The 203,279-nt window shown below is 31.0% G+C and overlaps 13 protein-coding genes across 17 annotated transcripts; 7 read left to right on the forward strand and 6 right to left on the reverse strand.

Annotated features, from left to right (window-relative positions):
• Positions 1-79,738: 79,738 nt before the first annotated feature.
• TfAP-2 (transcription factor AP-2) lies at positions 79,739-133,412 on the forward strand. 2 transcript variants are annotated; one of them, XM_085194587.1, is made up of 11 exons: positions 79,739-79,947; positions 93,408-93,524; positions 120,238-120,381; positions 120,726-120,884; positions 122,141-122,251; positions 122,848-122,902; positions 124,051-124,240; positions 129,819-129,937; positions 130,395-130,537; positions 130,911-131,078; positions 131,485-133,412. In XM_085194587.1, the coding sequence occupies exons 2-11, from the start codon at positions 93,465-93,467 to the stop codon at positions 131,590-131,592; spliced, it is 1,257 nt and encodes a 418-aa protein (XP_085050713.1). In that variant the 5' UTR covers positions 79,739-79,947; positions 93,408-93,464; the 3' UTR covers positions 131,593-133,412. The 2 variants fall into 2 exon arrangements, with proteins under 2 accessions (XP_085050713.1, XP_085050714.1); XM_085194588.1 differs by lacking the exon at positions 93,408-93,524.
• A 417-nt stretch (positions 133,413-133,829) lies between these two features.
• On the forward strand, positions 133,830-137,384 carry LOC146533413 (uncharacterized). Of its 2 annotated transcripts, XM_085193959.1 has the most exons (3): positions 133,830-134,482; positions 134,819-136,074; positions 136,267-137,384. In XM_085193959.1, exons 1-3 carry the CDS (start codon positions 133,966-133,968, stop codon positions 136,372-136,374), a joined length of 1,881 nt encoding a protein of 626 aa, XP_085050085.1. In that variant the 5' UTR covers positions 133,830-133,965; the 3' UTR covers positions 136,375-137,384. The 2 variants fall into 2 exon arrangements, with proteins under 2 accessions (XP_085050085.1, XP_085050084.1); XM_085193958.1 differs by having other exon boundaries at positions 133,831-136,074.
• On the reverse strand, positions 137,375-141,032 carry RpL7 (ribosomal protein L7). Of its 2 annotated transcripts, none has more exons than XM_085193960.1 (7): positions 140,933-141,032; positions 140,215-140,380; positions 139,775-139,894; positions 139,079-139,168; positions 138,583-138,726; positions 137,994-138,143; positions 137,375-137,544 (listed from the first exon to the last, which is right to left on the reverse strand). In XM_085193960.1, exons 2-7 carry the CDS (start codon positions 140,374-140,376, stop codon positions 137,404-137,406), a joined length of 807 nt encoding a protein of 268 aa, XP_085050086.1. In that variant the 5' UTR covers positions 140,377-140,380; positions 140,933-141,032; the 3' UTR covers positions 137,375-137,403. The 2 variants fall into 2 exon arrangements, with proteins under 2 accessions (XP_085050086.1, XP_085050087.1); XM_085193961.1 differs by lacking the exon at positions 140,933-141,032 and adding an exon at positions 140,800-140,921.
• Positions 141,033-141,267: 235 nt separating this feature from the next.
• On the forward strand, positions 141,268-148,345 carry Zmynd10 (zinc finger MYND-type containing 10). Its single transcript, XM_085194592.1, has 10 exons — positions 141,268-141,432; positions 141,588-141,696; positions 141,795-141,908; positions 142,338-142,477; positions 143,574-143,696; positions 143,915-144,069; positions 144,414-144,565; positions 146,839-147,000; positions 147,261-147,499; positions 148,217-148,345. Exons 1-10 carry the CDS (start codon positions 141,329-141,331, stop codon positions 148,284-148,286), a joined length of 1,368 nt encoding a protein of 455 aa, XP_085050718.1. The 5' UTR covers positions 141,268-141,328; the 3' UTR covers positions 148,287-148,345.
• On the reverse strand, positions 148,342-152,718 carry RpS12 (ribosomal protein S12). Its single transcript, XM_085194591.1, has 6 exons — positions 152,670-152,718; positions 152,497-152,534; positions 152,076-152,210; positions 151,446-151,548; positions 149,169-149,270; positions 148,342-148,447 (listed from the first exon to the last, which is right to left on the reverse strand). The coding sequence occupies exons 2-6, from the start codon at positions 152,511-152,513 to the stop codon at positions 148,385-148,387; spliced, it is 420 nt and encodes a 139-aa protein (XP_085050717.1). The 5' UTR covers positions 152,514-152,534; positions 152,670-152,718; the 3' UTR covers positions 148,342-148,384.
• A 122-nt stretch (positions 152,719-152,840) lies between these two features.
• LOC146533417 (uncharacterized) lies at positions 152,841-162,656 on the forward strand. Its single transcript, XM_085195331.1, has 15 exons — positions 152,841-153,337; positions 153,450-153,625; positions 153,704-153,842; positions 153,921-154,050; positions 154,192-154,317; positions 154,386-154,438; positions 154,527-154,717; positions 155,281-155,359; positions 155,448-155,562; positions 155,909-156,044; positions 156,509-156,688; positions 159,214-159,353; positions 159,507-159,574; positions 159,741-159,830; positions 160,206-162,656. The coding sequence occupies exons 1-15, from the start codon at positions 152,961-152,963 to the stop codon at positions 160,297-160,299; spliced, it is 2,094 nt and encodes a 697-aa protein (XP_085051457.1). The 5' UTR covers positions 152,841-152,960; the 3' UTR covers positions 160,300-162,656.
• On the forward strand, positions 156,858-157,858 carry LOC146533418 (NADH dehydrogenase [ubiquinone] 1 alpha subcomplex assembly factor 4). The gene has a single exon (XM_085194590.1). It carries the CDS (start codon positions 157,001-157,003, stop codon positions 157,646-157,648), a length of 648 nt encoding a protein of 215 aa, XP_085050716.1. The 5' UTR covers positions 156,858-157,000; the 3' UTR covers positions 157,649-157,858.
• Positions 160,793-164,888, reverse strand: Mettl3 (methyltransferase like 3). Its single transcript, XM_085194589.1, has 6 exons — positions 164,464-164,888; positions 164,190-164,379; positions 163,391-163,515; positions 162,696-162,787; positions 162,354-162,480; positions 160,793-161,817 (listed from the first exon to the last, which is right to left on the reverse strand). Exons 1-6 carry the CDS (start codon positions 164,657-164,659, stop codon positions 160,838-160,840), a joined length of 1,710 nt encoding a protein of 569 aa, XP_085050715.1. The 5' UTR covers positions 164,660-164,888; the 3' UTR covers positions 160,793-160,837.
• Positions 164,889-165,657: 769 nt separating this feature from the next.
• Positions 165,658-167,923, forward strand: Dpit47 (DNA polymerase interacting tpr containing protein of 47kD). Its single transcript, XM_085194124.1, has 3 exons — positions 165,658-166,039; positions 166,401-166,591; positions 167,041-167,923. The coding sequence occupies exons 1-3, from the start codon at positions 165,887-165,889 to the stop codon at positions 167,849-167,851; spliced, it is 1,155 nt and encodes a 384-aa protein (XP_085050250.1). The 5' UTR covers positions 165,658-165,886; the 3' UTR covers positions 167,852-167,923.
• Positions 167,924-168,719: 796 nt separating this feature from the next.
• On the reverse strand, positions 168,720-173,470 carry LOC146533421 (uncharacterized). The gene is made up of 10 exons (XM_085194125.1): positions 173,106-173,470; positions 172,748-172,918; positions 172,289-172,366; positions 171,667-171,799; positions 171,152-171,383; positions 170,672-170,861; positions 170,318-170,417; positions 169,870-169,980; positions 169,262-169,386; positions 168,720-168,883 (listed from the first exon to the last, which is right to left on the reverse strand). Exons 1-10 carry the CDS (start codon positions 173,166-173,168, stop codon positions 168,737-168,739), a joined length of 1,350 nt encoding a protein of 449 aa, XP_085050251.1. The 5' UTR covers positions 173,169-173,470; the 3' UTR covers positions 168,720-168,736.
• A 92-nt stretch (positions 173,471-173,562) lies between these two features.
• On the reverse strand, positions 173,563-178,113 carry VGAT (vesicular GABA transporter). Its single transcript, XM_085194123.1, has 4 exons — positions 177,457-178,113; positions 177,095-177,254; positions 176,848-176,977; positions 173,563-176,754 (listed from the first exon to the last, which is right to left on the reverse strand). Exons 1-4 carry the CDS (start codon positions 177,593-177,595, stop codon positions 175,570-175,572), a joined length of 1,614 nt encoding a protein of 537 aa, XP_085050249.1. The 5' UTR covers positions 177,596-178,113; the 3' UTR covers positions 173,563-175,569.
• A 2,207-nt stretch (positions 178,114-180,320) lies between these two features.
• LOC146533423 (uncharacterized) lies at positions 180,321-184,185 on the forward strand. Its single transcript, XM_085194593.1, has 9 exons — positions 180,321-180,506; positions 180,676-180,753; positions 181,321-181,462; positions 181,684-181,915; positions 182,263-182,452; positions 182,547-182,646; positions 183,127-183,252; positions 183,646-183,773; positions 184,003-184,185. Exons 1-9 carry the CDS (start codon positions 180,399-180,401, stop codon positions 184,168-184,170), a joined length of 1,272 nt encoding a protein of 423 aa, XP_085050719.1. The 5' UTR covers positions 180,321-180,398; the 3' UTR covers positions 184,171-184,185.
• A 238-nt stretch (positions 184,186-184,423) lies between these two features.
• Positions 184,424-192,509, reverse strand: LOC146533424 (BSD domain-containing protein 1-like). Of its 2 annotated transcripts, none has more exons than XM_085194596.1 (9): positions 192,355-192,509; positions 191,065-191,164; positions 190,509-190,625; positions 189,847-189,904; positions 189,569-189,666; positions 188,975-189,186; positions 188,362-188,490; positions 187,721-187,800; positions 184,424-187,318 (listed from the first exon to the last, which is right to left on the reverse strand). In XM_085194596.1, the coding sequence occupies exons 1-9, from the start codon at positions 192,363-192,365 to the stop codon at positions 186,999-187,001; spliced, it is 1,125 nt and encodes a 374-aa protein (XP_085050722.1). In that variant the 5' UTR covers positions 192,366-192,509; the 3' UTR covers positions 184,424-186,998. The 2 variants fall into 2 exon arrangements, with proteins under 2 accessions (XP_085050722.1, XP_085050721.1); XM_085194595.1 differs by having other exon boundaries at positions 184,424-187,321.
• Positions 192,510-203,279: the final 10,770 nt, after the last annotated feature.

Below are 203,279 nucleotides of genomic sequence, written 5' to 3' on the forward strand. Positions count from 1 at the left end.
ACCAATCGTTCCTGAGATTAGAGCGTTAAACCAAATAAATTATCTACTTTATTATGTTAGCTTTACATATATAAATCTACCTTACAACAGTAGAAAATAAATGTTAAATATAGATAATATATATTATCTATAATGCAAATGCTAATGTAAAGCAAAAGAAAAAAATATCTACTGTGTAACATGCAGCACAATTTAGAGTGTATTAGTGGATTTCTGAAATCCCTACGGTCAGTTTCCCATAGGAACCTTTGTTGAGACTGAAGTGACCTGACTTGTCACGCGATCTGCTCCGGTATTTATGAGGGTGTCCATATTTGAGGAATACAAAATAAATTCGTTAAATATTATTTATTTAGAGCCATATTGGTCCAGTGGTACAGCGTCTAAATATAGCGACGGTTGTGGTTTTGATTCCACGTAAGAGAATGAATTACTTTCATTTAATATGTATTGAAAATTGGGCTTCGGGAACAGAATATCTCAGGTTCCTTCAATCCTACAAAAAAATACTTTAAATAATACTTTGCCTTGTTACCAAATCGGGGAAATAAAAATATTAAATAATTAATTTCCCTGAGAGGGAACCGAACCCACGACCGTTGCGATTACAGTCACACGCTTGTGCCAATGCTATGACGACGGCCTCAAACATTACTTATATTAATGACTCATTCCTTTATGTCTTCATTCAGGCGAAGTCTAAGGCATGGGTTCAAATTCGTCTGATTTTTTAAATAATTATAATATTATTGTATTTAGAATTAGTCTAGTAAGTTACTTTTTTAATTCCGACTTTTAATAAGTGAGGTAACAGAAGTAACGTAGGAGACTAGTTTGTCATATTGTATTAGTAACGGACTGTCTTAATACAGTGATAAGACTTAAGACACACCCGTACACATTTTCCACCCAATTTTCAAGACATTGCGCGTTGAGTAGCGGTACTCAATACGATAAGGCCGCGCATCTGCCACATCATTAAATTTTTAATTTTAAAATAATTAGTAAAAATAAAAATAAATAAATTTCATGAAAATTTCCACAATTTTACAGGTCACCTACTCTACTTTATTAGTGTCTGGGCAACCAGTGTCATAATGTCATATATTTCGAAGGCATGCTAATGACGGACTCTATTGACACCCAAATTGTTACACATTAGTGTCCCGCTATTAAATAGCCATATCAACTCACGCTATAGAAGAGAAAATAATTCGCCTCAAAACATATTTTGGTTATTTATTCGTAGAGACTAATATATAATATACTTATGTAAATGTGTGCTCTGGTAGCAAAATAAAGTGGTGTTAAGTTCCGCTCCTTAATACGCTTCGAAACGGCTAAAAACGCCTCCAGAATTAAAAAAATACCCCGAATGAGGATCGAACACATAACTATTGCATTTACAGTCAGACCCTGCTCCTTGCTCCTTACAGCTAGGCGCAGCGGTGGCTTCTTTTATTTCATGTTTATATTTAAATGTAATTTATTACCGCACTTTAGTGCGGTTCACACATATTCTATTTTTCATTTCATTATCAAAATGATGCGAAAGTAGTAAATTCGATCTTGTTATGGTTCATTAAAATATGACTATTCCGAGCACAAAGTTATGAAAGTTTAAATTGAACGTAAAGGTCCATAAATGAATATTAATTTAGTCTACCTAACAAAACTAGAATTAATTAATATATATTTCTATAGATAGTATATTTCTTTAGGACATCGTGGCGCATAGGTATAGCATAAACGCGATGGTTATGCGTTCGATTTTCTTTTAGAGGATTAGCCCCCGATGCAAAAAGAGGGATATCATAAGTTTGACCTGCTTGTCTGTCTGTGTGTCTATCTGTGGATCCGTAGCTCTTGAATGGATAAACCGATTTAAGTGCTGTTTTTTTAATCGAAAGCCTTGTTCATTGTGGTGGTTTCTGTCTATATTTTATGAAAATCGACCAAGTTTAAGAGCTACAAGCACTTTGCTAAGATTATAATACTTAAGATTTATTTTCATTTCACGTAATAATTCAGAACTGGGAAATAGAGTGTTTTAATACTGAGCTCCCTCTGCACTGTTTTCAGACAGTTCTTTTACTGGTTTTCTTTAGTTTTTTTTGAAATAATAGAAAATATAGATCCTTTTTCAATTGAAGATACATAGAAAGTTAAGTTTAAAAAATGATACATTATTATTAATTAAATACATTTTTAATATTTTAAATACCGAATGTTGATTTTTTTTTATTTGAAGTTAGGTACATAGTCTGTATAAGCATATATGTAAGCATGAAGAAAGAATAGCCCACGTCTCTACCAGTCTAAGCACTAAATCGTAAAGCTACTCTATAGGATCGTGCGCCTGGGGCTGGCCCGGACCGCGGCTTCGCTTACTTTACAGGGGAACCGGTTCTAGGTTACCTAACATTAACTAGACTAAAATTAATAGGCACTAAGCAATTAATAATTGCGTAGATTTATAGAAAACAAATATAAATATTTTTAGCATATTGGTGTAAAAGTGGGAAGATTTAGGTGAAAAAGACAATAATAGCAGTGGAATAGTGTCAAACGGGAACAGTTGCTTGTAGGCGGAAGCCCTGATTGGAAGATATCTAGTGTGTAGTGTTGTTATTGAGTGATACATGTCACTTATTGTAATTACGTGGAACCTCTGTCCGAGTACGTTAAATACATATAGACGGTATGTGTTTTTATAATATATATTCTTTTGTGGCGCATTGGTAGCGCGTCTGACTATAAGAACGACGGTTGTGGGTTTGGTTCTAACTCGTCTTCTCGTTCGTAACAAGACAGAACGCAGCGTTAAGTTCCGCCACTCAACATGCATTGCCTCGAAATAAAGAGAAAAGTGGAGAACGGAATGTCTTAATACTAGATTCTTTCTACCTACTGCCTATTCTTCTAATATTGACTTATAACTCTTCTAAAATATTTAAAACATTATTTCCTACTACGTTTACTTTAATATATTATAGGGGAGGTATAGCTTAACAAGCTAGTGCTTAGATAGATTGCAAAAAGCGCCGTAAATCTTGATGTAGGAAGGTATGGGTACAATTTATACATGGAAATTTATTAAGTATTATTTAAATTATATCATAATTGATAATGGAGTCCGTCCTGATGCTAAGGGGCTGCGTGGATTCTATTCAAATATTATAAAGCTATTTATATTATTTCTATCTTAAATTAGGAGAAAAGTGTGGAAACACGACTTAACATCTCCCTCTCCGTGCTTACTCTGCTATGAGGTAAAGGCATGAAACTACGTTCTTTTATAATGTTTTGTATAAAAACAAATATTTTGCGGAGAAAACTAAGTCCAGTCCGATCGGCGGCGGCAAGCACAGTATGGAGGCCCGCAGGGGATGCCCTACGACATCTCCTCAAGCAGCCAGGTAGTACTTGCAAGTTTTCCAGAGATAGAATAACTTCTTCTCTACCAACCCGGTGTCGCTGTAAAAGCCAGTAGGGCTAACAGCATTAACTTCAACGTCGAAAAAAAAGAAGTAAACTAAGTGTGTTCTTAATATTTAAAAAAGAAAATCGAATATTGGATGAAAGAATCCAAAATGTAGAATAAATATATTTTCATCCATAACGATTTTATGGAGCCATACACTAGATCCTCTGTTTTTACATACCAATGTATGTAAAAGACAGAGGAATAAATATATTTATTATGATATAACATTTATCACAAACATATAATAATTACAAGTTATAAATACAACTACCTACTTTAGTTTAAATCTTGCGATCTGACGTTTGTAAAGGTCGTCTAAATTTGAATAGAGAGAGATGGACATATAAATAACGAATGCGGTGAAAAAGGACAAAAGATATGTGAATTACGGCGTAATGCCGCACGTTGTATTAAAATTCGAAAATAAAGAATGTTGCCACCTGCCCCGAGGTGGACGTTGTATATCGTTTTAGTGTTGAAAATAAATATGTCGATAAAAATATTATATCTAATTAAACATCTAATCAAATCAGCTTGAAGGTGTATCCCGGATAGCCAGTGGGAACCTAATGTTACTCGGAGGATGAAATATTTACGTAGAGATCCGCCACTCAACACGCAATTTCTCAAGAATTTGGCGGAAAGTGGAGAAATGATCTGAGTGTGAAATTTAACGTTGAATTGATCTTCTTGTGTGATTTATTTACAGACTTAATTTTATTTTGCTGTGTCCTGCTTTTCTGAGGCGTACACTAGGCCTGGACCAATTTCTCAAGATTAAATAGGAAAACAAAAGATTTATAGAAATGATCACAGCACTATCTACAGAGCGATGGTAGTGGTCGCGCCCGCGGCTGCGTGCGCGCCACCCTCTCATTTTCTAATTATACGGGCAACCGGGGCCCGTGCGCGACCGGACACTTAGAATTTAGAAGAATTATTAATATATGCTTGAAACGCTGATAACTTATCGAAATATATGTGATTTATAAATATAGGAGAGGCTGTCGTGGCGGAACGGTTCTGGGATCGATCTCTACTCGGGGGAATGAATTATTATTTATTAGTGTTTTCATTTCTTCGCTCTGGCACAAAGCCTCCTCCTCGAAAAATTTGGCGCAAAGTGGGGAACGCTGTATCCTGTGCTGTGTGTTTAAGATCTTGAGACTTGACACTTGAGATAATGTACTTTAATATTATGACAACTTCTACATACACGGAATACATTGATTTATTATATTATTTCTTATTCAAATATAAAAATATATTTTCATGAAATATTGCAATTTCTGTATTAAGTTGTAGTACATATTTGTGTAGCGGACATGCGTGTCTAAAGATCGTTTTGTAAAGCGGCATAAACTCTGTCGCTATGTTTGCTCAGTTTATTATTTGATTAATTCCTATATTATGGATGAAGCAATAAAGCATTTCTATAAATAACTATCTAAAAATAATTTATCGTAAATTCTTGTTGAAGAGTACAGCGTCTTACTATAAAAGCAACGGTTGTGTATTTTCATATACTATTGCTTTGGTGACAGACTAAGCGCGGCGTTGAGTTCCGTGGTAAACGAGGTGCTTTAATATAGAATACAATATTTACCTTAACTTCTACATCATCTATACTATCTATATATACTTAATATTATAAAGTAGAAATGTTCGTTTGACTAACCGGGAAAATATTTTTGGTCTGATAGTCCATATAACGTGTTACCTTGACCATTTAGAATGTATCATAAGTCAGACATAACTTTTAAATATTTATAATAAACTTGTAAATAATAAGCGTAGGCATTTTCAAGGTCTTGCGTTAAGTATGAAAATGTAACACCGAACGATATTTATGCAAATTCTTTTATAAAAAAAAATACAGTCGAATTGATAACCTCCTTCTTTTTTAAGTCGGTTAAAAATGAAAGAAATTTCGCATATTAGGTATATAAATGTAAGAATTGCGGCCATATAATTTAGCAAATTAAACGTCTGGTCATCAAAAGATTTCCTCCGTACAATATATAAAGTAAATTATAATCTAAATTGTAGTTGTGAAGTAAGACGGTTTTATAGCGGGTGCCATACCGCCATACCGCCATACCGCGCGCCGCGATATGATCGGGCATTATTCAAATTGAGGGCCCGCGGCGCGTGGCTCTACATCAAGTGCACGGTAATAGCGTGGCGGTGGTAATGACAATTGTTGTTTTTTTTTAAATATGGTGGATGTGGAGGGTGGAGAGAATATTTTATTTTTGAAATGATTTTTTTTTTAAATTTTTTAAGCATTCGTTTTTTTTTAAATTTTCGGTTATTCTAATTGGTAACAGTTTCGTAAGCTTTTTGTTATGCTATAGCGTTTTATTATAGTGTAGGTATATTAATTTATTTAATTTTAAATTGTGCCTTAATAGACATACTATCGACATATTTCTCATTAAGTGAAAGCATTTTTAGTCTTTTTTGTAATACCACTGCGCTACGCCTCAATTAATACGTTTTAATTATATTTAAAAAATAAGCGTATGCTCTCTATATTTTAGAAAGTTATTTATAAAAAAAAACCATAGATCTTCTAATTTTTATATAACTAACATAAAAATTAGAAGATTTAATGTTTTTATTAATATAGCTTAGCAAACCTAGCAAAGAGCAAATGTCAACACTTTCAACGTCCGGTGTACCTAAGCTATAGACATTCTCTTGACCTTTTCTATTCAATGAAATCTCAATTATATGATGATTCATTGAGCCTAACAACTATAATTATAAATTTTATCGCGTATAAACGATTTGGTCCGTTGACAGCTGGCCCCTGGAGCGCTATACTAAAAAGTCGAAAAATCGGTCACAGGTAATCAAGGAACTGCCTACAGCTTGCGGTAATTAGGAATAAAGTGAAGATTAATTCTTTGCTATATATTTTTTAAGTGTGAACGCTTCTTACTAATAATACGGTCGTAAAACTAACGCAAATTAAACGGGGTTGTCTTTTTTTTGTTTAATTTAAATAGATTGTTGTTAAATTATTTTGACAAGTTGATTTAAGAGCAGCTACATTCATGTCAAAAAATTCATATATTTACCCAAAATGAGTCAAGTCGAAGGAAAGATAATTAATAAAAGCAAAGAGAATAAAGGAATACATATAAAATTTAAAAAACATATTATAATAGTTAAAACTTAATAAATATATAAAATCCCACAATGTTTAGATTATTTACGCAATGCTCAGAGCGACATCCTAATACGCTGTCAGGAGCAAAAAGCAATTTCACCATAACGGTCTAACGTCAAACCTGGGCAATGGCACAGACAATTTTGCGCGCGAAAGATCATATCTATGGCCACGTGACCGCCGGCGGGGTCACGTGACGTTATTTGTTCAGCCATACCACTTTTATTAACTCCGTGGGCACTTTATAGTGTAGTGGAAATCAATAAATAAACTTAGGATTAAATACTTCAGAATGTAAGTAATAATAGTTATTTAAATGTGAAACATGGTATTTGTCACATATTGAGACAGGTATATTACATTATTACTTCTTACATTTATCGTGTAAAGACATGGCATGTTGCGTGAAAGAAGTCAAGACTGCACTTTTTTTAATAAAACCAGCGATAGCCTTTAACAGGATCGTCACGTTTCAATCAACATGTAGATTTTTGCCCTGCTGCCTACCCTGCATATAGCAAGGTAGGCAGAGGGAACCTAGGAACCTAGTGTTCAGGCACTCCATTCTCATCAAGATTCCCAATTTCGATTTTCCACTTTCCGCTGAATTCTGGAGACATTGCGTGTTGAGTGGCGGAACCAAACCGAGGATATAAAAATATTATATGTTTTATTTCCTAGAGTGGGAATCGAATCCACTACCTGTCACGTTTACACTTAAGAAATGTAAGGTAGAAACACAGAATAGATACGAGTATATAAATATTCTGCCAGTGCCAATATTCTAACTTACACTCAGCTAAATATAAAGATACTATTAATTATAAAAAAAATTTTAACCACATTTTTTACATTAAGTACATTTGATCCAATACTTATTTATATAAACACTTCATATTTCACATTTAAGTATTCACAGCAATAAGCTCGAGCATCGGTCACCTACGCCAGTCGCCAGTCGACTGTGCGAAAAAAAAATAATCAGTATTGTCAATACGCGTTGAGTGACACTTGACGTCCCTACAGTCATAATCTCAGGGGATTGTATGAGACGGCGGCACTATTTAAATGGATATGTTAGGATTTAAATACATTTCTATGTATTTCTTTTATATTTATATTTTTTTATTAATTTATTCTTTTTAACTTAGCTAATGGTCAAATAATAATTAACTTTTGGTGGTGTCTGAAACATTTTTTTTTTCATGTTGTTATTTATTACTTTAGCATTAATTTGGAGAATCGGTTTAAAATTTATCATAAAAACATTTTTTTACAGCTTCCCGCTTTATCCCGTATTCTCTTCTTTCGCGGAAAGAACCCTGTGCCAAGATATGCCGATCTCTATATTTCGACCGAATTATAGAGATAGGTATTAGATATATATTAGATGATTATTATGTTTGTATGTATTACGGAAATAATAGTTTCCATACACAGAATAAGTTTACAGTTTAGAATAAGTTTGAAACAATTAAAGTAATGTACCGCATCCATATTTTATATCACCAATACACCACTCTTAAAATGAACAACACGAAGAATAGTGTTGTGTTGATTTTTGTACTCAGCGTTATCCCGGACTTTATTCCGCACGCTTTCCCAGCCGTAATGAAATATCAGTTCTCCCGGGATTGGGGCTAATAGTAAGCTCGTTATGGCCCTTGGTAGGAATTTGCACGTTATTAGTAATTTTGTGGTCTATGCTATATTAGTAACTAGCTTTTACCTACGGGGTCTCTCGCGTAGTGAAATGAAAATAACTTTGAATTGTGTATGACACTTGATATATTCTATATGGCGGAGGGTGGTTGAGGGTTTAATCACCACTCGAGGAAATCAAATATTTATTTAAATTTATCTCTCCATTTCTTCGTTCTGGCGCCGAGGCAAGGCGTGGCGTTGAGTTCAATTCGACTGAGTGTGGGGAACGGAATAGTTTAATACTAGGTCCCCTCTGCCTATCCTGCTGTGTGCGGGATACAGACTGAAGATAGATTTAAGATAGTTTTTATTAAAAACAACATAAATTTTAAAGTACCTAAAAGAAAATTGCGAATTAAGCCTAAATAAATCAGTTATTGATAAGTTCCATATCATGTTTCAATCATTTATTGATAGTATAATATTTTTTTATTTAAAGAAAAAATTATACAGATTCCTATTAAAACTTTATTACCTACATCTTATCAAAAAGTTCTTTCCTACATATAAATAGAAAAGATTTGTTTTTTTTAGCTTCATGCTCTTGTGTCATAGTAGGATATGCAGAGACAATGTTAGGTTATAACTTTCTATTCTTTGCTTTCCATGCCAATTCGAGATTTGTATATAAAATATTACAATAAAATTACATGATTAATATAAAATTTGGTTTAAATTAATAACTTCCTCTCAATATTTTTAATGATGGTTAGAAAAGTAAATAATAATGAGCCCAAATAATTCTTAAAACATAAGGTAAAATATTTGCCTATCTAAAATATTTATAAAAGTACTCCATACTCGCCAAGAGTCTACAAAACTACGATAACAGATTATAGTCGAAAGTACACTTGACATTAAAGGAAGGGTGATGATAAAAGGAACGTTATAAAAGGAAAATAAGAAAACAATAGTATTAAATATACAGCACAATGTTTGTATTATCAAAGTTTTATGGATTAATTTAAGAAAAAATAAATTGCATTGTTTGTTTTACTTTTCATTTTCTTGTTTATTTTAATTATAATTTTATATTTTATTTTATTTTCACACTGTATCCCGCAAATGACAGGGTAGGCAAAGGAAACATGGGAACTTGATTTTAACACACTTTGTTTCCATTGAGACTCCTCCGTTCCCTGAATTTTACACCAAATTCTGGAGACATTGCGTGTTGACTTTCTCAAGAGATAAATCTCTTTACCGGAGAGAAGAATTAAAAACATTAAATATTTAATTTTCTGGAGTGGGAATCGAACCCACAACCTGTCGCGTGTACAGCCGCACGTTTGTGCATCTGCACCACGACTGCCTCTAAATAAATGTTACTGTTATAAATTAACAGTTATAAATTTAGTAAAAGAAAATAAGACAACGTTATTCTTATCGGCACCACTCCCTAAAACAAATAAATTCGTCTCACATATAAAGAACCGCATCATTAAAACGACACGTAACTAGCATCATTACGAAATCTGCATAACAGCATTTGCAGTGCGGGATTGTCGCATCATCGTGTCCCCCGGGATACAGTCCCGCACAATAAAACTCAACTTTAACAACATTTCTATACATCCCTATCTATCATTTTGATGTAAATGATTTACAGTTTTACCATATTGTTATAAAGTTTATTTTCGTCTGTTAATTATCAAGGGATAACCTCTTTTATGGCACCATAAAGGACATGTCACCCCCCAGTTATTATATGCAAATAATACGCATAATTTAGGGTTTTGGCCTATTCCGTGTTTTATCTACTTATCTGTGAAATGGCTCAATTAGGAAAGCGTGTAGTTGGTCTGCGGTCGCAGAGGGTGCGATGCAAATTGCGATATCAACTCGTATGAAATATGCTAAATGATTTATCGTGACGATACATTTGAATGAGCATTAAAGATATTTTGATGGTATACCAGTATTAAATAGGTATTTTGTATCTACATTGAACGTTTTATGGGGTAATAACATTTGCAGAATGCAATATTTAGCTACTTATTTAAAGACTTATACCGCTGGACTAAGAATATTATTAATTTATTTTAAATTTGTTTTTATGTATACTGAAGTTGAAACTGAAGTTGTATGTAATAACACTGTGGCTTAAAATGCCATCGCATAGTTGGATAAAAATAAAATTATCATTTAAACATATATGTATGTATTTACTCACAGACATTTTTGTCCAAATAGGTACTCTATATAAAACTAAAATTATACAACATTTTGTTATCCTATAAATTGAATTACTCATATCTACATAAATAACAATCATCTAATTTCAAAATTATCAACTTGGCGAAATATTTTTGCTAAATTGCAACGTTTTCCACGAACAGACTATAATCGCACACGACGATAAGATCATAACAGGCTTGTTTTCGGCATTTACCCGTAAAACACCGGAGCATCGGTCACATACATTTATAACCATTAGCGTATCGCACAAAAACCATTACAACCACTAATTTTACCATATCTATAAAACTAAATAAATCAAGAAAAAAGCAAACACACGACTATTAATATCTCTATCCTTATACTTAAGTTCGGAAACGCGACGATAATTACAGTACACGGACGTCGAGTTTAACGTTTGAAAATTAAAAGAGTTGAGCGATCTCGGAACGCTACGTATCATTATGTTTGCATTATTTTATTCTTGTTGGGGCGACCCGAGGTTAGGTCGACCCACCTCGGGTCACGACACATCCCAATTAGGGATGATTAGGCATTCTAATTTATTGAGTGCGCACAAACGCGCTGGCACCGCGGCGCCTTTCAGCTCCAAAGTGTCATGGCGCCGACGTTTTTATTTGTCTTATCTGCTAATTTGCTAATGGCTTCTTAATTTTTTTATTAGTTCCTAATAATCTTGAGCTTTATCGATTAATCTTGTATCTTTGTATGTTTATATTTTATCTGTCGTTTTGTTTTTTTTTATATAACATTAACATTTAATTATCTGTTGACAGGGTTTACATTTATTATGTTTTTTATTTTATAATCTACAAAAACACATTAAAATTCACACGATGTCAGGGAATAAAAAGGGTATGTTCGCGGGATAGCTGTCCCGGACATTAATTATGGCGTGACCCGGCTTTCCCGGGATTTGAAATTTAAGCGCCGCGCCGCACCGCCCTATGATTAGTCCCCATATACAATGCGCATTTAAAACTTTTAACTCACATTAAACATCGTAAAAACTTCGTGTTGCTCAAGTGTTATAATTATCTAATGTTTGGAATAATAAAATATTTCATTTGTATGAAGAATAGGTATTTAAATAAAAATAAAAAATATTATTGTTTTAATAGGCACTTATTTATCAATAATATGTAATAAAATGTCTATTGAAATGCCTTTGAATAATAATCGAGTTAACTAATACTTTTATCCTGAATTCGATATTCAGTGGTTCTCTTCTAAAAACTATAGTCTGTTATGTTAAGCACAAACTCCGAGTAGCAGTAACTTTATGCAACATTGTTTTTTAAGTTCCCTTATTCATAATTAATCTTTAGTTTGCCCTTAGATATTCTATTCTAGACGTTCTGAATAAAAGAAACAGACAGGATTTACATCTTTAGGACTTAGCTTATATGTAAAAAAGATGGCAAAAATAAGTTATAACGTATAATAAATAATATTATAACATAATTTTTACATATAGGCTTTGACTTGCTGTTGTATTCTTTAAGATAAAACTAATGTTATCAACAGTTATCTTATCTTGACATCACCTTAATTATAGTTCAAAGTTACTTAAACAAGGGTGAACCCGTGGCGTTATCGACATTTCTCTACGTCATTAAGAAATAATAGTATCTATCAGGATAATTGCTACGTGTCTACTAGCTATTATTATATGTACATTATTATGGAAGAAGTGTCAGACGCGACGAGTGCAGGTGAAAGTGCGTGAAGCTGAAAAAATATCTAATATACGAAACGGAGTGTCTCAACACTAGGTTCCCTCTGCCTTCTCTGCGGGATACAGCATGAAGCTAATGTTTCTTTATAATATAAAATATAGACAAAATTGGTTACTAGCTTCAAAAAGATAACTTGTATACTTAACCCAGCTACGCTTGACCAGTTCTGCGCCCACGCGAACTTGTGAAGCCATCGTGTCGATAGATGTGTCGATTAGATTATATAAGCCATTTATTATTTTATTATTATACACAGCCTTGGCGTCTGCTTTCACTTGAAATTGCTATGTACTCGATAAATAAAGCAAATAACTATCTTTTAGTGTCTCGCTTTGGGTTACATTTATGTACTGTTATTGAAAATTTTATTATCTCCTATTGAAGACAAATTTTCTAATGTAAACTATATGCCTTTAAGATTTTTCTGCAAAAACTAGTTTCCGCTTTGAACAATATTAATAATAACAAAATACATTATTGTTATGTTATAGTCGTATATGTTATTATAGTAGGATAGTAGAATAGAATCTAATTGTAAAAGTAAAGGTTGTGTGTTCTATCCACAGTTTTCTTCGGAAAGTGGAGAACGGAGTGTTTTGAGAATGCTTTTCTTTACTAAAAACGGAGTGCTTTTCTTTCCTATTATACTACTATATTAATTCTTATGTCAGATGCGTCAATACATGAAATAAAACGATATTCGCATAATTTTATGCACAATTTAAAATAACTTTACGTAACATGATCAAAATTACCTTTTAACGTGTACAAAAGTACTCTAGTTATTAACGAAAAAATGATATCAAAATAATAATAGAACAAAAATTGCATAATTATATTATAATGACGTTATAGGCTTGCGATTTCTAAAGGCCTTCTATAATTTAGACAACAATTATAGGCGGGTCAATGATTATGACCTATTACCTAAGCTCGATGGTAAGGTTAAATGCAAATTGGCGGCAATTTATTAGATACAAAACACCTGTGATTATAGACTGAAGTCAAAGTAAAAAAAAAGGAAATTTAGTTTTATCTGTGCCATTATTTTTAATATTATAACCTCAAATGGCATGTGTCGTGTTCACATACATTATTATTGCATTTAAACATCTAAGCTTAAAAATAGTTTATTGGTTTGTTTATAAAATAGAAATGTTTTTATACTATTAAATAATTGTTAAATTATTTTTGTAATATAAAGGCATCATTAGCATTTGCTTATGAACTAACTAACGACTTGTCACTCCGGGGAATCGAATATTTAATATTTTCATTTCTTCGCTCTGGTAGCAACTCAAAGCGCGTTAAGTGTCGCCATTCATCAATCACGCAGTGCCTTGAGAATTCGGCGGAATATACAGAACGAAAGTGTCTTAACGGGAACAGAGTGTTCCCAGTTTTCCTCTGCTTACCCTTTGGCGGGGTAGGTACAGTACGAAGATGAAAAAAATTAAGCCGTCAAGTTTGAAAATCGAGAATAAGAAGATATGACATTATGAAAAGTTTTTGAGTCTCAATATCACTATTTAATAATCTGTGTCAATATTTAATATAACATACAAATATATAGGTACTATGTACAATTTTTTAGTTACCTTTTTCTATTTTTCTAGAAACAACCCTAAAATGTAGATAATAATTTTGTTATAGTATAGCTCGGTGGGTAAGCGATTGGCAAAATTTGTCATTTGGCAGGGCGAGCTCAGTTTAAATACAGAAAACCATTGTCTGTCACCGCACCCCTCCTGTGAAGGATTTTAATTTGTCATCGTGGGGTAGGCTTAAGGTTTATTCTAATACAGAATATCTTTATTTTTTTTAATGTTTATGTTTCTTTTAATGTTTTTGGTTTACATTGATATCTCTCTTATTGATATAATCTACTATTTGCATTATATTATATTAATAATTTGAGGCCCGCATACAGCAGTATAGGCAGAGGGAAACTAGTGTTAAGACACTGTTCCTCACTTTCCACCGAATTTTTCAAGGCATTGCGTGTTGATTGGCGAAAGTCGAAAGTGTATATATGTATATGTAGATATATACACTATTATATATGCTATAGAACTATACAGGTTATAGAACTATAGATAGAATAGTATAGTTCTATAACAGAAAGATCTGCGGCACAAATAAGGGTATCAGAAGTGCACCCCCAACGATTAGCGTTATGGAAATTACCCCTAAACTTTATCTAAATAACTGCCCGATTAGCGCCCTCCTCCAACTTCGGTTTTTACGAGTGTTGTTTAATTTATCGATATTACCACTGGAGGCGCAAAAGTGTACCGCACTTTATGACAATTTAAATCTTAAATTCAATATTTTCATTGTACCGTTGTAACGTATATGATGTATTTGAGATGTAGCTCGTGGAACGGGAGGGTTTTGAATATAAATTTTAGTGGGGGGGAATATTTATATACTCATGAAATTTTATGTATATATACATACATAAAATTTCATGTTTTAGTTAAAAATACAAAATTCAAATAATCTAAGATTTCCCTACCAAGTTAGTAACTTATCAAAATGGGTAGAAAGTGGCGAATAGAATGAAGATACTTCTGATCTTTATATTTATTTATTATGATTTATTCATATTTTTTTAATGAAATGGACTGTAAAATACACGTGAAATAAGAATAAAAAATAATCTAATATCATAAATATTATACAATATTATCGATATTGCTTTCCACAGTCGCATCACTACACGGTGGATTATTTAACTATAACATTGTTAATAGTCCATTTGACGGACTCTTTGAAGATTAAAAGAAATATACTCAGTTATATCGTACTTGTGATTATTTGTAGATTACAAAGTATGTTGTATGACGCAATACAATTTTAACATTGATTTTATAAATATAGGGGCTAATCTCTAAAGTGATTGCACATATAGCTATGAATTTACTAATTTACTCTAAGAAGCTGAACCAAAAAAAAAACTAAAAAATAATACATATTATCATACCTTTCTAATTTCAGTTAAGTTATAAAAAAAAAACTATTTTACTGGTATAATGATGTCTTAAACTATTTCTAGAAATTTCATCTTAAGATTCATTCTTGTTAAAATTTGCAAAATCCTACTAAATAATAAATCTATTTGTATTTAATATTTTAATTTAATATGAGCACTATATGGCAAGCAGGCAACAAAATAATACAACGTTCTTCCTCTCGCTTCCTTGAAAAAGATAATATGAAAAAGGAGAGTAATAGGACTTATTTTTTATATCCACAATGTATTCCGCATACAACAGGGATAGAATACAGTGTTAATTCACTCAGTTCTCCACTTTTCGCTCAATTTTTGTTTCACTTCGCTCAACGCCAAGTTGTGTTTTGTTACCGGAGCAAAGAAATGAAAACATTTTATCCCCCAAATGGGAATCGAAGCCACAATTTTCGCTATTAAAGACAAACACTGTACCACTACGCCAGGATGGTATAGTATTTATAATGTTTAATCAAAAAAAGATGTTATCAGCTACAAAACATATAATATGTATATCAAAACAAATTGTTTAATCCATTAAGTAGTATTAAGCATCATTATACAATATACATCACAGGTTGATTATATGAATGCTTCGAATTTTCGAACGCACAAAATTGGCCTCGCCGTATGCGAAGAATGTAATGAAAAGAAAAAAGTATATATATTTGGAGCGAAAAAGTCGTGATAGTTGTTCAAAAGGAACACTTGGCAATTACTGGCACGCGAGCGGACAGTCGCGCGCCGGCTACGGACGTCTGCACATTGGATGTGTTATGGTTTTTAATATTTTTTTAATATATATTCTATATTTATTATATGTATGGTGGTCGTGGGTTAAATTTTGGAGGAATTGTTAGTTTTAATCGAGAGAAATTTTGTATATTGGACATCTATTTTTTTTTAATCCTATATCTTATAAAACAAAGTCGCTTTTCGTGTCTGTCTGAACTTTCTAACTCTTCTTCTTCTAAACCACCCAACGGATTTTTATGCGGTTTTCACCATTAAGTCGAGTATTTCTCAGGGAAGGTTTATATATAGTTTATTATTTGTACATTCTTATGTAAATTAACATAAATACGATAAATGTGTCTAAAGTCCTACCCGTTGAGACACTTTCGCGCATGCGCTGCTTTAATGGTAAGTACTACATGAAAATAATGTACTGGAGTATTGTTCCTCTTAATAAGATCTACAAAAAAGTCCGCGAAAGCATATTTTTATCTTTTAAGGATAACGTGTAGTGATCATATTTCTGTCTAAAAATAGTAATTTCAATATATTTTTTATTGTGAGGGATATTTTTCCATAATGGTATTAATCCTTATCCTTTAAAATACTTTATTAATTTTCTACGTTAAATGAAGATAAAATTTGCTGTTTACACTATTTCGAAATTGCGAATAGTTTTAGAGAAAAACGCATTTAATTATTGACACATCACGCCGTTGACTCATCAGCTGTGCCGACTCAAGTTTTACTTATCCCTTACTCTCAGCATATAAATAAGTATATTAGTTACGTTGGCCATTTAATGTAGATCAAAACTGTCTTTTACTGTTTTTCATTTTAATAAGTACTTTAGAAGTTGTTACAATATCAAAACATCCTTGCTGCGAAACGCGCCCCGCGACGTTTTGCTTATACAAGTGCGTCATGAGCAGTCATCGGTGGTTCAGTGGTAGAATGCTCGCCTGCCACGCGGGCCCGGGTTCGATTCCCGGCCAATGCATTCTATTTAATTTTCCTCACGGGCAGCCACGTAGTGCTTGCTTTTCATCAGGGACAGAATACCCTCTTCAGCATTGACCACAAGCTCGAAAAAAAGAACCCGCCCGCTGTAGAGGCATAGCAACGAAGATTTAGATGCGTTTGCACGTATTGGATAATTGGAGTTGAATGTATTATTTCAGCGCGATATATTTGGTTTCATTTTTTTTGTAGTAGTTATTAGTAGGTAGGCTTTTGTTTATAATTTCTTCCGTTTAAAAATAGTCATTTAAATATATTTTAATAAGTACTTGAAAAGATTGAAGTACAGATTTAAAATTACGGTACCTACTAAAAAATCCTTGCCGAGTAAAACAATTGGAAAATACTTATTGAAACTACAAAAATGCGGGTTACATTAGGGTTTAATTAATTTTCACATTATCTTAAGTGCTTTGCAAACATACATTATATGAATAATCCAGTAGTAAAAGCGGGCGAAGCCGCAAGGGGGTCGCTAGTAATAATATAAAACTCTTTCTTTACTTTACTGACAGACAAAGCAGGCTCAAAAACCGTAGTGGAGAAATTTGTCTGTTATTATCTGGTTATACAGTTTTCGTGGGTTTTTGAAATAATTTTTCAAATTCTCCACGAAAAGTCTAAAGAAATTTTTGAAGTCCACGTAAATAATAATAAAGTTACAGGCGACGGTTACTTTAAGGGAAATTCACTTTCTTGCATTTTAGAGATTTATTTTGATAAAAAATATTATAATTACAAATTTAATATTATAAGAGTATTCGAAATTTTGTATGAAATATATTTATTTAATGAAAGTTATTCTTTACTTTGATCATGGACTTTGAGCTTACTCTATCAAATAAGTGACGTTTAGCTTCAGATAATAGACAAAAACTATATTTTAAAGACACATTGAGAACGGAAAGTAATTTTAATTTAACGAAAATATGACTTAAATAAATTTTATGATACATTTACTTACTTTCATTTTACGAAAATTATATAAGACTAGCGGACGCGCGCAGCTTCGCTTTCGCAGTTCAATGAAATATTTTTAAGAGTATCAATTTCAAATTTTATGAAAATCGGTGGCGATTTAAAGATTTTTTCATACAAACTTTCAATCCCTTATTTGCGCCCCTAGGGGATGAATTAAAATAAACCAAGAAACATGTGTTCAATTAAATATTTTTAAGAGTCTAAATTTAAAATTTAAAAAAATCGGTGGCGGTTTAAAGACTTTTCCATACTAACTCTCAATCCCTTATTTGCACCCCTAGTCGATGAATTAAAATGAACCACGAAATATGTATTCAATGAAATATTTTAAGAGTCTAAGTTTCAAATTTTATAATAATCGGTGGTGATTAAGGATTTTTCCATACTAACTTTCAACCCCTGATTTACAACCGTAGGGGATGAATTAATATAAACCACGAAACATGTGTTCAGTGATATATTTTTAAGAGTCTAAGTTTCAAATTTTATAATAATCGGTGGCGATTTAAAGATTTTTCCATACAAACTTTCAACCCCTTATTTGTGCACCTAGGGGATGAATTAAAATAAACCAAGAAACATGTGTTCAATTAAATATTTTTAAGAGTCTAAATTTCAAATTTTATAAAAATCGGTGGCGATTTTGAAGATTTTTCCATACGAACTTTATACCCCTTCTTTGCACCCCTAGGGGATGAATTAAAACAAACCACGAAACATGTATTCAATGAAATATTTTTAAGAGTCTAAATTTCAAATTTTATAAAAATCGGTGGCGATTTAAAGATTTTTCCATACGAACTTTCAACCCCTTCTTTGCACCCCTAGGGGATGAATTAAAACAAACCACGAAACATGTATTCAATGAAATATTTTTAAGAGTCTAAATTTCAAATTTTATAAAAAGCGATGGCGATTTAAAGATTTTTCCATACGAACTTTCAACCCCTTATTGGCACCCTTAGGGGGTAAATTCCAAAAAACCGTGAAACACGTGTTCAATTAAATCATTTTAAGAGTCTGAATTTTCAATTTTATAAAAATCGGTGCATATTTAATTTTTTTTCCATACAATCTTTCAACCCCTATTTCGCCCCTTTAGGGTTAAAATTTGTCAAAATCCCTTCTTAGTGGATGTCCAGATTACAAAAGTAAATATCTGTCCAAATTCCACGTTTCTACGCACAGCGGTTACGGCTGTGCGTGCGTCTTACCTCAGTCAGTGAGGACAAGTCCTTTTATATATATAGATAATATATAAAAATTTATTTATATTTGCCGTTTTATATTTGTTAAATAAAAATGAGTTTACATCTTTATGGCCGCATCTTACTTGTCATACGTCGTGATAGCCGGAAGCTTACTCTGGAATCCTCTACCACGTTTACATCGTATTTCCTTGAATCTTGTTTTTAAAAACATGGCTTATTATATTTACATGGACATTATTAATTATATTTTATTTGTTCTTAGACAAGGAAATAAAATATTTGTTTGTTTTGTTTTCCATTTTTTCAATGAAATTATTTACTTACTTAGGGATTACTTTTATGTAGAAAAATGTAAATTAATCTTAACATAAAACTGGTATTTAAAAAAGATTTTTTAGAAATTCAATTTATTTACCATATGGCAAATGCCTCTACCATAACTTTTTTTTTTAATGATAATCTGTCATCCGATGACAGTTCATAAAAAAAAAATCTTTTTTTTTAAATTAGAACTAAGGCACAGATTCTAACTAATCCATAGTAGTTACCCGTGTGGTCGCATCCTTAGCGTCGTCGTGATCGCCGCGAGCCGCTGACAAATAACCCGCCCCGCCTACCGCCTGCCGCGATGTACCTAGCCCACATTGCCGCGGACGATACTATCCTTACGTATGGAAAATCTTAAAAATTGGTAGCGTTCAGGATACCACGAATAATAATATCTTTATGTATGGAAATAAGTAAGTTGTATCACGCTGTATCCCGCACGTAGCGGGAACCTGAGAACCTAGTGGTAAGATATGTCCTTCCCATTAAGATAGTTCTGTTTCCCTTTTTTTGTCGAGTTCTGGCATTGCATGTTGAGTGGCGAAATTTAACGCTAGAATTCATGTAGAGAAAATGTAAAAAATTGGTAACTCTATTTTATATAACGTAAAGAGAGAGAGAGTTGTTGTCTAGGCCGTCACAAAAAAATCATGTTTAATCTGGTAATAATTACCCGTATTTAAATAGGCCAAGTACAAGAACATGTTGCTTTCCAGGTTTGCCAGAATCAACACTTTTATGTATTTTATATTCGTAAATGTAAACTTGTACGCTTATACAGGGTGAGTCATATTGAACTTTCCGATTTCAATAAGGTGTGTATTAAAAACAAAGCGACATGCAGTAAAAATTATTTTATTGTTTGAAAGCACATAACATGCAGTTTTAATTTAGTTGGTTTTAAAAATGATATCCTGTAAATGTCTACCTCCATTGACCACACACTGCTGAAGCCTTTCCCGGAAGTTGTCCATTACTCGTCGAGTCATATTCAGCGGAATAGCATTGATTTCTTCCGTGATTGCAGCCTTCAGTTCATCGATGGTTCGGGGACGATGCGTGTACACCTTTTCCTTCAGGTAACCCCAGAGAAAGAAATCGCAGGGGGTTAAATCAGGTGATCTCGGCGGCCACCCAACGTCACCTCGCAAAGAAATGAGATGACCGGGAAACATTTGTCGCAGGATTTCCATTGAACGCCTGGATGTATGGGCTGTAGCACCATCTTGTTGGAACCAGATGTTATCGTTGTCATGATTCTGCGTTAATTCCTCCAATTTCGGTTTCAGAAAAGTTTCAAGCATGTCGCAATACCGAGCAGAGGTAACTGTGACGACTTGACCATCTTCTTCAAAAAAATAGGGACCCCACACACCAAACTCTGCAATAGCGCACCACACTGTCACTCGAGGGCTGTGAAGTGGTCGTTCGTGTAGGTTTCGTGGGTTATTTCTGATTGTTGGTCCAGTGGGAATGGGATCACGTCGACCAATAGCAAAATGTAAACGGAACGCACGCTGTGTTGTGATCACGGAGCCGCCATTTTTAATAAACTCTTCAACTACGAACGCACGATGTTGTCCCGACCAAGCCATTGCTCACACTAAAACTGCATGTCATGGCGCGTCTAATGACACCATCCCCACCCTTCTACTCCTTCCCTTCTTCGTGCAACGTCCTTCCAAAACCGGAAAGTTCAATATGACTCACCCTGTACAAATGATTTTCAGATGCAAACTGCTGGACATCCCTCCCAAGAATGTCCACAACGACCGATACTGTCCTTTACCACCTTAGACAAATACAAATTTGTCACAACTTCCTTCATATTATTATTATAACAAATAGATTCAATCAACGGCCTTACTAAAAGTAGGTTGGTGTAAGCGGCTCGCTGTCGTGATCGCCGCCAGGTGAACGGATAACTCACGCCTACCATTTTATACCCTTTTAATATCTATCAGCTTACTTAAAATCGTATCTTGAAGTGCAACTTTCTTTAATGGGCCAAAGGGAATTTACTGCTATAAATTTTATTGGTCATTTCATTTAAATATGTAATCAAATTCAAGTAGAGGCCGTCATGATGCATGAGCACAAGTGCCGCTAAGAATATTTTTTCATCCCCTCGCTGGTAACGAGGCGAAGCACAGTGAAAGCCGTAACATAAATAAATTCTGGAGGTATTGCCTAATGGAGCTGTTGAGTGGCGGAACTCAACACCGTGCTTTCCCTGGACACCAAAGTGAAGAAATTAAATATTAAATATTTGATTTCCTCCAGTGGGAGTCAAACCCACAATCAATCTCCATTACAGTCACACGCTTATGCCCCTACACCTTGGATGGTCTCAATATTTACACATGTACTATATATAAGTACAGTACCTACAGCTTACAATATAATATTTAAATATAAATATATACAACAAATACAAGCACACTCTCCTTCTTCATTGTTAGGTTATCGTAGGGGGGCAGATTGTCTCCCAATATGCGTACTCGTCCGGACCAAACACCTTGAGGCGTTTCTCTCCCTTCGGTAAAAAACGATTGATCCGCGAATATGTTCCAATTAAAAAATCCATTCATTTTTAAAGTAAGTAAAACGAGCCCGTCGCTGCTCAGCGGGTGCTTGGAACAAAGAATATTTTTTATTTAAAATATCACGGATTTTCACTACAAGTACGTAGGTAGGTACTTTTAGTATTTGTACGAATAAAGGAAAACTTTGATTTATATTTAATTTTTTATGTATTGAATATCAATTACAAAAAAAAATATTAAAACAGTTGAACTTTTTTCTTATTTAATACTAGGTCTTAATACAAGGTTCCCTCTTCCTAACCTGCTGTGTGCGAGATACAGCGTGAAGCTGATTTTTTGTTGTAATTTTAACAGAGTTCCGTCACGTAATTTAGACAAAGTCGGAGGCAAGAGCACGTTACAAATTCCCCTAAATATGAAACTGTATCCCTGCATCTGCGAATCTGCAACAAAAAACAAATTCAAGGATTCAAATTGGGCATCCCCTTCGATAGGCCCCAGTGCCAGCACAGTGCCAGAGGCTGTTTACGTTACTGCATGAGGATTACTACGATCTTTCATTACCTAATGCATAATGGGGTGCTCTACAAATATTGCGGAGTTCGTTTTACGAGGTACAGTGAGTATATAAGTAATTAATATACTATATAGATTATTAGCCCCCTTATATATATGGGGGTGGAAATTAATCTAGCTGTCCTAATTATACATGATTGTTGTTGTAAAGGATTCCATGGTAAAAAAATATGTATATTTTTGGAAAATTAAAATTTACCTTAAACATATATTTTCGTGTAAACAAAAATATTTTCATTCAGTTGATACTTTTAATAATATTGCTTTTCTGTTATAATGGATTTTTCAAAATTTCATCATAATATAAATAAAGTAAAAAATTATGAATTAACTAGTGATAATATAATTTCCTAATAAATCTATTTTTCTTTAAATCTTATTTAAGTTATGTTTAAGAAGTTTTTTTCTTATAGAACAGGATGTTGGATATCAAAATTAATTATGAATTATTATTTTTAGTTGGATATAAAAAATCGTCGGAATTAACTCGGGAAATCATGTCGTAGAAAGAAGAGGGGAGTCAGGTGAACCATGCTCATCCTACAATAAACTGGTACCAGCATTTTTTTAGTATCTAATAAAAAATTAAGGCTGAGAAAAATCTTTACACGAAAATATATGTTTAAGGTAAAGTCAAGAAAATCTTGAAGTTTTTCTTATTTTAATATGTAATAATATTTTACTCTGGAGAATTTCTTTACGTTGCCCTTACTTTAGTTACGCGCTAGAGTAGACGGTAAAATAATTCATGTCAAGATTTTCATTTCGTACCTACATTAAACATTAACTTGAGGCCAGGCGCATCTAAAAAGTAATAATATACCCACAAGGAAAATGTTTAATACAATAGGAATAATAATTTAAATTTTATGTTATAAGTAAGGCACCAGTTACCAAAGAATATCTAATTTTCTTTAATTTTGACGATAGGTTCTCCTGCTTATTTTTACTCTGCTGTGCAAAAAAATTATAAAATAATATTTTTTCTAAAACAAAATTAAAATTCACAAGCCATAGTTTTCTTCACAAAAAATCTTATTTTACAATGAAAATGGAATAAAAACCTTTCCAAAGAAACAGTGTGTAAGTCAACACTTATAAAGCAGTAAATACACAGCAGGCGGTGCGTCCGACCGCGGCGCTCGTGGCTCATGCCTCATGCTACTGCCTCTTGTTTTATTCAAAATCTTATTAACTTTAATTATAAAATGGATAAAAAAATATATTATGAATTTTATTAATATTTTACAGGAGCTTACTAAATTTTAATATTGCACTTTTGTGTTATGTATTAATGAGAGCCTCAGAGCAGGGCAGTAGCATAGCGTTGTCTATTTGGTACCCGGAGGAGAAATGGAGAGTTTTAACCTAAAGTTCCGTCTGATTATTCTGTTATATGTGTGATAGAGGGTGAAGCAAAAAAACTGAGAAATAGAAAGAATTGTGTTGGAAGTAGAATTTTAATCCAAAACTTTTAAGCAGAGCTAAAAATATTCCAACTGCGCAGCGTCAATTTCATTAGGTATACCTTCTATTTACTGCTAAACTTCAATTTATACATTATAGATAAAAAGTTTCATTAAATTAGGCAATTTTAAAAATATATCTAAATAATTATATTGTTACAAGTTTACTGGCAACACTTAAAGCGGTGTGAACAGCGGGTGGTGTTGACTGCGCACGCGACTGCCGCGCATTGATAATATAATGTGACATTGATATGTTACCTGTTAATTATTTTTAAGTAATAAAATAAATATAGGAAAATATTTAAGTATGTAATTTTTTGATTATAAATTTATCTAAATGTTTGACAAAAACCCAAACTGTTTTTGAAAATTAACCAATCAAAACTGCAGTGGGCTCAACGTCTCGCTTTGCCTCGACAGCAGAGTGAAGAAAAAAATATAAAATATAAATTTAAATAAACATTTCATTTCTTCGAATGGAGATCGAGCCCACAACCAGTCACGTTTACAAACACTCTTGTGCCAAAGATATTACAAGTTATATCTTTGGAGTATTGTGATATCAATATCAAATACTAATCGAAAGCTTTTAAATTATGACAATAAACTTGTTGCACATATTGAATTAGATTTACTTCAAATTTAATTGGTAAATTGGAAAATGTAAGAAGAAAAGTTTGTAGTTTAGTTCTACCAATCAAGGTAGAAAACAAAGAGTCCTAACACTATGTTCCCTTAGCTTTAATGTTATATGCAACATTACGCATGTTGCATATAACATTTAGAGGCTACTTTATTTTTTTCCATATGAAAATGGATTGCATCTCATCATTTTGCCAATTTTTCTCATTTCATTTGGATTTTGAGATATCTCTAAGCTATAATATCCTAGTATACGTAAATTGTTAATTTAGTAACATAAGTGTTTATAGATAACTGAAAAGGAACCTACTTTAATTTTAATATATTTTAAAATAAATGTTTGTAAAGCTTTCGCCACGAAGTTATCAATGGCGCGGTAAGCACCGACATATTGTGGAGGGTGATTGATTGTGAGTCCATTGTCGTGGTGCTTCAAAACAAAGGTTACCCCTCGCGTCAATTAAGTGCTTTTGAATAAGTTATTAGGGGTGAAGTTATGCGGTATGATGCCAACTTAATATTTGGAAAAAAAAAATTGTCTTTGATTGAAATATATTTTTAGAGGATTTTTTTTATTTTTCACTGTATTTAAAATGTTTTCTTTTCTTTATGCGTCTCCTGCATGTAGCGAAGTAGACAGAGTTACCACATAAAATCTTATTCAATACCATAACCTTGTAATTATTAATTCAAGAGTACTTTCCTATTTCCTCGCTTTGGCAATAATACAAAACGCAGCGTTAAGTTTCGCCATTCAACACGCTAGGTAAGTCGTAACCTGGGCTGAAAGTAGGGAACGGAGTTTTTCCTTTCCCTACCTGTTTTAACAAACGTTTAAAAAATTAAAAGCATTATATTTCTCGAGACTTGCTTTGAGTGAGCGTTGCATAATGTAGTCCTCGTGGTGACATACCATAATGCCGATCAACTGAGGGATCATTACGGTAAAAATGGTTAATGATTCAGTTGCTACAAAATTGTATAATACTTTTTTGTCACGGAAAAACCATGGAATCACAAAATTGTAAGCTATTTTTTTTTTTTAATATTTGTTGTTACTTACTATACATTTTAATTATGTAACACTAGGGAACTTAAGGAAAATCAACCTAGTGTTAAGATACTCCGTTCTCCACTTTCTGCCGAATTCTGGAGGCATTGCGTGTTGAGAAACCAGAGCGAAGAAATGGAAATATAAACGTAAATAAATATTTCACTTCCTCGAGTGGGAATCGTCGAATCCACAACCGTCGCGTTACAGTTACAACCTCGTGCCGGGCCTCATTTTAAGCATGATTAACAATTCGTTATAGTTTTTTACTCATTACGCACGATCTACGATGTCTGTGAACTTAGCAGAGCATTGTCCAGCAGATCAAAAAAAAAATGGAGTTCTCTTCGCATGCACCTGAGTTCTATAGTTCCTGATAGGTTTTATAAATAGTTCTGTCGTTTTTACCCCTGAAAAAGTTATGTAAAAAAATGATCTGCTAACTTCCCTTAGCAGATCATTTTTTTGCAAATAAAAATCGGGGCGAAATCTGCACTCATAGGGATGAATAAAATAGTTCCTGATAATTTTTAACAATAGTTCTGTTAATTTCACGAAGAAAAAAATTTTTAAACAGAAAAAAAGAACGTTCGTTTCGAAAATAGTTCGAAAGGTAAAGTAATTTTTAAAATTAATAAAATGATACTCAGACGCGAGAACTCTTTATTTTACAATAAAATATAAGTAGTTCTACGATATTTAGCCTGAAAGAAAACCAGAACTCTGAAAAAACTGCCAGCAGAGCATAGTTTAATGTATGAAATATTGAAAAATGTCTATTTTAAGTCTTCATATGTAAAAGTACTAAATATTTTTTTTTGAAAGTGTTCAGACACGGGAACTCTTGAATTTCTAACAGAATATGAGTTATTCTATTATACAAAGCCAATTACAAAACTAGAACTCCTGTAAAAATGCCAGCAGAGCATAGTTGAAGATTGAATTTGTTGAAAAATATCAAATTAATTTGTTGAGATGCAAAAATATTTTTTAAAAATATTAATATCTTGCTCAGAAGCGAGAACTCTTCATTTTTCAACAGAATACAGGTAGTTCTACGATATTTAGCCTGAATGAAAACCAGAACTCTGAAAAAACTGCCAGCAGAGCATAGTTTAATGTATGAAATATTGAAAAATGTCTATTTTAAGTCTTCATATGTAAAAGTACTAAATATTTTTTTTTGAAAGTGTTCCGACACGGGAACTCTTGGATTTCTAACAGAATATGAGTTGTTCTATTATAAAAAGCCAATTACAAAACTAGAACTCCTGTAAAAATGCCAGCAGAGCATAGTAGAAAATTCGATTTGTTGAAAAATATCAAATTAATTTGTTGAGATGCAAAAATATTTTTTAAAAATATTAATATCTTGCTCAGAAGCGAGAACTTTTCATTTTTCAACAGAATATAAGTAATTCTACGATATTTAGCCGGAATGAAAACCAGAACTCTGAAAAAACTGCCAGCAGAGCATAGTTGATTGTATGAAATGTAGAAAAATGACAATTTTAACTCTACATATGTTAAAGTACTAAATTTTTTTTTTGAAAGTGTTCCGATACGGGAACTCTTGGATTTCTAATAGAATATGAGTTGTTCTATAATAAAAAACCAATTACAAAACTAGAACTCCTGTAAAAATGCCAGCAGAGCATAGTTGAAGATTGAATTTGTTGAAAAATATCAAATTAATTTGTTGAGATGCAAAAATATTTTTTAAAAATATGATTATATCTTGCTCAGAAGCGAGAACTCTTCATTTTTCAACAGAATACAGGTAGTTCTACGATATTTAGCCTGAATGAAAACCAGAACTCTGAAAAAACTGCCAGCAGAGCATAGTTGATTGTATGAAATATTGACAAATGTCCATTTCAACTCTTCATATGTAAAAGTACTAAATAATTTATTTCTGAATGTGCTCAAACACGAGAACTCTTGTATTTCTAACAGAATATGAGTTGTTCTATAATATAAAGCCAATTACAAAACTAGAACTCCTGTAAAAATGCCAGCAGAGCATAGTAGAAAATTCGATTTGTTGAAAAATATCAAATTAATTTGTTGAGATGCAAAAATATTTTTTAAAAATATTAATATCTTGCTCAGAAGCGAGAACTTTTCATTTTTCAACAGAATATAAGTAATTCTACGATATTTAGCCGGAATGAAAACCAGAACTCTGAAAAAACTGCCAGCAGAGCATAGTTGATTGTATGAAATGTAGAAAAATGACAATTTTAACTCTACATATGTTAAAGTACTAAATTTTTTTTTTGAAAGTGTTCCGATACGGGAACTCTTGGATTTCTAATAGAATATGAGTTATTCTATTATACAAAGCCAATTACAAAACTAGAACTCCTGTAAAAATGCCAGCAGAGCATAGTTGAAGATTGAATTTGTTGAAAAATATCAAATTAATTTGTTGAGATGCAAAAATATTTTTTAAAAATATTAATATCTTGCTAAGAAGCGAGAACTCTTCATTTTTCAACAGAATTCAGGTAGTTCTACGATATTTAGCCTGAATGAAAACCAGAACTCTGAAAAAACTGCCAGCAGAGCATAGTTGATTGTATGAAATATTGAAAAATGTCCATTTCAACTCTTCATATGTAAAAGTACTAAATAATTTATTTCTGAATGTGCTCAAACACGAGAACTCTTGTATTTCTAACAGAATATGAGTTGTTCTATAATATAAAGCCAATTACAAAACTAGAACTCTTGTAAAAATGCCAGCAGAGCATAGTTGAAGATTGAATTTGTTGAAAAACTATCAAATTAATTTGTTGAGATGCAAAAATATTTTTTAAAAATATTAATATCTTGCTCAGAAGCGAGAACTCTTCATTTTTCAACAGAATACAGGTAGTTCTACGATATTTAGCCTGAATGAAAACCAGAACTCTGAAAAAACTGCCAGCAGAGCATAGTTTAATGTATGAAATATTGAAAAATGTCTATTTTAAGTCTTCATATGTAAAAGTACTAAATATTTTTTTTTGAAAGTGTTCCGACACGGGAACTCTTGGATTTCTAACAGAATATGAGTTGTTCTATTATAAAAAGCCAATTACAAAACTAGAACTCCTGTAAAAATGCCAGCAGAGCATAGTTGAAGATTGAATTTGTTGAAAAATATCAAATTAATTTGTTGAGATGCAAAAATATTTTTTAAAAATATTAATATCTTGCTCAGAAGCGAGAACTTTTCATTTTTCAACAGAATATAAGTAATTCTACGATATTTAGCCGGAATGAAAACCAGAACTCTGAAAAAACTGCCAGCAGAGCATAGTTGATTGTATGAAATGTAGAAAAATGACAATTTTAACTCTACATATGTTAAAGTACTAAATTTTTTTTTTGAAAGTGTTCCGATACGGGAACTCTTGGATTTCTAATAGAATATGAGTTATTCTATTATACAAAGCCAATTACAAAACTAGAACTCCTGTAAAAATGCCAGCAGAGCATAGTTGAAGATTGAATTTGTTGAAAAATATCAAATTAATTTGTTGAGATGCAAAAATATTTTTTAAAAATATTAATATCTTGCTAAGAAGCGAGAATTCTTCATTTTTCAACAGAATTCAGGTAGTTCTACGATATTTAGCCTGAATGAAAACCAGAACTCTGAAAAAACTGCCAGCAGAGCATAGTTGATTGTATGAAATATTGAAAAATGTCCATTTCAACTCTTCATATGTAAAAGTACTAAATAATTTATTTCTGAATGTGCTCAAACACGAGAACTCTTGTATTTCTAACAGAATATGAGTTGTTCTATAATATAAAGCCAATTACAAAACTAGAACTCTTGTAAAAATGCCAGCAGAGCATAGTTGAAGATTGAATTTGTTGAAAAACTATCAAATTAATTTGTTGAGATGCAAAAATATTTTTTAAAAATATTAATATCTTGCTCAGAAGCGAGAACTCTTCATTTTTCAACAGAATACAGGTAGTTCTACGATATTTAGCCTGAATGAAAACCAGAACTCTGAAAAAACTGCCAGCAGAGCATAGTTTAATGTATGAAATATTGAAAAATGTCTATTTTAAGTCTTCATATGTAAAAGTACTAAATATTTTTTTTTGAAAGTGTTCCGACACGGGAACTCTTGGATTTCTAACAGAATATGAGTTGTTCTATTATAAAAAGCCAATTACAAAACTAGAACTCCTGTAAAAATGCCAGCAGAGCATAGTTGAAGATTGAATTTGTTGAAAAATATCAAATTAATTTGTTGAGATGCAAAAATATTTTTTAAAAATATTAATATCTTGCTCAGAAGCGAGAACTTTTCATTTTTCAACAGAATATAAGTAATTCTACGATATTTAGCCGGAATGAAAACCAGAACTCTGAAAAAACTGCCAGCAGAGCATAGTTGATTGTATGAAATGTAGAAAAATGACAATTTTAACTCTACATATGTTAAAGTACTAAATTTTTTTTTTGAAAGTGTTCCGATACGGGAACTCTTGGATTTCTAATAGAATATGAGTTATTCTATTATACAAAGCCAATTACAAAACTAGAACTCCTGTAAAAATGCCAGCAGAGCATAGTTGAAGATTGAATTTGTTGAAAAATATCAAATTAATTTGTTGAGATGCAAAAATATTTTTTAAAAATATTAATATCTTGCTAAGAAGCGAGAACTCTTCATTTTTCAACAGAATTCAGGTAGTTCTACGATATTTAGCCTGAATGAAAACCAGAACTCTGAAAAAACTGCCAGCAGAGCATAGTTGATTGTATGAAATATTGAAAAATGTCCATTTCAACTCTTCATATGTAAAAGTACTAAATAATTTATTTCTGAATGTGCTCAAACACGAGAACTCTTGTATTTCTAACAGAATATGAGTTGTTCTATAATATAAAGCCAATTACAAAACTAGAACTCTTGTAAAAATGCCAGCAGAGCATAGTTGAAGATTGAATTTGTTGAAAAACTATCAAATTAATTTGTTGAGATGCAAAAATATTTTTTAAAAATATTAATATCTTGCTCAGAAGCGAGAACTCTTCATTTTTCAACAGAATACAGGTAGTTCTACGATATTTAGCCTGAATGAAAACCAGAACTCTGAAAAAACTGCCAGCAGAGCATAGTTGATTGTATGAAATGTAGAAAAATGACAATTTTAACTCTACATATGTTAAAGTACTAAATTTTTTTTTTGAAAGTGTTCCGATACGGGAACTCTTGGATTTCTAATAGAATATGAGTTATTCTATTATACAAAGCCAATTACAAAACTAGAACTCCTGTAAAAATGCCAGCAGAGCATAGTTGAAGATTGAATTTGTTGAAAAATATCAAATTAATTTGTTGAGATGCAAAAATATTTTTTAAAAATATTAATATCTTGCTCAGAAGCAAGAACTCTTCATTTTTCAACAGAATATAAGTAATTCTACGATATTTAGCCGGAATGAAAACCAGAACTCTGAAAAAACTGCCAGCAGAGCATAGTTGATTGTATGAAATATTCAAAAATGTCCATTTCAACCTTTCATATGTAAAAGTACTGAATAATTTTCCATTTTAATGTGCTCAGACTCGGAACTCTTTAATTTCTAACAGAATATGAGTAGTCCTATTATAAAAAGCCAATTATAAAACTAGAACTCCTGTAAAAATGCCAGCAGAGCATAGTTGAAAATTCGATTTCTTGAAAAATATCAAATTAACATGTTGCGACGAAAAATATTTTTTAAAAATATTAATATCTAGCTCAGAAGCAAGAACTCTTCATTTTTCAACAGAATATAAGTAATTCTACGATATTTAGCCGGAATGAAAACCAGAACTCTGAAAAAACTGCCAGCAGAGCATAGTTGATTGTATGAAATATTCAAAAATGTCCATTTCAACCTTTCATATGTAAAAGTACTGAATAATTTTCCATTTTAATGTGCTCAGACTCGGAACTCTTTAATTTCTAACAGAATATGAGTAGTCCTATTATAAAAAGCCAATTATAAAACTAGAACTCCTGTAAAAATGCCAGCAGAGCATAGTTGAAAATTCGATTTCTTGAAAAATATCAAATTAACATGTTGCGACGAAAAATATTTTTTAAAAATATTAATATCTAGCTCAGAAGCAAGAACTCTTCATTTTTCAACAGAATATAAGTAATTCTACGATATTTAGCCGGAATGAAAACCAGAACTCTGAAAAAACTGCCAGCAGAGCATAGTTGATTGTATGAAATATTCAAAAATGTCCATTTCAACTCTTCATATGTAATAGTACTGAATAATTTTCCATTTTAATGTGCTCAGACTCGGAACTCTTTAATTTCTAACAGAATATGAGTAGTCCTATTATAAAAAGCCAATTATAAAACTAGAACTCCTGTAAAAATGCCAGCAGAGCATAGTTGAAAATTCGATTTCTTGAAAAATATCAAATTAACATGTTGCGACGAAAAATATTTTTTAAAAATATTAATATCTAGCTCAGAAGCGAGAACTTTTCATTTGTCAATAGAATATAAGTAGTTCTATGATATTTAGCCTGAAAGAAAACTAGAACTCTGAAAAAACTGCCAGCAGAGCATAGTTGATTGTATGAAATATTGAAAAATGTCCATTTCAACTCTTCATATGTAAAAGTACTAAATAATTTATTTCTGAATGTGCTCAAACACGAGAACTCTTGTATTTCTAACAGAATATGAGTTGTTCTATAATATAAAGCCAATTACAAAACTAGAACTCCTGTAAAAATGCCAGCAGAGCATAGTAGAAAATTCGATTTGTTGAAAAATATCAAATTAATTTGTTGAGATGCAAAAATATTTTTTAAAAATATTAATAACTTGCTCAGAAGCAAGAACTCTTCATTTTTCAACAGAATATAAGTAATTCTACGATATTTAGCCGGAATGAAAACCAGAACTCTGAAAAAACTGCCAGCAGAGCATAGTTGATTGTATGAAATGTAGAAAAATGACAATTTTAACTCTACATATGTTAAAGTACTAAATTTTTTTTTTGAAAGTGTTCCGATACGGGAACTCTTGGATTTCTAATAGAATATGAGTTATTCTATTATACAAAGCCAATTACAAAACTAGAACTCCTGTAAAAATGCCAGCAGAGCATAGTTGAAGATTGAATTTGTTGAAAAATATCAAATTAATTTGTTGAGATGCAAAAATATTTTTTAAAAATATTAATATCTTGCTCAGAAGCAAGAACTCTTCATTTTTCAACAGAATATAAGTAATTCTACGATATTTAGCCGGAATGAAAACCATAACTCTGAAAAAACTGCCAGCAGAGCATAGTTGGTTGTATGAAATATTCAAAAATGTCCATTTCAACTCTTCATATGTAAAAGTACTGAATAATTTTCCATTTTAATGTGCTCAGACTCGGAACTCTTTAATTTCTAACAGAATATGAGTAGTCCTATTATAAAAAGCCAATTATAAAACTAGAACTCCTGTAAAAATGCCAGCAGAGCATAGTTGAAAATTCGATTTCTTGAAAAATATCAAATTAACATGTTGCGACGAAAAATATTTTTTAAAAATATTAATATCTAGCTCAGAAGCAAGAACTTTTCATTTGTCAATAGAATATAAGTAGTTCTATGATATTTAGCCTGAAAGAAAACTAGAACTCTGAAAAAACTGCCAGCAGAGCATAGTTGATTGTATGAAATATTGAAAAATGTCCATTTCAACTCTTCATATGTAAAAGTACTAAATAATTTATTTCTGAATGTGCTCAAACACGAGAACTCTTGTATTTCTAACAGAATATGAGTTGTTCTATTATAAAAAGCCAATTACAAAACTAGAACTCCTGTAAAAATGCCAGCAGAGCATAGTTGAAGATTGAATTTGTTGAAAAATATCAAATTAATTGGTTGAGATGCAAAAATATTTTTTAAAAATATTAATATCTAGCTCAGAAGCGAGAACTCTTCATTTTTCAATAGAATAAAAGTAGTTCTATGATATTTAGTCTGAAAAAAAACTAGAACTCTAAAAAAACTGCCAGCAGAGCACAGTTGATTGTATGAAATATTGAAAAATGCCCATTTCAACTCTTCATATGTAAAAGTACTGAATAATTTTCTATTTTAATGTGCTCAGACTCGGGAACTCTTTGATTTTTACTAGAATATGAGTAGTTCTATTATAAAAAGAAAATCATAAAACTAGAACTCCTGTAAAAATGCCAGCAGAGCATAGTTGAAAATTGGATTTCTTGAAAAATATCAAATTAACATGTTGCGACGAAAAATATTTTTTAAAAATATTAATATCTAGCTCAGAAGCGAGAACTCTTCATTTTTCAATAGAATATAAGTCTTTCTACGATATTTAGCCTGAAAGAAAACCAGAACTCTGAAAAAACTGCCAGCAGAGCATAGTTGAACATGTGAAATGTAGAAAGATGACTAATTCAACTCTTCATATGTACAAGTAGTAAATATTTTTTTCAGAGTTCTGTATTTGTTGCAGGCTAAATATCATAGAACTATTTGTATTCTATTGAAAAATGAAGACTTCTCGCTTCTGAGCACGATTTTAATATTTTAAAAAAATATTTCTGCGTTTCAGATAAGAAATTTGATATTTTTCGACAAATTGAATATTCAGGTATGCTCTGCTGGCATTTTTACAGGAGTTCTTGTTTAAATATTGGCTTTTTATAATAGAACTACTCATATTCTAGTAGAAATCAAAGAGTTCCCGAGTCTGAGCACATTAAAATAGAAAATTATTCAGTACTTTTACATATGAAGAGTTGAAATGGACATTTTTCAATATTTCATACAATCAACTATGCTCTGCTGGCAGTTTTTTCAGAGTTCTGGTTTTCATTCAGGCTAAATATCGTAGAACTACCTGTATTCTGTTGAAAAATGAAGAGTTCTCGCTTCTGAGCAAGATATTAATATTTTTAAAAAATATTTTTGCATCTCAACAAATTAATTTGATATTTTTCAACAAATTCAATCTTCAACTATGCTCTGCTGGCATTTTTACAGGATTTCTAGTTTTGTAATTGGCTTTGTATAATAGAATAACTCATATTCTATTAGAAATCCAAGAGTTCCCGTATCGGAACACTTTCAAAAAAAAAATTTAGTACTTTAACATATGTAGAGTTAAAATTGTCATTTTTCTACATTTCATACAATCAACTATGCTCTGCTGGCAGTTTTTTCAGAGTTCTGGTTTTCATTCCGGCTAAATATCGTAGAATTACTTATATTCTGTTGAAAAATGAAAAGTTCTCGCTTCTGAGCAAGATATTAATATTTTTAAAAAATATTTTTGCATCTCAACAAATTAATTTGATATTTTTCAACAAATCGAATTTTCTACTATGCTCTGCTGGCATTTTTACAGGAGTTCTAGTTTTGTAATTGGCTTTTTATAATAGAACAACTCATATTCTGTTAGAAATCCAAGAGTTCCCGTGTCGGAACACTTTCAAAAAAAAATATTTAGTACTTTTACATATGAAGACTTAAAATAGACATTTTTCAATATTTCATACATTAAACTATGCTCTGCTGGCAGTTTTTTCAGAGTTCTGGTTTTCATTCAGGCTACATATCGTAGAAATACCTGTATTCTGTTGAAAAATGAAGAGTTCTCGCTTCTGAGCAAGATATTAATATTTTTAAAAAATATTTTTGCATCTCAACAAATTAATTTGATATTTTTCAACAAATTCAATCTTCAACTATGCTCTGCTGGCATTTTTACAGGAGTTCTAGTTTTGTAATTGGTTTTTTATTATAGAACAACTCATATTCTGTTAGAAATCCAAGAGTTCCCGTGTCGGAACACTTTCAAAAAAAAATATTTAGTACTTTTACATATGAAGACTTAAAATAGACATTTTTCAATATTTCATACATTAAACTATGCTCTGCTGGCAGTTTTTTCAGAGTTCTGGTTTTCATTCAGGCTAAATATCGTATAACTACCTGTATTCTGTTGAAAAATGAAGAGTTCTCGCTTCTGAGCAAGATATTAATATTTTTAAAAAATATTTTTGCATCTCAACAAATTAATTTGATATTTTTCAACAAATTCAATCTTCAACTATGCTCTGCTGGCATTTTTACAGGATTTCTAGTTTTGTAATTGGCTTTGTATAATAGAATAACTCATATTCTATTAGAAATCCAAGAGTTCCCGTATCGGAACACTTTCAAAAAAAAAATTTAGTACTTTAACATATGTAGAGTTAAAATTGTCATTTTTCTACATTTCATACAATCAACTATGCTCTGCTGGCAGTTTTTTCAGAGTTCTGGTTTTCATTCCGGCTAAATATCGTAGAATTACTTATATTCTGTTGAAAAATGAAAAGTTCTCGCTTCTGAGCAAGATATTAATATTTTTAAAAAATATTTTTGCATCTCAACAAATTAATTTGATATTTTTCAACAAATCGAATTTTCTACTATGCTCTGCTGGCATTTTTACAGGAGTTCTAGTTTTGTAATTGGCTTTGTATAATAGAATAACTCATATTCTATTAGAAATCCAAGAGTTCCCGTATCGGAACACTTTCAAAAAAAAAATTTAGTACTTTAACATATGTAGAGTTAAAATTGTCATTTTTCTACATTTCATACAATCAACTATGCTCTGCTGGCAGTTTTTTCAGAGTTCTGGTTTTCATTCCGGCTAAATATCGTAGAATTACTTATATTCTGTTGAAAAATGAAAAGTTCTCGCTTCTGAGCAAGATATTAATATTTTTAAAAAATATTTTTGCATCTCAACAAATTAATTTGATATTTTTCAGAAATCCAAGAGTTCCCGTGTCGGAACACTTTCAAAAAAAAATATTTAGTACTTTTACATATGAAGACTTAAAATAGACATTTTTCAATATTTCATACATTAAACTATGCTCTGCTGGCAGTTTTTTCAGAGTTCTGGTTTTCATTCAGGCTAAATATCGTATAACTACCTGTATTCTGTTGAAAAATGAAGAGTTCTCGCTTCTGAGCAAGATATTAATATTTTTAAAAAATATTTTTGCATCTCAACAAATTAATTTGATATTTTTCAACAAATTCAATCTTCAACTATGCTCTGCTGGCATTTTTACAGGATTTCTAGTTTTGTAATTGGCTTTGTATAATAGAATAACTCATATTCTATTAGAAATCCAAGAGTTCCCGTATCGGAACACTTTCAAAAAAAAAATTTAGTACTTTAACATATGTAGAGTTAAAATTGTCATTTTTCTACATTTCATACAATCAACTATGCTCTGCTGGCAGTTTTTTCAGAGTTCTGGTTTTCATTCCGGCTAAATATCGTAGAATTACTTATATTCTGTTGAAAAATGAAAAGTTCTCGCTTCTGAGCAAGATATTAATATTTTTAAAAAATATTTTTGCATCTCAACAAATTAATTTGATATTTTTCAACAAATCGAATTTTCTACTATGCTCTGCTGGCATTTTTACAGGAGTTCTAGTTTTGTAATTGGCTTTTTATAATAGAACAACTCATATTCTGTTAGAAATCCAAGAGTTCCCGTGTCGGAACACTTTCAAAAAAAAATATTTAGTACTTTTACATATGAAGACTTAAAATAGACATTTTTCAATATTTCATACATTAAACTATGCTCTGCTGGCAGTTTTTTCAGAGTTCTGGTTTTCATTCAGGCTAAATATCGTATTCTGTTAAAAATGAAGAGTTCTCGCTTCTGAGCAAGATATAATCATATTTTTAAAAAATATTTTTGCATCTCAACAAATTAATTTGATATTTTTCAACAAATTCAATCTTCAACTATGCTCTGCTGGCATTTTTACAGGAGTTCTAGTTTTGTAATTGGCTTTGTATAATAGAATAACTCATATTCTGTTAGAAATTCAAGAGTTCCCGTGTCTGAACACTTTCAAAAAAAAATATTTAGTACTTTTACATATGAAGACTTAAAATAGACATTTTTCAATATTTCATACATTAAACTATGCTCTGCTGGCAGTTTTTTCAGAGTTCTGGTTTTCATTCAGGCTAAATATCGTATTCTGTTAAAAATGAAGAGTTCTCGCTTCTGAGCAAGATATAATCATATTTTTAAAAAATATTTTTGCATCTCAACAAATTAATTTGATATTTTTCAACAAATTCAATCTTCAACTATGCTCTGCTGGCATTTTTACAGGAGTTCTAGTTTTGTAATTGGCTTTGTATAATAGAATAACTCATATTCTATTAGAAATCCAAGAGTTCCCGTATCGGAACACTTTCAAAAAAAAAATTTAGTACTTTAACATATGTAGAGTTAAAATTGTCATTTTTCTACATTTCATACAATCAACTATGCTCTGCTGGCAGTTTTTTCAGAGTTCTGGTTTTCATTCCGGCTAAATATCGTAGAATTACTTATATTCTGTTGAAAAATGAAAAGTTCTCGCTTCTGAGCAAGATATTAATATTTTTAAAAAATATTTTTGCATCTCAACAAATTAATTTGATATTTTTCAACAAATTCAATCTTCAACTATGCTCTGCTGGCATTTTTACAGGAGTTCTAGTTTTGTAATTGGCTTTTTATAATAGAACAACTCATATTCTGTTAGAAATCCAAGAGTTCCCGTGTCGGAACACTTTCAAAAAAAAATATTTAGTACTTTTACATATGAAGACTTAAAATAGACATTTTTCAATATTTCATACATTAAACTATGCTCTGCTGGCAGTTTTTTCAGAGTTCTGGTTTTCTTTTAGGCTAAATATCTTAGAACTACCTATATTCTATAGTAAAATAAAGAGTTCTCGCTTTTGAAAATGATATTAATATTTTTAAAAAATATTTTTCGTCGCAACAAGTTAATTTGATATTTTTCAACAAATCGAATTTTCAACTATGCTCTGCTGGCATTTTTACAGGAGTTCTAGTTTTGTAATTGGCTTTGTATAATAGAATAACTCATATTCTATTAGAAATTTAAGAGTTCCCGTATCGGAACACTTTCAAAAAAAAAATTTAGTACTTTAACATATGTAGAGTTAAAATTGTCATTTTTCTACATTTCATACAATCAACTATGCTCTGCTGGCAGTTTTTTTAGAGTTCTGGTTTTCATTCCGGCTAAATATCGTAGAATTACGTATATTCTGTTGAAAAATGAAGAGTTCTTGCTTCTGAGCAAGATATTAATATTTTTAAAAAATATTTTTGCATCTCAACAAATTAATTTGATATTTTTCAACAAATCGAATTTTCTACTATGCTCTGCTGGCATTTTTACAGGAGTTCTAGTTTTATAATTGGCTTTTTATAATAGGACTACTCATATTCTGTTAGAAATTAAAGAGTTCCGAGTCTGAGCACATTAAAATGGAAAATTATTCAGTACTTTTACATATGAAGAGTTGAAATGGACATTTTTCAATATTTCATACATTAAACTATGCTCTGCTGGCAGTTTTTTCAGAGTTCTGGTTTTCATTCAGGCTAAATATCGTATAACTACCTGTATTCTGTTGAAAAATGAAGAGTTCTCGCTTCTGAGCAAGATATTCATATTTTTAAAAAATATTTTTGCATCTCAACAAATTAATTTGATATTTTTCAACAAATTCAATCTTCAACTATGCTCTGCTGGCATTTTTACAGGAGTTCTAGTTTTGTAATTGGCTTTGTATAATAGGATAACTCATATTCTGTTAGAAATTCAAGAGTTCCCGTGTCTGAACACTTTCAAAAAAAAATATTTAGTACTTTTACATATGAAGACTTAAAATAGACATTTTTCAATATTTCATACATTAAACTATGCTCTGCTGGCAGTTTTTTCAGAGTTCTGGTTTTCTTTCAGGCTAAATATCGTAGAACTACTTATATTTTATTGTAAAATAAAGAGTTCTTGCGTCTGAGTATCATTTTATTAATTTTAAAAATTACTTTACCTTTCGAACTATTTTCGAAACGAACGTTCTTTTTTTCTGTTTAAAAATTTTTTTCTTCGTGAAATTAACAGAACTATTGTTAAAAATTATCAGGAACTATTTTATTCATCCCTATGAGTGCAGATCTCGCCCCGATTTTTATTTGCAAAAAAATGATCTGCTAAGGGAATTTAGCAGATCATTTTTTTACATAACTTTTTCAGGGGTAAAAACGACAGAACTATTTATAAAACCTATCAGGAACTATAGAACTCAGGTGCATGCGAAGAGAACTCCATTTTTTTTTTGATCTGCTGGACAATGCTCTGCTAAGTTCACAGACATCGATCTACGCGGGACAGATGGCCGTGTTGACTGAAAATTACTCAAATGGTGTGTAAAATGAGGCGGAGTTAATGTTAAAGATTTAGACATTGTATCCCTCATTTAGCAGGGTAGCCAGAGGGAACCTTCTTCTTTCCCCACGCACCACCCAATTTACGAAAGGTTGTGTGTGGAGTTGCGGAACTCAACGCCGCGTTTATCAGGACGACGAAATGAAAGTAATTAATCTGCAAAAGTTTGATAGGAAACTTCGACTTTCAAACAGTTAGTTGTGCCATGCACATGTAATGTTTGCTTACTCTATAAACTTAATAATTTTTAATAGTTTTTTTCTTGTTTTCTTGTTTGTAAATATATTTTATTATGAAGTAGTCACACACGGCGCCCCCGCCCCCCGCCGCGACCTCGCCTTGATAAATATAAGCCGGGCACGACAACCACTGTTAACAGAATATTGTAATTTAATTATAATACATTTTTAATTTTACATGAGTCGGTCGTGGCGCAGTGGCACAAGGGTGTGACTGTAACGCGACGCGGTTATGGGTTCGATCCCCACTCGAGGAAGTGAAATATTTATTTACGTTTCTTCCATTCATTTCTTCGCTCTGGTGTCGAGGCAAAGTGCGGCGTTTGGTTCCGCCACTCAACACGCAATGCCTTCAGAATTCGGCGGAAAGTGGGGAATGGAGTGCATTAACACTAGGTTCCCTCTGCCTACCCTGGTGGGTGCGAGATACAGCGTGAAGCTGATTTGATTTTTTTTTGTTTTATAAATTCTATTGCATTAATAAAGCATGTTTATACTTGTTTTTTTTCAACTATTTTTTTTCATTAAGGTAATAAAATACTTTTCATTAACCTAAATATAAATACTGATCTTTTAAAGTTTACCGTAGACGACATGACAAAGCGCAACCCCATGTTACCGTTGAAATCAAAGGTCCTGCGGCTGACGTCACTTTGAGGTATTATAGCCCCATGCCACATCTGATGTAATGCCTGCAATTATTAATATAAGAAATTTTACATTTAATTAATTATTATTTTACAGCAGGGTCGGGAGATGGAGCTTAGTGTTAACTACAACTGACATTAGATTCTCTTTGAACACTACTACATATGGCACGTTTAATTCTGCATGTAGAATAAAGCGTAAAAAAGCGAACGGAGAAAAAATATAACGGAAAAAAATATTTTCTCAATTACGCGCTAACTTAGAAGCTTCATTGTTCCTGTGCTTCTTGAAGCACAGAAACATTCCAGCCATCAAGCACTGTTCCAAGGAACTGTAGGTATTTATAGAGGTATTTGTTATGAATTTAAGCTTTATACTTCTGCACAATCTGGAGATAAATGGTCTTGACAGACGGTCAGAGTGACAACAATATAATAATAGGGTTCCGTTTTTTCCTTTAGAGATACGGAACCCTAAAAATTATACAACATGTTTATTTAATTATTTACGAAGTGAAATATTTAATATTTCCATTTTCTTCGTTTTGGTCTTAAGGCAAATTAAAATTAAAAATTACTATAATAAATAGTTAAAATATACCTACTATAAATTGTATATACAAATGTTTTAATCGCTTTAATATTAATGTTTTACATTTTGAAATTATAAAATTTATTTATATAAAGTGCAATGCTGTTTCGTGCGCGAACATATGAGCAATAAATAATATATTTTTCCTACTTATTGTAATTTAATTATCATAGTATGCGAGTACCGACGTTTATAACATATTTAAACACGCTGTATTACCTTGTTCTCGTCTTTAACTGCTTCGAGCATACCTTGTTCCGGAATGTAAGGATCTGTGTATACTGTACAATATATTCTTATAAAATATACTTATAGGTATAATTTGATTATTACGGGAAATAATCACTTGCATATAATGTCTGAATCTAAATACCACGGTTGTGGGTTCAATTCCCGATCGGGGATATGAAATATTTTTATTTCGCTTTGGTAATATACAAGTTAGTTTAACAAATAATATTTAAAATGTTTATATTCCTATTAATTATTATTATTTTTTTCCCTAGCCTGCCATCCCATTGTTGGGCAAAGGCCTCCCTCCACTTCTTCCATTCTGGTCTGGTCTTTGCGCTATTGAGCACCAGTCAGGTTTATAATGGTCCAGCTCGTCTCGCCATTTCCGTTTTGGTCTGCCGATTCTCCTTTTAGAGCTTGGAATCCACCTGGTTGAAGATTTCGCCCAAAGCTCTTCAGGCAAGCGGCAGAATACAAAATGCCTGGAGGAGCTATTGGTCCATGGGTGACCTTATGAAAGGAGATCTTCCTCTGCGACATAAAAGACAACTGATGGACATGTGCATCCTCCCAGTACTCACCTATGGTGCCCAGACTTGGTCTTTGACGAACTCACAGAAGTCCGCCCTCAATGTTTGCCAACGTACGATGGAGCGCAGTATCTTAGGTGTCAAATTAATGGATAAAATCCGAAACACCCAACGTTCTCGCACAAAAATCGCTGACGTGGGCATGAAAGCCGCTATGCTGAAATGGGACTGGGCCTATTAATTATTTTTTTATGTGAACTAAGCTTTACCACAAATTGATTTGTGCGCAGAGATCGCAAGGAGGTTATAATTTTCGCGCCACGCACGTCCCATGCTGGGACGTCTGCGAAGAAATATTGATTGTTTTCAACCATCTTTCGATCCTGTTAACTCTTCTAATATTGACCTGTGATGCTAGTACATGTTAACTGTATAATATATGTGGAATTCAAGAAGATTTCATTATAGAGCAGCGACATACATCTAGGTATTTGTCTCTATTACAAGTGTTGCATTGGGCCATCATGGAGTATAGTATCTGACTGTAGACGTGACGGTGGTGTGGGTTCGATTCCAACTTCGATATGAATTGTTTCATTTCCTACCTCTGGTAATGAAAACAAGCGCGTCGTTGAGTCGAAAGTCGAAAACTAAAGGAACATCTTAATAGCAGGTTCCCTCAGTCCATGTCACTAGGTTCCATCTGGCTGCCTGTGGAAAACAGAAGAAAACTTATAACAATCTATGCTATTTAAAACTAATAAAAAGTTGCTCTTACAAAGGTTTCTTTCTACTAATCTAAATAAGTAATAAAAAGTTATTAAGTAAATTTATAATTTTTAAAATAATTTAAAAAACACATCTTTTTATTTAATTTTTTTATACAAAAAAAAAACAAATAAACAAAATCGATAATTAAACAACACCATTTTAAACTTCACCCTTTATTTAGTTCAAATTATATAACTATTTTATATGTTATAGGTACATTGTGTTCATTTAGATTCTAAACAGATATTAAACTCGAGCAATACCAGAGACTCATGCAATAGATAACTATATAAGACAATTTTCATTACAGTATACAAAGCGGCTCTTAATATCAAAGGCAGATGTAGCCACACATTGAATTATGTATTCATTTTGGCTAAATACCTTATTTAATACAATAATATATCACTACGAAAGACTACTAATAAAATCATGATAATAATTTCATTCTCTCGAGTTGGATATTATTATTTTTTTCTCATTGGTGTCGCGGCTAAGCGCAGCGTTGAATTACGCCACTCAACACAATGCCTCCAGAAACTGAAAAGAAAATAGTTCACAGATTTAAATAAACATAGGTACTATAGACTAGACTAACTAGAATCTTAAAGGTTTACAGTTTTAGTGTATACGAAACGTTTCGACGTGCAAAGAAACTCGTACAAACAAGGTATTCACGGAGAACAATGACCAGTGAAAGCGAGGCTAATGACGGCTGAATATTTTAGCAGAGTTGTATGGTACTCGCGCATATGTGATACTTCTTTTGAAGAGAGGACAGCGCTATATTTGAAACTAATGGTTATTACTTAATTGACGCGTGGTTCTGGTGGTACTAGTCTGTGATGGTAGCATGTTCAAATACTATAGAATAATGTAATAGAATTTTAATAACGTTTTATTAGATTTAAATACGTTTTAATTTTGAAAAGCATTAAAAAAAATGAAATAATTTGTAGGAGTTTTAAGAATTATACACAAAAATGATGTGCATGGTATAAATTAAATTATTTAAAGTCAATTTCTTCAGAAAATCGTAAGTATAAAAAAAACAAGTTGTTAATATTAGCACATTGATCTTCCCATTATACCTAAATAGGTCCTTGTCTAATTTCGAACACCGTACTACCTGACAATATATTATACGACAAAAAAACAGCCTTTTAAGTAGTATATTCAATAAAAAATGCTTTAGAACTTGATTGAGCAATACAAACAAGATACTCCCACAATACGTTGTTATCCTCCACATGTTCAATGCAAATATGTCAATAAAATCGAGCGTGAAGTTGCAATTTTGAAGGGTTACTGCAAGTGTTTGGTAAAATTGTGCAATCTTTTGATAAACTTCTTTGTTAGATGAAAAGGTTATTTTTTTAAGAATAAATCTGCTTTTACTTTTGTTGAATGTTTACATTTTATATTTTGTTATTTTTTTGTGTGGAAGAATAGAAACAAGAGTGATTTGTCTGTCTGAAATTATGATTTCTACTGAGTTTTTGAATTATATAGTAGCCTGGATGTTTATTGAAAACGTCGCATTACCTATGGCAAATGTCAAAAAATAAATTTATCAGTGTACTTGCGAAGAAGAAAAATAATCGTAGTGTTAAGTCACCGTTGTTAACTGACATTACCAGGAAAGTTGTAGAGAAGTAAATATCTATCTATTTTTGCAATAAAATTAAAGACAATATTTTTTTCTAAATGTATTTTTTAGTTCTATTTTGGGAAACAAGATTAAATCGAGGGAGTGCCGTGAAATTAAAATCCTTGTGAGAATCTACAGTTTGTAAAATCACCTGTTTTATTGAAAAATTGCATTTGTTGAATGCTTGATAGCGTAGCGAATTCTCTTACAAATGAGATTTCACTTGCACTTAAAGTTATAGGAAAAAAATTTTATGTAGGTATTACCGTTTTGTACATTTTGGTGTAAGAAGTTGAGTTAATGTCGTCTTTGTGTCTGAAATATCTTCAGTGAGTATTTCTGTCGAATTCTTTACGCTGCGAAAGAGGAAGGTAGGCAGAGGAGACATAGTGTTAAGGCACTCTGTTCCCGACTCAGAATTTGTTTTTCATAAATTAAAATCTAGGAAAAAAAATCTGACGGAATGAAATTTATGACAAGATTTTTTTTCATTTCTCGTCATAAATTCCATGCAAACAGAGTTGCGGGCGACGGCTAGTTATATAATTATAGAAACGTCTTGTAAGACATCCCCACTCGGAGCCATTTAATCTTAGAAACGTCAACTTCTTAATGTGAAACAAAAATTCAATCACAAAAATGATTAAGTAAACGTTAAAGGAATCTACAAAAACTTTTCCTAAAAACAAAGAAATCCAGGGATAACATATATTATACATTCAATAGGTACACCTACAAAGGAAAAATCACAATTCTTGTTATTTCAAATTACATTTTTCTCAATGTTTTAGGGGGAGTTTGTTTGGGAATTCTTAATAGAAACGTAACAGTACCTAAAATATTGTAAAAAACACAGCAAAATGATCTTTATAGTTATTAAAATAAGAATTATACGTAAAAATGGAGGGTATGTTATTTAAAGTCAGTTTCCGCACTGACAGTTTTATTAATTCGCGTTTTTCGTTTGTTCCTCGGAGATTTCTTCGTTTGTTTCCTTTTGATACGAAGTTTGTGTTTAATTAATATTCTTTTGCTTATTGTTTGGTTTTATAAGTAAATATAGGAAATTAAAGTAAGTAAGTATATAAAAGGCACCATCTTGAACGAATTTGACATAGTTGGTAGGTTAGGCAGGTTTGGCCTACCTATGAACAACCTATAATTTGCTTAATAATTAACTCTATAATATAAGGGTATAGTTAAATTTATAGCTGCACGCTTTATTCCTCGTAGGTTAGGCAAAAAAAACCTAGAGCCAACACTCTCCGTACTCTGCTTTGAGACATTATGAGTAAAGTGCTGGAACTTGCCGTCACACTTTGTCACGCCGGAACGAGAGATATGTAAATAATTTAATCTTCGAACTTAAAACTACAGATATTCCAGTCTAAATTATTATTTTTTAAGCGCCCAAGTAAGATTTAGAACAAGATATTGCTTAATTATTTATTAACATATTACAATTATTTATATACATTACTACAATAAAAATACTACCCATTTTACAAACCATCGATTTTAAGCAATAGACTAATATTAAGAATACCTTTAGAATTTTATTATCTATAATTAATTGTTCATAACATTATTGTTAATTAAAAATATACTTTCATAACAAGTGTACCACTTTGAAGATATAATATCGACCCAGTTAGGAACGAGTGGGTTTAGAGGAAACGAGAGCCAACCGTCGGTATCTCTATCTGTCGGTATGTAGAGATGATCACTCGAAACATTTTAGTGTATTACTTTTCCACTTTTTATGCACGCTTTATCCCGCATATAGCAGGATAGGCAAAGGGAACCTAGTTTTAAGACCACCTATGACTTCCGGTCTTTTTCGAGCAACAGCGTCTTAGTTATTGACTATACCCAACGCCGCGCATTCTTTTTACTAGAGCAAGAAAATGATGGTAATTAATTTGCATATGTATTGTTTATGTTCACAATTTATCTGTTACTTTTCTTTAACAGTTAAATAAATATATATATTATAGAGTTCTTTCAAAATTTTAAGCTAACTTTCGAGGATCGCCCTAAAGAATCTTTGAAAAATCTTGAAGGCTTTGTCATCTAACTTAACTAATTTCTTGATAATAAATATTTATCAAACATAATATGTAGAGAATAGTAAGTGAAATCAAATAACGACAAAGAGAAGAGTGACTATATGTATACAAATGATACAGTGAAAATAGTAGGTTCGATTTCCACCAGTAAATTTCCTCCCAGTCTAATATTTCCCTTTGTCTGATGAAACTGGAATAGGTGGCACTTGCTTAAGCGAAATGTCTCTAGATTGTCTATACCAATCTTCTCTAAAAGTAGAATCTATATTAAGATATATAAAAAAGAAACCGTGACTGTAACGCGACGGTTGTGGATTCGATCTCCACTCGAGGAGGTGAAACATTTATTTACATTTAAATTTTCATTTCTTCGCTCTGGTGTCGAGTCTGGCGGCGTTGAGTTCTGCCACTCAGCACGCAATGCCTCCAGATAGAAAATTGGGAACGGAATGTCTTAACACTAGGTTCCCTTTGCCTACCCTGCTGTGTGCGGGATACAACGTGAAGCTGATATTTTTTTTTGGATATTCTTATAAAAAAGTGAATAGTACCAAATATAAACACGTACACGTAACACAAATAGGTATCGTTCACAAAATTTCGACAAAGCTGACAGCAATTCCGTTTTAGCACTTTAATCCCGATTCTAGTGCTGAATAAAAGGCATATTTTCGCTCGTCGACTTGCAAAATTGTCATCGCAAATAGCTTTCGCCTCGGGCCCTGGAGCCGTTCGCTTCTAGAACTGTGTAACAACCAATTTAGATCGAAAATAGCTTCTATTTTCTAAGTATTAGAGTATATTTTGTATTGTACGGTGGGCATTCAGAATTGTAACAATGAAAACGCCAGCATTGCACACGTAAATAGGATTCGTCAAAACGCTTCCTCGTGTTAGATTTAATGTTCAAAAGAATAAGGTCCACAATCATTTAAAAGGGAAATCTGAACTTGAAAATCGTCGCTGACGCTCGATATCAAATAAACACAATACTATTCATAAAACGCCCCAAGCGACTCCACATTGTGTAAGCGAAAATCAACTCTAATACAAACAAATTACAGTTTAATTTGTGTCGATAATAGATTATTGCTAGGATTTTCGCCGGGGGAAGTGAAAGGGATGGATTTATAAGGAGATTAGAAGGCAAGAGCGAGATGGTGATATAGCTTGGAGCGCTGTGATTGGTCAGGAAGGCCGCAGGCTGTGAACAGTAGCCCGCCCTATGTCTACTGTAAACGATGATGGGCTAAACGGAAAAAGACGTACGTTATCCTGAAAACTAGGTTCGCTTTGGTTTTTATCGAATAAATATAAAATTTCCAATGAAATAATATAAATTAATTAACTATTTATCGAAAATTCAAAATAACAGCTATACTGCACTTATTTTCACATATATAGAGTAAGAAAATACAGAAAAGAAGCTAACAATATAGTTGAAAAGTCAAAGTGTTCACTTTTACTGGAATATAACGAGGTGTTTTCATACAAAATAATTAAATAGGTGAATCTTCAGAATAGTCACGTGCTCTCCTCTGTCGACCCCGAAGGCGCTCGTAGCTCGGGGCGTGGCACACATACACACATACACTTACATACACACACACAAACACACACAAACACTTCCCCTTTGAAAGCCGGAACAGAGGAAAACTTTTGAGCACAAGTCTATCTAGTCGTTACGCATTCAAATACAGTTTCATTTATGTCTTTCCATTTAGGTATCTTATTTTTTCTATCTTTTTTTTGTATATATACCTAAAGGTTTTTATTATTTTTCTTTATTATTTATATAGGTCTCTACTGTAGAGATTGTCTGTAGTGTACACCACTAGCGTAAAAGTCCAGAAAGTCTCACATTTATTTCTCTTACAGTCTCTTTATGTAAATATTACTCTCTTTATATAATTATCAAGCTACACAAACGGTTACTTCTGCGTAGCAAAGTAGATAGAGAAGACTTACTGCCAAGAGAAAGAAAGTATGAGGCCTTCGTGGAGAGTGTGGGTTCAACTTCCACTCGGGGTTATTAATTATTATTTAACAGGTATTATGTACATTCTTTTGCTCTGGTAATAGGTTTGGCTTGAATAACCTACTATGTGCGGGATAAATGTGAAGCTGCAGAAGAAATACATACAAAGAACGTAGATATTTAATATTTCCTTCAATTTCACACATTTTTCATTTTCACATGTTAGTATGAAAGATTAAAAAATACAAATATTATAATTTAAAATAATTTCACCCAATTAGCTTTATAAGTAAATCAAAAAAGATTATTGAAAAATGCTTCTTCAAAGAAAAAAATATGGACAAAGTTGAAATGCCAACACGCGCCCTAATTAAACAAAAATAAAACAATACAAAATCACAATGTTTCAAGTAATAAGCAAAATAAATAAGAAGTATAATGAGAAAAGCCGAAAGGTAATCTGTAATCTTGTTAGGTAAATGTTTGGGGGGAGGGGGTTCCCATAATTATTTAAGGTGACCCCCTAAAGAGGGGTAGGCCCGCGGTGAAAGCGTCCTTGTAATTATTTTTCCTGAACTTTACTTGTTTTTTTACCTACAAGTTTATTTCGGGAAAAAATCCTGGTGCATGGATTTTCCTTGTTCAAAATTGAAATATAAAAGTTTTTTTTTGTATTTTTTATATATTTTCCTTTACAAGACAGAGGAATTAAGTTTATTTTATATAATAACTGGAGTATTTTATAAAATTCGGGAGAAAGTGAAGAGCGGATCATCTTAACTATAGGTTCCATCTGCCTACCCTGCTGCATGTGGGAATACATACAGCGGGAAGCTGAAAAAAGAAGTGAAGGTATATGAGACTGTCACGGCCCAGTAGGACAGCGTCTCATAGTAAGCGTTATGGGAGTGGGCTCGATGTCATGTCGGGGGAATAAATTAGTTTTAGTTCTACTTTCTGGCAATGCAAAACATGCCTATACACAATGTACTAAATTCGAACGGAAAGCGGAGAGCGGAGTTCGGTGACATTAGGTTCTTTCTGCCTACCCCGCTTTGTGATGCGGGATAAAGCGTGAAGATGTAATAATATAATATTTTAATGAAAAGCCTTGTACGTACTATTAAAGTACGAAATGATAGTGTTTGAAATTTAAGTAAGATTAGGTACATATTCAAAATAAAATATTTATATAACTTCATTAAATTATTCTACTATATCTACTAATAGGTAATGTAAATATTTTGTCTATATACCTACAGTACAAATTATGTTTAATACATTAGTGTTAAGACACTCCGTTCCCCATTTTTTTCAAGTGGAAATCGAATAAACAACCTGTCGCGTAAAACACATAATGATAGAATAAAAGAAAATAATTTATCTTAAAAAAAATACAACGGCAGATTTCAACTATTTAACGCTAATACCAAAATCTTAACGTTATTTAAACAACTTCTTAAGACTTTTAAACGTCTAAAATGGTTTATTCAAGCAATTTCCCGTCAAACACGATTTTCCTCGACGGAAGTTCACAAACTAAATAGTAGTGGTACCTGGTCGGAAGTAGGCTGTATTGGCGGAAATGGAGCGGCCGGCCGGAAGTCCCAATTTACACCAATTTGTTAGTTCTTATCGAGGAAATGGAGTTCACTTTATTTTATTTTGAAGGTTTCTTTAGGGTGGTAAACTTTTGTGAGAGATTTCTTAAACTTACTTACTTTATATAAATATAGATACTAATTTTATTAAGATTTCTTTGTATTATGTGGAAATAATTGTATAAATTTTTAATTTTAACTATATTTTAAAACCTAAGGTGACCTAAGCTTGGTTGTAGGCTTCAATTTCCAAAGGAAAGATAACACATTTAGCTTACCGTAAAAGAATACAGTTCTCCGTATTTAAATTTATATAATTACTAATAAATAGTGTAAATATTTAATACTACTTTGAATAATAACTGTTTTTTTATAGATTAATTATTATTAATTACAGTATATTTGTAAAATACAGAAACCAATATGTACCTAAAACAGTACACCCATATTAGATTTATTTTTAAATCAGATCTTTTTTTTTCCTATACTCAAAATTTCAAAATGTCTTAAATAACATTTTAGTAGGTAATCTTGTTAAAAATCAATTTTCTTCCAAATAAAGTTTTGATATTTTCAAAGAGGTTAAAATTGATAGGTTAAGTGTGAGATGTTATCAGCGCACCCCTCGTAACCAAGCGAGCGTGGCTGAGCACGAAATAGTAGTGTTTAATATATAATGGCATTATGTTCGTGCTGCTTAGCAAACTATTAAATTATGTTAGATAAACGTAAAATACTATGAATTTTTAATGGAAATGCAGTTAAAATTCTAGTTTAGTCCATATGTTATACCTATGTAAAAAACTAAAGCTTTATCTTTTTCCATATACCTCTATACGGAAGGAGAAACCTAGTGTTACTACACTCCGTTATACTAACTTGAAGATATTGTGTGTTGTTATGGAGGCAGCTTGCGGCGAGAAAACTAAAGCAGCTTATTTTCCGATTGGGAATGGAAGTTGGAACCCATATCAGGTCAGACGCTGTGCTTCTACGCCACCAGGAACTCTAATGTTATTTATATAAGATACAATTGTTATAGTTTTAAAAACACATACCTGGTTATGTCGTATTAGGGTATTAGGTGGAGTGTCTTAGCACTAGGTTCTCTCTGCTCTGCTACAAAGAAAAATGCGACGAAAGAAAATATATCGATTAGGCAAAAAGTAAATAAAACGTAGATTATTTTAAAATAAAGTACATGGGTAACCGAGGTAACATTTTGTGAAGTATATTCTTGCAGTTTTGTTTTAATACATTTTGTATATTTCATTAATTTTATATTTGCTGAGAGTTGCTACGAAGAAATAAGGAAAGACGCTACGAGATATCCTTGGTTCAGGGGTATACGGCTTTTATATACAGTATTTCGTTAAGTGTATTGAATTTAATGTAGGTAATATAATTCATATATTTTTCTTATTTTATCATTTCTTTCTAAATTATTCGATTTCCACTCGAGAAAATTAAATGTTTAATATGTTTAGTTCTTCGCTCTGGTGTCGAGGCAAAACACGGCGTTGAGTTCAGGCATTCAACACGCAATACCTCTAAAAATCGGCGGAAAGTGACGAGGGTAGTGTCTCAACACTAGGTTCCCTATGCCTATCTTGTTATGTGCGAGGTACAGCGTGACGCTGAAAAAAAACTGCTCAAAAAAAAACTGTATTCTGGATGCAATGAGTGCTGAGTGGTGTAAATCAACGCCGAAACATAAATGTAAATAAATATGTCATTGCCACGAGTGGGCATCGAACCCACAAAATTTAAAAGTCACTCTCTGTGCCTCTGCGCCACGAGTGGCTTCTATCTTTATTTGATGGTCTATTAACTCTAAAACTGTCAACATTAAGAATATTTGTGATAAACAAACAAACTGTAGGACACTTCGTTACGGATAGAATTTTCATTTGTCTGTGTAACAGGCGTACAATCATCTTAGCGCACTATACATTTTAAAATGACCCTTCAATTACACTAAAATAGACTTAAAATTACATAAACATAGAGTTGAATTTATCTTGTACTACGTATCTTATAATTTTGGTCGTGTGAATGCATCATCAAGTGAACCTAGCTGCAAATACACAGCAATTATTATACCTTATGCTTTTAGGAATAAGGTTTATTTAAGCTTGTCAAATTTTCAATGCAGTACGGAGCAACTTCACGGCTATTTGGTCGCGTTACCAGACTGATTGTTGGGTAATGAGCGCGGAAAGCTGTTTCAAACGTCGTGGTGAATATTGTAGTGTTATATTTTTATTTATGTTCATTTCTATGCATTTGTCGTTGATAGGCGGAGAGAATTTAGTGGTAAATTATTATGTTCTCTCAATTTATGTAGAGACGTCCGGTGCTCTATTGTATATAAGCGATAACTTAACTATTGTAAAAGTTATAATGACTTAAATTGTTACCTAGGTTTTTTTTTTATTTTCAGTGTATTTCGCATGCAGAGTAAGTAGAGTGACTCTAGTATCTCTCCGTTAACAAATTTCCAAGAAATTGTGGGCTGTGGAAGAAAAAGTGGGGGAGCTGAATGCCACGTCTTGTCTTGTTACCAGAGCGAGGTAATGGAAATAATTTACTTTTTCGAATTTCCTTAAATTCATTAAAATAAAATAATTCAGAATAACTAATTTAAAAATGATATACCTAATTGAAATTTTCAATTGTTTGGCTAAATATCTATGAATGCTATAGTATATTAACATTAAAGCAAGAAAATGCAGAAATAGATGATATTTATCTGTTCTACAAACGCGTCCTAAGTATTATTTTTATTTAAAACACTATTGATCTAACAAAGGCAGGGGGGTTACCTATTCATGTACAATCTGCCTTCAACCATAGATCTATAAATCCAATGCAGGAAAACAATAAAGACCATTCTTTTCAGCTTCACATTGTATATCACTTGCAGCAGGGTAGGCAGTGGGAGGCTTTTGTTAAGATACTTCCTTCCCCTCTTTCCACCGATTTTTGATGGCATTGCCCATTGAGTAGCGGAACTTAACGCCGCGTTTTTTGGATCGACACCGGAGCGAGGAAATAAAAATATTAAATACTTATTTTATTTCAGGAAATCGAACTCACAACCAGTAGGTTTTACAGCCTCATGTTTTTGCTCTTGCGCCACGACTAGCTTATTTTTACGTTGTTTTTGTTTTAATATTATATTTTTATTTAAAATAAATCATATAATTTTAACAAACAATGACAGTCATATTCATTAACAAATATTCTATAAACGATTCAAAATATTAATAAGTCTATGGTAATCGAAGGGTAAGTAACCCTTTCCCTTTCGCCGCCATTATGGCAAGGCACAAATGCCTGTAGTCTCGTTGTGCTGACAAATTAATCCCTCCATTCATATTGTACTGTATGTACCTTCTGGATATTTTTGGAAAATCAGCTGCCTGTATCTAGATATTATTAAAAAAATATATAGTTTAAATAATTTAAAACCCCCAAATACATTTCACATATAAATACATAAATCTAAATATTCGAAATCATTTATTCGCTTCGGTCATATAAGCTTTACGCTCTAACATATTTGTAGAACAAGTTTGAAATATTTCAATAATTTAGGACTTTTGCCATAAAAAAAAATGTTATATTAATAAACAATTGAGTAATGTCACTAAAAATATAATAAAATATAAAATGTCACTCTAAATTGTTAATTATATTTGAACTTTACTTTAGGCACGGCAAATGCATATAAAGCCTAGAGTCGACACATTATATTTACATTAGACCATTTACCTTAATAATTTTAATATTAAAGAAACAATTTACTATTTAGTAATAGCAATAATTAGCAAATTTTATACAACAATTTTATTCAGTGTTATCGCAACGAAATCTTTATGAGAATCGAATTTACGATATCCGGCGTAGCAGATGATGGTGGAGGTGGAGGTGGAGGGGAGGCATATAGGCATCTTGGTTGCCATACAGTACACGGGCCCGGGGCGACCCGCCCAGGTAATGACCGCTGTGCACTGCACGTCAGTTGGTACACTACAGGATGCTTAATATTAATATTGTAATTCTTGTACTGTCTCAGACGCATTTTAAGGCAAATTTCTTTTAGTTTTTTCTTACTGCTGTAATTGTAGAATGTTTCCCGCACACTGTAGGGTAGGCAAAGGGAACCTCGTGTTAAGGCACTCCGTTCCCTGCTTTCTGCCGAATTCTGGAGGCATTTCGTGTTGAGTACCAAAACTCACCGCCGCGCTTTGCGTCGACACCAGAGCGAAGAAATGTAAATATAAACGTAAATAAATATCCCATCAAAAACATAAATGTAAAAAGAAAGCCAAGTTTCGTAATAAAACGTATGCTTTCAGCGATAAAAGAAGTGAGATGTAAATGTATGCCAAGTTCAATGGTCAGTCCTGAAATTTATTTTTAACAATATAAAATATTTTATAACAACTGAAAATGCCCATTCTTCTTACAACTTGGAGACTTTATTTATGTGTAATATCTGACTTGGCTAGTTTTCATGTGAATTTACAATAGAATCTTAATAGAATAGAATAGAATTTGAATACATTCATTAATATCGATGTAAATTAATTTAAAACTAGCCAAGTCAGATATTACACATAAATGAAGTCTCCAAGTTGTAAGAAGAATGGGCATTTTCAGTTGTTATAAAATATTTTATATTGTTAAAAATAAATTTCAGGACTGACCATTGAACTTGGCATACATTTACATCTCACTTCTTTTATCGCTGAAAGCATACGTTTTATTACGAAACTTGGCTTTCTTTTTACATTTATGTTTTTGATGGGATATCATTACTTTTTGTACAGAAATTATAAGTAGGAAGGTTCATAATGTTATCAAAATCAAAATATTCTTTATTCAATTTGGCCATTACAAGTACTTTTCCTATAGGAAGCTACTATAGCACGAAACTCAAGAGTTGCTCTTTTTAAAACATAGTTTAGAGTAAGCGCTTCATAGGACATTTCTCTTCGCCGAATAAACCAAGTAGGACACCATTGTGATAATACACTTCTATCTTAATATTGTACAAATCTACTGCAGCCTTTATTTCGGAAGTAGCTCCGTACGTAGTTAAGCAAAGCATGTCTTCTTTAGAAGAGTAAGGATTCCCGTTTCGAGCGCTAGTGTAGATACTTAAATCATTCCAGTTACGACATACGTACTCTACTATAGTCTCGCGCAATTTATTAGTTTGTTGTATATCAAAACGCTCAAACAAAGAATATGCAAAAGCATGGAAGAGACAGCTCCCATCGGGAGGCATTGGAACAATTCGGTGTAAGGTTCTTGTTTCACCCACAAGCAATTCTATTGAACGACTCATTGTTCAACATGTCTTGGAAAAAATATAAACAATAAGTTTATTAAGTGCTGACGGTACCAATCTGAATTGATATGATCCCAAGGTTAACTTCGTTCTCTGCCGTTTTCACAAGTGTTCCTAAAACCAGTAAAATCATGAAACCCAGGCCAAAAAAACCATTAAAATATGAGCGCCTTCGTACAATAAAATGTATCTAATATAATTAGGTATTTACTTTTTTATTTTAGTCAATAATATTATGTTTTATTACTCTTAAGATGATATTTAATTATATATGAATTTAGATTATATTTATCTATGAATCTCGACTATAGTTTTTATTTTGTTGATTAAATGACAGTTGTCAGATTATAAAGTAATTAATGTATGCTGCGTTTAGAAATCTGATAAATTTATTATTATTTTTTTCTAATTTTATTATTTTGTTGGAATAACTCAACACGCAATGCCTCCAGAGTTCGATGGAAAGAGGGGAACTGAGTGTCTTAACACTAGGTTCCCTCTGTCTACCCCGCTATGTGTGGGATACACCGTAAAGCGGATTTATTTATTGGAACGAAGTTCCTTACGGCAGGCTTGGAAGGGATAGGGATTTCGCTGCGTGAACGAACTGAAAAAAATGTGATAGTAAAACCGTAAGAAAAATGCGTGGAATAAAACCGTTAAATGAGACGTGCGCCTTGCCCTTTCTCTTTCTCCCTCTTTCTTTTTTTAGTTGATAATTTGAATTACGATGTTTTTTTATTTTAAGTAATTTATTATTTCCTAAAATACTGAATTTTCTAAATACTTTCTTGTACTTAAATAAAAACAAATCAGCAAAATTTAAGAGAAAAATCAAGAAAACCTACATAAAATTGAGCACGACTTTTTTTGCAATTTGTGTCGATTCTACATTAGCCGAAGGACTCGTCGTTCGTCGAACTTCGTTCCTAACTGGTGTCCCACGACACCACATTTTGGTTTTTTTTATTATTTTGTTTAAGTAATTTTTAATTTTCTCTTTTTTTCTCTTATTTTTTTATTAACAATTACTTAAATTTTTACTGTTAATAATTACTTTATAATTACTTCTGTTAAGATAGCTGGTAGGCTGACAATGTTTCAAAATAAAAATCAAATCAGCTTCACTCTGTATCCCGCACACAGAAGAGTAGACAGAGAGAACCTAGTGTTAAAACACTCAGTAACTAGTAACCAGTAACCAGTCAGGTTTTACAGTCACACTTTATGCCCCTGTGCCACGACTGACCTTACAGATAGTATATTATTATTATCTATATATATAAAAGGACTTGTCCTCACTGACTGAGGCAAGACGCACGCACAGCCGTAACCGCTGATGGTAGAAACGTGAAATTTGGACAGATGCTTACTTTCGTAATCTGGACATCCACTAAGAAGGGATTTTGAAAAATTTTTACCCTAAAGGGGTGAAATAGGGGTTCAAAGTTTGTATGGAAAAAAAATTAAATCAGCACCGATTTTTATAAAACTTGAAATTTAGATTTTTAAAAGTATTTAATTGAACACGTGTTTCATCGTTTTCTAGAATTCTCCCCCTAAGGGTGCAAATAAGGGGTTGAAAGTTTGTATAGATTTTTTTTTAAATCGGCACCAATTTTTATAAAATTTGAAATACAGACTCTTAAAAGTATTTAATTGAACACATGTTTCATGGTTTTCTAGAATTCTTCCCCTAAGGGTACAAATAAGGGGCTGAAATTTTGTATGGAAAAATCTTTAAAATGCCACCAATTATTATAAAATTTTTAATTTAGGCTCTTAAAAATATTTAATTGAACATGTGTTTCATGGTTTTCTAGAATTCACCCCCTAAGGGTGCAAATAAGGGGTTGAAAGTTTGTATGGAAAAATCTTTAAATCGCCACCGATTTTTATAAATTTTGAAATTTAGACTCTTAAAAATATTTCATTGAACACATGTTTCGTGGTTTATTAGAATTCATTCCTAATTACGCAAGCGAAGCTGCGCGCGTCCGCTAGTATATATATATTTCTATCAATATAATTACTTTTTAAAAGCTTTTATTTATATTTATTTTTTAGTGTATTTTTTTCTGTTTTAGGATTCTGTACCTCGAAAGCAATAAAACAGAACCCTTATAGGACTTAGTATTAAATATTGTAATAATAATTTGTTATAATAATTTGTTATTTGTTATCATTGTGCCGATAGTGGTTTCGGTTAACGGTTTAATAGCGAAAAGCCTCGACCAACACCTTAAGAGACTATCGCTTAGCTGTTGGATCAAGAACCGGATACAGAAGGCAGTATTAATTGAGACGGCACGTATTGTGCGGAGGTTCCTCTCTCTGGAGCCCTAGCCACCGATGGCTTGGACCCTTGTCCCGCCCTCGGAAGAGTGGTTTTTTTATATTTTTAAATGTATCTTTTTTATAATAATTTATATTTAAAAATGTAAAAGTGATTCACTAATTTAATAAAAGTTCTTCAGGTATTTAATATCAAATACGTTAATCGACTATGCAAATGCTCTTAGTATAATAAGTACTAAAATGTTTAAATTATCTATATATATAAAAGGACTTGTCCTCACTGACTGAGATAAGACGCACGCACAGCCGTAACCGCTGATGGTAGAAACGTTAAATTTGGACAAAAGTTTACTTTCGTAATCTGGACATCCACTAAGAAGGGATTTCGAAAACTTTTAACCTTAAAGAGATGAAATAGCAGTTCAAAGTTTTTATGGAAAAAATTTAAATCGGCACCGATTTTTATAAAATTTGAAATTTAGATTTTTAAAGATATTTAATTGAACACGTGTTTCATCGTTTTCTAGAATTCTCCCCTCTTATTATTCCCCCCCTAGAGAGAACCTTTAGAGGTGCAAATATTCATAAATATTCATAAAATTTGAAATTCAGACTCTTAAACGTATATAATTAAACATATGTTGTATGGTTTTCTAGAATTCACCCCCTAAGGGTGCAAATAAGGGGTTGAAAGTTTATATAGAAAAATTTTTAAAACGCCACCGATTATTATAAAATTTGAAATTTAGACTTAAAAATATTTCATTGAACACATGTTTTATGGGTTATTAGAATTCACTCTTAAATAGGCAAGCGAAGCTGCGCGCGTCCGCTAGTAATAAATAATAATGAAGGATGTTAATCCATTTATTATATTTTTATATTTTTACGTGAAGCCCTTGAAGTCCACATGATGACAGGCTTTTTCAGGACATAAATTAGAGTCATTTTCAGCTACAAATGGAGACATATCTTATCTTAAAATATATTTGAAAGCATCGTGTTGTTTGAGATGGCTTACGTAAGTAATAGTGAAGTTAGTCTACAAAACAAATAAAATATTTACTAACGTGTGACATAAATAAAAGCAAATATATATAAATAATGCATTGCTCTTATTTTGTTGGCAGGCGCTATGCCTAAAAATCAGTTATAATTAACTTTGATTGCTATGCTTTCATTACAGGTGCTATAAGTAAATGTTCCTAATTGAATCTATTTATTGAAAAATTATAAGAAAATATTAAAAAAAATACTAGTTTCGGATTTTTCCCTTGACATACACCCAATTACTTAACCGGATGCTAAATTTCAACATTCTAGATCATCTGGAACTTGGTTAACATTAAGGTCTATAGGTCAGTCACCCCCCTAAAAATTTACGATTTTTGGACGTCATTATCTAAATAACTGTTTGAGCTGTGTTTATGAAATAATTTATGCACGTATACAGGTAGCGGGTCTAAATATTTGAGCCAAATATGACAGCTTTAGGTGGAATAGTTTTTGAGTTACGAATAGGTAAAAAGTGGCTTCAAATGGTTCGTGTAAAATAACACACGGTGCTGCTCGCCAGTTCTGAAACCCAGAAACTTGGCACGCGCTCCGCGCGTTTTAAATTTCAATTTCTCGAGTGGGGATCGAATCTACAACCGTTGTTCACATAAAACGACAAATTTTGAAATCGGTAACAAATAAGCCTCAAAAATACTATTATTTGAGTTCAGTAGTGGTGCACGGGCACAAGCGTGTGACTGAAGAGAGGTTGTGGAATCTGTTCCCAATCGAGAAAATGTAATATTTATCATTTCTCATCATTTCTTCGTTTTTGTCTAGTCTTGCTGAGTTCTGCCCATCAACACACAATACCTCCAGAATTTGACGGAAAGCGGGGAGCGGAGTGAATTAACACTAGGCTTCTTCTGTCTCCTCTGCTACATGCGCGAAGCTGAAGAAAACCAAAAGTACTGATAATGGATAAAGTAAAGAAGTTCGTCTTACATATAGTATAACACTATTTTCCACCATACACCCAACACCATAAAGTAATCAGGCACAACATAGAACAACACAAAGTATAATCACAACATTCACAACACCAGCTCGACCATACTGTATCTTAACATCACATTACGTATGCGCGGCATAACAAATGTATCCGCTTAATTATTATTTTGAAAGTATCCGCGCCCGCGGCTCCCGGCCAGCTCCAATAAGAGGAGCCCGATGCCCGATGCACAATATCATGTACCCTCGGGCCGAAGAAGACAAGTGGAGATGGTAGGAAATGGTCTTTAATGTTTTGCGTATGGTGAGTTAATGAGTGGTCAGCTTTGATAAAAATATTTGACAATTATAATCTAAAATGTTGCGTTGTCGTGGCGTAGGGACACGAGCGTAGTAAATATAGGTTGTGGATTCGATCCTCACACGATATACAAAAAAATCTAATTAAATCAAATCAGCTTCACGCTATATCCCTCACACATGAGGGAAGGCAGAGGCAACCTAGTGTTAACACAGTCCATTCATATTAAGACACTTCCGTTGCTCACTTTCCGCCGAATTCGAAGGCTGCGTGAAGAATCTGCGTGTTAAGTGGCGGATGTCAACGCCGTACTTTGCCTCGTGACCAAAGAGAGAAAATGAAAATATAAAAAAAATAATTTCCTCTATTTCAATTGTACCCACAACCTGTAGCAGTTACAGGCGCAAGACACTGTCCTTGCGATACTGTCTTTCTAATTTTCGTAAATAGGCCTGGTGATTGGCGGAACTTAACGCCTATAAAAAATAAGAGTTGAAATAAGTTTTACTTAACAAACTAATGTTAGTTTAAATAAACCACCACCACTAATACACTGTATTACAACAAATAAGTTACAAGTACAAATTATCATCTCAAACTCAATTTCATGTAATTTTGCGCTTTCGTAACTATCATTTCGCGTTATTGATAAATAACTGGTTACAGTATAATGATATTATTTTATGGTTATTTATCATATTTATTGGTAAAGTATTAAATATGTATATTATAAATTATAATAGTTTAATTTTATGTTGGGTTTCCATAATAACGTATAAAAATAGCTATAGTAATAAAAATAGGCCAGTCGTGGCGCAGTGGCACTAAGTGTGACTGTAAACCGATTGGTTGTGGGTTTGATCCCCACTCGAGGAAATAAAGTATTTATTTAAATCTATATTTCTATGTCGCTCTGGTGTCGAGGCAAAAAGCGCGGCGTTGAGTTCTGCCACTCAACACGCAATGCCCCCAGAATTCCGCAGAAAGTGGGGAACGGAGTGTCTTAACACTAGGTTCCCCCTACCTACCCTGCTGTGTGCTGCTGCTGTCTGTACCATACGTGCCATACGTTCTCAGAAGAACGAAAATATAGGGCTTAGTGATCAGAGCGCTTGGATGGTGTCTAAGAGGCGCGGGTTTCAAAACCCTTAATTATAAAGGTAAAACTCTCAGCTTATTGGTGTAACTTCCTTAAATGTGAAAAGATTGAGTCAAGTGATGCTGTTCACTCCAACCTTTTTCAACAGCAATCATGGTACCAGAAACCGAATGTTAGCTAACTGCATTACGAATTTGGCCCAAAGCCAACAGCATCTAAGACGTCGCAAACTATATGTTTAAATCCCACTCGAGATATATTTTATATTTAAAACATACAATGTTTTTATTTCCATGATATTATAAATAAACTGTCTCCTTCATATATGTCTATATACATATAAGGAAAACAGCTTGTTACAAAAAATATGATAGTAGATAAAGAATAAATATTAAAAATTCCTCTGTTTTTATTAATTAATAAATTGATAGGAAAACTTATGAATAATTTCATTTACTTAATAATCTTCGTCAATTTAGTGACTTTGAAATTCTACGCAGCGAGCTTCTAGCAACGAGTAAACGCCTACTTTTCAAATTTAAAATTAACCCTTTATGGAAATTGCATTCAACAACAACTTAAATCAAAAAAAACCCAAGACCATTTCACCTTCCACACTACACTAGTATCGAAAGCAAAAAATATTCGTAACGTTCCTAAAAACACTGCTAATATTACTTTTTAAATAATAGCTCTAATTATCCTTCTGTCTTGCGGCAGTCATGACCCCATGCCCACGACCAGCCCCCGGGCGGCCGTAGAATACTGCGGTGGCCGAATACTTGAGAGATTGCTGGCAACATCATTTCAACTTACTTCAATTAATATCTGTGTGGAACGTATAATAAAGTAGTCTATATAATTGTTTTTGGAAAAAATAGAAATAGTAAATAATAAAGGATTTTAGTTTAGTTTTTATTAATATGTACAGTGTAAAGCTGAAAAAAAAGAGTTTGCAATTACAGAAAGAGAGATTTCTCCAAATACTTCTGTATTTATGAACTTATGAACCAACCAGCCGCGACTTGTTCCAGCGCCCTCGTGGCAGCAGCACTGCGTCAGACTGCCACCACGACGGTTATAGGTTCAATTAAAAAGAATATGATTTTGAAATTAAGATTAAGATAAATGCTAACGACATTGTAAACTCTTTCTTCTTTTCTCTCGCTATAAATTTAACAAATCGCTTAATAATAGAGACAAAAATTGCTTCAATGCATTCGCTAAATTATTTTCGCGGATCACGAATTTGGATCGTGATGTGCAAAATTTTTGGCATTCGTGGGTTAGCCTTAGGGTGCTGTTCCTAATTAGTTACGTGTGAACCCTGTTGGGCTGCTGACTGCCGTCATGAAGTCGTTAGTAGGTACTTGGTGTTATATCATGTCTTACTTATTGCTGCTTGTCTGTTATACGTTTTTTTTTTCTTATAATTTAGAAATAATTTTTGTTAATTATATCCCATAAAAATATAAATGAGAATTTCAGAACCAAGTAAAATGTTAGGCAATGAGTCGTCCTCAATTTTACCAACAAAAGAATAGGAGGTCTATAAAAAAGCCTAGATCTAGTCTTCAACGATAAAATCATAATATCTTAATTTCAAGAGATAAAAACAAACATAAATGTTTAATTTTATAAATAAGCATTAGTTAAAAAAGAAATTCTTTATTTTGTATATATTAGGGTATGAAAATAAAATAATATTTAATAACTATTTCTTGGCACAAATTTGTTCCGCGGCCGGCGCGGCGTGTCATTGGGAACTTCCATTGTTTTCAGTATTTTTATTACTTCAACACAAAGGCATAACAAATAAGGCCAAACTAAAAATTGTTTATGAACAAATTAATAATTCATTTTTCTTTTATTTAAAATATTTTGAAATTTCTCTCTTTTGTTTATAAAAGTAAATATTTTCACTATAATAAAATACTTCTCTACATAGAAGGTATATTCAAAGTAATAATGTGTGGAGGTCTTTAAAATCCTATGAACGTGACTATTAAAATTTTCGTCTGTCTACTAAACAGATTCGATAACTCATTATGGTCTTTGTTTTTAATAACTCATTAAAAGTCGGTGGCATAGTACTTACAATGTACAAAATATTTAACATATTCTTGCAGGAAAGCTTAAAAAAAATCCTTTTGAAACAATTAATAACTTGTAAAATACACTAAAAATATTTTTAAAAGAGATTCGTTGTTCTAGATGTAAGGTTATAGAATAAGATAACTTTTGGTGTTCGATATTAAAATCTAATCTATATTTATATCTAGCCATGGCACTCAAACGTAATTTCCTATAGAAGGGGTAACTATTCAAAACACGGTGCCATCAAAGAGCTTGGGGAAGTCCCCAATATGCGGATGCGCAATGATGCGAAATTAGTGTTGTGAAAATATTTTGAGTCTATATATATATTAATTTATTTTTAATGTTATTTTTGAATAATAATGAAATAAACAATTTTTATTCGAATAAGACAGATGTTGTTATAAAACCAATTAAAACAGTAGGTAAGTAATTAAAACAAAATGCAATTTATTATAACGGGTAACAAAGCACAGATATTTGAATAAAGCAATTTATTTAAAGGCATAAGAATGAAGGTTACTACAGATTAGCGCGTAAATCACCGAGAGTTTTTATCGATAACTAACGTCGTCATAAATTACTGCAGCCCTATTAAAGCAGAATGCATTCTGATAGAAATTTGTTTTTAATCGGTTGAAATTGGGTGCGAAATGAGTTCTGACCCTCGGTTTTACTCAAAGATAGATGTTTAAATTAAATTAAAAATTAAACTTTAAAGACGATATCATTTGTTTAAGCGTATTGGTAATAGAGATTAATTATTAAAAAAATAAATAAATAAAAAATATAAAATAACTTAAATCTGCCTTATATATTCACATCTTATATAGTACTTAGTTTACCTAAGTTTTATATAAACATGTATGTATGTATTATGTATGTGTACGAATATAATTAAATTTAAGTACCAACTTGTCATCATCATCATTATAGCTTTATACATACATATATACATATAGCCAGAGAGCGCCAAACGAAACGGTCTCATCATCAGTGTATACCTCTTTCGCCTCGTTCACAGTCATCAACTTTTTCACACGTGCCATCCGTAGAATCTTCATACTTTTTACGTGACCTTACTCCAATATCATCGATACTAAGTTTTCTAAGCTCAATCGAGGTCTCCATCTCTTTCCGCTCAGATTTCTTTTATAAATATTTTTTGACTGCCCTAAAATAAATAAAACAAATACAAAATACATTCCCAAATTTACCACAGATAATTAAATACCGTATCGAGGGCAGTTGTCATTGTTTCCCTCCAAAATCTGACAGTTCAATTGCCTTCTCCGTTACAAGTGACATTTGGTCAAATTGCCTATCATTCTAAATAAACAAAACTATTTGCGAATAGAAAAAGCTTATTTCCTTTTAAATAAGACTTAAAATGTAAATAATTGTTGTATAATGCTTAACAAGCTCGTTTATGTTTATGTGGCATTGAATAGAGTTGAAAATTGTGTAAGTAGAATTTCTGTCAAGTCTTTTTACGTTCCATTTCCTGGTTAATACGGCGTGTAAATGAGTTCTTTATCGTAGTGTTTTTTAAATGTTTGTTTAACGCTGCGTAGGGTGAATAAATTAAGTAAATGTCGATTTGCTACAGTTTATGGTAAAAATGTTAAAATACTTATTTATTTTGGTCATTGAGACCATAATTTTCATTACTAAAATTTCTATCATTATAAAGCAAATCTGGCGTGAAAGAGAGAATAGAAATCGAGAAAGATTTTAGGCTTAAGCAAATTAGTTTTTGACATAGTCAATATTTTTAATAAGAATTTAGATATTTAATTTTGTGTGATGATTAGCAGATATCAACGATCAACCTTATCTTACTGTAATAAGGAAAAGAAAATAAGTGTAAACAAGTAATAAAACGTATTTAATCAAAGAAGTATCACAATTGACATGAGCCTACTCAAGGGTACACTGAATACTTACTCAAAGGGCATCTGTCCTTCGCATGAAAAAATTTAAAAAAAACACTACAGTTCTTTGACAATTAAGATAAAGTTAAGAAACTGTCATTACAATTCAGCACTACATTTTTGGTAAGGACTCTAAATTGGTATATAATACGCTAATGAATAGAGTCAAACAGGCCATTACGAGAGCAAACCTGCTATTACAGTAATAACTTTAAACATTCAATGTAACATGTGTATAATTATACTAAATGGTACTGAAAATGAAAAGATGTCAGTACAAGAAAATGATCTAATAAACAAACGTGATATTTACGAAAGGATGTGTGTTATTATTATTTTTAAATTATACAAATTTATTTTTTACCTTTTTTTTTATTAACTATTAACATTTTCAAATTTACAAGTAGGTAAATAAAATTGTGAAATATATTTTTTTAATTAAGCCTCATATGTTAAGACATACATCTCTTTAAATAAAATCTCTAGTATAAACCTGTTATTATCTACGAGTATATACTATTTGTACACAAAGTAGTAAATGCCTATTAAATTGTAGATACACTACGGATGGCTATCGCGGACTGGACTCATAACGTAGAGTATATACCGATACAATGTAGTCTATAATCATTCTATATACTACATTAATAACCGGGAACTGCGTAGGTACATCACACACCTGCCATTCAAATCACGCCTACAGTAATTTTCACAATTTATTTCTGCAGCTTACCTAATTTTGATATAGGATTTTAAACTTTAGCGCATTATAATAAAAGTATAAACAAAAGTAGAACTTAAATTACTAGTTCATACTCTTCGTTACTTCGAAGGAATAGCATAGAGTAGAAATATTTTTAGTCGCTTTTTTTATGCAAATGATCTAACATATTAGGCCTAATTTACATTAATGTGGTCATATAGTATAAGTATATCCAATTAATCGGTTGTTAGTTATTTATATTATTAATAAAAAAATATTTTAATTGCGTATTTAAATTAATTTATAATTATGGTTTAAAAAAAAGTCCTGACATAAACCTTAGCACATTATAAACAAGTAAAAATGCTATAATTACTTTTGAAGAATTAAGATATACTTTATGTATATAAATTTAATACGATCAATTCCATAATTAAAATAAAAACATTAATATAACTGAAAAAAAAATAGATTTGAACTTGGCACGTCTGCACAAAAGGATCTTTGCAGCAACCGTAGCGCAGTTACCGAAGTGGCAGACTGTACGCCCGCAGCCATCACGAGTGCCTTTCTACGCACCGCTTTTGTTTTAAAACCACCGCCTTATTGAATCGCTCGAATGCCCGACTGAATGATAGCAGGTGGGGACAATAAATAAGGTAATGTGGGAGGTGGATTGGTCCTATGTAGAGAGTAGAGACACTATGTATGTTGTAGTGTTATAGAGTACCTAGACACCGATTTACGGACTTTAGATTATGTCTTATAGTTCTTGTTTAGCTTTTGAGAACATCTAGTTACTTATGTTATAAAACTTTTAGTAAATAATGTAAATTATTTATTTTTTAGTACGATAATAAGGGAGGTTAAATTATTCTTATGTAGATAAATTACTATAGTTTTACTTAGTGCATACATCGTATGTTGCAATGTGAAAGAGTACCCGGACACAGATTTACAGACGTTAGATGATATCTTATAGTGTTTATGGTAACCATTAATTTGTTGATTATTACAGGTTTTGAAAATAAGTTTGATACATTTTTAGTAATTGCAATGCATTTTTAAATATTTTTAGGTACTAACGGTGTAGTTGAAGTAGGAAAAAAATCAGAATTCACTAGAATTAAAATTAAGAAAAGGAATAAAATGATCTAACACCCCATTAAAAACGATGACATAAAAAATCGTAATATTCATTGTAATATTAATCAATAATAAATAATATAACCTATACCACTGTTTATAATTTAAATAGGTTATAGATTTTAATAGGTCTGTTTATAATTATAATATCGTTATTATACAAAACATTCAAACCTTTTAAAAATCACGCAATTTTTAAATGAAAAAAGAAAGAAATTATAGTAAAAATTCCATCTCTGTTAGCATTACAGTTCACTGATAGCAGATAAAACAAAGGTATACTTTACAAGCCAGTAATAGTCCAACGGGCGAGTGGCAGAACGTAAGCACGGGCCTCGGGCCGTCACGATAAATGACCCGGCCCTGCCCGTAGACAATTTCACTCTTGAAACCTTTTTTTCATGTTAGGACCTGGACCTTTGAAAAGATCTTTTTTTCATTTTTTTAAGTACGACCTCCTTTAAGAACGCTATGATATATTTTGTCTTTTTTCTCGTTTCCTTCTTGGATATTTAAAAACATCTGGCAGTGTAATATTCAACGATGGTTGTTATTTTTGGTTTATTTGCTTGTTTTTTCTATTTGTAAGGTATAGCGCGCACTAGTGATTTTTGTCACCGTGACTGTTGCGCGACTGTCACCGTGTACATTAAACTAAATGAAGGAGCGCGCATTTGGATACGTGACAATTGGGTGACTTTTTGTCCGCGGAGTCCGGCAACACGCCGGTGACGCAACTGTCACCGCGTCCACAGATTTGTATGCCCGTGCGCGCATTAGTAACTAAATGTCACCTCCCCCTTGCGGTTTCCATACTAGTCGTCTTCCGCATAAACATGAAACAGCAGCGTGTTGCATTGCAGCACAGAATTTTTATGTCAATAATTGCGTCAAGTTCATCACCAAGGCAAAACGTGTGTTTTCATGAAGATGAAATAGACAATGACAATACTGATTGACGAAATTGAGTTGAGGCCATTGCTCTATGACAAATGAAAAGTTAAAAGCCAATATTTTCTACATTTGCTTTTTTTTCTATTTCTTAATATAAGTGCACAGACAACCATCTCTTCGAGATCCATTTTATCAAATGTAAAAAATTTCGTCACTGTCATCGCAAGTGCGCGCAGTGGCGAAAAGTATGGTGACATGTCAGTGACAAAAAATTTATTGTCACCGTGACAAAAGTCACCAGTGCGCGCTAAGGGTAAATCAATTTGAAATAAGAATAAATAAATGTGTACTTTTCGTAAATTATAAATTAATAAGTTCTTTGAAATTATTGTTTGCTGTGTGAATACTAAATACTAATGTTGTTGTTAAATTATGGTACATTATGATTTAAATCTCTATTTATTATAGTTAGCCATTAACTTAGAAGAACTTATTGTCATACTATAATTTCTATGAAATATATTTGACACAAGATATCTTTATAAAAGTAAGATTTACTAAATAAACAATTAACACAAAATGAATTCATCTATAACACATATAATACTTACGTAAACCCACCACGATATTTTACATTATAACGAACAAACAATAACAACGTATATTTATCGCAACAGCAAAAAAGTATCACAAAGCGAACCCTAGAGTCACAGACCCCTAAATTACCGACCGACTATAATTACGGAACCCTATCGGGTTTTTTATCATCCACAAATCTAATATAACTAATGACGGGATTCGTCTCGCCGCGTAAAAGATCTATTACTTTATGGTTTAATCTGTATGTCATAGTGCATTTTGTATCAAGTATCAATATATTTTTTTTGCTGCTTTTGATTCGTATGTGAGGTTTTTTACCAATTCTATCTGGTTTCTGATAAAATATTTTTTTTAATTTTGTGCTGTATTCTGCAAATAGTAGGGTAGGCAGAGGGAACCTAGAGTTGGCGAAAATCAACTACGCACTTTGCCTTGTTACCCGAGCGAGAAAATTAAAATAGTTAATTAGTCATATCCAATAATTAATATTTTGAAATAGAGTCTAAAACCAATAAAAATTTAACAGAAATATATTTATCATGCTTACCTTTTAGGCGACAATTTATTAATTTAAAAACATTTAGCTTATATTTTTGTCAAATAACCCTTCCGTTCTCAATCAATTAAAACAGTACGGCTGCATCCCAGCACGCTCTCTACGGGAGATTGTTAGAAATGTCATTTGTGTTCGCGCCGTGCCGCCATATTGTCTTTATTTGTTCTTATATTTTGTGGTTAAATATAATATAATATTACATAACTATAAAAGAAATATTATTAGGTTATAAACATAATTTTAGTAACCTTTTTTCATGCTTATCGTATACTTTTTAGAGATACGAGTGATTCCGCTAGATTCTTGACGTATTGTTTGCTGAGTGGCGAAACACACCGCCGCGTCGTCGTTACCAGAACGATGAAATGAAAATATTAAATATTTAATTCCCCCATGTGAGAATTGAACTCACAACCGACACACGCTTGTGCCCCTGCGCCACAGCCACTTAAAAGTAGAGAAGAGATAACAGTAAAAATTATACTGTAATTTCATCCACTTATTTTATAGTAACGTTAGCTTTAGCTGTTATAATTAGTTAGCCAAGTAACAAAGCTGGTTGTCAAAATTAATCAAGTATAGAGAAGGCACGTGCCCTCGAGTATGTTTTTTAGAGTCGCCCTCAACTAATGGTGGCCACGTGACTGCACGAGTACGTATTGTAGCCTGTGCAGAGTGCTGCAGTATAGGGTATACTGTGTGATATAATGAAAGAAAATACGGTAATTTCATTAGTAATTGTTAATTGGATGAGTGGATCAAATATGTATAATGTATTTTTTTTAGTTTTATAAAATTTTCGACGACGGATCGGACGGAACGACGGATTAACGGTTGTGTATGGGTAGAGGACCTTAGTACCTATTTGTTACATCGCCATGTAATTTAGCCGATTTTCAGTAGTTCGGCAGATATTTGAAAATTTGTATTTTTTTGGAAAAAAAATTGATTCTTGAAGAAAATTGGCAATTACAGCCTTTCAGCATTAGTGAAATTCTAAAATCTGTTCTTCCTTTCATTCCATCCTTCATCGTACGAGTTACAGTAATTCTAGAATTTACATTAAAAAATTCAATGTTCAATCGTATTTGATTCTAATGAAACATACAAAGCAAAATATGAAAAGAGCGACGCTAAACAAGAAACGAAATATCCCATAAAATCTATGATTTCATAATCTAGAAACATTATAAAAAAATAACATTTACAAAATACACAATCGTTTCATAAAAATCCATTTATGTTGAAACCTCACCCTTACATCTGTCAAGTAGACGTGAGGGCGCGAATTGGCGGAAATAAATATGTATATTACATATTTGATTCTTAATTTAAATATTTTACAGATTGTAAAATATTTTGGCGTCTTTACATATCTTTTAGTTCAAAAATATTTTGCTTTTAAATATTTATTTTATTGTGTCAATCTAAAATTTTTACACATTTTAGACTAGGGAGGGATAGAAAAACCAAAAGTTGCATTTAATCTCATCATGTATAACATAAATATTCCTTGCAAGTGAAATTTCTACATCCCAATCTTTCCGAAAAATATTGGACAAACTAAAGTAAATATAATAAATCTAAAGTAAAAAATAAATGTAATTAAAAAACCTTATATATTTTTATATTTTAAATATTCAAATTTTTACTTAGTGTACTTTTCGTATAAAATTTCATTGCGTTCGTGTATACATATGTTTAACATTTCTCAGACATTCGACATCCTTATCAACAATCGATGCACCTGTTACAGATTATGCTGAGCCGATTTGCATACAATTCATGCATAATTCAAATTTATCGTACGGTATGGATGTTAAAAATTATAATGTTCCCTTAATAGATAAAAATCTTACTCGACTGCTTCCATTTTTTACTTTCTGTTTTCATTATTTTGTATATATAAAAAAAAAAACATACTTGCAAGCATACATAAGGATAAGGTGTTTCTGTAAACGCGACTGTTGTCAGTTCGATTATTTTCTTCTTAATGGTAACAAGGCAAAGCGTTGACTTCCACTACTTAATAAGCAATGCCTTAAAATGCCACGAAAAATGGGGAACAGAGTGTCTTAACACTAGCTTTTCCCTGCGTTGCATGCTTGCGTGAGTGTGATGTAAGAAAAGATTTCTATTTCGCGTTACAGATCTAAAATAGGTGAGAGGTACTTCTAACAGGCTAACTATTTTTATTACAGCATCCGACTGGGACGTCCCAGTAGGTATATGATATCTTTATCATACATGAGCGATGGGACAGAAAAAACATTAAGGCACAAGTGTGAATAGTAGAGCATATCTGGCTGTCATCTTGTCATAGTGTCATTCGGCTGCTATTATACAATTTTATCAAAAATAATCATCTTAGACTTTGTTTTTTTACATCTATTTAGATTCACCCTTGACCTTGAGCTAGATACATAACTAGATAATGATAAAACGCTTAAATACATTATAGAAAACAATTACTTAACAAGAAACAAATTTACCCAATAAATCCCAAAGTAAATTAAAAGATTCCAAATACCTCTTCTTCTCCATGGAACGCTCGCGTGCGTCCGTCGCGGCGATCAATCAGTCAAATTATATTGTCTCAGAGATCGGCCTGGATCGTCTAAAACGAGAGTGATGTGCACTCTGCTCAAATTGGTGTAAACGATCCTCGAATAACAATGAAATTGGAGTTTATGGATATAGAGAAATAATAATGGATTTTCTAATAGCTTTTAATCATTTTATAGCATGCGATGGCGTTTGTTGTTATATTAGTAGGTACTTTCAGAAGGTACCGTCATTTCCGTTGTTTCATATTAACTTGAAAGTAAATCATATGTTATTTATTAAAAACAACATGGAAGTTTATTAGTCCATGTTTTAAGGGGAGCTGTTGCCATTTTTTATTCTTACAATCAACCTTAAACCAATTGGTTATGTTGCCGATTTTCTCTTAATATGTATATTAATTACAATGTGAAATTAAAACTTTTCATTTCAGATCTTAAGTATCGTAGGATGGTTTTTAATGTATAACTTATTTCGCTTCTTAGATGGAGAAAATTCTTCTTAGAAGGTGCGAGTTCAAATCCTGATATACACCATTGTTACGTTTAAATTTGAATAGTTTAATAACTCTTTTCAGTTGAACGAATTATTGAGTTGTTATGGATAAAATATTGATGACTTTTTTACAGATTTTTACAGACTGCTGGAATTGTTTAGTCCTATGGCAGGTACTCACTTTAAAGCAAAGCTACTTACATATCCATGTTATACATAAGTATACAAATTATGTTGTAAAAAGTCTCTTATAAACAGATTTGTTAATGCACGCGCAACACCTAACTCAATCACAATTTACTTTCCACATAAACGTTTTAAATTATAGCTATTTATTATGAAGAAACCACACGAAAGGAAATTATTATAATTCGGTTAAAGGATCATATGGTTAATCCGATAATCGTCGAAATTGGCCCTTTCGTTTTCCTTTTTCAATTTTTGATGGTACCAGTCACGACAGTTGATTTTTACAAAATGTTTAAAGAATGTTATATTGAAAATTATATTTTTATACTCTTTTACTACTATAATATAGTATTATAATATTTTAAAAGATTTCATATGGTTATTTTTACATGACTACCTCGGTCTTTTTTAATTTTTTAGCTTTGCTCTAGTAGAGACTAGAGAATTGAGAAGGCAATATTTCTTTTTTGGATCTGGATTCCAAATGCTATAGGCATTTGAGACTTATAAAATCCCTATAACAAAAGATTTATAAAAATGTATCTATAAAAAAAATGAAAGAAAATAGGTACTTTTGATGTAAAAGTTTGAATTGAATGGAAATTGAACCCGTGTGTAGTTGTGTCTATCACAGGTTTACCTTTAGCCCTACATTGACTTTAACGTACTAAATTTATACATCGACATACATATTTATTAAATATTAAAAATATTATTAAATCAGTCAATCCTAACAAAAATCTATTCAATATATCACAAAACGTTTTATAATTGCAAGGCGCGGACCACTAATTGCCGCCTACGCCTGAGCGATCGTTTTATATTTTATGGATGTTAAATAACACTTTTGGTATTATTTTTTTTGCTAACAGTGTCCTAGTTTTGTTATAATATCAAAATATATATAATTTTTAAGAATTATAATTACTGGGTAAGTTAAATCTTCTCTATATCAGTTATAGTAATTATGAGTGTTGTGCTACAAATTCGCTTATTTTTTTTCCTTACTTATCTGTTTGGATTTCTTTTTTCTTATCAGGGTTCTCACGGACATTTTTCTACACGTTCAAAATCTTTGGTCCAACTGAGTGAAATTGTACCCAACTCCTACATACTTTTATTACACATATACTTTTATTGGAGTTTACCCAGTTTTAAGCACAATACGGCAAAAAGTAGAAATAAAATATTTAAAAACGCATAGCAATATATTTGACGCCATTCACTCTAGCACCACGTATGAAAGTGACAATAGCAACATAGAATATAAAAATACAAATAATACTACAGCATATAACAAATAACAAATTAAAAAAAAAAAAACAACACATTCTTAATTCAAAATCACGGTTTTTTCATAGCATTATGACATTACAGAATTATAAAAAATGTACTTATAAAAAATGTTAATGCCATAGATAAGCAATAAGGGACCGAAATTACCTCCACTCTAATTTGGAAAATATTCGAAGCATTTGTCCGTCTATCACAATTATCGAGGCATCTACGACACGCGAGTATAATATTACTGTGTAATTTTCTTTATTTTGTTATAGGTGTAGCCGTTAGGAATGCTCTACACGAAAGTAGGTACCTACCTGTGGTACCTACTGATTGGGTTGCCCTAAAATATTTGGAGAATTTGAATTATTCTATCAAATGATATATTATGATTTTAAGCTATTTTTAATAATTTAAAGTGGGAAATAGAAGTATCCTAAAGAAAACGGAGTGTCTTAACACTAGGTTCCCAGGTGCCTTTGCCTACCATGGCATATGCAGGATACAGACGGAATCTAAGAAAATATATTTAAAAAAAATAATAAAATAGGCCCAATTTGCTATATTTATATTTAGCTAAATACAAAAAATATTTACAAGTAACCAAAAAAATTAACAACGTGACGCAAAAACTAAATTACCACCCAGTACAAATCTAATCCAATCTATAAAGATAATCTAATTTTAATGACAATTTATAAAATCCGTTAGTTCCACTCAAAATAACGGTCCCATAACAAATTGGTCGGCTAAGACAAAAGTGAAATAAAAAAGCGAAATTTATCAAATGGCTGTCACTTTTAAAATTTTTTTTTAATAGATTTTTTATGGGGTTGCGGGTCACCGTGGTGAATCATTGGAAGATGAACTGCTAATGTATTGGGCTGATTGTGGTAAAGCCGTTGCATGTTAATCATAATCTGTGAAAAAAAGTTTAATAAATGAAAAATAAATTAAATATTCAGTAAGTATTCGTTGTTAATAAATTGTTTTAGTAGTAGGCATTTGTCGTCACGTGACCATTATTTACTTTATAAAAAAATATTTAATAAGAATCAGCTGTATCGTGCACTCAGCAGGCAGAGGGAACTTAGTGCTAATACTGCGTTCGTTCATTTTCCACCGAATTTTTAAGATATTGCGTGGGGGAACTTACCGCGCGCTTTGCCTCGATACCCACGATAAGAAATGGCCCACGACAAGTCGCGTTTACAAGCACACATTTATGCTCTTGCACCAAATGTCCAATCACTGTCTTCAAATATTTTAAAAAAATATCATCTGAACTCAACGCTGTTCTTTGTCTTTTTACTAAGACGCCATACTGCTGCGCCGCGACGGCCTCTAAAGCCAAATATTATATCTCAAAGCTGTAGTTTTTCTTAGATAAAACAAATATCTACCTACATATATTTTTCATATCTATACTTTAATGCAGATATTCGAAGCCACAGAAAAACCAATACCGCAGCCTGCGGCATAGCAATACGAGTCTGATTTTATTATTTAAGTTCTACAATAATATTATATAAATATTAAATTAAATATATATATTATAAGTTAAATAGTTAAAATTTTTTATGAAGTATTAAATTCATGTATACAAGAGTTTGTTCCAAAATATAAGCCAAAAAATTATAAATATCCTATTTGGTTTAGCCACAATCTTAAGGGGTTACTAAGAGAGCGGAAAAAACTAGATCTTCGATTTAAGAAGTATAAAAACCCTATGGATGAGATCTCCTTAGACATAATAAATGAGCGCTGTGAATTACTAGCGAGTGAAAACTACAAATCTTATATTAATAAGGTTGAAAATAATATTGCTCTAAACCCCAAATATTTTTGGTCTTATACAAAAAGCAAGCGTCAAAACAACAGTTCATTCCCTAATGAAATGACTGACGGAGTAAATAATGCAATTGGCGGAAAGGATATTTCAAATTTATTTGCGAAATACTTTTCCAGTATTTACACATCTCCGCAAAATATCAGTGGCAAATATTTCAAAAAGGCACCAACGAAAGCATTTAATACAATTTCTGGCATAAAGATCTACAGGGAAGAAATAATTAAAGCACTTAATAATCTGGACTATCGTAAAGGATCAGGGTCAGATGATATTCCACCACAATTTATTAAAAAATGTGCGGAAAGCTTATCTGAGCCATTATTTTTAATATTTAAAAAATCTCTGCAAGATGGAATATTCCCAACACAATGGAAAATAGCTAAAATAGTTCCTATCTACAAGAGTAATGATAAAAATAATGTTCTAAATTACCGGCCAATCTCGTTACTCACAATTTTCGCCAAAGTATTTGAAAGCCTTATCCTTCCTCAAATGATCGCACATTTTAAGCCTCTGATAAGTGATGCTCAACATGGGTTTATTAAGTCCAGGTCTACGTGCACCAATTTGGTGGAGTTTACAGAGATTATTCAAAAATCTGTGGACGCCGGTCATCAAACTGAAGTCATCTATAGTGATTTTAGTAAGGCATTTGACTTGGTACCTCACGAAATCTTGAATCAAAAGCTGCATGGGTATGGGTATACGGGAAAACTACTGCAGTGGCTTCAATCATACACAGAAAATAGAAAATTCTATGTCGTGATCTCAGGTTATCAGTCATCGTTACATGAAATTCGATCTGGTGTCCCACAAGGCTCCCACTTAGGACCGTTTTTATTCAATATATTTATCAACGATTTGCCGGCAATGTTTTCCCACTGTACCCCGTTCATGTACGCTGATGATTTAAAATTCCTAAAAGTCGTGGATGCTATCGAAGACGTGGCTCTACTGCAGAGTGATTTGGATGGACTGGTGAATTGGTGTAAAGAAAATGGCATGTTGCTAAATGTTAATAAATGTTTTCATATGACTTTCACCAGGAAACTTAATACTATTAAATGTGATTGTTATGTTAACGGAGTACCTATAATAAAAGTAGACACAATTAAAGATCTTGGGGTAGTTTTTGACTCCAAACTTACATTTGATCACCATATTTACGAAATTACGAAGAAAGCTACACGCTTACTTGGATTTATTATGAGAAACTGCAAAATGTTTACACAAGCGAAAACTAAAATAATGCTTTATAATAGTCACGTCCGCAGCATCCTTGAATATAATAGCACTGTTTGGAGACCTCATTATTCAACTAGTTCGTTGCGCATCGAGCGAATTCAGAAAAGATTTCTATGGCATTTGGCGAAATTCCGAGGAATCTCAGAAAGCAAACCTTCTTATAAGGATAGATTGCAGTACTTTAAAATTCAATCGTTACTCGAAAGAAGGGACATACTAGATCTATTTTTTCTTCACAAATTAATGAACTATCAGTATGATTGTCCTAACCTGTTACAGTTGTTTAAGTTTAAGGTTCCCTATAAATACCCTAGAAATCCCGTAACACTTTTCCAGCCCCCAATTCGCAGAACCGCGTTGGGCTCTAACTCGCCAGTCTCACGTTTGTGTCGCATAGAAAACGAATATTCAGCAACAATTGATATTTTTTGGGAATCACTCCATAAAATTAGGAGTAAACTGGCTTATAAAGTTAAATAATAGTTAAATATATCGAATCTTGTTGTAACTTTTTGTAACTTAGAATTTACTTTTATGCAGTTTTAGTTGTAAGGACAAAAATTTTTTATTTTTTTTTTAGACTGTGATTGTTATTAGGTAATCTTTTTCTCACACATAAATATTTGCATGTGGAGTTTATCGTAACAAACATATGTATAGTTCTTATTTTTTTTTTTTTAAGTATATATATACCAAACTTACAAAGCTGTACTGTACCTATGTGATAAACCAAATAAATAAATAAATAAATAAATAAATAAATAAATTTTCTTCAGCTTCATGCTTCATAGATTTATATAATGATTTTGGCAAAGAGTCTTAATTTCTTTCGTCTTAAAATTTAGCAATTTTTATGTTTAGTATCTATACATTTATTAATAATTAGCTGATTTACTTATATGTTTAGTATACAAAAATTAATTAAGTATATTTTTCTAAGCTTTCCTGAACACTGTTTACTGGTAACTGATTGGACTTTTTATTTAATGATAAATAATTCTTAAAAATGCTGTAAAAATGTATAAATTAAGAAAAGAAAAGAAATTTACCAAATAAAATTACTACATACCTACATATAAAGCAATGACATTTTGTAAAATTAAAAAAATAAGCTCACTTAATTTTTAAGCCATTCTCTCAAAACAAGAACAGACTGGAAACAGTGGAATACTTTCCAATTAATAATCTATAATTAGTAAATTTTAAAACCGCGACAACCAAATGTGCGACACCTCGGGCTGTTTAACAAAAAAATATGCAACATTGAATTAATTATGTAAAATTATACGGAAAAGTTAAATTTTCAGTGTTACCAACACATGGCACAATAGTTTGAGGCTTTGACAGCTGTTGTTTTTTTTGTTCTTGATTTCCTCAAACAAAGACTATTAAAATTACATATACTTATATATTAAAAAGTCTTTAAATGAAACTCTTTATTCGGATTAATCGAGTATATTATTGTACCAGCATTATTGGAAATAATTTTTTTTCTTGATTTTTTTTTTTGGTTAAAGAGTTTCATTTAAAATGTATAGTAATCGGGAAAATCGAAGATCTTATTATATTAAGCATCTATTGAAGCCGTCGTAGCATGAAACAGCCCCGTTTCCCATTTACCGCCGAATTCTGGAAGCATTGTATGTTGAGTTGCAAAACTCAACCCTGCGCTTCGCCTCGACAACAAAGCGTAGAAATGAAAATAAAAATTTAAGTAAATATTACATTTCCTCGAGACGGAATCGAACCACTGTCACACACTGTATTGTCGCAATGATTAGTAACGAGAAAATAGAGTGTAATTTTGTAGATAAAGTTATTAAAGTATTACTTCAATATTTCAAAACTGCATTCTCTACAAATACTAGAAATAAACTAGACAACATAATATCATAACAGTCCTAGGAACCGGGACACAAAAAGGGCGACACACTGTCTCTACGTAAGCTCTACGTGCCCAAATCGAAAGCTGTACGCCCCGAGCGATACGGTTTTTGCGAGGAAACGGAATATTACGAACATATTTTTATAAAACCAAAACTCTTTTACTATTTGTATTTCACATACCACCTTTATTTAACCACTTATCTCATATAGGAAAAAAATGGACATAAAAAAAGTTGCACAGCACCCCATTGTAACGCGATCGATTTTGTTTCCTCATTCTTTTATAGAGAATAAGGTTTAGATCAGAGCCTTTTAACTTAAACAGGTGATGCACAACACTAAAATACGTTCATTCATTCAATATACAAATACCAACATTCAAACAAAAAAACCCGCCAACTAGATCTGACACAAGTAAAAATCACTAGTTCTGAAAGCGCGTCACGCTGCTCACTTATCCCTACAATGGCCATGGCGAATTACAATTAATCGCTTCGATGAGAAATGCCACCGCTGTAAAAAAAACGTCAAAATATTGTCGCGTCCCCCTCCGGCAGGGGAGAGTGGCCAATGGGGAGGCGGGCCGGCGCTCGCGGGCCAATGACGCACGCCCGGGGCGGAGCCTCCAGCGACGCGGCGCTTCGCCCCCAGCTAAAACCTTTTCGCCTGCAGTCGTTTACCGATAAGCCCGCGGGATGGTCGATTATTATTACATTTTATACGCGTGATTCTGTGATCTGCGCTGCCCCGGGCGTTGCCGAATCGATAGCGATGCGTGTGCAGACTTGCCCAAACTTACCTGTGCTAGACTGTGCTCTGTGATATGTTGCCTTAGTACTTACTTACTATAGCTAGCTAACACGGCATGAACCTTTACATGCAGTGCCATCGTGAGGTATGAGTGTCTGTTTTATATCATTTATGCCCTAAATGCGAAATATCGCTGGTATTGTTCAATTATCGGAGATCTTTGCCGTTTTTTGTGCTTATGAGCCCTGCTGAAATTTAGAGGAAACACAAATGATGAAATTGTAGTGATAACGCCTGCGATTTATTATGTTTAATTTTGATTATTGATTTTTTCACTAAATAATATATTGCTATGAGACAATTGTTAAGAATTTACTTAAGTACAATATTTATTTTTTATTTTTACTTTTCAAATAAACTACAAAAGCTATTTAAATAAAAAAAACATTTTTTACAAAATATTTTTTCCTGATATAGCAGGCAGAGGAAAGTTAAGATATTCCGTGCACTACTTTTAAATATCATATGTTTTATAAAATAAAAAAGACTTAGAAACGCGATATTGAGTTCAGCCAGTCTGTAAAACGGCTGAAAAAGGATATAATGCCTTAACGCTAGCTCTCCTTACTCTGCTACATATTTTTATTAAAAAAACCGGCTTCATGCATTTACCCATTAGAGGGTATAGAGTTTTAAGACACTCCGTTCTTTATGCATCGCCCAACTTTCAATTTGGTGTCGCAGTTCAACCGCCGTGTGTGTTTTACTATTTAATTTGTGTGTGTTTTTTACGTGTGTGTTTTATTGTTCATTCAATTGTTAATTACTATTTCCACTTTTAAAATAAATTACAGCAGTGATACTTAGTAATTTTATTAAATTATTTTGAAATAAATTATTATCAAATTCTAGCCAAATTTTGATCTTTTACCGCTAAGATATCATTAAAAATATATTACTATTTGAAGTAAAGTGATTTTTCACATTTTTTCACAAAATTCAAATTAAATCATTAAGTTTAATAAAAATATTAATACAACACATGTAAGTGATTTAGGAGAGCACTAAGGGACGATTTCCTAAACATCCTCCAGGAACTGCCGAATAAGATAAGAAGTTTCGGGCGGTCACTAGTATTACAAAAAAATATAATAATAACACATTTTCCTCTTCATTCCTTCACATTTAATATAAAAATAAACATAAGAAAGTAAAGAAATATCACCGCTCTCAAAAGATACCAAGGACTATAATTATGGTCCCTTGTGGACGTTATACTTTAAACTTTATAATTACCGACCAACAAATTATACTTGAAATAAACTTAGCGAGAACTTATATTTTATATATTAAAATTTACGCCGTCGCTTCGTTGTGCATTTGGTATGTCTTGTCTCATGATGGTCATAGGTTCAAATTGGAATCGGGGTTATATTTTTATACTATTAATATTGAATATTTTGATGGCAAAGATTAAGATTAGTTGAATTCTAAGAGTAGGCACGCAATGTATGAAGTTTTAAATTACAGGTGAGTATTGAATGACTGATATACCTATTACAAAAATCGTGAATTTAATTAAAAATCCTTATAATCATATCCATAATAAATGAGCTTTAGCTTTTCTTTTTTCGATTTTGTCTCAATGTCTCTAATTCAGGCGGAAATTGGAAATTTTACGGTAAAAATGTGTTAACATTTTCTGACATGTTCCTTTACCCTGCTGCGGGATTAAGCGTGATGCCGGAATAAAATGTTTCTATCGCAGATTCACAATGCCACTATGAGAGAATAAAGGAGAATGTGATGCATAACCGGGTCATTGTTTTACTAAATTATAATTTTACTCATTCTTTACCATGGAAGCTCAAAGTTCCACTGGAAAAAATTTACTACTTCTAGAAAAAATCCTGGCTGTAGTTCCTTTGCAATTTGAACACACGCACCCACTCTTGGACAGCGTCTAAGGAGGACAACATCGTATCCTGCTGCGTGATTTTTTATCTTTTTTTTTCTTAGTGTGGATTAAACACTTAAAAACGATAGTAAAATAGGTAGATACGTTTATTCGTTTACTGTTCTGTAAACACGATTTCTATTTGTTTATTCCGGTTTTGATAGAATTATCACTCCTGTAAACATTTTGTATCTTAGCAAAACTATACTAACTGACCCTATATACCTATTAATTTATTATAAAAAATAAAAAAGGCTTTTCTTATACTTAAGACTACACATTTCGTTTTAAAATATATATGGTACCTATATATGTAAAACTTCAACTGATTCCTTTTTCTATTAAAGCTATGCTTGTCCGTACTTCATTTACATTGTAAAGATGCCGACATAATAAATTACAAATTATAATCAATTCAATAGTTAATTGAATGTAAAAATCTTGTTTTTCATCTCCATGCGTTCTCATAATTACAATAGATTATGCTAAATGTATCTAATTAAAATTATTAAATTACTTTTAAAATACTAACTTACAAAGGGAGTGCTCACTCAGGCTTAGTATTTATCGTTAGATTATTGCAACTGCCTATTTCTAAATTAGACTCAATTGCTGCTTGGTTACTCGCGATGGTTGTGGGTTCGATTAAGAGGCTAAGAAAAAAATATATTATAAGATATATTTTTTTTTAGCTTTAACGTTTTACTGTGTGTGCCTATAATGAAAATGTCACGTGAACTGTCAATCAACGCCACCTTGTATACTTATCTAAAGAATATTTTTTGGTATAATAAATGTACATATTTCTTCAATTAAGAATTCCCGTATTATCATTAAAATTCTATTTTTTTTACTAATTTCTTCTTGTTATCTTTAAGGCCTTAAAATTTAAAAAATACTAACATAACACAAGAAAAATTAACTCTACTCATAAAAAGCTCCACCCAGTGTAAGCTACTGTATAATCGATAAGGATCCGGCGTTAAATGAACTAATGAAATACGTGAGGTACCCAAGTTACGGGGCGCGTGCTATCACGACCGCTGTACAAATACCACTAAACCAATTTCTTTTTATATTTACCATGTAGAGATGTCTATTAGTGCTTAATTTGCGTTAAACTGATAAAACTTTTATGTATTTATAACGATTTAATGATAATTAAGTACTTAATAAGGTCTTTGATTGTTGAATAGTACTAACGAGGCCGTCATAGCCCATTGGTCATGTGTCTGTGAATGCAATGGTTGTGAATTCTATAATTCCTCAAGGAATGGCTATGGCTATAGCACGGCGTGAAATTTCGCCACTTGATGTCTCGGAAAGTGGAGAATGGGGTGTATTTACATTAAGTTATCTTTAACCGGAATATAAGAAAAACGTGCAACTGCATTTTTCTGCTTTTTTCACTAACCTAACCTATCTCTAACAAAAGCAACGTTGCTCTACTACAAACCAGTTGAATCTTGTCTCAACTTTCTTATCATTTCATTTATAACGCAATATAGCAACAAATCTAACAAACATTCTATGTTATAAATGTACTTTACTCCCCAAAACTAAACTCGAACCCCATCATTCACTAATATAAGTATAGTATACCCAATATATTATTATCCATATATAAATGTGAGTAAAATAAATAATTTACATACTAAATTGTTTTTCACCATGTATTATTCTGATGATGGCTACAAGTTTAATACCCTTGAGTAAATATTTATAATGACTGAACTGATTTGTATTCCAACTTCCGAGGCTATTGCGTTAACAAATACCAATTTAAATGTATTGAATATTTGCTAATATGAGAAGTGGGTGCTTGAGTTTATATTTCTTTAATTTCTTTTGCGTTTAACGCTGTATCCCGCATTTAACAGGGTAGACAGATCTAGTGTTAAGACACTCTGTTTTCTATTTTCAGCCGTATTTTTCGAAGCATTGTGTTGAGTAGTGGAACTCAAAGCAGCGCTTTTTTACTTGTTACGAGAATGAAGAATTTACAATATTATTAATTAATAATTTATTCACCCGAGAGGGATTCGAACCCACAACCATCGCGTTAGAGTCACATGCCTCGTGGCTTTTTCTTTTAAATAAATAAAAAATCTTATCAGTTTTACGCTGTATTCCGCACACAGCATGGTAGGCAGAGAGAACCTATTGTTAAGACACTCTGTTCCCTACTTTGTGCCAAATTCTGGAGGCATTGTGTGTTGAGTGGCTGAACTAAACGCCGCGCTTTGCCTTTAAATATTTCTAGCAAATTATACATACAAACAAAATGAAAACCTATAGTTATTCATTAATATATGAGTAGAAGATCAATGAACTAAGTCTTACAACTACAAGTAAGAAGAAGACACAGTTATATAACAGAAAGAGATAGAACTAGTCTATTATCATAATTGATGGTTGTAAATCTAGAGGTGTCATGGTTTCCGGTTAAGGAAGAAAAAAATGAATTTTAAAACGTCAATTTTGATATACGAGCTTAAAGAATGGAGAAACAATATTTGAATCTGAAATTATTTAAAACATTGTAACATTTGTTTCATTAAAAGTCAATTAGTTGGCCGCTAAGGTTTCTATTGTTTAAATATAATGTTTAAATATAATATGTAACTTAGGTATACTTCTTCTTCTTGGTTCTATAATTGTTGACAGGCTAGTTTATGCTAAATTTTTCTTGGCCACAGATTTATTTTAGCTTTTTTGGGTGTGCCTAAATGTATATGTTGCTCTTGCTATATTCTCCCTGAATATAATGTTTGTAGACTAAAATCTTACCCGGGATATTGATATTCATAATATTATTTGGCGAACGGAATGTTTAAACATAAGTTCCCAAGTTCCCTCTGCCTACCCTGCTATATGCGGGGTACTGCGTAAATCTAAAACATATATTTACATATTATAAATGGACATTTGCCCAGTCCATAATATGTAGGTGTCCAGTATTTAGTATTTACTAAATACATATTATAAACTACCAGAACTTAATAAAACAGAATAGTGTACTTACACAAAGTCTTTAGCTCTACATTGTTAGGACTTGTCTATTTATTTTCCACGCTTAATTATTGTCACACTTTTCACACCTATCCGAAAAAAAAAATTATACAATCCATAATTTTATATTACGCAAGCAGTTTTATTCTTGAAAAAATGATTATCAGGATAAACTAAATCTATTATGATTTTAAAATAATTTTCAAATGGGGAGCTAGTTTAAAAACATGGAATCAATCCATCACTCACAAAAAAATAGGAACATAGTTCCTGCCTGATATCCAAACGTTTTTCAAATATCGCCCAGAGCGGCGAAATAGTGGACTCATATTTGCGTCAGCTATCTTTTTATTTTTAAAGTTAAATCTGTGAAAGTGACATTTATTTATTTAGGCTTTCAGTCATAAATATTTTTAAATAGAGAGATACATTTCTTCGGTAGTTTAGTTTTTAGTGCCAATTGAGCTGAGATCACGCAAAAGTAAATTTGATTTATTATAAAAGTTTGACTTATTATGTTTATGTTATATTATAATTTCCACCTTTACTTCTCACTTTGATTTCTCCCTTCTAATTTCTTACTCTAAGAGAACTTTTTGATAATTTTTGCTAGTCAAATAGATTGGGCAAATCGATATATTTACATGTGCATGTATATAAAAGATAATTAATAATTTAAATGCAAAGACTGCAATAGGTACATAAAGGAAGAATAGAAGAGAAGTATGCACTACAAAAAGAACAAAAATGTCATTGTCATTTTAGATCTCAATAAGAGTGCGTGTGGATACGTATTAAATACGACGTGTTCGAAATTCGAAACATTTAAATTGCACGTTGCTGCTACCGTGCACGCGGTATCCGATTCTTTGTCCAAATTCCAATCGCGGGTTATTATTATCCGCACCGATTTGCTCAATCAGTGTTGCCAAAACAAAAAAAATATTCTAATTCGTGAGAGTTTGTATTTTGTTTAGCGTGAGAAAAAGTTTTAGTATTTTGTGGAAATCGTAAAGTATAGGATAAATGAGGGGATTAAAGGTAATTTGTCTAATCTTTAGTTTGAACTTTCCTCGAATATCCTAGTTTAAAAAAATTATACATGTTATATTCAAGGTAAAGGAACTTGGTGTTGTTCATTATAAATATGCACCTAGACTTAATATTTTACTACTACTACTAGCTTCACGTATCTCTAGCGGGGAGAGAACAGAGCGATAAACGCTACGGTCTTTGCATACCTACCTCTTTCGCCTCGTCCATCGTCTTCACTTTTCCTTTATAAATTTTATTGGCCACTCTTTGCCCAAGCCAACTGAACATATTCTTCTTCATTCTCACCGTAAGATTCTCGCTAGTACCTGATATTCTGTGTATCTCTTCATTGCGGGTTCGATCAGATAAGCATATCCTACTAAGAGATCGCATCCATCTTTCTTTCATTCTTCTTCTGTAATACTCATATTTCGCTGCCGTTTAACAGCGTCCGTACTAGCATTGCATTGTGTACCTACGGCTAAACAGGCAGCTGTGCTGACGTTTCGCCATCTCATCAATGCAGCTTAGGCATCCGCTATAACCCTATTACCTGCAGCAATACGCTTTTCTACATATAGAATATAATATGATTAGCTATGAGTATGTAGTCATAATTCAAGATTATACCTACAAAATAAAATATATTAGCCCATGTGTATATACTGTAATAATTAAATATTGATGAATGTATATTTTTGTAGAAGCAGAAATATCATCAAAATGAGAGCGCAGAAAATAATTAAATTGAGATAATTTAAGACTCAACGGTTGCTCAGCGACCCGCTGCGAGGTCGCACTTTGAAAAAAGAATACGTCAACTGGATCGTCAGTACTGACCGGGAATGAGAAATGTTGCCAGCCCTAAAAAAACAACCATTCATTCACTCGCAGACACTTGCATTTAGAAATTAGTTTATTTTAATTACTCGGTGAGCGCATTGTTATATTAATTATCATTCAGTCAGGACAATATATTTTATTATTTTATGTGATTTATACATCTAGTTAGTAAGTTATTTGAATTTTAATTTAGTCAAGTTTTAATGGGATACGGCTGAATGGAGTTCTAATTAGGAAAACAAGCGGACGGGCATGAGTAATGTCAGATATAAATTCCAGTTATGGGTTAGAAAAGCGATATAACTTCTATCGCCGCACAATGGCTTTGTGCTCGTAACAAATTGCTTTTAGAAAGAGATGAATGTGAAAAATGGCTAAATGTTCCTATAATACAAACACCATAATAAAGTATAGACAAAATTGGAGTAGCTATACGTGAAGAATTGCTCGTCATAAATATTGACCAATTAAAGTCAATTGGATTTTTTTTAAATAAAAAAATGTAATTCTGGAGGCATTGCGTGTTGAGTGGCGGAACTTAACGTCGCGTTTTGCCTCGACTACCGAGCGAAGAAATGAAATGATCGAACCCACAATCTGTCGCAATTAAAGTCAGACGCTTGTGCCCTTGCGCCACGACTAGCCTCAGTTTTCATTTTAGTATAAGCAAATAAATGCAACCTTTTATAAACTTTCTTATTGTTATAAATAAAAAAAACATATGTAGACTGCTTTATACGGCATATTGATTTAGTAATGTATTTCTTTAATATATATTTTTTTAAATGTAATATATTTTTTTAAACGTAATATATTTTTTTCGTAGTATTCATAAAAGCTTATAAAGAAAAGAATCCATATCTCAGTCATACGATTCATTAACGATCAACGATTGTAAATCAGATTGAAAAACAACAACATGCTCATTTGCCCTTGCCGCTCCTTTACACGATAAAGATATATAGTTAATCTTAAATAGATATATGTATTTTTATATCTTAAAATCAAATTATTTCTTAAAAGCTACTTATGAGGTACTACCCATATTTATTTATAATTATCATTTATCAAGTTACAAAACAAAGGATTTCAATAGCATAGGAAAAAGATGTTCAGATTATTAAAAACCAATTATAACATTATGCTATAAAGTTTTCTAATGATGCATGCATTGCATTTAAAATTAAAATAAAAGGTGATGTTCGATAATTACTTCTACTTATATTATAATATTTTCAAAAGTATTTCTTTGTTATTTATTGTTTTATCTGTATTCCTCTATGTAAATTAAGGTAGCAAAGATCAAAAGGATGGCCAAAAAAACAATTAGTTTCACAAAGTTCACTCTGTTACAAAAATCGGACGACGAGATAGGCAATTAAGTGTGTTGTTTGTGTAATTATAAAATCGATTTGTGGGTGTGGCACTTAAATGTTGTCACATTAATTCTTATAAAATTTCTTATTTAGTTTTATGTCATGTCTCATATTTCTAAAATAAATCATTTAAAATTTATAAGCTCACTTTACCTGTTTGTAAAATATCAGCAATATGACACCATAAATTATATATGACATTACTTTGAATTCAAGTTGACGATAAATCTTGTAATATATTAATATTATATTAAATTATACCATTAACAGATATATTAAAACACTACTACTATACTCACTCAATAATATTTGCTATAATAGATATTCATGAAAACCCTCTTCGCAATCATTCGCAAGAAATTAATTTGTCAAGATTACATTAAATAATACCGTGTGGTCGCTCCCATAGTCTGGCAACACCGCTTCTGTTCCAAATTCAAAATTTGAAATTAATGGCTGATTTGACAGGAGCGTTATTGTGGGGCTAATTTTATTTTTTTAATCTTATCAACGCGATGACAGCGACTTAATGGGATCGCACCGGTTGTTTTTAAATCCTTTTCATTTCGTTTGTAATATTTTTTTTAATTTCCTTTGAGGCGCAATGGCCGACAGGTATTATTTCCACAACAATGTAAAACAATATACAAATTGTATATATATGTCGGTAATTTGTAAAAGAATGTGTAATTATTTTTCTGTCTTAGTAGCATCTCCGTCTATTAACTGCAAATTATGACTTGATAATAGTATAAGCAATTTATTGAGTATTTCCATGTTTTTTTTATTTATAATTTGTAGAACAGTTTATATTTTAAAATATAATAAATAATAATACTTCCAATAATTTATTGCTCTTCTCACATGTTAACTTTAAAAAATACATGAAACAATCTAAGATGTAATATAAAAAATAACGTATGAAGATGAAAACCAGTAATTTTCGGATGTAAAGTTAATTACAACCGTGTTACCCGCCACCGCGGCCGCTCGTGCCCACTACTGTGCAATCATTGATCATTACCCTAACTGGGACGCTGTACGGGGCTGTACCTAATCTGAAATCTTTTTATTAATAGTTAAGAAAAAAAATGAATGTATATTTTCGTACAAATTTAGTGTCTTAAAATCATGACTGGTTTTGAAACTTCTATAAATACAATGCAGTTAGAGAATTTAAAGGAAGCGGATACAAATATAGTATTTTAATAATAGGTAGGTTGCATGCATGCATTTTTAATATGAGAAGAAATATATATATATAAACAAATAAGTATGTCAATACTAAAATAACATCATTTTGACAGCACAGATACTAGCTTCTAATATAGTGGTTCATGGCTCTTCCTACATTTCGAGACAATAATATGTAAAACGTAAAATAATATGCTAAACCCAGAAAATATATGAACCCACGTTTTCTGAGCAAGTACAATCAGATATGCTTAAAGTAATAATATGGCACATGGGCACAAGTGTGCGACTATAAACGTGACGGTTGTGGATGAGATTCCCACTCGGAGCAATGAAATATTTTCATTTACTTGCAATGCCTCGAGAAGTCGGCTAAAATTAGGAAATTGGAAGTGTCATAATGTGAACAGAGTGTCTTAACACTAGTTCTCAGGTTGCCTTTGCTTACATTGCTATGTGCGGGATACAGCGTGAAATTAAAAAAAAACAACAATAAAAATTAATAAAATGTAGAGCAAAAAGTTCCAAAAGACACGTAGGTACCTACTACAACAGCTAGCGCGGAATTTCAAGCTTGATCAATCAAAACCCATAATTTGAGAATGTAAAAAATAATTATAACAAGTGCAGCCAAATATATACGCACTACTATACAATCATTGGCCATTATCAATATCATTGCAGACTATCTAACATATTAATATTAGATATCATTATCACACATGTTTGTTTGTTAAAACCAGACATTATTGTGTTAGTGTTTTGTTATTTGTAAATAAATTAATTAATTTTTGAAACAGAAATGTTAAAATGCTTTATTTCATGAATGTTTTTAGTTCTTCATTTTTGTAAAAGATTTCTGAATATGATAGAAAAAATCCCCTTAAAATAGTTATTTGTTAAATATTTTCTTTATTTTACAAAAAGCAGGGTAGTTTGAGATTTTTTTTTGGAAACAGAATCGCACCTGCAAATCGAACCTTCACTACAATGCCGTCAATGTTATCTCAAACAGTTTTTGTATATAGAAGAGAAGCATCTCTTTATATGTACATGAAGTATGTAAATTTTTATTATTTCATATTAAAATCTTAAGACAATATATAAGTTTTATAATTATAAGTGACCGTGTTACGTGCTGGCTCGTGCCGTCATTAGCTGCCTTGCAATCAAAAGTGACCATTATGTATGAAAACTATTACAAATTATCTTAATATTATATAACTTTAATCGAACTAATTTTTCCTTTCTTTTGGCCTTTTACTTTGGCTTATAGTACCTTCAAAATATAGTATAATGATGATGTATTTATTATTTTTTCTTCAAACAAAAAACTAAATCTTGTTAGATTCTTATTTTCTCTTTTAACTTTGCGCTGTATTCCAAATGTAACAATGTAAGAATTCTATTGTTTAAAACGCTTCATTGCCAACTTTTCGCCTAAGTTTTCAAGATATTAAATATTGAGTTGCGCAACTGGCTGGCTTTAGGCTGCGCTTTGTCTTAATACCAGACCAGGAGGAAAAAATTAAAATATTTTTTTCCCTGCGTCCCAATCACACCTACAGTCACTGCGCCACTACAGTACATAATATATGTGGTATACGTATATTGTTTCTAAGCTTAGAATAACAAAAAACTTATCATAAACTCCTATAATGTATCCGTCAACATTCAATCTCGGGCACTCTCGGGCACTCTTGGGCACTCTGGGGCACGAGGCATTCATCACGCGACCACGCCTACCCCGACGTTGCATTACTCGCTGATTAAAATCTGTACGTTTCTTAACAGCTTTTACCTACCTTTGTAATGGGACAGCGGTCAATCTGAATAGTATTGTTTTAAAAGTTTTATTAAGCCTGTGTATGTTATAGAAATATACTTACCTATATTGTTAACAAATTTCTTAAAAAATATATATTTCTTTTATGACAAGATGTATGCTCTGTAATATATATAATTTCATCTTACTTAGTATTAGCTTGTAAAATATTTACAGTATTTATCTTTTTAGATCAGTTAACTGGATGGAGTTGGAAATTGAACAAATTTTAATCGATTTTTACTAATATTATATTAGCACATGCACATGCCTATTGTATACTAGTTAGTACATACCTATTACTTAAGTAACAGAGTTATAAGAGGGGAATTCAAGACGTAGAAGAGAGAATTAATCACCAAAAATACTTTAAGAGTTGATACACCAAATATTTCTATAATATCGAGTCCAGAGTAGGTGCCTTCATATTTATGTTTTACCCAGTCTGATCCCGCCGTAACGAAAAAGAAGAAAAAAACACTGGCAATTTAATACAAGATCCAAAAACGAGGCGGGAGTGGAATGTTGAAATAAACGGAGCTACCAATTTTTAATACGCATTCGGACTTTGTAGAAAAATTTAACTTTATTTCCTTAATAATACATTTTATTTTCGTTTAAAAATGTCTAACGTTCAAGATGTTTTAATAGTAATTTGTAACGCTCATTGACTTCCGTTTTTACATAAATTTTAAACAAGAAGCTCAGACGAAGCATGAGCGGAGAATGTTGATAATTAGTCTTGGAATTTATTAATAGGTTTTTTTTAAATTGAAATACTTCATAGACAATTATTGAAAAAAAACGTAGAACTTTAACCAAGAGCTTATAAGCAATATGTTAAGTTTTATGTGTAGACAATATAAGCCAAACCAAAATATTGACTAGGTTCCCCCGGCCTACCCTGCGATGTGCAAGGTTCACGTGAAGGTAATAGAAAAGAGACATGATAAATATAACATTACTTACCTAACTTCTATTTGTCTAGCTTTGAGATTAAAATATTTTGTCTATTAGAAATATGTAATTTACGATCGTTTGTAAATTAAGAATATAAAAATTATAAAAAACGTTTTTTTAGGTAAAGATAAATATTAAACAACCTTCATACGTTCATTATAAAACAAAAAGAAAACATATTAAGTCTAAAATAATTTTATAAAAATTTCAGCCAAAAACTCTGAAAAAACGAAAGCGTAAAACAATGAAACATAAAACACTTGCTCGAACTCGACACAAAGTAAACAAAGTGAAACAAACTTTAATACATTGTGATACGGCTTAAATTTGAAATTTGTATTTTTTTCGTCGTAAAAAGCTGGCCAGCGCTCGCCCGAGGCGTGGCACGGGCCGAATGCCTAGAAATCTTGCCATAATCTGTGCTCAACTTTAAAATAACTGTCAATAAATTTTTACACGCCGTTGTTTTTACTTTGTTCGTGATTATTAATAATTACGAACATTGAAAGATGGAAAGAATTGTTTTTCGTGTTACACAGAATATTTATTTTAAAGTGTTTTGTATATTTATTACTAAACGTTAACTAAAGTTACAATCGAAAAGTGTTATTAGTAATAATGATACATAATATAATTATTAATTAAGGTAACAAAGTTTTAATAAATAAAAAATCATATCATTGAAGCAATTAAATAGCATGGTTTTAGAATAATTGCTAATTTTGTTGTTTTTGTGCAACAAAGGATATTGTATTGTATTGTATTGTATTGTATTGGTAAACAATGAAAAAGGACTTAGGTGTACTATAAAAATAATGTTATCTTTGTTTAATTGTTTAAACAGGTACCATAATGACAAAATATAGAAAAAATCCAAAACTCGTAATAGTCATATATTTATAAATACTATTCTTCCATTAAAATGTATTAGTCATAAACCTATTTTAATCTATTTACAATCATTTACTAAAGATTCGTCCGTACTCTGTAGGTACTAAACAAAAAATCCATCTCTCAGTTCAGTTTGAGATGATAATAAGCTGTAATTATCTCGTCTATACGTCTATAAATCATCGGGAACCCCATTCTTACCTTCCTTAGATCACACTTGAGTCATTTAAATATTTAGACTAATAATATGTCTTGGTATATATTTTTTTAAGGTTTTAAGAGCAAATTCCTTAATATTTTTATTAATGTTTTAAATACCGTTAGTTTAACATTTTTTTAACGGTGATTCAACGTTTTGCTGTATTAATGACATGCTATTATTATGTTTTGGTATATGTAATTAAATATCTTTAGCGTACAAAAAATTTTTTAACCTACAAATTTAAAAGTAATGTATATACGAAAATAATTATTATATATTTATAATAAAGTTTAAAATTTATCTTTTACAGGTAAGCTGCAAGAAGAAATCTATTTGATGACCCAATTAAGGATATTTAGTGAAGACAATGACTTTTCGTTGTGTGCCCGCATTTCAAACTGTGTCTAACGACAGTAACGCCACCTGGGTGAGTTATTAAGACGCATTTACTTATGGTACGGCTACTCGCCGCTAGATGACAGTACTATTGCCATAGTACTGGTTAAGACGGGTTTTCTATTAATACCTTAATACTAATTGAAATATCATGTAAAAGTATAAAAAATGTTATTTAATATTTTAAACTGATTAATGTTTTTTAAAGCTTATTTGAAATAGTTAATCTTCACTCCACAGATACCATATAGCGACATCTGTTATTTAAACTTAAAATTACGAGACCATTATATCAAGTATTGTTATATATAACCGATAGATGGCAGCACAATATCTCTTTGCTGAAACGCTACTTTGCGTATTTGAAATATTATATTGCATGTATAAGTAATCCTTCGATATGATATTTTTTAGTTAGCTTATGAAATATTTAAAGGTAACATTCATAGTACCTGGTATCAAATTATTATTTTATTTTCTTCACGCACGATGTTAACATATTTTTTTTAAGAAAAAAAATATGATTTCTCTGCGTAACATGCCATTAAATTAACGGCTTATATATAACTATAAACAAAAATATTTATAAAATGTATGGCAATTATTAACGTCCGCCTCACAAGAGTCGTTTTATATTGTAGTATGAAATACTTTAAGTACACTAAATTTAATTTATTCTCAAACAGGGCAAAAGTTTCCAATGCCTGTTCAAACAATGTCAAGTAATACAAAAATACTAGGTACAATCGTAGGCGTAGAGTGTTTTGGGAATCTATTGTTGTCATAATATACCGTTGACCTGTAGTAGTAGCTGTTGACACGTCTATAGGTGACGACCGCCGCCCACGACGTCGACATAGAATTTTCACACGCATATATTATTTTAGCAATAATTTTTAATGGAAGTTTTTAATGGGTGTTTATTTTTCTTTGTTTTCGATTTTCACGCATTATCATGGTAATCAGAAAGAAAGTTTTGTCTATATTGATGCTAGCACAACAACCGATACATTTTGTACGTATCAGTCTGAAAACGCAACGCAATCTAAGAGACACTGTGTCACTTGTGGCCTTATTAAATACTTAATAATCCATATAAAGTACTAGCGGCCCGCTCGCGGTTTCACCCGCGTGAACTATGTTATTATTTAATTTCTGTCTCCATTACTACGTCCTAGTGACGTCTATGCAAAATTAGAGACTTCTAGCATTTGTAGTAACGAAGTTTCATACAAACTTTCGACCCCAAAAACAACCCCTTAGAAATCGAATATTGCGAATTCCCGTCTTAGCGAGCACCTACGTCCTATAAGTAACTCATATGCAAAATTTGAGATTCCTAGCACATGTAGTTTCTGAGATTTCGTGATGAGTGAGTGACCTTTCGATTTTATATATATAGATAAAAAGAAATATTCAAGTTATTAAATTAATATTTTTTATAAAATGTAAAATGACTATGTAATTTTTCTATATAAAAAGCATCTATATGTTAGTACGTAGTACACGGTGGTGTAAATACAATAAACTGAACTTACTTATTTACAAAAAAAATAACTGAAAAAAGCTTATTAAAAAGCAATTTTAACATATGGACCATAATCCTATAATACATTTAACATAAAAACTATTTCAACTTAAAATAAGCCCAAATTAAATTAAAAAAAAACTAAAGCACAATATTGACATATCGCGTGCAATTATTTAGATAAATAAACCAATTACGGTGGCTATTGTAAACGTATACGTACATTTGACCAGTTGGATTCGTTGAACTCTTTTGTAAGGTCGGGCGGTATCTGCATTCGATGTTTAATACATTTATTGTATCCGGTTTAAGTTTTTTTAAATTGTATTAAAAGAAAAATTTCCTTATATTGTAGTTAAAGAATAATTACAATATACATATGTTTGTATAGTATAACGGATGCAAGGTTCAATTTTTAAATTTGAGCTTTACACATACTATGTGCCTAAAGAAGATGAAAATGATAATATAATAATTTTAATCTTAAAATTAGGTTAGATACCACTTCTAATACTTTATTTTAGGGATAAATCAAATCTATTTTACAGTGAAGTGTAAATAGTGTATAAATTTGTCATCTGTTATGTACGATGTTGAGTTCAATCACTCAACATACTGTGCTTTAAAAATTCGGCCGAAAGTGGGGAACGTAGTGTCTTAACACTAGGTTCCCTCTTGTAGGATACAGCATGTTTTTTCAATTACATATTCAATTACCTATATGTATAAAATACGCATGTATTCGTACAACGCATACTTACAAAATATTATACGCATTATTCGTAGAGGAGTAGCCAGATAGAACGAAGCGCCAAACGCATCGGTCACATACATACTGCCCGGGGGTTCCTCATGCTTTACCTTTCCTCCAGTATTCTTGATACTATGTCCTCGAAGATCAAGCTAGAGAGGGAAGGGGAAACCCTTGATAAATCTTTGTTGCCAATTATTCATTCTCTAGACATGCCCAAATTGAAATAAATAATAATTATAACATTATTCATATTATGTAAAATTTCATGATATGCTGCCGCGAAATTGTACAAATTTAAACTAAATGTTCGTTAAACGATCAATGCATTTCAAAAACACACTTTCTTTCTTAAAAGCCCCTTTGACATCCTTTATCGACATTGATAGCTATAAATTCAAAATGTTGATACTTTCGTAACATTACATTATACTCATATGCTAAATAACCCCTAACCTTTGTACGGCCTCCTTACACTGTACTTAATTTTACGTAAGTTTTATTCTTACCAAGTTTATAGAGGATTATAAATATAAAGAGTTTTATTAAAAGCAATAAAAATAATCCACTTGGTTGCCTAAAATAAAGGAATGCGGTAACAAGAGCAAAATACTAAACTAAAACATTATCTTACGAAATATTACAATTTAGTAAAGAAGGCTTAAAGAGTGAAATAAAAACAAAAATTTTACTACCTTAATTTATATTTTTTTTACTTATTATTAACTAAGCATCATTTTTTATTAAATACCAAAAAAATCCCTTAAATTTACATTTAAAAAAATATTTCTATATAATAATAATGAAAATAGATCAAAGTTTGCATATAATGTAATATAAACCCACACATATACAAAACCTCACTCACTCATACGTACTCAGATGTAATCACAATCAAACTGGATATGAAAGGAATAATGTTATAGATTTGCGACGTGGTACGATGAGGAAGCTTTTCAAGTAGTATACGCTCAATTTTAAGATGAATCCTAATACCGAGCTTTCGTGAACTTAAATATTTGGTATAAATTAGACAAAATAAGAACTCTGACACTAATTTACTACATTAAATGCCTATGTGAACTAAAAATGCTATTAAAATATATCTGCTTATGGTTTTTGGAATTTATTTTAAATTATATTTTAATAGAATTGATCTGACTTTTTGTATATTCATTAAAGTTCTATCACATTGCTTTGCACAACATTGCTTTGCAATTTGTCAAATATATACACATTAAATCATAACAAAACTAATATATTTAACAATATATCAACGTACGAAGAATAAAAGATTGAAACTAAGATAAAAAAGATATAATACAGACCTTAATTACAACATGTTCAGTCTACATCTTTCGTTTATACTGCTATCCCCATCTTTATCACGTCTGGCGCGCGCAGCCCACTCCATGTGATAGCCTCGAGCGACGCGCCGCTCACGTGCCGACACGCGGGAAATTTAAATTTCGAATATACGTATATATCGTACATATTTCTTTTAAAACCAGCCAGTTTTGTGAATGAAGTGTGACATTTTTTTAATTGATTGTTATGTGTCAAATATTTTTTTAAGTGTTACGCTTAAAGAGTGATTATGAAATATATTATTTCATAAATTTTAATATTGAGACATAAATGTAATATGTAATGTATGATTTTTTTTTAAATTGCTAATGATATATTGACCGCGTTATCAACAGCTAATAATATAGTTATTAGATAGAACGAAGATGAATGCTTAGTGAACAATAATGTTATTATATAGAAGAAGATGAACTCACGTATTAGACAGAGATAAAGAGAACAATTCGAAAGAAAATAGAATTCTCATACGAATCGTAATGGTACCAATAATCGTGTAAAAGTTCACGATTGCCTAACAATAAGCCGACCAGCGAAACAAGAGCTTAAGCAAACCTTTTAAAAGAAGCATTGTGTTCAAAATTGAAGGTCAAATTATATTTGAAGAAAATAGCGGTCATCGGTACAGATAATGATCTGTCGATGATTTACGCCGTGTTAAACCGACAATGGCCCGCGATAACCCTCGGCGGAACACAATGTGACCAATTAAATTCGTCGTACCAATCAAGATGACCAAAATTATGACCAACCTGCTCGACATGACTGACCAAAATTTAACAGTTGAAGATATTTTCAATGAAAATTTAATAAAAAGAAAAAAGGTTGATTATATTCAAGACGTGCTGTCTATTGAACCGAGCAAATCAAATAATAGCGCCAAATTAATTGATAAAGCTATTGATTTGAATTTCAAGAGAAAAATAAAAAGTATAGAAGCAAACGAAAATTATGTTACAGATAAAATGATTCAACCTAATATTAACATAAGTATAGATAAGGATTCAAATAAAACTATAAGGTTAGAACTCCGACATCCAGATAATCAATGTATAATCACAGATTATAAACTGAATTATGAAAACGAGGAGGATAGAAACGTTTTACTGGAAGGGGAAATTTTAAATGGATATACACTGAAGGAAAAACCTAATGGGGAACTGAATGTGCCGCACGACGACGATTATATCAATGGTACCACTGAAAATAAAGTAAGTACATATATTTTTGTCATATATTCATCTCATATTTTGTTATAAAAATCACTTTCAGTATAACAATTGAGGTCCTTAATTACACGAGCATCAAAGTTAATTTTGCAAATGTCACTTTGAGTTTGCATGACAGAAATTGCTCAGCGATATTTCAAAAGTGCATTTATAGCATCACTATTATTTATATTTATGTTAGTCTTTTAAAAATTTCATGTGTAATTCATTATTATAAGTGAAAAATGTCATTTTATACTCTTTAGGAGTTACATAATATTTTCTCTGTTTTCTCCCCTGAATTATTTTCATTTATTGGTCTAAGATGAAGCGCTCCTAAAGTAAAAAATCATATTGTAATATTTTTTTTCATTTACAATTAAAAATAAAGACCCTATGAGCTATTCCTGGCTAGAAAACATGTCTACTAAACTCCGAGCCTACACTAAACTGACACCTAAATTATATAAAATAAAACCAAATTGTAGTTCATATATAGTTTTAATTTAAATATAGTTGCTAATTATTTGAATATAATATTTATTAACAATTGTTCATTAACAATCCAAATGCGTGGAACATTTTTATTCATTACTTCCGCGGCATTTCACTGTAAACACGCGAGAGGTCAGATTGCATAGATCCTATCGTGTAACGGATCTCCTATCATTAGTTATATCTGGACATGATTCGTTATGAAACCTTAAGTAAACTTTAATATCTTAGATTATTTTTTTTTATCGTTGGTAAAGGTAAAATGGTAAAGGTAAATTGTCTGGTAAAAGTGTAAGATAAATCTGATTTCAATAAAATTAATTATATTTTTATTTATACAAAAAATAAGCTTTTTTAAAATTACACAATCAAGTCTCAATATTTTAAGAAACAAATATCGAAAAGTAAGAAATATCGAATTAGAGTTTATTTCCGTTATTAGCAAAATAACCTTAGTATATTTAATTTACTAGAAAAACAAAAACTGGTTATGAAACAGTCGCCCCAAAAACATTACAAGTAAAACCTACGCGTAATGCAAATATGTGATTTTTTAACCGCCCGCGTCACCTCAACGATAATGCTCGTTGGTTTTCTTATTTAGAAAGTAGTCTAAAACGGGGTTCACCGGATATTCTTATTTCATTAAAATATAATATATTTTGTTGAGTTTTAGGAGATATTTTGCGCAATTATTCAAGAATTTCATTTATTACTGCTTACCTAATTCGGTGACGATCAATAACTCAAAGAAACGCAATAGACGTTAAAAAATTAACCTTTCAAAAGATAATCCCTGACAAGCCTTCAGTTCAATTCCTAAGAACGAAAATTTTCGATTACAGAAGTGTTGTGAAATATATGTATGTATATGCAAAATTTGATATCACTACTATTTTGAAATAATTTTATTGTTTTACATAAAAACAAAATGAACATCTAATCTATCTAATAAAGCTCTCCTGTTTCAAAGCTTATCTAAGATATTTTTTGCGATACAAACGAAAGCGGGCTACGGCCACATTTAACACGTCGCAAGACAAAACGTGACGTGATTAGATAGGCACGCTCATATCGGTAGGCACGTCACAGTGACATGTTACCAAATACCTATTCATCAGAGACTTGTAATCCATATTTAATTCTTGTTGTTGGTGATTGTGATTTTGTTATCTACGAGTATATCAATGAAATAAGTAATATTTTATGTAATATCAGAAATAAATAGGGTATTTCAGGTTAACCTATAATTATGAAATTTGATACCTAGCACCTACAGGTAGAACTAGTTTAGGAAAAATCTGAAAACTCTACATTTGTGGTTAAATCCTAAAAAATAATAGCCTTAAAAGGGAGACAAAACTTGATATTAAAGCCGCTAGTTCCAGTGAAGTATCAGATGAAATGGCTCTACGCTAAGCTAAGGCTGAATTTCAGAAAAAACTCGAGACTTCCAATTATTTTTATTTGAGCTCGACTCGCGCTTGTCCGGACTTTTTGGTAATAACTGTATATCACCATACTGTTAATATTACATCATGAGGCCGTTGTGGCCCAAGGGCACAATTGTGTGACTGTAACGCGACGGTTGTGGGTTCGATCCCCACTCGAGGGAATGAATTATTATTTATAAATATTTTCATTCCTTCGTTCTGGCACCAAGGCAAAAACTCGGCATAGAATGCCGCCACTCAATACGCAAAGCCTAACAAAATCGGCGGGTAGTGGTATACAGAGTGTCTTGACACTGGATTCCCTCTGCCTACCCTGCGGTGTGCGGGATACAGCGTGAAGGTGATTTTTATTAACATTACGTTGATGCAGTCTTCTTAACCCCATTGAAAGCTTATAGACAATATTAAATAATAATTAATATAACATAATTGTTATATTTATCATTAAAAATTAAATACACTAGTAGTTAGTTGCATATCTCAAGTATATATTCAATTATTCAGGTTAATTTCGTCGTAAATCTCGTTCGTTAACAACAACTAATTTGCGTGCTCGTTTGTAAGAATGAAGCAGTTTATTTAACGGGTTTGTTTGGTCAAATTTATCGTCGTTTTCGAAAAATTCTTATCATCGCCTCAATGTCTACAATAATGTTTTAAAAATAGTTGATAACTTGTTTCTATTATCTGTATTTATGTTATTTTAATAAAAAGATAAATCATTTATTTGCCTTAATATTCGTTTTTTTTTTAATTTTTAATCTGTGTCTGCTGACACGTGTCTCTCATTAAGACTTTTTTGCTATTAAATACGTTAAGTAGATCTACATTCTATAGAAATACAGATTTCATTATATCTTAAGTATCATCTAGACCAGTCACTTCAATCAATTTGATATTGATACACACTAAATAAACCACTTAACCCATTGCAACATTTTGTTATGGAATATAATATAATAAACTGAATTCAACTTCAAAATTGCTTATTCTATTCTTTAAATAGAACTGTTACCATTGTGTATAATTAACGGATAGAAAAATATTAAGGATAGAAAAATATTGTATTTTTTAGCAAAATCTGAAGTCGCGGCCATTTTCAATTTCATTCTAAGAGTGCAATATGATCTGATCAATTACATAAGCTTCATAAAATAATTTTATAGGGTTGTTAAGGCCCATTCACAAATATATTTCGCAAGTTTAATTAAACAAAATCAATGTAGATTGTACTTCTTGCCGTCTTTCGTCTTTTCGTCAATTTTCGTCAAAAAAAATCAGATAAAAAAATATATTCATGCATTTGTAACAAAAACAATAAAAAATATCAGCTTCACGCTGTATCCCGCACACAGCAGGGTAGGCAGAGGGGACCTAGTGTTAAGACACTCCGTTCTTCACTTTATGCCTAACACTAGAGGTAAATTGAATTAGCTTTTTAAATTTATTTTTAAAAATTAATGTCAAAAGTAATCTATTTCGTTTAAATATGTACATAATTATACATAGCCAGATGTATTTATTGAATCAGACGAGTCAGGTGTTCGTCCACGAGCTGATGACGATAAAAACTTTTATCATGATTTTTAAAAACGCACCTTTCATCGTATATTTACATTATAATCTAAATCTCTGATGCTTAACGCATAAATTAATAAGCATCGTAAATGTTTTTAAGTAACTAAATAAATGACGTTCAATATGTTTTATGCAGATAACGATTTCTTTCATTTAATATATGCTTTTCTTGATTTTTTTGGCACAATTTCTTAGGATTGGTTTTTTCTTTGTATGTTTTTTTCAATTCATTTTACCAGCAATCTGTCGCATTTACAGTCTCACGCTTGTGCCCCTGCGCCACGACTGGCATGTATATTATATGAAGTAAGATTCATTAATATGTTTTGAATAAAATACTGGGAATAAAAAATGGGAATGGGCTGGACACATCTGTCGAAGGACCGATGGCCGTTGGAGCAGACGAATCCTTGAGTGGATACCGCGGATCGGCAAGCGTAGCGTAGCGCGCCCTCCAGCTCGATGGACCGACGACCTGAAGAAGGTTGCTGGCTTCGACTGGATGCGGAAGGGAGCTTTCGGGAGCTTTGGCGCACCCTGGGAGAGGCCTATGTCCAGCAGTGGATCCGAAAAGGCTGATTTGATTGATTGATTGATTGAAAATACTGGCACCTGACTACGCCTCCGAGTTTAACTTATTGAAACATACAACCACATTTAAATTTCAATAAAAAATATAATCTCTCCAAAAATGTATTAATTAATACAGATTAATAAAGAGGTATTACGACAAAACATTTCTTAAACATTTCTTGTATTTCAAGATTCAAGTAAACTACCTATACATCACTAACACAAAAATATTTTAATTAAATTAGTAACTATAATATGGCCGTTGTAATTGTATTTATTAAGAATCGATAACTTACAAGTGTCAGTTGTTAATTAATGACAAAACTATGAATAACTTAAAACCCATTACGTGCCCATAAAACTTTGAACACATAAGGAGATAAGCCATTTAATTTCATGTTCATGTTTTTTTATGACGTTTTAATCTGAGAGTCATATTAAAATAGCCTACTATGGCCCAAAGGTTATTGTATAATAATTCTTTACTTATATTATAAAGATGCCTAATTACATTTAATAAATTTAGAAAAATTCATTATATTACGATTATAACTTATACATTTCATAATATGCGTGGACTAGAAAACGGAAAATTCTATTCTTTTCGCTAATGGTAGATAAAAATGTCTTATTAAATCATGATCTATAAGTTTTAAGTAATATCAATCTATAATAACAATGTTTTAGATTACTAAAACATTATCATATTTTTTTAGAATAAGTTTAAATAGTTTTTTTTTATATTGTTTATTTGAAAGTATAAGTAAATATAGACATGTGTATTATATATTTTTTTACGTGCTGAACACGTATTACGTAACTTTTCACCTTTTTACGTAGTAATAGAAGTTCCATTTTTAATCGACTTCTGTAAGAAAAGGAGGTTATCAATTCGACTGTATTTTTTTTTCAATATTTACCGCCCATAAAGGCGGAAAATTTATTCAATAAAGTGACTTAAATTTATAATAAATAGTAGATTTATAACTTCTGAGCCTTTTGCGGATATATTTTAATTACATACTGTATGTATTATTATGACTCGAATGAATTTTACATAAATTTTCTTTTAACATAACGTTTATGTAACCAAAAAATTGACTTTCGGTTAGGGTTCAACGACCATGGTCAAGTAAATGTGTCAAGCGTAAGTTGACGGGACAGTTTTTGCTCTCGTAAAACCAGTATGCGTGAGCTGCGCATACGCATATATGTGCGTTGTAATCTATACACGTATCTAAATAATAAAAGATGTTTCTTTTGAATCTATTTAAAATGCAAATAGATTAAATAATGGAATATCATAATTGATTGACTAAGATAAAGATGTTCAAACCCAAGAGTATTTTAAAATATTAATGAACGCTTATACATTTAAGGCTGTCATAGTAAGACTAGTCTATTCTTCATTAAATACAATTTTGCATGTTTTAACCGACCAGGCCGTAGTTGAGCAGTGAGATAGCCTCTGACTGTTATGTCGACCGTCATGGTCGTAGGTTCGATTCCTATTCGTGGCAACGTTAATTTGCCCACCCTAGTAAAATAATAATCGACGTTGACTTTCGCCACTCGACGCAGTGTTTCAATAATAATAGATCTGCCTATATACGGGATAAAAAGTTCAGCTGAAAATATTAAAAAAATCCTCGATATTTAGTCTGATTGCACAGAGCCACATAAGCGTAGGTGGAAAATGAAAAACAGGGTGATGTCTTATTTAATTTATAGAATAAATAAATTATAAAAAATAATATTTTGTTTATTAATACATATTATAATAAGCACAAAAATCTCTCGGTTTTCTTACAGTTTATTATTATTTGCTTTATTATAATAGCTTCTGCAGGTCCCAGCGCCTTCAAAATGTACCTATACTAAAATGGCGACTATAAAATATTTAACTAGACCGACTAGTTATAGTTTTCGTTTAAGTTTATAGTTCATAAAGGTACTAACTCTTATTTAAGTTTCGTTTTATATTGAGAATAATTTTTAAAAATGTTACAATATTTATTTAAAAGCAATTTATAGAGGCCGAAACGAAAGTCTCATTACTGATTAACGTGCCAATATTATGCAATGAATTTAAAATTCTCAGTATTTTTTAGAAAAATAAACACTTTTTTAATTTAAACGAGGTTAATAAAAAATCAGGTTTTCAGTAAAAATGAAAGAAACAAATTAAAATGCAACATCCGAGCATGCAGCTATATAATATAAGTAAATATATTAAAAATATGTGAAAATAAAATTCATAAACACTGAGAAGCCAATAGCAAAGAGACAAACAATCGCCTTTAAATTAAATTCCTTACTTATTACACTATATTTTCTACTGTAAAAGATATGGGTGCGTGGATATATAGTATATCTTTATATAATATACATATAAACTTATATAAACTAATTCTCACCTCTTGTTCATTTTACCTAGTTTACGTTCAGCTTTTACATTGAAAGCTTTTACAGAAGTATTATGTAATTCAGACGTAGCTGGGTGAGCTTCAGAGTGCAAGAGAATTAGCTATTTGTATTTTTTTATATTCTTATTTTCCCGATAAATCTAGAAAAAGTATGACATTGAGTGCTGCCGTCGGAAACAGAGTGACTCATCACAAACTCTCTACAAAATCAATTCACTTATTTATTTAACATTTATCCAGAGAAAAATATACTAATCACGCATAGATATTTTACAATTATCAGGATCGAAAAAAAAACTCGTTTGTCGAATATTTTCCATCGACAAGTGAGTTCTTTTGTAACGGCAAGCGCTCAGATGAGATACTGAGGAGCTATTTATCAAATACGTGCCTGCTATGTGTAAAAAACACAATAGGTGTGTATACGAAATGAACTGCCCATATATTATTGCTGGTCGTTTGATAGTCTATTAGAAGATTATATTTTTACTTTGTGTTCTCGATGTTAACTCACATTTGTATTTCAAATAAATATTGCACCTTTTTATATATAAAACATTAAGAAATATAAATTAAATATGTAGAAATACGATTTTTCTAAGCCAAATTAGCGTCAACTCAAATAAACAGTACAAGAGAAATTATAAATAAAGCATATATTAAATACATTGCGAATGTCATTTATTTTCAATTTATTTAAAGAAAACTTTAATCGATTTCAACGAGATATCGATTCTACAAACAATAGTAGCGTATAACTGTTTTGAAACGTATTACAAAGTATAGGCGTGCACGCGTGGGTGGCGACCAGGCACCAGCTCAGCCTGACCTTTGACTAATGGCACCGAACATGACAAATCCAGACAGATCTAGAATTCCTATTGTTATGAAATCGACAGGCGAATTCGGTTATCGGTTTTGATAAGATTTGTTGAAAATATATTATTGTGTTTTAATCTTGTATAATAAATCTGTTTCATGGTTCCCTTAAAGATTATGTTCTAAAGCTGATATTTTCGTATAATTTTCTATGTATAAGCATTCAAAGTATTTATTAAAATTTCTCTACGTTTGATGATTTAAAATTATATTTTATTAAATATACTTAAGAGTTAACTGAGAATCCTAAAGTAATAAAAGTTTAAAAGTTTTTTTTTAAGTCGATTCATTTAACAGTTACTTTTAACTATATTGTGTAACCAAGTACAATGTAGGTACTTGGATATGGATTGTGATGAATGTAAAGAGAAAAAAAATTCAATACATTGCGTGTTGAGCGGCGCAACTTAACACCGCAATTTGTCTTGTTCCCAAGCAAGGAAAACGTAAATAATTCTTCCCCAGAGCGATCATTGATCGTCGCGGTTATAGTCAGACGCTGTTCCATTGCGTCACAATGGCCTCCATCAGATCTGTGATTGCGTATCACAGTATGTAATAAATTAATCATTATCTCGAATTAATCTATACTTTTTTAAATATATTGAATCTCTATCTTTTTCGTAGCTTGTTAAGAAATTTAAAATATTAAATATTTCATTCCTCAAGTAGCAATTGAACTCACAACCTGTTGCGATGACAGACGCACGCTTCTATCCCTGCGCCATGACGACCTCAACGGCGAGTTTTCCTAGTAAGTATAATATAAGCTTCAACGTAAGCTCGGAGCAGACGGCTTGGAGACATACTTTCATATGTCGACCTTTTTGACAACTACCTACTGCAGGTATTCGTATCCTTTTTCCGTTGCTTCATCGGCCATTCACTTATGAATCAGTGAGTTAGACTCACTGTCGACTGTCACCGGCTATGCCTACTTAAATGTAATCAATAGTTATTTACCGGTATTTTTGTTGTTATGTTACTTGTAAAAATATGACATTTTTATTGTTGTTATTAAATAAGTATTAAATTATACCCACTTTGTAAAACTTGAATATGGTAAAAATCATTAATGGCGACATGCGACGTTGACTTCCGTAATTCAATTCTCAATATTCATCGTTGAAGCTGCGGAAAGAGAATTTCTAGAGAGGTTTCAATCCATTCCTGAAATATTATATTTTAAGCTTCTCAAAAATTGTTCCATTTTTCTTCGTTATGATTCAATGTTCTCTATAGCACAGTATTATATTTTAAGAACACTTTTTAACACTTTTTACTGCGTATGCATAAGCCTAAACTACACCCCAGTGTAGGCCGAGTAAAGATAGTGTTAAACCACTCCTATCCACTTTCTGTTCAATGTCTCAAGACATTGCGTGTTGAGTAACAGAAATAAACATCGCGCTTTATCGTTTTACCCGAGCCAAGAAAAAAAAATTCATTCCTCCGAGTGGGAATCGAACCCAACAACTATCGTGCTTACAGGCAGACACCGTGCCGCTATGCCATGAGGGCCTCTTAATATTTTAACTATGCATATACTTTAAAACGTAAGTCCATTGTCTGTTCAAATCGTGTCGCACAATTTTATCTCTTAATTGGCTATATGTTGTAACAATTATGATTAGATTCAAATTGTAATTGAAGATTTAAATCAATCTACATATTCTTATTATGGCTTTCTTAATTATTTTTAAACTTTTTGCCTAAAGCTTAGTTCGTTAACTAAATAGCCATTTGGTGTAAAAGAACTTCAAATTAAAAGAAGGTTGGTTAAACTTTTAATTGTAATTTTATATTGACGATGTAAACGTTAATTAATAACTGTTTCAATATTAATATTATTTATATAAATAATAAAAAATGTTCATATGTATACTATATTATATAGTTAACGCAATGTCTCAAGAATTCAGTGGAAAGTCGGGAAATCCTAATACGAACAGAGTGTCTGAACTCTTGGTTTCCTCAGTCTATCCTTCTATACGAGAAATACAGCAAAAAAAAATAAAAAGAAGCTTGAGAGAAATTATATCTTCTGACAACATTCATAACTCATAATAACAGTAATTACTGTGTTTAAATTTGTGCAAATATTTAAAAGAAAATAAATAAAGTAGGTAAAATTCTACCGAAACTTTCACAAATATTCAATAACCATTGCGTTTTTATAATGAAAGAATTCAAATTAACGTCAAAACAATCATATATCTTAATTAATGGAACGTGTTTCGTGAATTTCGTAACGCATTGCGTACGTACGTACCTATCGTTATCCTTTATAAAAAATTCAAGCGATTATTAATTCTATTACTTATTAATAAGGTTTTAATTTCTACAAGCGAATATAATTTTTGAGGGACTCGTATGTATGTATGTATCAACTATTGTAAAGAAAGTAGCTCTAAAATCATGCATGTCAACGTTACTCAATAACGAAACTAGAAAAATGTAGGCCAATATAATGTTTAGCGTAAAATAATTCATAATTATATGTTTTTAGTTTATACGCTTACTTTTTTTTTATATACTCTTTTTACTATTCATAAAAATTAAGTACAAGATTTGAATGGAATTTGCCAGGTTTCCTTAACATGTTATAATTATTATAAATTGGTATAGCGAAATTACAATTTTTTGTTTCAAAAAATGACTCACTTGTCGGTAGCGGTCTAAATTTTAGAAAGTTGATTTAATGAACGTATTAAGAAAAAAAACTTCATATTTGTTACAACATCACATACCTTTATGCTAACGTTTTATCCTTTTGCCCCGTTCACTGTCATCTCTCTTTTCATACGTGCCCTCCAGGGAGGTCCAGTCTTCATGCTTTTTGACGTCACCTTCCTTCAATATCTTCGATACTGTGTTTCCGAAGATCAACTGAAGTCTTCCCTTACCTCTCTTTCCGGAACTTTTGTAACTAAGCTAAATAACATATGAATTTATAAAATATAGTAATTCAGTTCATATTTGTATATTATTAGTTTGTGGTCAGCCTAAAACAGGAACAAATGGAAGTAATCAGCGAATACAGCTTAAAGTAATGATACTCTTATTCGTAGTGATGTAAGAATAAAATTCACTTACGCGGTGTTGCTGTAGACCTCTTCGTAATAGCGTATCTGACCACAATGGCTTTAGGGTACTTGTTCAGAAAGGCGCGCTACGAAGCGATGTATAGCTTTGAGTATGATTATAAATAATTCCACAAGCAAATTATTTTTTTTTACATCTTTTACATCATTATAACTTTTTAATTAGTGCTCTATATTTCCTTAATCTTAATTGTATTTATAATTTTTATAATAAGTAGTAAAAAATATCTAAGCCAGACAATTGTAGTGCTATTAATAAATCATATTTTTTTATACACCAGAAATTCTTTATAAATACAGTATTTAAATATTTTCAAAAGGAATAAAATATAAATCAATATTAAATTTCCATTCACACAAAATAACTTCAATCACTCTACATTAATCACTACTCTCTACTTATATCATGGTAGCGCACTACACAATAAGCCTTACAGAATCAATCACATACTTCCACGAAGATAACGGACCTCACCGGCGTCTTTTGTACTTTCTTTTTTATTTTATAATTAAGCAGTTTATTGCAAACAGTCTTATCGCGTAGTATCAAACATGTGATGTCCGGATATACTATTAGGGAATATAATTACTATTTTCTCCTTTTTATTTTGTTAATGCATCAGCATGGAGAATGAGGAAAACTGAGTAATTTAACCCCCAAAGAGGAAGTGTTATTTTAATAAGTTTTTATTTTGTTAATGTACTAGTATGGAGAATGAGGAAACCTGAGTAATTTAACCCCCAAAGAAGAAGTGTGTAAAGTATGTGTTGAATCTGTATGTGTGCCTGTGCCATCGTAGCTCCGAAACGGATGAGCTTTGGTGTGGTTTTTTTTTGTTTGAAAGGTAACTTAATTGAGATTGTTTTTAGCCATCATTTGGGAAAATATGTACAGCCAGTTTACTTTACAGAGCTTTTATGTCGGGAGTTTTTATTATCAATTATTCTCCATTTTCCTCGTTGGGAAAAAAATTTGATACAATATAATATTATTCAATTTTAATTAAAGTTATTAAATATTTATAATAAGATTTTTTACCGAATCATATTAGTTATGAAACTTAAAATAATGCAGGAACAGATACAGTAGCGCAATGTAATATAGAACTTGAACTTTGAACTCACTTGTTTCTAGCTGTCAGTGTGATCCGTGTACGCAGGAATCCTGTCTGTCAGCAAATCATTGAACTAAAAAATTATAAATAATTTCAGTTATATTTTTTGCGCTATAAAAATATCTTTTATGATATATTAGAATGAAGTAAAGAGTGTGGTCACATTTCAAACGAACAATTTTTTTACAATAACGTAAATGGATTTTAAACTTATTTTTTTTAATAAGCTTGTGAGCTTATTCGTAAATATATGGTCGCTATTATAATATTAACTAATAAGTAATATTTCACTATAGGTATATATAGTAACATTTAGGTTTATTTTTCAGTGCCACATATCTACTTGGATCTTAAAATCTTTGACCTATATAAGATTGATATGACTCAGATAATACGTAATTAAGAAACTTTAAATTAAAAATAGACTTCATTATTAATTTTAAAAAGTATATTGACCAAAACATAGAAGTTCTAAATTATTTATTTAACTTTACTAGAATAAACAAAGCAAAAACCACATAATTTTGTGTGAACCAATTCTCAAATTACTATAATAATACGAATTTTCTATGCATTCCAATGTCTCAAGAAAATTTTCAGCTTAATAGTAATCCAGCCAATATCAACTATACGAAGGCAAGGCTTAAAATTACACTACTTATTTATTTTCATTGACTTTATTTTACGAAATATTTATTAATGTGTTGAAAATACATACATTTTATTTATTATCTTTTATCAGCTTCACGCTGTATCCCGCACACAGCAGGGTAATTTTTTTTTTTTTAATTTTTGCTTTTTGTGAACCCTAAAAACAAATCTGCGCAGCCATCTGTAGCTAGCTTCAGAGCGGCCACGACTCGTCAAACCATACTATACTCAATTTTTTTAGGAACAGACACTGAAAACGTTTCCATTATCCACTCTACAAACGTTAAACAATTATTTCTATATCATCATAATAATATGTTATTTACGATTTAAATGTAATATATTAAATAAGCGATAGAACTTACAATATTCCAATTCCGTAGTCAAATAAGTTATATTATCTGTTAACGCGCACGTGCGCACACGATTATCCCAGTGACCCGGGGACCCGCTACTTATTGTCCGGCGACTGCTCATAGTAGATATGAAGATATTGCCTTTCTCTTTATACATATATAATAATGTTTAGTTTAAATATGTATATTCATGTAAGTATGTATTACATATAATATATCTCTATTTATATATGTATAAATCAAATAATTTACAATTTTCACCAAAGCACGATATTGACCAAAGACCGGTGGCGGTTCCGCCACTCAACACGCAATGCCTCGAAAAATTCGGCGGAAAGTGGAGAACGGAGTGTCCTAGCACTAGGTTCAATCTGCCTACCCCGCTATATGCGGGATACAGCGTGAAGCTAAAAAAAATATTTAAATAAATATCCAAACCGGATGTAGCAAGTAATAATCGCGAAACAAGAGAACAGACGTCAGTGTTAGGTAGTTTAGAATAGTAGATCAAATTAGGTTATTTTTATAACAGAAAATTGTTCGCCAGTAATAAACTTATAAAGCATTAAATGAAATCTATTCGTATTTTATTACACTCAACTGATTGGAGAATTCCGAACATGCACATGTTGTAAACACATTATTATCTTTTACTGTTTGCGTTCAACTGTGTAATTGATTGTTCCCTTTACCTATTTTCTTTTTTTTTTTTAATTTAAAAATTGCATTGATAGACAAAAATCGAAAAAAATATAACAAAAAAAAACAGAACTGTTTTAGAATTGTTATATACTTTTTTTTTTAAATAAAAAACTATAGTAGCATATAAAGTCCATATATTTTGTTCAATAAATTCAAATGTGATTAGGCAAATAGAATTCTTATTTCTAGACGAAGTGGCAATATGCAGGCACCCCGCCATCTTGCCGCGGGCTATACAGCCAATTGGCGCGAGTTCTTTCAAAAACTGGTACAATTTTTTCTCTATTCATTTATTTGTTGTATTGTATTCATTCGGCCAGTTATTTAAAAAGTATTAATTTGAAAAGTAAAATAAATTGCATAGTTCAGCGATTAAGTTATTTAGTTTTTTTATATAATATGGGATTTAAAAATAAGATTTGAAATAATAACCTTATGTAAATTATTGAAGATAAAACAGTATTTTACGCATAATTCAACAGTACATCTATACATGGATAATATACATATTTGATATGTTAGGTACATATCAAATATATAAAGGATCGAAAACATTTCTACTGCGCCTCTTACCTGTCCTCCTTTTCCAATTGCTTATAGTTTTTTTTCCTATATTTATCTATTATTAAAAAAATAAACAATATAGTGTGAAGCTAAAAACTACCATATACCTACAAGTTTATAGAATTATATTGATTTAGAGCCTTGACTCTATATCTGTGCCTATAGGTATGTTATATAACATCTAATATGTCCCGATAGCCGGAGGCGCCATGCACCTACAGGAGGGTGACTAAATAACGGATATTGAACAAAAGTGAATGAATTAGGAAAACCGTTTCGTACGCACTGTTTCCAGCCCTACTATTTTCTATGTAGAGAGTGTAGATCGTCATCAGAATATTATGATGATAAAAAATATAAAAAGTCGATATATTTTTATTTTTTGCTTGTGAACATTTAGCTCTTAACATCTACGCGTTGCTCTTCTGACAGAAAAAATCCACGCAGCTTTATAAAATTTTTTATAATATATTTGGAGATATTTATGGAACGTGAAACGCATAGCAGGGTAGGCAGAGGGAACTTCGGAAGCCGGTGTTGAGACACTTGATTACCATTAATACACTTCCGTTCCCTACCTCTCTTCTTGGGAATCGAATCCACAATCTGTCACAGTCACTCGCTTGACCTATCAAAGAAGATGTGCAGGATATTTTTTCTTCTTAATCATAGCATTTCATTAATTACTATTAAGTTTATTGTTTTTACTATTGGCTTAATTGAAATCATCAACGTTGTTTACAGATTTTTTTTTCAATTTCCCATTAATTCTTCAGATTTACAACTGACACGTGTAAAGAAAGGGAAAACTAGTAGTATTCTAATTAATGGTATTCCAATCACCACTTTTACATTATTAAATTTTCTGCTCAGTCAAGTGCACTTGCACATTTTGCAATATACGGGCACAGCATCCTACATATCTTTAGTTTCATACAAATAAAGGCTACTATACTATCAAATATGTAATATCTAATTTGATCATTGTACGTAAAGTTAGTTGTACCCTCGAATGATCGCCAATCGCAATGCGTTCGCAGTACCTACTAATTAATAATCGCCTTGGGGTGGGGTTTGAGCTTAACAGCGGTTCTCGATGATAAATATCACTCACAGTTTTTCTTTTTAATTGTTACTTATTGAAATAATGGTGTTAATATATGGTAGAACAATATGCTTAGAATATTTTGCTTTCACACACAAAAAATAAAAATCGTACAAAAATCGATTGCTAGTATAGATTTAAGTATTTTGATTAAATCATCATCAACAGCACCAAGTACAATATTTTCTAAAAACCGTAAAATACCATAAAGGGCAAAATATACAATTAGAAATAAAAAAAAAACTAGAAATAAAAAAAAAACAAAAACATATAGTACCTAGTCTTAAAGGGTCAACTGTCGAGTATCGATAGTACCCCGGGAGCACCGCCCTCGGCAGTCTCTGGCGGGCACGCGACGCGCGCGATCGTAAATATTACGCAAGGTCGACTGAAAAATCGCGTAGAATGTTGTAAACACCGTGAAATGTAGTGAAAATAAGTTATAAATATAAAAAAAAAGTATAAATATTTAGTGAAATTATTGTAATTTTTATGGAGAAACGTAAAACATTCTTAATATAAATTTGAATATTATAAAAAAATAATTTTAAAAATATTTTTCAGTGTTACATGCTTACCAGTTTTTTTTAAATATGCAAATTTCATTTATATTTAACTGAAAATTGATAATGTTTTTGCAACACATTTCGAAATATATTCATATGATATAAGGATTGAATGTACAAAAATTTTCAATTTACTTAAAGCAAGAGTTTATATAGGTATTCTACATATAACATATTGAACTATATATGAAATTATAATTATGATTAACAGCCACACTAACGGTACAAAATAATGCCAAAAAGTCAATTAACAGAATACTCTTAAAGTCTGTTCATAAAAAAATATTCCGTTACAAAAAGCATTGTAACACAGAGCCTAAACGATTTTTGTTTTAATCATTTTTTCATCTGCGCGAGCATCGATTATGATCACCGTGTAAAATCGATTTTATCACGTTATTTGCATAATAAAATTTTAATAAACATTAGAAATGCTCCTCGATGTTTAATTGGTTTTATTTATGAAGATGCTGATGTTGATTTTTGATGTTAGGAAGTAATGAACTCTAATTTTTAAGGAAACTAAAAAGATGATGATGCCGATCGTCTAAATGCATTATTGGGTAATTCTGACTGTACCACTGGTTTGATTCATACTTGTCATATGAGAATTGTATAAGAATATTTTCATTTTCTAGTTACACTTTGAGTTCCACCATTATTTTTAAACATACCGGTAATGGAGACATAATGACGACTTGACGAAACGCTACCTTCTGTCCGCTTGTAAAATGTAGAGACACTTAAAAAAATCGACACAAATTTTAATCAAATATTGATTGCACAAAATCATCCAACATTTTTACCGATCCAATCTATTTTCAACAATTTTATAGCATAATCAAAAATTTGTTCACTAAATCTGATACACACGTGTGTCAAAATCGTTATAATACCATTGATTATTTAATATCAGAGCAAATTGTTGTTAGTTAACATCGGGGCCGGTACTCCGGTAGTCGACGAGCTTCGTTCGAAAGGTGGCAATTTGAGAAGTAATCACTTACCGATCGTTGCTGGAAACGTCCGCCTTTTAAGGGGCCAGTAATTATCGAATATTCGAATAAAAAATTTACATAGGTATATATCTACATTTTTTTTTAACTTTCACGTGCTCAAACTTCAATAAAAGTGTATGAATTGGACTTAAAGTGGATTAAATAAGTGCTTGAAGTGTGATAAAATTGTGTTTTTTTTTTTGTGTGGAAGACACCAAAACACTGGCGGTGGCGTACGTGGATTTATCCAGCGTGATTGAGGTGCAGGTAATAAATACAATTAAAAAATAAATGTCATTATATTTCACATCACATTAACAAGATTTTTTTTTATACATTACATATATAACTAAGCAGTTTAGTTCTTACTTATCTTAAAACGTTATTTATTTATTGGCTTAAAGTACATTTTATAAACAAACTAGATTTTTACAGTCTAAATGTCTATATTCTAATTGCCTAAAAAGTCTGGTATTGTTTTTCTGAAGATAGTGATTTTAAATCCAATTTTCTATTGATGGAAATAAACAATATTTATAAAATAAACCTATTCATTATACATTAAAAGATATCAAAAAGGTATCAAACATAAACGATGTGCCTTCTTCCTAAAAGTAACAGTTATAAATATGTTAATAAAATTTTTAAATATTATAAAACATGCAATCTATACATAGGCTTTATCGTAATTAAATCGTTAATAAATTATATTTATTTTACAAGCATATTTTATGTTCGTAGTAAATAAATAATTAATTAAAGAATCATAAGCGATGGCCATTGACTGATTAATGTCAATAAGCTCTCACGGATGAATCATAAAATAAAATGAGTAAACATTTACTTTTGGCAGAATATCATGTTATTTCTAGCTAGGTTCAAATACCTATACTGAAATAAAAAGTAGCACGTTTTTCCCGCGTACTTGTACGTGACTTTCCACTCAAATTTTAAGACGCTGTGGAACTCAACGCCGCGCTTTGTCTTATAAATAAGGAAGGAAGATTTACATGAATTTTCACTACTCAAAGGCTTAGAATTATCATTGGAAAAGGGAGAATGCTATTTCTTTAATATTTTTAAAATCTAAAATGAAAAAAATATTTTAACGTATAATTAAGTTAAATTATTATTTGGCTTTATCATAAAAGGAAACCAGAACTATAAAAATATAAGTTTTCAAACATTTATAAGTAACTAAATGAAAAAACTAATATATTGACGAATTAAATATGATTATGTTTATAATTTGACCGCCCCAGCTTTTCCTGTGTTAAGCCAATTCTAAAAGTTAGTAAGGTAATAAATATAAATAATATTACAGTATTATACATTCATTTTTCACAATAAATAATAAGCTGTAGAAATTAACCGCAACCATCATTATTTTGTCATCGAACACCAATTGACGTGTTAACGAATAGTGCTGGCCCATTTCGTATATTAATGAGACTTACATACTTCAATATATATAATATGCATTGTAATAGAGCTATTACGCATTCCGATATTGATTGATTAATTTAGATGTATAACAGTGAATCAAATGATGTATCGATATCGATGGAACGTATCGATATCGACAAGTGACAGCACTATAATAATGAAATGAGATTCCTTTTATAAAATTTGTTTAATTATCTGTGGAGAATGGAGACCAAAATGGAAACCAAAAGCTAACTAGTAGTTAGTACAAGTAATTTGTATTTGATATAAAAATATATAACTAATAGTACAATAGCATGTAAAATATTTATTTTAATTGCAATTTACATATATAACTTGTCAAATATTTTATATTTATTGTCAGTTATGTCACTGACAACATTAAGATAAGACATGCACTCTCTCACATGTCGAGTTGTCGGCTCTAAAAATCTGACCTAACATTTAATGAGCCAACAAAACAACTTACATTTATATATTTTACAATATCTATTAAAACCTATTATTTATTAAGTCAAATATTTATTAATCAAGTTTAAATTTGGAACTAATTTCGAAATATAATCTATATTTATCATTACTTTAATGAGAAAACTTCACACACATTATAAATTATGCTAATATTTATTAGCAACTGGTCACTGGTCACAGTTTCTCCTGTCATTTTTCAGATTGCACAATGTTATTAATAATAATTACAGTCTTCATTAAAAAAAACGAACATTATTCTTTCATTATATTCTATACATAATAAACTTTTAATATATAAAACCACTGTTTGCGCGAAATTAAAGGAAGCTTTCCTATGAAATACCGTAACAAACGAACATACTAACAAATTTACTTTAAATCTTTACCCAAAATATTGCTAACATGTTTATATTTGCAATGTCACTAAAATGTACCATTAATTATATTCTAATGTATGTCAATGTGAATATGTCAAACAGTCATTAGACACCACGAAAGTATAAATCTTATCAAAATCAGAACAGTTACGACAGAGCATTTTAAGTCGTATAAGCCATAAAAATTACTGGTTTTCAATCTACGTTCACTTAATTATTATAATTAGTTTAATAATATTTTTTGGCATATTTAATATTTTCTTGTGTCCAAACAACTGTGCAAGTGGAAACAAATACACGTGGTCACATATCGGTTTTACTAATAAAGCTAAATTAGATAATATTTCTATCTCTTCATTTTAAATAATCGACTTTAAAGTCAACAATATATAATAAAAATCTGTATAATCTGTTACTTACATATAATAAATTCCTCTATAGTGATATACATGGCTGTATGGAAGGATAAAAGGTAGAATGCACATACAAATGTAAGTACATTGTACTACAAAAATATTAAATTTCATTCGTTCTAAAAAAATTGTCTCTTATAAATAAGTCACAATAAGGCATTTATAACAAAAAGTAACTGAAAAATGAAAGGTTTGACTGTTTTAAAAAAATAAACTTGAAGTGTCTATCTGTGATTTCAAAATAAGAAAAGAGTGAAGCCGCGCCTGGGTTACCAGTTTACAATAAATATATTACTATCACTACCTTCCCGAGTGCAGAAATTACCAATGCGCAGATTGTTATTTATGTATTAATTTTATGTTAAATCCACCATTTGTTATTTAAAGTGTAGCACAAATATAATAAATTAAACATAAATATAGTTTTAGTAATTCTCAGGCCATTCTGTGAACGAGTTGTGTGTAGAGCTACCCGTTTTAGTTTTCACCACACATCCGGTGTACATCAAAATTAGCTAAGTATAATCATTATTGACGAGTGCAGACATTAGACAAAAAAATATAAGTTTTCGTCAAATTCTTCAGGCATTGTGTGTTGAGTGGTGGCACTCAACACTTTGCCTCATTACCAGAACGAAGAAATGAAAACATTAATTATTTAATTACCCCGAGTGAGAATTGAACCCTGATTGCCCCGTTGCGCTTACATTCCCATGCTGCGCTACGACAGACTATTACCAATTATTTTATTCTATTTCTTTATTAAAATTCGGTTAACATTAACATTTTATCGGGCTATTATATAAAAAATGCTTGTAGGTAAAGTTCATACAGACAGTATACGGCAGGATTTAGAACTGTCAATCATGTCTCATATGTAAAGAATAAACTTAATTAATTAATTAATTAATTTATATTAATTATACTTTTATAATAATTATATATAAAATTCGTAAAAAATATACAAGGAAGTTAATAAAAATTTAGGCGTATAGACTTAAGTTATTTTCTTTAAATTTTTATTATTATTTTTTTAATTAGCATAATGTCTTACGTCTACTTGACTCTAATATATAATGTCCAAAACTCGATATTTGGCAATCGATCCAATTTCGACCACAACCTATTACACTTAATGTTAGTTCAAATATAAATTTAGGCGTTGATGATTGAACACATAAATCTTATATCAAATTGCTGCTTAATGAATTCATAAAAAAAGTAAACTGAATAACGGTCCTCCATTGAACATGTAGAGATTATTTTAAAAATGAAAGTAAATCAAAATTGCATATTAAGATTAAGACGATTTAGTTGCAATTTCAGTGTTACCACTATTAAAATTTAAAGAAAGATGTTGTGGTATCGAATCCCATCTAGTGTCGAGGCAAAGCGCGGCGTTGAGTTCCGCCACAATAAAAAAAACAGAATATATTCATTACAAAGCTAACAGCATTGTTGCTTATAAAGCTAATAAAATTAAGTATAATTTGAATATCGCGTGCGATCATAATCACATTTATGTTTGAATCCATCATAATTTTACCTGTTATATTTCTAAGATATAAATCAAAGTATTTTATTTTCAATTGGACATAAAATACATTCAACTCGTTTCTTAAGTTTTATCTACTTATATTTTATAACCAAAAATTATTACTTATACCATTATTTAAGATTATCTTAAATTGTTTGTACATTTTCTTACTTTTAACAAGATTTATTTGAAAGTCTATATTAGACAGATAATTCACAGCAACAGAAAAGCAAATCGCAGCGTTAAGTTTCGCTATTCCTCAAGGTCTTTTTAAAAGAACAGTAGAAGGACACATATGAGTAATTAGATTCTGTCAGACCTGTACCTGTATAATTGTATATAACAATATCACTACTAAACTAAACTACATCATATACATTAGAACTCTTGTTTTTTTCTCATATATAGTAATTAACTTATCCAAAAGGTATTTATTATCTCTCCGAATAGTAATTCGATACTCAATTTGTGCGCACAATAGAAGTACCCCAATATGAACAAAGATTCAACTAATTATCATATCACACTATTATAAGCTAATTGCATTTATCAAACCTCATTGCTTGTTAATGTCGAATTCTAATTAGTAATTAACTCATATTTCAGCTGACATTTTGACTGGTTTGATAATATTAAAAGGCAGATAAAATAACTGACTTTCATTTTAGCAAACTAAGAAAAAATGATATTTTAGGATAGGAGATAAAATGAAAGTGTATTTTATTATTTTTGGCAGTGTGCAAATTGTGTTCTTACTACTGATATACTGAAGTGTATTTTTTATTTATTTAAAACTATTTATTATACAGACAAGTATTTGTCTAAAAGATACCCATGAAAAAGCATTAAAGTAATGTTTAAGGCTTGTAGGGCCGATTCTTACTCGGAGTAGTGAATATCTATATAATAGTTTAATTTATGCTCATTTCATCGTCTAGTAGGTAGGCAGGGTTGATTACCGTCGAAATACACAGTCTCAAAAATAGGGCAGAAAGTGGAAAATGCATGCCTTGCCATGCTATGCGTAAAAAAACCATAAATATGTTCTTTTTTATTTTAATAATGTTTGTTTTTGCCATCAGGAGCGCCTCGGCGGGGGCGGGCTGGGGCTCAGCGGCGGCGGGTTCCGCAGCGCGCAACCCTCGCTCGCCGACTTCCAGCCGCCGTACTTCCCGCCGCCCTTCGCGCCCTCCACCCACCCAGCCAGTCCACACCATCAACAACAGGTATTGTACAATAGTGTTGAAAAATAAACTACTAGACTAGACTATTTTACCTGGCTATTATATCTCTTTCGTGTAATATTATCAAATTGTGACGCGGTGGGTTCGATTCCCACTCAGAGGAACGAATTATTTACTATTTTCCTTTTGTCGCTCTGATAATAAGATAATGTGGTGTTGATTTCCTCCACTCACCAAAATTCTACGGAAACTGGAGAAAGGAGCGTCTTGACACTATGTTTCTTCTACCCACCTTTTTATATGCGTAACTACAGAAATTTACCAGATAATCTCAAGAAACCACCGAATATTAAGAATGAGATGTCTCACACGTAACATTCTTCCAGAGCCATGGCATGGAATACAGCGGGGGCGGCGGCGGAGGCCCCGAGTACTCGCAGCACTACGCCCCCCAGCAGCTGCTGCCTCGTCACCACGGACACCACGAGCCCCACGGGCACTTGCGCCACCATCGCGACCACCATGACGCCATACATTCACACCACGTAAGTTTCATTGTCATACCATTTATTTATATGAAGTCATCATTTTCTAACAAATCAAACTTAACTGTCACAAATAAGTGCACTAAGATCATAAAAAAATCTTCCTGTAAGCTTTTTCTGTGTATTTTTTTAATATATTACGGTAAATTAACTTCACATTCGCTAATGGCCAATATTGATTTTGCCAATATTTCATACTATCTCGACCAAAGTAATTTCCAAATAATAATTTAATTTGGATATATTTAAATAACGTAATAATTTCGAGGGTAGCGCCGGTATGCGAGGATTCTTGAGGAGGCATGCGGTAGGGCGAATAGTTTCTTAAGACCGTTACATCGATCGTGTTGAAGATAACAAAATAATAGAAATTATTCTTAGCCAGTTAACTATTGCGTCATACAGTCATGATTTAAAAAAAAATAATAATTAACTTTTAAATATGTGGAAAGTATATGTTAATTAAATTACACTAGTATTTATTAATTATAACAAATATTTGTTAATATACACTTCCCATTAGGCCCTTGATTATACTTATAAGAAATGAGAATTCATTCATAAAATAAATATAGCGCTTTTATTTTTATAATATCATAAAATTTTATACATTTAACGTCTCCGTCATATCATTTACAATGAAGCAATCAATGAAACGAAAAATGTGCAGGAAGTTCCAAAGCTATTATGTCGAAACCCAACTTAGCAGATTAGCCCTAATGCTCCGCTTTCGTACACAATTGACAATACTACGAATGCTAGAAATATTTTCTATTGATATTATTATATTTCGATGCTTGAAAAGATCGTATGATATCTGAAAGCTGATATTCTACAATTACTTAAGTTAATACTATATATAATATAATTGAAATGTATTGGCCAAATTAACACCGGATATTATTATATAATTTTACTTTTAGTCATTTAAATAATTTTAAATTAAGTAATTTTTAGTCCAATAGAAATTAGTAATTAGTTATTACCATATTCTCCCTTTTCCGGAGAAACAAAGCTACTTTTAGGTTTTTCCCTATCCTACCTACCTTATTTGCATTTATTTGCAACATTTTGAATCGAATTCTGTAGAGCCAAAATTAGTTCAATTGTGATACTATATATATTTCTGTCGAAAATAACCAACTTAATAAAAATTAAAATATTTACCATATTAATATGTATGTACATAATTTGCAAACTTTCCTTTAACTCTACTGTAGGCATAGCTCTCTATAGAGAATATAATTTGTTTTTAGTTATCACACGGAGGGTTCAGCTATGGCGGAGACAGGCGGGCGGAGTACGGAGCGAGGGAGCAGCACGAGCTCGCGTTACACCATGCATTGCATTCCACGGATGAAACACAGGTAATCTAGGCTGCCTTTTTTATATTTTTCATTGAAAATAGTTTTATTTTTTAGTTTCAATTCAAGACTGTGCGTGTTGAGTGAAGGAACTTAACGCTGCCTTTTGTATTGCCAAACCGGAGAAAGAATCATAAATTATTTTTCCGAATGATAATCAAATCCACAACGGTCTCGTTTAAATGTTGTCCCACTTCACCTCTATAGCCTTTTTCCCGACTGCTAAGGAAGAGTTATTTGTTAAAGCATTGTATGGTTTTAGTTAACTAATATGTATAATATATATAATATGTATAGTATATGTATAATATATATTTAAAAAATATGTATATGATATTTACCTAACAAATACTAATTAAATTTAAACAGGATGCCCCTTGTACTTATTATAAAAAAAATCTCAACTAGTAAAAGTTTTTGTATCGATATTGGACAACAAATATGTCCGTTCGCCAAATGGAATTTAATAAGGTTCATAAATTAAAACGATCCCTCCTTCGAACCCGACGAGAAATTTCACTCGAGTTTTTCTTAAAGTAAGTTAAATAAAGATGTGAAAAGAATTTGTAGCCATATTAAAAATGCATTTTTTTTTCTAGAACGCTGCTATGGACGATACGACTGGGTTCATGACAGATCTGCCTTTATTAAAAAGTAAGTTTTTAAATATTATATTATAATATTATTTAATCTGTTTTTATTATTATTGGATTTAACATAAAAATAATTTATAGGGTACTAATTAATAGCACCAGTATAAAATATTCATATAAGTATAACTTAAAATATATAATAACCATAAATTTTAAATACGAGTAGATACATATTATAATATAAATATAAAATATATTATAACTTCAATCAAGTACAACTAAAATAATGCCTTAATAATACTCATTATAATTAGTGAAGGTTTAATTTGAACGTCCATATACAAAAGCAAAGACAATCGTGAAACAAGTACATCTTATTAACTCACCATTACATCGATGACCCGCTAGATAAGCGATAATTAGTCATACAGTTATGTATCTGTATCGATTTTTCAGATTAAAAAAAAACTCGATCCCATTTAACCGAATAATCGATTCAAAAAAATTGAAACATCGATCAATCATCTGTTTTAAATAGCGTAGGTCGGATACGGAAATGAAATGCGACTTTATTTAGATAAAAGCTTTTTATTGATTAACAAACAGATAACATATCTTTTTATTCTTCTTCTTTTTTCGTTTTCTATTTTTGAAATAGTTATTGTTATATAATTTAAACATTATAAAAATTAAAGCTAACTTTAAAAATATAATATAATATGATTTTTTAACAGAATCGTAACTGGCTAATAATGATTTCTTTTGAAAGTATATACATTTTTTTCTTTCAAGCACGGTGTTAACTAGCCAGCATGGTGCAGAACTAATGACATAGTAATGTTTATTGTATTAGGGCTGCCATAGAAATATAATGGTAAAAGATTTCACGCTGAGCGCATGTTTGGGGCGTGGTGCTAATTGTTACGAACCATTGTTGGCATTCGACACGAGGAATTTTAAACACCCGTATTTTTATGCGTCTTTTAATGTACGTACCGACTACTTTCACATGTATTTTTTATAGTATTAACACTTATTACTAAATGTAATTGAAAAGTTTATTAATGTTTAAGTATATATATAACGTAATGTCAAGACACTCTGTTCCCAACTGTCCGCTCAATTTTCTAGAAACATGGTGAATGGCGGAACTCAACGCCTCGCTTTCCATGGCATGTAATTTTATTTATTAATGCTTATTTTTTTTAGCAATGAAAGGGCGGGATGGTCTAGGCGGCACGGGCACGTGTGCACCTAACGACGTGTTCTGTTCAGTACCGGGGAGGCTGTCCCTGTTGTCGTCCACTAGCAAGTACAAAGTGACCGTAGCTGAGGTGCAGAGGAGACTGTCACCGCCGGAATGCTTAAATGCATCTTTGTTAGGAGGTGTTTTAAGGAGGTTAGTTTTTATTTTATTATATTTTCTATTTTATTATATTGCTTATCTACTGTTTAACGAGATTTTGATTTGAAATCCTTTATCGAACTAGGTTGAAACAATGTTTTGATTACTAAGGGATTCCATAATAATATAAATAACCGCGTATAATAAGACGCTGATATATTATATTATAAACAATAAACTGTTTATTATTATCTTAAACTTTTGATATCGATGATTAAGTAATATAATAAGAAAAACATTTTTCCTTATGTTTTCAATACAAGAGCTGTAATTACACAAGTCCTTTTACAAAGCAAAGGCTACTGCCATTTAATATGCATAGGGTTGTCAATTAATGAACAAAAAATTGATTTATAATAATATTACTTTTATAACTGTTATTAATTAATGCTTAATGCTTTTTTTTCTCTTAAAAATAAGCATTAAGTTTATAATTTGAGTGGCTTCTTGTATATTTTATCTTTTTAAATTGAAACCTGTAAATCGCTATTGGAAAAACGTTCTATTAGACTGTGCGGGTTACCAAAAAATATGGAAAATCGTTTATTTCCGTAATTTCTTCATTCGTATTTTCTTTTAACTCTTCTCCGTCCTTTGAATATAACAATACCCCATAAATGTGTATTAAAATGTAGCCTAATTTTTTTTTATTTTTAAATCTTATAATAAATTAAATATTTTTTTCATATTATTCATATTACAACACTCAACTAACAAAGACATACTCTTGTATAAGAGGATACAGAAACAAAATTACATGTCGATAATTACTCCTCCTCATCGCACTTTTTAGATAGCAATTTATTTTTGTATCGGATCTCGAATAAAAAACTAATTATGTCACAAAGCATCCTATAATGACTAATATATAGAGTAATTTAAATTTTACGTATTCTTATATCGAAGCATTATATATCAGTTGCATTGTATGCCCTAACATAATGCAAATAAAGTTTATTTCTCTATATAAAAGTAAAATTAAGTATTATATCTCAACATTTTTACAATTGAACATACTATACATATATTTAAATAAAAAATATATACGTACGTTTAATTAATGCTTAATTGATGCTTTTAAGAGATGTCCTTATACATGGGGGTAGCGTAAAAATAGCAATAGCATAAAAATAAAAAAAAACATATAGAATACATAAAGATAGAAAGATAATGAATATAGATAAAGAATATTTATATATACGCCCATGACCGTTTCGTATGATGTCTATACATATAGATACATTCTTATTCTAGATTATTCTTTTACTAGATAGAAAAACATTACAGCTTTCATTTTTGTTTTACTATTAAAAATCAAAATTTAAAAGAATATATATAACACCCCTAAATGCTAAATTGCAACAATTTGCATTAGGCACCTGTTTTGATGTATTTTTCTTGATAATATCGCTGCCTTATACAACGATTGCAACAATATTTCATGAGTTTTGTGGGCGGACTATGACATATTATTATTCTCTGGTAGCGACTTACAATATTACTTGTGGACATAGTATTAAAACATAACTTATCACCTCTTTTAGGTAATTTGTTTTAGAAAATCAAAAAATATATATAAAGATATTTACCAACCAGAACAAAGATAAAAAAGGTGTTTACCTTTGTTCTGTCTAAGGTTAAATATGTATAACCAATATGGAGACTTCAATATTAATTATTTCTTTCGACTACGGCGCTTCTAACAAAACATCGATAAAAACAAAATATTTAATTATTGTTTGAATATAAACATATTAATTTAGCTTAAGACATCAGATTCGATAGTGATATCGCAATCCCACTTTCTTACTGACTAATGAACCACAGGTTATTGATGGATCGATCTTCTATTACTGCAGGGAATATCAAACTTATACTACGTAAGGCCCGTTAACGAAATGTTTAAAAAATACAATATGTGTGAACATTTATATTTTTTGTTTTTACAGTTTCTTTTGTTTACGTTACAGTATTTTCATAAATCTATAATCATAACCTATTTTTTTTAAATAAAATAATTGTAATTATAGATTAAAAATAACATTATCTTAAATTTATATTAGCTTTCGTGTGTGAATTTGTATTGATGATCAAGAGAATAATTATTTTGATAGTTGTCCTACGATATTTATAAAAGAATACTTAACAAATTGCAAAAAGCTTAAATAAAAAAATATACATATACTTTTAAAATAAATGTACAATGTAATAATAGATTAATGACTCATCTTTGAAATCCAGTTAGCCGAACCCCACTTTGAGGTTCCCCGCTACAACATAAGATACATTAATTTTCAATCAATAAGTATTTGATTCGGGTAATTGAACACAGATCGATCGTATTCGTATATTGTAATCATATTTTTGAATGATAAAGAGGCCCAGAGTAAGTCTTTACTGAGTTCAGTTTGCGCAATAGTCATAGAAAATAATATAAAGCAACTCCAATCTATTTTTAATTGGATTCTTTCCATTTTTCTCTTATTAATATAAAATATATAAAATAAAAAGAATTATAAATTATATTTAACGTTTAATATTTTACTTTATTAATTTTATTTTTAGGTACTTAATGACTAGAAACTTTAAAATTTTAGAATGTTTTCAAGTTGATATAATTTCAATGTAATAAATATTTAATCAGTTTCTCAAACACAAATAAAATTACAAAAAAAAAGCGTAATAAATGGGTTGTATGGACAATATCACTTCACACAAACCAACTATAAAAATATGGAAAAAAATTAAAGCAAACGGTACCACCGTAATTAACGTGCCGAATCCAAAGACATGTAGATAAATATATAGATATTGATTGATAATCTTTCTAATCGGATAGCTGAGTATTTGATACCTACTAGATATTTCTTGCCCATTAATTTCCAATCTGTCGATTCATCCGATTTAGTTTCCAAATTCAAATCATTGTTTGGCTCGTTAGCAGCCATTGCGCATGATTCTCGTTTCTTTTGTCGATGGCCAACGTGTGAAAATACAGAGAACAAAAGTAACCATAGACAAAATAAAGTTTTGTGGGATTATTTGCGAGTGGATAAAGTAAATGAGCTAAGAATTGGCCGCGATGATTGTCATTTGATTTGTTAGCATTTTTAAGCCTCGTTTGATCTTCAATACAAATAGTGTTTGAATGATCATTGAAGATTTATGAGTTTTAGATGTGATGGAAAACTTTGAATGTAATTTCTGTATGATTTGTAAATAATATATACATTTTTTTAAACATAATTCAGCTACTATTAGTCCGTTTAAATGCGAAAAGAATACTTTTTTGATTGTATGTATTTATAAGCTAATTTGTAAAGTAAACACTGTAACAAAAGAGCAGTATATTTATTAGATTCATATGTAGGTATTGCGTTGAGTGTTGACACTCAACTCCAGAATTCGGCGAGTTTTTTACCTTAATAGAAACAGAGACACGTTTAAAACTAGGTTCCATTTACCTGCCTATGTGCGGGACGTAACGTGAAACTAAAAAAATAATCGACATTTTATTCATCTTACTATGCTATGGTACCAGTTACTTTATTGATTGAATAGGGTATAGTAAAATATTTGTAGAAGTTAATATAGACTAAATATTCACATTATAGCAAATATATATTGTAATATCGGTACCGAAGGAATTTGCCCGCATTCCGTCAGAAGGGGAACCTCGAACCAGACGGTGGTTTGCAAAATTGAGCCTATTATGAATAAATCACGTCTAGCTGTAATAGGGACGATTTATATATTTTAATGACCGTATCTTGGATGGTATGAGATTTTAAAATTGTAATTCATTAATAGGTTAAATTTATATTTACTACGTAGTTTGATGTAGAGTTATTCTGTTACTCATTTATATTGCTAGTGAATGACCTTAGTTTATTTTGAACCCCTATTTTATATAATTATACGAGTATATTAAAAAGTACAAAAAAAAATTAATAAATATACGTAAATATTGTTTTGTATTGTATAACAGCTCGACTAGCTAGCTAGCTGCATAGTAGGTATATGTACTTGTAAATTGTTCTAAAGGAAAACAGAAATATTTTTTATGCCTTTAATATAATTTATAAATATAGAAAATATTATACTTTAATATAATTATAAATAAACCGATTGTGGCACGTACATAAAATTAAAAGTTAGCCATTAAATCTATAACATTGCCTTGTGGCGATAGAAACTAACATGTTAATAAGAAATGTAACTATTTCATCTACAAATTCCATCACTACTACGCCGTTAAGAAAATTATAATACTTACAACGGAACTTTACAAGTAACTCAATATATCATAGATAGGCATCAGTTAATAAAAACAATTTCATTAACGAGCCTTCGAATTGTATTTGAAGCTAAATACTGGTAGCTACATACAAAAAGCCAGTTTACCATAATTATTTAAAACCTTATTCGGGGTATAATAGAGGTCATGATAGGAAATAAGATTTATGATACTTTCTATGCGTCAATCATTAGGCACAACTCACAACTTTGACGGTAATCGATACGTTATCTGTGGCTCAATCTAGCGGGCGGTAGCAGCACTATGCGGTCTGTCAATATTTGACATTTAGAGTTTTTTTTTACTCTTAAAACCCTATTAATTTTAATGTTAAAATGTGGAAGTGTGATTGTAAACGTAATGTAGATTCGATTTCAACTAGGGGGAAATGATATTTCAATTATTTTCAATTTGCCGCTTTGGTAGAAAAAGGGCATTGAAGAGTGTCGCCAATCAGCACGCGCAATTAAAAACTTTGCAAACATTCCAAAAACTCAATTTTCTTGCAGATACAAAGAAAGAAATTTTAACATGGAATATATTTTATAATTTGCTTGAGGTGTATGAGTCTTTACAACTGTGAATTAATACAAAATTAATAAAAATCAACACCCTTTTCTATGAAACAAATTATTATTGTATACCTTTGTTTGATCATTAAGCGCTTACTACTTGTCAAAGTATAGCGGTTGTCTATTTATTTTCCAATATCTAATTGACACATCTATATATTTTTGTATTGGTAACAATAGTTTATTATTGTTAGACTGACTGGTCAATAGAGTTGAATAATGGCAAATTAATTTAATTGTTTGGTGAACGGCAACTGCAATGTTTGTTTGGAAATATTGAGAGAAATATTTACCATAATTCAAAAGTAGGTAGTATAATAACGAGATATGAACAGGATATTACAATGAGGTGCTTACGTGTTAATGTCTACATTAATAAATTGAAGTTGAAACCGCTAGGTTGGTACCTAGTACCTAGGCAATTATATAAAAAAAAATATTTATCTTTTCAACCAGACAAAATAAATAATGATATTACATTAGAAATATATCGCTAAGTACATATATTTTTCCTATTACGATTCTGCTTACTGATTACAATTATTTCTTGATAATCACCAAGTTTACTTACTTTATATCACTACCTAATGAAAATGTAGTGTTGCCTATATCGATCTTGCAAGATAATTAAAATTAAAACCTAGTCCTTAGATACTTTATATACGATATCTGTTAGCCAACACTAATAATATTTTCTTTTCAGAGCAAAAAGCAAAAATGGTGGTCGGTTACTACGAGAAAAATTAGAAAAAATTGGTCTAAACCTTCCAGCAGGGAGACGGAAAGCCGCTAACGTTACGCTACTCACCTCATTAGTAGAAGGTTTGTCATTTCTATAAATTTAAGATTCCTATGTTCATACTTCACTCTGGCGCCAAAGCCAAGCCTGTCGTTGAGTTCCGCTACTCAACATGCAATGTACGGTATATCCCGCAGAGTAGACAAAGGAAGCTTAGTATTAAGACACTCCGTTTCGCACTTTCCGCGGAATTCTGGAGGTATTGCTTGGCGGAACTCACCGCCGCGCTTTGCATGGACACTAGAGCGAAGAAATGAAATATAAATATTTCATTGCTCGAGTGAGAATCGAACCCACAACCTGTTGTATTAACAGTAAGCACGCATATGCCCCTGCGCCACGACTGGCCTCTAATTATATTTAAACTAAGAAAGCTCTGGAAAACAAACTGCAATGTCTATTTCTGATCTGTCAATACATAACGAGGAGAGCGCAGTCTTTTGACACAATCAATACTAAAAAAAAACCATATATCCTTAGCGGAAGCAGTGCACCTCGCCCGCGACTTCGGCTACGTGTGCGAGACGGAGTTCCCGGCGCGCGCGCTCGCCGAGTACCTCGCGCGGCAGTACGCGGAGCACGACGCGCGCCGCCGCAGGGACCTGCTGCAGGCCACTAAACAGGTTGGTCACGTGTTTTTTTTTATTTGTTGTAATGTATTGTTCCACATTTGCATAAAAAATATTATTAGAAACGTTTACAAAATTTTCTACGGTGGGATTTGAATCGGTGACATTTGGATGGTTACTAAAAGTCACGAGTTTCTATTTATATACACGTTTATTCTAAGAAACATTTTTAAATAAATTTATATGTATATTTTGTTTTTAGAAATAAGTAAATGTAGATAACAAAAATCTACTGATATTACAATATTGTTATTTAAAGTATACTTCCATATAATATTTCTGCATGCTTTTTAAAAATCTATTTTCATAAAATAAGATTTCCAAATAAATTATACTTTAGTTACAAATCAAGTAATTCAATCAACAGGTGGTAAAAGAAGTAATGGATCTTTTAAACCAAGACCGCTCGCCGCTGTGCAACACGCGGCCGCCACACCTACTGGAGCCCGCCATACAGCGTCATCTCACACACTTCTCTCTTATCTCGCACGGGTTTGGTGGCCCCGCGATCGTAGCTGCTTTGACTGCTATACAGGTATTGTTTTTTGTTTTTTTTTTCTATTTTTTTTTTGTTCAATACATAAATCCTAATATTAGGAGTTGAGACACAGATTAGCTCAAAGTTCTTTCGTTTTCTTTTCATTTAATATATTAACTGCGGTTTTTTATTGTGATGTTTTACTTGAAGCTAATTAAATTGCAAATGAAAATGTAACTTAAATTTTTTTTTTTTTAAATTATATTAGCATTTGCAAATCCTCCTTACCAGTAATTATGTTTAGTTTAAATATGTAACGGTTATTGGTAAACCTAATAAATAAATAAGTAACGACTACAAAAGCTACCAGTTGTAAATCTCAAATCAAAAACTTTCTGTAAATTTCAAATGCCACAGATTTTTTTATTTTATGAACGTCCGCTTATTAACTCTTTTTTTACAGAATTTCCTCAATGAATCTCTGAAGCATTTAGACAAATTATATCCTCAAAGCGGTATGGTGTCGTCCACAATGGACAAAACAAAAATGGATCCTGACATCAAAAAGTAACACATACACTACCTCCGCGCATTAAAGCGCATTTATGAGAGTATAATAATTAAAAAGTGTACATTTTTTGTAATGGCAACATTCGATGTAAAGTTTTTTTTTGTATAATTTCAATAATATTTGACACAGACGTAATAAGAATGCTCCCTTGAAATTTAACGAAAGAAAGAAAAGTTTTATTTTTTTAAGACGTTATCTCTAATATTTATAAGGTATATATTATAATCAATGATTTGGCATTATAAATAGAATATTGTATATCATAAGTTAAGTTTGGATTTATTTAAATATCTCGACATTTCTGTGTTAGCTTAAATATTTTATTTTTGATATTGACATCTTTTGACTCTTGGTTCATAAGCAAACTTGATTTAAACATCACAAAGTATATATAGTATCAAATATTTCATCTTATTATACAATTTGTAAGCGTGGTCAGGCTAAAATAAAATCTAATATTTGATTATAATACAAAACAACACGACTTATCTTGTAAAACAAACTAAAACATAGTAATAGACATGTCACTGGTAAAATAAAAATATTAGCAATTTTATTTATTGATTGCCACTCAACTGCCAAACAATTATAATTGAAAAAAGCTTTTATTTTGCAATAAACATAACCGCATTCAAATAAAGTGCAATTATGAAATACTCAAGATTGTGAGATTTGTACATATAGATTAAATAAATAGATAAATTAAGCATGTTATACTTGCCGCGTGATTGTAGATCATTTTATATAATAGAAATCAGATTTTTTTTCCACAAATAGTATTTTTAAAGCAAAAGTCAGTGATCCACCGCAATAAGACACATATCAAGTTGTATATAGTTAATGTAGAATTTGAAGCCTTCTCACGCTCAGTCTTAATTTTAAAATAAAAACCTCTTTAGTTCATAATTTTATTATTAGTAAATAGTGTTGCTAGTGATTCATTGTGAAAGTGTGCCAATTAGTTCTTAATAAAACCGTCGATTTAACGGTTAAGTATTTAATAACTTTAATTATTGTGGGACTTATAATGTTAAATAAATGACTTCAATTTTTACGTCTTTGAAAATTTGCATATCGATTTTTTATTTATATTTTTTAGACAAAATTTAGCCTTGTAGAGTCAATTTTATTGTATTTTCTGTTACATTTTCCCATAAAAATACCAAAACGTTTAACTATGGACCAGATCATTCAGTTGTATTTGTCAAATAAAACTTAAAAACCAAATTAAGTTCTATCTATTTGTATTGAAAATTTTAATAAATATTTCAAGTGCCACACAAACGATTGGTAATTGCTCCTCTATACTATAAATGATTAAGGCTAAATTATTTGTTTATATATTATGTATTATAAAATATATTATCTTTTTGTATCACTAAAAGCAGGGTAAAATTATAATAATACATGAAAATCAAATGCAGTTTGTATTTTAACACATTAAAGGTATTAAATTTTATAGCTTTTTAAAGATGACAAAATAAACAGTATGAATTCGAAAGCAGTGATTTTTTGAGGAATATAACCATTTCGTAGCATGTGAATGTTAAATGTTAATATTTTCTGAATAACGATTTTTTTAAACAGATGGTTAGTTACAGTTCTTTAACTAAAAAATGAAGTACCTTTCTGTTTTTTAGTGAAAATAAAATAATTAAATTATCAACAATTCACATTTATTTTATCATATGTATTCATCAATAATATCGAGAAGAAAAGAAAACGTCGTACAATTTTTTAAATGACACAGTTAAAGTTTAAATTATATTTTTTTGTAAATATGTAAGTTACTAAAGATCATTAAAATATAATATTTGAAATTGTTTTTTATTTTACTGATTTATTTCCAGATTACATAAAGTTGGTAAGAAACGAAGCCAGAGGTCACAAGCTCTCTAAAAAGCTTTATTAGTAAAACTTAATATTGCTCCGGCAAAGATTAAAAAAACCACACATTACTTAAAAATTTACAAACTATAAATCTAGTGAACAATTTAAACATTTCGAGTCACTCTGGGGAAAATGAATTATTATTTATTAATATTTAGTGGAGACGGAGTGTCTTAACACTACCATGCAGTGTACGTGATACAGCATGGAGCTGATTTATGAATATTATTTCCCGACTGCTAAGGAAGGGTTATTTTAAAAAATGGTCAGAAAAATTGTATATTTTTAAACGACAATTATAATCTGTGGATACTTCGAAATCAACTTTTATTTGTGACATTGACATTTACCTTAAAAAAAACGAACTATCATTTTAATTTTAAACTACCGTAAAGCCGCCAAAAATGAGTATTTCGCCAAATAGAAATATAACAAAAATAACAGAGTAATGTGCTTTTAAATATATCTATTTTTTTTAATATAATGGATCAGATAGTGATATTTCAATTTCCTCATAAGTTAATTGAAAACTTAAATATAGCATACAATGTTTTGAGTCGGAAGATAGCATGTTGGAATAAATATCAAATATTTCTATATGAAGATCTAGATTATAAGAATCTAGATCACGTTTGCGAAATTAATTTTACTGAATCTACTATTGCTCAATTAATCTTATCTGCTAACTATTTAATATGCTTAGATTACAAAGGTGCTGTGTTTGTTACACGATTAAAATTTAAACATTCGGCGCACAAACGCGTTAAAGGTAGCTTTGAACAAAGGGAAAAAAACATATTAGTTTTAGATTATCATGAGGATGTAGTATATAGCTTAAAACAAGATTGTGATAATTTATATTTTTGTATCAATAAAATGAATTCTGAATTTGAACCATATAAAAAATTTATTATAATATTAAACAATCAATTAGTGATACCTAAGGGGACTCAGAGAGACAAATACATATTCCGTACTCGTGTTTTGTCTGAAACAGAGAGTGAGTATGTGAAAGGTATTTTTAAATCAGATGAAGATACTTGTAACAGACTAGTCCTTGTAATAATTAGTTTTGATGGACTGTCGATTTATGGTCTGCTAGTTGATGTGAAGTCTCCTAAATTAAGCATAAATATAATTGAATTATTTAAAAGTCCTTCACAAATCAGCACCATAAACTTTATCACTGATAACTACTTTAACTTACTTGTCAGTTTAACTACAGGAACTATTATCAAACTGGCTTTAAATAGTTCCCTGCAAACTCCCCATATTGTTCATTTAAACACAGCTATCCATAAGTTACTAGCCATAGATGATGCACTGGTTTTTACAGACGGTGTAAGTTTGTGGAAAGCTGAAAATGCATTTTCTACTGAGATAAAATTTAAACAGTTCAATATAATGTATCCAAAAGACTTCATCAGATGTGGAGATGAACTTATTTGCACAACATATTCTAAATTATTATACATTTTACCTCTTGACCATGATTCAAGCTACAAAGAATCTAAGAGTGCAACTGAATATTGCTCAGCAGAAAATTTGTTAAACAATTATGATTATTTGAACAGAATAATGGAGGAAATTGAAACAAACAACCAAACTGTGCAAAGCTTAAAGAAAGAAGAAAATTATTTGGCCACCCTGGCTTTGTCTAATAGACATGATGTCATGGATGATATAATTCAGTATAACATTATAATATATGAAAGCTATGAAAGTGTTTTAAAGGAAGAAGCTTCTATAACCCTTACAAATGATATAAAAGAGTATTTTGACAGCAATAGCTACTGTTGTCTCATAAATATTACCACTATAACATTGCAACCAAAATTTAATGATATGTTAACAAATCTTTTGGGAAATGTACAAATCCATATGATATTTACATCAAACAAAAAAATTCTAAATACAGTCAGTATAAAAGTTATGGAGCAATTAGATAGATTAAAACTGGTTGTACCTTTGAATTTAAAAAATATAAAGAGTGCCGTCCATGTAAATATAAAACTAATCTCAAATATTCCGGGTGCATTAAATGAAAAGAAAACTCTATGGGCCACCTTACAAGATAAAGTAATTGTTTTAGGTGTGGAACAATTTATAAAAACATATTTAACAAGAAATATTCAGTCCCTTAAAGAAACAAAAGAACCTATTGAAGATTTAATATATCAAACTGCTAGAAATCATCATGGCACCTTGTTTGATATCACTCTCTCAGACAAAGATCCAATCGAATGGCCATTTTATGTTGCATTACCAAATAACTACAAGGAATTGTTCTTAAATAAATCATCATATAATAAACACTTCAATCTTTCAAGAATTGAATATCTGCACAATGTTATATTATCAGAAGATTTTTTATGTTCAAATAAGAACATATTTTTGAACATATTAAATGAAATAGTTGATATAAATATTATAAGTGATGGGTTTTCTGAACCGTTACTAATGGTGTCGAGCACAAATTCCCAAATAGCATTTGGTGTGAGAAACTTTTTTTCTAATATAATATACAATTTTGATAATTATCAAAATAAGCATTCTATGATTGTGTCCCCTACATTTATTGAAATACTTGAGGTAAATATATATGTATGTTATATATTTTTTTACTTCACACTGCATGCCACATATAGCAGGGTAAGCAGAGGAAACCTAATATTAAGACACTGTCCCCATGCAGTGTCCAATTTTCCAAATATTGCAATGGTTTAAAATCCTCCAGATGGGAATCAAGAACTTTACATTCACAGCTATTTTTTTTACTTTCAGAACACACTGGTTGACATGAGTAGTTATATAGATAAAAATTCTGTTGAAGAATTCCTCAGCCTTTATGGATATTTTGAAAGAAATGTCATCGGCTCCTTAGTCGTTTAAGGCATCTTCTCAAATGAATTGTATAAAAGCAAATTCACCAATACTCTATTTATTTCAAAGTAAACAATTTCCAATTATTTTTTTAAAGATTTTGCTTTATTAAGTGGTTATTCTATTTTATAATACAGTACTGTAAGTGCTATATTTTGGTTATATTCCAATAATATTTGCTTGAAAGTTACAGTAATTATTATGATACCATACTTTATTTAGCCTTTTAGAGATGATTTATTTGCTTATGTATAATTCAAGTACTGAAATGTGATTCTATTGGTACCTTTTTTATTTAATTTATTAGAATAAGATTGTACTTTAATAAACAAGGACCAACCAGGGAAATATATGTAGCCATATATAGATCTCATTAGATAGCCCCAACATATATAAGGATTTTATAACTTCTGTCTAAATATGTGCTTGGATAAACTAAAAATGTTAATTATACTTTTTTACACTTTTAAGATATTTTTCTGTACCAGTATATCAAATATTAATTGGTACTTTATTTGTATACAGGCAAAACTGAATCAAAATTTAACTTAGATAGGTCATAAACATCTTTTGACGTTTTTAATTAGGATAATTATTTTATAGTCAAGTACTTTAATCTTATAGTTAAAAGCACAAATAATTCAATAAAACATTCAAAATATTCCTACTTGATTTATTTCTACAATTATTTTGTAAATTTATAATTGTTCTTTAAAATATATTTGAACTGAAAAGCTGGTCTTTGTTTATTTTGTTTTGTACAAAGATAATGTTAGAATAACATTTTTTATTGATATAATTATGCCATAAAAATGGTAATCTTTATTTATTTTATTTCTATAACTGTGAGACTGATGAACTTTAATGTAATTAAAGAAAAATCATTTGTTACAAAAGTAATCTAATATCTCTTAAAAGGTGCACAAATAAAAAAAATGTTATACATACAAACAAACTTACCAACAAAATAAGTAATAAATGTAAGTGTAACAAATAAAAAATAAAAGTCTTTTATTAAATTATAATCTATTTATTTATTTAGACCATTCTCCTGAGGAGTTCGTTGATCTTGTCCTCACGGTTACCGAAGTCACCACCGTCCACATAATGGATGGTCTTCTTACGCCAGCCTCCGGTTGGGTTGTTTAGCTTGAATGGCCATAAGAAATTGCTTGCATACTAGAAAAAAGGTATTTATTTAGAAACGGATTTAATGAATAATTTCAACAAAAACAATCTATTTAAGATCCTAGTGTAACATGTTCTATTGAAAAAATAATTACAAGTTTACGAAATAATGATGAAAACTAAAAAAAATTGGAACTGTCATTTCTAATCCCTTTTTTACTTCCTTATTTATGCATTTTAAATATTATATAAAATTACTAGGCACTTAAAAAACAATGAGTGCCATATTGCCAAATTTTGATGCACTGAGATAGTGTCAGCTTGCAAACGCAACAGTTGTGGGTCACAGACACCTCCCTCCCGTCCCAAGGATTATATTCATTTCTTTATTTTGAAAACAACCCTTCTATCTCAAATTTGGACGTAAGTGTTTTAAAAGCATAAATCTACAAAACAAATATATAATTAATCATAATAGTTGACCATGTGTTATTAATTACCTTGAACTTGTCTCCCACAGTGAAAATCTCGTGGATAAGGTCTTCCACGCAGATGATATCGCTTTTGCCGAGCTTCTCCTCGATGATCTTGTTGGACGTGATGCCGACGCGTTGTCCCTTCACTTTGGCGAAACCACGTTTGTAGATGAGCTAGAATATTGATAATAATTACAAAACTTTAATTATTATTTTTCAAGATAGTAATTTTTTGCTTAATGAAGTATAATTATTAATTATCCTCATATTTATAAAAACTAAATTTGCTGTACAAGAAAGTAAATTTAAAATTAAAATGTGATATATGTGAAAATATCTTCATAAACATATGTGTCAAACACATGTGATGTTATGTTATGTCTATGATTGGTATCAAATTGTTAAATGATATTATCATTTAATCATAATCTAATAATCATATTATAATGATATTATAATTTAATAATAATTTATAAAAAAGACTATACCTGTAAAATACTTTGCATTTTCACCATATTTCTGGGCATACAATCATATTAAAATGATAAATATTGTTAATAAGCACAAAAACCTAAAAAATATATTTGAATATTACAAAATGAATGCCTCTCACCTCTCGCACACTCTTCAAATTGGGGTATCCCCATGTGATGTAGGGTTCTGCGATACGGAGCATATTCACTGTGGCCTTGTTTAACTTGATGAATACACCATTGTTGATTTGACGCAATCTGAACAGTTTTAGTACTTTGCGGACCTATGAAATAGAAGAGTTAATTCTATTATACATGTATATACATTACAAGGGCTTGGCAAACTAGAAGAGAATAGTAATGAATAAGTTCTACATATGAACATAAAAAAAGTAAAACATTTTGCAACACTAAAATATGAATGGACATAGTTAGCAGAGAGAACCTAATGTTTTAACACTGTTTATCATATTGAAAGGAGAAGCATAACACCATTGTACATATTCCCCTTACTGGAGATATAGTTTATTAGCATCCTATTTATTGTAGCATTAAAATTACAATGTTTGAAAACCAATCAATATATTTATTTTAAATACTTATTTATAAATAAGAATTAAGAATGTTTTTTCATACCTTTGGTGAGACCTGGTTGATACCACGGATACGGATGACAAAGGCAAGCTTGGCTTCACCAGGAACATAGTAGTTGCCTCGGTTGCGTGCCTAAAAGTTTTACAATTATAATCACTTATTCAAAAATCAATATTAATTTCAGTGACTCTTGTATATTTTAGGCTAAACTGAGATGACCAATCAAAAAGATTTTAATATGTTTTGTTATTTTAATTGAAAGTGTATACTTTTATATCATAACCTTATATTACACAGAAAAATTACTAATATTTTGTAAAAACACAAATATACAAAATATTTGATTTTTCATCTTTACTTTATTCCACTTATAGAACAGTAAGTATGAAGGTAGAAAAAATCTATTATCAAGATCCTCCAGTCGCTGCTTCTGCTTTTTCTTCTATACAAATGTTAGACATTGCATGTTCAGTGGCGGAACTCAATGTTGCACATTGCCTATTAACATTAAAATAATTCCCTCTTGTGACTGGGACTCAAACCCGCAACTATTTTATTTAATCAGATCCTGTTCCATTGTACTATGATGGATATTATTTTAATGATACAGTTATAATAAAGTATGAATGGGAAAGAAGATTAATTGAAGTTGTATAGAAGTCCAAAATATTTTAGCTGACCATTTAGTAGTTAAAATATTGTTGCTATACATAATAAATCTAAGTCTATTAAACCTACTTGTCTAGCCAGTCTGATCTCATCACGCTCCTTGATGCGGTATTCCTTAACATATTGTTCAGCCCTCTTGAAGATTTCTTTCCTCTTCTTGATGGCAGCTGAACGCCTTTTGATTGTTACCTAATTAAAGTTGTTTATTATAGTAACATAAAAAAATATTCAAGATATAATTAGAATAGAAATTCATTCAGATTAAATATTAACAGCATCTTTAATCAGATGAACTATGCCTTTAAAATGGGATTCATCATATAATAAAATCTAAAATACATGTCTTTATATGTCATGTCAATAAACCAAGGAAATCACGATATAATATAAATTTAAAATAATATATTAGGTATAAAGTTATAGCTATATTAAGAAAAAATTAAGTATAAAAATGCTGGCATATCTACTTTATGTTATAATAAGTATATAAACATTTTGATAGTTGTTACCTGTATGCGACGAGCTCTTAGAGCATCTCTGCGTTTACGGTGCTTTAGAACTGACTCGGGGACCGCTGGCAGCTTCTTGCTGTCCTCCTTGCCTTTCGCTACCTTCTTTTCAACCGGGGCCTTTTTGTCGGCCGCAGCCTTCTTGACCGTTGAAGCCACCATTGTGCTAAAACACGGATACAAAAAATCTAAATATTTGCAACGTGTTGCATTATTTTTTTTGTATCAAATTCATTTGTTTAGGTTATGATGCGCATATGAAACATATTACTAATGATTGATTGTTTACCACAAAACATAAGATAGAAAGAACTAGTTTCAATTGTCTTAACTTAAGAAAATGATTAATAAGTAATTAAAATATTAATTGCCTAAGAATGATTTATCTATACATGCGTGCATTAATGGTACATGTAGGTTAGAAATATTGTCAATATAGGATACAATCAAAAATCTTAATGAAATGCAGAATAATAGTTATATTTTTATAAGTATTAGCTCTAGAATAAGGGACGATGATAAAAGAAATTATAAACATAAAAAATAATGAAAATGCGGTTGATAACTTGTGCATCGGATAATAACCACTTTTTAGAGTTGAACACTTTTGAAGAAATCGGATAAATTTTTCAATATTTTAACACTGCAATTATATTTCTTAATTAATTATCATCAATTTAACACTAAACAATCAATAAATATTCTAAAAATTAACAACCTGCGAGGCAAAACTCCACGCGGCACGTGTGTCAAATTATAGAAAGAAAGACAGAAACCATAGACTTCCGGTAGTCGCCATATTTTTGATATTTTTTTATAGCAACACAACTATTTCACATATGTATTTTATTACTTTAATTATAATATTGTAATATATCATATCACATTTAAAAACTAAAATACTTACAATATTAGAGTGACTTATTTAAGTTGATTTTGATAAATATTTTATATTTTCTTAATTTTGTTCTATATTTGTATGATCAGTATCTATGGTCAATAACACATTCAAAGTTTCCATAACGACAATATTATATCAATAATAATTGAAATAAGAAAATATCCAACTTCTATTTTTATTTCAAAGCACATAAAATTATTAAAATTAAGCAAAATGGTAGAAAAAGAAATTTCTCTTAACGCCCTTGACGTTGGCGAATTAGATTTATTTGTTCAAAGTATAGAACCGTGGAGGATAGAAAGCATTGGCAATCAAGCGTTAGTTTTTTTACGGACTGCATATTATTTTATTCAATCATTACTATATTTTAAATTAATTTTTTTTCAATATTTAATAGTTAATATATGAATTTTATGAGCTATAATAGTCCAATTTTTACAATAATTATTACAACATAACAACATATTAACAGATGGACTGATTGGCATATTCGGCTGCAAAAACTGAATCAGCAAGCTGTTTTGGAAGCTTCGTCAATGCAAGAAGAAATTACTAAAGAAACCTTAATTTCATATGGGAAAGTAAATAACTAAAAAAATCAATTATTTTATAAACGTCTATATTTAAAAATGGTTAATCCATTTTAAAATAAAAAAATATCTTTTTTTATTATTTTCAGCTTCCCATATTAGTGAATGAGGCAATTTGTATTCAAATATGGCGACTAAAAATCTACCCTCAAATCATGAAATTAGACCCGGCACCTTCAAATACTTTTGGTATTTACATGGTGGTAAGTTTGGAGGCAGATAATAAAAATACTCTATCAGCAGATGTAAATTTAAGAATTATGATTGTATCTTAAACATAGCAAAATCTCTATAAATCGATAATACGACAGGCACGTGCGACTGTAAACATTGTGGGTTCCACTCAAGGGACTGAAATATTGAATATTTTTATTTCCTTGCTCTGGTGACGAGGCAAAGCGTGACGTTTATTTTCGCCACTCCTCGCCACAATAGTTCGAGAATAAGAAAAGTGAGCAACGGAATTGTTTCAATGTGAATGGAGTGTCTTAACACTAGGTCCCTCTGCCTACTGCATGCTATACTTGAAAGAAATAAAAATTGCTTAGTAAGTAAGTACCTATATAAAAAGATTTATTGGATTCTAAGGACAGAGTGTATATATTTTTTATAATTTATCGTATTATAAACAGTTATATCACGAAGCAGCAGCCGTAGGTTTGCTTGAGACAGTTTTATTCCACGAGGACGGAGCCCAGTGCGTTAGCGAGGTGGCCATTGATCTACTTCATTACGCTGTCGACCAACTTACCGCTCTTGTGGTGCTTATTAAGTAAGTAATATAATATAATTATTATTATGTCTTTTTTATTTTTTTTAGCTTCACACTGTATCCCGCATATACCAGCGTAGGCAGAGAGAACCTAGTGTTAAGACACTCCGTTCCCTACTTTACGCCGCCGCGCTTTACCTTATTACGTCATTTTCATTTTCATTTTTCTAATGAGCAGTATGCTGTTGGCCATATCGGCCTCTACAGCGTCACCGGGCTTGGGGAGGCCGAGCTAGACGAGCTCTGACCTTGGCATGGCTACCGTGGAAGGTACCAACAAAAGAGAACACAGTGGCGCAAGGGCGTCTCCTTTGAGACTTGGACCGCGACTTGCGAACACCGTTCGTAGTGGGGGACTTTGCTTCGATCGGTTCGACCAAAGCCTGCTGGGGAGGGCTCTTGATGCCCTATTGGATTAGTGAGTGCGGGCTCCTCTGGGACGTCGTCTCCACCGGCGGGGACGGTGTGCGTAGCGTGTGTGTTTGCGATTGTGTGTAGCCCTATCTACAAATTTAGGGTCGTTCACTTTAATGATGGGGTCAGCATCATCGGTAAAAATATCTCGGGGTCTTGGGCGATCCCACGGGCGACGTTTGGCGTAATTACACGAGTTTACCACCAGCGGATTCGGATGGGATTCGGCTTTAGTGAAATAGCTACTAGAGAGCTTACGACAGTGCTCTCTTACTGAATCTAATTTGACGTCTCTATGGAGATCGGTATTAAACCTTATTACGAGAGCGAGGAAGTTAAAATAGTAACAAATAATATTTCATTCCTCCTAGTGGGAATCGAGCTAATAAGCGTCGCCTCACAGTCGTACGCTTTTGTGATAGCGCCACGAAGAATTTATATTACTTTTGTAAGTAGCAGGATTTGAACGTAGTCCTCTAACCTCTTGGATTTGTCAATAGTCTATGGGCACTTATTAATTTAGCTTAGATATACCTGTAGTCGTCTCGTCTCGTCGTAATGTATGTAAAACTACTTGCAAACTGGAAGTAAATAGTCTACGAAGATTTTTCATATTATACCTATTTATTCAATTAATTTCATAATAATACTATCAAATTAACAATACTACATTATATTTCAGCAATGGATATTTAAAACCGTTGTCGGTGAAGAATTTAGAATCTGAAACCACCGTTGAAGAATTGGAGCGCCAAAAGAGAGATCTGCAGTTCGATATTAGTATGAGATGCATTTCTATCGTACGGTGAGCTAATGACTACATACTTACAACTAGGTACTTATTTCTACTAGAATTATGTTCTAACGGTCTAGGTTCTTAGAACAAGAAAATAATTTAGAAAATAATATTTGACGGAAAAGAGGGAAGTCTCAAGTCGAGCCCACAGATTCAATAATATTTTTTTAATATTAATATTTTTTGTTTATTATTATTTATTACATGTTGATTCGTCTTATATTCAGTTATCTAGCTGAGCATATGGAGGTGGCGGGTATAGGTGCTTCAATTTCCACAAATCTATACAAAACGTACGACGTGCCGTCCGTCCTCTGTCATCTCATTCAGCTACAGCCGTGGCGGAAGGTCAACAATAATGGCGATTTGCAAATATTTAATTGTAAGTTATTTTTTTTATTGGATCCCGCTTGTACTTTGTTGTTTGTCTACCCTGCGATAGGCAGAAGGAACCTAGTGTTAAGACACTCCGCCTCCTACTTTCTGCCATCTTCTGGAGGCATTGCGTGTTGAATGGTGGATCGAGTTGCGATCGAATCCACAACCTGTCACGCTTGTGCTCCTGCGCCAAGACTGCCCTCCTGTAAATTAGGTGGTGTGTATCTTATATACCTATCTATAGTCTATAGTCAATCGAAGATGGAAGGTGTGTGCCGAGTGAGGAAAGCTAAAGCTGCACGTTTTATACTATATAAAATTAATATAATGTTTTATATAACTTTTAAGTTGGCCGTTGGAGCAGACCTAATGCAGAAGACTTGTCACAACTACACCGTAGCGAGGCTCAGCTTTGGCTTTGTCTTCGCCAGTTACTACTGGAACCTCGTCTACAACATTACTATACCATAGATGAATGCCGACGTTCGGCTTTTTGTACTGTAAGTTAATAATATATAAAATTATTATGTACCTACCTACTAAGTAAGGTAAATGTACGGGAGTTCGGCAGTTTAAGGCTCTCATGACTTTAAACTATTATAAATACATTATTAAAGGTTATATGAATTTGCAAATTTTAGTGTGATCAAAGTGGGTCTTTTGGCAGTAATTTAATGTGTGAATTATGCGGTTTAACTTAACCTTAATTTTTATATTAATTTATTTGTGGACCTCTAATTTGAACCCTACTTCGTGATAAAATTTAGCTTTGTTTCTAACTTCGTGAGTTTGTGTCCCCTATTTCGGGTCACAAGTTTTTACCTCGCGAGTGAGGTTTTATAATAAAAAAAATTAACACCTTTATTGGTTTTGATTGTAAATAATTTGTAAATAAAAAAAAATAGGTAGATCAGCTTAACGACATTAAAACTTTTATAAAAAAAATCAAATCAAATTAAATCATCTTCACGCTGTATCCCGCACACAGCAGGATAGGCCTAGGTAGGTAGGTAGGTAGATAGGTAGGAACCTAGTGTTTTTAAAACACTCCGTTCCCCACTTTCTGCGGAATTCCGGAGTCACAGCATGTTAAGCGGCACAACTCAACGCTGCGCTTTGCCTGAAATATAAATTTAAATAAATATTTTCTATTTTCTATACTATTCCTATTTTCATCTCCTGGAGTGGGGATCGAACCCACAACCAGTCGGTTTTACAGTCACACTTTGTACTCCTGCGCCACGAGTAGCCCCAACTTTTATAATTTACAAATTATATAAGCTCAGTTTTAAAAAAACTACATTTTTGAACTTTTATATATTTTTTTTATAAAAAATATATAAAAAAACTCAAAATTCTAGTTAAATTTTTTGAAGCTAGGTATGCCAGTTTATAGAACTATATATTTTCGCAACCAGTTTGTACGGCGTTTTGTGTTTAGTAGGTATATATTATATTCTTGAAAAATTCTTGAAAAAATAAAAAGATCTTTATTTAGACTTATAACAAGACTAAGATAAACACTATTAACAAAGACAAAGAAGTCAATGTGCTGATTTTACGTAGATTTATTTGTCACGAAGTTAGAGAAAATAATGAAATGTATGGGATCTTATTTCGTGTTACTGATTTTAATAACTTCCGCAGTTCTGTTTATTCAGTATTTTTTACATTATGTAAAGTAATCATTAACTACCACGTATATTCGATAAAATACGCAAAAATAAATTATAAAGGTTGATTAAAAAATAAAATTGCATTGGCAGTACCTATACGAATTTAGCTTAAAATTACCAATTCAGGTTACCTTTAAAATAGTAATATAGAAATTTAAGTGGACAAAACATATACCGAATTTCGATCACGAGAAACTTTAATAAATACAGTAACTGATTTTAAGCTTTAAATTTAAATTATCTTATTTATAACATAAATATAAATTTATTAAAAAGTATCTAAGATTTCCCTAATTCGGTAGTAACACGAAATAGCGGACACTTGATAAATAAAATGTCTGCTATTTCGTGAATCGATTTATTGCAATTTTAAAAGAATTTTATGCTTCCATCTATTTTTTTTTTCAATAAAATGTTTTTTTATAGAATACAAAAAAGCATATATTCAATGTTTTATTCGAATAATTTACCTTTGTCTTTCTACAACCTTAAGAAATTCTTACGCTAGTCTTACGGTCGCAAGCATCGCAGACACGTTACAATGCAGTTTGTAGCCAACTCTGCGTTTAAAATGTCGCTATACGCTCAATTTTATCATTAAAATATTGTTACTTAGTTTTTAGACAGTTGAAAGTATAGATTATATACCAATATATAGTTTCCGTAAATAATACTTAAATTGCTTATTATTTTTGCCAGAAGCAAAACTCACGAAACCACGTACTATCACGAAGTTACCGTCACTTACCTTATGTTTGATTTTTTTATATATTTCCTTTGTATCTAACTAAGGTAGAGGAAGAGTAGAGTTGAATTCCTGACTAGAGGCTGCGGCTCTCAATATTTTCTATTATGATGACGTAATCTGTTAATAATATTAATTGATAAAATATAATTGAATTGGGCTACCATGGAACAATATTTGACTGTGAACGCAACGGAATGGGTTAAATTTCAACCAATTTCAAAAATTCGGAATAATGAAATCTCCGCCAGCCTCCAGTTTGGCAAGGATGTAGGTTTCCTTTATCTACTCTGCTATTTGCGAGATACAGCGTCAATCTAAAAAATATAATTATGTAATAATCCTAAATTAGCTCCAAGCAAAACTGACGGACGACACGTTGGACCAAGTGCCGCCGTTGGGGGATTTAAAAATGTTTCTGTGCCGCCTCGCCGTCGGGGACTACTCTAGCTTGCACAACAAAACCAATGGTGTGAAGAATCCGGGATGTACGCTTATCGAAATTGTGCCGCACGTTAGTGTTTATTTATAACGTTTTTTTTGTATTTTAAGAGGTATTTTAATGTTGTGTCGATTTTGTGGCATTAGGTGTGGCGCAACTGTAGTTTGGCTCACAAGAACGGTGGATTTCCATTATAATTTCCTTCTTACCTACTAATAGGACTGAAGTCCATGGGCCATTTTACCCACAAACTATTGAAACAGGTTCTTAAGTATTTAGGAATTTTAAAATAGAAATGATTTTTAATTTTACGAAATAATCACCTGTTTTAGATAAAAGATAAATACCTGAAGGAAATTAACAAACGCACAAAGTCAATTGCGAAGTCACAATTGCAACATTTCAAAATGGACGGATCGGAAGATTCCAGAAATATGGCGAAGAAACTTCTAGAATCTTATACTAGTGATGCTGCTTTGGCTTTAGATAGCGGTGGAGCGAAATGCGCTAAGTGCGGAGACAGAGCTAGTAAAAAATGTTCTAGATGCAAGACCGAGTGGTATTGTGGCAGGTATAGTATATATCGATGGTTCCTATGTAAGGTGTCGAGAGCGAAAAGCGGAAAATCGCAGTGTTTTTATTGCTCTTTTATAGACTACTCATAAGTGAAGTTTTATTTATATTTTTTGAATTTTTAAAAAATAGTTATGCGTTTTTTAAATGGGTATATAATCGAAAATTACCCTTAGTAGTGCAAGTGCAATAAAAGATACTTGCAATTTTCCACTTATAATAGACAGATAATACACAGTCATGTACTAGAGATGTTGATGAGAGACTAATGCTATATTATAATAATAATAATCGCCGCCATTTTAACTAATTTATGTTATGTTACTGTTAGTGAAAATCAAATGTTTATTTAATTAATGAAATAAATATTATTATTAAAATATATATTAAATTACTTTTTGTAAATGGTTGATATGTTATAATTTTATTGTACCAAGTTCTCGTTATCTTAAAAATGTTAGAAATGCAATACTAGTTAAACAAGATGGCGGTAATCCACGTTGGCAAATGTCTATTGTCAAATATACTAATTATTTTTATATTAATTCAAAGATATTAGTGCTTGTTCTCAATTTGTAAATTAATGTGTCTAAAAAATATAAATTCTGTTGTCGTTATTTTATTAATAGTATATATTTCTTCCTTTAATTTGTTTCTACATACATGGTAACGAATTCATTAACTTACTAAAACTAAATGTATTTCACATTTCTAGGGAATGTCAAGTTCAACAATGGCCAAAGCACAAGGAAATTTGTGACCAATTTGCAAAACTATGCATTTAGCTTTACGGTTTGAACAACTACACATTAAAGGTTGTAATTTAATAAAAAACTTGACAATTTTTTTGGCTTTTATTATTTTAAGACATTACACCTAAGGATTAGCTCGATGACTTCAAGTAGTCTTTAAGCACATCCAGCGCTGGTGTCTCCTCACCAAAGTCCTAAAGAACAAAATTAGTAGTATATCATTTACTTATGGGGTAATATGGTACATAGTAGCATAGCCTCTGGTTGTAAGCACAATGGCTCTAGATTTGTTTGCCACAGAGGGGAACAAATCATCATTCTCAGTCATCTTCTTTTCATTTCTTCACTTTGGTAATAAGATATAGTACAATGTTGACTCACTATATTGTATACCATACTGTATCTTAACACTAATTTTCTCTGCATACCCTGCTATATGAGAAATCCAGAGTAACGTCAGAAAATCTTACATTTATAAAAAAATGTATGAGTGATAGGAAAGTTGCCTGTGCAATGGCACGACACCATAGGGTCACTCAAATCAATATAGCGCCGAAATATTTATCACTATCATACCAAAATGGAATGATAGTGTTCGTGCTAAGCGCAAAAGACATTAAATAAATAGGTTTGTAACAATTTTAAATTTGTATTTTCTACATTATATGCTATATAAAAAAATCGAGAAAATGTATAAAAATTGAATGACGAGTATATACACAAACCACACCTCTGCGACGCGCTCCATAGGTGCCAACCATTAAGCCTTTACACAGTTATCAAACTATATCTTAATGATAATACCTTCAAATTTTCATACATTTTTTAATTTTTTTAAATATCTTAATTTATTGTCATCTAAATAATGTTATTGACGTAAAAGATACTTCTAAAAAAAGTTGAGCAAACACTCACTTTGATTACTACACAAGAGCAACCAACAATCTTCCTGGCCTTGCCATCTTTGTCGATTTTACATAAACCAGCCCATTCACCAAGTTTCTTGTTGTTATCCACCTGCAGGATAAAAATACATTTAGGAGAAGCTCTAATTTATATCAAAATAATATCTCAAAAATAAAAGTAAATGTCTTTTCGTTTTTTTTTACTCTTATATTTACCATGAAAATAGAAGGTAATAGAATACATAAGAACAGACAGTAAACAGATAACCTTTTAACAAGTCAAGACAGTTAGTAGACAGACTATTTCTGATTGGCATGATGTGACAGCTGGTGTTCCTCAAGGCGGTATTCTATCTCCCCTTCTTTTTTCAATATTTATTAACTCCATTACTTCCATTATAACTTCTCGATACCATCTTTACGCCGATGATTTGCAGCTTTATGTGCACACTAGCGTAGAAAATATTGTTGGAGCTATAAACTCTTTAAATGCTAACCTCCGACATATTTCAGTTTGGTCTTCCAAATACGGCATTAATGTTAACCCTGACAAATGTCAGGCCATAATTATCGGCAGTTCGAGACAATTGGCTAAATTTGAAAAACATAAGTTGCCTAACCTAACGTATAATGGCACGATCATAAATTTTACTAACACCGTGAAAGACCTAGGTGTAATTATTGATGACAAGCTAACTTGGAGCAATTACGTTGCCGATATATCGCGTAAGATCTACGCCTCTTTGCACTCAATGATGCGCCTAAAGAATTTTTTACCTGTGCAAACGAAAATACAGTTGGTCAATACCTTGCTGCTTCCTATTATTGATTACGGTGATGCTTGCTGTTTGGATATGAATAAAGATCTCTTAAACAAGCTCGAACGGATACTGAACACCTGCATACGCTTCATTTATAACCTGCGCAAGTATGACCGTGTATCATCTTCTAGGAGGCAGCTTGGCTGGCTTTCGATAGCCGATCGCAGAAAATGTAGGGTCCTTTCTATAATTTATTCCATCCTTTCTGATCCCAATTTCCCTACCTATCTGTCTTCCGACTTTTCCTACCTTTCCTCTTTGCATGATAAATCCTTACGTTCCCAATCAAACCTTTTACTGTCAACACCTCATCATTCTTCTGGGTACATGTCTAACTCTTTTGCAGTCGCAGGAGTTCGACTCTGGAATGAATTGCCCGAGCCTATTCGGAGAGCTCCCTCTCGTAAAATATTCAAACGCCGGGTAAAAGAATCCTTTTTTAATAAACATGTAATTATATAAATTTTTTTTTATTTATTTATAAATTACTATTATTCATTTAAATGTATATAATGGTTTGTTGTATATTTATGTAGCTATTTTTTTTTTATATAGTGTATATATATATATATATATATATATATATATATATTTATGTTTGTGTATATATATATATATATATATATATATATATATATATATATATATATATATATATATATTTATGTTTGTGTATATATATATATATAATATTTTATTGGTTTGTATATATTATATTGTATTTATTATATATATCTGTATGTATTTTCAAAATTGATATTTTATTTTTAATTTTTTCTTTTTTTTTTTTTTTGCACGCCTACACTTTTTGTTCTCCCACATGACAGGTTGGCTGGTAGAAAATGCTTGTTAGCGTTAAGCCCGCCTTTTGTACATTTTTTTTTATCTTTTTTGTGCAATAAAGAATATAAATAAATAAAATATATTCTTTACTTTGCTCTGAATTTAGGCACTATGTGCAATCCACCCCAAAGTGGGAAATGACAAAACCCGTGGGAATTTAACCTAAGATGTCTAGATAGACTCTTTATAGATAGATCCAGTTCTATTACACCACAATGGTCTTAGTTAATAAATATTACCTAAAATTAATTGTTTATCCGATATTATTATAAAAAAAATGTCTGAATGCTAGGAAAGTTGACTCATCATGATGAGAGTCACCATAGGGGCACACATTTAATATCTGCTCCTTAGGCCTCTTCTGCTATAGAGACAGGGAGGCTCGTGCGGAGCAATATAAAGAAAAAAAAAATACTTCTCAATTACTTGTAACTACTACTAACAAACTTAAAAAAACCATGGAAATTTCAATAAAAAAATGTTACAAATTTATTTCAGCTAAACTTTCAATGATGTTTTTGTTTATAACTACTTCATATTTTTAATTTTATTAGATTTTTTTGTACTTTTTGATTAAAAATAAAGAATTAATATTTATTTTAAAACATTTCAGACAATATTACCTTCACAAGTGGGATCTGGTGCTCATTGCATAGGGCTTGTACAAGTTTCTTGTATGCAGCTTCATCACAGTTTTCTGCTAACACACAGAGTACAGCTTGTCTCCTAGTTTGTAAAAAAAATATATATTATCATTTAAACAATGTTATTAATTTTACAAGGACGGAATGAATTTTTGTTGGTCCTCAATTTTTAACACAGTAAATTATTTTTGTAGCATACTTGGGAGACCACACATCTTAGAATAAAATATGTGGTACTATGTGTATGCATTTATATTGGCTAAAGAGTTGATCCACCCATTTTAAACATAACTAGATATTTCCATTTTGCATGTGTCTAGAACAGACATATACAAAATGAATATTTTATGAAGATCTTTAGCCATAAAATTTTTATCTAATTATCTGCCATCTTAGTATTTGTTAAGATTATTAAAATATAGGCTTATAAACTATACTAAGTAATCACCATAAGAACACAAAAGAAGTATTTGAACTAAGATTAAATTTGTTAAAAATAGCATAAGAATTAATACAATTACTACTACGGGTTTTACTTAATGGCTTTCTTCTTTCATAATTTTGAATATTTAACTAGAGGATTATTGCCAAATGAAAATAATAACTTACTTGTCGAGAGCTTTGGCGGCTTCGTGAAGACCATGGACGAGTCCACCGTGGATTAAGGCAGTTTTCAATACTTCTTGAAGTGCAGTATTGACGTCCATAGCACCACCGCTCAAGACGGGGTTGTTGGGAATTTCACTGTTATACATAAGAGCATTGTTAAATAAGTTAAACTATTAAGAGTTAAAATATAGAGAATTTAAGGATTAGGAACTAACTGATTTAATAATATTCTTTTTGTACCGCCTCGAGAAAATAACACGAGTTTATACTATACTTTTTAGGTTATGTTGACATGTTTATTAAAAGCATTTTCTGTGCAAAAGGTAGTTATTTGATAACTTTATATATTCATTAAAACAATTAGTAATATAAAATAAATAATATTTTAAGTCTATATACAAGTAAACAAAACAACACTTACACATCGACATCGGCCATGGTTTATAACGTTTTGCAAACCTGAAATATGGCATAAAATAGATTGAATGACTCCTTAACATAATGGCACAATACAAAGAAATGTTAAAATTATAAAGATCACTTAAAATTAAACAGATTTTTCAAATACTATCCAAAACTAATTTGACACTTTACCTTGCGCACCGCAAAAAGACTAGAGTTGCCATAATTATGATATAAGTTGACTTTTTAATTAATGTTACCAGTTATAAATGAAATATAGACGTTAAATAGTTATTTATAATATATCTGTGGCACTTAGAGTATTTTAAAAATATTTTCCTAGTGTCATTTAACATTTGATATTTGTGTGTTTTTACTTTTATTTATACATGTTTTATCAAAGTAATAAATCATTGAATTTTTTCTCTTATACATTCTTATAATTTAAGTTCATGCGAAATGTAGTCCATTCAATTAACATAAATGGCACGGTCTTCTGACATTTTTTTTATCGCTGAATACATTAAAAACGTGTTATATTTTGCAACAGTGCGGCAAGGCAAAATACTTAAAGATACAAATAACACTCATTATTTTTCAATAGATAATGACTTAATTTACGAAAATTATTATTCTGATTTTGGACCGCTAAACTTGAGTTGTGTTTACAAATATTGTAAAATTCTCAATGAAAAATTACAACATTATTTAAATAAGCAGTGTATCGTACACTATACATCCAATGATCCAAAAAAGAAAACCAATGCTGCCTTTCTTTTAGGATGCTATGGAGTATTATATTTAAGTTTGACTCCAAAAGATGCTTTAAAACCGTTAATGACTCATGGACAAAGTTACAGGTGACGGGTTCCTATATATTCCTCTTTATAAGCAAAATTTTAGTATTTTTATTGAGCTTAATTAGAACTGTCATTGAATCTAAAGTTAATTCAAATATTATGTCATTTGTAGACCATTTCAAGATGCCACACACGGTGATTCAATATACACTATTTCTTTGATCGACTGCCTACAAGGCTTAGCGAAAGCACGTGATTTGAAATTCTTCAATTTTCAAGATTTTAATTATGATGAATATGATAGATTAAATAAGATTCAAGGTGGTGATCTAAATTGGATCATACCCGGTATTTTACAAATTAATTCGTATTCACTTTAAAGCTTGAGGTAGTAAATAGCCCGTTAAAATGTTAATTTTCATATAGGTAAATTTCTTGCATTTATTGGACCTGTGGATTGTAGATTAGCCTTATACCATCCACCTGAGATGTATATTGATTATTTCCTAGAAAATAATGTTAAAAGTGTCATTAGACTCAACAAAAGACTTTACGACGGAAATGTGTAAGTAAATCAGCGAATTATTTTCTGTTTCATATTTCACAAAAACTTAAAAAAAAATTATACATATTCACGTTTTAGATTTACCAATATGGGAATAAATCATTATAATTTATTTTTTCCTGATGGATCCTGTCCACCAAGACATATATTACTTAAATTTTTACAAATAAGTGAAGAATCAGATGGAGCAATAGCTGTTCATTGCAAGGTTGTGAATTACAGTTTTTCTCTCTAAAATAAATAAGTTAAGCTTAAATACACTTTCCAGCACTAATCGGTTTTTAGCTTACATTTACAAATTATTTTTTGAGATCCTTAAATAACGTATTGTTTAACAGCAATTCTTTAGGCAGGTTTAGGTAGAACTGGTTCATTGATTGGCTGCTTTTTGATTAAGCATTATCGTATGACTGCTCATGAGGCTATCGCTTGGATGAGAATATGCAGACCTGGCTCTGTTATAGGACATCAACAGGTAAATAGTAGTGTACAATTAATGATGGTTCTATAATAATATTATTTTTGTAAAAATATTTCTTATAGGTCTGGCTTGAAGAACTTGAAGCTTGGTTGACGAAACAGGGAAATTTATATAGGCACGTAAAACATGCGATTTCATAAATTTTAAAAGAGTTCATATTTTTAATTATGTGAAATCTAATAACCATCGAATTTATACACCAGGCGAAACACTTTTCAAGATATCGATAAGTTGCCATTTCATGAATTTGGAGTTTATTCTTATACTGAAAAATCTCGCAAGTATAGACCAGTGGTTATCAATAAACTACCGTCATCATCCCCACCAATGCAGATAGTGGTTCATCCAGAAAGTTTTAGCCAAATAAGGCCACAAGCTTCCAGAATCAGAGAAGGTAAGATCAACTTCTGAAGAAGAGAACGTTACTATTTCTAAGATTTCTAATAATAAAGAAAAATGTGTAACGTATTGCCAACTAACATCATAAAGAAGTCATTTATATTATTATATATTTTTATTTTTAAAAATTTCTTTTCAATATTTAGATAATGAATCCGAAAATGATGAGTACTTTCTAGCATCATGCGACTTAACGATAGAATCTAAAGAGCCAATGACTCAAATGAAAGGTTGTGTGATAAAAGATAGTATATCTGAAGAAGTTACTTTTAGTGAAGAATCTGAAGTAAATGTTTCATTATGGAGAAAGTATTTATGTTGTAAGCCTTGTAAGAAAAATATTAACGACAAGTTGTGGTGGTTGGCAGTACGTTGCGCAAAAATAACTCCCAAACGATGTCATACTAATAGCTGTTGTATTTTTTTTGACTTGGTTAGTATTTTTTTCTCTTAGTTGTTTTTAAATCACAGGATCTAAATTAAACTATGAATAATTAAAATTATTTAATGGTCCTTAAGAGTTTTTAACAAACTTAGTTTAATTTCCTTTTGAGGTAGCTCCTAGTAAGACGACCGAAAGCGACCGCGTCAACAGAGAGGGCAAGATGAATTATGGTCAGAAACTTCCTCAAAAAAGGTTACTATTATTATAAAATTAGGGTTTTTAGAATTTATAAATTAAATGTTATTATTTTGTTACATACAAATATGTGATGATGTTTCAGTCATATTGCCGAAACTAATTATCTCCGACGGGGTAGCGGTGAATCTCGAAATTTACGGTCAACTTCAAGATGTAATACGACAAGATCACAAGGACGTCCTACTATAAATTCAAATGTTCGTATACCATTACATAGGTACCTATCTAGTTTTATAAAACTAAAAGTTAAATTGAACATATAAAACAGTATGAAATAGTTTAATAGATTAAAATATCCGCTCTTGGTCAAAAAATAAATATAAATTATTACAATCGATTATGTAATCGAATGAAAATCGATGGGAGAATTTTAAGGGACTAAGGTTTTGCTAACTTTAGCAATTAAAACTGTTATATTTTTGAACATAACATAAGAAGTCTTTGATAGAAGTTAGAAACACCATATTAAAAGAAAAGAACAGTGTGCTATCCTATACAAGTCAACTAAGCTGCCTTACTAAAATAATTATTTTTTACTTTAAGGATAACGTAAAGATTTCTGGATATATACCTAGTGGTCCATTTAGATCAAATCAAACAGCACCATTGGCTAAAACATTAGATGATGCCAAGGTAAAATATCTATTGCTATTTTATAAAATACAAAATTTAAAAAATCGTAAGAATACGATTCTCTTATTTTAAATTTTTGTTTACTTGAAGGAAATAAATATTTATACTATTTTTAGAATTTATTGTTAAGAAGCACTCATTACAAAGAAGCAGAAAAGCACAATTTGAGTTCTTCTATTACTATTAAGCCACATTATAGTAATATTAGCAATCGTAAAACATGCGATAACATAACAAGAGTTGTACCTACAACTTTTACTTCAGGTCAGGTCATTTTAATAGCCTCTTTGAAGCTTTTTCTAATATGATTTTATTAGTATAGTACTTCTACTTTCCAATACTATTTAAATACATGCCAAAATTACTAATAATTACGTACTTATCACCGTATCTATATTAAATTCAAAGAGTATTAACTAATCATTAAGTATAATGAGATTTGTTAAATATAGTTTAGTGGTTCATATTAACTTTATTGTTTATAACAAAATAAATTAGGAAAATAAAATAATTTAGGGCCTCGAGATTCTTTAATACCAAAGCAACGCCGGCGTTTAGGACGAAGTCCAAGTCCTATTCCCATTCGAACAATGGAAACATCTCGTGCCACAAACACGCCGACACCAGATGAAATAATACACAAAAGAGATTCTAAATCTGCTTTAAGAAAAGCACTTTCAAGACTACAGCGTACGTATTCTTTTTTTTGATTACAAATAAAAGATAATAAAATTTGCTGTTAATTGTCGTAGAATAGTAGTCGTAGAATAGTATTATTCGAAAATGAACAATTTTCGAGAATTTTTCCTTGTCGATAAATAGAAATACTGGCAACTTTTTTAAGCCTGACGGTTGATATTTGACAGTTTAGTATTTATAATATCAATTGTCAAATTTCAAATAACCTCTTGTGCAGAGTTTTTAAATATTTGTGTTTATCTTGTTAAGATGTCTTAAAAATATATTTAAAAAAATACCTTAAAGCCACTAACGCCACCTAAGATGGGTGCTTTAGTAAGCAAAGCTTTGCGTCCCATTAAATCTTTTAATATTGAGAATCGAGCCCATCGAGTGATTTCGAAAGAAAAGCCTGATGTAGCACCAAGTTATCCATCTACCATGGAAGAATTGAAAAGAATAAAAGAAATTGACCCTAATATTGACGAAAAATTGGATAAAAAAAATGTATCACTTGATCAGAGGCTTAAAGAAGTTTATGTAACATCTTTCGGAAGACCTGAAGACGACGTGACGAAAGAAATAAAAAATCAAAATGTAGATCGACCATTACCTCAAAATCGTTCATTGGTTCCGGACTTCGACTTTGGCTTAAAAGAACCAGATAAAGTTCCATGTGGAAAAACAACCCTCAGACAGGCAATTGATTTCATCTCTTCGCACCAAGTAAATCCGACTGAAGTAACAGCAGCAAAAATTGCTCATGAATATAATATGAAAGTGGAAGATGTAGAAAACATATTGAAATATTTTAAAACTTATGAAGTTTATTTACCAGCCACTAAGAAAACTCCTGCTATGTTTGCCGGGCCATCTGAGTTAAGAAAGCAAATGCAAGCCAATGATGCACATGCCATTGAAGAAAAAAAAGATACTTCAGAAGAAAAAGAGCCCCAAAAAAATGTATCATAAATGAAAGAATTTTAGTTAATTTGTAAATTACCTTAGTTGTTTTTTTATTTATAGGCAAAGCTTATTCTTTATGAAATTAAATTTAAATGGTTGTTTCAAATCTAGCCACAAATCTTCATACATATAAGTATATTATAAAGTAGTTTATTCAATCATTTAACTACCTATTTAAAATATGTGATCTAGTTGTAGATAAAAAAGTTATATTTACTAAGGTGTTTTTATTAATTACTAGTGGACCCAAATGCGGATACGCCCGCTTGAATTATACAAATATTTATTAAATATATTTATGAAATTATTTTCAGTTTTCAATAGAGAGATGCGTTAAGCAAGCTGATTTTGGGTGACATTTTCTAACAACAAACTTTGCAAATCGTTGCTTAGCAACAGTCGCATAGCGACGGTGTTTATTAACATGGCGGAATAAATTGCATGTTAAATTAAAAAGTATTTTAATATATTGGCATATATCGAAAATATTACAAATATGACAAAAAAAGTATTTTATGTTCATCCGGAGACCCTCAAGTATCTCTATATGAGTATTTTATCACAATTAAATTAGCGGTTTGGCCCTGATTGTGTAAAAGACAGAGTACTTTCGAATTTATAATATAGGTATGGATTGTTATAGCACCTTATATTTCAGTATGTTTCTCAGAATCTATCACTCAGCCATGCAGGGATTGAACCCATAACCATCAAATGCTGGTAATATGGACAGGATATTTTAAAATATAACTAATTTTAATATTTTTTATAGTTAAAATATTTTTCAAAACTTATTCACTTTAATGCTGCTTATAACTGCAGTAATAAAGGTGACATTAATGGTAATTTTTTTGTAATACATATATGACAATTTTTAAACAGAATACAAAATATAAATATTTTATTACATCATCCGTTTCTTTTGACATTTTGTTAATAATTTAAATATATTCTTAGGTTATATCACATTCGCATATTCCTTATATTTACGTATTAGTAATTTTAAGCACCTACCTACTATTCTATTATTAGATATAAAAGCTCTTCTGATGCAGTAGCACAGTGTACTTAATTTGTCGCGAGGGTTCTGTGTTCGAATCCCGTCTGAGGGAGAATAAATTATTTTTATATCATCGATTTGGTGATTAGCATGGTGTTCAACAGACAATGCCCCGAAAATTGGGTGGGAAGCGGGAAAACAGAGGCTGTTAACACTAGACTACTTCTGTGTGAGCTGCTTCATTCGAGATATGACGTAAAGATAAAAACATATATCCGCTTCACACTGTATCCAGTATATAGCATTGTAGGCAGAGAAAACCTAGTGTGAAGAAGTTTCTTAATGGAGTAGGAGAGAAGTGTCGGCAAAGGGGTGCCATTGCCCAGTTTCCACTGAATTTTTTTAGGTATTGAGCGGCGGAACTTAATGCTTTAGTGCCAGAACAAAGAAATGAAAATATTCTTAAATAATACTTTATTCCCTCAAATGGGATTGAACCTACAACCGTCGCGTTACAGACACATTCTTAGGCCCACGCGCCACTCAATATATTTTTTTCCTTAACTATCAGTGACAGGACCTAGAGATGGATCCATCGGTGCGGCATCGCTAGGCGCTCGTAGAGACGCCCCTCCTGAGCGTAGAGCACCATCTGTACGATCTGATGAAAGACCTTTAGCTACACAAGGCGACATGCTGAACAGTATAAAGGTTATATACAACAATTTAGTTTGAGTCATAGTAAATACATACTTAGTATATCTAGGACGTATAGTCATTATATATTTTTTAATTAAGCATATATATTTATTATGTAAGTCATTCTTATTTCTTTATAATATATTTAGTAATTGGTTATTTTAGTTCCAAAGGAGACTTCGTGAAATGATATCTACTGAGAAAAAAGGAAAAAACGTTATCGAAAATAATAGGTAAAAGTCCTCTATTAAAAAAAAAAATCTTCTTTTCAAGTAAAATCTAAAAGTACCTACTTAGTTCTCACACGGAATAAAGTACAAATCTACCCAGAAATTAATATTTTTTAAGTTAATTTTAAATTTTATACAAAATAGGAGGTAAATAATTACTTTGTTTTAGCACTTATTTTAAAGAAAAAGCACCCACACGAAATGTAACTTCTACAGCAAGTAGTAGCGGGACGACACCTGGTATACATCGCGATATAAGGTACAATCGAAAAACTATAATTAAAATTTAATTCAATAAATGACACTAAAATATTTCGTGATGCCTCCATGTATTCTTCACCTTCCAATTATTTGAAGTTTTGAAGGCAATGCATGCATGCATAACGTGACCATTCTTTTTACGGCTCAAAACGGGACGTCTGTTTTTTTCTTTAATTAGTATTTTTTTTAACTATTGCGTTAAAAAATAACATTTGATTATTTTATGTACAATACAACAGTTTACCTTTCTTTTGTTTTTAAGGACACCGTTTCGTGCAAGCGAAAAACGGGACCTATGGACACATTATGCATGCATGATGAATGAGATATAAAAATCTATTTTCATTGTATATTATTCATTTTTTCATTTTAGGGATAAGCCAGCAACGGTACCGCCGGTAGGTTTTAGCAGACCACGCCCGAGTTCACCAAAAGGCAGGAGATCACCACAGCTGCCGTTTTACTAATGTGTAATATTGCCTTTTATATAGTTTTAAATTTTATAAAATTTTTCGGGGTGTAAATAAAAATGTAAAGCAAGAGTTGTTCTCTGATTAATATATCTCAGCATAGATAGGTACGCGTTTACCTTTTAAACTATAAAAATACTGACAAAAAGATTGAAATAGAAAAAAGTTTATATTATGCAGGTATAGTTTTCAGGTTGAGCTTTACATTTCTTTGAGTGATTATAAAGGTAGAGCCAGAAAAAACTTTTCAAAACTAAAGTCCATTTATTTTTTAGCTTCACACGTTGTATCCCACATATAGTAGGCCGAACCTGGGAACCTCAGTTTCCCACGCGTAGTCTTATTTTTGAGACATCGCGTATTAAGTAATCAAACCCAAAACTGCGCTTTGTCAATGAAATGAAATAAAAAAATCCCTTCCCCCGAAGCCTCAACAGTCGATGTTCTAACCGACCGGCTAAGGATATTCATTTAAAAATAATACACCAAGTTCTTTTTATAAACATTTAATAAATTTAATCTTACAAATAAACGTCTACGATAAACCAGGGTCAGGGGGCGGTGGTGCCATACAATTGCCATCAGGGTATCTCTTCTTAAATGCAGCTATCAGCTCCGGATCAACCAAACGAACCCCATCAACTTGATTACCAAGCGTTATCCAATTAGGCTGAACGTTATGGGGTCGGCCGAATAATTCAATTTTCCTTGTTCCGGGACTCAATCTTTCAATAATACCGTATATTTCATCTGGTTTGTGCGAAGTGGCGCGTACTTCAGCTACTATAACGTCACAGTCTAAACCTCGGTTCAAATTTTCCGGGTTTCCCTTCATTCCAACCAAGCAGTGCTCTTTACCGTGATTCAGCCAATGACCCGTGCGTCCTGTCCTTATAATCCTTTGTAACTGATTAGTTTTGACCCAAATAAGTTCGTCTACACGCTCATAACCCCACAACTTTAAGCACTCGCGACCTAATTCCATAGCTCGTCCGGTCACCCATAGAAAAATTAGACCATTGTCTTGTAACTGAGGAACACCGAGACATCTCATCTCGTCATCAGACATGGTACCGTAGGGTAGCTCCATATGTATATCCCATGGTGGGTCGGCCATTATAACCGCGAATTTACCTAAAAACGTCATATCCAGATATCTCAAATCACATTGAATCCACTGTGGGGGAGTTAAAGTTAGGACGCCATCAGGTTTTGATACAACATTTGTGCCATTTGGTGCCGATTTCTGTATAGACTCTGTGGTTAACTTCGCACTTATATTAGGATCGGCATTGTCGACTTCATAATGCACGTATTTACAACTGTCCATGTGAAAACAAGTGTTCAAAAAGGAACAATCTCCTAAACTTTCGTCGGTGTGACTCTGTATAATCTTCTTGAAATGAAGTTTTTTACATGTGTACGTCGCGTCCGGTTTGACGCCATCTTGAGATTTGAACGCGCGGACGCACTCAGCGCGTGTGCCTTGCGGACAGAACTCCATTACTTGAGCACCTGGTGTATAAAAAATATCAAATGACCATTAAAAATATATTTCAACAGTTTTTTTAAATGTTAGATATGTGCACAAACATATGAAGTGATCTGTGTTGAACTGGCACATTCGGAACGCATTAATAGAAAAACAGAGCAGAAGATAAATATTTTGAAACATACAACATTTTTAATATAGCAGGAGTCAAATTTGCGCCTCAGGGAAATCCAAGCCCAGTGCTCTAACCAATTAAGTTATATATTTTTATTATTAGATGTAGAAAAATCCAATAAGGAAATTGAGAATATCATGTGTGAGGAGAATATAAAGCAAGCAAGAATTGCTTTAAAATGAAAAAAAATAAATAGTTCCTTTTTAAAAATCTTTTATTTATGACTATTGCAACAAACAAAGCAAATCATGATTAGAAAGTTTATCAATGATGGGATGAAGCCCCTCGTTTTTTACAATAACAACAGGTATAAAGCTATACTATTTCCACTTAAATAATAAAAAAATAATAATGTAAACATTTGAATTAAAATGCTTTTATTACCTCCTTGACTTTTAAATTTATCAGCCAGTGACTTCTCTTTTGCCGTGGGTTTGCTCAACAAATCCATAATTTCTTCGCCTACTCTTTTTACGGCTTTCTCACGACTTGATGGCATTGCCAACAATGACTAAAAGATAAATCAATTTAATATACATGCATAAGACAATTATGATATATTATAATTATTTATTAAATAAATAGAGTAAACAGTAATCTGTTTACTTAGAAAAAACCAGAATATTGCTGTAATTGCTTTTTGCGTTTTATAGTTAATTATTTTAAAAAATATATCCTCTATTGATTTTGATTGATTTGATTGATAATAAAAATAAAAAAAAATACCATTATATCTGTGTTATCTTTCCCAGTTTTCTTTTCCTCTGTTGTAGATTTCAAGACTTTAGGATTTGGACCTTCTTCCACAGAAATATTTCCTTAAAAAAAGAATGTTCCATGTAACGAAAAAAATATTTTAGATATAACATAAATTAAATTACAGAAAATTAAATTTTACATTTGATTTTTTATAAAATTTATTTTATTTAACAACATAAATAACATATAAAAGAATTTCATCTTGTTCAATAAGCTAAGTGGCCAAAGGCCTTGGAATGTTTCCTACACGATCAATTCCAATAAGATTTTATTATATTTCTCTGTATCCTGCAGACAACAGGGTAGGATTAAAAGGATTAAGGATTTAGCATTACACTGCATTCCTCACATTTATTTGAGACCTTGCATGTTGAGTGGCAGAACTCTATGCCATGTTTTTGCATATTACCAGATCAAGGAAATAAAAAATATAAAATATTTAATTTCTCCGAGTGGGAACCTGCAACCATCGTGTTTACAGTCACATGCAGAGCCACTGCACAAGCCATAAAAATGTTGTATATTTTCTAAAATATTATATTTCCGTTTTCTAAATGTGGAATATCAATTCAAAAAAGAATTAATAAATAAATTTGCAGTAATTGTTATGAAAAGGAAAGGAACAACAAGGAAAATAAAATATTTTTTGTAAATTTCAATACCTTTTCTTTTAATACTGGTGGACTGTTCTTCCATTAATGCGGCTAGAACTGCCGCCAATCTTACAGATTCAGCGCTCACCACTTCAATAGTTGCGTCTGTTGTGCTTTCTGTTCTTTCTGTGATACTGTAAGTTTGAATGTTAATATAATCTCAATACAGTATAAGAATTGGATTGGAGTCAATTGTCATTATGGCTCTACTGACCCATAATACCTGATAGACTTTTCTACTGATGAATGTATGATGGTTTTGAGTTTGATCCCAACCTCCAGAAATTATTTTCATTCCTTACCCTGCAAAAGTACTGTATCATGCAATGCTTCCTTCCAAAAATCTAATAATGGAATTGGTTGACACTAAGGTTTTTCTCTATGTATCAATCTGATATGGCATATTAAGATTTGTCTAATAAATTAAAATCTTCAGGGGTATGTATACATAACAGTTTTCTTAACTAACATTCATTCTAACATTAAATAATGGAGAGCTATATTATAATATAGCTCTCCATTATTTATTTAAATAATTTAGTTCAAGTTAAATATTGCAATAAAGTATATTTTTTTCTGAATTGATAGAACATGGATGATTTATTTACTTATTTATCTTACTTTCTCATCTTAATACAAAAAAATATATATATATTATATAATTTAATATACTTTAATTTAGTTTTTTTATTTAATCTGAGTTTTATCATTGCTATGTCATGTGTGCACAGTTACTTTTATTTACTACTTCATTCTATCCAAAATATAGTTACATAAAGTACAGTAAAAAACAATATCCAATACTCACATAATAAGCTTTTGTGTAGCAAATTTTTGTAATAAGCTTGCAACAATTCCTGTATCAACATCTCCTAGACCAGGCATTAAGGCACTGGCTGTAGCTGGTAATTGTAATTGCATATCTGATAATACTTGAAGGAGTCTGACCTCTAAAGAAGCCGATGGGACTGTTTTCGTTTTTTCTACAGAAACTTGAGCTTAAAATAGAAAAAAAGATATTTATATGATGAAGCTTTGTAAACTTTTACATTTATATTAAGAAGAAATGGTTATATTCTTACAATCATTTTTTGATAATACCGCACTCGCGGTTGCCTTTTCTTTTCCACTAGTAGAAGAAATAGGAGAACCTTCACTCTTATCACTTAATGTAGCACCAAGTATATTCTGCCGCTCTTTTTTTCTCTTTTCTAATTTTTCTCTTAAGCTGTTCCTTTTACTTTTGACGGCTTGAATTTCTTCCCATGCGTCTGACATGGTTTGTTTTTATATGCTATACCGGTGTCTTAAATATACAACATACGTAAGGCTAATTTAGCTAATTATTTACACATTTTAATAATCTATATAAGTAATATGAAGCCATCTGAACTTATTTAAGTAGCAACAATGAATAATTTAATGTTTTTATATTAAAACTACAATGATATAAATAACCACGACAATAAAAATAATAATTGACAATATATATACACCAAGTGTCAAATCTTAATTATTAACGGGTGAGCACAGTTTATTGAAAAACGTTACAGATAAAATAATATTGCATACAATTTTTTTGTATACGGTACCTTAAAATGGGATAAAACAGTTTTAGAATTGAAGACAAAACCTTCCAACTTTAAATATATAACAATCGATATTTCAATAAGCTTCCCTTAACAGTTAATAGTGTTTGTTTATTTAAACTATTTCATAATCAACAAGTTATATCAATTTAATAATTTCTGTACAAACCTTCGCTTTTCTATCCACCTACGCATCTAATCACCCCATATATATCCATATCTATTCACTCCTATAATGTCTCCCATTCACACCAAATATTATCAATTAACTTAAATCACAATTGTAATAACCGGCACACTTAGCTTGTTTATTATTTATCACAGTATACGAAACCAATATTTTACTACTGAACTCAATTTTAACAATATAAAAAATAAATAACTTTTTCGGAGCACAAATAACCGCAGTTTAATTAACGACAACATATTTTATATGTTGTCGTTAATTAAACTGCGGTTATATTGTGTATGTTAATATTTAATTAACGACAACATATTATACAAACATATTTTATTTTAACTTTACGTCAAAATTCATTCACCCAGTAAATAATAATTTTGTGTTTTCAATAAAAACAAATTAAATTGTAAATCTTTTATATTTAACTTAAGATGACCAAAAATCCGGTTGTGTCTATTCATACCGTGATTTCTATTTATCCGTTTTCATTTAAGATTCTCATTGTTTTATTTATATCCTATTCATATGACATATCCGCAATCCACACCACATGTTAGATCAAAATCAAAACAGAAATAAATAATATAGTAACAAATTAAATTAAAGTGATAAAAAACCTTTTGTTGATTAACACAGTTTCAATACCATTTTATATAAATTAACTGTAATAATTTGTTAAATTTAATAATTGTTTTTTAAAGTTTTAAGAACAAGATTTTCATTCATTGATTTAAAATGGGTGATAACATGGAGGATAGTAAAAAAGTACCTATGACTGAAGAAGAGAGGCTAACGCTTTGTAAAAAATTAGATCAAGAACTAGATGATTTTATAGACGGTTTAGAAAAGAAAACATACACAGATGGGTGGACAGAAGAAAATTGGGAGGTATAAATATTATTTTTTGAGCTTCACGTTGTATCCTGCATTTACAGTTAGGCAAATTACTCAAGAACTAGAATTTTTTAATTTATATATTTTAGAGGCACTAAGGAACTATCTGGCAGTAACTGCAGTGGTGGAAATTAACTGGTAAAAAACACAATCGTGTTTTTTCCACTGTGTTAAATTTATCTTAAGCATCGAATTCTGCCACTTAAAATGTGTTGAATTCGGGCTGAAAGTAAAGAATGGAGTTTCTTTACATTAGGTTCTCTTCACCCTAGATAGTACCCTTACCTGTACCTTTACCATACCCCTTTAAAGAATAATAAAATTTAAATAAATTGAGCTTAAATATTTCATACAGGAAGAAATGGACAAACATCCATTTTTTATGAAAAATAACCCTGCAGATGGAGAGCTATCTCCATTGGCAGAAGGCTTGGCAAAGCTTAAGTATGATCCAAATGAGAACACCTCAGAAGAGTTGGCAAACAATTACAAAGAAGATGGAAATTTCAATTTTAAACACAAAAATTATAGATTGGCTATAATGGGGTAATTATTAAACAATTTTTAAATATAAGTATGTATTTAAAATTTTATTTTATGTACTTAATTAAATAATAAAATAGAACAAGATATATAAAAATAAGGGCCATTGTGGTGATATTCTTTCTCGAGAGTTTTATTGTCTTGCTCTGGTAAGACAAAGTGTACATCAAATTTTAACACTAAACATGTAAACTTGTATTAAGGCTGAAAGCAGAGCATGATGTCTTGACTGTGGACCTTCTCTGCCTATACTGTTATGTTCAGAATAAAATATAAAACAGAAAAAACTATTCAAAATATTGTAAATATTTTCTAAGTGGTGCACCACATGGAAACAGTTCTTTATGTTTCCATCCTGTTACATTAAAATATTGTTTGCTAAAATATTTTTCTATTCTTAACATGAAATAGTACCTAAAAATGTTCAAAATAGTCAAAACATATCTTTTCAGGTACACGGAAGGAATTAAAGTTAAATGTGATAATGATGAAATAAACGCTAGTTTGTATAACAACCGAGCAGCGGCACACTGGTTTTTAAAGAATTATCGTTCTGCACTACTTGACAGTGAGAGAGCACTGACATTTGATCCAAAGCACACAAAAGCTAAAATAAGAGCAGCCAAGTCAGCCTTAGAAGCTGGGAAATATGGTTCATGTATTGAACATTGTAAAAAATTGTTAGAAGAGAATAGTAGTAAAGAAATTACAGAATTATTAAATAATGCAAAGAAAAAAAAGATGATGAAAGAGCGAGATGAAAGAAAAAAGCAGCGAGTTAATACAAAAATAGAAGAACAGAAAGAAGAATTAATAAAAGCAATAATACAAAGAGGTATTAAAGTGTCAAAGTGTGATGATGAGGAAGACTTAGATTTGTCTAAACTCGAACCTATGCTGCCTGGTGCTCAAGACTCTATGGTTCACATAGATAATGAAGTTTTAATATGGCCAGTGCTGCTTTTATACCCAGAATATCAAATGACAGATTTCGTTAAAGGTTGTCCAGAAAGTGTTCCCTTAATACATCAATTAGATCAACTTTTCCCAGCTCCTTGGGATGAAGAAAATAAATACGAAATTAATAATATTAATGTGTACTTCGAAGGATATGATAAAATGCCACATATTATAGATGCAACTAAAAACTTAGGAGATATTTTAGTGACAAAATATTTTGAGCTAAAAGCTGGTACTCCGGCATTTTTTGTTTTGCCACGGGGTAGTCAAGTTGAGAGAAGGTTTTTAGAAAGTTACCTATGAAATACATATATTTTACATTTACAAATAATTATTAAGATTACAATTTGTAAATAAAGTTATATTTATGTTTTTCTTCTTGTGTTTTTATAAAATACTAAATCTATACTAATATAATAAAGCGGAAGAGTTTGTTTGTTTGAACGCTAAGATCTGTGGATCTACTGGTCGGATTTACTTTGTTTTTGTTTTGTATGAAAGCTGCATTCTTCAAAGTGCTATAGGCTATATAACATTACATTACACATATGTACTAATATATTTTAAAGTACTTTCTAATTTGACATGCAATTTATTCTGCCATGTTAACAACAGCCGTCGTCGCTACGCGACTGTTACCGCGACATTTTGATATTCATCCTTATGAAAATAAATATAATCACTTACAATAATATAGTCACTTTTAGCATTTTATCTAGATTGAAATTATAGTTTACTGTATAACATACTAATAAATAATTAAGGAGATGTCACTGATACGAAATGACCTAGCCTTCGAGCGGCACAGTATGAGTATGACCGACGCGAAAATATTCTTATAGTTCAAGCAGGCGTAGCCGCGTCCGGGTCCACTAGTTAAATATATTTAATCAATTTGTACATCTATTGTGATAGTAGTGCTATGTTTTTATATAGGAAATATTTTATGTATGGGTCTCGCAATACATTACGTGTTGAGTGGCGGAAGTCAACGCCACACTATCTTCGGCTAACAGAGCGGTAATATGAAAATATTTTATGCACAATCAACCCTCCCGAGTCACACCGAGGGACCAAACTACAACCATCGTATTTACAGTCAAAATGTCAAAATACGCTACGACAGCCTCAATTAACATAGATAAAGGGAAAAAAATAATAAAACAACATATTGTATATAAATTATATCTAATTGTCCGTCTCATCATCATTCATCTCATAGTTCTGATGCGGGTAGAACGGTCCGGGCGGTTCGAAGGCGCCTTTCTTATCAGACATCATGGGGTAGGGGTGGTGGGGCATAGCACCCATCCATTGTGGATACCAGTAGAGACCCTGTTAGAAATAAGTAATAACTGTTGAAATTCTTATAAAGATGATTAAAAAATTATTCTAAATAATATTTATTCTAGCCAGTTAATCCATTTTGTCTTGTTTAAAATGATAGAGAAGGAACCTACAATTATCAACATTTAAGTTTAATCGATTTATTCAACTACTATTATAGTATTAATAATTTAGTAATCTAAATAAAAAACTACATTTATATATTATTTTTGGTGTTTTGGTACTATTCTTCCACGGTCTTCACTGACTTTGTCTAAATCTTATAAAGAAATAAAAACAATTCAAGTCATATTTCTCCTAGTGGCATTTTGTTAGTGAAACCTTAATTAAAAATATATATTATAGGCAAATCTTTTCAAATCTTACTTTAGTTCCTCCTGCGGCGTTACAAGTAAACCTATCGTCGTGAAGCTCCACTGGATCTAAATAGCTCTTGCCAGCTATGGACCCGTAGTTGGGAGGGTACATAAACAAACATCCGTCTAGAATATCTGAAATTAATAATTTTTGTTCAAATACATTGTTTCGCTGAACGACAAAAGTAATGTTAGCTACTAATTAATTGCCAAATAGATTTTCGTAAATAAATATTAAGTTGTATCTATATTCTATTATAATTTACAGCAATGTTATTAATTCTATGTATCACCTTTAACCATTATATTTACTTAGTTTTATCCTACCTTTATCCTTATCATCAAGTGTGACTATAAACGCAACAGGTTGTGGGATCTATTCCCACTCGATGAAATTAAACAAAATGGAAATACATCAAATTATCTAAAGTATTAAAATACTACATCTAATGTGTTATGTAACAATGTAACCACAATCACGCAAAATGTACTACGAATAAAATAAACCACTGAAACTTTAATTTTGTTAGCTAACTTTGCCTAGGATGTCAAAATTAAAAAAAAAAAGATTTTTAAAGGAAATTAACATAATTAGGTATCTGTGTATTAGACTCTTACAAGGTACCGTGACGTTTTCTTCTTCAGGCTCTTCAGGCTTGGGCGTAGTTTCTATGTAGGGTGGTACAGGATCTATTCCCGTACCCGGGTCGCCGGGAATTAAAAACGGTCCTGATTTTTTTATAAAAAATAAAATGGCGTACAATAATAAAATTTCAAAATGAATCAACATAGCTAAATCACAATAAGTAGTTATTTATGTACGTTCTTTTATTCGTATTCTCTTAGTTTAGTTTATAAAGTCGCAGCGTTTAATTCTGTCCCTTAAAAACAAAATGACAATAAAAATATCTCGTATTTGGGCGGAAAGTGGAGAGCGAAGTGCTTTTGCACGATTTTCTCTGTCTATCCCTACTATTAGGATAAAACAAGCAACTAATAAAAGAACACTAAATATACCCACATTAAATAAAATTAAAAATTATAATAACAAAATTGAACTACTAACCACCATAATGGTTCGTATAGTTCCATTCGCAAACGTGATGGTCGCAGACGAGCGGCGTGTTGGGCTCCTTCGTGTAGTACGTATTGCCGTTTGGCGTAGTCTGACATTGTTTTTATAATTATATATTACTTACATTATTTAAAATAATTTAAAAATATATAATAACGAAAAAAACAAATGCTATAATTATATGAGGTGAAGATTTTAACGATCATAAAGCTCGTTTAGAAAAAAAATATATATTATTTCATACAAGATTTATCATAAAATTAAATAATATATTCTTTTTACATTTTTGCTTCTCAAAAAATAAATAGAATAAAAACAGAATAATATAGTAATGTCTATAATTACCAACAAGAAATCATAATGCCTGTATCTCAACCCCTGTATATTGAAGTCTAATATAAAGGTGCCGGACGTGATGATGCAGGAAGCAGCTGTCAGTGGAGGTAGCTTGTACACGACGAGACCACATTTAACTATAGCTTTAGGCAGTGTTGATACGTCTCTATCCTTTTGGAGTATCTTTTTAAATGGGAATCTAAACAATACCAAAGTACTATTATTTTTGTAGATTTTCAATGATATTGGTAAATTATTAATAGTTTTATTATCAGAAGTTATGAGTGTTAATTTTTGATCCTAATTATTATGTGGTTTAACGGTTGTTACCTTTATATACTGACAATATAAATTTCAGTAATATTTTAGTTTACTTTTATTTTTCATTTGTTGTTAAATTTTCAATAAGTACCTAAATTATATTATCTAAATATATATTTACTATTTGTTTTTTGTCAATAAACTTATAATTAGGATTTATATTTTTACCTAAATATACAAATACCAATATGACACTCCAGTCCATGTAAATAATTGTCCGTTGGAAACGATATGCTGGGGTCGTCTATCAAATAGTATTTCTGTTCGTCGTGATAGTGTAGAAATCCTAGAAATACAAACGATCGGTCTTTGCAATACGGCGCTAAACCTTTGCCCATGTTGTATATGTCGCTGTAGAGCTCGGATAAAAATAAATACACGTTTTTTCCACAGTAAAATTCTGAAATAAATTGTCAAATTATTTTTGAGTTATAAAATAATAATTATCATTGTTTATAAAATATTTTTTTAATATTTCATTCATTGTAGAGATTAAGAGATGTTGCATGCAGTTAGTTGTTAGTTTGTTAGAGCATATTACTTGTAATGGTTTTCAATAGAAAGGAACATTTTTGATTTAGATAAATTAATACAACATATATTATTTTATTTTCTGTTATCTATATTTTTTTTAAATTTCTGTGTGCAATAGTTTTTTCTATTCTATTCTATTCTAATATTACCTTGACTGATATAAAACTCCATAGGCACAGGTCCTCCTGTGTACGTGGCTTTTCTTTCCGCAGCAATAGAGTTATGGTTTTCATACATTGTAAGCATATTATCGATGACATCGTCTAGAGTTATTAGGAGTACCTATAAGACATATTAATTATATAATATATTTACTTTTTCCTCATATTTTGTGAGTTTGGCAGAAACTCCTAAGGAGTAAAATATTTTTTTCCGTTTCACGTCTTATCCTGTGTTTTCAGGGTATACGCAAAGATTACGCAAAGAGCCTTAGGGCACTTACATTTCTAATGAAATCTATAATTAATATATATTATAATAATAATAATATTCTACATTGAGTAGAAAATAATTCGTTCCAACAAATGAAGACTGAACCACCAACCAATACATTTAAAGTCAGTTACAGATCCACTGCGCCATGATGACCATAATATTGTTAATAAACAATTTTATGACAGCGCGATTGAGTTTGTAAAGGCAAATTGTGAAGAAATAATACAATAAAATTCTCTATTCAATCATTCTATTTTATTATATACATATTTCTATTTTATTTCTATATCTTTTTTCATTTCTATATCTTTCTATTATAAAAATTGATCAACTTACCTTTAATTCTTGTATATGCAGCTTAATAAATCTTCCCAAATGATCAGTTGCTATGTGAACTCGCTCATTAATTAGATACTGTACGAACATGAAAATATGGCAAATGTAAATGTAAATAAGCAAGTAGATATATGTATAGGTAAAGATACTTTTCAAAAGAAAGCGTATAAAAATATAACCCGTTGGGAATCTTATCTAAGCCAGCAAAAAGTTAAAATTTTTATGCGTTTCTAAAAATATATAATTTTCGGTACACCGTAAATCAGCAAGAAAATATTACTTATTGAAGTCAGTTAACTCAGTTAAAGGACTCTTGTAAAGTTTAAAACTGTTTGAATTTTTGACTTTCTCAGAGAAAGAATTTAACAAAGCGAAGATGGATTATACAATAAATTATACGATTTCTCGACTTATTATAAGCTTTTTGTGTCCAAACAAATACAAATAGCTTGGACATACCTGGTCTTCAGCGGTCTTGATTCTCATCATCTCATTTTGATAAAGCCATAAGTTATCGAGTTTGTCTGTAGGGTCGTGTCCGTATATTTCAAATGCATCTATGATCATTGCGAGAGTGAGGTTTTCATTTGGCTCTAGACAGCATGGGTGGTTGCGAATATTGTAGGGAGACTAATAAAAAAAATATATATTTCTCCATTTGTGATTATACAAAATGTAATATTTATTATTTTATTGTGCCAATAATTTTAACGAAAAATGAATGCAACTTTATACAATTTATTTGAAAGACATAAGAGATTTTTTATATATAAAAGTTTAGTTCATTGTCAGTTAGTACATGAGTCAGTAAACTTACCGTTAACTGCAAAAAGCCAATGCATATCGCAAATAAAACGCGTCCACGTATAGAACCCGCCATGTTTCCATCATTGTATCGACGGGTAATGGCGTCCAATTAAAATATTTTTATTGCTCTACATGGGGATATTATTTCGAATAAATATAATTGCTACAATTAGCCTTTTCTAGATTTAAATAAAAAATATTACTTTCACCTTTGTTGTAATTTACAACATTGGGAAGGATATTAATGAATACACCTATATATAAATATCTAAAATTTATTGTTAAAAACAAACTGAATAATTTTATTTCTTTGTTTCATTTGTCTCATTACGATTTATATTAGTAATTTACTGTACTTATAGAAAATACAGTCAAATGGCGTTTAAATATTTTAATTTACGATAAAACTTAATCGATATACAGCATTTGCAAAATTTGGGAAAGGGGAAATAAATAAAAAAACAACATCGAATAACATTTTATAATATTTAAAATACACACCTAGAATTTTTTCCATCGCAATTTATGCGTTAAGTATGAGTATTTATAAAACATTATTGCGTTCGGTTACATTTCTAATTGTTTTCATTAAGCGTTACGCGTTAGGTAACAGAAGAAAAATTCACATCGATTCTTTACTACATTCTCAAAACAACAGTAAACATGAATTATTCCACTAACTATGTAGAATTAACCGTTAGTTTCACTTAGATATATATTTGTAAACATTCTAACAATCAATTCCTTTATATATTTATATTTTTATATATATTTTTATTGGAAGACATGTGAAAGGCAGAAAGTATTAAGATCTATGCTCATATTTTGTTAGTAGATATTTAAAAATCAAAGAACATTTAGTTATATTTCGTTATCTATGCATGTATATAAATAATAATAATATATTATACAATTTCATTTTAACAATCGATTATTCTTTGTAAAGTTTCTGTAAAAATATCATAATATTCAAATGGAAGACTGTTTTTGTTGCTTTTGTTTATTCATCGATTTAAATTATTTTTTCTACTTATACGGGTATAAAGAAACAATTGATTTGAAGGTATGTATAGCATATTACTTTTCTTTTAATTTCATGAATAACATATTATTATAAATTAATCAATAGTCAAATCTAGTAATTTATTTTTGTTTTTTTTTCTTTACTTTTAATGTGGTATATGGATTTGTATAAGTTTTAATGTATTTATTCATTGTGTAAATATGTATATTAAAGATCTTCAATATATTTTTTTAAACAATGAAATGAGATTTGATTAGCGCGTTTTTAATAGATACTTTTAAGTGTTTTAGCGGATGAAGTAAAATTATACCAAAGTTCACTTCGCGCAAAGCTTTAAAATAGTAAAGTTAACAAACAGCTCATAATTTGGCGGAATAGGATACTATTTATTTCATTATTTAATATATTTAAAAAAATCCTAACAAATCATACCTGTAGCTATATTTCTAAAGTTTGGTTAAAATTATAATAACATTGTTTGTCGACCTGCGCGTACCGATACCCGCAGTTCGACTTTTTGATTATTGTTCTAAATTCCAATAGCCTTAAACAAATAGTAAACTATAAATATATATAAAATTAGGTATAATATTATTTCAAAAAGTAGTAGGTATATATATATATATATATATATATTTTCACAAAATAATTGTATATACTTTTATAATGATTAATGTACATAGTTATTGTTTGTGATTGTCATGTTTTCTTTTTTCATGTTCCGTTATATATTATACCTTGCCATAGCAATCGATATTCTACACGTAAAACAACATACATCTAGTACATACTTCTATAATTACTTCTAGGATATACATATATGATCAACAACGAGTATTTATATAAACATTAGTGAATATCAATATGTAAAATTTTCTTTTTTTAATTTGTTCAGCAAAGCAATAATGACAACAGATTAAATATCAAAATTATGTTTACTTTAAATAGATACAATTAATTTTAAAAGCAAAATTATTAAAGGGTACTAGATTTGAATTATTAAATATAATAGGAATTTAATAAATTATATTTGTGGAGTATTATATTGATATATCTAATTTATTTTATTATCTTAAATTTAAACATTTGTCTTATTAGTGTATAGATTATATTTTTATTATGGAAGACTTCGTTGTCGAAGAGTTTCGAATACATCATTTGGAAGACGTTGGATTCTTTTAAATAGTTGTAAATATCATTTAAACATCTAATATAAGTATATACACAAAACCTATAATATAATATGATTGGAAGACATTTTGAACATTGTAACATAACGGCTACTTATATTATTATATCTTAAAATCTAAAATACATAAAAATTCAATCACATCAGACTAGATATTTGGCGTTTAACATTTTAACCGAATTGCAACTGTGCAGAACTTACTTGACGAAAATGCGTTAATCTAAAAATAGTTCAACAATAAATATCTAAAACGCTAGTAAATTAAAACGGCAAACCAATTTTAAAAGCTTTTATAAGCGCGGAACCAGAATCATACATTCCAATGATTCCAAAGAGAACGCCAAGGCCTATAATAAAATAATTATAGGCAATGGTAGTGCTTTCAAGTTGATTTCCCTTTAATTTAAGATGGAAATATGCTGGCCATATAAAACTCAACATAGTTCCTGTGAAACTACCAATAAAACCCATAAGTATAGCAAAATGTGGAATGAAAATTGCCATGAGGATGGTAAACATTATCACACCGAGCCTCCAAGCGAGCCCCCATACTTTTAGTTCTCCATCTAAGGCATAAATTGGTGGAAATACGGTTTTTGGCTTTCCTCTAAACAGAACGCGTTCCAATAAATCACATGCAGCATAATAAGGTAATGGGTAGCTGAGTACAGCTTTGATGACCAAAAAGAAGTTAACCAGCCCTTTAAAACCAGCTGAACGTAAATTGTTTGTGATTACTTGTTGAGTATCATTTTGGAATGTCAGAAAACATAAATATCCAAAAATAGACTTGAAAGCTGCAGCAGCTATATGCGACCAATTTAACATCCATTCAAATCGAGATCGATCCTCCATGTTACCTTCCAGTGTTGGTAAAAAGATTTGCGACGTGTAAGAAAACACAATAACGCCTAAACTGATAGGAAAGTTTTCGAAATCCAGTGACCACTTCACTTTCGACCAACCCCAATCACCAATATAGAGAATACAGTACCCAAGAACGATCGCATTTATTATAAGATGGCTCATTGTGCACCAAAATGACAGCATACTGACGCTTTTCAATGATTTTAAAAATGCCAATGGCAGCAAAAATATACCAGTTAACATCATCCATGAGCGAGTATCAATAGAGCCGTCTGGAAAAGTACCGATCATCAGATCACCACATACGACGACGTAAAGAATGCAGGTCATGAGAAGTTCTATAATTTGGGCAATATTCACAATTTTTGCACCATATTTTCTTCCAAAGCACTCTTTCGCAATACTAACGTAAGAATCACGAACACGCACGCGCTGTCCTGAGACAGGGTCGTCTTCATAAAGACATTCAACAAGAATTTTACCTGTATAGCAGCAAATATGTGCAATTCCTATCATGGCAGCAATTGCCCAATATCCTCCTTGAAGAACAGCGAAAGGCAAAGATACAACGAACATACCCTGTAAAGGAAATATATTTATTATATTAGCACAAAAAGGACCATTATTTATATTTATTTATATTTAGTAAAATGTTTTGTATAATATGCATACCTGAATTGCGTTGGTGACATTCCAGGCGGCTTGAAATTCATTAATTTTAGCACCAGGTTTTCCACCACCCTCTTCAAAACCGCCTTCTTCTGATGAAGCGTAAAAATCTACACTTTGCATGCTTTGTGTTCTAAAAAGTAAGGAAATTATTAGTCTTTTCACGAATTAATAAGGTTAAAATTTATTGTAGGTACTTATGTAATATTTCGTTAGATTTCATGATACTAGTATTATAAGTATAGCTAACCTAGGAGCACCATCTTGTTGAGGGTAGGTGTTCTGGTAGCTTGTAAAAGAATCTTCAGCTTGTAGTTCACCACTTAGGAATGGATTGGTAGGGTTGGTAGACTGATATGTTGGTGAGGTTGTTTCGTTCATTGTAGAGAGCTCACAGCTTTCTCCCATATCTGAGATGAGTAAATATTACATAACACTTAAATATAGATTTTTGTAATTATTATAGCAAGCATTTAATAAAACACGTTCGTTTTTATCATATTTTGATATTTTCAATTAAAAGGAAAAAATAAACAATGAAAATCAGAAAATATATTTTTATATATGATTTTCTTTTAATTTACTTTTCGTGAAAAATAAGAAAACACTTACCCATATTAGCAAACCTCACATTCTGCGGCGGGCGTGGAGGCTGCCCTGGCTTTTCAGGTACCTGCTGTCTCACAGTCTGCATCGCCACATCCAGCATATTCTTGATGGGTGGTATCTTTATACGCCCCAAATTGATCATTTTGTTTTTTTTTTGTTTCAATTAATTTGGCCGTAAATATTAAATCTATGTCTTAAGTAATATATTTTTTATTTTATTCTATATATAAGTATATGTCAAAATTGACGTAACAGGAAGACTTGGGTTTTTAAAATCTACCTTTTACACTTTTATTATCCTAATAATTAATACTAAAATGGAAGACTTCTTTACACTACACTAAATTAAATTTCTTTACATTATTGTTTTGCCATGCACTTGGTTTGAGCAGCCATTTTTATATTGCTGTTTTCAGCACCCATTGTGAAATATACGATACCACCTTTTGTTAATATCACTTGTTTATTTATTATATCGCTTTTGTATAATGAAATGAAAATTTTGTATAATTTAGACCATTTTTAAAGGTTTTCTTTATTACAATGGCTGCTCGCACGGTTGTACTCGTTTGGGTGACTTCGACGCGGGGGAGATGCGCGGTAGTGCGATCGATATGAACGAATTTGTTCTTTGGCACAATGCCTTTATAATAACCGGATATACGATACCTTATTGGGATTCTAGATTTGTAGGGCCCATATGAAATAAGTTTCATAAAACTCTAATGGAAATTCTTCAAAGTAGAGCTGCTAAGTTGTCTAAAAATATTTTATGTAAATGATAATGGTTTTTTTATTATTATTTTAAGATGTTTGTTTCGAACTTCAATTCAGTAGCAAACTAAGTATACAGGGTGGAATTGACGGCACCACTTTAAATGAAACCACAGTTTTAACTACTCTATAAAAGCCTAATATAATTCAGAAAAAAAATAATTCTCAAAAATGAAAAAATATTTTTTCAAACAAAATAAATAATAAAATTATCGTTTTAAAATAAAACGCCATTTGTAAAGTATAACATAGGCACGCACATACTTACCTGTCAAAGCGGCAACGTCGCTTACGTATGTGTGCGTGACACGAAATACAGGTATGGATAAAAATCGTGAAATGAAAAAAAAATCCTACGTCCAAACTGTTGAGGTACCTTGATTATTTTTTTTACTTCTGGGTTTGAAATATGTTACCCTATATGCAGTTTCAATTAAAGAAGCGCGGCCTCTTCCACCCTGTATAACACGAACAAAACCTCTTCATATAACTTATTCTGAAAAGATAGATGAATTATTTCATTGTCTCGAGAAATAAAGAATGAAGAGTTTTTTTTTAATTATCACAAGTGCAACTTGGACACATGATAAATCGCGAAGGGAAATAATAAACGACATTGACCTTTCTTAGTTCTCCAGCCCCGGTCCATTTTAGTTTTACTACGCAATAGTCAACCGATATGTAAGAGAATGAATAGATAATGGAGTCTATACTATTTGAAAAATACACTGAATATGAAAGCTTAATTATCATCATCACATCAGTCTTTCGGCGTCCATTAGTCTCGACATAGGGCTTCCTCAAAGATTTATATTCGCCTGCAATGGCATAGATATCTATTATTTTATAGTGATCTAGGTAGACTCTAGTATCTAGGTAGTAGAGAAAAAGCAAATAAAATTATAATGCAGGGCCTGCATTATAATTTTATTTGCTTTTTTATGATTTTACTGAAACTATTTATATGTAAATTTAATTCGATTGTGTATTATTTTTAATATTTGTGGTGTTTGTTATTATTTATTGTGTTTCTTTCCCTAATAAAAAATAGACTCCATAACGCATAAATGGTCCCCCCATTGGACTTAATCATACTGGAACTAGACTGGAAAGGATGTTTAAGCATACTGTCAAGTGACCTTGAAGAATTATAGATGACGCCGATAACGGCTTACAAAAAAAAAATACAAAATGGTTTAGTGTTAATTATTAGTAAAGCTTATCGTTATTTCAGTCATTTTATGCACTCTAAATGTACTTTTTATTGATTGTTAAAAATCTCGTAATTGGTCTCACGTCGTAGTTGTTATGTGCCGTGTAACGATATGAACTCGTCCAGTGCTCGAGCTTATATATTATGTATTTATTTAATATGGCTCTTACAAATTATTGTAAGTATTATGTAAAAACCGGCAATCCCAAATTACAGTATTAAGTATAAGGAACCATGCCTAAGCATGATTATACTTGTTGCTATGTCAATAATATTATTCTTAACAAAAAAATACTTCTTAATAATAAAAAATGTATTCAAGCATAGCTTTACAATAATTTTAGGATATGGTCCAGTTTTAATATAAAAAAATAAAAAAATCAGCTTCACGGTGTATCCCGCACACAGCAGGGTTAGCTAGGCAGAGGGAACCTAGTGTTATGACACTCCGTTCCCCACTTTCTGCTTCTTTTTTTGGAGGCATTACGTGTTGAGGGGCAGAACTCAACGCCGCGCTTTGCCTCGACACCAGAGCGACACCAGTTTTAATATAGTTTATTATAATCGATAATTACAGCTAATGATTAAGATTTTTCTGGTTAATAAGTTGTCTACTTACTGTAAAAAGTTAATATTATCTCCTACTAAAAATAACATGAGTTCGCAAGATGAGCAATCCGTATCTACGATTCTGTATATGCAAATGAACTTATTTAAGTTTTTCTGTAAGTGAGGTGGTCCAAGAGAACGTAGGTAATATACTTTGTTTTTCACTCTCTGTTTTTATAGCATCACGCATCGTAGCTTAAAATCGTATCACGACTCTACTTTAAAACCACCATGAGAAATTTCCTTACAATAATTTAAATTCTGGTTCAATATTTTATTATTGAAGGCTGCTTATGATATACGACGTCACCCATGTTGTCAAGAGCCAAGTGAAAACATCACCCTGGCTATGATCATCGATGCATACGAGATCTATGGACACGACCCCACGGACAAGCTCGATCACCTCGCCCACTACCAGATCCAGATGATGAAGATTAAAAGGGCACCGGATCAGGTTCATTAATTGTCTAGTTTTAAAAAAAATAATTTAGCAAAAAAAATCCAAGCTTTTTATTTACGTTACAAAAGGGAATGGTACGTTTAGATATTACAGTTTATGTTAAACACAAATATTAAAATTTATTAAATTATAAAAATATATATTATTATTTTTTGCATTACAGTATATTATAAATGAGCATGTGCACATCGCTACCGATCACCTGGGAAGGTTTATTACGATGCATATCAAAGAACTAAAAGTGAGACCAACTTAATTATTATTACACAATTATACTTTTCGTAAGAATATAGCAACATAACGGCTCTGATTGTAAGCGCGATAGTTGTGGGTTCGATTCCCAATCGGTGGAATGATAGTTATATTTTAATTTCCTTGCTCCCCCATTCAATACGTAATGTTTTCAAAATTGGGGGGAGGTGAGATTTGGATATGACTAAATAATCAATTAAAAGCGTCCAGAATTCAAGACATACAAGTTTTAAAGCATCCTGGTAAATGTTACTTCTTGCTTTTTTGCACACAGCAGGGTAGACAAAGGGAACCTGGTGTTATGATACTACGTTCCCCATTTTCCACCGAATTCTGAATGCGTTTTGAGTGGCGGAACTCTACGCTGGGCTTTGTCTGGATACCAAATCGAAGAAATGAAAATATTAAATTTTTCACTTCCTCGATGGGGATTGAATCCACAACCTGCCGACTGTACAATAACACGCTTGTGCTCCTACGCCATTGATATGCAAAAGGGCACAAGCGTGCCCTTTTTATTCAAATTTATTTCTTATTATTGTATCTTTTTATTAAGGTCTTATTGATTGCTCTGGACGACGCCATAGACAACATGCTAACAATGTACGACAATCACAACGCGATTAAAAATGAAAGAGTGGCCACATACAATTCTGCCGCTGGAGGGGCTGTTCCCTCCGAGTTTTATTTGAGTCAAGGTAAAATTGAAAAAAGTAGATCGTTTTGTTTATTGGACGGAAGGTACTGGGATTTTGGAATGGAAATTGCATAACGCCATAAGTGGCGATGCATGCAATTTAAGAATAAAAAGAAGGAAAAAATAAAAACATTTCTTATGAAAATGTATTAACAAATTTTAATTCTATAAACTAAACTTTGTTATCGAGTGAAAGGGTAATATATTTTATTTATTTTTCAGAATTTTACTGCGGCAAGAACGTTTATATTTTCATCTCGGAACTGTACAGCGATATCTACAACATGGGACGCGGCATCACACCTTACTGCAAAGATCGCGGGTTTCACTTCTTGGGCTTTATACATTTCATGGATGATACTAAATATTTTTTGGAGGAAGACCCGAATGTAGTTTTCCAAATGGACAACTACATCCATGGCCTGGAGTGTCATTTGGGTATATGTATATTTAGGTAATTTATTATAGTATTATGATTTTGATTACATATTTTACTATACGAAAGTATGTAATAAAATATGTTAAAAAAACTGTGACGCCAGTCGTGGCGCAGGGGTGCAAGCGTGTGACTTTAAGCGCGACTGGTTGTGGGTTTGATTCGTATCTAAGGAAATTATTTAATATATTCATCTTTCGTTGAATTCGGCGGGAAGTAGTGTCGCGTAGCGTAGTGTCTTAACACTAGGCTGTCTCTGCCTGTCCTGCTACGTGCTAATTGTATTTTTAAGCACCATGATAGGCTTGCCAAAGAAGCGAGAATATTTAACTCTTGAAATATTTCCATTATAACATATTTCATAGGTTTCCATTTAAAAAGAACTTACAGCACATAAGGGACGTATCGACAATGCCCAAAGCGATCGTTAAGTGTGGTCTCATTATGTACAAATTACCGCCATTGACAGCCGTCTCCTGCATCATAACATCTGGCTCCTTTATTTTGGACTTTAATATACAGGGAATAAGGTTCAGACATTACGATTACATGCTGGTGAGTTGTTTTAAGTATTTAATAAGATACGGTTCATTTTTACAAACTTAAAAATTTTAATATTGAAGTACCCTACGTATTACTCTTATTTTAGTTCCTGCCAAATGGGCATTCATTTTACACAAAGGAACAATTTTCACCATTAGTATGTGACCATCATGTCTGTGAATGGAATAACACAAATTTCTATGGAGGTAATAACTTTTTATAAGTTTTATATGTATTTAGTTATTCTATAATTATATACTTACTTCAACTACAGTTATAATCAGTAAAAAAAAGCATATGAAATACTAAATCTAAAATATGATATATTATATGCCAAATCAAGAAATTTATTGTAAGTTTTTAGATAAAGTTTGTCTTTTTTTAGAAGCTCTTTGTCCACGACTATTTCCTTAAAAATATGTGAACAAAACTTAATTATCGGGCGGTTGAATAGTTTTAGGAAGAAATCGTATCACACAAATTCACTTCCGTAATTATAATATTATAAATATGTAATAAAATTATTGTTTTAGAAAACACATAAAAAAATTACCGGCAACCGTTCACGGGTTTAACTCCCGCTACGTTCGATTTTTTATAAGTTTTCTAAAAAACATGTTGTTATTTTTGTAAGTGTTGAATAATATTTTTAAAATGTTAAAAATGTGTAATACAATTGGTTTTAGGTCCATTTATCATCCCTGGTGATCCCGGCACAGGGCTATCTCCAATTCCACCTTTCCTCGAACAGACTACAGAAGCGTATCACGTGTCCACTGAGCCGCCAGGACTTGATTATACTAACATTACATGTAATTGAATTTTTATAAATATTTTCTTTTAGGTACTTAGTCGAAAATTCTCAAAGCACTTAAATTTTTAAAAAGTTACCAACTTTTACTATATTCCAAATCGATTAGAACTGTACTGAACTCTATTCTAAATACTTAAGTGTATATTTTTTCTCGAATATGTAAATAGGATTCTCTCTTGCCAAATGATAATTCTAAGCAATTATCTTTAGGGAGGGAAAATTTGTTAAAACCTGCCCATAGAGATAAATAAGTTGTAGGTATCTAGCGTATAAAAATTAGGACGTGAAGCTACGTTCAAATCCTGCCATGTTAAAATTTTATACGTTTTCTAAAAAAATACATAACTGATTTATTAATGTATATTTAATATATTTATTCGTTTCTCTTTAGATTCTTTGGACGGATGTTGGTTTATGTTCCCACCGAACTATGGCTCTATCGCCGGTATTAGTTACTTAGATCCTCTCACTGTCAACGAATATAGATACACTTGTTCTGGCGGTGCAGGAAATAATAAGGTAACGTGCCTTTTGAATGAGTGTGTGATCTTTTTTTTATAATATTTGAGGTCATCTCCTCGTAATGTAAATATACATCGAAAAAGTTTTGAATTTTAAGTATAGTCGGCTGGAATCCCAGTCACCCCGAAACACGCCTGTCACTGTTGATTGTAAATGAAAATTTCGGCAAATTTTCACTAATACAAAATTATTACCTATAAATTTATTATAACCAATAAATTCACAGGGTCTCTACTGGTATCCACAATGGATGGGTGCGCCACCTCACCACCCGTACCCACGCCCAGGAGATACCCCGACAAGTTTAGCAATGGAGGCTTCCGGAGCTTTCTACCCGCATCTAGATGGACAAGTACCGCCTGATATACCTCTACCAATGGTAAAAACTAATTAAAAAAACTATCATGAATGTGTTTCATTTATTCCATTAAATAAAAAACCTATTATTTTTATTACACTGCTTAAATTTAAATTATATTCTGTTCCTCCCCAATCAAATAGAACTATGACATTTATATCATTGAATCTTAAAGTAAATTTCAAAATCTAGCAATTAGAAACCTTAATAACTAAAAAACTAATGTATTAAAAAAAAAACTTATGATTATATTTTTATATGTAAATAGAATTAGAGTAAAAAAAAACAATTACAATTTTTAATAACTTTATTCATATTCTTATTAATAATTTACACAAACATAACGAAACCTAATGTCAACGTCAAATGACAGCTGTCACATGTTCTATATAGATAATTAATAAAAATGGTGCCGGAAAACATAATATTAATTAAAATATAAAAAAGATAGCGTATTGTCTGGATAAATACTTTTTATGCAGTTTCTATAATCACTAACAACTTATATAATTTCTTAAACTATCTAATACTATCAATCAAAATGGGCGTATCACACTCGTATTCTATATAACGTTAAACAATAAAATTAATTATTTTCAAAATAATTATAACTAAATGTATATGTAAAATATCTTTTAGATTGTCATTTCCAAAATTAACTTATTACATTTCTGGCGAAATATAAAAAAATAGGTTCATAATTTCAAGTACAAATAAATTATGTGTAGGTATTACTTATTGTATTTAGTTACTTTGTCACATGAGGAGGTAAATATAATAAAATAAAAATAAGGAACGAGACATTGTGTTAGCTCGAGGTATGTTGTATTAAAACAAAAGTGGAATGGTTTTTTGTATTGTAAATATGATTATAAATTATTACTAAAATAAATAGTTATAGAAAAAGTTATAAAAAATGTGTATAATACGTAACAGATGTAACAAAAAGATGATGAAAACATTATGTTTAATAAAATAACAATACATAAAGTTTATGATAGATATATGGATTTAAATGCCGAAACTAGATGCTTTAAATAGAAATTTCTTATATTAACTTTTAAGAATACATTTTTAAATGTTAAAAATAAATGATAAACTCCTAATAATTGAATATTTTTCATGCATTATTGGTAAATTGTTATAATCTATATATAAAATATTGATAACTAAAATATTTTATTTAAGCAAAGTCTTCAGTTAGTGCATTATAATGTATAATTAATTACATATACTCGTATATTTATAATTACTATTAATTAAGAAGGCGAAATCGGTGGAATAGTTACATATATAAATAATGAAGTAACTACAAAAATAGACTCTAGAAGGTGGAGGACTCTAGAAGATTAAGAAAATTTGTGAAAATTGTATGTATATATATATCTATGTATTTAAAGTAATATATTATATATATTTATTTGTAATAATAATATAATATGAAGAATTTTTAAATTTCTGTCGAAACTCTTAAGTTAGATAAAAAATATTTTAAAATCATCGTTTGTTTAATTATAATATCGAATTCAAAATAGATGTAAAAATCATGTATTTTTAATTCATATTTTTTTAGCTTTAATAGATGTAAAATGAAATGAATTGATTAAAATACAAGTAAACATGATAATATAAAAGCTACACATGTTTAACGGCCCCTTAAGGAGATTTTCTCTTTTCATTGAAGTAATAATATCATATACTTTATAATTTTTATCAGTATTACAACAAGAAATAAAAGATGTGTTTTTTGTTTTAACTTAAAGCATTAAAACATAAGTCTATGCAAGCTGTGTGTCATAATGAGTCATCTTTATTTACTAAATTTTTACTTTACTATATAATATGGACACCGTTGCTATAAATGTGAATCTTAATAACTATAATAAATCCGTATTTATATGAAATCAATTATTACTCTATATTATGAAATTGGTATAGTCCCCACGCAGTAAACAGTTATTATTTTTTTTTTAAAGTTGTAAGTTACTATTAATAAGATCTTTAATTTTTTTATACATTTTAAATGAAAGTCCGATTTAAAACTGTTATAAAAAAGTATCAATTAGCAATTTTTATCAGTTTAGTTTTGGCCAATGAGTTGAATAATATAAATATATTAAATTATTCAATTATATCAATTATTATATTATGAATTGAATAATTTAATAATATAAATATATTAAATTATTCAATTCATAATATAATATTTGATGATATATTTTTAAAGATAGTTAATCAATATTTAATCCTCAAAGAAAAAAGAAAAATAACTCCGTGGTTTTATTATATACAAGTAATGTTGTCATATTTTATTGATAAATCATTGATATTGTGCTATCGGCCGTAGGGTTGCCATTGTTCACCCGTGATTCATACAATTTTACCTTATACTTTACTTAAAGTATATAGTAATGTTTTGCATAATTTAGATTTCATTATTTTTTACACCTGCGACTCTACATTTTATTTTTATAACGCACATATAAATGGCAGTTTTGGATACTATACTAAGACATTATTTGGCAACCCAATCTTAATATACATTTTTTATGTCAACGGATATTGAAATTATAATAGAGCAGATCATAAACATACACAGATTAGATAAAATAATAAGAAAACGAGTAAAAAAAAATATGAAACTGTTAATTTTGTTCTCAAATAAAAATAAAAGCAATCAAAGTATAATTTTAGCAACAGAATAAATATTTTTTTTAACATCGATTTAAAGACAACAAAAAAGCTTAAAATCGATTAATATATTCACAATCGATATTTCGTTAATGGACATTGATTTTCATTATCGATTTTTTTTTATCAAAAAGTACTTTTTCGGCTAATTAAAAGCCAAAATACGAAAATAATCAGGCTTTTTGTTCTACAGGTTCTTCAATTTCGAATTCCTTCTCCCAACTTTCGTCGGAATTCGCACTCGCATCATCCTTAACCTCTTTATCCCCGAAATAATCTTCTACCATATTGTTTCCACACTCATCTATCTTTTTAACAGGACTTTTGACATTTTTATTAATTTTATCTAATTTATTTGTGTCTTTTTTATTTGTTTTTGCATTATTATTTTTATTGTCACGTGGTTTAGTCTTTTTTGACGCTATTTCCTTCTCGTATTCTTCTAGAAGCAGAATCTGTTGTTCTTCTGTTAACTCTACATCGTTTGCAAAATCTTCTGCGTGAAAAGGGAAAATTGAATCTTAACAAGGGATATCCAAAGATATCGTAAAAAAAGCTACCTAAGCAAAATGGCTTTTTACTAAGACTAATTTAATGGCTTAAATATTTAAATTACAGGTGTAGTATTGGGTCCGGTTAATTTAAGATATAATTAAAGAAATATAAAAAATTAGATATATACTATAAACATAATACAGTCTGATGGAATGCAAACAAGAATAATTTTGTAACTTATTTAATAGTCTAAAATTACAAACTTTTTGTTTTTTTATAATATTAAAAAATTATACTTCAATGGTTAACAAATGTTATAGGTAAGAAATTTAAACAAAAAATGAAATATAGAAGTTTAAGTAATAATTTCAAATGATTTTAAATACAACATATTACTTACCGTCCTCCCAGGTCACATTGTCTATGTCCTTCTCTTCGACCGGTTCCGGTATTATGCCAGAAAGCACCTTTTTTGGACTTCTGCATATAGAAGAAACATAACTTTACGTACGTACGTAACGTAATAATAACAATAAAAAACAAAATAAATAATAAAACTATCGTTGCAAAATAAAACGCCATTTGTTAAGGACGACGCACGCACACATAAACCTATCAAAGGGACAATGCCGCACACGCCTCATTCGGAAACCGAGTCGTATTTATTGGCGATAAAGTTCAAAGTTTAAACAACTTTTAATCAATCTTTAGTAGTATTTTTGTAGTAGTAAGTGTTTGCGTTATTGGTATCTATGCGTAACTGCGTCACACGAAATACAGGTATGGGTAAACATCGTGAAATGAAAAAAAAATCCTACGTCTAAACTTTTAAAGTATCTTGATTAATTTCCTTAGGTATGGGTTTGAAATATTTTACCCTCTATGCTGTTCCCGTAAAATGAGCGCTGACGCTTCCACCCCGTAGTGTGAAATCAAAGAAAAAAGAAACACTACAAGGCTATCAACAAGTGTAGCATAATAAATTAAATTAAAATCAGCTTCACGCTGTATCTGATAAGAATAATAAAAAATCAAACTCACTCCTCAATAGGTTGAACCGTCTGCAGAGGCAGGTGAGCCAACACCGGGTCAGCTGTAGGCGTCTCCTCGACGTGCTTGCGAGATGCTGCAGCCAAACGATCTTGTAGTAACGCCACACGGAAGAGATATCTGGAAATAATAATTTTTAAAGTTGTTTAAGACACTCTGTTCTTCACATTCTGCTGAATTTTTGAGACATTGTGCGCTGCGCAGTGCAATTCAACGCCGCGCTTTGCCTTGCTACTAAAGCGAGGATGTTGTTTAGACATTCTGGTGCACTCTCTGCCTATATAAGAGATGTTGTGTGTTGAATGGTGGATTTAACAGAACTCTTTATGCAACATAATTTAAAAAATTATAACAATTAATATAAAACTCAAATATAATTTCACACAACTATCGTTTATTACTGCGTTATGGTATATATTTCAAGTTATTTATAAATAATTTATCTTAAGTAATCCACCAAAAAAAAAAGGATTTTATCAAAATATATATTTAACTAAATTCAGTTGCTTTACTTTAGAAATTATCGGTTCCACGGCTTTGAAAAACAAGTAAACATATATAAATATATTTTGTATACAGAACTAATACAAAAAAAACAACTAACCTTTCCCAAAACTCCTCATGAGACACTGCATCTGGCACCAGCTTGTCATACTGTGACTTTAATATCGGGTTCGAGTCCAGGCGACGCACCACTGAGGCTAAAGTGATTACTGTCTCTGAGTCCTCGAGGCTACCTTTCCAGGCTTCGAATTCTGGACTGTATGCTGGGACAATGTAGGTGGCATCTACACGTTGGAGGGCTTCTAGTTCTTTCTGTAGATTAAAATTTAAAAATGCATTGCAATTTCATATAGTTTTTATACATTAAAATAGGCACAATGAGTGCTAGTAAAAATTACTAAAATTATTGGAGTCCTATTACAAGACACGCATTAATTATAAATGTAGGATTAATAATTATTTAGAAAAATATGGCACAAAACACGGCAAGCTTTAAATATCATGGCATAATAATCTTGCACAATAATCACAGTATGGTCAACCAGCCCTGACTATCCTGAAGTTTCAAGAAGAAAGAAGAAGTAAAGGTTTTCTGAACTTTTACGCAATGTTGGAACGAAGTGTCTTAACCCAGATACACTCCATCTGCCCTATGCGGGATACAGCCTGAACTAAAAAAAATAACAAAAAATACCTTGTACGTGGACAGCATAGTGGTATCACCAGACGACAGGATCACTTCGGTGTCATCTTCATCATCTGGCTCCGGGTTTAGAACTGTACTTACTTGACCTGAATACATAATAATCAAATTATACAGGATGGAAGTGTCTGCGCTCCTTTTACGGCAGCATATAGGGAAAAATATTTCAAACCTATACCTAGAAAAATAATTAAGATACATCAACAGTTTAAAAAAAATATTAAAATTATTTTTTAGCACATTGTTAATAAAAAGAATGCAGTACATACCTATAAAACTGCTCAAACTTTTCTTCATTACATTTGCAGTTGATTCAGGAGAGTCCAACTAAAAAAAAAACAGCTTAATAAATTGATTGCCTATGATTGTAAATAATAGATTGTTGCTATTATTATAATTTTTTTTTACAAAATAGCTAATATTTAATAATAAATCACAACAAGACAAAATTATTTTAATTTTGGCATACCTATTTACTTTTCATGTTATGTAAAACAATAATAATAAGAAATTAAAATTAATTAAACAAAAGATAAGTAAGATAGTAAAGAAAAAACATAGATAAATAAAACGGATATAAAATTAATGATGTCTCTTCATAATTATTTTAAAAAATCAGCTTCATGCTCCTGTACCCTTGTGAGGCCTTGGTGCCGAAGGCCTGGCCTTGGAGTGAAGAAATGAAAATGTTAATAAATAATAATTAATTCCCTCGAGTGGGGATTGTGTCCAGAACCATTGTGTTACAGTCACACCTTGTGCCCCTGCACTGTGACAGCTTCAGTGGCCTTCATAATTATTATTGCCTTTACTTATTCACAAACTCAACTTTACACACAAGAATATAAAAAAAACATTCAAATCGTAAAACTAACACATAAAATAAAATATATAAGTAAAACAAGTAATAAAATAGTACTTAACAACTCACTTTCAAAGTTTTACCGATCACATTAGACGTGGAACTGAACACATGACTGGCTTCACTTTTTACTGCTGTACCTATTTCATCTAGATCTTTCTTTACCATTGTGTAAACTTCTGCTGACTGTAAAAATGTTAATATATATGTAATGTATATTAAATGTTTCAAAGTTCTCTTTATAATTACAATATATTTTGGATGTATATGCAACTTATGAGACTGTAAGCCCAACGGTTGTGGGTTTGATTCTTTTTCAGGAAATGAAATATCTTAATTTTTTTTGCTATGGTAAAATGATAATGTGTGACATGTAGACCCTCTGTTCAATATGCAATGTTTATAAAATTAGGCAGTGTGTGCAGAATTAAATGGAGTGTCTCAATACCTACCCTTCTATATAGTGATTATTATTCTAGTGCCATATTCAAAGTTTAATATACAAATTAATTAGTTATGTTTATTACCAGGTTGAGATCCTTTAAATTAAAGACATTATGCTATTATACCTAATTCTATATATTTAAATCTAAACCTGGTCCCAAGAACCAATTTAATAAAATACCTTGGATTTTGCTGATGAGATCCACGAGTCCCACCAGTTGCCTGATGATTTCTCTTCCTGTTTAGGTGTGGTGTCAGCATTATTGGGATTTATTTCACTGCTATAATAAAACACAACAATTTAAAAAACAATACTAATTAATATTTATAAAAGAAATGTTAACTAAACTTCAAGCTTTGCTTTATGTCAAGTTTCCTTAAATTTTCTATTTTATTGTTATCATAGATAGTTAAGTTACACTTAGTCAGACTTTGTGCCTCTGCACCATAACGGGCCTCAACTGTTTTTAACTCTAATATAAAAATTATTGTATTAAAATGTGGCATTTCAGATGCCACATTTAAACAAAATAAATATTAAATAAGCAGTAAATTTTATATAACTACCAATATTATAATAAGTTAATTTTATTTTTTAAATTTCTCTGTTTTGTCTTAAAATGAAATTATAAATAATGAAACCTTTTTTCAGCTTCATGCTGTTTATCACATACAGAAGGGTAGGCAAAAAGAATGTCATGTCAAGACATTCTATTTTTAGCTTTCCGCAGAAATTTTAAACATTGCAGAACATTACACAGCGCTTTTCCTTCCTAAAGTAGAGGAATGACAATAGTTCCAACCATAACACCTACCAGCTAGCCTGATAGAGAAACTTAATATAAGATGAAGAAATATTTCGTTATGTAAGGCTAGTAATTTTTATTATTATACTCAGAATAGTCTTTGATGAACAAAGCTCACATGAGTGCAAGTACACAAAGGTAGTTAGGTATTACAGGATTTGAAAATATTGTAAGAATTATTCACATTGTTTTAATATTTTTTTAAAGTATTTTACATTAAATATACAAAAAAATAAATTCATGACCTAATTTACCTGGCATAAAAATCATGTCTGGTCTGATAAGATTAGTATTATTTGCTAACAGATTAATAAAGCATATAAGCAAACCAATAAGAGATAAAAATCCAAATAGCAGTGTTATTTAGTAATTAGTTTGCTTTGGTTTAAATTGCAAAGGTGTAGATTAGAGGTCACGCAGTAAAAATTTGTTATACTACAGATAAGAACCTTAGGCGGAACAAAATAAATTAACATATACAATAGTTATCATAATAAACAGGTTCTTTTTATAATGATGTTTCAAGGTGTAAGAATAGTAACTAGAAGGAAATAAATAATCAACTTATACGTATTAATTTTATGGGTATAAAAATCGAGAGCAATGTTTATTTATATAATACCTTTTAAACAAAAATGGTTAAAAATAACAAAAGTTAAACTTACTTTTCAGCCATAACGTTGTGATTTTGTAATTAAACCTGTTTAAAATTTACATGGATTTATACGCGAGTATGATTGTTGTAATGTTTTTGTTATTACACGAGATTTAGAACAATTTTTGACATAGTTTTGTTTGCGTTGACATTTGTATAACTTTATTTTTTTATCTGCGAAGTGCAAGCACCTTGCACAGATTAAAAATAAGTTAATATTAAAAAATAAATTAATCGAAATTTACGGCAAAATATGGAACAAAAACTATAAAAATATTATTTTTTAAAAATAAAATTTTCGATAGTTTATTTATACATACCAAAATTATGTTATAATTTACTAAAAAATAAAAGCTTATAATGTAAACAAGTGAAGGCGGCAAAATTTAAAATAAAAATAATTAAATATACAAACTTATTTCACAATATATACAAGCTGATCTTGTCTAAGTGTATAATTACTTAATTAAATAACGTGTATATAAAATGTTAGCAAAGTATTGCTTACAAATTTGTAATCGGTGATTCATTTAATTTCGTAGTGAATAATTTTTCTCATAGACATTAACGTATCGGAACAAGATATTAAGAGTACAAGTAATTATAATAATTTACTTATGAAATATTAATTTACGTTGGCGTAGTCTGGTATCATCTCAATCTTGTATGAGAATTATTATTGAATAAGGTATTAAAGGTAATACTTTTATGTTTCACGAGCTTAGCGCTAAGATATCGGTATTATGATAGGTATAAGAGTGCTGTGTTTGTTTTAAGTGTACCCTGGGCTAAAAAGCTCTTATAGTAATAGTAAAAAGTCGTAAATATTATTTAAAATAAAAAAATATAAACATTAATATTTAATCTGTATCGGTACATTTTTTTTCTTAAGTAGTTTGTAGTTTTTTTATAATCAAAAGTTATAAACTGCCAATTACGTTAAAATTATGTTGTTAAAGTTTGCTGTCTATGTTTAGTTTTGTCAACTTAATAATATCTATGTAAAAAACCTATTTATAACATAAAGATACATATTTAGATTTGACTGCTAAACTTATTTTTACTGCTAAAGCATTTTTTTGCAAATATTTAAAAACGAGATGAACATAATATTTTTAAAATATTTAAATTACTGTCACGAAACCTGCGTAGAGGGTTATACTTAAAACTTGCGCACTCCCACTGTTAGTTTTCGATCAGATTCGGTGCGCCTTTCTTCATGTTATTAATAAGAGCTTGCAAATTCTACCATAACGGCCTTTAATAATTTATACAGCGTGCTCTGGTAAGCTTTATATTTTTTTGAGTAATTTGTTTGTTGTTTCCAATTGTACTTGTTCAAGCATAAGTGAAGACAATATGTAAAATTCTTGCTTTTTTGAGAGTTAAATTGTATAAAAATAATGTTCTTGCTAGTAATTCGATTTGAATATTTTGTCATCCTATTTTTTTAATTGATCGATTATAATGTTTCTTAGTACCTATTTCTAAATTATGTACCCAACTAATGAATAATGCTAATATTTCGCAAAATAGAACAAAAAGATTAAAATTAAAAGTAGATTAATAATTTCATGAATAGTTTCAAATCAAAACAGGCTGTATAAGGAAATCTGAATGGATAATCCTATAATAACACGGCGTGATCGACGCTGAGCGAGTTCATCGCTCAATCAGCTGACGTCACTCGTGACGTGCCCCGCCTAGTCGAGAGATGGCGCTGCACGATCCTAAGCAAGTCTACGAGTACCAGTGAGGACCAAAACTTTACCGCTGTGTGTGGTTAGCTCAGGGTTAATGACTCTAAATATAATAACATTTTGTAGGTTCCCGCTGTATCCCGCATATAGCACCTGCTAAGCAGAGCAAACCTCGTTTTAAGACATCCAATCTGAAAATATAAAATAATTCATTTCAACAAGTGGGAATCGAACCAACCAACGTCGGGGTTACAGTCATACGCTGTGCCACTACGCTACGACGGCAACTATATGAACATATATCTTATTGCAAATTTAGATAACTTACTCAATTCTTCTCTTTTTTCGTTAATGTATGAACAATAAACATGTTTATTGATTTTGAGTATTAGCTAGTTGTTCTTATGATATGAAAAAAAAACATAATATCTTAATATTATAGAATAATACGATATGTAGAGTTAAATTTTGAGATTAATGTAGAATTTCATGTATGAGATTTCAATAATAAGTCTCCCAAACCATGTTACGGTTGACGGCGCAAAAATATTACAAGTATTGTGTGTTCTAAGAAAATTTTAAATCTGTATACTTATACCTACATCCTTCATTTGGAACGTAAGAGGTGTCTTGGTCGAAGCCCGTAAAACTATTTTGTTAGAGAATAATCATCTATAAATTTGTCCATTTTAAGAATTAATAGTAACAATAGGTCACAAAGTTTCGAGAACGACTCGACTTCGTAAAACGTTTAAATAAGGCAAATTATTTGGAGTTAAGTGATAGGGTGCTCCGTGAGTCGTGACAAAAGAAGATACCTCAGGTGGTCAGGTCAAATGCATTACAAGTATGTTTTTTATGCTATATAAATACAGTTAATTTACTATCTAGTTGTTTTATAGAAAAAATAGAGATATTTTATCTATTGATATCTGTTTACATTTTTTGATACAGATAATATCTGTGTGTATTTAGAATTTTTTAATTCCATTTATTCTATTTGTCAAAAATTATTCTAAAGCGTTGCTATACAACGGAACTAATATTCGACAAGTTTTTTGTAACGATCAAAAACTTAATTCCGTCTTCATAATGTAATCATTTTACATCGTAACATTGCGGAGTTCAACGCCGTGCTGTACAAAAATTACAGCTTAATTTATATCCGCTAAGCTAAGCTATTTTATCTATTTTAAATATTTATTAACGTGTAATGGCTCATTGAGAGCAAGGTTACTTAGTACCTAAGTGTAATATACATTTGCAATTGTTCGTACGGCGATCGTTTTATTGATTGGAAGGTAAATCGTGCTTAGAGGAGTACAGCATGGATGCTAGGTAAAAGAACATGGATGGCTAAACTGCAGAAATTATTTCAAATTTATACCACCTACATATCTAGTAAAATGAAAAATTAATTAATATTATGTAGGCATGTTAAATAAATAAGAATATACAGTTGAAATTGAATTTAAGTACCTTATTTAGAGGAAACGCAATTGCTTTTATACCTTTGCTTAAGCTTTAAAGATGAAATTAAAAATTTCATAAAATTATACATTTAGTTTATAATTCGAAAGTAAATAAACACCTAAGTCAGTAAGAGAAAACAAGATATAATATATACTTACATATAACTCAATCCTCAATTGAAAATAATAACATTTTTTTTCAGAAAAGTTTTGCATGACTCTAGAATTTTGGGAAGTTCATGAAAGGGAACCCTGACCTCTGAACCTACGAAAATAACTAGAGAATACCTTGACATGATAACTAGAATACAGATATCCTATTATACCCATCGTAATTAGAATTAAGATGTTCTTACAATGTATTAGCCTGTGGACTACATCACTAGTTTGCGTAATTGTAAGTTGTTAAAATAAATAAAATGTTAAGTTTTAGAATTGTAATTTATGTTAATTGTTAATAAGAATTATCTTTTCTATGGTCAGATCTAAATTAAAATATTACGTTCTACGTCTTATGAAATAACTGCAAGACGCTAACTGAAGATAGATTAATTCGAAGGATTTAATTTTGGTAATAAGTAGTATAACAACTGTATAGATACGTAAACACACAATCAAACTTAGTGTAAACAAAAGCACGGCTACAATCGAAAACTCAATATTAAAAATAAAAAATATCCACAACCATAAAAATATTCTCGCAAAATCACACATGTACCTATTTCCTATATTAGAAAAAAAAATAGATTAAATCATAAAAAGTAGGCAGAGGGAACCCAATGTTAAGACACTCACTTCACTGTTCACCGAATTTTCTTGACATTGCATGTTGAGTGGCGTAACTCAACTCCGGGCTTTTGTCAGAACGAAGAAATGAAAATATTAATTAATTTCCTCAAGTGGGGATCGAACCTACAACCGTCGCGTTACACTCCTACCCTTGTCCCCTGCGCCTCAAGAATATTCTAAAGGCCCTATAAATTATTGATATTAAAAAAAAACCTGTCAAATTGCGCATCGCTTATTAAAACCTGACATCCATGTCCATGAACAACATCCAGTACCTACCTAAATAAAAAGTAAATATTTTGGCTGTTTTTAATGTCCCAAGATTTATTAGCGGAGATGAAAATTATTCATATCATTTATACAAAGAAAACCCTGTCGGGCACCAGGAGCGGCGATCGCAAAGAATGTCGCCGTTGTATTTATGCGGGCGCGCGCAACGGATGACAAGTGGACAGAGCCACTTCTCTACGCGGGCGCTGGACGCCGCTGGTGCGTTTTAGTTTGGGTATTATAAAAGGTTAAATATTTTTTTTAGTTTCACGCTTTATTTTGTATCTAGCAAGCAGGGTAGGCAGAGAGAGCTTATTGTTAAAACACTCTGTTCCCCTCTTTTCGCCGAACTGAATAATTTAATGATTGCATTTTTCATAAAAGTGAAATAATGGTTGTATGTGGAAAATTAAAATGTGATTTCAAAATGAAATATAAATATAAATTAACTTCAACAATTAAAATTTTTTTTAGATGTTTTTCTTTAGTATTTTGAATAATTCTATTAGGATTAAGTAAGTTAAATATCAATATGCAAAGTATCCATATCTAAGCGGGTTGTGTACTTAACAATTTTTAATTAGAAATTTGGAAATGTTTTATTTTTATAATATACATACAGCCACTAGCGGCGTTAGGGTAGCCTGGGCGACCGCCCAGGGGCGCCGGATAAAAAGGGCGCCGTAGACGCCCGTTTAGGGCGCAAAGATGTCTCCAAAAAAAACAAAGTCATCGTCGTCTTTGATATCTAAAAAAAAAACAAAGTCATCGTCGTCTTTGATATCTAAAAAAAAAAACAAAGTGATCTTAACAACTTTGAAAATAAAATTGTAGAAAACATAGACTTTGAATGCCTAATAAAAGAGTTCGCAGATAGAAAGGCTAGAAGAAGTGAAATTTTATTCGTTTTTGTCATTATTTTTTTTTAAATAGATGGTTATTTCGTTGTACCCATTCCCTTTTTTGTATATTATTGAAATGTAGTTAGGGGGCGCCGAAAAAATTTCGCCCAGGGCGCCGGTAGTGCTAAAACCGGCACTGCATACAGCATAATAATATATTTATTTATAATAAAACTTATGAAGTTATTAACAAATATAGCCAATAAAGTTTAAAAAAGTAAAAAAATGAAAATCTATATATGGATGGATCCGCTACTCAAAAAGAAATCTTTAAAAGTACTAAAGGAAAATCATAGTAAGTCTATAAGAATTACTTACTTATACCTAGCTTAGGTACGGTGAATAGTTAGAAGTCTTTCAAGTCTCCGTGGTGATACATGGTGCATCTTTATGTTAAACTGGCGCGCGGTGGCCCTTAATAAACAAATGATGGTGGACTTAAGGCCGAGACCAGCAATTATTTTGCTATTTCGACGCACGAGGCGGCTCCTTACTTTACATGCCTACATGCCGCGTGATAGCTTCTGGAAGTTTAAACCTATTTTATTAGGTCCATGGACAGGTAAAGTATTTTAGCCTATCTGAAGTTTAATTGTATTGAAAAATGTTAAATTTATTGACATAAAGTGTAGGTAAATTTCTAATAGCAGCTTTACGCTTTTTCCTGAATAGCAGAGTAAGTAAAGGAAGCTAATGGTACGAAATTTTAAGATACTTATTTTGTTCCCCAATTCCTGCTTGAATTATCGTGTTGAGTCAAGTGGTGGAACTTAGCGCCTCCCTTGTCTACTATACTAGATTTTTTGCTCCGGCTAAATTTACCAATTACACTACTAAAAATATAAAAAATATATATCTTATATTTTTTTGAGCTTTATATTAAAATTAGTAAATAGTACATTCTTAAAATGCATTTAACGCTGCAGATTTTAGATAGCGTTTCTACTAGACGATGCTATAAGAATGGTTTTTTGACTATGGGTTGTTCAATAATTTTATTTATCATTTTCAACATTAACATAAAATACAATTTACATCTACACAGCATTTAAATGTTATTTAATTAAATATGTTGTCGGCGAAGTTATTTCATTCGATAATATCTTTATGCTGTAATCTATGTTTTTTCATCAGAGGTAGATAATAATTACAATTCATTAAGAGTTGTAAAAAATAATTGATTGTTACATACAATACAAATTATGCAGTGATGAAAGTATGTAATAATTTCCATTGCTATTTTCTTTTGTACACAGAGAGAAAAAAAATGTATTTAGTGTTTGTTTTGTTGAGAATAAGTTCGGTATGTTGAGAATTTTTCTTTAAGCATAATAGACATATTGATAATTCAGGTTAAAATTTGGAATTTTTACCCAAGTGTTAAAAAAACAAAAGCACCTAAACCAAAACATCTTACACTATCTAACAACTACTATATAAACATTTCAAAATAATTAATTACCTGCTACGTCCGTCTGACTCGTCAAAATGAACATATTTGTCAAACTTTAGATGACAGAAATGTGATAACAAAGACAGGAAATTGAAATCTGTATCATACCGAAAATCGGGCGCGGCCATCTTGGACGCTAATCGTCGCGGCCACGATTTGAATATGGAACTCTTTATTCGTAAATGGCGTTTTAGTTTTTTTTTATTACTAGTGTGCTACGAAGGCTATGATAGATAGATGTTATGCCGGAAATTATATTAAATGGAGCTATAGCTGCATGTTAAACGTGTTAGGTAGAAGTTTTAACAAAAGCTCTATAGAAACACATAAATAAACTTGGTTTTTTTAATGATTAGATAATCTGTTTATTGCAACATTATACAAAGTAATTTTAACCTTTAAGTATGGACGTCGGGTCTGACAGACCAGACAGTTCTACGAATTCTACAAATCGGCCACTTCTCGGTGACCTCCGCCACTGAGTCTCTCAGTACCTTTCGTGTTAATGACAAAATGAATGTAGATAGCAGTGGTTGTGCCTCTGGGTTCAAAACACGTGAGTATTTAACTTTCTAAACGGGGCCTGGGTCTGTCAGACCCGACGTCCATGTTTCCCATACATTAATGATTTCAAAACGCCATATATTTTTATAATATTACAAAATATACTTTAATATTTTAATTGTATTATTTGTATTCAAATGTTTTTATTGTTTTATATCATATATTATTTGACATTGTTTGTTATATATTTTAGTAATATAAATATTATTTACCTAAAAAAGATTCAATTTTTTTAGTTTTTATGATAAAATGGAAAAAAATGATCGACCTAGGACGTCAGGGACAAAAATATCGGTACTTTATAATCAACATAAAACAAAAGAATTGGACGACGACATTTTATAAAGAAAATAGCACTTTATCAAATAAAAAGACTCATTTCGTATACTAAACTACTCTAAGAATTGAGAATGACTTTGACTCGCGTTTCGCGATCTGATCTATCATTTATTGAACATGAAGCTAAAAAAATAGTTTTGGGATCTTGAAAAACATGTACACTTTGCCCCCAAAAGATATATAGAAACACAACACATACTTATGTTGACTGCAATCGTCCTGTTAGCCAACAATGTTGAAAGCCATTGTGTATCGATGTTCAATAATACCTTATCTTGAGGTGTTGTCAAAATTTTTATTCTATAACATAAGATGTAATTTCTTTATTTTTTTTATTTGTTAGACTTTATATTTTGTTAAAAAAATATTTATTTTATTATCTGTTTTTTTTTATAGTATTATTTTCTTAAGAGTCATCCCATGTGGCCAAAGACTGAAATTGTGACTTTAAGTTACTTAAATCGTTGTGATGCGTAAACTTTAATAAAAAGCGATTTTATTTATATTGATTTTGCTTGATTTGAGGCTATTCATGTAAACTAAAACATAAAATTGTCTTCTTCCTTTAAAAAACAGCCGGAATATGACCAATAGACCACTGGTCTGACAGACCCGACGTCCATATGTATGTTATAAAAAAATCACGTCCATAGTTAAAGGTTAAAATAATCAGCATATATATTGTTATTTTAAAATGTAAAATAATATAGAAAACACCTCTAATTTCAATGCAGAATGTCAGTAATGGATAATTATATTAATTTTGAACATTTCTTATTACTATAGATTAGATCTCTCGAATTTTAAAAATTAGCGTATCTGTATGCGTACGTGAGATCTTTCTAACAGTAAGTTAAACAAATGTATATTCGATTTGGTAATCGCAAATCTCAATAAGCCTTAAACGAGCAATTTATTTAACATATTTTCAATTTTATTCTAAAAACCATAGAGTTTACAATGAATTGTTCAGATATTTAATTATAAATTAATAATCTGTTATTGTAAAATAGACTTTAGATATTTTACTTTAGAATTAACATTAAGTTAATATTGCAAAATGAACTTAAGGGATTAGATTAGATAAAAGTACAGATGGTCCCTATAAGGCCTGTAAAATGGCCGAGGAGCTGTAAAGTGCCGTATCATTGCCATGGTGATGGTTTAAAGTAATTTACTTAGATATATATGGCTCGATTAAGTGAATTAAAAGTTATACGAAATAAATTATGGGTACCTTATTAGGATGGGAATGAAAACTGGAGAGAGAAATGGACACTAGTCATGAGATCGTGTGTTACGTTGTTTTATACTTTATTTAGAAATTTTAATGAATCAATTTTCACTTTACATTTTACTCAAAGTTTTATTTATTTATATTTAGGAAATAAAAATGGTTTAAATTTTAATTGAATACTGTCACTGAAATTATTTATTTTTAACCAAATAGTCATTTCATATATAAAGAAAAAAATATGTTATTTTATTTTTTTAATATTAATATTTCATTAGGAGGAAGGCCACAAAGATAAACTATATTAATACAAAGTCTTTAATATAATAAAATAATTAGTATTCAAAGGAAATATGTCAAAGAAAAGTGCGGGCAGTAAATTAGATAGCTAGAATACCTCCGGCGGTATCAAGTCAGAATTAGCTGCCGTTGAACATTACCACCGCATTTGGCATGCGACCAGTTCCACTGGTGGTGAAGCAGAAGTTTAATTTATAGTAAAACTATCGATTTTCAAGAGCTTCGCCAGCTAAAGTTATTGTTATGTTATAGACCAATTATACAAAAACTTTACATAAATTGTAGCTTATGTGCTATTTTGATAATGTCGAAGTTATATTAGTGCTAATTTTTATCACGGAAATAGTATCCATCCTCACAAACTTAAGTTGCTTATTTTACAGATATCCCTTGAAAATAATACACAAACTTTTATAACAATTTGCTTGCTATTTACGGTTACACTTTTTTTTTCACTTTTTCATTTTGATGATACTGAGCTTCCATATGATATTTTATATATGCTAAATGAAAATCCTGTATTTTTTAATTCTCAAAGGAGATAATCCTCTCTAATTGCTCTATATTCTCGATATCTATGCCTAATTTTAAAGTTCTACAAACAGTTTTTTGGCTGTGCGTTGTCGCTCATTCACTGAACAACCAAAGTATAAAAGAAATAGTATCCTTATAATTTCTAATGTGTTGTACGATATATAAACAAATTTGAATTTTGTAAAAAAAATCCAAACGTATAATTTTTTTTTATAATATAAGTATTTTATTGTTGAGTTCCGCCACTCAACACGCAAAGCCTCCAGAATTCGGCAGAAAGTGAGGAACGGAGTGTATAGGTTCCCTCTGCCTATCCTGCTGTGTGCGGGATACAGCGTGAAGCTGATTGATTTGATTTAATTTTTTGTATGTGAAACCCGCCAGTAAGTCTTAAGTAGTCGAGTTTAATTAGTGCTATCTAATTATTTACGTGGTCGCGCACGCCAGCGACCTTTAAGCGTGTGGAGTATTTATTGATTTATACTATTACTATTATTTATTGGACAAAACGTTTAAGCTTTATCCTTGCTTAAATATATTAATGTGTTTTTGCATGTCTATTATCTTTTGCATAAATTGTAATTAGCAATATTTCTCATTTTTTAAATGACTTTTGGAAACTATTATTGTTCATTATCTGTGGCGTTCAAAATTGATATTGCTGTAAAAAAAATGTAATGTCGATGTTTGTTTAAACGAAAGCTTTTACGATTGTAAAAGGATTTGTAAAAATGTTTAATTGTTGAAGAAAGAATAATATAGACACGCATTTTATATGCAAATTATAGCAGCAATTACCTATATGTAAATAGTCTTACAAAAGATAATTAAAATAAACAAGTATAGAAATTTAAGGCATTTTTATATATATATGTTTTTTTATATTCACGCCGTCTCCCACACATAACAGGGTAGACAGAGGGAACCTCGTATTAAAGCTCTCTGTTCCCTATTTTTCGCTAAATTCTGAAGGCATTGTGTTGAGTGGATTCTATAAAATGAATAAATTATTTACTCGTAATTATTTAATAATCTATTTTTTAAAACCTTGGTATTTTTTTATCTTTTATAAAGTTAATTTTTCTGCGGCTTTAAAGATGCTTTGCTATATCTTTCAGCCTATATAAAATTCTTAGATTATATGGCAAATGGACAAAAACTTTAAGTTAAAAATGTCCATACTAAGCGCATGTGTCCATTCGATCCGCTCGCCGATCTTTCAGGAAGGGTCCGCAGGGACCTAGATTCGATCTACTTCGATACTTATTTGTAATTAGCGGAACCGACTGATAGTGAAAAGAAAAAGAAATAAACTCGCAAAATATAGGTAACTGCTGCGAAAGGTATTTAACGATACCTTGCTTGCTTTAAAAGTTTT

Source organism: Heliconius melpomene, chromosome 12 (genome assembly GCF_056956725.1).
Source record: "Heliconius melpomene rosina isolate 202511_hmr_F chromosome 12, ASM5695672v1, whole genome shotgun sequence".
NCBI classification, from domain to species: Eukaryota; Metazoa; Arthropoda; class Insecta; order Lepidoptera; family Nymphalidae; genus Heliconius; species Heliconius melpomene.

Excerpts from the sequence above, each read along its gene's own strand:
- TfAP-2 (XM_085194587.1), top strand. The coding sequence starts at position 93,465 with ATGACTTTTCGTTGTGTGCCCGCATTTCAAACTGTGTCTAACGACAGT. Across the intron at positions 120,382-120,725 it reads GTCCACACCATCAACAACAG|AGCCATGGCATGGAATACAG; the intron begins GTATTGTACAAT and ends ACATTCTTCCAG. Across the intron at positions 130,538-130,910 it reads TGCTGCAGGCCACTAAACAG|GTGGTAAAAGAAGTAATGGA; the intron begins GTTGGTCACGTG and ends TTCAATCAACAG.
- LOC146533413 (XM_085193958.1), top strand. The coding sequence starts at position 133,966 with ATGGATCAGATAGTGATATTTCAATTTCCTCATAAGTTAATTGAAAAC. Across the intron at positions 136,075-136,266 it reads CATTTATTGAAATACTTGAG|AACACACTGGTTGACATGAG; the intron begins GTAAATATATAT and ends TTTTACTTTCAG.
- RpL7 (XM_085193960.1), bottom strand. The coding sequence starts at position 140,376 with ATGGTGGCTTCAACGGTCAAGAAGGCTGCGGCCGACAAAAAGGCCCCG. Across the intron at positions 139,895-140,214 it reads TAAGAGCTCGTCGCATACAG|GTAACAATCAAAAGGCGTTC; the intron begins GTAACAACTATC and ends AACTTTAATTAG. Across the intron at positions 139,169-139,774 it reads AGATCAGACTGGCTAGACAA|GCACGCAACCGAGGCAACTA; the intron begins GTAGGTTTAATA and ends TAAAACTTTTAG.
- Zmynd10 (XM_085194592.1), top strand. The coding sequence starts at position 141,329 with ATGGTAGAAAAAGAAATTTCTCTTAACGCCCTTGACGTTGGCGAATTA. Across the intron at positions 144,070-144,413 it reads CGATTTGCAAATATTTAATT|TTGGCCGTTGGAGCAGACCT; the intron begins GTAAGTTATTTT and ends ATAACTTTTAAG. Across the intron at positions 147,001-147,260 it reads TTATCGAAATTGTGCCGCAC|ATAAAAGATAAATACCTGAA; the intron begins GTTAGTGTTTAT and ends CACCTGTTTTAG.
- RpS12 (XM_085194591.1), bottom strand. Across the intron at positions 151,549-152,075 it reads GCCGCCAAAGCTCTCGACAA|GAGACAAGCTGTACTCTGTG; the intron begins GTAAGTTATTAT and ends TTTACAAACTAG. Across the intron at positions 148,448-149,168 it reads GCTCTTGTGTAGTAATCAAA|GACTTTGGTGAGGAGACACC; the intron begins GTGAGTGTTTGC and ends TTTGTTCTTTAG.
- LOC146533417 (XM_085195331.1), top strand. The coding sequence starts at position 152,961 with ATGGCACGGTCTTCTGACATTTTTTTTATCGCTGAATACATTAAAAAC. Across the intron at positions 154,439-154,526 it reads AAACAGGGAAATTTATATAG|GCGAAACACTTTTCAAGATA; the intron begins GCACGTAAAACA and ends TTTATACACCAG. Across the intron at positions 155,360-155,447 it reads CAGAAACTTCCTCAAAAAAG|TCATATTGCCGAAACTAATT; the intron begins GTTACTATTATT and ends ATGATGTTTCAG.
- LOC146533418 (XM_085194590.1), top strand. The coding sequence starts at position 157,001 with ATGGGTGCTTTAGTAAGCAAAGCTTTGCGTCCCATTAAATCTTTTAAT.
- Mettl3 (XM_085194589.1), bottom strand. The coding sequence starts at position 164,659 with ATGTCAGACGCATGGGAAGAAATTCAAGCCGTCAAAAGTAAAAGGAAC. Across the intron at positions 162,788-163,390 it reads CACCAGTATTAAAAGAAAAG|GAAATATTTCTGTGGAAGAA; the intron begins GTATTGAAATTT and ends TCTTTTTTTAAG. Across the intron at positions 161,818-162,353 it reads TAAATTTAAAAGTCAAGGAG|GTGCTCAAGTAATGGAGTTC; the intron begins GTAATAAAAGCA and ends TTTATACACCAG.
- Dpit47 (XM_085194124.1), top strand. The coding sequence starts at position 165,887 with ATGGGTGATAACATGGAGGATAGTAAAAAAGTACCTATGACTGAAGAA. Across the intron at positions 166,040-166,400 it reads GGACAGAAGAAAATTGGGAG|GAAGAAATGGACAAACATCC; the intron begins GTATAAATATTA and ends TATTTCATACAG. Across the intron at positions 166,592-167,040 it reads TATAGATTGGCTATAATGGG|GTACACGGAAGGAATTAAAG; the intron begins GTAATTATTAAA and ends ATATCTTTTCAG.
- LOC146533421 (XM_085194125.1), bottom strand. The coding sequence starts at position 173,168 with ATGGCGGGTTCTATACGTGGACGCGTTTTATTTGCGATATGCATTGGC. Across the intron at positions 172,367-172,747 it reads TCAAGACCGCTGAAGACCAG|TATCTAATTAATGAGCGAGT; the intron begins GTATGTCCAAGC and ends ATGTTCGTACAG. Across the intron at positions 169,387-169,869 it reads AGAAAACGTCACGGTACCTT|ATATTCTAGACGGATGTTTG; the intron begins GTAAGAGTCTAA and ends TATTAATTTCAG.
- VGAT (XM_085194123.1), bottom strand. The coding sequence starts at position 177,595 with ATGATCAATTTGGGGCGTATAAAGATACCACCCATCAAGAATATGCTG. Across the intron at positions 177,255-177,456 it reads TGTGAGGTTTGCTAATATGG|ATATGGGAGAAAGCTGTGAG; the intron begins GTAAGTGTTTTC and ends TACTCATCTCAG. Across the intron at positions 176,978-177,094 it reads CAACAAGATGGTGCTCCTAG|AACACAAAGCATGCAAAGTG; the intron begins GTTAGCTATACT and ends CTTACTTTTTAG.
- LOC146533423 (XM_085194593.1), top strand. The coding sequence starts at position 180,399 with ATGATCATCGATGCATACGAGATCTATGGACACGACCCCACGGACAAG. Across the intron at positions 180,754-181,320 it reads TGCATATCAAAGAACTAAAA|GTCTTATTGATTGCTCTGGA; the intron begins GTGAGACCAACT and ends CTTTTTATTAAG. Across the intron at positions 181,463-181,683 it reads CGAGTTTTATTTGAGTCAAG|AATTTTACTGCGGCAAGAAC; the intron begins GTAAAATTGAAA and ends TTTATTTTTCAG.
- LOC146533424 (XM_085194595.1), bottom strand. Across the intron at positions 190,626-191,064 it reads TCTCATCAGCAAAATCCAAG|TCAGCAGAAGTTTACACAAT; the intron begins GTATTTTATTAA and ends ACATTTTTACAG. Across the intron at positions 187,322-187,720 it reads CAATGTGACCTGGGAGGACG|AAGATTTTGCAAACGATGTA; the intron begins GTAAGTAATATG and ends CTTTTCACGCAG.